At 44.8% G+C, this 288,358-nt stretch overlaps 2 protein-coding genes across 6 annotated transcripts; one reads left to right on the top strand and one right to left on the bottom strand.

Moving 5' to 3' along the window:
- The first annotated feature begins 76,632 nt into the window (after positions 1 to 76,632).
- Positions 76,633 to 213,586, top strand: CRHR2 (corticotropin releasing hormone receptor 2). Of its 5 annotated transcripts, XM_054171242.1 has the most exons (13): positions 76,633 to 76,803; positions 87,180 to 87,273; positions 117,701 to 117,820; positions 154,178 to 154,263; positions 160,559 to 160,665; positions 175,651 to 175,768; positions 180,469 to 180,622; positions 181,835 to 181,895; positions 189,300 to 189,372; positions 199,436 to 199,521; positions 201,001 to 201,136; positions 202,805 to 202,846; positions 213,124 to 213,586. In XM_054171242.1, exons 1-13 carry the CDS (start codon positions 76,738 to 76,740, stop codon positions 213,262 to 213,264), a joined length of 1,284 nt encoding a protein of 427 aa, XP_054027217.1. In that variant the 5' UTR covers positions 76,633 to 76,737; the 3' UTR covers positions 213,265 to 213,586. The 5 variants fall into 5 exon arrangements, with proteins under 5 accessions (XP_054027217.1, XP_009897411.1, XP_054027220.1 ...); XM_009899109.2 differs by lacking the exons at positions 76,633 to 76,803; positions 87,180 to 87,273 and adding an exon at positions 117,110 to 117,558; XM_054171245.1 differs by lacking the exons at positions 76,633 to 76,803; positions 87,180 to 87,273; positions 117,701 to 117,820 and adding an exon at positions 159,664 to 159,777 and having other exon boundaries at positions 154,226 to 154,263.
- A 43,380-nt stretch (positions 213,587 to 256,966) lies between these two features.
- Positions 256,967 to 285,259, bottom strand: GARS1 (glycyl-tRNA synthetase 1). The gene is made up of 17 exons (XM_054171261.1): positions 285,029 to 285,259; positions 281,135 to 281,236; positions 278,201 to 278,303; positions 277,008 to 277,149; positions 275,900 to 275,988; positions 274,272 to 274,348; positions 272,376 to 272,521; positions 271,218 to 271,367; positions 269,480 to 269,642; positions 268,266 to 268,430; positions 265,597 to 265,704; positions 264,551 to 264,696; positions 262,702 to 262,787; positions 260,960 to 261,069; positions 259,496 to 259,589; positions 258,466 to 258,656; positions 256,967 to 257,176 (listed from the first exon to the last, which is right to left on the bottom strand). Exons 1-17 carry the CDS (start codon positions 285,203 to 285,205, stop codon positions 257,051 to 257,053), a joined length of 2,175 nt encoding a protein of 724 aa, XP_054027236.1. The 5' UTR covers positions 285,206 to 285,259; the 3' UTR covers positions 256,967 to 257,050.
- Positions 285,260 to 288,358: the final 3,099 nt, after the last annotated feature.

Below are 288,358 nucleotides of genomic sequence, written 5' to 3'. Positions count from 1 at the left end.
CCATTCTTACTGCTTCCTGATGTCTGGGTGAAATGGGTTCACCTGCCTTAGGGCAGACAGCTTCCTAAACCACTCATGCCTTTGCAAATGCTTCAGGTGGAGGGGCAGCAATAAAATGCAGCCAAAAGCATTCAGTGGGAAGGAAATGAGTTGCACCACCCCTGCATGCTCTGCATAAAGTGGGACACCTGGACAATTCTGTGTCCTCAGTGAGGTGATGTTACAGCCCAGCCAAAGTAATACTGTCCAGCCTGGGGAAATAATTTTTTTTATGTTGGAATATGCTGAATCAGAAGTAGCAGAAGACCTCTTTCTGTCTACAGCTCTTGCCCTTGTGGTATCTTCCATTCACTTTATATTTTGATGATCCTGAGTCAACCTATGCAGAAAGGTCAAGAAGCTCTCCACTGCTGTTTTCTGTAGCTCAAACCAGTCTGTGAATCTGTGTGATTGTGTGGCACATTCCAAGTGGGCCAGGGCAGAACGGCTGGGGAGCTCAATTGTCAATGGCTGTATTTTCATTTTCCTAGTGTTGAGCATTCGGGCTTTTACTCTATCACAGGAACGTGTTTTGGATGGCCTTTTGCTCAAGAATTTGCTTGTTTGTTGCATAGGGCAGTTGTTTCTGGGCTTTTGCAGGTGTTGTGATCAAATATTGCAAGTAATGAGTCCTGGTGGCACTCTGGCTTGGCAATGGGTTTATTTTTGTTAAAATTACTTCAAATCCTTTTGCAGCTTTCCAGAGATGTCTTTGGCCACAGAAACCACTTCTTGTTTGCATACTTTCCCTCTGGAAGAAGACCAGGATGACCATAAAGATGCCAGCTCCAATCATTCAGCCCTATGCCTCTGCCACTGAAGTGCTTAGTTCCTTTTTGAGTGCAAGGTGTTTTTATTATGCTGTGGTTTGCATCCCTGAAGCTCACATTTCTGAGCTGCCACACTGCTGCCATGAGAAGGGAACAAAATTTAATGAAATGACCTGTTATCACCTGCTGCATGGAGGTTTTTTTCCTGGCCTCTCCTAGACACCTATCCAAAAGCTCATCTCTCTGTGTGTGCTTTTGGGTCTGAAGAATCATTATTCACTGTCCTCAAAAGGAAAAAAGAGCTGTGAAATAGATTAGCCTTTATGTCCTCAGAAGCACTCTTTGGCCACCAGATGCAGCAGGTACACGAGATGCTTCTGCTGACTTTTTCCACTGCAAGGGAATCCAAACACCAGGCTCCACCAGCCCTGAACTGCTGGTCTGCACAGAGGAAAATTCAAGGCATTAGACCTGTTAACATAAGGGACCTTTAAAATTTGTGGCTACTCTTATTTTCCAAGACTCCTGGTAATCCTGAGTTCACAGAGGCCACAGCAGTTTTTCTGGCTGCATCTTCTCATGGTCTTTGTGGTGCATCTTTCTTTTGAAGCTTGGAGGGAATAACAGCAGTAGGTCTTGTAAGGAAGCTATGAAAACTTTCCTGAGCTCCATAGCTTCCCCAAAATTCTGCTTTGTTGCAGTTGTCTGAAGGGAAACAAGATCACATTTGGTGACTCAGTGTGAAGAGGCTCTCAAGAAGTCCCAGGAAAGCTGGGTGCATCAAACAGCTGTAACAGAAAATGAGCACATTTAGCTTTGATGTTTTTTGATGGAGGACCAGTAATTTCATTGTTGGCTTTATTATGGCAGCAAAGCAATATTAACAGGGCATAATTTACTTTTAAAAGGAGAGCAAAAATGTTTACTGTCTTCCTGGTAATGCAATTGGTCTGTTACACAATCATCTATCAGGCATGACAGCAGCTCCTATTTCTATGCAGATTTGTTATTTAAGCAAATTTTATGTAGGTGCAGGAGGGGAGGGGGTGTTCTTTCTTTTAATGTACACCCATAATTTATTTAGATCAGAGCTTTCCTGCAGGGAAGTAAAAACAAAATCTTCATATCTGCTGTGTTACAAGAATATTTGCAAGGAAAGCCTTGTTTCTTGTCTCCTTAGAGACAGCACTGACAGTGGGGGCCTTTCTGTGCCCCTCTGTGCATTACTGACTTTACACACATTAAGGCTGCTTGATCAGAGGAGCCGTAACGTTGGCTTAAAAGCATTTCCCCTGGACCTAAAATATTAACAAAGGCTATTCCAGTTTATGACATTTGTTTCTCTTGGGAGGAATGGTGAGAAGCAGGCAGAAGGCTGAGGGACCCTTTAACCTTTCACTTCTCCAGTTAGACTAATTTCTGCCAGGGGAGTGCTATGTAGTCTCTTGATTTCTTAATATATGTAGGACCAGAATGACCCCTAGAAGAAAAACAACTCCCAAGGGTGAGCTATGGCTCAGACATATCTGTTCTCCTCCTGGAGGTGTATATTCCTCCAAATCTGTGGAGTGTTTTCTCTTGGGATAGAGACTCTTTTTAACTGGGATGAGCTGTACCCGTAGCACAGAGCTTTACTTGCAGACAGCCCTAGGCTAGGCACAGAAAGATTGTGCTGTTCCTTGAGATGCTGGCACTAATTCTGTGCAGAGCTGCTTAGTTCAGTGCTGAGTGAGGTCTCTTTGCAAAGTGATGCACCATACCTCCATAGTCTGTGGAACAGCTTCCTGCAAGACATGGTAGATGTTAAAAACCTACAGAGGCTGGTAACAGGGCTGAAAAGTTTGTGATGGGGGAAAACCTAAGTCCATCCATCAAGGTCTATTCAATTTTAAAACAACATTCCTAATGTAGAAAATCCTTAAGCTGCAAAACGATGGAGAGAGTATTTGGCTATGTGATTGCCTGTCTTGAGCATCTGCTGATGGAGACAAGTGGGGAGGTAAATGGGACTGTGGCCATGCAGCTTTCAAGGCAGAAGCTATTATTGTCTTGACAGGGGCTGGATATGAGCCTTGTACAGGTCCAAAATTCTGTCTGACTTCCTTGTGGATATCCATGTTCTGGCAAGAGGAGCAGAATCACCTACAGTAGCTGTGTTTATGTGTTGGGCAGAGACCCAACAGCCACCTCAACTTCCTGCTTGGAAATTGCTGTTCCTGATGGCTGTTTGATGCTGCCAAGGAGGACATCTCTTGAGACACTGCTGGAGAGGGAAGGGGATCCATGCTGCTCAGCAGAACAGCTGCCAGAGCTGAGGGAGGTTTGTTGGGAGGCTTTCTTGAAGGAAGGAACCCACTAAGCTCAGGGAGACTAGTAGTGATGTCCCAACAGGAAGAAAGTGGCTCTCACAATGCTGTGCAAGGCTGAACACAGAGGGTCCTTGAGGGAGTTCATCTTACTTGATTTAGGATATTTCCAAAATGCACAACTAAACTATGTGCCTTTGTATCTTACAGAGAAAGAAGCATTTGATCTGTTTTAAGCATCTGTTTTAGGATTACCTGAATGAGACTCTTAGAAAGGAAGGGTCTCCTTCCAGGATGGACACTTATGTTTAGCTGTATCCCTTTCCTGCTTTTGTGCTAAGGTTTTCCTTGCAAAAAAAGGACTAACATTTTTCAGTGTTGTGGCTACTGTTGGCCAAGACACTTCTGGAGCCTTGACTGGTTTTCTGAAGCACCCCTGTGGAACAACTGATGAATTCAGACCTATCTTCTGTCTGTCCCTTGTGCTGTCTCCTTGTTTAGAAGGGGATACAGAATTATGTTTAGTTGTGATAGAGCATCCTTCAGCAGGTAAGTCAGGGCAAAGAGCCCACTGCCTGGGCTGTGGGAGCTCATCTTCACAGTTTGAGAGCTGTCCCCAGATCCTTCTCACTCAAGCTCAGTCAGCAAGCTAAGTTCACATAAAGCCCACAAAGACTTCACTAAGTTTCTCTGCTGCCTTTCCCAGCATCCTTGTACAAAGGCATGGAGCAAAATCTCTATGCAATTAGTGGCAAAATTCCCACTGACTACAGTGGGACCAGGATTTCATGTTAGACCTCATATTGCCTGTAATTCCCCTTCTGATTAAGTTAGTGGGCTGAACCATTCTCAGTGGTGTGTTGAGAAAGAACAGTTTTTCCACTGCAGGAAATGGCAAGTTCAGTCCTACGTCCTCTACTATTTATAGGAGACCAACATCCTCTGTCCTGCCAGTGCAGATCCTTTAATGACGGTGAACTTCCATGACTTCTTACCAATGGGAATCTCTTTCCACTTGGTCCCCAAGCTTCTGGAAAGAATTAGCCCACGATTAAGTTTCTCTTTTCAGTAAAAGTCTTCTAAATTTCTTCAGCATCTGAAAAACTTCACTTATTTGAGAGCTAATCCCTTCGCTGCTCCGTCACTGGGAACCTACAGATATTAAATCAGAAAAATCATGCAGCAATTTGCATACCCTTTTTTTTTTCCTTCCCCCCCCCAGCATCTGCTTCAGAGCACAAAGTAAATTAACAGGTTTAGGGTTTTTCTTCATGGCACCATGACATTATCTGGGAACCTTGCCCAGAGGTGGTGTGTAAGACGTTTTGCGTCTGCCGAAAGAGAAATACCTACAAACAAATTCAGCCTCCTCTGTTTGCTGTATCTGAGCTCGTGAAGACAGTCTGCTCAAAGTAGGTATCCAGAAATCCTCCAAAGAACATGAGAAGCCTGAGTGCTAACTGGTGGAAACAGGGGAATTCCACAGTTTTCTTCCTACCTTTTTTTTTTTCCCTCCTCCAGCAGATAAAATATTTATTGCTCAGCAGTTGCAGGGAGGGTAAAGCGTATTGCATCCCTGACTTCAGTTTCCCTTGGCAGAGATCAAGAGCACAGCACAATTACCAGGCACACTTCGTGAGACAAGAAGTCATAGTTTATATCTACCTTGAGAGATGCAGACCTGCCATTTGTGGGACACTATACTGGGTATGAAACTTAATTCAGGAAACCTGATTTCACCTTGCTTAAAGGCAAACAAATTTCCCTCTGCTACCTTGTGACAACAAGGCAGCACAATTCTTCATCTGTTGCTCTTAAGTGCTGCCCTTGGAGCATGCCTCCAGACCGCAGGCGCAGCAACAGCTGGAGCACAATTAGTCTCTGGAACCTTGCATTAACTTGCTGTGTGTGGTTAACAGAATCCTAACCTTCATGTGATGAGAGAGGCAGAGACTAAGGGATATCTCCCTGAGCTCTCCTGAGTGGCAGCTGGCCATGAGAATCCTAGAATCACAGAATTATGTTGGTTGCAGGAGACCTTTGAGATCATAAAGTACAACCACTAACCCAACATTGCTGGGTCACTACTAAATCATGTCCCTCAGCACCACCTCTACATGTTTTAAATACTATGTAGTTGGCCTTGATGGCTTCTCAGAGCTGCTGCTGGGGACAGTAAGCAAATGCTGCATTTCAGTAGGTTTAATTTTATGTTAGATGTTAGCAGACCAAAGACAGGGCAATTCTACAGTGTATGGGAATCCAGAATATGCTCATAGCATCCATTTAAACTTTGTTCACCAGAGATGTCATCTGAATAGCCAACGACTGGCTAGAGAGGTCAGGAATCTCTCAGCAGAGGTTCTGCAGACTGTTGGCATTGCAGAGTCATAGAATCACAGAATGATAGGGGTTGGAAGAGACCTCTGGAGATCACAGTCCAACCCTTCTACCAGAGCAGGTTCACTTATAGCAGGTTGTACAGGACAGCATTCAGGTGGACTTTGAAAGACTCCAGAGATGGGGACTCAGTTCAGTTTATTTGTATGATCATGTGTTTCTGAGGTCCTTGCTATATGCTAACGCTTGGCTGTGCTGTATGTGCCCTCAAAATCTCAGGAGATGCTTGTAGACACATGTAATATCCAAGGGAGATAACTGTTCTAATTTCCTCCTAAAGGAGTATTGATTCCACAGTCAGCTTCTTTAAAACTATGCTTTTTCCTTATGTCCAGGTGCTTGAAGGGGCACTGGGATCCACTGCAGAATGGAGCATGGGCCCAACAGAGCTGGCAGCAGAAACACAGCTACGCCAAGAAATGAGACTCTAAGACTTCTGCTCTGTAGGGACTCAGGGACATTTGTGCGCTGGGAAATGATGGTATCTGACACTGTTGGGAAAAAAAGCATGGAAAGAACAACAACCTCCATCCCAGGAGCTGTGTTTACCATTGAAAAAGTCATTGCTCTTGAGTAATGCCTTTATTTTCCAGTAGGTGAATTGGTGGCTGTGAAAAGCCCAGACTGCTCCTGCACCTCTGAAGGTCAGTAACATGACATCAGGCTCAGTTGTTTCCAAGTGGGTTTTGGGCAGATTTCCATCCCATAAGAAGGCAGTGTGTCTTTCCAATTCCTTCTCACCACCTGTGTACAAGGAGAGGGCATGCTGAAATCAGGTGCAGAGATAACTTGTTCATCGCTTCTCATGCAGCACTCACAGACCAGAAGCCTGTTGTGTGACATGCTATTTTATCCCAATTATAAAGTGGGGTTTGTGCCAAAGGAACTACAAACCCTAAGCTGTGCAATCTCTTTAGCACTGAGGAGACATGATATTCTTTCCCCAAACTACCCCTTTTGAAAAGAGTTTTCTGTGAGTTTTGTGGAGTCTTTTGCATGCTTTCCATCTTCTGAATTCATTTATGATTTCTGCCTGCAGCTTCAATCAGAGAGAGCTGCTATTTCTTTGCCTCAGTGTAAGGTGAGCTGCCTCCCCAGCGTGCTTCCAAATCTCCCCAGCTATTCCCACAGTGAGAATTGTAAAATAGTTGCCCACCACCCCCAGAGCAATTTGAACAGAGGAAATATAAAATGATAGATTATTCAAGCCCTAGGTAGGCTAATTAAAGAGGGGAAACAACAACAAAAAAGCCCTGAACAATTCAGCAGCAAAGGCTGTGCATGTGCTGTTATGAATAGCTGGGGAAGGGTTGCTTGAAAAAGGACTTCAACCTCATCTAGTTTTTAGGAATTAATATGTGCAGTGGGATTGGGTTAGAACAATGCCCTTTTCTTGAGAGGAAGCTTTGGTCTCACCAGAGTCCCAGCTTACGTACAGCAGCAGGAGGAAGCAGTGGGGGAGTCATTTTGCTTTGCTCCCAGCCAAATTTCTTCTGTCAGATCCTGGTGCCAGTCATCTTCAGCCCCAGGTACAGCCATGGAGGAGCCATCCCTTGATCCTGTGGGTAAAGTTACTGCAGGATCAGGCTGAATGAATTGGATTTTGGAAGCCCTGCCAAAGCATTGCTCGGAGGAGCTCATGACACAGATGATTCAAGATGTGCCTTGCGCAACGTGGAGCTGGAAGTGCCAGATGAATCTTCTGATTTACCAGCGGAGAGCTTCAGACTGGATGGGGAGTGCTTCAGCTCTCGCCCTGTTAGCTGGCTTCCAAGAGCTGAGCAATGAAATGGGCAGTTATTCCAGATCTGAGGGGGATAAAATAGTGCAGAGGTCAGCTCTCAGACAGAAATTGCTGGTGTTCTGCATGCTCTAGGAAAGAAAATTACCCCTGCAAAGGCTGGTTTGGATCCAGGGACACAGCTGGACCCCATTCAGCTCGCTCACTCACAGTCCTTCATCGCTGGACAAACACCACGTCACCAGTTGCAGGGGAGGTGGCGTGTGCTCACAATAAATCACCCAATGCTGCATTCCAGGCAGAGCAGCTAATAAATGGGAAAACATTCTGCAGTCGTAAAACCCGATGATAACCAAAACACAAAGCAACTGAAGCTGGAGCGACTTCATTTCGGCTCCATAAAACTGGAGTCACACAGAGATTTGGAAAAAGCTTCTTTTCCCAACCTGGCAAGGGTCACCTCAAGCAGTAAATCACAAAGCCAGTACTGCCCTGGGAGCATTAAGCCTCAACTGTGATGATCTAGAAAAGAGCAAGTCTTTGAGTCTTCTAGTCGATGCAGAAAGTCACTCTGCCTGCCCATCTCTTAGAAAGTCAAGGGTTAGAGCAATCAGGTTTTCATTTCCTTGCCAGTCACCAGAGGTGTGAGTGTGCTACCAGCTGCTGATCTAATCTTTCTAGCTTCCACTGCATCACTGCACTCCAGCTGTCATCTGCTCCTCATGCAAGTTTTTGCTGGACCTCAGAGGCTCTCTTTGCCTTTTCCTTTTTAGGTAAAAGCAAACAAACAAACAAAACGTTCAGCTTTGGCTGCATGAGTTCTTTGTGGGTTTGAAGAGGACTGGGAGTGGTGGGGTTTTTCCACTCCCTGCCTTGATAAACATGCTTCATTTGCTTTTCCCAAAGCACTCGAGATTTGAGGCAAGAACAAAGGAAAAAAAAACATATTGAAAAGTGCTGATCTTTCAGCCAGTAGATCTGGTAGATGTGTGAAAGAAGGTGTGCAGAGGGGCATGCCTGTATTTTTCATCCCACAGAATCAAAATTGCAATTCCTAGTGTCGAATTGATCTCTGTTTTGCAAGTACTGGCTCGACAAAAGAGAAACTTTATAAAGCCTGTGTCTTAGTTTCTAAGAATAAATGCAAAACATTCAACAAAGGTATAAAAGAGACTCTGGATTTTTCCTGTGCTCCAGAGCTTTCTGCACAAGCTGTTCTCATGGTCTGTCTCTGTTATTGCCTCCAAGCCTTACATCACTAATGTCTGAGACTGTCCTATATATGTAACATTTTCCAAAAGCCACCCACTGTTGTTCTTCGTGGACACAAAACCAGGGTTCTAGATGAAGATCAGAAAAGGCACCTGGTATTTGAGACATCTGGAACATATGCAGTGAGCAGCTCTGAACTAGGACCTCTAGGAATCTGTACGTAGAAGCTGCTCTCAGGGTAGACCAGATCTGGGATCCCTGATGCCACTAAGTGGCTGCTCAAACAACTGAATTATGCTACTATGTTGGACACTGCAAATTAATACCTAAACTGTTTGAGTGCTGATGTGCCCTTGTGCTCAGGTCTGCAAGGGGCTTTGCAGCCCTAGCAGGAAGCTGAAGGGCTGCTGTTGAGCCTTCTGGTACTGTGTTATAGAAGCTTATTCCCTGCTGCCGTGTGTTTCTTCCAACACCTCCACTAGTTACGAGTTGCCTCATATTTCTGGAATTGAAACAAAAATGTGAAGCACTAAACTAAGGCAGTCTCTCATATCCAGGGTAATTGCTTACCCAATTAGCCCAGAATCCCTGCAAAGGTTTGTGAAGAGGTATCTTGACATAAAACATCCTCCTTACGATTTGGTGTTGCTGTATTGCTGAGGCAGCATCCTTATATTCTCAACAGTCTGATAGACTGCATAGAGCAGCAATAATATTAAGGCCTCATCATGGAACACCTGGGCCACAAAGCTGAGTTACCTGCTTCTTCCTGATTCACTGAACATCTTTAGCAGTGATAGATCCAAATTCTTGCTGACTGATGACTCCAACTTGTGCTTCAGCATCTATGCACACAGCTCGTGACGTTACGATTCGGATGAGCACAGAGATTTGGTAGGAATTTAGTCCCCATGAATCTGAAGAACTACCCAAGCCCACTGGCTTCATGTGGTCAAAAGACACCATTCCTGAAGGGTGAGAAAAGAAAAGGAGGCCCCAGTGTTAGCACAGTGTGTGGCTGCCTTTCCTGTTCACTGCAAAAGCGGAGTAGGCATTTCTAGCTGAAGCCAGCTCAAGGCGGAGCAGGGGACTTTGCACCCAGGACTAATCAAAATGGCAAAGTACTCAATAAACTCTTTGAAACTGATAGATTTCTTTCCCAGTCTTCTGATGCATATCCTACACCTAACTCCATTTTTTGGGTGATGTCCTTTTGCACTGTAGTCATGCCATCCAGGTACCTCTCACCTGCCAAGGATTTACAATTGCCTGTTCAGTTCTACTCTGTCCTTCTGTGGTATCTGGTTCTACACATCTGGATTCTCAAACCAACTACAAATATTGAAACAAACTGATTTTTCTCCTCAAATGAATCACTGTACACATTTCTCAGCTAAAATATTTGAAGATGTGACTGAATTCCCTCCAAGAGCCAACAGAGAAACAGTACTGAAACAAAAGGTGCTGCAGCAGTGTTTCCTCAAAGTAAATCAACGTGGCACAGAAATCAATCAGGTCCACAGCTAACATCTAGTATTTGTGAAGCATTTAGAGACCATTCACACTAAATCAGTGTAACAAATGCATTTAAGCATCAAACGTCTTGGTTTTAATTATGACACTGTCAGGCAGGAGCCTGAAGGCTCCTGTGCAAATGCAGTCCTTCAGCAACTGCTCAATAACTGTGTTTGCTTTTACCTTTCAGAAGACAGCAGTAGTAAACAGGAGGTAATTTGAATCTCTGTCTTCATAAGGTATAAACCTCCTTCCTTTTCCCAGCCAGTGCTGTGCCCAACAATGTAAACTACTGCAGAGCAGCTGAGTGCAACATCTTGCTGGTGGATCAAAGCCCCAGAAATATCAATACTTGCAGGGCACAGATCTTCACAGGGACTTGACTCCAGCTGATAGCATTAGGCTTTTGGGACCTGGGACATTCATATGATTGATGTTCCAGACCCACATTCATCAGTTTGATTTCAGGTCTTATAAAACATAACTTCATTTGCAAACGTTGCCACTTGGAAGCATGACTTATCTCAGCTAAACAGCCTTCCAAAATGATCATAGACTGGCTCCATGCCTGGAACCAAAATGAAAAGCTATCTATTGGACTGGGAAGAACCAGACAAGCTTTGGGAGATTAATTTTCAGCCATTTTCATCTGCTGTGTAAAGAGAAGATAGGAGAAAGACAGGAATCAGGACTCGTAACAACTTATTGAAGCTTGTAATCCTCCTGATAAGTAAATTAATTTTTATGGGGAGGAATATATAAGAAATAATTAATTATTCTTTAAAATGCCACATAATGCTTTTCTGCTAAAGGCAATAGGCAGTACTGAGAGGCTGTTTTGGTACCTGACTATGGTTTTAATCGTAGGCATGCCTCAGATGGGTATCTGCAAAAAGCCTTCCTGTTAGAGAAGGAGAAGAAATGGGCTCTTTAGGGTAGATCTGCAGTGTCTGAGAGTGTTCATTGTTTTCCCCAGCACAAGCAGTGCATGGTTTTGTCTACAGGCTGTTGAGGTTCTTTCTAACCTCCCTCATCTTTCATCCCCAACACCTTTAATTCGGTGACTGCTCCACCGTAGAGAATTCCTCTTCAGGCTTGTGCCAATCTCATGTAGCCCAGAGGCATCTGCTGCTCTTCTACCTACACCTCTCTGTAATGGCTCTTTTGGCATTTGGGTGTAGGCAGAATATTTTCCTCCTTCCTGTAGATTGATGGCCAACTCTGAAGTCAGAGTCCTCACTACCTTCCACTTGTACTCATCTCCAAGGTGTTTAATTTCACAGTGATGTTATGTTCAATTTGGGTTCTCTATCATAGTCTAAGAAGCACTTTTTTCCCCCCCTGGCAGCTGCTCTGTTGCCTTTATCCAAAGTATTTTCAAACTCAAGCTCATGAGTCATTAGGCAGTTCCCCTTCCCCATGAGAATAATACTCGTAACCTTTTGGGGAGCTGGCTATATTTCTTTGTTGAATGCCTTGCCCATAGGTATGTCCATACAAACAGTGATGCAGGCAAACAGTCATCCTCCTAACCACAGCCTTTCCTGTCAGGAAACTGGTCATTTCCTTTAACAAACCACACTTAGAGTGACAAATGAAGATGGGCTCCTGTTGCAGGGGACCTGCTTTACCTCTGCCTGCATTCACACAGCAACACAAGCGTCTCCTCCCACCCGAACCATGACAGTGCTCTGTCCAAACCACCTAGGGATGACTGCAAGGTGGTCTTTATGAAGTTCTCCTTGTGGACTCCTGATACTCCTCTTTTCCAAAGACCTTTCTTTTAACTCCCAGATGATCTCTTAACACCTTCACCCAGTTCTCACAGGAACCTTTTCATACTCCAGTTTTCCCATTTCTCTCCCATGCCCTTACTTTGACATTGCAGTGTGGGAAGTCAGTGCCTGTGGTTAGGACTCCAGATTGCTGTCTCTTGCTATCCCTCAATTGTCTCCATTTTTAACTGCTTTTTGCAAAAATGAGCTTTTCACACAACACATGCAGAAAACCAGTCTCAGAGCTCCCAGTTAAGCCCTTCCACTTACTTCAGCTTTCCTCTGCCAGATGGCAAAAAGGCTTTCTGTTCTGGCTTTGGGGATGGACCTTGGGGTCCTTGCACTCATGCTAGTCTCACCCACCAGGCTGACACAGGTCTGCTGCAACAAAGTCCCATAGTGTGTTTCTTGATATTCAGCACTGAATCACTTTTCTGAATTTTATTCTATGACCTGAGACCATCAGACTAATTCCTTCCTCTGCCTTTGGGTTAAACACTCCTGTTGTGGCCAGGCTGATGTCATGCTTTGATGGCACCAGTGGCACAGCCAAGCTGTACAAATTTAGATCTTTTTGCCTCTGCTTGTGGGTTTCTGATGCTCTCTGATGCTGTCATTTTGGGCATGCCCTCATGTACAGAGCCAGTTGCACAGGACAGAGGATGATATGGACAGTGAGATATGAACAGGCACTGTTTTCATTCTTTGAGATATCTTCATGTTTGTGGTGGTTTTGGTAACCATCTGTTCTGCTACCACTTACATCCCTGGTTCTCTTCTAGTATTACTTGTCCTGAGATCTCTTTTCATTTTCACTCTCCATCTCTCTTCAGATCTGCTATTTTTAGGTTGCAGATGTCAGTTTGGGTTTCCCTAAGGAAAATCCCATTTTCCTCACTTCAGTGACACATCTACCCAAAATTACACTAAGCGTTCTGACAGTGGCCATCTCCATCAGATGGTAGCTGTTACTACCCTCACACTGCCTTTATTATGTCCCATTTACAGTATCTTCCCCAATTTCCTTCCATCTTTCAGAGGATATTATACCAGGGGATAGGATGACTCCCAGCCTAGTTCAACAGTCAGAATCTGGGACAGGGAGTAGGTGACTGTCACAGGGAGCAAACACTCTCACAGACTAGTCTGATGATTTCTTGTACATCTTCCAGGGAGAAAATCTGAAGCCCAGAGACTGCCAGATCTGCACTCAGAGATCATCTCTATCCATCTCACAGTATTTCCCTTACATAAGCTCATCAGACAGACCTCTGTGGGATCCCATTTGACAACTTGCTGATGTGATTCAAAAGCAGCTTTTCCAGAAACCCAGAAGCCACTGTTAGTACAGTCTTCCTCTACCTTCTTGAAGGAGCATTTCAGATGTCCTTGGCCTTCCCCTTTCTGAGATTCAGTTTGACGCAGCCTAATGGCCTAATGTTCAAAAAACTTCCACCCTCCCAGGCTGTGGCCTCAGAGGAGCAGCAATCAACCACACCAACACAAGTGTCCATCAGAGGTAACAGAAGGCTGGGCACTTTTTATACCGCCCTGGATTTGTGCCACACTGCAGCCTTTTTGGTAAACAATCCTTTAGGAGCACCTTGCTCACTTGGGATGTAATCTACCCATGTGGTGGCACCTGAGATGAGGACTACAGTGAATAAAGAGAAATTCTGAGGGAAAACTAGGGTAAAAAGGAATGGATGGGTGAGGTGATCTGGGAAAAAGCAGAGTATCTACTGTATGAGTTGGTTGGATAATGAGCAGACTATCTGCAGCAAGGCTGAGCAGGGCTTCCTAGGGCTTTGGGATTACTCCTTTAACCTGAAGTTTCCAGCTACACCCTGCCTGTTCTGGGTTTGTGCAATCAAAGCATGAGCTCTGCTATAGAGAAAGATTTGCCTGCAGGCATACAAGGGATACCAGAGAGCACAGCCACGTCACTGTGACATCTGGACTGGGAGAGGAGTCCAGGGAAGTCCCTGACCACCCCACTTGGGGCCAGGCCAGAAGCTCTCTCACCAAGGGGATGCTGGAGGGAGACCTGGGCAAATGCCAAACAAGAGGCAGCCAGAGCCCCTGGACGTGCAGATTTGTGACCAGCTCCTAGGCTCTGCTGTTTGAGAAGCCCAGGAAGACTAGCTCTGAGGCACTGTTCCCTTAGAGATGCCTATATTTAGTCAGATGAGTTTCTGTTTAAGAGCAGAGAGTTATCACTAGTGGAGCTGAAAGCAAAACAGATGCTCAGCCCAGCCAGGAGGCCATTATGCCATGATTATTATTACTGTATGCTTAATTTGCAGCTCTCTACTGCTTGTCAGTGATGGATGCTGTGAAAAAGAGTCCTCAGTCCTGCAGATAACTGAAAACACACAGAAATTTGATTCTCCTCTTTCATTGTAGTCAATCTCTGTTGTTCAGGTAAACCATCTGGTCATTATCACGTAGCCACACTTAGGCCCTGGAGGCTTAAACCCAAGTTGGGATAATCCACTGCTGAGCTGACAATGAGGGATGACATCTGGTAAAATTAATTTTTTTTGTAGTTAGAGGTATTAAAAAGCCATTCAGTGAAATGAAGTTGTTGTTATCACAAATAAATTACAGCTCAGCAGGAAAGAATTGCATTGGAAACTGATTGGCTGTAAAATTAATACCACTTTGGGCAACGTGCCTGCTCTTGGCACTTCAGTGAAGTGTCAGGCTTTGGCGGTGATCGCACCAGTCCCAGATGGTTGTCCACATCCCACCTTCTTGGAGTGCTGTGTTATGTCTTGCTCCTGAGTATCTGGCGTGGATTCCCATAGAGTGTGGAAGAAAAGCGCACAGTGCTGTGTGCCGTCTGGGCAGAGCTCTGCAGGGGGACATCTGCCCATGCTGATGGCTGGCAGAGTGCCCCTGTGCTCCTTCCATTCTCAAAACAGTAGACTCTGTGAGAGGTATTTCCACATCAACTGTTTCCATTTTAACATGTGGGTGTATGACAGGAGGAGAGGAGTATTTTGATTACTAAGGTGAATTTTAGCTGGAGAGTCTGGTGTGTCAGTTGTGGTGATGTCTCTTGAAACAGTTGCCAAGAACCTGAACAGTAGTGGCCATGTCTCCCTTAATCCAACAAATGCCCTCATGCAAACTATTACAGCAGCAAATGAAACCAGTACAACTGGGAGAACTGGGGAAAGCTAGCTCAGATCCTTTTGTAGAATCATAGAATTGTTTCAGTTGGAGAAGACCTCTGAGATCATTGAGTCCAGCTCTCAACCTAAGACCACCGTGACCATTAAACCATGTCCCAGTGTCTGTTAGTATACAAAGTGTCTTCAGCCAAGGAAGGTCTAGTTTTCTTACACAGGCCCTAGTATCCCTGGAGAAATCCATGCATGAGTGGGAGAGCTGTCCACATCTGATTTCCTAAGGAGCCAGTGATGCTCAGAGCTGTGGTTCTGTCATATCTATGTGGAGACAAAAGCTGGGTAGGGGTAGACACTGGACCTGGTTGCTTGAGGACAGCTTGACATGTTTTCCCTGTACTCTGGACAGAGAGCCCAGCAGAGTCCTGTAGTATTTTGTGTACTTGAATGAGATGATTGAAGCCAAGTGTTTTGTGTGTACCTCCCACTTCCCAGCAGTAGGGTCAGCCACAGACAGTAGTCTTATTAGAAGGGGGTGGAGACAACTGATATCCTGCCCTGGATTTCATGTTGATAACTTCTCTCAACAGTCTGGTTGCTTCCAGTCTCTCTCCTTGTTAGCTTTTTCACAGAATCACTAAGGTTGGAAGAGACCTCAAAGATCATCAAGTCCAACCTGTCACCACAGACCTCATGACTAAACCGTGACACCAAGTGCCACATCCAACCCCCTCTTGAACACCTCCAGGGATGGTGACTCCACCACCTCCCTGGGCAGCCCATTCCAATGGTGAACGACTCTCCCAGTGAAGAACTTTCTCCTCACCTCCAGCCTAAACTTCCCTTGGTGCAGCTTCTTGCTTCCCATCCCATTAAGCAGGAGGGATTTCAACAAAAAGTCCCCACTGGACTTCCTGATGTCAGAAAATCCTGTTAACTAATCCAGATTGCATGGATATAAGCAGAGAGATACTGTGGTTATAGCCTCACTGAAACTGTGTAGAGAATGAATGGACTCTAACAAGACCCACTGGAATACATGGAACCGTGTCAGTTTATTGTCTTCCAGCAAATATCAAGTCATAAAAGTGTCGCTGAAGGTTTGATATACTCAAGGAAAAAACAGTTAAGTATTTTCTGAGTTCCCAAACCCTGTCTTATCTCTAGTGATGGCTCCCTTTTAAAGCCATCCAAATCTAAAGTTGACTGGAAGTTATTGCTCTTTTCTTTCAGTCTCAAAACCAACTGCAAGAGTTTTAGCTACTTTTAAAATCTTTTGGGGGTTTTCTTTTCCAAGTAGCGGTCCCCAAAGGCGATTAAACTGAAGCTTGCTGAGATACCATGGAAGAAAAAATACTTAGAACATGCAAGTTCCAAAAGACAAAAAAAAAAAAAAAAGAGTTTTCTGGCAAAAAAATGCATCTGTCTTTAAATTCAGCTGTGCTGCAGCAATAGAGCTGAGCTGTTTAACTCCACTGGTGATGTTCTGATGCCAATATCACAGTGTGAGATAGCACCATGTGATGGGTAGGTGGTAGCTTATTGTGTAGTCCAGAAAATCCATCTCCTTAACCTACCTCTGTAGTCAGTGGAGCAGGAGGCAGCTCCTGTGGGGTACCAGCATGGAACTGCCTCATGAGGGAACTCCCCTTCCTCCAGTGGCACTTGAAAGAGTCTAGGGAGAGGAGTCACAGGTCTTAAACACCAAACACCGAACACGGACTGGAGCAGGGATTTAGCATGACGGAAGAGACACAAAAGAAATGCATTTCAAAGGCAGTTGCTTCAGTGGTATCAAGGCATGTCTTTTTACAATCATTCCTTCATTTCAGAGGGAAATTTGCAGTTTTGCTTCCCAAATCTGAATAAAGAAGAAATAAACCACGGAGTAAGTGCAGTGTGGGTCCCAAGCCACGTCAAGAAAATCCCACTCACAGGACATTTCTCATTGGTAGTCCTCAGTGTGCTTTACTGGGCTTGCACTACAATCCCAGTAAGAGGCATCTGGGGCAGAGGACCCAGGTGAGCAAAATGTAGACTCTGAGCCTGGGAGTCCTTGCCTAGCTTATTATCCACTGGCATGGACCTCCCTTGTAAAACCCATGGCAATAAATGGTACTGAATCCAGCTTGCAACTCTGCTCCCTCCTACTTATTGCAGGGTATCCTGCTAGTCCAGGTTGTGTGCCTGATTTGCAGCAACATCTGGAGCTGACACACATCTTTTTTCAGCCTTTAGGACACAGCTTCCTGTGGCCTCAATTGTGTGTAAAACTGTAAGAAAACTGAAACTGAACAGGCTTTCTGAATGCTTTCTAAAGATATGTGTATCCTCAAGCTGCCATGTTGTGTGTGGTGAACGTGCATATGCCGTGTGTGACTAGCCATACACATTTTTAAGCTGCTGATGCCATTGTGTAAAATCCAGTCTGGACTATTTTAGGTGCTGGCAGCATGGGCAAAATATTTTTCCCATAGTCTGCTGATTTTAGGTCCAGCCTTCTCAGCAGGCACCTCTTTTCTTGAGAAGGTAATAAATGTGAAATGATGAGAGTGCATGAGCATCCAAGAGGTAAGAAAGGAAGACAGCTTGCTGCTTTGCCTTGAATGGGTGAGACTGGATTGTATTCTTGAGGACAATGGTGGTGTTTTCTTGATGTCATTTCAGGCTCACTGTAATTGCAGATTCATGCAGCTCTGTAAGATACTCGAGCAAGGATTTGCATTTGGATGGTGCATGCATCTGCATGGCAGTGGAAAATTACCTCAGCTAGATGTGTTGTCACTGAGCAGCAGGGTGTTGATGTCAAAATAGAGCTAATAGCTGTCCCAGCTCACATCAAGTAGTGTGCTTGCCTCCCTCCCAGAGTTTTCCTTCTCTCTGGACCAGCGCCAAGGCACAGGAATGAATCTTTCTATGGCTGTGGTGGGGCTTGGAATGGCACACACCAGTGATGTGGGAGGAGAAGTGACTGGCAAAGCTGACATCACATAACTGACACACTATGACATATTGTTCCCAACAAATGTGGCTTAATCCCTGCTTCATGTGTGCTGAGGTCTGTGAAATCCCCAGCATTGTTCCTCCCAAGAGGCAGCTGTTTCAGTGGGGTGGGAAGGATTCATGCAAGGAGTATGAAGTCCTTTGGTACCACTTAACACCAAAGAGTGGTGCAAATAGCAATGACTGATATCTCTGTTTCTCTACTGGAACCATTTCTTTTGCATGTGTTACCTGCTCTCTGGAGTCTTACACATTTATAGCCAGGGGTAAGACTGGCAGAGGCAAGGAATAGAACATGATAGACTGCTTTGCTTTCAGCAGTGTGCTTAGATTGCTCATTTGTCCAGACCTGGTACTAATGCCAAAGTCATATATATATATATAGATCTATTTGTGTCCTTCTCTGAAGTGAGCAGTTACTGTGTTGTGCCTTACTCAGCCCCTGATTTTGCACCAAACCCAGACAGACCCTGTGTCCTCCCAATCCTGTCTGCTTTGCTGGAGCTCTTTGCTCTTTTTTCACTTGGGTTTACACAGATCTCAAGCCCTGGAGTTTAGGGCTTTGACCCTTGCCTTCTCTCTTCCAGATGTGGCTACTCATACTTTGCATTTCAGTTTATGATTCTGTAGCCCACATGTCTTCTGCACACTCCCATCCATACTCAGTGGCTGTTGTTTTTTCCCCCCTGCCTTATCCATGGTTAGAAAGCGTCTAGAGATCAAGGGACTCCAACTTCATCCTGTAAAGTGATCAGACTGCTTGCCCTGAAGTTACCTTGGTTCAGTTCCCCTGACAGGAGAAATCTCAGCAGCTTTGTGAGAGGGCTTTGGTACTTGTGTCTGCACACATCTACACTGTATGTAATGTGTGTGTGGCTCATCACACACGAGTTAACATGATGGGAGAATAGCAAGGCTCTACAGCTGACATTATCAGGGGGAAGAGGCATAGTGAGGTAGTTGTTGGGATCCACACTCAGGTCCTCTAAAGTAAAAATATTTACCAAAAAGATGTGCAATTACCCCAATAATTCCCATACTCAGGACTGTATTTGTAGAGGGGAAAGGACTGAGCTGTGACAGCAGTGTATGCAGTCATATGTGCTGTCCTGGGTTCCTGAGCTGTGCACAGCATATCTTGGGTTTGGCTATCTTTGGTTTGCTCTCTCTACAAGAAGAAGTCTTAAAGTGGGAAGCAGTGAAGGACACTTGCTATGACCAGCAGCAAACAATGCTGCAAGAGGAAGCACTGAAAAAAATTCTGCCTGATGTTGTGGCCTGGCTGGACACAGCCATGATGGATGGCTTCAGTCATTCACTTTTCTTTACTGACTGGAAAATCTGTTAGCTCCTCCCAGGGAATTTGTACTGGATTGTTTGTGTTTAGGATGCTGTCCTTAGACTGGAAACACCCTTTAGAGCAGGAATGCTGCACAGCCTTCTCCATCTGTCCTGTGTTCAGTGAGGAGGCTGAGCTCATATGTTACACTGAATGGAAAGCAAGAGCCTTCTTATAGCTTTGTCTTTGCTGTCTCAGTGCCATGTAGCAGGTGAGAGGGAAACACACCACGGGCAGCCTGTGGTCTGACAGAGACCATCTGTGTGACTGCTGACACAGAACTTAAGCATTCTTTCACTGCTTCCAAGTTGCAAGAGGAGACATGTAGAAGATGTGGAGGAACTCTAATACAGTACAGTGACAGGGGCTCTACAAGCATGTGCTGTCTGGGCAAGCAATTTGCATCTCCCATGCTGTGGGTTCATTATAAGAGGTACTTCTGTGGCTTCTTGAAAAGCCCTGTCCTCTCCATGGGCCTGTTCTTTTTAATGAACTGTCAGCAACTGGCACAGCAAGCAAACTGAGGATTAATAAAATCCTGGTGCACAGGCTGTTTTGAAGAACTCTGCTAAACATCAGACACTGGGAACAGGCAATATGAGAGGGCTGCTTTCAAGCAGAAAGCCAGGCATGGAATATCTGAGCTGGATGTACTTTTTGTGTCTGTCTTCAGTATAAGGAGCAAGACAGATGCTCTTCAGTGTCTGTTTAAAATACAGCTTTTAAAACCTACCCCAGAGGCCATTCTCCTCTCCAATATCCTTCTCAGGATAAGGGATACAGTCACATTCTTAAAGTACCATTAAGTGACAGATGGAGCAGCAGAGGTGTTTCTGGCAACCTTGCAACTGACAAATGCTTGGAGAACATCTACAGTACATTGCTGCTGGCCCTTATGGTAATGCTGCTTTCATGGAAGCAAGTGGTGGGCAAATGACAGTCAGTCTGTCTTTTTGCATAACAGCTGGACTGCAGGGCCTTTCCACAGGTAGATATGAGGAATTCAAGGTCTTCATCCTGCAAGCAGCTCAGAGTCCTGCCAGCATGAGGCATGGAAGGAGCTTGGTCTTGTTGTAGGTCTAGGACAGAAAGCAGATCAGCGACATAGCTTCTGTCTAACTGTCAAGGAAGCTCTCCCAGTGGCCCTGGGCAGTTTGTTGTGTCAGTGACGTTGTGTCAGGCAGATAAATGCCAAACATCCACTTTCACCTTTTCAGAGCAGTAACAGCCTTACCCCAGGACATCTCTAACTTGCATAGAGCAGGAAAAGTCCTAAGTTACTGAAGGTTGCATAAAAAGGCTTGGCCCTTCAGTGGGGCAGCTCTGTCCCACACTGTCTCCCAAGACCTCACTGGCTGTGCAGCCAGCTGCTGGGAGGTGGGAGCAGCTCTTCCTTGCCAAGCCTGCCACCTTGAGCAGAAGGAGCACAGTTATTTGGTGTCTTAGGTCCCAGCTGCCTACCACCTAACAGAGCTTAGCACTCCAACAGACTAGCCAAAGAAACCAGGTCTGAGAGATCATTTGGAAATTTAACAGAGGATTTCTTTCAAGCATCAGAGTGAGAAACCCAAATTAAGAAAGAAACCCAGGAAGTGCTCAGCCTTATTCTTTGTTTTCAGTGACCATGGCTTCCCAGTTGGCATGGCTCTAGCAGGGAGGAGTTGGACTAGATGATCTTCAGAGGTCCCTTCCAACCCCTACCACTTTGTGATTCTGTGATGTGTGTAGCTGGATTGACTAGAGGACTTGCAGTCTTGGGGCTGATAGGGAAGACTGGGGCATCTGGCTTCCTTGTGCTGGGTTGTGGTGCTGCAAGTGAAACACGCTGCAAATCTGAAGGAACTTGGACTTCTTGATTTGCATTATCAGAACTGCCTGTCAGAGAGGCACATGGTTGCTGGAGGAGCAAATCTGCTTTGAAAAGCAGAGGAGCAACATTGGCAACATTTGGAAACAGTTCCTCTGATTTCAGGAGGCAGAAGTAGCTCCTTTGCACCCTGGGACTGCTCAAGTTTCTGAGAAGACAGCAGGCAGAGGTTTGGCAGACTCCCCTGACAGTGATGTGAGGACACTTAGAACACTTTGAAATGCACATCCTTGGGCAAGTGATAGAGAGAAACTGATGCTGGAGGGGAAAGGCTTATGCAGTTTGCCAAGCCGAAGGTCAAGCTCTGTATTTGGTTTAAAATAATCCCTTTCTGGATTGTTTCCATCAGAAAGTTTATCAGCATAGGTTTATTTCTGTTCCATTCTTTCAGCCTGCAGAAACAATACTTTCAGCCTCCACTTACCACTTTTAAGTATGAATTAAAATCCTGACAGCTTGTCAGGCTGTCGTGTAGCAGCACTTCCTCTGCATTTCCAGAGTGAGGTAAAAGAAGGCAGAAAGTATAGTTGAGAGTGAAAGGCTCTTCTGCAGTGAGAGGAAATAATTTGCTGCTAATGCACATGACAAACTGGAACATTAAAGGTCATTTGGGGGATTGTCTTGGGGGGGGGGGGGGGGGGGAAAGGCTGCATTTCTAAATCATTGGCTGCTATGCCTTGATAAAACTGAACACCCCAAGAGCCAAAAGGCATCTGCAATGTTTGTTACAAGTCTGTGAGAGAGACTCATGAGTAGAGCAGGGTAATTAAGCCCTTTCTGGACAAGGGTTTGGGTTTGGAGTCTCTTCATTGAGAAGCAAGGAGTCCCCGTGGTCTGACTGGAAGACTGCTTCGTATTAAGCACCATGAAAGCAGCTCTTGGTGGACAGAAAGGAATGGAAATGTCAAGGAATTTTTCAAAGGAAGAGCTGACAATGGTCATCAAATCATGAAGAGTATTTAAATCCAAATCCAAAGTCATTCTGCAATGTCAATGGACTATGCATGAGAAAACAGAGCTGGAAGAGAGGGGAAGGGGAGCTCTTAGAGCACATCCTGTACAGCGTCTCTGAACACGAGCACAGAGGTCCAGTGTTGTCCTGAGTGATGAGACCAGACCTTGAAAGGGAGCTTCAGATGGATGGGAATCCTGAGCAGAAGAATTTTGACTTGTCATAGAGGAGGACCTGAGGGAAGGACCCCAGGACATACTGAGTGTGGGGGTTCTCTCTCATTATATTTGGGGAGCATTTCTTCTTTAAAAAAGGAGACATGCTGAATCACAAAAGACAGATGCAGTAAAGCAACGTGGAAAAGTTTGGAGAACTGACTAGGCAGAAATGAGACCAGGCCATGGGCAACCCAGCTAAGGCTGCAGAGTAAACATGGTACTCACTGGGTAGCATGGGCTGTATTTTCTCATGGTGTGGCCTCTTTAGCACAGAAGCCTGGAAACTGTGGAAAGAGGTAATGGAGGGTCTTGATGGTATTGACAATGGGCACCTCATGCTGTTATATCAGCTGTATCTTCACTGAAGATCTGTCTAGAGGGGTTAATTGGATCAGAGATGGGGACTTGCCAAATGGGAGCACTGTGTTTCTACAAGAGGAAGGCAGAGGCCAGTGAGCTGGCAGTTGCCTCACCTGAAAATGAGAAGAAGGCTTTAAAGCAGTACCACTGCACTGCAGGAAATGCTTGGTGGTTGCCATGTATTTACCTGCTTAGCACAACCTTGACCTTTTCTTCTCTCAGTAAAGCATTGTTTGGTTTAGGCACTTGATTTGCTGTTTGTGAGTGGGAACATCACTTAAACATGTATCCAGATGGCTCATGGTGGGAATCCAAGATGGTTTTTGTTAGTGACACCTGAGAATTGAACCCAGGCCCTTTTAGCTGTTCACCTACATCTGCCTGCAGAGTATTTTACATTAATTAAGATCATAAGGGGACTACTAAGAGGAAAAAAAATGTCAGGTGAGAAATACAGATCTGCACTTGGATATTTTCTTTGTTTTGCAGGAGCAGTAGTGAAATGTCTTTGCATTTGTAAAGTGCAATTTATCTGCAATCTGCTCCTTCTATCTCAGTCTCTTTTGTCAAGGCTTCTCAGTTTTATTCTCTGGAGGGTAGTGTGCTTGGTGCTGGCTCGGAGCAGCATGCCCACACCCTTCATTTTGACCTTGTGTTCTTACCAATCGAGTCCACTGGCAGCAGAAGAAATTGAGCATTAGTGTAAAATGACAGTGTGGAATTCTTCATTTCCATCCCAGGTAAACCTGAACTGGGTTTGCAGGCAGGGCTGCTGCTAAATTAATTGAACATGTAGATTTGTTCACACAAAGCAGCGTGAAACTGCTGCCTTTGTGAGCAAGCTCCAGCTAGCCACTGTTGTTCTGCCTTTTGCACCAGTGTCCCCCCTGCCACCACCACTCCTATGCCTAAAGATCACCTCTGCTAAATTCACAGGGTTCTAAATCATCCTCTGTAGCATGCATAAGGCTGGTTAGAAGGTTTACAGTCAAAACAATGTGACTTTGGGGCAATACTAAAAAAAACATGGTCTTTTTATTCCTCCTGATTATACTGGGCCCAAGGAAGCTGCTGGGCTGAGCTCAGCCCTGCAGTGTGTTGTCCTCCTTTTGCTGAGTGTTACACAACTGAGACCCCACACAGTCCCCAAATGCTCTCATCTCAATTTCTAGCAAACTCTGCTTCTTTCAACCCAAGCTTAATGCTTGGGAGCCCTTCCCTGTTTGCTGAGGAGATTTTGGTGCAGCACCTCATCTGCAGTCCACGCATTCCCTAAGCACAAACAAGGAATTCATTTATTACCTTATTGATTCTATGATTTTCTTTCAGCTGAGGAAGCCATCTCCAAATACCAGAGCTCAAAGCTGTGGAGGACATGCTCCAATCACCTATATAAATTTCCTAGAGTTCCTTATACTGCCCTTGAGGGTCTGGTAGTTAAATAATCTTTTATTTTTAGTCTGGAGTGTTTCTGGCTGTTTTGGTTCCTTTGAAGAAGTTAAAATAGTGTTTCCAATTAGTGAATGCAAAGGATGTCCCACACATCAAGCAGTTCACAGTGTATCTGCCACTAGAGGTTCCAGTCCATTACAAGAAGTACAATTTAAACACATATTAGGAGTTCACAGAGGAACCTGCAGAGTAAGGCTTCCTTCCCTTAATATACTTTTGAAAGCACTGGACAAAAAAATGACATACTTCTCAAAGGTTTTGTTTAGCACAGTGAAAAGTGTGGCTGGGCAAACAGAAGATAAGAATAGCTACAAAGAGAGAGCTTTTCTTCACAAAAAGAAAGGACCATGGGAATCTACTTGCTGATGAACGAGGATCCTGCCCCTCTCTCCTAAAATGCTGGACCAGCTAAAGAAAAAAACAACAAATCCAGCAAATTGAAAGAAACATTGAAATCCTCTTTAGACTTGTTCCACTTAACTGGGTCAAGCTATTCTGAGGCTTAAAGGGTGATAGGTTTTACTAGGAATATGAAATATTGATATGGGCAGATTAGCAAGTGTCATCGATTCAGAGAGCTGACAGGCCAGGAGCTGGAGCTGCAGTGTGAAATCCTCTTTATGGCCACCTGGCCAATCACTTGCTTTCCTTGGAGGATGCAGCTATTGCAGACTGGGAAGAAGGTATCTGGTATGAGATATTGACATTTAACACTTTCCTATTGTAGAAGAAGTCTTTCTGATTATTATGGAGGGTTGATTAAAGATGTTGGCTGGATGGGAAATCCATGATAGTGCAGGATTAGGGATTTAAGGAGAAGATGAGGAGTAGCCAGTGCTGAAGGATCTGGATTGTGCTCAGGAAGGAGTGCTGAGAGGTAGGAAGGAGGACCACCACTTAAGGCATTTGTCTCCATTTTGGTGTATAACTTCCTCCTACTTGCAAAAGCTGCCACATCCCAGCTTCTGCCTCAAGTTCCAATGAGCTTGAGTGGCCACTCAGACATTTAGTTTGTACATCACCCATTTAATTTTAGGAACCCAAAGACTGAAGATTTCTCCCAAAGTTCAGGCCAACATCTAGTGCTATGCATGGCATATGTATGATATAGATCTTTGAAGGGAACAGATTCTATATAGCAGCAAGCATGTGTATTTGAAATTCAACTGTGATTGATTGGAATCGTGTTGGTGCTAGGCTTTATTGATAAATATTATAATAACACTATCCTGCCTTAACTGATGTCCTCACCAGAAATTGCTGAAAAAATATATCATGTTTACAGCTCTTGGTTGTTTCTCCAAGGAGATTTGAATGCTCCTGAAAAAAAAGAAGTTTGTTGGTTTAAAGAGACACAAATGGTTGTATTATATGTCTCCAGTCAGACTCTGAGGTTTGACCCAGGTTTGAATAGCTGAGACTTGTAACCTTGACTTATCCCAGCATGGCTTCTCCTTGGACATCACCCTCGGTATTTCCTATCTGATTTTCCCATAGCATCCTGCCTCTGCAGACTGAGTCATGGTCTCTTTATGCAATAGTGTTATGTACTGGTGCAGCCAAGAAATCTAGAAAAGAAGCAATCCCATTCCTGTGGGATTTGTTCACATTGTGGTAGTGTCCTTGGCCAAGAGCTAGATCCTAAGTGCAGACTGATGAAATAAGAGCCACATTATGCCTTAGATGACTGGAGCCTCAAACCTCAGCCTTGCAGATAGTTAGAGACTTACTCAGTCCTAACAAGTAACTAAGACTGAATGCTTTTGCTGGGTTTTCTTTGTGTCCAAGACAAACTGGGTGGAAAATAGGAATGGTCCTTACTCTCTCTTACAGTTTGAAAACTACTCTGTTCATAGATGTCTGGACAGAGAGCAGTTGGGTTAAAAATTTATCTATTTGTAACATACATAGAAATCCAATTATTTGTCTGAGGTTACAGATTGTGTCTGTGGAAGTGCCATGCTTTGAACTGCCTCTGATACCAACAGATTAACTCGATGCCTCTGCCCTGTACGCCCCTCTCCCAAGTAAGCTTTTTGAGCTGCTTTAAAATGAGTTCTCAGTTCATCTTAGCTCCCACTAAAGCTCTTTCATTCTGCTATGTGTGTTCCTTCCAGTTATAAAATGAGTATATTAAGAACAAGAATTGTGGCCAAGAAGCCTTTTGCAACACGTGTGGTTAGGCGTGTGGGATCGCTTCAGCTCCCGGAAAGGACTGTGCAGTGATGGTAGTTACTGGGCAGCACAGATGTTGGGAACATCATATACTGTGGTGTGTGTGTGGGGATTTGGTGTTTGTTATTTGTTGGGGGTGGTGGTGGTTGTTTTGGTTTGGGTTTTTTTGTGATTGGTTGGGTTTTGTTATTGTTGTTGCTGCTGTTTTAAGTCCTCCTTTAAAGAAATCTTGTGATTGCAGGTTGGAAGAGACCTTCAAGATCATCGAGTCCAACCCATCATCCAACACCACCTAATCAACTAAACCATGCAACCAGCACCCCATCAAGTCTCCTCCTAAAAATCTCCAATGATGGTGATTCCACCACCTCCCCGGGCAGCCCATTCTCTGTGAAGAATTTCTTCCTAGCACCCAGTCTAAACCTCCCCTGGTGCAGCTTGAGATTGTGTCCTCTTGTTCTGGTGCTGGTTGCCTGGGAGAAGAGACCAGCCCCCACCTGGCTACAACTTCCCTTCAGGCAGTTGTAGAGAGCAATAAGGTCTCCCCTGAGCCTCCTCTTCTCCAGGCCAATCAACCCCAGCTTATGAGGGAAAGAGAGACAACTTATGAGTGAAGACATGATTGAACTCAAAGATCATGAAGGTCTTTTCCAGTGTTAATGATTCTGTGTTTCTTAGTGATTCTAAGATGCTAGTCTCCTAAAATGGACTAATAGGTGCTTGACTTAGGATTCCTCAACGTGTTCCCCAATAAGGATCTTTCTCTGACATTCACATACGTTTTTCACTCTTGAATCTCAGTGCCAGCATTTATGGCTTGCATTTTACATTTCATCAATCTCAAAATGTCCAAGAAATGACAACAGCACACATGGGGATATGTGAGAGTACATGCACACTTTTTTCATGGCGCTAAGCTGGATAGAAAGCTTTACTCTTCACTCCCAGTAATTCGTAGCTAAGGCAATCTCACAGCCATAAATTCACCACAGAAAACATGCTAAAACAGGTGAGAAATGAGAAGTGTTTAATTCAGAAAGTGTAAATGTATTCAGCTTTAACTGGGTGAGCAAAATGTGTCTCTTAAATTCCTTACCCTGGCTTATTTTAGTGCAGCCACAGTTAAAAGTGGTGCGTGCTTCTCAGCACAGTGTTTGCAACTGGTACCAAAAGGCAATACTGAGGGTTTCAGCTCTTACTAAATCATTCTGGTGGAGGCTTGGCTGACCCACAGGACCCCACTCAGTCAATCTTGTGCCAGTCAAATGTTTTGTCCCCACCACCCTATGTTTCCATGCTGGTGCTACTTTCAAAGCAGCGCTATTGACTCCATGGCAGTGATGAAGTTTGAAATGCCAAAGTGCCAGTGACTTGGGTGGAACAGCACCTTGGAAGAGCTCTTATTTGGATCCTCATCCTGTCCTCTTTAGCTTCATTTTATTATCCTGATGTATTACCTTACCTTACCTTATTACAGGGCCCTTAACTGCTGGGTGCACCACTCTACATGCACACTCAAAATGTGAAAGTCCTTATCCTTATTTCCATAGAAATGTTGCATTGTTCAGAAAGCAAATGCCCATTTCCACCATCATGTCATTTGCTGGATGCTTTTGATGACTTTTTTACCACTTTACCCTTTCTGCAAAGCCTGTTGCTTCTTTCCCAAGATGGTGGTCTCCCTGCAGGTAGATGTGGTTTCAAGCCAAAAAAAGGTGAATTTCAATACAGCTTCACCATTTCTAAAGCCAGAACACTTGCATTTTTCTGTGCTGCTCTCTGATGACACACACAAGCTTTCTTCCTCCACTCCCTTCAGAAGTTTAATTTAGAATCACTTCCATCTGACATGAAGAACAGGGATATGTGGTGCTGTTAAGGCAAAGACAAAACCTTTCCCCACATGGTTTGGAGGAAGCCCTGTATGCTTTTGGTTGGTCAAACCTGACACAAGGCTGTGTGAGACAGGTGTCTGAAGGCCTTTCTTGGAGCAAAGAAGGTAACAAGCAGTGCTGAACAAAGTAGAAAATAAAGTGAGATGTGCGTTTCTCCTGTAAAATAATCAGTGCAAACGTCACTGAGAACAATCATAGAATCATAGAATCAGTCAGGGTTGGAAGGGACCACAAGGATCATCTAGTTCCAACCCCCCTGCCATGGGCAGAGACACCTCACACTAGATCAGGCTGGCCAGAGCCTCATCCAGCCTAGGCTTAAACACCTCCAGGGATGGGGCCTCAACCACCTCCCTGGACAACCCATTCCAGGGCTTCACCACTCTGACAGTGAAGAACTTCTTCCTCATGTCCAATCTGAATCTCCCCACTTCCAGCTTCATTCCATCCCCCCTATCCTATCACTACCTATCCTTCAGATACTGGAAGGCCACAATAAGGTCACCTCGGAGCCTTCTTTTCTCCAGACTGAACAGCCCCAACTCCTTCAATCTGTCCTCATAGGAGAGGAGCTCCAGCCCTCTGCCCATCCTCGTGGCCCTTCTCTGGACAGCACGTCCATATCCCTCTTGTAATAGGGGCTCCAGAACTGGACACAGTACTCTAGGTGGGGTCTCAGCAGAGCAGAGTAGAGGGGGAGAATCACCTCCCTTGACCTGCTGGCCACATTTCTCTTGCTGCAGCCCAGGATCTGAGTGGCTTTCTGGGCTGCAAGTGCCCATTCAGAGCTCATGTTGAGCTTCTCGTCCACCAGCACCCCAATGTGATGTTGCTAAGCACAGTTCCTAGTTAGGAAAAAAACCATTGCAAAGTGACTTCAGGCAGCATTATTAACTGCTCTATTGTTGTGAACTGATTTTATATGTCATGATTGAACTTGTCTGTTTTCACCTGGCATCAGGAGAGCTGTGATGGCACAAAATGCCATTCACCATCAGATATCTTCTTCAGATCCAGTCCACACGCAGTCCTCTCTGATGAAACAAAGGGCTGGACGTCATTAAACCCAGTGTCTTCTCCAGGCTCTGAACTTCAGAATGATGCCCTTCTTTGTGTGGAAAGTTCTGATTTCAGTGAGAGGAGGAATGACTCAAACCTCACTGAGGTTTTTCAATCACCTATGTGTTTTTTCAGGCACCAGTAATCCCTTTGGCTTCACAGACGTGCTGGCAATTACTGCATTAGCTGATTCAGAACAAATCACTGATTTTAATTAGGAAAGCCTCCATGGGCAAATTGTCTAATTTAGGCACCATTTCTATTTCCTTTTATGCCTTGATGGAAAACACTGGGGCAGCCTCCTCCCATTGCCTGCACTGGTGTTCATTAAAGTATTACAGAGAGGAAATGGTATGCATTTTGTCTCTTTGTGATTGTTCTCATCAATGACAAGAAAGACAGTGCTTGGATTCCAGCACTTCACCATGAGCCACAGACACACTCCTCTGCAAGGCATAAGGAGAAGGAGCAGATGGAATTATGATATTTAAAACCAGTTCTACAGGGAGTTCTCAAATGATAGCAACCTTTGCTACTGCCATTCATTAGAGATGCTCGTTGTTGAATCTGTAAAGAGAGCCATAATTATTGATTGCTCAGCTGGCTGAAGGTGACAGCTGGTAAGAAGTATTAATACTTTGTATAAAGAGGTGAATAAGCAATATTTTTTTTTTTCCAGAGGTTAGGTTTGTTCTGGAGATAAATGGCAGATTTTTAGCCCTTGAGAAAATGAAGTCTAGGGGCAAGAAAAGATCTACTCACACCTGAAGAAACACCGAGATCCATCATACTGCTTCTAGGTTAATGTTCATCAACGAACGCTGAGCAGTAACACAGAATCATTTTGGTGGTGTGTTTTTTCCCCACTTATCTCAGGCCATTAGCTTCAGTGAATTTACAGCTGATTTATGTCTTCATAAGCAGGTTTTTTTAGTGCTTTTGTAACCCTCTTTACAATTATAATTATTGCAGGCATCAGTATAGAGACTGGTGGCTTTAGGTCTTGCAAATATTTCAGTAAACTATGCAATGAGTTTATTGGAAAATAATGTTTAGAGACACTAAATCTATGTCTGGCTCCTGGCCAAATTTGGCAAATATCTCTGGCTTGAAAAATGTTGCAAATTACATGAACAGCAAAGTGCTGCACTCAGACTTGCTGAAACAAACATTTTGCTCTTTCGAGAGCTGAAAATTAACCTTAAAAATCATTGGCTTAATCCCTTTACATTCATGGAAGGTTGAATTTCAGTTTAAAAAGAATATTATTCAAAATGAGCTTAAAAAAACAAACAAGCAAACAAAACCAACAAAACCCCCCACATCCTGTTTCTCCATGCTCAGCCTCTGAGTTGAAACATGCCTTCTCCTGCAGCTCTGTAGAAACCCCTGTGGCTTAGAGTATTGCACATGGTTCTACAAACTGGGCTAATACCCTGTAATATCAGGACTATGGTCTTATTTGCCTCTAGGCTCTCTGTGGCCAACTAGAGACAGATAGATACCTCCTCAAGGTGTCTTCCATGGGTTGAGATGGCTGCAAAGGGAATGAGTAGGCACATGAGTAAAAGGGTAACAGAATAGAATGGAATAGAATGGAATGGAATGGAATGGAATGGAATGGAATGGAATGGAAGAGAAGAGAAGAGAAGAGAAGAGAAGAGAAGAGAAGAGAAGAGAAGAGAAGAGAAGAGAAGAGAAGAGAAGAGAAGAGAAGAGAATGGAATAGAATAGGATAGAATAGAATAAAATGGAATAGACCAGGTTGGAAGAGACCTTCAAGATCATCGTGTCCAACCTATCATCCAGCACCACCTAATCAACTAAACCATGCAACAAATTTAGATGGCTAACAGTAGCTGTGGAGGGAGCCCACTCTTTCTGGTGGCTTTATGCTTGTTCACTGCCTCAGTCAACACCCTGGATGTTAAAAAATGTGGGCCATATTGTTAGCTCTGCTCAGGTCTCACCTGTCAGCTTGTCATTACTGGATAGCTGGTTTATTTGTATGGACCAGATGCAGACTAAAATGCAGATAACTTCAGCATTAAGTGTTGCTAAGGCGCTCAGCACCTTGGGGATGCATCATAACAGCAAAGCTTCTTCATCACCAAATTAGAGCTAATGCAAATGGTTTTCTTACAGATTAAGTTCCATCTCCTTTGAAAAATAAAATAATGGTTTATTCTATTAAAACATCTCTCTGTAAATACACTTTACCAAGTCATTGGCTGGCATTTTGATTCCCCTCACCAAGGGGGAGTGAAATTTAACTTAGACTCTTCCTGCAGCATATGAGGAAGGTCAAGATGCTTTTGCTCTGGTTTGTTTCTTTTTTCACTCTGGTATTACATTGTTTAAATAATATCCTAATATGATTTGTACACAGCTTGCTGGTTAGGGATCTTTGCACTCAAGCTGTGATTTTTGGGTTTCCTGCTATGCCTGATTGTTGCTGTAATGCTTTGGTGTCAGTAATCAACTCATATTTTTAGAAAATCACATGAATCAGAGCACATGCAGTCCAGTTCTGGAGCATTTATCCATACAGAATAATTCCTCTCTGCCTCTGTAACAACTGGGTCTTGCTGTGAACACTCCCAGAGTAAAATATAACTCCGGGGATCTAAGTGGTAGAATTAAAGCCATAAACTATGGCTTTAAGCTTAGGCATTAAAATATGCTGAAGTGCTTTGGAAGTCTCATACCCTTTTGATATTCACTGGAATTCAGATTCTCAAATGCCTGTCTGACTTATAACAAAATGAGACTTACTCATAAGGATTCCAGGAAAAATAGTAATGTATTAGGCAGGTATTCTGAAGCAGTTTGCCATTCCAAAGGGGAAAAAATAATTGGTGAGTATGACGGTTGTGAGTTGCTCTTCTGCCACAAACATCTAGTCCACCCCCCTGCATGTCCCAGCCCTATATTTTTACAAATATTGAATAAGTTCAAAACTTTCTCCTTTAGGTGCTTGAAAGGTGTCACAAGGCTTGAAACAAAGACCCTCACAATGAGAAGCGTGGATTCCCTTGCAGCCGTTAGAGAAAATCTTCCCCAGGGGCTGCTATGAGCTTTTCCCAGGCAAGCAGCACCAGAACAAGAGGACACAGTCTCAAACTGTGCCAGGCGAGGTTTAGGCTGGATGTTAGGAAGAAATTCTTCATAAGAGAGAGTGATTGCCCATTGGAATGTGCTGCCCAGGGAGGTGGTGGAGTCACCATCACTGGAGGAGTTTAGGAGAAGACTTGATAGGGTGCTTGGTGCCATGGTTTAGTTGATTAGGTGGTGTTGGATGATAGGTTGGACATGATGATCTTGAAGGTCTCTTCCAACCTGGTTTATTCTATCCTGTCCTATCCTATCCTATCCTGTCCTATCCTATCCTATCCTATCCTATCCTATCCTATTCTATTCTATTCTATTCTCATGGGAGGCTCTAAGGACCATTTTCCATCGGACTGAAACGGGGCTGCCCAGTCAAAATACATCTTGTCTCTCCCAAGACTTTGCCTTGTTAGTAAATTTAGCAAAGCCAAGAATTCTTCTTTCTCCTTGAAGACAAATGGCATGGTTTTTTTCTTCTGAATTCTGCCCTGCCCCTTCTTTCCAAAATGTAGTGGCCTCATCCATGTTGATTCTTAACCTGCTCTCTTTAAAGGCTGGGAAAAGGAAGAGCCATCTGTCCTTATCATCCTGCTGTTGGGAGAGGAGGACTTTACCACTTGAAGTGTCCTTACCTTAGGTTTTTTGACTCTGTCCATTGTGGTGCTGGACTTTATAAATGCCTGTCTGCCTAATCTTGAACACACGCACCTGATGCATCCTCGTCTGGCTCAGGGCCTTCCTCAATAGCTGATGCTCCTGGTTTTGTTTGCATTTCTTTTGTTTTTAATCTACATTTTTGCATGTGTTGCTGTACATTGACCTATTTAGTGGAAGGCAAAATCCCTCTTCACACTGCAGCCTGTTTGATTTTAGGGGTTATGGATCTTCCAGAGTTTTTTGCTGGGGGGCATTTTTAGTCATCCATGCAATGCCTGATTGAGTTTAGCAGCATTGGACCACCTCTGTTCCTTAGTTCCTGACAGAACAGTGTCTCTGATTGGCTGAAAATAAATCCCAAGGACACTACCTGAAAAAGACTTCAGCTGCAAAAAGAAAGGAAACAACAAAAGATTAACTTAGCATTGCTGACGTTTGTGAGGTATTTGACTATTTTGTGCTCAAAAAATGAAAAGCTTTGTTGTACTGAGGAGAATCAAAGCCCCTTGTCAATCAGCACATGCCTCATGCCTGGATGCCCCATTTTAGTGACTTAATGCACTTGTTTTTCATGCTTTCTAAAGGAAGTCTCTTTTAGCCTCCCGCAGGGAGTGATGGTTAATTCTAGTTGTATTTTCTGTCTTCTTTAATTTGATAAGAATAGCTTGGATCAATCATCAGAAAGCATGTCATACATAAAAGCTCAAAATGAGATGGTGGGGGAAAACAGAGAAGGTGGAATATTAGATGTGCAAGTTGCCTGGAAAAGCAGGAGGGTACTGAGTCACACTGCTGCACCCTGCTGCATCCCCGCTGGATGTTCTGTTTGCTGTCTGATAGCCCATGGTTTGACATAACTTCTGCCCTGAGTTTCATGCTCTACCAATAGGTGTGATGGACAGAGGGAGCACAAAGCTTTATTGATGAATTCAAGGCTGGTGTAGGAATTTCTGGTCTAGTACTGCCGGCCTCAGCATCTCCTGCTGTGACAGACTGCCTTGCCCCAACTGCTCTCTCAGTACCTCCTCCTCTAGCAAGCTGCTTTGCAAGGCACCAGGCACTATGAAAGGTACAGTTTACAGATCAGTATTTTCCTCCCTTTGAATTGTCTTCTGCTGCTGAGTTTAATTTTCAACCTAAAGGAGAAATTTAAGGCTGGGGCTGAGATAGGATCCTCTAAGCTAAATCACTCTGATTAACCTCAAAGTGAACTCTTAGGGTTCTGTTAGGCACTGCTGCAGCCCTAGCAGACAAAAGCCAGAAATGCCACAGGATTCAACGAGCCCTCTCAGTTACCGGGGGTGTGTGAAGACTTTCTGCCTCTACCTTAGCTACATGAAGGCCCTTGGCATCAAGGTGAGCACGGAGGGGAGGCAAGCTCTGCCTTGGCTGCTCCAAGCTTATGAATAAGAGAAAAAGAGAGAACCAAGTAGACTGACCTGTGAGCTGTTATCCCCAGCCCCAGAAGCCTTTCTCAGTCTCTGTCACCAGTTGTTTTATGAGTAGAGCCCAAAAGCTGTCCTGGGTAAGCAAGTATCAGATAATCTGCCCACACCCTCATTACCCCAGGCTTCAAATGTGCTGTGTTGGCTTAGAGGGCCAACTTTTAAAAGTTGCTATAATTTCTTCCCTGATATTTTATTTCCCCTCCCATAATTACTGAGAAACTATTTGTACTCTGCCCTTGGAGACAGGGAGCACTGGGAAAGCTTGATAATTTATTATTCAGTGAAAGAGACTTTCAAAGGAAGCTTGAATGTATAATGAACTGTGAACATGTACAGGGATTTCTCCCCTTCTCTCACTCTTTCTGTGAATTCTCAGGGCTGTGTGAATTAAATGCAAAATGTAGGGTCAGGACAAATGTGGCTGTTAAACTGTGCAAGTAATAACTGTGATCCTGTGTAATAAGGCCATATTTCTAAACTGCATCTGCTTAGCACAACATTATTTCTGCAGGAGGGTGTCCTCTCCTGCAAGGTCTGGAATGTGGCATTCTCTTAAACAACTCTTGCTTGCATTATCTTCTTATGTTGCCATGTGTCCTGAAACTGAAAGACAGGAGGCATGTTAAAAAACTTATACAGGGACAAGAGCAAGACTGATTGTGAGGGGACTTCAGAGTAGCGGTCTGAGTGTTAACTTCTGCACTAAGAGTGCAAGCCACAGGCCTTCTTCACACCAGATAAGAGGGGGGTTGGTTTTTAAAACTACACTTTATATTTTCTAGCCCTGTGGTGTCAACTTCCATCCATAGTGAAAGAGGATTATTAGCTATTGGAGCAGGAGGCAGGGGAGGTTTACGATAAAGCTATTAATCCCCAGCAGCTCTCTACAAAGGGGAACGTAAAGATCCCTGAGAAAAGATTTGCTCAGCCTGCCAGAGTCACAGAAAACATTTTACCTTTCCACACAGGCTTCAGCTGCACCCACGTGTAGGGGAAAGAGATTCTCTTTGATCATCTTAGTGTCACCCTGAAAAGCAGTCCCTGGGGTACACATGGTCAGGTCTGCCTCACCTGGACTCCCTTGAGCATAGCCTTGCAGAGCATCCTGTATGGAGCTTGTCTGGGTGGTCCTCTCCCCCTGTGTCCAGGCACACAGGCTATCCTGAGTTTGGAAGTCTTCCTTTGGCTGGGATGGGTACAAACTGAACTGCCCACCATTCTGTTCCTCTGAAAAAAACACAGCAGCTTAGCTAATTAGTTAAACCAGTACTGAGGCTAAAGCCTGCTTTAAAAGCCTCATCTCCAGTTATAGGTTGAGGTGATTTACAAAGCACAAGCAGTGTGGTGAGTAGCCAATTTACAATGGTTTGGAAATAGATTTCACTGAAAACACATAAGGCAGGCAGCAATCATGCAAATTAAGGAATAAGAAAGGTACCTTTTAAGGTTGGCAAACTGATAGGGCTGAACATTATGGATCTACCCAAACCTTACATATCTGTATGCACAGACACATCCACAATGCACAGTGATCCCATCTATCTTGGGTGTGCAGTGGTGAATGTAAGACAGAATGGTAAAGGAAATGCTAATCTGGCTTTGTAACAAAGAGGGAAAGGCAACGTGGGAATTTAAGGTGCAGACTTGGTGTTCTAATGGAAAAGAGCAGCTAGTGTCCATCTGCAGTTCAATGGAGCTGTAAGAATCTACATCCTTGCTAAGCTGCAGCTTTGTATTGCCTCATTATTTGGATGTTGTGATCTATCTTTGGCTTTGTTGCACTTATGGCAAAAGAAGCACTGCTGTGACCTGGCTTGCACTCTTCTCTGCTTCATGACTTTGCCCAGTCTTCATCCTCAGGTTTCCTGTGTCACTAATTGAAAGAGACAAACCTCATAAATTATGGAACCTAAAACCAAGTTTTAATTAAACACAGAGGTCTAGCCAAGAAAAGTGAAGAGTTCAGTCTTGTGGGGAGGAAGCTGATGTCCTCCCTTGTGAATAGTGTCAGCTCTCACTTTCAGACCAAGGTCTTTCCAACCCAGTTGAGTCATTTCCCTAGCATCCATTCAGTCCCATAGACCCTCTTGACAATTCTAATCTCCAGGCACTGGAAGACACCCATATTTCCTTCTGAGAATGTGTGAGGAAAAAGGTCCAAGGTCCCTTCCAAATACTCCTCTCTGTCAGAGGAAATCTAAAGTGATTTTTCCCTTCCTGAGCTGTGCAGTTTTATCTCCAAAAGAGATAAATGACTCAAATTTACTTGAGTTATTCAACCTGAGGAGATCTGCACCCTCAGGCTTCCAGCCACCAGCACTCATTGTTGTAGAACAAATTTTTTTGTGCACTACAGGAGTTGGTCAAGTTTCTTATCATGGGTCATGATCCTGTGTGATGCTGAAATGCAGTGAGAGATGGCTCCTGTCTTACAGGCCTTATAAACATGGCCAACACATCTGATAAAGGGAAAGACTCACAGAAAAGCTTAGAGATCTGTCAAGCTTGCACAGCAAGTCAAGAGTAGAGCCATGAGCTGAGCCCAAATTGATTTCAGTGATGGCTCAGGCTGGCCTGGTACATTTAGAAGTAATAAAATCAAATCATGTTTGCTTTAGCCTAGCACAGTGTCAACAGCAAAGTGCACAAGGCAAGAAGTCCAGAAAGGAGAGCAAGACAAAGGCAATGAGGATGTGCTGGCTACATAGTGAAAGCACAATAAACCCTGGCTATTTGCATCCTCTGGAATCAAAGGCATTTGGATTTTGGTTACATTTGGCAGGCAGTAAGTAGCTATTTCCACTTCAGTCTTGAGAATAGAATAGAATAGAATAGAATAGAATAGAATAGAATAGAATAGAATAGAATAGAATAGAATAGAATAGAATAGAGCAGAACAGAACAGGACCAGGTTGGAAGAGACCTTCGAGATCATCAAGTCTAACCTATCATCCAACACCACCTAATCAACTAAACCATGGCAAAAGAGTAAAACCAGAACACTGTGTCAGGATTTTTTCCCTGCTGCAAATTCTGGGTAGGTGGATGACTGTGCAGGGAGAGGCAGCTCCATCCCTCATTAGCCATTGGACCTCCACTGGGACATACCAGTTTAAAACAGTCACACTTGTTGGCCACCAGCAAGTTGCCTAACAGTAAGGGGATGCCTACCCTCTTCCCTCCACCTGCCTCCTTCTACTTTAGTTTCCCTGCAGCGACACTAAGGACTTGTCTTTGGTGCCAGATGTTCAGCCCAAATTGTTAACAATTTGGCAGGACCTAGGTAAGAAAAGGTTTAAAGCTTAACCACAATCACGTTAAGTCCTAGCAGTCAGGTTACTTCTATTATAACTCCCCTTCTCAGTCCAGCTGGTTGATACAAAACCAGCCCAGAGATTACAGTGTGTGACCACAAGTTCATCTCCGTGGTTGCTCGTGAGACTATGGAGCTGTGGGTAAGCAGCATGAGGAACCTTATCAAACAACTTCAAACCACCTGAGGTCTCTTATTTCAATTATCAAGTTAAAAATAGGATTGGTTTTCATTTCCTGATCCACTGATTCCTGGGTAGGTTATTTTAGAATTGCTTTGGGGCTCAGGGGCAAAAAGCATCTCATGAGAATTTAGCTAAACTGATGCTTATCTGGCTGTGTCTCTTCTGTTCTTGAAATGCCCCTAAGTTATCCTACACTGGCTGAACCTTTAAAATTATGTCACCAAGTGGCTAACCATTAGATAAAGGGTTTTAAATGAAAGGCAGGGCACAAAACAGTGCTCAAGGCTTGGCCAGAAGTTATTTTACCCAAAGCTGATACTCAGCCTCAAGTCCTGCAAGCTGTAAATGTGCTATCTTTTTTCCAAGACCATTCCAAGAGCTAGCTTCTTTCAGGAAGAAAGGGTCAAGGATTTCCTTGGAAATTTGACCTTGATTGTGTCTGAGCCTCACAGCTTGGGTACTATGTCATGGTCACTCCCAGCCGCTTCTGCAGGTGGCCTTGGCCATCCACTTTATTTACTTGTTCCCAGAGTCCCAGACTCTACTAGAAAGGACTGTAGGAAGCAACAACACCATCCTGGCTTTCTGTGTGGGAAGTGAGATAGCTGCATTAATTATACATGTCCCAGCCTCTTCCCACTGGCAGCAGCATGTGCAAGAACAAGTGGTTATTTAGGGCCAAGAGGGAAGCAGGTTTGGGGCTGTCACAAGCTAAAAAGGAATCGCTACAATGACAACCAGGAGATGTCTCTTCAGGGAGTGACTGGGGGCATTTCTGATGCATAGAAAAGCCAAGTCGACAAAAATGCATGTGCTGAAGACAAAAAATAATGTAGAGCCTCATCAGAAGTTAATCTTTCTGTAGACATGGAGGACAACAGGAAGGAATTCAGTAGCTGTGAGGTGTTTGTCTGCAGACCGTGTAGAAAATAATGCTTCTAAGAGCAGGAGATCTGCAGTTTGGTAGCTGGGGGCTTGCAGGGGGGCTGGGTTTGGGGTTATTTTGAAGCAGCTTTCAGGCAGTCTGCAATACAGATATCTGAAGGATGTAAGTCTTCATGTGAAAATGAACTGGGCTTAATGGGTTTCTCTATCAGTCAATAAAATGGGAGGGAGAAACACAGAGAAAGTGTGAGGTTGAAAATCCTCACCAAGCTAAAGAGCCAGGACTATTATTTTAAGTAACTGAGGGCAGATAAGAAAACCATCAATTTTAAGGAGCCTTGTTAGGTTCTATGGATAATGGCTTTTACCCTGCACACAAAAAAAAATATTTGAAGGTGTCAGACCTGAGTAACCTACAAAGAGAAACAATCCCCGGAGCCCACTGGTCCCAAGGCTGCCTGAGGAGAGCCTCAACCCCATAGCCCAGGGGTGATACCCACCCTATGAGCATATTTGTCCACAGGAGTCACACCACAGGCTGGAAAACCTGTGTCTGTGGTGCCAGTAACCAGAAAGATCAGAATGTGTGCATGTTGTCCTCTCCATGAGGATCCAAGGGCCAGCTAAAAGGTGGGCAGTGTCTAAGGCCAGTTAACTGGAGGGATCCATGCTGGATGTATAGACGGATACAGGAATCATCTTGCCCATGGAAATGTTTCATGTGCTGGAGTGACTGCTGTTTTCTTGATTTTCTTCTCCAACTGCCATCACCTCATGGTCTCTTCTCAGACTGAAATCCATCATCTTTCAGTTTCCTAGAATTATCTTAACAACTAATGCCTTGTCTTCTGTTGGCTCCCATTCTGCAGTGAGAGTCCACTCACAAACAGCACACCAGTGACACCGGCATCACTAGATCATTTCCTATTTGTTGGCTGTTTTCCACAGCTTGTTTGATCCACAGACAGCTACAAGCAACCAATCTAAACATCAAATTGCTGTTTCTGAACTCTGCATATCCATCTGCAATTTTTAAGGACTGTTTTGAGACTTGGAGGCAGGCACAGTTTAAGGAACTAGACAGGCAGATATTTATCTGGCTGTCTCTGTCTAATTTCATTCCTGAAAGCTAATGCTCTTTGTTGTCTGGGTATGGGTCTTTTAAATGAAGAATTTAATATCACTATGGTTTGCTCTCTTTTTTTTTTCATCTTTTTTCTTTATGAAGTCAAAACCAGTTATTATTTCACAGAGCATTACAGAGCTTTTCTGTCATGATTTTCAGTTTCTGTTCATAAATTAAGCCTAACTGACTGGTGGGTAAGTCCAAATTCCACACAGTGAGGCAGGATCCATCTCTTTATTACACCAGTGTAGGCAGAATATTGTATGTATGGTTTCTGATTGAATATTTCTGATTCAACAAAGGGTTTGAGCACTTCTTTCATTTTTTTACTGTATTGGATTCATGATGGTTATGTATCTTTTATATGGAAAATGTCTGCAGATGGGGACAGGAACCCCAGAGTCAAAATGCTGACAGTCAATTTACAGCTTCTAGTAAATTGCTGCAGATGATTTCTATCTTCCTTTCTTCTGATTCTTGGTATGGGAGTAGGGAAGAGAGTGTAAACCTTTTCCAAGGAAAGCCATGGCTGATTCCCCAGCTACAAATAAAATATGTTCTGTTAAAATTCTTCCACATTGGGCTGCAAAAGTCTCTAAGAAAGCACAGACCTCTCCAGGAATGATTTCTTTTCTCTTCCCTTTGTAAAGATCTGGCTCTGCCTGAAGATAAACATGAAAACACTAGCAGTGAGGAGAGGGCCATAGGTCCATATGCAGTAGAGGTGCAGGAAACTGCTTTAGAAACTTAAGAGACTCAGGCACTCCAGTCCTTAGTATGGGCACTGAAGAAAATTTCTTATTCACTAGGAATATTTCTGTACCCCTTGCCTGCCTACTTTGCTCTTTGCTTCTTCTGTTTTGTCTCAGAAGCATGCTGCATCTTCCTAAGAATTCATGCAGTGCTCTAGAGAAAAGCTCCAGCGCCTCTTCGCAGCCCTTCATCCCTCCTGAAGAACAAATAGCAATGAGGTAAGGAATGTGAGATTTCAGGAAGCAAATCTTCACTATAATGCTCTCTCTATCCTTGGGTATTGTTTTTAACACTGTGGAAAAATCTGCTGTGGGTTTAAAGGTTTGAGAGGATTTGTTTTAAAGACTACAGATACATACTGAAGGGCTTGGGGCAGGTAATATTCCAGCAAACTGTTGCAGTTGTTGTGTTGTGGGCTGGGCCCTCACCTTATGACAGATGAATGTTGTGAATGTTGGTGAAGTCTTTTTGAATAGTAAGGAGAAATATAAATGGAGCATGTTTCCTGGCCTCAAATTACTTGCTGTAAGAAAACATCCATGAAGCCTGTGGCATCCAGTCAAGATGCAGGTGCAAAAAAGCAACAATGACCCTTCCCTTTACTTCTTTCCTACTACTCCTTTAATTGGAATTGGGGTGTTTCTCATTCACAAGCAAAGATCTGAGATTTTAACAGACTATTCTTTCCCTGGAGTTCAGTGTGAAGTGTTTTTTTTTGCAGAAGGTCTCATTAGGCATTAAAACCAAGACCAAAAAGATTCTGGCTTCCTAGTTTGTCCAGGTGACAATGTCTGTGCTTGAAAGGAGGAACAAAACTCTGGAGTCAGAAGCCAGCAGATAAATACACCTTCAAAATAAGCTTTAATGAGAAAAGTGCTTTATGTCCCCAGTAATTACCATACAGCAAGCAATGATCTCACCTTGGATGTTCAATGGAAAGACCTGGGTTTTCAAGTGAGCATCACTCTGCTTATCAGCACTAAACTGCAGATGAATTTGCAAATGCTTAGCATTCAGTAGTCTTCTGTTCTCAGCAGTATTTATGTTACAGACACCATAATCTTCCAGCTGACTCTCTTGTCTTCACCAGCCTCTGTTTATCCCTTAACTCCAGAGAATGGTTTGTGCCTCTTGGTCATTCCTGTAGTATCTGTTTAGGACAGATGATTCCTCTCTAGCCCTGCATCAAAACAGTGTGTTATGCAGTCAGGTTGCCTCAACTTTGGGGATTAAGTAGATATGTTCTCTCAAGTACAATCTTGTGCTTCAAAGGTGACTGACTAGCTGGTTTTCACAAGGTATGGAAACGTGGAGAAAAGCTGTGCAAGGTCAGGGTCAGTCAAGGAAACTGAGTGTCACTGGTTGTTGTTTAACTTGGCAAACAAGCCTTCAGTCTTCATGCTGGAGTCAGGTGTCAGCTATGCCTAGCAAAGTAGAACCAACTACTGCAATGGCATTTGCAAAGTCTGGTCCTGCTTAGTGACTCCTGGGAAGGAAGGAGTGGGAACACCTGGATCATAAAGTCATTCTATAAATGTACTGACCTGAAGAGTCACATTAAGCGGTGCTATGGGTTTCATGTCAAACCTGCCTACCAGTCACACTCAGTTAGTGACTGTGGGTTCTGGGAAGTATGCACTGGAAATCTGTGGTCACTCCAGGTGAGATGGTCTGGCAGTAAAAATGGGTCCTTTTCTCAGAACACCAAAGCTAGAGCTAGCCAAAGCAGGAAAGGCTTGGTTGACCAGAAAGAAAAGATCATGTTAATGTGCATTAAATCTTACACAGAAGTTCTTTCTCTTTAATGTATTTCCTATGCCAAGCCTCTCATTTCACAGAAAAGTCAGAAGTGAAACCTATCACTGCAGCGAGGATGTCAGGATTCAGAGGGTCGTTAAGGAATAGCTCATGCAGCAGTTCATTAAACACCAGTTCTAGAGATGGAGTGTGGGGAATGATGAGATCCATTAGCTTCAACCCCATATGTAGGTTTGCTGTCAGCATAGGATCACTGTCTTCAGTAGCATCACAGTCTGCCAGAACATCCTTGATGGAGGAGTATGGAAGGAACTTGAGATACCATGGCTGGCAGCAAAAACGAGGAGTAGAAATCTGACACTGAAAGTGACATGTGGAGATGTGAAAGTCAAGCTTTTCTCAGCACTAGCAGTGAAGATAATGAAGGGTGACAACCACTGATTGCAGCTTGGGCTGCTGAGGCTGGACACCGATTATGACATTTCCATTATCAGATAAGGGTAGCAGGGGAAGAGGTTGCTCAGAGAAGGTGTCAGATTTCCATCCTTGGCTCAGCACCCAAGAGTTGCCTATACAAAACCACATCTGATTTGCACTACTGTTTGTGACTGTCTTGCTTCAAGCAGGGGGTCAAACTAGAGGCATATGGAGACTCCTTCCAACCAGGGAAGAGAGACATAGGCAGCAGGTGTTGATGAAATTGTATACATTTCCCTGGCCATAGTTTCAACTTGACACTCTCATTACAGAGTTCTCCAAATCTCTTCTCCTCTTGTTTATTGCAGGCATAGTTTCCTGACAACCTGAAGAACAGAACAGAGACATTAACAGGTTCCTCACTGCCTGCCACATGCCTCCTTCGGAACCAGCAACTTCAGTGATGGAACTCAGCCCTCAGCTCGTGAAGTCACACATGGCCCCACAGCAACAGCCCACAGAGCTGTTGCTATGATTATCTTTTATCTCCAGCACACACTAACATGTCTCTTTAGTCAGAATTATTGAGGTGGGATGTTGTTTTTTTCTTGGGAGAAAGGCCAAGTGTGTTCTTCAGATGATGTGCTTGTGGACGAGAAAAATCAGCTGCAAACTTCTTCTGTTATCTTGCTGGCTGACTCTGTGCTGCTGTTGTCTTTCCTTCAGCACAGCTCATGCAGAGGTGTGAGTCTTGCTGAAGAGAATGCAGAATACACCATCTTTGCTCATGTTCCTCTCTTCTGACTAACCTGAGGACATGCCATCAAGTTACCAAGGCCTAATAGGTTATCAAACTCAGCTCAGCTGTCTATGCACTTGTTCACAGCCCAGGGCAAATGGCAGGCAATAGAAACTATTTCAGACTCTGCACTGACAACATTGCACCAAAAGAAATTACTTCCTGCAGGCTGTAAGTGTATGACCATTACCACACAGATGAAGCTGTAGAAACCTCCAGACAAGCACGTTACCTGGTGTGTCATTTGTCAGCACAGGGAAACAGGAGACGTTAGGGCACATGTCACCTGCCATGTTTGAAAAGTCTGTAAGATGAATATTACCCAGGAAGAGCCTGTTCCTTCCCATTATCTACACAGAGAAGCTAGGCAAAAGCTCAGACGTGGCACTGTGGTCATCCCTATCTGCTTTGTGAATCCCACTCGCTGTCATTTTTTAACTCATCTTAATTGTGTGCCTGACACCTAAGCTTGGGATGAAAGAGGAGGAAAAAGAGGTGACACAAGTACTGCTAAGAGTTAATACATCAGCAAGGACTGGGCAGACGATCTCAATGGTTTCATTATCGAGTTACTATTCCAAGTCTGGTTTCTTAAATGCAGCTAAATGATATAGCTGACACGTATTTCAGGGTGCTGAGATGACACTGCATGACACTCTGACTGAGCAAAATGGCACAGGACAAATCTCACCAATGAAGAACGTGTGAAATGTCAGAACTTGGAAGTGTCTGTCAGGAAGGAATCACTATTATTTATAGGATCTTTGTAGAGCTTCTCAGGAATTTGTAGCCAGGAGGGAGTTGGTCTCTTCTCTCAAGCAACCAGCACCAGAACAAGAGGACACAGTCTCAAGCTGTGCCAGGGGAAGTTTAGGCTGGAGGTGAGGAGAAAGTTCCTCATTGAGAGAGTTGTTAGCCATTGGAATGGGCTGCCCAGGGAGGTCATGGAGTCACCATCCCTGGAGGTGTTCAAGAGGGGATTGGATGTGGCACATGCCATGGTTTAGTCATGAGGTCTGTGGTGATGGGTTGGACTTGATGATCTTTGAGGTCTCTTCCAACCTTGGTGATTCTGTGATTCTGTGTTGGTCCTAATGCTGTTCAAATACCCTTAGACAACTGAAATCTTCAAAAGAGTCCTGCTAACCATTTTGCCAGCGAGTAGAGAAGTCTCCTAATGCTAGCAGGCTACTTCTTTTCCTTATTTTTTAGTCCAGATCTAGGAGTTCTATTGTAAGCAAAGCTGATTTATTGTCCAAATTGGCAGTGGTGTACAGAGGCAAAATCAGCTGTGATGAGGCTTTGTTTGAAGCATGAAGTGCGTGGGGAGCAGGAGACCTAGCTTGCACTGCAGTTTTTACACCAAGTTTTCTGCATGGAGTAAACTGGGATTTGATTTGATTGACCTTAAGATGAACAGTCTGAATTACTGACCTGAAATATGTTCTGTAGTTTGTCTCTTAGAGAAGATGCTGGGTAATAAACTGTTCATCTCTTCTATCTCCTACAAGAGGCTGGTGAAGTAATGCAGTGTAGTTGTGAAAATGAGGGGCTAAATGAGCAGTCCAATGTCAAAGAAGAAGATAAAATCATCTGCTGTGCTTGTGGGAACAGAACAATTTAGGTTAGTACTGAAGTATATTTGCAGACAGCATATCTGACATTTGTAAACAGAATTATTCCCTGAAGAAATGTGATTCTAGTAGTGCTGTTTGCTATGCAAGAAACCAAAATGCACAGCAGATTCCCAACACCTCCTGAACTTCGAGTTCTTGTGTTCGGACCCAGGTAATGAATGCTTGTAAAGAAAGTCCAGACCAAGAACTGCTCTGACAAATGCATTATTTTTCTGGACTGTGCCATAAAGCAAACATGGTGGGAATATCAGGATAAGCCAAATTCTGTTTTAAACCAGGAGCAAATATTTGCTGAAGATCTCTTGAATATTCATGGTTAAAAGTGACTGAAAATAAGCGCACACCCTCAGTCTGCTCTGCTCTTCATGGATTCTTCATATTAACAAATCTACTGCACATTGCTTTAAACACCTGATTTACATTACAGTCACATCAACAGCTAGATGCACCCTGAAATAAAATCATTCTAACCTTTGACTTATGCATCATTCCTGCAGGGGAAGAAAGGTTTTCTCGGCATAACAGTTTCCACTTTTTAACTATTCCTGAAGCACTTCACAATTGAGGCTTGTCAGCTGTTGACACTGAGGCAGCAAAATGCTAGCTTTGTGGGTGGGTGTGGAATTGGAGCCAGCTGTCTCCCACATCCCCTTTTTGAAATGATGAACAGTCAGGAAAACAACTCTGACAGGGTTGGAGAACCTACGAATCCATATGATGGCTCCTGCTCAACATGAGTTGGAGCATGTGATGTGGAACTCTTCTGCAGCTTTGTACCTGGGGAACGAGTACCCAAGGCATTGGTCAGTCTTGATTTGGGGGCTTGCTGAAAGCCTCTTTTTCAGATGTCAGCACTGGATTATGGAAGAGGATTATGAGTATCCTTACCTTTGAACACTGCCAGAAACACTGTAATTCAATAAAGAGAAGAGCCTCCAGTACAAGAGTATATCCTTCATGCTGCAGACCATTGGCTGCACACACACTACTTAGATCATAGAATCATAGAATTGTTGGGGTTGGAAGGGACCTTAAGAATCATCTAGTTCCAACCCCCCTGCCATGGGCAGGGACACCTCACACTACAGCAGGTTGCTCACAGCCACATCCAGCCTGGCCCTCAAAACCTCCAGGGATGAGGCTTCCACCACCTCCCTGGGCAACCTGTGCCAGTGTCTCACCACCCTCATGGGGAAGAACTTCTTCCTAACATCCAATCTGAATCTATCCATTTCTAATTTTTTTTTCCATTCCCCCAAGAACTTCCTATGACCAAGAACTTCACATGCTCTTTGATTAGATTTTTTTTCCCCCTATGGCTTCTTGTGTATTTTTCTGGGGGTGACTAAATGCCTTTGGGTTCTTTGGTAATGCCCAGTACCCTGGTACTGAGATTCCAAAGGAGAGCTGCAAGGATGATGAAGGGGCTGGAGCACTGCCCTGTGAGGAGAGGCTGAGAGCCCTGGGGCTGTTTAGTCTAGAGAGGAGAAGGCTGAGAGGGGATTTAATAAATGTTTATTAATATCTGAGGTCTGGGTGTCAAGAGGGAGGGGATAGGCTCTGCTCACTTGCACCCTGTGATAGGACAAGGGGTAATGGATACAAACTACAGCACAGGAGGTTCCACCTCAACATGAGGAGGAACTTCTTCACTGTGAGGCTCACAGAGCACTGGAGCAGGCTGCCCAGAGAGGTTGTGGAGTCTCCTTCTCTGGAGACTTCCAACACCCATCTGGATGTGTTCCTGTATGACCTGTGCTAGATTCTATGGTCCTGCCTTGGCAGGGGGGTTGGACTCAATGGTCTTTGGAGGTCCCTTCCAAACCCTAACATCCTGTGATTCTGTGATCCTGGTATCACACCACATACCTCTCTACACTTATGGACACCACCAGTCTCATGAGTACAGATTAGTATCTTCATTGTGGAGTTCATGGTGTCACAGACGTTTCATTAGTTTGTCAGTAGAAAGCTGAGTGAGGAAAGAGTGATGGACTGTGCAAGAAAATTACCTCCTGGCTGTAGGAAGCAAGATTTTTCTGGTACATTTACATATTCATTTGCAGAATTCTGGTTTGGGCTGCAGCTTTGCTAATGCTTACATATGGGATCAAATCATATCAGAACCTTTCCAATTGTTAACTAACACCAGCAAATAAATTAGATTGAGGGAAGGGCCTACAGAAGAGATGACTCTGATAGAGGCTAATGAGATATTAAGAGGGTTTGATCAAGAAATTCCTGGCAGTTGCGTTGTGCTTTTTTTCCCCCTCTTAAAGTATCAGCTTTTTTATGTGTCATAGTTTAACCTCAGCTGGCAGCTAAGCACCACACAGCCACTTGCTTACTCCTTCCCTGCCTCAGTGAGTTGGGGAAGAGAATTGAGAACAAGTCTGGGATGACAGGGAGAAAAACACTTCATAAACACTTACTCACAATACAGGAATGCTCTCTGGGAAGAAGCAGAACCAGAGTGCCTGAGGCAGTCATATATAAACGAGCTGCTGCTCTCGGTGTTATCACTGTTGGACCCTGTTGGTACCCTGGAGGGAGATTTGTCAGGAGACAAGCTGCAATAATACTGCTTGAATGATGGTCAGTTTTGATTTCCAGTCACCCCAGCCTGTCCCACAAGACTAAAAATTGCCAGCTCTGTGAACTACACAGCATTCCTGCCTTCCTGAATGTAAGGAAAACCTCTGCAGAAGGGGAGCTGCACCTGCTCAGGACAGTGCTGTGAGCAAGCTTTTGCTCTCCACAAAAGCAAGAGAAGGATTTGCTTCAGCAGAGCACAATCCCATGTCTGTTGTTGACAGCTTGTGATCGCTGCTGATTCAAATCCTCCACCCAGCACAGCTCAGCACTTGTGAAGGTCCCATTAGTAGTTCCTGGTTCTCCTCTGGGTGCTGCAGCACGTGTGGAGGCCACCACAGACACATTCTGCTGATATTGCTGGGGTCCTTCTAACCCTGCTGCAGTAGATAGAAGAGTTATCTAAAGGTGTCTGAACAAGTCTGTTTTCCCCCTCACTGATGTCCATAGCAGTATTACTAACTGTAGGAAGGGTTGGAACAGCTCATTTTTAATGAATATTGTGAAACAATCCCACCAACAAAACCCCCTCATGATTAGCATTAGCCAAGTCAACTGGGCTGACAGGAGACCTTACACAAGCACTGACATAAAACATCACATAAACCTCCTCCCTCTTCAGCAGGCTCCAAGGCTCCAGTGGCTTGGAGGACAAAGCAACTGCTTGTTCTTCAATTAAACCTAGTTCTTAGGAGCATAAAAGCTCATTACCGACTGAGACTATTTACTGCTAATTGCTCCTCTCAGATTTGTAAACGTGGCTCTTTGCAAGCAAGGGTAAGTCATCTGGAGAGGTGTCCCCTTCCAAGGAGGACACAGAAACCTACCACAACCTGTTCAAACAAGCTGATTCTTCAGTGTCACAAATTGTGTTCTGGCAATAAGCTGCTTGTGAGCAGGCTAGAGAGCATGGGTTACTTCCTGACATCTCTTGACAGGAATTTCAGGAAAGGGAAAGGACTAATGACTGTTGGACTGGGGCAGAAACAGGAGAAGAAATGATTCATTTAAGGTTATGTGTTCATTCTTCATGAACTGCTACAATTCTCTTCGTGCTCTCTTTCCCTGAATTGCCCTGATCAAGTTATGGCTGACCTTCTTTGTCTTTTTAAATACAGCATTGACTTTGTTTCTATTTTTATTGAACCCTATAATCCTTTATGGCCTTGGTGACATTAATATCCTGAGGGGACTGTCTCAATTCCAAGTCAGTGAGCTGTTTTGCTTTCCTTTTCCCATCTACATACAGCAATGGCATTGCTATTGACAATTAATTCAATAATCCACTGGATTGAGGAGCACCCTTCCAAGAATGCTGTGTGAAGTGTCTTGTGAAAATGTCAGCCTTGATTAGAGTTTTAAACTGAGCATTCGGAGCTGACTGTAAGATTTGGGGTTTAGCAAGTATAAACTAACATGGAAATTTAATCTGCCTCAATTTAGAGCTGAAGGATTGTTAGGAAGCTATGAAAGGAACTAGAAGGATACCACCTGTTCTTTTAATCCAGAGGACTGGGAAGATTATTTCATTTAAAAGATGAGCCCACTAGTACACAGCATAGTTTAGTGGCAGAGGGGACAGATCCAAGTGTGAGACAGGTGTTGGGACATTGAGATTGTTCAAACTTCCCATCCTGACTTGGGCACCAGTCCCTGGCCAGTGGGAAATGCTGAAGAGAACACATCAGAAACACTTCTCTTGATTCAGGCACTTCTGGCTGTAGGTAAGTACTGCCACAAAAATAGGATTCAAAGCCCAGAGGACCACTAGGGACAGATGTCTGAATCTCACATGGCAAAGGGAGGCAAAAGGCTATTTCCTTGGATTGTTTCTAGGATTTGCATTAAATATTGAGGGAAAAAAGAAATCCACTGCCTTCAAGGTGTGTTAAGGTTTCCAGCCCAAGCAGTGCACAGTGGTTGGCTTATTAGACAATTCAAGAAACACCTGGGGCAGAGCTGCATGCCTGAGCCACTCTGTTCCCTGCTTTGCTTCAGTTTCTCAGAGGACTCATCCCTTGTCTTTAGGCTCTTTCCTGATGTTCAGATAAAAGCATCCTGACTTTACTCCTGCTGAAGCCAATGCAATGAACTGACCTTCAGTGCTGCATCTTTACTCCCTTTGATTTCTCCTGCACTGAGAAATTAAAGCATGCCAAGGACAATTTCTGAAATACAATGTTAGCCCTTCTGACAATGGAGAGTTTGCTTCTGGGCACAGCTGAGGCCCCAGCCAGCAAGGATGTCCTGGACAGATCAGTTATTAACAGGCCAGCATCTCTGCCCAACAGGCTCTTTGATTGTGGGTCACTTGTTAAATACAATAGATGTGGGATGTTCTACACCAGTTGGCCCCCAGGGCCAGGGAATCTGTTTCACGTCTGAATAGACATGCCTGCTAGGACTTTGTTTCTCTGATGCAATGCAGTTTTGAAATCACAACCACAGGTATCCCAAAACCCAAGGCACTAGCGAGTGGCAGAGAGCTCCCTGCTTACCTGCATATCATGCTCAGCTTTGTGTAACACTGCCAGGAGGTTATTACCCAGAAGCACTGCTTTACACTCTGCTAATGTGTTAGACAAATTACTTTAGAGCACCTGCATGAGTAGAGGAATCACATGTATCCAACTCCTCCCTTTACCCAAATTTTTCTGTCCAAGTGACCTCCATTTTCAATGAGATGTAATTTGTCTGCTGAGTTTTATTGTGTGCTACTGTCTGTCACCAGAGCTGTGAAATATTATCTGTAATAAATCAGCAGCAATGGTAAAACCCTTGAGCTGGAAAGGAATTGTGATGCTTGGATCTGCTGCTGCACCAACTACTTCAGTATTTGCAACTCCTGTTACTCAGGATTTACCTCGAGTTACTGCTGGGCAAAGGAGGACAGACTTAGAGCCATGAAAGCAATCTTTCTGAAAATAGACCAAAGCACTCCCCAGGAGGGTCCTGCAGCTGCTGGATTTCAGTTAAGAGTTTGAGCGTCTGGCTCCGCCTTCAAGGTCCAGAGCCTGGTGATGACACAAGAGGGAGATGCAATGATGAGCGTCCCATGGCAGGGACAGGCTGGCAGTGCTCCCAAACACAGGCTGCTATTTTTAAAGGAGCTGTGTTCTGAAGCACAGGACTTAGTGCTGCAGTTTTACACAGGAAGCGTGCATGTGTGTCCTGCTAGCTGGGCAAGCAGAAGGAATCCATTAATGACTGCACTTGTGAATGTCTGAAATGGAAAGGCGGTGGAATGGACACAGTGCACCAGGCTAGAAAGCACTGGTGAGGGTCAAGACAACGCACAACTAACCTGGATGAAAGAAATACCCCTAATTCTCCCCAAATTTTAATGGCTAGTATACTTCCATTGCAAACTCTGAAAACCTGCTCAACAAAAGCTTTCTGCCCCTCCTTGGCTGGCACACGCTAGGAAGCCAGCAGTGACTCAAGCTTTGTCACAGAAATTCCTTGGTAACTCTGTGCTCCCCACCAACATGGACGAGCACATTCATTTCACAGCACTCCACAATGCTGTGCTGCCAGCTCACACCCTTCGCTGTGAGCATCCTACTAGCTCACACTTCACTTATTTCTCCAGCTTCTGCATCAAAGCATTTGGAAAGGAAATTTGTGAAGGGCTGCAGAGCCTTTAGAATTTTTTCTGCCCTGGCTGCTTATGAAGAGAATTTGAATGCTCCAGATGCAAAGAGTGCCCTAGAAGCACAGGGAAATTCCTGCAAAGAAGCACAATGGGAGCATGAGGTGGGGGGAGGGGAGGTGGGTGTGGAATACTTGTCTTTTTTGGAGGTGCTTTGTTACCTGCTGGCTATCCAGCAACCTCCTCTATGGCCAGTATTTCAGGAGTGTGAAAGTTACCTCTAAGCAGACGTTGTGGTTCCATATGGCATTTTCTGCAGAAGCAAAGGCAGTTCACGGTCCCTGACTTTGCACTTCCATCTTTATGCCACTTCACTTGCACCCTCACTGAGCTGTCACAGCTCTTTGTGAGCCAAGCTGCAAGTCAGATCACTAAATCAGCTGGGGTGAGAAAAAAAAAAAAGGCACCAAACAGAGGTAAATGCTTTTACTGACTATTTCTACTACTTTGCATCTCAAAATACTACCTAAAAGCTCTTCAGGCGCACTGTCTTTCAGGAGGATGATACAAATGTCTTTTTTGACCTTAAATTCTGAATGCTTTGTGGTTTAACCGTGGAAAACACGAATGCCGTGGTTTAGGATGATTTTGCAAACATTCCTCAGCTCCATCACCAGCTCAGGCTTTGAAGGAAAAAAAACCCATGAAGTTAGAGACCATAAGTTCTTCTGCCATTATGGACACAGTCTCAGGCTGCGCCAGGGGAGGTTTAGGTTGGATGTGAGGAAGAAGTTCTATACAGAGAGAGTGATTGCCCATTGGAATGGGCTGCCTGGGGAGGTGGTGGAGTCACCGTCATTGGTGGTTCTCAGGGAGAGACTTGATGGGGTGCTTGGTGCCATGGGTTAGTTGTTTAGGTGGGTTGGATTGCTTGAGGGGTTGGACACGATGATCTTGAAGGTCTCTTCCAACCCTGTTTATTCTATATCATTCTGTATCATTCTATATCATTCTGTATCATTCTATGTCATTCTAAGATGGTGTTGGATGATAGGTTGGACTCAATGGTCTCAAAGGTCTTTTCCAACCTGGTTAAGTCTATTCTATTCTATTCTATTCTATTCTATTCTATTCTATTCTATTCTATTCTATTCTATTCTATTCTATTCTATTCTATTCTATTCTACTCCACTTCATTCCATTCCATTCTATTCTAAGTTCTAATCAATCCAAGCTTCATTCATCTTCTTACAGGACTAACCAGCTGTTTCTTGGACTAAGGGAATTACAGTCTCCTCTCAATCTCACTTCTTGCTGAATACAGAAATATTTCCAGAGCTGCTCAGCCTGGGTTCATTCTGTTAATGTCTCCTGGTTAAACCAAGAGAGGGGGAAAATAGCTGTTAATGGATATCTAGACATTAAACTCCCCTTTTAGCCTACTGGTAGAGTCAAACTTGCCTTAAACATCCAAAGCTTGTGAGTATCTCTTAGTATAGGCATAAGGGCTTCATAGGAGAGAATATATGAATACATCCTCCTCTTCCACGATTGTCTTCTCACTGCTATCCAGCAGCACAAGAGAATTTTTGTTTCTTTCAGTTATAAAGGTCTCTCACTCTCTCCCCACAGAGGAGGTTTTGCCTGTGGTGGATATTGTTGTCTTAGGGCTTTGGTGCTATGGGCTGTTCAACGTGGCTGCTAATTAAGCCACATCTCAAAGAAAGAAAAATTGTTCACCACCTCAGGGGGTTTTGGCAGTCTTTGTGAAGAGTTGGTGCTGCTCCAGGTTGTAGTAGACAGCTGTTACACAGCAGCACAAGCTCTAAAATGCCTTTGTGCAGGGAGCCAGCAGCTAAGTGTGATACACCAGCCAGCAGAGCCAGGCCACCACTGACTACAGTCCTGCCTCAGAGTGTCCCAAAGTGCAGTATATCCAAAGGGGCACCAGGGTTCAACCAGATGCCCAAATCATCAGGCAAGTTCGTGGTGATGAGGTAAGCCCAAGATTAAGCCCGAAAGTCACAGTTAGGATAAGGCTTAGGCAGTCAGACATACTCCCGTGATTGCCATGCAGGACCATGGTGACAAAGTAGGTCCAAGGCCAGCCTGGACCAAGGTCAGCTGGGAAGTCAGCCTGCATGTCAGAGTCTGGATCAATGGTGTTCATTTCCAAACAGAAGTTTGGCTGTGCACAAGACACACATCCCAACGACATAACTTCAGGCCAAGGCTGTGACTGAACTCAAATGGAGCCCAGGAGCTGAGGGTATGTTTCTGTATGTGATTCTACATGCACAGAGGCCTCAGGACAGATTTGTCAAGGCTGATAAAACCCATAGTGTTCTCAGGACCCTGGCAGCTTGCTTCTGTCCACTGATTATTAAAGAAAGAGAGACAAGAAGCTGAGACACATGCAGCTGATCAGATGAATCTCACATCAGATCCAACATCCATGTTTTCCTGAGTCGGTCTTGATTCCTGATGGAGCATAACCTACCATGAAGCCCTGCTTCACAGGAAACTTTTCATCCCAGTTAGAAGTGGGGCACTTTTGAAAACTGCAGTTTAATTTCATGAGCATTAGGTAGTTCCCACGTGAGGTTTCTGTATGTAGAAGAGAGTAATCACACCAGGCAATGCCTCCTTCCAGTCCCTTAAGGTCAGTTTGCTCTTGCCTGAAGGGCAGGAAGCAAGTTGAGACTCAAGAAACACAACTTGATGCTGAAATGCTAGAAGCAAAGAGTCAAACAAGAAGCTGTCTCCCTGGAATGTATAACAGGTCTTATTTGTGAAGTTGGTATGAAGCCTTCCAGCACAGTTTGACTTCTCAGTCTCCAGTGATCCAGATTTCCTTATTGTGGTACTTCTTACTGATAATTGCCATCTTTTTTTCCCCTTTTTTCTCTTGGTAAGCTTCTGTAATCCCATACTTAACACCTCCAGGCTATGCTGTGTTGATTCACTCATCATCTGGACACAACTGTTTCTACGCCCACGGCTCTGTCAGTTCAGTGGTTCTCAGACTAAGGTATGCAAAAGCCTAGAACAGACTGCTGTGTTCCACTGATATCTGCCCATGGGACAACCTCCCCAGGAATTTTAAAGCAGCTCCATTTCATGGTTTTTCTTCAGCAAAGATTTCAACACATCAGGCTTGGAGAAGATCTCTCCCATTCTGAAATTCTCCCACACTTTCTGTCACCACCAGAAGCCAAAACAACTGAGTCAAAAAACATTGTAGCTTTAAATACATTCTGACTCTAAGAAGGAGGCATGACAGAAAACCTGTACAATGCTGCCATTGCTCTTGATTGTAGATAGAAAGCAAGAACGTGTTCTTGTGATAGCTGACAGCATCTGTCTCCAAAGCAGATAGATTATGGATATGTCTCTTGGGAAGTATCTACATGCTGCAAAGTGCTGCCAAGGCTGAGACATTCAGTCTAGTCTCAACTGAGCTAATTCTGGACATGGAAACAATATTGCTGGGTTAGTAGGATGTTCCACTCAGATAAATTAGCCTTTCTAGTTGACCCATCACAGCTCCGTCTTGAATGGGCTATGGCATGCAACAAAATGAGTTCCCATGACTGTCATCCAGAGCTTCCCAGAGAAAGGAGAGCAGGTATTAGGAGTTAGCAATGGCAGACCTGTGGGTGAAACAGTCTCAGAAGAAATAAAATATGACAAGGTACACAGAGATTCTTGCTTCATTGCTAGACTCAGCAAACATTTATGCTGATTATCACACTGGGGTGAGCACTGAGAGCAGTCCCTACCTGCTAAGATTAAGGTGTTCATGCCCAAGAAGATTTTTTGTGCAGTCAGCCAGTTTTCCATGGTCAGATGGTGTCTTTGTATTTAAAACCCCCTTGGTAGTGTTTTATTCTATGAACCATCCCCATCTATTTCAATAGATATTCCAATATTCCTTACTAATTCTCTGTGTTTCTGTGGTTTTGACATTTCCCTTCCTGGGAGTGTGTGATTATGAGGGAAATACACTTCTCTCTGTCCTTCCCAGTTTAATGGGGAAGGAGAACATGATTTGCCTGCCTCTTTCCTCAGATAAGAATCTCTTGCACAGCCACACACAGTCCACAACACCTCTGTGAGTGGGAGCAGTAAAATGCCTGGAGGTTTTAGGCCAAGGCAATGTTTTGTGGTTCCTGAGCACAAACACACAACTTTTAAATCAGTCTTTATTGTGACCTTAACTGTAGCTGCTGAGGTGCAGATAAGGAGTTGTCTCCTCCAGGGACCTCAAAGTAGTGTAACCAGTTCCCACCTTCAGGAGACTACAGAGCAAGACACAGAGATGCACAGTAATCTAAATCACAGCAATCACACCACAGTGCTCTTATGGATAAAATCCACATAGGAAGATGATTTGGAGGCATGTGGACCCAAAGGCACAATTTATGGGGGCAATGCTGTCATCCTCATTTAGACTGTTTGTCCTCTGGACTTTCTTTTTCCTTCCTTTTTGGCCCTATATCCCTACCACAGCTTCACAGTACGTGTTTCTCCCAATTTAGTAATGCCTGCAGGATTTTAACCATTCCACTTCTGATTAAATCTTTGGGAAACACATGCCTTAATTAAAACTAGAGAAGGAAACAGACTCTCTCTTCCACTTCAAATTCCAACAAGTGAAAAAAAAAGAAAATCAAAATAAAAAATCAAAATTCAATTTAAAACAGCTAAGAGAGAAACAAGTTACCCCAGGAGGTGAAATCAACCATAACATCCAATGCTGTTTGTTTGGAGGCATTAAAAAAGGTTTCATTATGATTTCTGCTCTCTTTGTTTTATGAGAAATAAAGCAAAACAAAAAGCTGTTGTATCAGAAATAGTGTGGCCAGCAGGAGCTGGGAGGTCATTCTTCCCCTGGACTCAGCACTGGTTAGGCCACACCTTGAGTACTATGTCCAGTTCTGGGTTCCTCAGTTTAAGAAGGACATTGAGACACTTGAACGTGTCCAGAGAAGGACAATGAGGCTGGGGAGGAGAGGCTGAGGGAGCTGGGATTGTTTAGCCTGGGTAAGAGGAGGCTCAGGGGAGACCTTCTTGCTGTCTACAACTACCTGAAAGGAGGTTGTAGGCAGATGGGGGCTGGTCTCTTCTCCCAGGCAACCAGCAGCAATGGAACAAGAGGACACAATCTCAAGCTGTGCCAGGGGAAGTTTAGGCTGGAGGTGAGGAGAAAGTCCTTCACAGAAAGAGTAACTGGCCATTGGAATGTGCTGCCCAGGGATGTGGTGGAGTCACCATCCTTGGAGGTGATCTAAAAAGGATTGGATGTAGCACTTGGAGCCATGGTTTGCTAGTCACGTAGTTGGGTGACAGGTTGGACTTGATGATCTCTGAGGTCTTTTCCAACCTTATTGATTCTGTGAATCTGTGAATCTCTGAGGTCTTTTCCAACCTGGTTGATTCTATGGTTCTAAAATGGAGACCAAACCCTGCTGCTCCTGAAAGAGTGACAAGGGAATCTTTCTATGGCTGTGCTCCACTCTGCTTTGCAGCACAATGTTTTATCAGCCTTGACGTATTTCCATGATACACTTTTTTTGCGTTTGACAGTTTGACATTTCCCAGAGGGAAAACATTCCCTAGGAATGTTTCTGATGGGTTCTTTCAGCTGATCTGCAGTTCTTAAAAGTGAAGGCACAACTTGGGGGATGCTGAAAAGAGTTATAATAATTCCTTGTGGGTGTTTGGAAGCAGACAGATCTCTGCGTTGTGTGTTCTGCATAAACAAAGGCTAGAGCTTAATGAAGCAGGTGACCTGATGCCTCTTTGTGATGTGAATACCATCACTGTGGAAAATCCTTACAGTGAGACTCGATGTCTTGACTTTTGATAACCATTCCCCTGCTAATCTCTTGAGTTTCCATATTTAAAGAGTTGCTCAGAAGCTCAGCAGACTGAATGTACTGTTAGGGAGCAGTACACTTGCTGAAAGACATGTATTTCCTGACAACAAACGAGGAGGATTGGGACTCAGCTTTTAAGCGGAGATCCCCACTGAGACTGATGAAGATTGCTGCATGTAATGATGGCAAGATCTGGCACAGCAGTGAGACTCTTTGAAAACTATGAAGCTGTTCTGTCTCTGGCCCTAGCATGAAAGCTGAACAATTTCAGCCAAAGTGACTTGCTGTAGCAGCAGCAGATTTTCTCTCTCCTGCCTCAGATGATGTTCTCACAAAGGCTTGTGGGTTTTCGTTATTTACCTGAACCAAAAGATCCCAAACTCCTCACCTTTTTGTCCTCTACAAAATGACTGCTTGTTTGTGCCATTGCTTGCACTGAGAACCCAAATTTAGACACTGAACATTTTACTCAGATGTACAGACCTGGGAATCATTGTCCCCTCAGTTCTGAGACTAGTAGAATTATTGATCTTAGATCTGGAGCTGTCAAAGATCAGGAGAGACTGTTAGCCTGTGGACTACACATGAGCACAACAAATGGTTATTTACTGTATTTACTGTATTCTTTTCCTTTCACAGCTGTAGTCCATGAATTGCCAATGGACTACCCCTGCAAACCCCATGGTGTCTGAAAGCTTTGGAGCCAGCAGAAAGTGGCTAGAGAACTCTTTTTTAACTGCTTTTCAATTCAGGAATGATGAGTTTTGAAACTACAAAAGGACAGTTTCAAAACCAGTGAGGGGAAATGATTCTTCACACTGCATGGGCTTGGAGAAAATAATGGCTGAGGGGTCTGAGACCTTCTCACTCTACAACTACCTGGAAGGAGGTTGAAGAGAGGTATGGGTTGGTCTCTTCTCCCAAGTTACAAGTGACAGGGGACAAGAGGAAATGGCCTCAGGCTGGGCCAGGGAGGTTTAGGTTGGACATTAGGAAAACTATTTTCACTGAAAGGGTTTCCAAGCCTGGAACAGGCTGCCCAGGGCAGTGGTGGAGTCACCATCCCTGATTTAAAAGATATGTAGATGTGGTGCTGAGGGACCTGGTTTAACAGAGGACCCAGCAGTGTTGGGTTAATGGTTGGACTCAATGATCTTAAAGGTCTTTGCCAGCCTAAACAATTCTGTGATGCTTTGATTCTATGAACTGTGAAATTCCTTGGCACAGCATGTTGTGAAAGGTAAGATTTTACATGAATGCAAAATAATGGGCATCTACATAAATAAATACACAATCTGGCAGGTATGTGGACTTGACAAATTCATAGGAAAGTTGGTTTTAAAAAGCTATTAATAGTTTTTAAATACAAAGACATAGCTCCTGACCTAGGGAATTGCTGGGTCAGAGGCTGGGTAAATGTTCCAGGTAAGTACTATCTGCCTGTCCCATTTTCACGGTAGTCATAAAGTCCTAGCCCATGAAATGGAGACAGGGAGTCCTTTATTTGATTAGGAGCAGCTATGGTTATGCAGTTTGTGTAGGCTGTGGTGGGTGTACAATATTGCAATTTCAGAGAGGCTATTCCTCCTTTAACCTGGGGGTCACTGCTGTGCCCACGCAGATGAAGAATCAGTGCCATTTGCATTTTCTATTCCTTGCAGGCAGGTGTTTTTTTTTCCATAATGACTTGTTTCTTCTCACAGTTGAGAAGCCAGGTACACAATTTCAGACTTCAGTTCTGGAGAGTGTGTGTTTACCTCTGGAGTTCTGTGACATTGAGGTGAGCGGAGCAAATGTGGCTGAAGGATGAAGCTGAGATACAAATGTTTGCACAACACAGTTATCCATTTTCCATTCCTGTCTTTCCTCAAGCTCTTGGAAAGCTTATCAACTTGTTTGCCACTGAAGTTTCCACTTACAACACCACTGCCTGTTGCTACATGAAATTAATCCAAAGACTGCAGACCTATTCACCTGACTGCAGACTATTAATAACATTCTTTGCATGTTTCAGTAATCACAGACAAGCCATACATCTAATAAGTGCTTTTGAACTACTGTCAAGCTCCTTTTAAAACCTCATTAAGATTGGATTACTTGGTTATATTAATTCTGGTGGCCTTATGCCAGTGATCCAGACTCATACTGGATATTGTAACATATCAGCTATAAAAACACAGGAAATCATAGAATTGTTAGGGGTGGAAGGGACCTCAAGGATCATCTAGTTCCAACCCCCCTGACATGGGGATTGCTCAGATCAGGTTGCTCAGAGCCACATCCAGCCTGGCCTTAAAAACCTCCAGGGATGGGGCATCTACCACCTCCCTGGGCAACCTGTTCCAGTGTCTCACCATCCTCATGGGGAAGAACTTCTTCCTAACATCCAATCTGAATCTGCCTATTTTTTTTTTCCTGATCCCTCTAGTCCTATCCCTCCCTGACACCCTAAAGAGTCCCTCCCCAGCTTTCTTGTATACCCCCTTCAGATACTGGAAGGCCACAATGAGGTCTCCTCGGAGCCTTCTCTTCTCCAGACTGAAGAAATAGCAAATTCAGAATTGAGGCAAAGAAGAAGAGCAAAGCAAGAAACTGTCCCCATGGCTGGTTTTGTTTTGTAATACTGTCCACAGGTCAGATGAAGTTAGGAGCCAAAATCCTGTGCCTTCAGCATTAAACTATGATGTAGCTGAGATACATAAAGACTTGTCCTTAATTCAGTAATCAGTGCACCCACCAAGCTGTGGAGGGGAGCTTTATCCCTGCCACCCAACACAAAAATAGTTTTTGCTGATATAAACACCACATGCTCCATGCTCTGCCTACTGATGCTGCATTTTATAGTAAACACAAAACCACTTGATTCCCAGCTTTACAGCCAGGCAAAGGAAAGAAGAGATTTGACTTCAAACACAACATCTCAGCAGTGGAACACGTGAGATTTTGTGGCCTTTCCCCCATTTTATGTTTTGGGTGGTCTATTTCTGATTCCAAGAATCAAGGCATCTAATATGTGGTTTGTTTCTGATTACTATGAGAGCTACCTTGCATGGAAAACCTCACAGCATAAGTATTGATGTATGGAAAGAGAGGAGGTAGAGGAGGCTGAAAACCAACGGGACTCTGACACAGAAAGGCTGGTAGAGTGTGAGAATGAGCAGTACTAGACCCTGATGCTTGGCAAATTTGAGGTAATCTACCATTTGGATTCTAAGAGTCACCCATCATAGGCTGAAGATGGTGAGTCTCCTTTGCTGAACAGAGGAGGAAGAAATGGCCATTCCCAAATATTGCTCTGAATCCCCATGGATATCACTGAGATGTGCTGTCCAAAGCAAGCCTTTCTTGATGGTAGCACCAGTAGAGTGAGTGGTGATGCTGAGAAGGCTCATCTCCTGCACTCACCACCTCAGTGGCAGATTAACCAGAGGCAGATGTCAAGTGTATTTAAGGTTGTCTTTTCTGGTTTTAAGCTTTGTTTCTCTAACCTAGAGTCTTATTCTGTATAGGACTTCCCCACTGGGCTCACTAAACTAAAGCCTGCTGTCTTTGTTTTCAATCCTGATTGCTGCTTAGACAAATCTGATTCCTCTGGCTAGAACAGTCAAGGGATCAGTAGGGTTTTGTTTCCCTCTGTTGCAGAAGTTATTTAGATGGCAGGTATCCTCCCATGCCAGAAAAGAAGATAAACCTCTAAAGTAGGCAGTGCCCTGTGTAGACTCACTCAGCTGTGGGAAACTCCCTGTGCCATAAATGCCTTTTCCTTTCTTTCAGTAAAGGTATTTGTGTCTGTGTTTCATTCTGTGGCCCCATGAGCCACATCAGACTGCCATCGCACTCAGCTTTCTCCTGATTCCACTTGGTTGACATCACCCTTGGCAGGCAGGCATGTGAAAAGCAAGTCCAGGTATTTGAGGCAACAGGATGTGAAGCACATCTGTGCAGCATCTGGCTCCCAGTGTAAATCACACAGGTAGAGCTTAACCCGACAATGACCATAACCTAATGCCGATAACTAAACTTTAACTGTTTGCCCTCTCAGCAGTTCTACAAAGGTTTCTCCCCATGGAAAAATTATGCCCTCTGTACAGCAAATAAATAGCAATGAGACAGAGACTCGTAGAAAAACTTGGGTTAGAAGGAAACTCTGGAGATGTCTGCTGTAACTGCTGCTCAAAGAAGGACTGACTTCAAAGTCAGGCTTAGAGACTTGTCCAGTGAGGTGTGGAAAATCCCCAAGCTTCTTTTTTAAACAGATTAGTTCCCCTGTGGCACTGGTTGGAACTCACTGAATCTTGTTTCCTTAAATAATGCAGCATGTATTGGAGCTCTTTCTAATTTCATAGAATCATAGAACTGTTTTGGCTGGAAAAGACTTCTGAGATCATCGAGTCCAACCATCGACCTAACAGCTCCATGGCCATTAGACCATGCCCCAAAGACAGAGGTGCTAGCGTGTTATGAGGCAACGTCAGTCTCTTTCATTGCTGCTGCTTGCTTGCTGCCTCCATCTAGGGACATGTTAGATTTTTAGGTTTTATGAGGTGCTTTGACACTCAGTAGGGTCGCTGTGAAACTTGGGATTCTCGTGGAGCACCTGCACTCCTGTTTAAAGTTGAATCCAGGCCTTCCATGGATGATGTGGGTTTGCAGTCCAGCTGCAAAATGGCATTTTATCCTCTTTTATCATCGTACCTGTCACTGATTGACAGGCCAAGATGCAGGAGCTCCTCTTTTCAGGACACCTTTCTATCTGTATGTTTCCCCAGCATCCTGAATCCTTCCCTGTGGCGTGAAAGAACGGTCTGTGGGGTTTGTCTGTCATTCAGTCAGTATTATTGACAGCTCCAGGTACTTGGGGAATATTAGTCTATCCATCCTTATGTGCTTCACCCAGCTGTTCCTAGGATGTCAAATTAGAATGATAAAGCCTTTCTTAAGTCTGTCAAACACATTCTGTGCCTGTTCTTGGAGCTGAGGAGAAGTTGAGCCATTTTATAGGCAAAATTTCAGGGTTTCACAGAGTAGAACTTTGAGGGTTTTTTCCTGGGGAGAAGCTCAAAATTCAGTCAGTGGCTCTCGTCAGTTTATTTGGAAAAAGAGCATGCTGAGTGCTTTCCACCCTAAAAAGAAGACAAACAAGACGGAAATGAACACACCCTTAAGCATTTCTGCTGCAGGTGCCTTTAGCAAAATCTCTCAACTTCTGTTTTCATTAGAGTGTAAACTGCATTAGCCTCAGCTATAATTTCTATAATTTTTTTTTCCTTTCTTTTTCATACCTTAGCAGGCAAAGCAGCATTTGTTGCCAAAAAAAAACCCCAGCTACCCAAGGAACTCAATTTATGAGCAAATATAAATTGTTTATTACTGACTCTCTGATAAATAAGCATGAAATGATGCATCCTTTTCTGCTATCATAACTAATTCTTTCATACCTTAGCAGTAGAATTAGCTGCTTTCATGGATACCTCAGCATGACTTTAAGTGAAAATCTTCCTTTCATGAAGGTTTTGCCTGTGGAGCTGGTTCTTCACCCTCACACTGGGTGGGAAGATGAAAACCTGAGTACATTTAATTCTCCACTTAGAATAAAGAATAATAGAATCATAGAATTGTTAGGGTTGGAGGGACCTCAAGGACCATCTAGTTCCAACCCCCCTGCCATGGGCAGGGGCACCTCACACTACATCAGGTTGCCCAGAGCCACATCCAGCCTGGCCTTAAAAACCTCCAGGGATGAGGCTTCCACCACTTCCCTAGGCAACCTGTGCCAGTGTCTCACCACTCTCATGGGGAAGAACTTCTTCCTAACATCCAATCTGAATCTACTCACTTCTAGTTTTGCTCTATTCCCCCTAGTCCTATCACTCCCTGACACCCTCAAAAGTCCCTCCCCAGCTTTCTTGTAGCCCCCTTCAGACACTGGAAGGCTACAATGAGGTCTCCTCGGAGCCTTCTCTTCTCCAGACTGAACAGCCCCAACTCCCTCAGTCAGCCTCCATAGCAGAGCAGCTCCAGCCCTATGCTCATCCTTGTGGCCCTTCTCTGGACACCTTCCAGCACCTCCAGATCCTTCCTGCAAGAGGGGCTCCAGAACTGGATACAGTACTCCAGGTGGGGTCCCACCAGAGCAGAGCAGAGGAGGAGAACACCTCCCTTGACCTGCTGGCTCTGCAGAAGGATAGGGCTCCCCTTCCATTGCAGATAAGATGGGACATGATGCTCCTCTCTTGTGGGGATTTTTTTTCAAGAAAGGATAAAGAAAGTCATTGATAGGAACATGTGATAACTCAATGCTCCACTTTGACAATATCACTCACTGTCTTTCTTACATTGTGGTCTGTGTGGTAGAGAATGACAATTCTGGAGATGGTGAGAGTGGGTGGGTGTCTGAGCATGCAACAAGAGCTGATGAATGAGTTCCAGTACCAACCAGTGTGGTGGTGTGCTCTGATGTATCATTTGCTTGTAATCATTGAATGCTCTGCCATCTTCCCCATAGACAACTCATCTTCCAACTGTTTGCAACCCTACTTTCAAGCATCTGATGAGATAACTTCTGTTTGTTATTACTTACCAACAGGGCTGCTCCTTTGTCTGAGATATGATGCTGAAAGTCCAAGGATCCACATCTGAGTCCATGGGTAACTACACAGAAGATAGGTAAAAGGATCAGGGAAGGCGAGAAGCAGTTGCAGAGGGAGTGATATTCCTTATGTTCCAGAGCTTTTCAGTCTGAGATCTGCAGAATCTGGGCTTGGATAGGTCAGATTTCCCCTACAAATTGTCTAGAATAAAAACACTGCTGTGCAAAGGATAGTTTTGAGATGAGGCAGCAGCTCAGTACTGGCTGGCTTAGAGAATCAGGAACATTATGTGGAAGGAAAGATGGTTAAGAAATGCAGAGTGGTGAGCAATCAGCCTTAAAATCTTTCCCTTAAAGAACTGGGAGGAAACTTCTGTAAATGCTTGGATATCTTCATCTCTGCTAAGCTGAATAAAGTGTTAGAATTTTACATAAATACCTTTACATTTTTATGAGCTGTTTCCCTTGGTAATCCACAGGCTGAGTCCACCCACTTTGCCACCTTTTCTAGAGTGTCCATGGAAACACCAGAGCAGAGCTAAAACCAAAGCATGTGGACCCCAAAAGTCACATCTATTTTATTTCTAATGTGCCCAGCCTTATCCTTTGGAGGATCCACTACTAACTTTATCTAATCCTTCAGGTGGGAGCTTTCAATGCTGACATGGAATGGAATGGAATGGAATGGAATGGAATGGAATGGAATGGAATGGAATGGAATGGAATGGAATGGAATGGAATGGAATGGAATAGAATAGAATAGAATAGAATAGAATAAATAGAATAGAATAGAATAGAATAGAATAGAATAGAATAGAATAGAAAAGAAAAGGAATAGGAATAGGAATGGAATAGGATAGAAAGGATAGGATAGGATGGAATGGAATGGAATGGAATGGAATGGAATGGAATGGAATGGAATGGAATGGAATGGAATGGAATGGAATGGAATGGACCAGGTTGGAAGAGACCTTTGAGATCATTGTGTCCAACCTATCATCCAACACCACCTAATCAAACTAAACCATGGCACCAAGCACCCTATCAAGTCTCCTCCTAAACATCTCCAGTGATGGCAACTCCACCACCTCCCCAGGCAGCCCATTCCAAAGGGCAATCACTCTCTCTATGAAGAATTTCTTCCTAACATCCAGTCTAAACGTCCCCTGGTAAACCCACCCAGCCTGGAAAAGGTTGAACCATTCTAATCTAAGCTATCATAGGTAAAGGCACTATTTCTTTGTAAAATCAGCTGTAAGCCCCTCACAAAAATGACTCTTGGTGAAAATGGAGTTGTTGGAGCTACAGACATCTGATGCATAGAGCTCCTGTGGAAAGGGATTACGACTGATCGTCAGAAGGGCTGAAAGGAAATGAGCAGGAGCACTCTTGGCTGAGCCACAGTGAGCCCGCCAGCATGGATTTTAATTAGATACTGACTGAGTGCATGAAGCATTGCTCTGTACAATTTCATACCCAAAGCTATCAAGTTTGAAACCGCTGTAGCGGATTGCTGCAATCCTGAGGAGCGAATTAACATGCATGACTAAAAGGTCCTACAGCTCTCCTGCCTGCACGAGCTCTCATCTACAAATAAGGCAACACATGAAGCTTTCAGATTCTGGGAGACAGCTGTTCATCACGGAGGAAGCTTGCCAAAGGTGGCACTAATTAATTGCTGTGAACAGGATGGGCGTCAGAAATCAAATACTCTCATGCCTAAAGATGGTGCCTCTCAGTAAGGACTGAAGCACGTTAGACTAGATCTTCAGTTGCTGGAAACTGTCACAATACTGTGGCAATGAAGAACAGCTAAGTATATGGCAAGCAATAAAAGTTGCAGTGCAATTTTTTTCTCGCATGAGAGATTGGATGGGATTCATCTCCTCTATCTTAGGTTATCTACAATGCAGCTGTTCCCATCTGAACTCTCTGCTCTCAGCTCCTTTCATAGTCAAAGGAAGAAACAGGCAGAAGTGGGATGTGAGTCCACAGGCTGCCTGTAGACGTCAAGTGTAGGGTGTTGTCAAGTGAAGCTGACTATTGATTAGGTGTCCATTGATAGGTGTCCATTGATAGGTGGCGGATGTTGGTCTCTTCTCCCAGGCAGCCAGCACCAGAACAAGAGGCCACAGTCTCAGGCTGCACCAGGGGAGGTTTAGGCTGGATGTTAGGAAGAAGTTCTATACAGAGAGAGTGATTGCCCATTGGAATGGGCTGCCTGGGGAGGTGGTGGAGTCACCATCATTGGAGGTGTTCAGGAGGAGACTTGATGGGGTGCTTGGTGCCATGGTTTAGTTGATTAGGTGGGTTGGATTGGTTGATAGGTTGGATGCAATGATCTTGAAGGTCTCTTCCAACCTGGTCTATTCTATTCTATTCTATTCTATTCTATTCTATTCTATTCAGGGAGAAACCAGACCATCTGTAGGTACATTATAAACACTGACTTTTATTCAGCCCAGTCCTACCTTATGAGGGCAGTTTGTCATGCCAGAAAATGTCCTAGGAACTGAAATCTCATTTCCTATGCCCTTTCTTAAAAGTTCAGTGTCCTGTACTGGACATGTTATGAATGTCTTATGCAGAGACTGAAATACTAACAAGGACCTCTGCTTAGTATGCAACCTGTCTGCTTGCATTTCTTTCCATTTATCACCATAATTTCTAGACCTATTTTTCACCAAATGCAGTATTGTGCTGCTGCTGACTAGCAGCTAGTGAAACTGAGATGACCGAAGGGCACAAAGTAAAAGGAAACAAAATGTCATCTGCAAGTCCCTTGTTTCTCTTGCCTAACAAGTAAGTCATTTGTTTGACTGTCAGTTCCTTGGCAGGAAGATTTTTTTCCAAGCAATTATAAACATATAAATGATCAGTGCTTATCAATATCTAAAGGGGATCAAGAGGATGGGGCCAGACTCTTTTCAGTGTCACCCAGCAACAGAACAAGGGGCAATGGACACAAACTGCAAACCAGAAAGTTCCACCTAAACATAAGGAAAAACTTAATTACTGTGGAGGGGACAGAGCACTGGACCAGGCTGCCAAGACAGGTGGTGGAATCTCCTTTCCTGAAGAGATTCAGAACCTGTCTGGGTGCGTTTGATTCTCGGTCACCTGCTCTAGATGAACCTACCTTAGCAGGGAGTTTGCACTACATGACCTCCAATGCTCCATTCCAACCCTCACCATTCAGTTACCCTGTGAAATGCTGCTAAACTAAATACAGTCACATTCATTAACTTCAGGAAAAGTTCTATAACTGTGGGCCCAGCCTCAGAGTCCTGACTCAGAGGGATACCCAATTGTAATTTATTTTGTGTGGACTCTTAGGTCACTGAGGTAAGGTTGGTACTTACACACAAATGCACGTGCTTATAGACCCAATATGGCTCCAAGTGGCTAATTTTAGGTGCCCAGAATGGAAAGCATGCAGCAAGCACAATCCAAAATAGAAGGCAGTTATTCCTGGGAAAAGAGTGATGCTTTCCTTCAGGGATGACACAGTGTCATTAGGCTAGAGATGAAAACAGATAAATTATGTTGACAGCCAAACTCTAGGCTAGTGGATGGGCAATATCCCCATTTTATGCCTTCTTCTACTCTGTAAGCCTGGGTTTCCCATGTGTACCTGTGGATTCCTTCACTGAAATCCACATGGCTATAAAGTGTAAAACCATGTGAGTGACAAATGAATGTTTGTAAAACTGCTGCCGATTCATTCACCTGCCGGCTGCTGAGTCCAGTTTCAAAGGCTCCTTCACTAAAGCTGACAGTGAAGGACTATGAAACTGTGTGAAGAAATATCATAAATGATTTTTGCTTCTGTCTTTGTTTGCTGTGCTGAAAGCTCCCAGAGAGCTTGCAAGCAGTTCTTAGGGAAAAGGAAAACCAAACCAAACAACAGCAACAAAACACCAAACCAAACGCCACAAAAAGGAAACAAACAAAACCCAACCCAAACCAAAAACCACACAAGAAATAAAACAAGCCAACCCAAAACCCACCAAAAGAAAACCCCAAACCAAACCAAAACCCACAAAAATCCCAAATAAAAACCAAACCAAAATCCACCCAAAAACCCCTCAAACAAAACCAAATAAAAACCAAAACCCACAAAAAACCCCAAACAAAAAACAAAACCCAACAAAAACCCCCCAAACCAAACCAAAACCCACAAAAAACCCCAAACAAAACCCAAACCAAAAACCACACAAGAAATAAAACAAGCCAAACCAAAACCCACCAAAAAACCCCCAAACAAAAAACCACAACCCCCCCAAACAAAACCCAAACCAAACCACAAAAAAAACCCCAAAACCCAAACCAAAACCCACAAAAAACCCCAAATAAAACCCAAACCAAAACCCACCAAAAAAATCCACAAACAAAACCCAAACCAACCCCAAACCCACAAAAAACCCAAACAAAAACCAAATGAAAAACCACAAAAACCCCCAAACAAAACCCAAACCAAACCAAAACCCACAAAAAACCCAAACAAAAACCAAACCAAAACCCAAACAAAAAACCACCAAAAATCCCCCCAAACCAAAAACTACATAAAACCCAAACAAAAACCAAACCAAAACCCACCCCAAAAAAACCCAAACAAAACCCAAACCAAAACCCACCAAAAATCCCAAACAAAAACCAAACCAAAAACCACCCCAAAAAACCCTAAACAAAACCCAAACCAAACCCACAAAAACCCCAAACAAAAATCAAACCAAACCCCACAAGAAGACCCAAACAAAACCCCAACCAAACAAAAAACCCCAAACCAAACCCAACCCAAAGCCCACAAAAAACCCCAAACAAAACCCAACCCAAACCCCACAAAACAAACCCCAAACAAAACACCAAACCAAAAGCCACAAAAAAACCCAAAACCAAGCCAAAACCCCACAAAAACCCCAAACCAAACCCCACCAAAAATCCCAAACAAAAACCAAACCAAAAACCACCCCCAAAAAACCTAAACAAGCCCCAAACCAAGCACAAAATCCCCCCAAAACCCCAAACAAAACCCAAACCTAGCCTACAAAAAAAACCCAAACAAAAACCAACCCAAACCCCACAACACAAACCCCAAACAAAAAACCAAACCAAACCAAACCAAAAGCCACAAAAAACCCCAAAACCAAGCCAAAAAACCCACAAAAAATCCCAAACCCAAACCAAACCAAAGCCCACAAAAAACCCCAAACAAAACCCAAACCAAACCAAAAATCCCCCAAAACCCCAAACAAAAACCAACCCAAACCCAAACAATAACCAAACCAAACCCACAAAAAACCCCAAACAGAAACCAAACCAAAAATCCCCCCAAACCCCAAACAAAACCCAACCCAAACCCAAACAAAAACCAAACCAAACCCACAAAAAACCCCAAACAGAAACCAAACCAAAAATCCCCCCAAACCCCAAGCAAAACCCAAACCAAACCCAAACAAAAACCAAACCAAACCCACAAAAAACCCCAAACAGAAACCAAACCAAACCAAACCAAACCAAAAATCCCCCAAAACCCCAAACAAAACCCAACCCAAAACCTACAAAAAACCCAAACAAAAACCAAACCAAACTCCACCAAAAACCCCAAGCAAAAATCAAACCAAAAACCACAAAAAAAAAATCCTCAAACCCCAAAAAATCCAAACCAAACACCATGAAAAAAAATAACTCAAACAAAAGCCAACCCAGGAGGTGATTTCCAAGCATTTCACTACAAAAGGCAAACAAGCATCATTGTCAGGTGATGGGGGGAGGAAAAAAGAGCACAAGCAGTGCGGTGGCAAAAAGTTGTTCCACGACAATTCCTGCCCACGCAGAATGTGGTGCAGTGATAACCCCCTACAAGGAAATCCTAGAGTGATTCGGCAGTTCCAGGGCCAGAAATTGCTGACAGCTCAGCTACTAAAATAAGTGAGGCTTCAAAGAATTCAGAGCAGCCTGCTCAAGGGACAGAGCCTCTCCAAAATTTCCTCTGGTGCAACCGCGCTTCAGGAAGGAAGCTTTCAAAGGCAATGATGAAGCTTGTTAGACATGACAGCCTGAAATGTAAGGAAATCAAGTGAAGAAGTATCAACAGGCACGTGCCACAGATCTCTGGGATTGCCCTGTCCTTCTACTCATTCTATTCTATTCTATTCTATTCTATTCTATTCTATTCTATTCTATTCTATTCTATTCTATTCTAAGTCAGATAATCCACTTCAGTCCCACACTGCATCTTTCCTTTATGAACAAAATCCCTAAACGAAGGTCTCTTCCAACCTGGTTAATTCTATTCTATTCTATTCTATCTCTCTGCAGCAGATACTGGTCTCACTATAGCCTCTTCCTGACAAGTCCAGCTACCCTCCCATCACATATGATAAGGACCAGCATGGAGTGCATTGACCTAGGCAATTTTTCACCTAGAGAAAGATGAAGGAAGAAAAAAGTGTTGTCCTGCAGTCAATAACCTCAGGTTTTTGCATGTCTGTCAGACACTGATGTCTACAGTCTCTTCCACAGGGTAAGGACTGAACAGCACTAATAGCAATGATGATTTAAGGACAGCTGTGCTCTGTGATAGGATCTTCTTCCTCCTCTTGCCCTTGCATCAAGGGGGGATACCTGATCTTAAAATTTTGCTGGGATGTACTGCCTTTATTTTACCTCCAGGAGGGGCCTGTGCTAACAGAAGGATCCATATCTGCTTCTCTGAGGAAGTTTAGGCTCGAAGTGAGGAGAAAGTTCTTCACTGAGAGAGTCGTTAGCCATTGGAATGTGCTGCCCACCATCCCTGGAGATGTTCAAGAGGAGACTGGACGTGGTACTTGGTGCCATGGTTTAGTCATCTGTGGTGACAGGTTGGACTTGATGATCTTTGAGGTCTCTTCCAACCTTGGTGATTCTGTGATTCTGTGTGGAATTTGTATCTGAAATTGCTTTGCCAGGGAACTTCAGGTTCCCCTCAGAGCAATGGTGTGTCTAGGGTATTAGTTATCCTTCATAGCCTGCCTGTCAGCTAGAACAAGGACTTTGGTCTGACTGCAAGGCACCCACATCTGCATCCCCTGATGTGGCAGTTTTGCAGTCCCCCAGCTAGCTAGAGAAAGAGGAACATCTGGCAGGGCCTGCAGCCACCAGAACAATTCACCCAGCCCATATGGGCTTGGTGCTATCTTAGGTTTGTGGGGCTCCAGGGAAGCAATGAGCTGATTGCATTGCCTTGGCAGGACGGCGTGCAAAGCACTAAGCTGGGGGCACTGTCACAGGAAAAGCTCCATGTTCTTCCCTGAGAATACTGTGTCCACATGAGTTCCATGGCAAAGAAAGCCAGAAAATCTATTTTATGCCTAAAGGGTGATGCTTTCACCTCATTTTCCTCCATTCCCCCAAGTCCCAAGGTTTATACTACACCCCAGAGAGTCTCTTTTAGGAACCACTTCAAACAATGGAAATTTCTTTAAATATCTCCATTTTCTCCTCCATCCTACTTACATTCCTCATTCAAGTGGTAATTGCAAATCCTGCCTTACTGAAGAGGGAGAAACTATGAGCCTTTTCTTTGCCAGAGTGAATTCAGTTATCCTGAGCTGCATTTGTTATCAATTCTGCCCACCATTATTTCAGGAAACCATTACATTCATTATTAATAAGAGCCCTCCAGCTAACTTTTCAACCTTGCAGACATTATTCTAGTTTTAAATGTCACCATGTGGATTTTTTATCCCCCTATGGCATTCATTCACTCTGTGAGAAGCAGAGGGGGGGTGTGGGGGGGTGGTCCTCCCATTCCCTTTCCCAGCCTGACCTTTTTCAGATCTGACTTACCTAGATCAATCCATCTGGCTTACCTAGATCAATCCATCTGCCTCTTTGAAACAGCTGAAACTGATGTAGTCAGAAGAGGACAGGGCAGCACAACTGTCAGAGATTTGTAGCTCTTCTGAGCTGTCACATCTCTAAAGGAGCTTAACTTTATTAGCTTAGAGGATGAATAAAGCATCCCATACATACTTAAAATTACCTGAGGTCTCACATGGGGACCTTGTCTGTTCACCTTCCCCAGAAGCCTGCATCATTTGGTTGCTGACAGTAGGAGTAAACCCTGCATTTTCCACTGAGTATAGAGAGGGCTAAGGTAGAATAGAATAGAATAGAATAGAATAGAATAGAATAGAATAGAATAGAATAGAATAGAATAGAATAGAATAGAATAGAATAGAATAGAATAGAATAGAATAGAATAGAAATAGAAATAGAATAGAATAGAATAGAATGGCATGGCATGGCATGGCATGGAATGGAATGGACCAGACCAGGTTGGAAGAGACCTTTGAGATCATCAAGTCTAACCTATCATCCAACACTGTCTAATCAACTAAACCATGGCACCAAGCACCCCATCCAGTCTCTTCTTAAACACCTCCAGTGATGGTGGCTCCACCACCTCCCTGGGCAGCACACTCCAATGGCCAATCTCTCTTCCCGGGAAGAACTTCTTCCTAACATCCAGCCTAAACCTCCCCTGGCACAGCTTGAGACTGTGTCCTCTTGTTCTGTTGGTGGAATGTCTTGTGTGATGTTTGTGGGTTTTAATAAGTTACAAGTTACTTGTATTGTAGAAACTCCACAGGGTTCCAGACACAACAAGGACTTGGACTTTACAGTGTCAGATGTTATACTGAGAGCTGGCAATGCCCTTCCTCCAGTGAGGATGCTTTCTGTGCAGTTTCACTCCTGAGAGCAGTGGGAATAGTTTCAGTTTTAGAGCTGGAGATATGCCTAAGTCCTTTCAGGAGATTTAAAAAAAAACAAAACAAAAAACCCACCCCCAAACAAGCAAGAGGGAGTACCCTTGTATGGGCATGGTTACAAGCAGTATCTCCCAGTCATTTGGGCAAGAACTGAACAAATGGATCCATGCCATGATCCCATATGGAGACTTGCTCCATCCAACTGACCAGAATTGTCACATTCTTCTCCTGCATTCCTGAATCTCTGCTTATTGATCTCATGGGTCTTTAGTCTCTTTCCTAAAAGAACAAGGCCCAGAGAGGTGGTAAAAGCCTCATCCCTGGAGGTTTTTATGGCCAGGCTGGATGTGGCTGTGAGCCACCTGCTGTAGTGTGAGGTGTCCCTGCCCATGGCAGGGGGGTTGGAACTAGATGATCCTTGAGGTCCCTTCTAACCTTAACAATTCTATGATTCTATGCATGAGTGTGTGTGTATATCTTTGTCTCTATTTCCCTTTCTGTCTTCATTTTAACTCTTTGACCAGCTTCACCCATAAAGCCAGATAGTATGATGAATGAGCCTAAAAGTTTTGTGAAAGGTGGTGACTGGGAGAAAAGTCTCCAGAATAGAACAGGATAGAATAGAATAGAATAGAATAGAATAGAATAGAATAGAATAGAATAGAATAGAATGAACCAGGTTGGAAGAGACCTTAGAGCACCAGGACTGAAGGAAAATCTGCAACATGAGCTCAGCCCTTAAAGAGCACAAGGGGATCTGAAGGGGAGTGACCTTTCAAGAAAACCCAGTGAACACAAAGCTGTGGTTGGATTTCACGATCAGCTATAAGGGGAGACTGAGGGAACAATTTGTTTAATCCTCAGATAGTCACAGTTTGGGGTGTGTTCTGTTCCAGCAGAGCTTTCAACATTAAGAGACACAGGCCCTGGACAGCACAATAAACACAGACAAATGATAACAGAAAGCCACAGAGCAGCACACTGGGAAACTCTTCTGGTTTCAGGGCACTTGACCAATATGGTTCACATGCAGCTCCAGGCTTCCTTTACCAGTTCTCATGAGTTCACAAAATCCTGTTGTGTGTGAGTTTCCAGTCCTGAGGTGGATGTTTAAATGCAATAAAAATTTGTGCTGGATTTATTCCTCCTTTTGCATTCCCATGAAAGGTTTCATATTAATTGGAAGCAACTTTGGCTTGTGGTTTTGTTTTCTTTTAATAATGAAAGGAAGCAAATATTCGACCTGTTGAATAACCAGTGGAAAAGAGAAAATAGTGCTGCTTTGTGAAAAGCTTTGCCAGCATTTTAGGAGGACTCCAGGGCCTCTAGTGCCCATCTCCTTGCTGTGATAGTCAATTTGCATGATAGGGGATTTCTGCATGGGGTTAGGGAGGTAAGCCTCCATCTAGGTATTGTAGAAAGGGTGAGGAGCTGTTGTTGTTTTATGCATTTCTCAGCAAACAATCAAAAGACCCCAACACTTCAGTAAGGCTCCAAAGTAAGATGTCCGGGTACTTCTGCTTCTATGTAAGGCTTGCTGAGTTTTTGCAAACCCTGAGATCTGTTGGAACATTTTCCTCTGTGCTACCGTGACCTTTATGTCAATTGATTTTGATTAAAAATAAGAAACAAGGAAGGTAGTGGAAAGGCAATGTCTCAGGGAGAACAAGCCTCTACCTCCCTGAAAGGAGACTGTTAGTAACTGCTGCTTAAGGCACGCTTTGCCCATCAGAGATGGAGAACAATGTATGGCACTTGTCCCTGTGGAAATCCAGCAGCAGGGCTAGAAAGGACCAGGTCATGTCCACTCCTGCTTCAGAATTGTGACTGAGGCTTTTGTGCCTCAGGACATGGCTGGGCTTTTGGGGACAGCCCCAGCTGCAGCTGAAGGCAGGTACCAACTGTGATTCACAACACAGCTGGCTGTCCACTGGGCAGATGGGACGGAGCAGATGAGAAGAAAATCTTATTAGCCTCATTGCTGGCACTGGGAAGACCAGGGCTTGGCCTGAAGCCAACAGTCTAACAATACCACAAACACATCCATTGTATGGAGAGGACTAGCAGAGACAGGGGGTCTCTGATAGGACCTGGAACTTATGGGCCTCCCAAAACTTGAACATCCAACTCTGTTAGACTCCAATTCACTTCCCACCACCAGCCTCCACAGGGCAATAGAGCAGAGGACCAGAAGCTCCTTTGGCAAGTGTGTGTGTGGCATGAAGAGGAGGGTTGACCTTGTTTTCCCTTTGCTTGCTTAGGGGTCTAGTCTGGCAAGTATGCACAGATGAGAAGAGCAGGACAAATGTCTCTTGTTTCAGAGCCCAAGTGAACAAGCAACAGACACACAGGCTGCTTTTGGGTTTCCTGGATAGGAGGGTGCACATTCCCAGTTGAGACATGCTGCTGGGGAGTTTTATAAGACTTGGTGCTAGAGAAGGAATGGCTTCCCATTGCAGCTGCAGAACAGCAAAGGGAGTGCCCCACAGGCTTGGAGATTTTGGGGATGGTGTGCTGACAAATTTGGTGGCTGGAGCCCTTTTGCCTCAGGATATCCAGGAAGCCTGAAGACTTTCTCCGCATGATCTTGGAGGTGGAGGTCCTCATTGTACCTAGTGACATTGCATCTAGGGATTGGGATGTTTTGCCTTACTCCCAGAGGACTGGAAAGTGGTATAGTTACACATAATGTAAGGGAGGATTCTCCCTTATTTCTCAAGGTTTGTAGGGGATTCACCACACACTTTGTGCCTGAGCACTGGAAAAACCTGTTGCTCCTGAAAGTTTAAGGACAATGCAGCTAACATTGCACCTAATGGCTGGTAGGAGGGATTGGTGGTGAAGGGATTCCTATGGTTCCCAGAGCACTGTGGGGGTGTCTGCATTGCACCTAATTTTGGAAAGGAGTACCGATTGCATCTGGACCCTGGGCATGGGGAAGCCTCTTGTCCCTGGAAACTTTGAGCCAGTGAAGAGCTCAATACATGGTGGGTGGAGGAGGATCCCTAGTATTTCTGGAAGCTTGTGTGGAAGGTGTTCCCTTTGCACTCAGCATTTAGTGAAAGAGATCTTAATCTGGCCCCTCAATTGCAAGAAGGATGTCGAGGTGCTGGATCATGCACAAAGACAGGCAATGAAGCTGGTGAAGGGTCTAGAGCACAAGTCGTATGAGGAACAGCCAAGAGAACTGGGGTTGTTTAGCCTGGAGAAAAGGAGGCTGAGGGGAGACCCTATTGCTCTCTACAGCTCCCTGAAAGGAGGTTGGAATGAGGTAGGGGTCAGTTGGTCTCTTCTCTCAGTTGGTCTCTTCTCTCTGGTGACAAGTGAACAAGAGGAAACGCCCTCAGATTTGTGGCAGGGGATGTTTAGGTCGGACATTAGGAAAAATTTCTTCACTGGAAGTATTGTCAAGACCTGGAACAGGCTGCCCAGGGCAGCAGTGGAGTCATAGTCCCAGGAGGGATTTAAAAGCTGTGTACACGTAATGTTCAGCGACTTGGTTTAGTGGTGACCTGGCAGTGCTGGGTTAAAGGTCAGACTTGACCATTTTAAAGGTCTCTTCTAAGCCAAACGATTCCATTATTTCATTGCATTTAGTGCTTGGGGAGGGGGTTACACCATTGCTTGGAACATTGTGGGCAGTGAAGTCCCTATTGCGCTCAGGGCTTGGTGGAGGGAGAAAAATCCTTTTTGCATTTAGTGTAGGGGGCAAGTTCCCGTTGCTGCCGGAGGCTTTGAGGGTCGCGCTGCCCCGAAGCTCCCCCAGCCGCCTCCATCCTCGAGGCATCCTGGGCGGAGGGCGGGATTGGCTCCCCCGCCCGGCTCCCTCCTTCCCTCCCTCCCGGGGGTTTGCCCTGGGACGCGCCGGCGGCGCTGGGGCTGGCTCCTGGGCGGCGGGCAGGGGTCAAGGGCAGCAGCAGGAGCGGGGGGATGCCAGCACCGGGGCAGCGCAGCGGTTCCGGCTGAGCGGAAAACGCCAGCTCCAGGGAGCCCCCCTGCAGCCCCAGCCCCAGCCCCGCCGGCCCCATGGCGGGGCGGGCGCCGCAGCGCAGCCTCCCGGCGTCGGCGGCCGCCGTGCTCCTGCTCTTGCCCGTAAGTGCCGAGGTCGGGGAAGGGGTGGAGAGGGCGCAAGGAGGGAGGGAGGGCGGGGGATGCCGCACGACCGCGGGGAGCCCGCTCGGTCTGTAAGGGACCTCTGCCCTCACTGGTCCCGCCCGCCTGCGGGTGTGGAGAGCTTCGTGCCGGCGGCCGTTACTCGCTGCCTCGCAGATGCCGTGCCCCAGGCTCTGAGACGCTCTGTCCGGAGACCATTACCCTCCAGCTGCTGTCCGGCCCGCAGCACTGGGTCTCCGTCCAGGGACCGTTACTCGCTTCCTCACAGATTCCTCCCGCTCCCGGGCTCTTAGAGACCCTGTCCCGAGGACCCGTTCCCTCACGGGTCCTTCCCGTCTCCAGGCACTGAAACACCCTCTCCCCGTGGCCGCTCACCTCGGTCTCCTTAGAACCCCTGGGCTGAATCACGGCCCTTCATTATGACCCCTTCTCCGTGGAATTGACGCATCCCTGTCCCTTTTCCTGGCTAGAAAAGGTCTTGCACAGGGATCCATCTGGAGTCACCGCTCCCTGCCCCAGAGGAAAGTTTTCCTGCCACTGCCCAGTTCAGCAGGGCAGCGGGTGGCCCTGCGTGGTGCCCGTTGTCCCCAGCCTCTCACCCCGCTGCTGCTCCTCGCGGCATGTGCTCAGTGTTGGTCAGTTTCAGCACGGGAATCGGCAGACAGTGATTGCAAAGGGTAGGGCTCAGCCCGTGCATCCGTCCGAAGGTTTGGTCCGAGTTTCTCTCGAGTGAAAGTGTGAGACGTTTCCTGGGGTCCTTCTTCACCCCGAGTTTACCCCAGGTGATGCTGGGATGAGGTGGAGATAAGATCAGCCTGTGTCAGAGTGCACTTATAACAGATTTGCCAGCCCACACTCCTAAACCAGACTGACTTCTTCGGCGACTTGTTTGTTTTTAAGGATAGTTTTAAGTGTGGTAAATCATACTTGCAAAACAAATGTGGGAGATTAAGCAGAAGGTGTATTGATCTTGCACAGAATTCATAAAGGCTGTTCCTGCAGCATTAAAAAGTGGCAGTGATCCGTCTGGTCTGTTGTGGAATTGATCCTTCTTCAACATTTCCTTAGATAAAGAAAGAAAATCTGTTCTATTTCCTTATGTTATGTATTTATTTTATTTTCCCCCTTCTCTGTCTAATTTACAAGGAGGGACAGAAGGAAGCCAGATCAGGAAAAGCAACAGGCTCCAAAGACAAGAAACTTATTTAATCTTAAAAGGTTTACAGTCATTTTCTTAGAGAACATTTGCTCAGCTCCACCAATGTCTCTTTTTCCTTTTGCTCCCCCCCAGTCAGAGACCAGTGCACATGGGATCAGACCAGCATGGTTCTTCGTGCTTGGTGTTTTCAACCACAAACCAGTTCTGCCTGATCCTTCTTCCAGGCTGTGTTTTCCCATATTGATTTCTTTAGGTCCATAAAAATATTTCAGTTGGTTGTTTAGTGAGGGAGACTTCTTAGCAGTGAAGTTATCAGAAGTACCCAGGTAGCCAGAGCTGCCAGACTTAATTCTTTTTCAATGGATCAAAAAATGTCGTGTGCTTCCCCTGCAGATGGTAATCTGTGGAGGGTTTTCCTGTTCCCCTGTGGCTTTGCATTTGGATTGTTTCTGAGAGTTTTGGTAGTTATGTTGCTGCTTTAAAAACAAACCAGCAGCCTTGGAAGAAAGAGAAGAAAAAGTAGTGCACATTAAGAATCAAAATGTCAAGTTTCCATAAAATGTGTTTAATCTGAGAGAAATGTGCACTTGGAAGGTATTCCAAGCTTGCTTATCCAGAGCAGCTTGTTTGGATGTAACATGCTTGTGTGGTAGTCTCGTGTGTACGCCTGGGCAGTATGTGGTAATAATGTATTGGAAGATAATCTTCAGCCCCATGGATAGATCATCTCGTGTTGCTCCAGCTGCAGCAAAAGCAGAGCTTTTACTGTTCTTTTGGGATGTATTTTCATCCCTGAATGTTGCTGGTAAGTCTCTATCTCCTCTGCTTTACAGCTGGATGAAACTTTGGACCGAAGAAGCTTAAGAGCAAGGTTTTAAAACTTTGGCTTCAATCCAAAGCTCTTAAGTTCCTGTTTAACTTGAAAACACTTGAAAGCTGACTCGAAGTCAAAGGCTCTATTCACATTTCTGCATTTGAGAAAGGGCAGAGCTGCTTGTGGGAGCAGACCCTTAAGCAATTAGGGAAGCTTAAGTTTTCACAGCAGCTGAGCAGTTGTGGCTTATGGGAACTGCAGGTTTGCAACGCTTCTGAAATGAGGCAACTTTCTAGTGTGGAATTAGATCCACCATATGAAAATGCTGGTGCAAATGACCTGTCAGATTTCACAGGGCTGGTCAGGGAAAGGCTGAAGACTTGCGCAGCAGGCTGTGAGATTTATGTTCTCTTAGAGGGTTTCTGTACGCACGATACGCTGGAAAAATGCGTTTACTTGAATATAAAATACAAATAAACCATAAAACAAAGACAAATGAATCTCTTGACATCTTGATAGAGAGTCTTTGCTGAGTTCACCTAATTTGGAGGAGGAAGGGGCAGTTATTCATCAAAAACAAAACCGAAGCTTGCTATAGTTCATATGCTCTCCTGAAGCTATATTAAATCAACCAGAGCAGCCTGAGTGTATCAGGCAGTGGTGACAAGTTAAATAATATTTCTGGTCAGAGACTGCCAAAATTCAGTCCTACTGTGAATTAATTCAGCATAAACATCTCATCATGAGAAGCCTTTTCTGGTGCAGATCTCTGGCAGGGTTTAAATTTGTAGCCATCTTGTGGTAATTATTGGATGTTTGAAGGAGGCAGTTGTATGCAGAGAGGAAGGACTGATGTTGGCTGGCTGGTAGTTTTGCCATGAAACGTTTCAGTGATATTCATAGCTGCCCTTAGCTAGAAAGAAAGCAGCCTGTAGCTTTTGTTCATATAAGGCATCTGCTTACATATTATTATTCTGCCAAGAGTGAAGGAGAAATAATGAAGTCCTCTAAACTCTGTGACCTTCATATTTCAACCCAGAGAGCAGTTGTGCCTGCCCTGCTTCTCGTGGGCCTCTGCTGAAGCTGGGGGAAGAAGACTCTGCTCATTGAGCTATCAGGTGCAAACTTGTTTAGTTTCAGCCTCACAGGTTATGTCTACTAGTAAATTATGATTGCCAGGATGGCTCTTCGGGCCCACTGCCAGAGGGTGACTTGTGGCCGTGCTATTAAGCTCCTTCAGCTTCTAAAATGGGGAGATGGTGTACAAACTGCCCACACTGAGAATGGGCCATGGTGCAGCCTAACTCCAGATCATTCCCGGGAACTGTTTCAGATACTGTTAGATTGCCTGGGGCAAAAATGTGGCCAGGAATCATTCTAAAAATTTAACAGTATGAATGATGAAGTACTTAAAACAGACCTTTGCACTCTTTGATTTATTAGCTTAGATGGAGCATGTGATACTCCCCTTGCTCAGTGCTCTCAACAAGTGCCAGTGGGAGGCATTTTCCTCTAAGGCAAACTAAGTCTTGGCTTGCTTTGAGTCCAGCGATCAGCTTCCTTTGTGTTAGAGATTACTGTGGGATAACTGCTGGTGATGTGATGGTCTGAGGGAACCACAATGAGAAAAACAGAGCAGTGGATGCATAATACTGACTTTTAAAGGAAGTGTGTTTCTGTTCTCTTTTTATATTCGTTTTGCTCAATGTATTAGTACATGAAATATTTTAGAAGCATTTGAACAAACATTTGGTCTTCTCTAGATTTATTTCTTTTTCTTAGCAGCTCTGCAGATTTTATTTTGGGGGGGAGGAGGAGGAGCAGATGAGGAAATGTGGGTGATAAAACCAGGTTACACACACTGTTGAATCTGATCTTTTTTAGTTTATGGCACTTCCAGGTTTACAGCACTGCAAAACCCAGAGGAGGGCTTTGGGAGAAAGCTCATTTACTTTAGATTCAAATGTTATCTAGTAAAGGACATTTCTGCAGGAATTTGCTTTTCCACTCTGTGTCTATAAACTGAAACAGGTAAACCAATTCTTGATCATGCACATGCGCTTCTTTCTTTTCAACCACACCGGTTTCAATCCCCAAAGTAGTCTGTTCTGCCTCAAAGTGCAAACATTCATTCTTGGATGTCAACCTGGAGCTGTCCAGCGAGCCTCATGGCACCTCCTTGCCTCCTGTAGAGACTCTGACTTGTATCATAGCACTGCATAAACATTGTCTTTGCCCCCTTATCTTTCTAATTGTACCAACCAGCCTCAACAACTGAAGACTTCCTGTTGGTTTCCTTTATCAAACTATGTCTTTGTAGAGAATTACTTTCTTTTACTGATAATCCTTTGGGTTTTTTTAAATCTCAGTAGCTTTGAAAGTAGCTGTTACTTGATTTGAGCTAGTGAGTGCTGGATAAAGAGTTTTATGTGTTTTATTATTTTTCTCTGAAAAGGTAGGGAAGTTTTGCTCTGGCCCTCATTAGAAGAGAAGACAAATAGAAACTAGCCATTTGCTGCTGTGATCAGTCAGCTAACAAGCACTGTCCTTCAGATGAAAGGCTGCTTGAATCTCATCAATTATGTCCAAATGTATGAAAATTTCATTTCCAGTTTCTGGTGCCAGTGTGTGAGATAATTATTAGATCCCTCCTGCAGAGGTATCCTGCAGATACCTCTTTGACATACAGCATGTTATGCTTTCATAAGTACTGAGCCACTCTCTGGATCTAGGATCATCTGAGTTTGGTCTCCCAAGCAGAAGTTCTGCCAGCTCTCTGCATGGTCTTGACAAAGGTTGTGCTGTGTAGCAAGTGCTGTGACAGGGACAGTGGTGTTCTGAGAAAGCCAGTTCACAGAGATGAATTTTGACATCCTGCCCTGACCTCTGGCTCATGACTACCTTATTGCTGTGCAAGTGAGCCCACATTGGGAGTCAGGTGCTGGGAGCATGCTGCTTGTTCCCCAGATTAACAGCTCTATTGTGGAGCTAACTGGGTGGAGAACTTGGAAGCTGTCCTCTGGGAATGATCAATGAAATGGCATGTGTTTGTACAGAAACATGCCTTGTTTTCACTGAATAAGAAAGGAAATCCAGTTAGTATTTCAAAAGCTGAAAAGTACTTCTTCAGCAGAGCTCCAAGTGAAATTAATTAAAGCTCTGCAAACTTCTGTATAATCCTGGCTGAATAACTCTCCACTCTGGGCTGTGTGTGCCTGGAAAGTACGTAGTGAGCAATGCAGATGGAGTTTAAAATACATTAGCTGTCCTGACTGCAATGCTAACTTGCCCTGGTAATAGTAGCTAAAGTGTCAGAGAGCTGGAAAGGAGCCACTTGCCTCTGAGGGCTATAGGGGGATCTCTTGCTGTTACCCCAGTTCCTGAGACATGGGAGGCTTTCTGAGTGCTGTTAGCTTGGTTCTGCCTCAGTTTTGGGAGTGCTGTCCTCTCGCAGGGGTGGCTTCTCCAGAGGAAAGGAAGGAGGAAAGAAGGTGAGAGTGAATACAAGGAAGTGTGCTGATGAGTCTGAACAGGTTGTCTGCAGGGCTGCCAGCCAGGCTCTGCTAGCTGGCATCTCGGTGCCTGGACTGAGGTATCGATTCCCTTTGAGTGGCAGTAGCAGACTCCCACAGCCCAGACATAGCTTGGGTTTCAGGAGGCTCATGCCAGCAGAAGCAGAGAGATGGTCCAGGAGCCAGCACCAATGGCTGTACTTCATATTGTGCCCAAGGAGTAACCTTTCTGCTTTCTCAGTTCCACTCTGTGGGGATACTTAAAGGAGTGCTGTGCTCCTGGTGTTTCCTCATTTCGGAGGCAAGGACATCCAGGGACTAATCTGCTCCTTCACTGACTTTCTCAAAGCAGAGAGTAAGGCCAGGGTTATCCCTGTGGATGACAAGAGTGATGTCTCAGAGCACCTAACAAGATTTGCTCAAATCAGGGGTAGCTGCAAAACCAGGTCGTGTTGCTCAAGGCCCTCATCCAGTTCAGCTGTAAAAATCTGCAAAGGTGGAGATTTCACAGCATCTCTGAACTTCTTTTCACACCTCTGAACCTCTTTTCTAATGCCTAGTCATTGCTGTGATGTCCCGTGAAATTTTCCCTTGCTGCAGCGTGTGAATGTTGGTTTGCTGTCAGCTTCTTGGAGGAGTCTGACTCCTCTCTAATTCCCCTTCAGTTTCAAAGACAATGGTGAAGTTCAGTGATGGGCTCAAAGGAGCAGATGCTTGAGGCTTTTATTTTTAATTTTATTTCTGAATTTCATGCTTAATCAGAGCATGTGTTTAGTTGCTTTATTGAACTGAGGCCCTACTTCCCATTCCATGTAGACTTAGATTCTCTGTCTCAGATCCTGGGCTGCATCAAGAGAAGTGTGGCCAGCAGGTCAAGGGAGGTGATTCTCCCCCTCTACTCAGCTCTGCTGAGACCCCACCTGTGTCCAGTTCTGGAGCCCCTATTACAAGAGGGATATGGACATACTGGAAGGTGTCCAGAGAAGGGCCACGAGGATGAGCAGAGGGCTGGAGCACCTCTCCTAGGACAGACTGAAAAAGTTGGGGCTGTTCAGTCTGGAGAAAAGAAGGCTCTGAGGTGACCTTATTGTGGCCTTCCAGTATCTGAAGGGGGCCTACAAGAAGGCTGGGGAGGGACCTCTTAGGATATCAGGTAGTGATAGGACTAGGGGGAATGGAATGAAGCTGGAGAGATTGAGACTGGATGTGAGGAAGAAGTTCTTCACCGTGAGAGTGGTGAAGCCCTGGAATGAGCTGTCCAGGGAGGTGGTTGAGGCCCCATCCCTGGAGGTGTTTAAGGCCAGGCTGGATGAGGCTCTGGCCAGCCTGATCTAGTGTGAGGTGTCCCTGCCCATGGCAGGGGGGTTGGAACTAGATGATCCTTGTGGTCCCTTCCAACCCTGACTGATTCTATGATTCTACTTCCTGCAAAGGCTGCAGGGCACATGCTGGCCTCTGAGATCATAGAACAGTGTCTCCTGGATCATTTGGGCTTCACTAGTAGCACTATTTTATCTAGCCTCTTGGATTAACTTGGAGACAAGTAATGGCAGGAAGTTGTGAGAGCTTAAACTCGATTAAAAATGTTGGGTTTTTTCTTGAACTGTCCTAAGAGCCTTTCCTTTTACTGCAACTTTAGCTGGCTCAGGTTGCAGGTTGCAGATTCTGTGAAAATTTGTATTTAGACCTTCTGTCACTTATGGAAATGATTTTTCTGGCGAAGCAGAGCCAAATGATTGTGTACTGCCAAATGCTGCTGCACTAGCAAAGTTGTTACCGAGCTGGGAAAGGCCAAAGGTATCTCAAAGCAGAGGACTGACCTTTTTGCTTCTTCAGCAAGCAAAGTATTCCCACATGCTGGCCCTCTTAGCACTGTCCTTTAACAAGCATCTCTGCTGCATACATCTTGGGTACAAAGTAACCACACTACAGTGAATGCAAATCCACCCTGGCCACAGAAGAGATTGCTCTTCCCCCTTCTCCTGGGCTTTTCTCTGGTTTGGACCTTAATTAACATTCTTCACTCTCCTGTTTGTGCATATTCCTTCAGGTGATTAGTAGTCAGCAAGTATTCTGGCTCTCCTCCTTCTCTCCCATGTATTGCCATCTCTTGTCAGAGAGAAAGAGCTGCTCAGATGAATGTTGCATTTGTTGTAAGTGTCTTCCTCTGAACACCTGATGTTTTTCCCAAAGCATCTGTTTCCTGCTGTTTTCTGCTGGTGATGGCAGGAACCCCTGTAAACCTTGCCAGGTGCCCACCTGCCCTGGCAGCTCCCTAGCTGTATTAGAAGAGAGTAAGGGCTTTGTCAGGGAAGTGTGGGATTTGTTTTGGTTTTGCTGCATTGAGCTCTTTCATTAATTACATTTTCACAGTGAAGTCAGATGCATGTATTGACCTAAACTGAGCTTCTCAGGGCATAAACTATCGGGTTCTTCATTTAATTGGGCTGCTGCTCCATGACAGTCCTTCCCAAACATTGGAGTGAACACTGGGTATCGTGGCAGAAGCCATGTATTTGGAGAGCTTGACTTAGAATCATAGAATCATAAAATCAATAAGGTTGGAAAAGACCTCAGAGATCATCAAGTCCAACCTGTCACCCAACACCTCCTGACTACCTAAACCATGGCTTCAAGTGCCACATCCAATCCCCTCTTGAACACCTCCAGTGACAGTGACTCCACCACCTCCCTAGGTAGCACATTCCAATGGCTAGCAGCTCTCTCTGTGAAGAACTTTCTCCTCACCTCCAGCCTAAACTTCCCCTGGTGCAGCTTGAGACTGTGTCCTCTTGTTCTGGTGCTGGTTGCCTGGGAGAAGAGAATAGCTCCCTCCTGGCTACCACCTCCCTTCAGGTAGTTGTAGAGAGCAAGAAGGTCTCCCCTGAGCCTCCTCTTCTCCAGGCTAAACAACCCCACAACAACTTAGTAAGGCTATCTTTAAGCCAGGAGTATTTCTGCAATTAATGTGTTTGTGTTGTAATGCAAATGCAAGAAAGCTGTTCACTGTGGACAGTGGAGAGAAAATGAAAGCAAAAGTAACATAATATGTAGAAGACACTTTTCCCAGGAGCCAAATGAACCTAAGCTGACCCTATAGCAAATGTGACATTTAACCTTTCTTGTTTGAAACATGCTGTGCTAAACCTGACCTCTGTCTGTCTGTTCTTTCCCATCATCTCATGAAGTGGACAGCTGAACACGCAGTGTATTTACAGTACATGGAGATGGCTTGAGTTTCTTCTTTGAAGTGAGACAGTGCTTTGGCCTGTGAGGTAGCAGTGGGGAAGGACAGAAGGGAAGAAATGCTATGTCCAAACTCACATGACTGGTTCTGACATGAGACATGAGCACTGCAGTCTTCTTTCTGGCAGGCTTGGCTGGAGTTTTGTGCCTTGTAAGACCACGTCTGCCCTGGCTGCAGAACAGAGCCCTTGTCTTCCTGAGCTGACCGTGCATGGTCAGTATCCTGGAAGGCTCTGCTCTGGAAAGCAGGAATTTGAGTCTGCCAGGAGGAGAAGCAGCAGCTTCACAGTGGTTTATTTGAAAAGAACAACGTTTGAGAAAGCTTTTTGTTTGTATTTCAAGACTTCCTATTTTGTAAAATAACTGCAAAGTGAGGAATGGATTGAATGGGTAGTGTACAAAGGAGAGCTGCTCTTCAGAGACCAGCGTTACTGATGAATTCTGTTGCCACGATCATTTACTACGCTTCTTATTGTGTGAAAAGGAATCCAGTGACACAGAAATGGTTCTTCAATCACTTAACACATCTTACAGCACTGAAATGTAATGGCAACATTCAAGAAGTGTGGTTGTCTCCCTGAGTAAGAGCTGCCCGTGTTTTGGTAGAGTCATTCTGGGTAAATGCAAAAGCAAAAATGTTTTTGTTGTTACCGCGGCCTTATAGCCCCTCAGAAACAGGCAGGAAGTTTTTGTTCATAGTTTGAAAATTGGAGTTTCCATCATTGATTTTCCCCTGGATTTTCTCACCGGCTTTAGCTCTGCCTTTTTTAAAGGGCTTTTCAACAGCTTCTCTTGCTCCAAGCAGTATCCCAACCCAGCTGTCTGTTGGTATGCGCAGTTCTGAGGGCTTCTCTTCTCTGTCTGCAATTGATACTTCAGTAATTTCATTTCAGAGTGTGCAAATGACAACATATTCCTTGGATTCAACTCTAAATACATGTTTCCTAACATTTACTTGGGGATGTGCTATTACCCTGTGCTAAACTTCCAGCCCATGTTGATGTTACTGCTCTTTCCCACTAGCACGTGCCCTCAGTGGGGGGCTCAGTGCCTGAATTCTGAGGGTCAGAAACTCTTGCCTTTTTCTTAGCAAAGAAGAGCCATGGATCATTTCACAGGGATGTCCACTTTTCCTATGCAGGCAATGGAAGGACTTTCCTCAAGCCTTCTGAATTGCCATTTGCCCCTTGCTTTCCGTCTTCAATGTATGAGGACCTTTAGCACCCAAGTAACCATTTAAAGTTAGCTGAAGAAAATTCCACACAGGATCTTCAATGGGATGTGATTCACCTCCTGGATATCAGGCATTTACTTTTAGGTGAGAGAAATTTTGTCCTGAGTTTTGTCAGTGCTATTGACTAGCTTCAACCAGAGGAGGTCCAGAAGAGGGGACTCATTTGTAGATCCCTACATTTAGTCAGAGGAATGTCAGCTGATGTCAAGGAGCTAGGCAAGTACAACTGTAAGTCTTCACTGTCATGAGGGGATGTCTGTACCTGAGCCAATTATGAATGGGAACTGCTGTGAAAGTGCTGTGGACTATTGTACCCATGAATGAGAAAATCTCTTCAGTGCTGCTGCTGCTTTATTGTTTGTTTCACTTTGCTTCTGTCTGTTTTTCCAGATAGTTCTCCACTGTGAATCTTCTGTGAACCTGCCCTTGTCTGTTCTGCTGGAAAAGTACTGTGAAGCTTTGTCAGCCCGCACCAATGTCACAGGTATTTATTTCTCCCTGTCTTGCTGGCTTCTTGTTACTGTAGGATCTGTTTTCAAAGTGTCCTTGCTCTAGGAAGATCTTTTCCTGCTGAGATAAACATAGTGCCTCCTGCCTGGGGTTTTCATTGGCAGCAGCGTACGGCGGCGTCGCATGAAAAGAGAACTTTGAATTTTGCACCCTTGGAAAGAGCTTCAGGTGAACTGATGATAACAGCCCTTTGTCATAGCTGAATCTGTTATGCTGACTGTACCCACTGACTGGTAGAAGAGCTGAAGGTTAGGACAGTTAAAGTGTTTGTATCCAGGGTGATACAGATGTGTTCCCAAAGGCTGTCTGCAATTCTCCGAGTGCAGCGTGGGGTATCTGGGCTGGGGAAGAGAAGGCAGGTGGATGTGCTAGTGAAATCCAACCCTTGTGTGGCATTCTCTGTAGAAACTGGGGTGCTGTGACCAGATGGACAGCTCATGTAAGCTAAGGATGAACCATTTCAATGCAGTATTTACTATGAGAAACATTGGCTCTTCAAATCAGAACCCAGTACATACATTTCACTGCAAAACATGATCACTTCTGTATCCTGGTCCCACCATCGAGGCTCCAGAACTTTTTAGATAAGGACAGGAGGCTTTTCTGACAGAGAGGCATGGCAGGGACACTTAGGAGCACTGGCAGGGGACTAAAGGGAATGTCACTCTCCAGAAGGCTGAGGGTGGACAGCAGGAAGGAGTGGTGGCAATATGGTGCCTTTGCTTTCCACAGTCTGGTCTTTGAAAGCAATGATCCTGGTTCTTGATCCTTGGCTAAAATGCACCAGCACAAAAATGATACTGTAAGATATGCAAAACTGGATCCATCTTTGCTTCAGTAATGGGAGAAGCACACAAATCCACTCCTCTGTGCTATGGCTAGGGTGTCTGTGCTTCAATGAGCAGTGTTACTGCAGGAAAAAGTAAATGTGTTCCTTTCCTCCTGATAAATCTTCCTGGAGGGAGGAGTTTAAAGTATTTTGTAATAATGTAGATATTGTCATTTGGGGCCTGACAAGTGATAACAAAAGAAATGAGGCTCAAGGAAAAAACCAATGTAAATCTTTCTGTATAATCCATCAGATCTGAATGTATCAATTCCTTAAGGACAGTAAATTGATCTAGATAAGCTGATCAGAGTGAAGTCTGAAAGTTGTGTTGCCTGAAGTGCCCCCTAATTTGCATTTAAATGGGTGTGTTGACCTGTATTATGAATCCAGCCTGAGCTCTACAACTGGTGCCCTTAGGGTTCCAGGGAGCAACTCTGCCTCCTGTGCCATGCTTGCTTGTATAAATTTTAATGACCATCTATTCCACTCTGTAGCTGGAAACAAGGGAAAAAAATGGATGAGGTTCTGTGAAACCTTCCATAATTTTGAACCTTTCTTTCAGGTGTTCTTTGCCCTTTTCAGTAGTATTGTAAAACTTGCCATCAACTCACAAAGTAATTTTCCCTTGCCCAGAACTTCTATAGCCAAACCCCCAAATTCCACACCAGGCTATTTCAGAAGTTGGCCAAATTCACTTCTCAGTTGTTGACCAGAAAAATAATATTAACTTTCTGGGCTATACACATGTTGCACAAGCACAGGGAATCTTTTCAGGCAGCTGCTATAGTAGTGGTTTAATATGAGAGGGGAAGAGAGGAGTCAGAGAAGTCTTTAATTGCACTGTCATTGTAAGCTATCACTGAACAAGAAGGTGAAGCACTGCTCTGACATGAATGAAACCTGATTGTTGCATAGAGACAATCCAACATGCAACTTTCCTAGAACATACCTTCCCATTAAGGTCAGACTTGATGGGGCTCTGAATAACCTGATCTAGTTGGGAATGTCCCTGCTTACTGCAGGGGGGTTGGACTGGATGACCTTTAAAGGTTCCTTCCAACCCCAAACATTCTGTGACCCTATGATTCTGTAACGTTTGTGACCCTTCTGCAGCATGCTTCAGATTGCTGTGCTCTTGCTTGTGAGCATGGGCTTATGCAGATAGGAAAACCCTAAGCTGCTTTGTGTTCACACCAGTTGGACATAAGGGCAGACTCTGGCATAAGCATGAGTGAATGGAGATCTGTAATAGAATGATCTCATCTTCATAGTCAGGAAGATTCTAGTTTAGAGAGTTAATGTCCAAAGCATGATTTCATCCTAAACTAGGACCTAAGATGGAGCAGAAATGAAATTATTTTTATTTAAAAGGATCTAAGGATTGCAGCCTCCTGTGACTAAGTCTACTCTCATGGGTGGATGTCCAAAATTAGGTGAGCCAAGTGCATCCTTCATTTTGAACCCTCGGAATACTAAGGATCTGGCACACTGTAACACTGGTGTGCTTTAGTCAGCATCATGGATGTATAGAACTGGACCACGGAGTCTGAGGTTTCTGAGTCTCTTCTCTGACTCAGGTTCTTTGACACAGCACAGAGAACAACTTTTAGAAGGGCATAAAATCAACAACCCCCCGAAAAAGATCCATACTGAACAATCTTTATTTATAGCTGGGAGAACAGTAAACACTAAAGTTTTGTAATTGGTTCTCTTCCTGGTCTCTTTTCCAGAAGATGCTGTTAATTAGTCCAATATGTTAATTTCCTCCCCCTATAATTACTAAATTCACCTCCTAAATATGTTCACACTTAGTATCCCAAACAGATGGCATAAAATGCTTTGGAGAATTTCATGTGTGTGTAATTGCACTTAACTGCAGAGTAAATGAGATTGTAATTTCAGTCTGAAGTGATTTACACCAAGCCATACTATTTCAGAGGTGGAAGAATGGAACTCCCTCCCTCTTTTGGGCCTTGTTTCCTGAAAAATACCTGGCTAAGACCTTTGTAATTGCTGAGGTGCAGCTTTTGAGCTCGATGGGAGTGCATGTGTTTATTTATGGACCTGAAGAAGAATTTTAATTGCTTACTGCTTTGCTTTCATATGTAAGAGTAATTGGTTGAAATGGCAGGTTGTCTCTCTGAACCAGGCATGTGGGACTGAACCTGGAGCTAATTAGTGTAAATTAGAAGTGCTTAGCAGCCATTGCACTGTTACTGGGGGTCACATGGATTCACAGATTGCACACCTGAATATTTGTGGTTATATGTAAACGTGAGTTCCAGTTATTGCCACTGGAATGGGATTTAGTCGCCCTCACATCAGTGCCGGTTAAAACACTTCAGAGTAACTTCAGGGAGGTGGTGGAAGCCCTGGAGGTTTTTAAGGCCAGGCTGGATGTGGCTGTGAGCAACCTGATCTACTGTGAGGTGGGCAGGGGGGGGTGGAACTAGATGACCCCTGGGGTCCCTTCCAGCCCTGACAATTCTGTGATTCTAACTTAAAAGAAGCACACTCCACACCCTGGGTTTCCCAGAGCAGAATCTCAGACATGTAATCTCATAAGAATAAATAATGTAATAGAATGGTGCAGGAGCAGGGGCAGTTTGAGCTGGGTGTGTCTGGAGAGGGACCCCTCAGTTATTTCCTGGTGCTTTCTAAAGCCCCACACTGGATTACATCAGCTGTTCAGGTGACAAGTGTGTCTTTATCCAAGCAAATGGTTCGGTGACTGGAGTTTTAGTGTAGATGAGTTTACCTGCTTAACACAGTTTCACAGTCTCTTGTTCCACCTGCACCTGGATCTCCTCCTTCTGTGGCTGAGTCCAGGCAGAATGGAGTTTTTCTTCTCTTCCATGAATCATAGATCCTTCTCCTCTAATCACAGCAGTCACTCTGATTCGTACGGCTAAGCACACGATCGTTATTAATATTACTTATGCAATCTCATTACCTTTGCTTGGTTACAATATATCAGAGTCAGACAAAACTACTCATGGTCATTCTAGTGACTAAGAGAGAGATCAGTCAGAGTTCATTAATGTCAAGGTTACAGCTTGGGGCCTAAGGCTTCAACAGTCTAGCTACTTACGCCGATCAAGTTAACTACTAATGTTAACCAAAGCACGTAATTCAAATAATCAGTTCCCAACAGTAATGAAGACCTACAGGGCTGACAGATATGACACAATCTGCAAGAGACTTGTGCCCCCTAGAGTAGCTGATGCTGTCTGGAGGGATATCTCAAGGCACGGGTGGCACTAGGTGTCTACATGCAGCCATCCAAATCCTTCCTTAGATCTCCAGGGACTGCACTAGATGAACTAGGTAAGTTCAATTAGACATTCAGCTCAGTCCATGCATCCCTCTATAGGCCTTCTCACACAGAGTTTGATAGAAATCTTCAAAGTGAACACCACATAAGATGCAGCCTGCAAGATGGGAGTTAAATGCCCATTTATAGCTCAAATACATGTATGAAATCTTCTCTGACAAGGTGATTTAATCACAGATGCTTCAGCCACCAAAAGAAAAATGAGTCATGAGTGTTTTGCCTTGCTGCCCAGGCTGTAGCTTGTGTTTGGCTGACTGTTCTGAATTTTTAGTAGTCGATTTCAATCAATCATTCTTTTAGTAGATGAAAGTCTCCTGACAGACAGGCATATCTGATGACTTGCTTTCTATCTAGGACTGCAAAGGTGAGGCACTCAGTGCTCCAGGGGTTAGTTATTTCTGTACATTGCACTATTCTGTTTCTTGGAAACAGAAGATTTGGCCTTGTTACATCTCTAAATATCCCTCCACAGTAATGGCATGGCAGCAATTCTCACCGTTTCCCTTCTGATTTTCCCAGCAGGTCACAGCAATGAGCACTTCCATTTGTAATGATACTTGGAAAAGCTATTCCTTTTAACGGGTGCTTTTCACTCTCTTGGCGTCAGCCTGCTCCTGCAGCTGCCTCTGGGGCACTTGGCTATGTGCTTTCATCACATCCACACAACCCAGTTACTGCTCGAAGGCACAAAGTTAACCTGGAGGAGCATCAGTATTTGCATGATCAAAGCTGGAGCTAGACACAAGCTATCTTCCCAGGGCTTCCTATTTTCAGATGTTGCAATAACACTATTTAAATAGAGGTGATGATGTTGGTTTACTTTGCCATTGCCTCAAATGACATACCAGGCAGTCCAGCACTGCTTGCTTTTACTTCCCAAAATAAAGCTGCCTGTGTTGTGTGCTGGTGCACAATTCGTATTGCTGCCGCTGGTCCTTGGAATTAAAAAAGCTGCGTTTCTGAACTCTGTTCCAGTCCTGATGTGATGATATGGAAAAGCTCTTACCTGTCAAGAAACTATACAGACAGTCTAACAAGTTCTGTGGTCCAGAAGGGAGGCTTATTTAGAAAAGCAGATTCATTTGGGTTGAAAAAAAAAAATAGTATCTTTGGGGTTGGAAAAGACCTTTAAGACCAAGTCAAACCATTAAGCTAGCCCTACAAAATCCACCCCTGAACTGTGTCTCTCAGCATCACATCTACTGTGTACATTTGTACACATAAATATTTATGGTGGTTTGAGCTTTGGAGGTTTTTTGACTGGTTTACTTTGGTTGGGTTTGGTTTGGTTTTGTTGGTGGTTGTCTTTTTTGGTAATTGATTTATGGATGAAGTTTAAAACATATGCACCGTTCCCACATTTACCTTTGATGTCCAGAGGCTGACAAGTTCTGCCAAAGTTCACAGCACAAAAGTCTGTAAGCTGTGTAAATGAGGCTCTAAAGTGCTCAGTTGTGGTAGTGATGAGAGCCACACAGAGAGCTTTGGAGCTTGGGGAGTGTTTGTGGTTTGGGTTTTTTTTCACCAGGAGCTATTGTTCCTGGTCTGGCCATGTGTTGTGATTTTGCATGTGAAACACGTTTTAGTTGCTCCAGTGCCTTGATCCTATGAATGGCTGCTTTTGCAGAACCTCAGGAAACTACCAAAGGAAGTAATGGTGGCTTGGAAGAGGGGCTAATGACACCAGGAGTGGTGCAAGTGATTTAGGATGAAATACCAACTCCTCTCACATCAGTAATCACTTTCCTCAGGCTTGACATGCTAGAGAAAGTTCACAACCCTCTGAACATCTTCATCTAAACAGTCTCTCCATGGCATCAGTTCTGAACTGACTGAAAATCCATAGCACATCCATCTGGAGTCAGTAAGCTGTTGGGTCTGTGGGTCTGAGGGAGGACTGAAGACCAGGGTCGGTGATGGTATGGAGTAAGGGCAGAACCCATGATCCTGTTAGATACTAGCAGCCCGTGCAGCGATCAGCTTGATGGCATTGCCATGGTGGTTCCATTCTGCCAGGCTGGGATGCTGCGAGGAATAAGGGAAGGGAAAAGTGAACGGAGAACGATTTTCAGGAGGCATGCCTGTAAAACAAGCATAGCTCATAAACAAAAGCATTGTGTAATGGGCACATGGCACCAAGCTTTGTTTCATACTTCAGAAGAATGGCACACCTCAGTGCTGGATCTGTCACTTCTGCATGATATGTTCTCAGCAGACTCTCAGTAATGGCTGTTACAATGCCACGCTTCGTCAAATATACTTAAAGCTTTGCATTTATGCAGTTGCCACAATAAATACCATTTGCTGAATGTGGTTTCTAAATTAGATAGATGTCTTTGTTGTTTTTTTACATTTGGCAGACAAAAATACACCCTGTAGAACCTCTAATTTTGTCAAGTTCTACTAAACAGATGGAGTGCCTTTTCTGTTCATATGGAATCACGTCAGTGAATCTGGGCTGAAGTGAAAACACCTCCTGTCCTTTAAATCAACATTTCTCACTGGGTTTGTGGGTTGATGAGCCCTTTGAACAGTGAAATGAGTCCATGGCCAATCTAGGGAGTAAACCCACGTAGCAGCAGGGATACTACCAACTGCACTGTTTGGAAGGTTGGGTGGTTCAAGAGGATATCTAAAATATATAGTGCTGGAGGATAACTCTTACTAGGAAATGGGAGACATGGGCTGGAGTGAGAAATGTTGTCGTTGTTTCTGATTTCAATAAAATACTCAAGACCTTACGAGCCCATGAGTTAGGTGGTGCTCCAGATAAAGAAGGAGCCTCTAGATGTGCTCCTGTTGCTATGAGGTAGGTGTTGCCTTTTTCTGCTGGCTTTTGAGCAAGTGGATGTTTCCATACTTCCTTTGGAGGCATGTCTCTGAGCTACTCTCAGAGCCAGAGTCACTGTGTAGACAGACCAAGGTGAGACTGGGCTCTGTCTATTTTTTTTGTGGAGGTGTAGTCATCAACTCTGAGTGTTGTAGGCTTCTGTGTATAAAATCCTACCTGCCAGCACTGCCTTGTGTCACTGGCATCTGCTGAAAGCAAAAAAAAAGAGGGTGGCCAACTACCATCTGTTGCTAGTATGTTGTAGAATGTGCTCATGGCTGTGTGGGAATCCAGTTCATGGTCTGAGGAAGAGAAAGTGATACCAGAAGGTCTTGTGTTCTCAGGTAATTGTGTAAGTGATTGTCTAGCAGAACCAGTTGCACAAGGTCAAAGGGGAGATTACATAAAGAAGAATCTTAAGGACAATGAGGACTTTGTAGGTGAGATCTCACAAGATGTAAAGCTTGAGTGACAAAGGGGCTTCTCTCCTGGGGTGCTCAAAGCTTGGTAAATGAGAACAGAAATCACCAAATAAGGAAGAAGCATCCAGAGGACAACTGTGGGCATTCTGGCAGGGGTCTCCACGACCCCCAGGGACCACCAGAGAGATGCACTGGGGGTGGGTGGGGGTGGGCAATAGATATGCAAATATGGTAATTAGTTCTGGGAAGCCTAATGTATGTGCATGTGTTTAAGAAATAAAATTCTGCTTCCTTGCCTTGTGGATGTGCAAGATCTGAGACCTGAGTCTCTTTTCATCCAGGCTCATGAAACTTCATAAAAATGTCTGCCTTCTAAAACTTAAATCTGGACTCTTGGAGGATTTCTTTGAATAGCTGAACTTTACAGTACCTAAAAGCTTCATTCTTAGAGCTGCTGTCGTGGCCTACCATGGGCTGGAACATGAAGATAAACAATGGCTCAGAGGTTGAGCTTGCAGAAGTCACCTATTGTAAAGATGCAGCTGACAGCTCCTCCTCCTCTGTTTAGCTCTCAACTGCATCACTTGCTCGACCTTTTCTGAATAAGCTGTTATTCCTGAAACTGATTTGCCTTGGCTTCCATCCCTGAGGTGGGGACATGAGTGAAAAAATAGTTAAGTACTAAAGCTAGACACAATGTAAAGCCCCAGCTTTAGCTAACTTTTTATACTATAAAAGAAGAGCTGTGTAATTTGTTTTTCTCCAGGCATCCATTGTACTCATTTAACTGTCAAAGTGTGGGTGCTGGCTGGGTAAGAAAAAGATAATGGAAAATGTTAAGCAGTTTATGTAAGCCTTTAGGTCTTGAACTGTTCAACCACTTCACCTTGTGTGTATTTTTGCTTGAGAAGACTCATTCACTAGAGTGATAAACTCTACTGAGAAATGTTAATTCATGTGTATAAACATGTTAGACAAAAGGATTGTTTATGACTGCAAGTATTTTAAGTGCACATACCCGTAGCTAAGAGAAAGAGACAAATGAGAAACAGATTCCAAAGGTGGAAATGCAGTGTGGCATCTTCACTCCATTGAAGTGCTACAGGAGCTGGATTTTGTGACTTTTAATTAGCACTGCTGCAAAAAAACCTGCTAGCCTGCCTGTGGGTTTGTTTGTCCTCCCTAAAGAACACCATAGGCAACTGTACCGTTGCAAGGCTCTATTCTTCATCCCCTTAAAATTCCTTTTTGTGTAGATGTCCCTGCTACATAAGGCCAAGCATTCAGAAGCTGATCTCTTGATGACTAATACTCTTAAATCATAGATGCACAGAGATTTACTATACCCGAGAAACCTTGTTCAGGGCATCCTCTGAGATTACTGTGGTGACTTTGAGACTGTTTATGTGTCTCCTCTTCCTTTATTATTCCCTAAGCATCCTCACATGGCTACTGTTGGAGACAGGGTGATGTGGTGGACCTTTAATCAGAGCCAGTAGGACTGCTCTGGTATGTTCAAACAAGCCTATGTTTTATTTGTTATAGAGGCACCCTAAGGCCCACTCAGCTGCAGATGTCTACTTTACAATATCTGGAGTTACAGGCAATTAATTGTACTCTTAAGAACCTTCTCTTTCTTTGCAAGTATCCCTGAGTTAATTGAGCTGCATGTGGAAGGCTATTAACTTTCTGCCTTCTGTGCAAGTGAAGGAGAAAGAGTTAATATCAGAAGGGAGATAGAGTTGCAATTTCATTACTAATCTCCTCAGAAAGAGTGCTGGTGAGTTCATCACTGTGAATGTGGGTATAGTATTGTAGATGAATCCTCAAACGTGTAGCCAAACTTCCATGGGCATCAGGTCTTTGAAATTTGTATTTCCAGTTAAACCCAAGATTTGTGGCTAAGATGGGCAGCCTCTTACCTGAACAGTTTGTTGTGGCATTTTTAATGTGCATTTCTATGTAAAAATGCATACATATATCTGTGAGCACATAGAAATAGCTGATTGTTTTAAGAATGAAAAGCAGAGCTGCACTGAAATTGTCCTTCTTCCAGCAGCCACTGAGTGAACTTTGAGTCGTAGAATGCCAGGTTGGAGGAGACCCCAAGAATCACCCAACCTTTCTAGGTGATAGTGTAGTTTAAAGGCAATGGCCCAGCACCCTGTCAAGCTGAGTCTTAAAACTGGCCAGTGTAGGGAAAACCTTTGAGTTCTAGGATTTTGGAGTGTGATGAGTACTTTTTGCAGTCGTCTTTCCAGAAAAGTCTATCCTGGTCTCTCGTTTGCCTTCATTTAAAACTTCACCCAAGTCGCCGTTTTCATCATGGATAAATGAATGATGATTTATGCAGGATGCATAAATTCTTTCCCTCCTGTTTCTCCTAGATGTTTTAAAAGTCTTGGATTTAAGAGAGGGGAAGTGCTGCTTTAAATGACACAGTTGGCACCAAAAGTGCTTGTCATTCCTGTTTGGGAGGGAATGCCCAATGGCTCAGACCAGGCTGCTGCTCTCTCATGATTTGATTGATTACTGCTCCTCTTTTACTTAATTTCTTACAAAGCCTTCTTAGATCCAAACATAAACCTCTTATTAGCAGAAATAGTCTTCTGGGTTGCTATAAAACAGCTTGTTTTGCTGGTTAGGATACAAACCTCTGAGAGAAGCGATACAGAAATTTACCCAGGATATGTACTTTTTTCTTTTTAGAAGGTGACAATCAAAATGAATATAGCTAAACATAAGGTTAAAGGTTTGGCTGCTAACCTAGAGGATAAGATTGTACAGCCATTTTCAACAGGGAGACAGAGAGCTCAGGGGCAGTCTTCCATTTTTTGCATTATAATAGGGGACCCCTCAATTGAAGAAGGACATTGAGACTCTTGAACGTGTCTAGAGAAGGGCAACGAGGCTGGGGAGAGGCCTTGAGCACAGCCCTGTGAGGAGAGGCTGAGGGAGCTGGGGTTGCTTAGCCTGGAGAAGAGGAGGCTCAGGGGAGACCTTAGTGCTCTCTACAACTGCCTGAAGGGAGGTTGTAGCCAGGAGGGAGCTGGTCTCTTCTCCCAGGCAACCAGCACCAGAACAAGAGGACACAGTCTCAAGCTGTACCAGGGGAAGTTTAGGCTGGAGGTGAGGAAAAAGTTCTTCCCAGAGAGAGTTGTTAGCCATTGGAATGTGCTGCCCAGGGAGGTGGTGGAGTCACCATCCCTGGAGGTGTTCAAGAGGGGATTGAACATGGCACTTGGTGCCATGGTCTAGTAGTCATGAGGTGTTGGGTGACAGGTTGGACTTGATGATCTCTGAGGTCTTTTCCAACCTTGTTGATTCTATGATTCTGTAATCATTAGAATTTCATCAACATCCACAAGAAAATGAAAAACACTTATTTCAGAAAACAGCTGAGGAAAAATGCACACAGCATCCCACAATAGCTGTTCCTTTGCCTTTCTGCAGTCCCAATGCCCACAGATGAAACAAGCAATGAATCCTTGATTTTTGATCTGCATTGCAGATTTCAGAGGCCTTTTTATCTCTTCATCTCCTTTCAGGAGGCCTGACCATTGTGGGTATTTTTACTTTTCACTTACTTCCCGTTTCTAGTGTTACAACAAATAAGAGTATTTTGTTCTGCTTAGCTTCCCACAGTTAAAACAAAATGAATAGCAGAATCACTCATACAGAATCCATGGAGATTGAGCAGTGGATATTTTTATCCCTGATATATATATATATGATGAAAAATTCAATGATTTGCCAAGAACTCAAAACCAGTAACTGGAGGAATATTAGAACTTGATACAGTCTCTCTCTTCTCTGCAGCCTGCCTGTGGTACTTGGTTGGTACTAAAGCCATAGTAATTAAAAGCAAGCAGCTGACATTTTTGCTTTGCAACAATTTTAACTGTTCCATGGTGGCTGTGCAAGCCCAGATGCAACATGAGAACTTTATAATTCGTTATTATAACTCCTCTTGCTTTTGGCTGCAGCTCTCAGGTGTTCATCCTTTCATCTGATCTTCTTCAGAGGTCTTGGAGGCCCAGAGATGAAACTCACAGCTATAACTCAGTGAAAAAACAAGGGATTAAATTTGAATTTTGATAGCTGGTGTGAAGTTCCAGGGAACAGAAGTAATGATTTTGGGGAAAAGAGTGCTGTGGTGTTCACAGTGAATAATTATTCAGTGCCTATGGGACACACAAGTAAGGGCAAGGGAGATAACTTGCCCCAGATTACAGTGTTAGCTAGAAGTAGATCTGAATTTCTTGTCTCTCTGCCCCATGCTCTAATAACTTTCTCTTCCCTTGTGAAATGTGGCACCTGCTTATTTTGGTGCAAAGAAAACATGGTATGTACATGTTGGCATGACACTGACAGCAGCTGGTGTCTTATGAGCCTTCACACCATACTAGCCTGCGATAGACCTGATGGCATTGGCTTGTGTCTGTATGTAGCAAGGGTGAGGTGAGTAGCATAACAAAAAGCCTCTTTATCTGTTCCATGACACACAAATGCTGCTGATGGGTGCTCTGTATTGTCAGGGTTGTTGGTGTTTGCTGGATAAATATATTAGCTGCGTTAAGTAATGGTCAGTATAGACAAGACTGTCATGGAAGAGAATAATGATGTGGGCAAGCCAACAGCTACAGAAGTCACACCAGATAATGTCTGCCTTTCATCTGATCTACACTGTTGGCTTTGAACAGCATCTGGAAATCCTCAAACAGGTGAAACACCCCTGACAGAAGAAAGCTGAAACACAGGCCAAGTGACCTGAGTTAAAGGAAGCTGTTGAGTCACTCTGATCCTGAGGGACCCCAGTGAACCGTGGCAGGATATTCTGGCACAAAGCCCAGGAGCTGGTCAACTATAGGATTTGCCCCAGAGAGACATGTTGCCAAACACCTCAGTATGTGCAATTATAGAATTTAACATGAGATGAAAATGCTGTTAGCCTTGTTACCATGGCAGCGTTTGGTATATACAGCACAATTCTTCCTAGAATTGCTTTGAGAGTCTGTTAATAAGCATCAGAAGTGGGGCATTCTTAAGGTCTTTTATTTCTCTTCATTTCAAGGCAGTCTGAATCAGTGGTTTCCTTCACCTTCTATACTCTCTTCTTGGTAGCTCATTTGTTGATGGCCAAAATCACTTAGAACAAGGTGAATGTTTTCCTTCAATATTCCTTTTACCTTCAAATCATGCCGGTTTTGACTTTAGGACTGTGCTTAATTTTCAACTACTGCCAGGGGGGAAAAAATAATTTGGATTGACTTAAATATCAATATTTTATTTTGACAGGGTTAAAACTTTGACATGTTTGGAAAAGCCATTTATTTTAAAAAAATCATGTTGAATTCATAAATGAAGCAAACCTCCTTCCAGTCAATTTCTTTAAGCTATAGCTAATCAGATAGTGAAGGGAGAGGCTTGTCTGAGTAAATTGAGAGGTTTCCATGCTTTAAAACAAGTTGGATAAAACTCCCCCTCCACTGTGAATGCCTGAAACTAAGTGAGATTAATTCTAGCCTGCTGGTTTGTACTGTCAGGGCTTTTCTCTGCCCACACTGAGTTCAGTGCTCTTAAGGTATCATAAATGTTTTCTTCTTGTAGCTGTTGGCCTGCCTTTTTTGTGTTCCTCTCATAAACTCCTGCATTTTTTGTGTGCCTCTCATGAACAGTAATCATCCAAGGAAAATGCTGTTCTGAATTACCACAGGGTTCAATCAGGAAAGAAGCAAATGCATTTCCAAAGTTGATCATAGAATCATTTCAGTTGGAAAAGACCTTTAAGACCATCATGAGGCTGTGCATCCAGCATTGCCAAGTCCACCACTAAACCACAGCCCTCAGCTCAACATCTACACATCTTTTAAATACCTCCAGGGATGGTGACTCCACCACTTCCCTGGGTAGTCTGTTCCAGGGCTTGACAACCCTTTTGTTCAGGAAATTTTTTCCCAATACCCAACCTAAACCTCCCCCAGCACAACTTGAGGACCTTTCTTCTTGTCCTGTCACTTTCTATGTGGTATGTAAGATTTCTTTTCCATTGCTGTGGGCTTCTGCCCTGCTTCCACAATTTATCTACTAGCAGAGATAATGTTCAGTGTTTCATGATGTAGGAGTCTAATACTGGAAAGATGCCATTGCTTTTATCATCAGCACACTGCAGAGTCAATTATTGTAGCTCAGAAATGTACTTCTTGGAGACACAAAGGTAAAGGCTACTCATACTTCTGGCTTCTGAGGACTGAAACTGTTAAAGTGCAGAGAGACTCCTTTGAAAACATTGCAAAATCCCTCTTGGGATGTCCTTGAGAAAAGGACAATATCAGTCACATTATAAACACAAGGGGGTCTGGTTATGCAGCTGAAGCTGAGAGGAGGATGCTTGGTATCTGAAGGCAAAGGAATGGCCTTCAGGTAATTGAACAAGGACAGGAGAGATGCAGGGTCTGTTTCTGGCCTGTTGGGGTCTTGCTCAAAACGCTTTGCTTTCCTGGAGAGATGCAGGTCACCCAAGTGCCTGTCTGCCTATGAACTAGTCACCAGTCTTCCCAGGCCAGTGGTGCTGTCAGTATACAGAATCTGGCACTTTCAGAGGGATAGTTGCTCTTAGGATCGAATAATAGCATAAAATTAGCTGATCTGTGGAGCAATTTGTATTCCTCTGCTGGACATAAATGGAAGGTTGCCAGTTCTGTCTTGGAAACCTGAATTTTCTGTACCTTGCTCTCTGCAAATCCATGCACACTGTGTATGTGGACTCCCAGCTGCTTTCTAGAGTCACTGCTTTTCCTTTGTTTTCACTTTTTCAGCCCATTATAGCTTTAAGGATACCAATGAGCTCTCACTTTCTGGGGCACTTCTAATCTCAGCAATGAAAACTGTGTCTGCCTTGTGGTTATAAATCATATTGTTATTGTTATTATTCATTTTCTCATTATGATAGTATCTGGAAGCTAAATCAGTTCAGCATGTCTCTTGGGATAAACAGTGCAGATCTCAACATGCACAGAAAGGAAGAGGGTTTTTTTATCCTTTAAACAGTAAGAGTTTATAGTTTCTTGTGTGCTTTCTTCCTTGCCTTTGTGTTTATTCTGGAAAGCATGAGCTTCAATGAGATTTTCTGCTCTTAACTACTGCTCCTAAAATTCCATCAGTCCCAAACTGATGGGCTGTATTAACAGTGGAAGCATACACCCTGAAAAACAGAAATCTATTTTCTGTGCAAATGGAATCTATTCAGAAGAAAATCCCCAAGCTCAGCACTTTCCAGGAGCTGGATATTTTTTGAGTGTTCTGTATGAATCCAGGATTTTCTCCAGTGATGCCAAGTTATAGGTCCTGAGCAGTTTGGCTCCCACTGGGTTCAGAAAACAGGGCAAAATGGCTTGTTTCACACAGAATCACCATGCTTGGAAAAGATGTCTAAGATCATTAAGTCCAACCATTATCTAATTCAACCAGGGCCACTACTACACTATATACTTGAGTACCATAGCTAGATGGCTTTTGAATACATCCAGGGGTGGCAATTCAACCACTTCCCTGGGCAGCCTGTTCCAGTTTTGAGAACCCTTTTGGTATAGAAGTTGTGGTGCCATTTTCAGCTGGTTAGTTTGTCAGAGCTGGTTAGTTTGTTACAGCCTCCATGATACAGAGAGAGTTGTTAGCCATTGGAATGTGCTGCCCAGGGAGGTGGTGGAGTCACCATCTCTGGAGGTGTTCAGAGGGGATTGGATGTGGCACTTGGTGCCATGGTTTAGTAGTCATGAGGTGTTGGGTGACAGGTTGGACTTGATGATCTTTGAGGTCTTTTCCAACTGAGTCTATGACTCTATGCTTGGTCACTGACCATAGATTTGTGAAGCCAGTGAGTGCAGCTATGACCATTTAGCTCACAGGGTAGAAAGATGCAGTGTAGGTCCAGGTGCCTCGTTTTTAGCCCTGTGTATAAAGATGACCACTATTGCTTCAGCTTTCCCACACTGTTTTACTCAGCTGGATTGTACCATGAGGCAACTTTGCTTCCAAATTCATAGATTCATCGAATGTTTGGGGTTGGAAGGGACCTTAAAGGTCACAAAATTCCAAACCCTCTGCCCTTTCAAGGTATCTTAGAATTAAAGCACATCACTGGAAGGTCAGTCACACATGAATGGTGCTGTGCAGCCTGCTCTAACTCAGTGCTTCAGGCTCTGAACATGCTAAAAGTGCATTCAAGACACATTTTCATTCTGCCTGTGCCCAGAGCTGGGCAAGCTGTCACTAGGGTTACATCATTTCAGTTGGGTCTCTGCGATTTTCTACAAGGAACACTAATTCTTCTGCAACATAAATAATTATCTGCATCAGCACTTCCTACTTTGAAGACCCTGGGAGTCATTCTGGGGAGCAGCTACACACACCAGTGAAACCAAAAGCTGCACTTGACCTCTTGGAACAATGCTGGCTCTGTTGCCTGGCTTGTCAACACCTGGCCATCAGGACCCCCCACATTTAACAATGGCTGGTTGTAGAGAAGGAAAGACACACAGTCATGTTGTTTGAGTTATGTAGAAGTTATTTCCAATTCATTGTTCCCTTTTCATTTAGCACTGCTATTGATTGGTGAAAACCTGTCAGTCATTAAATGAAGACACTGTGATTAACAATAGGACTCCTATGAAACCATAATAAAGATCATAATGGAATAATTGTGCAGAAATGAAAGCAAAAGCAAAGCCCCAGTGGAAGTGTTCAGCTCCCCACAATTTGCAGGTTTTTTTCCCCAGGAAAGTTATTTTAGCCTTGATTTCTTTTATTTATTCATTTATTTTTTAAGTTTTCCCTACAGATGGGAATCATGTCCCTAAATTTAGACATTTGTAGTACAGACATGTCCCAGCGAGAAGGTCAGCTCAGGTTGCCTTTAGAGTTAATGGTAAGAGAGAGAGACTTTCAGCAGACAATTTATCTGACCCAATTTGAGTATCTTCTTTATGGTGACAGAAAGCATTGCATAGAGTCCACTGACTGCACTGACTAGATCCCTCTTGACTTTTAAGGGAGGCTGGAGATTTCTCTGCCACTGACAGCTCCTCTATAGACTATTAAGCTGAGACAAATGATCTCATCGCATCTGCATCATCTGCAGCTCAGAGGAGAACTGGCCTGAGCAGTGGCCATCTATCAATTCTTTTATGGATTATTTGGTTCATATTTTCTACAGATTTTCCTTCCAGCAAAGACTTTTAGGGAACATAATCCATAAAACCTAGTAAAAGTCTTCTGAAGAGGAGTGATGTTTTATTCTACTAAATTCAAATTGCTTCTTGTTCTCTGAAGATTCTGATGAGGAGCTGTCCTAGTTTTTCCTGAGACAGAATCCTAGGCTAGCCATGGGCTTTGGTTACAAATGCAGGAAGCTTTCACATCTGCTCCTTTCTTGTCCAGGGTACTGTACAATGAATTGGGGTGGTTGGGCAATCACTAACCGTGCCTGAAACTCCTGTTGCCTTGATTTCAGCCTGCTCTGGAAGGAGCCAGGAATACCTGACAAAATCATGTGCAAACACACAAAAGAAGACTTAAGTCAATCATCTTGCAGCCCTATAAACAGTAATTGTAAGAGAGACCATAACTACGTGTGATGGGAGTGCTTGACCAGATTGATAGTGGTTACTGCAGGCTCTGGAGGAGGCAGAGGACTAAGCCATAGCTGGACCAAAAGCTCTTCTAACTTCTTTCTGTTCTGAAACATCAGTTTCTGTGGGGAAACATCAGCACAGCTGAGTTTGGAACACTGATCATGCAATGAATGTATAAATAACAGGTGGCTTTTCCAAAACTCATTTACTGAGGAACAAAACTGTGGGTACAAGGAGTCTCATGCCCACCTTTCCATCACACATGATTTGACAAGGAATCAACCACTTCATCCCATGAACATGACAGCAGAAGCAAGCCCCCTTTGAGCTCCCCAGGGTCACAGCAGGCTGAGGCCAATGAGCTCTCCCAGAGCAGAGGCACCTCTCTGGGCAGGTTTTTGGAGGTACTAACAGTTGTCTGTTGGCAAGTGTCAGAGAAAAGTGACTAATGCACTATGATTCTCTATAAGTGTAGGAGGAGAAACATCTTGGCCACAAGTTAATCTGTGTGTATGTCCGCATTTGTGTGTATGATTTAATCTCTGCATCATTTGATTTGGGGAACTACCCTGTACCTTGTGTGAATTTCTTTCATTCTCAAATCTAACCAAGCAGCTACACTGATTGCAGCAAATCATATTAAATCACTCTGATAACTGGCTGCTGATTAAGTATTGTTACCAAAAAAAAAATCATATAACCTAATCTTGTAATTTACTGTAATAAGGCTAATAGATCTCAAATTGCTGCTGTCTGAGTTGTGTAGGATCCATAGCCACTCGTTCCTTGACAAATTGGCATAATCCTTTGTATGGGTCTTCCCTGTAGTCACTAGTAGTGAAGCTTGCTATCAAATTCAAGTCACATCTCTACAAATTCATATTAAAGTGGCTGTTGCTAATGGCTTTCACAGCAATCCTTTAAATGATTTAGAAATTATTACTCTGGGATGGTCAAAGCTACTTGTCTCATTTTGGCAGTGGAAACACTGCCTAAGAAAAGAATCTGCAAGCTGGTCTGTTTCCACCAGACAATTTAGTTTTAACTAATTTAGTTCCTTTTGATTAGAAAAACACACACCTGCAAAACCAGCAACAAGCAAACAACAAACAAACAACAACGGAGGCCCAAACAACAACAATCTCCCCCCAAATACCCAACAACCACAAAACAAATAAACCCCCCCCACCCCCCAACAAACAAAGAAACAAACCAACCCACCAAACAAACAAAGAAACAAAACCAACAACAAAGGCAAAACAGGAAAAAAAGAGACACTTTGTCAGGAATTCTCAAGTGGCAAGGGTCTGTGCAGTATGGAGGTATTAGCCATTGGAATGGGCTGCCCAGGGAGGTGATGGAGTAACCATCCCTGGGGGTGTTCAGGAGGGGATTGGACGTGGCACTTGGTGCCATGGTTTAGTCATGGGGTCTGTGGTGACAGGTTGGACTCGATGATCTTTGAGGTCTCTTCCAACCTTGGTGGTTCTGTGATTCTGTGGTAGGGTGCCTGTCCCCACAGGGGAATGGAAAGCCTTACATGATTCCCCTCTTTCCACAGGAGCAGTATTAATGGGAAAAGAATCAGATGATTGCTCTATCAGTGTTTTTGTCAAGAGTTAGTTGAACCAGCCAGGGGAACTTGTCTTCAGGCTGGGAAATAAGTCAGAGATGGGATGACACAGGTCACATTAAAATGAATTCAGTTTAGAATAGAAATTAGAATAGAATAGAATAGAATAGAATAGAATAGAATAGAATAGAGTAGAATAGAATAGAGTAGAATAGAATAGAATAGGAATTAACCAGGTTGGAAAAGACCTTCAAGATCATCAAGTCCAACCTATCACCCAACACCATCTAATCAACTAAACCATGGCACTAAGTCTCTTCCTAAACACCTCCAGTGATAGTGACTCCACCACCTCCCTGGGCAGCACATTCCAATGGCCAATCTCTCTTTCTGTGAAGAATTTCTTCCTAACATCCAGCCTAAACCTCCCCTGGCACAGCTTGAGCCTGTGTCCTCTTGTTCTGGTGCTGTTTGCCTGGGAGAAGAGACCAACTTCAGCCTGTAGAGAGCAATAAGGTCTCCTCTGAGTCTCCTCTTCTCCAGGCTAAGCAACCCCAGCTCCCTCAGCCTCTCCTCCCAGGGCTGTGCTCCAAACCCCTCCCCAGCTTTGTTGCCCTTCTCTGGACACCTTCCAGCATCTCAACATCTTTCCTCAACTGAGGGCCCCAAAACTGGACACAGGACTTGTGCAGTGATTCCGGAGTGAAACAATGCGGGGAGCAATGGGCGATGGGGACAGGCTTTCCTGTCCGTCACAAACCTGTAATCTCTTGTGCAGTTAATAATCTTGTTTGTAAAAGGAAATGTTTCTGTTCATGATAGCCATCTCTTAGTGTGGTGACATCACTGCTAAAGGAGGGGCAGTAAAAGGCACTTTGTCCACACGCAGACCTTTGTATGAACCCAGGAGCTCTCCTGTGTTGTTTGGGGTTTTTTAGCTGTTTTATTAAGGTACCTATAAGCATGTTTTCTTTTATGATGTTTTAAAACTGAACCAAATGTTTTCCTCTGCAATAACAGAGAATTAGGAGAGCCCTCCAGTGGCCAAGCAAAAGAAATCAGCATTGCTCTGGCAGCCAGCCAAACAAGTCTAGAAACGAGGAGGAGAAATATTTGCTGCACGCTTCAAAGATAGTAACTTCCAGCCCTGTAAGGGATGACTTATATCCTGCTTACATTGGTCCTTCGATCCAGAGGAATTCCACAGCACTTGACCAATCTGTCTATCCCCAAATGAAATAGCATGTGTGTGTTTTATTCATTTGTTCTATTCATTTCTGTCTGGGAAAGGCTATTTGCATGAAGGGGAAAATACTTTAGGGATAAACGAAGAGGTTCTGCATTTAGTAACTTTCTGGAAAGAACGAAATGAGAAGTATAGTAACAAGGACATAACAGGAAATTGAAATGAAGGTCTTCACTGAAGTGATTCTTAGCTTTTGGACTCTTAAGGACTGCAGAAAAATTTCTTCACAGAAAAAAAAAGAATAAAAGATAAAAAAGACAATCAACCTCCAAAGGCAAAGCTGTGCTGACCAGGTGTTTGTTTCAGGCAATGTTACTGTAAGTGATGATTCTGATGATTTTTATTAGCTGGGGAAGTGAAGAATATAATTTCCAGGAATCAGTCTGTGGAGTTTGACATCTGCTGATGGTAACTGCCAGTTAGCTACAGCTTGAATGGCTGCTCCTGAGTGGAAGGTGGAGATTCGAGGAGTCCCTAAGAGAAGCAGCACTTGCTTACCACTAAGTTAACTTCTCTTTGCATTTGAGAGCAGATGAATGACAAAGTGTTTAATCAGAATGTTACATGTTTTCCCCAAACTTCCCTTAATATTCAGTGGGGTGAGGTGTGCAGTGTAGTAAATATGAAACAGATGAACACATCACAGGAAAAGAAACCCAGCTGTGCTGTCAAGTGGATTGGAAGTGTCACACTTCCCAGGATTCACTTTTTTGCTGCACCTGTTATTAAAATATCTATTAAACTATCAACTGTTCTGTTTTGCTTGACAGTTACATGTATTTCCCATCTATGCTGAAATAAATATTTTATGGTTCCTGCTTATTTGAGTCCTCAACTGTTTTGCATTGAATTCTTGGACTGATCCATGGCTTCTTTACAAAATCCACTGTAACCAGTGACGATGCAACCAATGATGGATTGAACTTGCCCTATCTAAACACGTGATAAGAACAGAAGAACTTTGGGTTTGAGGCTCTAAACTGTTTTCCAAAGTTTATTCTTATTAAATTCTTCCCCATGAGGGTGGTGAGACACTGGAACAGGTTGCCCAGGTTGCTGGTAGAACGCCCATCCCTGGAGGTTTTTAGGGCACAAGGCTGGATGTGGCTGTGAGCAACCTGATGTAGTGTGAGGTGTCCCTGCCTATGGCAGGGGGCTTGGAAGTAGATGATCCCTGAGGTCCCTTCCAACCCTAACAATTCTATGATTCTATTCTTGCTATGAAAATTCTTGACCCTAAAATGGTTACCATCAGCTTACAGGTGGCTCACTATGTATGATCCAGAATAACAAGACCCTATAAGCTTTAGGCAAGAGCAGGAAAATTCAAGGGAAATGAAAACCAGGAGAAAATGTTTCAACCAAAGCAGCACTGAAGTCATAGTTCAGCAAATCACCAAGTCACTCAAACCCATCCTTAATTCCTGAAGTCAAAGTTAAGTGTGGGCTTAAAGCCAAGCAATGTTTAAGTAGTAAAGAAGCCATCAACAAAACCGACTTTGCCAAAAGAAAACAGCTTTAACCAAAGCATTGCCCCCAACAATGGGCAGGCCTAGGAACAAAGCAGCAGAAGGAATGATAAGCCTAGTGCATATTTTTTTTCAGTATTTTATAGGGTCACTGTAATGTGAGCAAGGCATTTTTATGTTGCCAGATTTCAAGCTGTGTGACCTGAATGGTCTTAAAGCAATTTTCTGTAACAGTATGCAACAAGTGAGGATGATGACACCGACTGCTTCTTCCAGAAACTGCTGTATGTCAGCATCAGCATGTGTCTGTGTACAGCAGAGCTCCCAACACCACTCAGAGCACACAAGGCTCAGTGAGTTGGAGGTGTTTCTCTGCCTTCAGTGGAATTCTTCCCCACAAACTACCTCTATAGACAGTAGTTAAGATCATTTATCTTGTTAAGAAAAGCTAAAGTAGGCACCTGTGTTTCTGCTTCGAAACTGCGCTGCACTGTGAGATTTGTCCTCTTCAGTTTATGCCTTGACATACACCTGAAGCTCCAATCTCTGTCTCAGATGTGATGTGTTGGCAGAAGAGAGGCCTCTCTGAACTGCAAATGTGTCTAACTATCTCATGGGCTGAATTACATCCTACTAAGTAGAATATCTAGGAGTTATGAATTTGAAGAAGTTATTTGTCTTCAAATTAAATGAATCATCATTCTCAGATAGTAGCCATTTCCCTGGAGACTGTTACAGAGCCTAGATACCTGGCATAGTCTAGACACCCAAATTTTAGATGTCTGAAATTAGATTAGATGAATCCCTCTGCTATTATGGACCTCTCAAATAGCCAGCCTGAACCTGTGCAAGACCTGAGGTACTCTGTAGTACTCTGGTAATAAAAAGGTTAAAGAGTGGTGAGTCAAGCTAGAGAAGAGATCTGAAGGGAGGTAGATGGACTTATCATCTCAGGAGGTGGCCAAAATTGTGTAGCTAGCAAGGGTGGTTACTGACTGGAGACAAACTGGTGCTACAGGGATAATGTCCTCAGATCCATTCTGTCCTTTCTGGGGCTGCAGTCTCATGTGGTGGCAGTTTGAAAGCGCTTTGTAAATCACAAACCAGGGATTATTAGGTTCATCTATCTTGGTTATCATGGCCCTAATAATGATAATGCATTTCCATGCCTAATCATTCCAGCTTCTGTTTAGCATGACTGGACCCTACCTCAGTATGCTACAGAATAATGCTCTTGAGAACTACTGTTTCACTTCTTTGTTGGCATGATAGAATGGAATGGAATGGAATGGAATGGAATGGAATGGAATGGAATGGAATGGAATGGAATGGAATGGAATAGAGCAGAGCAGACTAGACCAGACCAGGTTGGAAGAGACCTTCAAGATCATTGTGTCCAAACTATCAACTGATCCAACCCACCTAATCAACTAAACCATGCAACCAAGCACCCTATCAAGTCTCCTCCTGAACATCTCCAATGACTCATGATTTCTTCCACTTAATTTCCAGGCTTTCTTGATGGTGATTGCTGACTCTCTTGGAGTCCTTATCATAATTAGCTGGCTAGCCCAGAGGAAAAAAAAAATCTGTTAGGTAGTGTTTGAATTGTATTGGTTTCCTCTTGTAAATAATTCCATTAAAATCCAGACATGGACTCTTTAAACATATCATTGATTTGCTAGCATCACGATAGTCTTGTCAGACAGGACATTGTCATTGTCATCTTTATTCTTAATGTGTTTAGTTTAAAATATTTCTTTGATCACCCATGAAATTATGGGCTGAAATGTGTGGGATTACAGTTGCCATATAGTCTAGGGAGACAAGATACTGAAGGCCAGTGAGAGAGAGCTCAGCAAACATCTTTGTTCTAGGCATCTGGAATAGGATTCATTTGACTTAAGTGCTGACTTTTATATCAGTTCAAGTTGTTGCATGTTCCTTTGACAGACAGCAGAGATCTGCTCAGGGTATTGGATGGAGATGAGGGCAAAATCTATCTCAGCCTAACACAGGTGGTTACAATAGCTGACAATTGTATTAACACTGCAAAAGTTTGACTGGTGTGTTCTGTGACACAAGAAGACACAGTCTCAAGCTACACCAGGGGAGGTTTAGGCTGGATGTTAGGAAGAAGTTCTTCACAGAAAGAGAGATTGGCCATTGGAATGTGCTGCCCAGGGAGGTGGTGGAGTCACCATCAGTGGAGGTGTTTAAAAGGAGACCAGATGAGGCACTTGGTGCCATGGTTTAGTTGATTAGATGGTGTTGGGTGATAGGTTGGACTTGATGATCTCAAAGGTCTTTTCCAACCTGGTTAATTCTGTATTCTGCATATGTGGTTTTCAGAGAATGAAGCTGCAAGAAATCTTGCTGTGTCTAATGTGTCACAAGGAAGAGAGGAGGGCAAGACCCCTGATTCTGTACATACTATTGGCAATGATTCCATTGAATGTAACAGAAAAAGAGTGGGACTAATAAGGCACATTGTCATGGTTGTCATTTGTTCAGATATTGCTTAACTCCCTTTAAAAAAAAAAAGAAAGATTTATTTATGCTGTAAATAGAGGACCAGGCCATTGCCAGACATAAGTAAATACATAAATTAAGTCCTTTGTGTTCTTGTGTCTGTGAAGCACTGACCATGAATGTGACCATGCATAAAATTGAATGTATTCTGGAATGAATGTTTCTGGCCTCTCATATGGTAGATGTTCTGCACATTCATCCCAAACACCTCACTTGGAAAAAAATAACACTGACAGTTGGAGTGTGTCAAGGTTGGTTCTTTTGTGTGCTCCTATCTCCCTGCAATGTCTCATCATTTGTCTCATGTAAAATGATTCACTTGTACAAGTTTTAAAGCTGTAGAGAGTGACAAGTGTATTAATGTGCTGAAAGAAATATATTCATGTTTGGCTACAAGCCATTTATTATTTATGCTGTTGAATCTTCTTACACCCACAGTAAATATTTTCTAACATCAATGAAGCTGCAAAGATTCATCACCACAGACCTGTGGTTTTTAATATTGTCTTTGCTCCCTACAGTCATGCTTCATTGCTAGCAGTAATGTCTCCAGTTTCTAACAAATGAGTCAATCAGCTGCAGCAAAGATCTGCATTTTTCTATGATACTCATCCTCCACATACAACAGTTTGCAACTCTGCACATTCTGTGTAATTCTCAAGTGCATGCAGTAAGGACCAGATTTTGATTAGAAATGTGGCACTCCATTTGAGAAGTGGCTTTCTTTAAATCTGCTCTTGTGGCAGAGTATCATAGAATCAAAGAATTGTTAGGGTTGGAAGGGACCTCAAGGATCATCTAGTTCCACCCCCCCTGCCATGGGCAGGGACTCCTCACAGGAGATCAGGTTGCCCCGATCCACATCCAGCCTGGCCTTCAAAACCTCCAGGCTGCCACCACCTCCCTGGGCAACCTGTTCCTGTGTTTCACCACCCTCATGGTGGAAAAACTTCTTCCTAATGTCCACTCTGAATCTACCCATTTCTAGTTTTCTTCCATTCCCCCTAGTCCTATCACTCCCTGACACCCTAAAAAGTCCCTCTCCAGCTTTCTTGTAGCCTCCTTAATATACTGGAAGGCCACAATTAGGTCTCCTTGGAGCCTTCTCTTCTTCAGACTGAATAGCCCCGACTCCCTCAGTCTGTCCTCGTAGGAGAGGTATAATTCATTGTGAGAAGCTGTAGCATGGTGTGGCATAGAAGATGGCCATACATGACATTCTGATGCTGGTTCTAGAGGACTGTTGTCTGTGAGGGTCTTCAAGCTGTCATCAGTCTCTTGCTGCCTGAATGTTCTTGGTCCATAGAGTATGAGGATGTCTTGTCCCACTCTGAAAACTGCACTGACATTCATTGGTGACATACCTGCAATGAGAATGAAAGATAAGTATTTCACCAGGTCATGGTTATATTGTCTCTGCATTCCAATGTGCAGTCAGATCAGTCTGCAGTGAGTGTTGAGAAGGAGGGCCTTCAGGTTCAGAAGCCATGCTGGTAAATGAGTCCCTTCCTTGAAGTATCTAGTCCTGCATTCTGTACCTAGCTGAGGAGTCCCACTAACTTTAAAGTCAGATGCTGCAAGTTCATTGCAATAATTAAAGGTCACTGAGTTGAGTTTTAGTGTTGCTGGCTGAACAGGACAGTATCGTCCTTGTCACTCCCTGTTAGCGGGGTAAACTAAAAGTTATCCTCTAGCTACTTTTACTAACTGTGGGTTGGAGCAGAGATTGAGAAACCATTGTGTAACAGTGGTGCAAGGGCTGGCATAGAAATATTTCCATTATCAGGGAATTCTGCATCCCATTTATGAGCAGAGCTCGTTCCTTTACTGGAAGAGCTGTAGGTCACTTTCCAGCATCTCTTCCAAGCAAGAGGCTTATTGAGCTGTGTACCTGTTTACATGCTCATGTGTCTGTCTTGTCCACTTCCATTACTGTGCATATTCAGATGTCCTTACACAGATTGGTTGTGCACGTCTTGCATGTGCACCAAGCAAAGCAATGAATATTACCACACAGGAACAAGCTTGCTTTTAAGTTCACAGAATCACAGCATGGCAGGGACAGGAGGGGACCTCTGGGGATCGTCCAGTCCACCCTCCCTGATAAAGCACTTTCACCTAGATCAGGTTGCACAGGATCATGTTGAGGCAGGTTTTGAAAGTCTCCAGAGAAGGAGGCTCCACAACCTCTCTGGACAGCTTGACCAGTGCTCCATCACCCTCAGAGGAAGGATGTTTTTTCTCTTGTTCAGGCAGAACTTGCTGTGCTCCAGTTCATGCTTAGTGCTCCTTGTCCTGTCACTGGGCATCACTGAAAAGAATCTGGCCCTATCCTTTTGACTTTTTTTTTCCTTTAGATATTGATAAGCATTGACATGCAAGTTGACCAAGTTTTTCTGCCTGCCAAGTGCAATCACCAGCTTTCTTGGGTTACTCAGTAATTGTTAAGGCAGATTTCTGCCTGGCAAAATCTAACAGCTATTTGTCTCAAATGGATCTTAAAGGGCTACTGCATCAGCAGTGTCAGCAGCTACACTATTTCTGCCAATCCTCCATTTAATTGCATTGGCTTATTTTATAAAGAGCAGCATTTTCACATCAAATGAGTCCTACTAACACTGTCAGGATTGGACTAGATCCACCCAGAGGGAACCTCTCACTAAGTAGTTAATTTTACCCAGGTAAATTAGCAAAAGTCTCTTTTCATCGAGAGGTTAAAGTAGAACTGGAAATGGGATTATTAAAGAATGGTGCTGATTTGTGGACTGAGGGACAATCAATTCTTTTCTTCAGCCAGACTTCCTCCTACACAATTTGATTGTCAGCTCTATTTTGATGTTTGGGATGGGCTGTTTTGGCTCTTAAATCATGGAATGCAATAGGAATTCAATAGTATTATCTGTGCGCTGCGCTGCTGCTGCTTCCCTAAAGTTAGCTGAACTGAAAGGGTAGAGGGAAGAATCAGTTCAGGCTGAAGATGTTCCATCTCTTCTCACTTAAATGAAGAGATCATTCTCTTAAGCCTGAAACAAAAAAAAAATAAGCTATGTAGCTATTGTTTTGGGTGTGAACCAGTGTAAAGAACAGTTTTGAAATCCAATCCAGCTCGGTGTTTAATATTGGAAGCATTCAAAAAATCTACAAGTGTTTATGCTGGAAAATATGGGGCAGCATTTAGGAATGTGAAACATTTGCTAAATTTAAAACCAGTTCATTTTTGGGTTGGTTTTTTTTTTTTTTTTTTTTGAAACTGTCTTTCTTTTGTAATTTATTAAGTGATACATTCCCCTCAAAATTCAGGAAACTCCAGCGCTCAAAGCCTCTCGCCAAGGGTTTGATTCCGTTGCAGTAAGTGCTGCACACGCAGAGTGAGAAAAATAGACAAGGCAGAAAGTAGGTGAGAAAGAGACCTCTGGTCAGGCTGTGTGTCATTATTATTATTGGAGCACAAGCCCTGTGAGGAGAGGCTGAGGGAGCTGGGGTTGCTTAGCCTGGAGAAGAGGAGGCTCAGGGGAGACCTTAGTGCTCTCTACAACTACCTGAAAGGAGGTTGTAGCCAGGTGGGGGTTGGTCTCTTCTCCCAGGCAAGCAGCACAGGAACAAGAGGACACAGTCTCAAGCTGCACCAGGGGAGGTTTAGGCTGGATGTTAGGAAGAAGTTCTTCATAGAAAGAGTGATTGGCCATTGGAATGTGCTGCCCAGGGAGGTGGTGGAGTCACCATCACTGGAGGTGTTTAGAAGGAGACTGGATGGGGTGCTTGGTGCCATGGTTTAGTTGATTAGGTGGTGTTGGATGAGAGGTTGGACTTGATGATCTCAAAGGTATTTTCCAACCTGGTTAATTCTATTATTATTATTATTATTATTATTATTATTATTATTATTATTATTATTATTATTATTATTATATTTATTATTATCATCATCATCATCATTGTTATCATTATTATTATTATCCTGGAGACAGCCAGCAGAAGCAAAAAAAAATAATCTCTTATTGGCATTCTGTGCCCTACTCACTGATCAGGTCTGCCTCAGCTGAAGTGGTCACTGAGCTCAGTGATGCCATGGGACACACACAGATGTTGAGATCTCATAGCCACCACTGGGATCCTCTGCCAGAGGAGCAAAAAAAGTAATTTTCTGAGCTCTACTGCACTGTCAGGAGGCAGAAAATAAATGTAACAATACTCTGAGAGGTAGATGTCTGTCAATTGTGTAGAAGTTTAGAGCACACTTTACCCATCTTCTGCTTTTTGGAATTAGAGTTGCATGGGGCAAAGAGATCTGGTGGTGTAGCTGAGTCGGTTTGTGGAGATGCAGAATTCTCAGGATGGTTTGCAATTTTGGGAACATTCACTTGAGAAGGAGATCATGGCTCCAGAGAGTGGGAACCAGAGATGCATTCTCTTGCTTCAGAATATCATGCTGCCTAGAGAGTTAGGACACTTATTATTTTTGTGGGGTTTTGCATATTTCAACCAAAAATGCCTGTCCCAAAACCACAATGGCACAATCTCCCCTCTCCTGTCATTGCAGTTTGAAAATGTTTTAAAATCTCCAGATTCCCAGATGTCAAACTAGTGTCCTGGCTAGTTCTCTCACCAGTGCATGTTGTTAATTTATTTGCTGCCCTATCCCAGTGGGCTTTAGTATTTTTTTTCCTTCCTCTTGTTGTATAACACCATTCTTTTGGTCCTTCAAGAGTGAAGAATAAAGTCCTTCAATCTTAAATATGAGTAAAGGGAAGTTCAGGCTGTGCAGGGTGGTTGACAGATGTTGTAGGAGGTTCTATACCACTGCTTTGAACTCGGTCTAAGGTCTGAACACAGACTGTAATTCTTGATCCCTTCCTTTCTGTCAAAGCTTCTTTACTGTTTTTGCCTTCTCTTTCTGCATTCACCTCTGCTATCTTGCTTTTCTCCCTTACAAGTCAGTTTTCTATTTGCTTCTGAAAATCTTTCTGAGTCTGTGATCCTAAATGATCCTCCTTAGTTCCTGGCACATTTTTGATTGTAAAAACATTTCCTTATGTCCTAACATAGCAGGTCAGAATGGCTGGTTAGGTCTAGGCTGTTCTGCAGCATGTCCCAGAGTGCCAAACTTCATTTGGTTCCCATAGTACTGAGCTTTGATTTCCCCAAAGATGAGGAACTGTCTGGGCAGCTCCTCCAAACTTTTCTCATCTTTTGCCTTCCCCAGCCCCTTTTCATCCTGTTCCTTAATAACCACAGTTTGTCAAGCCCTTTGTTTCTCTCTCTGTCCCCACATCATGGTTTCCTTGCTTCCTGGGTCAGTCTGGAAGCTCATCCTTTCTGAAATGCTTGCTTCTTCCTACCACTGGAAAATTAGAGAATTACTTTTCTTGTCCTCCTTGTCCCCTGAGTGATCCATTCTTTACTCCAAAACTCTCCTCTGCAGTTTGTGCTGTGTCCTGCTCTACTGTCCACCCCATCCATCCCTGGGATCCCCTGCATGAGGGGCTGAGAGTTGTCTTGCCATTGTGCCTTGCTTCTCTTGGGCTGGGGTCCCAACTCCTCTCTCTCTCCCCGCTCTGCTTCTCCTGTGTGTCCTTACTCTAGATTCCTTTGTTCTGGTGCCTCCCTTCTATCAGAGCATCTCCCTCCTACCAGCTTTCATTTCTTCTTTCTCAAGGCCTGCTCAGGATCCGATACTGCAGTTACTGGTCTCGATCTTTTTGTCCCCTGCCCTGTCCAAACATCTCTGCTCATCCTCAGTTCTGCACAGTAAAGGCAGGAATTGCTTTGCTTCACAGAAAGGCAGAGGAGCTCTATTTGTCTGATGGCTTTTCCTTTTCTCCCTGGCTCCAATTTGCAGCGAGTATTTTTGCAAAAGTGCTCATCCCCTGCGTGTGTGAGAGAGAGAGAGAGAGAGTGAGGAGAGGGAGGGAGATGAAGCAGTACAACAGTCTGGCAATGTGAGGCGGCACTGGAGAGCTGCTAGACCAGGGAAGCTGGCGAAGAGACGCAAGCCCCTTACTCTGGGCTCAGCGAGATCCCATTGGTTCCTCAGCTGCTGGTTTAAAGCAAAGAAGAGCTTGGAGGATTGAACTGCACAGCCAGACGCAGACTCTCAGCCAAGTTGTCAGCACGCTGGGAGGAGGAGAGACACACACACGAGACTGCAGGGTGGCCGCAGCTTGATGTTCATTTCTGTCCAGAGAGGAAGAAAGGAGAGGGGACAAAAAAAAGCCCCAAACCCACAGAAAAGGGGGAAGGAGCCTGATCCAGTCCATCGGTCCTGGGGGGAATAATGGATGTGACCATATCACAGTTCATCTTAGAAGAATTTGATGTCAACTGCAGCCTCCTGGATCGTTTACAAGAGACTTTTTTAGAGAGTTCCTCTATCCCATTCCTGGGCTTTGATGGTAGGAAACATTACCTAGAGCAGGGCTCGGAAAAGCTTTAGAAGTGCTAAGATTCCGTTTGCTTTGTGATGCAAAGCGTGTCGCTTTTGTGCTTTCTCAACTGCTTCTTTCTCCCTTTCTGTCTCCCATTTGAACGCCAAAGGTCCGTACTGCAATGCCACCACTGATCAGATCGGGACCTGCTGGCCCAGAACCTCTGCGGGGGAATTAGTAGAGAGACCCTGCCCGGAATTCTTCAATGGGATCAAATACAACACCACGAGTAAGTACAAACTCCTTCCCTTCTCCCATAGATCTGATGTTGAGAAAGTGCCTGGGGAGACCCACAAATATATTTTCCACATTAAAACAAAAATGATGAAAGGGGGGGTGTGGGGGTGGAAAGTGTTTCCCTGGGAATCAACATTTCCTCGACATTCCAGCCTGTATATTCAAAATTCCTGCCAGGAACGATGCAGACTTCTTAAAAGCAGAGACTTTGGGACATTGATTGCTCTGTAATGAAGTGTATTTAGGTGGACTGGGGAAAAAATACTCCCTGCAATCTGAGGAGGGTGTATTGTGCTCTGTGTGTTTGCCTCTCTGTAGATATGTATGACTGAATGTATTTGCAGCAGTGCTTCGGCTCTTCGCACAGCTAAAGATCCTTTGGCTTGTGAAGTACTTAGCGCCTCAGAACTGTATTTGGAAGGGACTGTCCCTTTGGGAGGCTGTATGTGTAAACAAGGACAAACCGGGCTGGAAGTTGTACCTAACAAACAGAAGGCTGAGGTCTGGAATCTGTTTAGGAACTTCATCAGTGGTTGGTTTATGAGGCTGGAGTGGCTGCATCCTTACTGCAAGGGAAAGAGTATGAGGACGTTATGAGGCAAATAATATTCAAAGCAAGGGAGCACGGGGGAGCTCCTTAAAAATCTCTTGGAACTGATGCTTTAGTCTTAGAGGTAAACAATCCTGATGACTCACTACAAATGTATTATTCAGGCTGTCGGACCCAGGCACTCATTTCCTTTCCCATATCTGTCAATACTGTTTGAACCTTTCATTAAGAGTTTTTAACATATTAGTTCCAAACATGTGTGGTCACTCACTTGTCACTCATCTTTGCAGAGCACTTTTGACTGGGGACCTTTCATTCCATATTTCACTCTGAATTGTTTCTTGGGTGTTAGTCTCATTTTCAGGTAGTATTAACTATGTAAGGCTGGCATTCTCGTAGAGTCCCATAAAAGAATGCCTCATCACAGACCTGAATTTCAACTTGCTGAAAGTGACCCTATTCTTTCCCCAGCTCTAGGAATTAAGGGTAAGGTGTAACTGGATAGAAGTTCTGTGTATTTGCTGTGCAAAACAACGCCCTCTTCCAGATTTGATCTTACGGACCAGCTTCTGTCATCCTTGACTTGGAACAGAATGAGGAGGTTGCCTCAGAACTGCAAGATCATCCTTGAACCCTGTATTCTCTATGCTCTATTACATTCCTTATGCACTTTGCAATAAAATAAGTGGGACATGCAATAAGTTTGGGTCATGCTGTCTTTGACTGTAGCTGGTAGTCAGCTACCTTTACAGTCTCTGTTGAGACCAGAACAAATTTTCTGTGAGTTAAGGACAACTCAGACAAGAGCAAGGGTATCAGAATGAACCTTAAAGAAAAAATTCCTTAAAGAATTATGGCTTCATTGTTTTTCCATTTGACTTTTTTCTTTCTTTCTTTTTTGGGTAGGGGATGTCAATATTTCCACTGCCTTGTTTTTGTTCTTCCACAAGGAAAGAGAGAATAAAAATAATAATGAGGAAAAAAAACCCCCAACAACAAAACACCAAAATGAGTTATGGATGATTCTTTGTTTATATCATAAGCACACTGGGAAGCATTTAAATGCTTTTCCTCTGCATGGAAGAAAATTACCTTGAATACCTCATTTTATTTTGATAAACTCTCTTAATGCTTTCAGTAGTTCATCAATGACTTTATTTGAAGTTCTTCCCTGCCCCCCTTCTTCTTGGTGCTTTTATTAGAGTGCTCATAGGGTTTTGTAAATCTGTTGCTCTCAATACAATGCTGTGCTAGTTAAATTAGAGACTGATGGAAATAAGTTATTGAGACACTGAAGTATTATTTTGTCATGATCCAGGGAAGTGAACATTGTTCTCCTTTCAACATATAATGGGAGCAGTCACATTAAGATGTTTGTCTGCAGGACTGACTGGTAGTGCATGCTGGTGCCCAGTTGTAGTAATGTATGTAGCTTGCTGTAGAGGACTTAGGTACACTGAAGACACTTGAATGGCTTTCAGTTGATGTTATGCTCTTCCATGTGTGTAGCTCCTCCAAGCTGTGGCACAGAAAAGGAAGGGAAGGACTCTACGGAGATTTGAGTCAATTTGTAAAAGCAGTAGCTTCTTGAGTGACAGTAGTTGGTGATTAAAGGTTGGGAAAGCAGCAGGACAGCAGGTTAAGATCCAAATACAGAGGTGAAAATCTGTTGTGATCTGAAAGATGTGGCAATTAGCGCCTGCAGAACATGTCCAGAGTTTCGGAAGGCCAACTACCAACACGGTCTGGCTAGGACTGCTTCTACTTGTACAATTTGACCAAGTTAGCTTGTGGGCTGACTAGAGGACCAATTGAGTCATGAGACTCAATGTGCTTCAAACCTTGACTGTGCACCTCAGGCAAATAATAAAGGACAGCAAACTGATAAAACCCTGGAAATGGACCTTGCAAATTTCAGAGGCGAATAATCCAGCTGCACAGTGAGGATTTGATCAGGAAGTAGCTTGGATCAACACAACATTTCTGCCTAGAATGTGGAGTGTAATTTTGTCCTGGTATGCGTTTTGGTGAGGCAAAGGGAGAGATGCTGGTATGTAATATTGTCCTGGATTGGGTCTGAGAGAGAGATCAGAGAAGTTTAGCAAAAGCATTGTGCAATGGCTTTCTTCTACTAAGGGTTGATGCACTTGAAGTCATAATTCAGCTGCTGTCACACAGTTCACCACCTCGTAGGCACTATGGCATATAGTTAGTTGGATTTTGTACAGATGTGAGTATATTTTTGACTCAGATCTGTGTAAAGATTTTGGATCCATTTCAGTGATTTTTTTGTTTTGTTTTGTTTTGAGAAAAATGAAGCTCTCAAAGGTGCTAAGCTGCTACCAGTTTGCTTAAGTTGCTCCAGCTCAGTAGCTGGAGAGAATGAACCCTGTAGCGTGCCCCATAAATGAAAGCTTCTGACTTGAAAACCCAGACTTGGAACCGCCCAACCTGTACAAAAATCTTAGACTAGGCTCAGTCAAGCACAAAGTGCTGATCCCTGGCAAACCAGGCTGCCCAAGTTCTGGCTCTGGATGGGCTGTTTCTGTGCCTTGCTGTAGCATCTGCATGTAGTGTACAGGATTCAAGATAAACTGCAATGAGTAGCTTGCATCACCACAGATCAGCTCATCAGAGGCTTTGGATGGACCTGCCTGGGGTTGGTATCCATCTTGTCAACTGTCATGCTTTGATAGTGGCTCTAAACTTGGAATCCCTGGGCACTTGAGTGAGGGATGCTGTCGAACCCTGCAACACGCCAGCAAAATTCAGTGATAGAGTAACTGAGTCCAAAAAATGAAGAAGAAGAACTGATATATTACAGAAAAAAAATTTCCCCTCTTGTTTGCCACCACAGAATAAACTCTTTGCATAAAATATTTCCATTCCAACAGCAGAAAATTCCCGTGGTGATTTTGTGCCAGTGTCTGTGTTTCTGTCTCTCTTGGGAACTGCTGAGTGACTCAGATAAGTTTCAGCTGGATTCGTGAAACAAAGTCTGTCAGCCTGTGAGTATTTCTCACCTCTGACACTGCCTTATTTTGCTGTCTATAGTCTAACATTTTTTTTTTAATGTCTTTTTCCTCCCTCTTCATTTGGGAAGTAAAATCATGCTGACAAGTCAGGATCTGGTTAGGCTGTAGTGTGATTTGCAAATAGAATAGAATAGAATAAACCAGGCTGGAAGAGACCTTCAAGATCACCGCGTCCAACCTATCATCCAACACCACCTAATCAACTAAACCATGGCACCAAGCACCTTATCAAGTCTCCTCCTAAACACCTCCAGTGATGGTGACTCCACCACCTCCCCAGGCAGCCCATTCCAATGGCAAATCACTGTCTCTGTGTAGAATTTCTTCCTAATATCCAGTCTGAACCTCCCCTGGCACAGCTTGAGACTGTGTTCTCTTGTTCTGGTGCTGGTTGACTGGGAGAAGAGACCAGCCCGCACCTGTCTACAACCTCCCTTCAGGTAGTTGTAGAGAGCAAGGTCTCCCCTGAGCCTCCTTTTCTCCAGGCTAAGCAACCCCAGCTCCCTCAGCCTCTCCTCATAGGGCTTGTGTTCCAAGCCCCTCACCAACTTTGTTGCCCCTCTCTGGACACGCTCCAGCAAGTCAACATCCTTCCGAAACTGAGGGGCCCAGAACTGGACACAGGACTCAAGGTGTGGCCTTAGCAGTGCAGTGTGGAGGCAAAACATCCTTTGAGCAAGGATCTGAACACGTTGGCATCCACTTCCAACTCTGCAGTTTCATAGTAAAGCTTATGCATGATTCTCAAAGGAAAATTAAAAAGGGAAAAGTAGATATTGGTGCTGTGGGTGGCTGTGCACTTGTCTCTGCTCAGGATCTATATTTAGCTAAAGATGACAATATCATTGCTGCCCTCTAGATGTGTTTGTGCTTTGACAGTGTGAAGCTTTTATTCTTGTTTTAGGAAACAGATTAATTCACTTATTAGGATATCCTGGAGCATGATTAATTCAGAAAATTGGCAGTAATGAGACTCGCTTTGCTGCTTGCAAAAATGGTCTTACATGTAAGTAGTTACAGCATGTTAGAGGCTAAAGTATGGCTAATTTAGCTCTTTCCTTTCCCTACAAATTGTCCTGTGCAATGAGGAAATCCAGGATTATATGTTCATTTGGTGCATAAGAAATGTTGACTCTTGTGTCCTAGCTGCCTGGTTTGACTTTGTCTACAAGAGGCAGTGCAGCAGAGGGGTTTCCTGTGGCAAGACCTTTCCATCGGGGCTGCTCAGCTTCATTTGTGCTGGTTGCAGGCAGGAGGTGAAAGCATTTCAAGATCTCCATCTTACAGATTAAGGTATTTCCATGTAGATGTCAACAACTAATTTACCTATCTAAGCTTCACTACAAGTTAATGAAGCTCGATTTCCAATAGAGGAGGAAGCCTAGAACGTTACTCAGCTCAACTTAAATGCTCAGATCGGTTCATTAGTCCACAAAACAGTTGCTACTACCACTTGATTTGTCCAGGAGTGTCTTGCTTGGTGTCTAATTCCTCTTTCAGAGGATCTAGGCTGTGTGCAGACTCTTGTTTTATCTTCCAGGCCACAAAGAAGTTGCAGATACTCTAAGATGATATGACGCCTGTGTTCAGGCAGCTAAATTCATCCCTGGGAGTCTGTTGAGTTGAATGGAACCCACACCTGGGGATTGACAGTAGGAGGTCAGACTGCTTTTTTGATCAACAAGAACAAAAGGTCTCTGTAGCTCTGACTCCCTCTCTGCAAATCATCTCCCCTCCCTCTCAATGCAGAAAAGCTCTTTGACAAATGCAGCCACTTCAGATGAGTGTTTTGGGTATTGCAAAAAGCATCATTATCTTCTTCAGGGACTCTGCTACTGAAAACAGGCACATAAGCACTGCTAACCTTGCACTGCTGGAGATACTGTTCTTTCTTGCCTACTCCTTGTTCTGAAGGTGTGTACACCACCTTCTTAGTGGCCCCCTAACCAGCTGCCTTGTTGACAACAGCTTGGTGAACAACTTAGCAACTGGGCTGTCCTACACGTGGATGGACATGGGAGAAGGAGCCATTGCCATGAGTCGTACCTGTTGCTCCACGCTGGAGGTAAAAATGCAGCAGTTCTTTGTTGTCTCATCGTGCACAGAGGCAAATAGTCTTTATGTGTGTTGAGGAAAGGGTGAAGGAGTGAATTCATAGCTCTTCTGCTTTGCATTCCTCCTCTTGAAGGAGGCTTCTTGAAGGGGGGAGGGGTTAAAGAGGTGATTTAGATTTTAAAAGAGCAAGAGAGTTCATTTTCACAGGTTAAACAGCCACTCTTGTATCAAGATCTAACCTCTGCTGCTCTTCTGATTAATTCTTGTTCAAAGCTGTTCTGGAGTGGTGTGGCTTCAGCTTGCATATAAAATCTGAGCCTTTCTTGGAAATCATTGTTCACGGAATCTAGTTCATACTCTGTGGGTAAGACCTGTCCTGATAATTACAGAAATGTGCACTTTTCCAAGTGGCTAGCCTGGAGGCTCAATTAACACTTGTGTTTTCTCTTGTGTGTTGTAGTGTCCTGAGCACTTCCATAGATCACATTCACATGACATTGCCCCCAGAGGCTATTCTGGCTTGATTTGGGGATGTTTTTCAAGCTAAGCCCCTTTGTAAAAGACAGAGCCCCTTTAGGCTGTGGTGGCTGTTCATCTTTCTTGGAGACAGAGAAATAAAATGCCCATCAATACATCCTTGTCACCACGAGCGGAGGCACAGCTGGATGCAGTGAGGAGATGCAGCTGAGATGTGGGCTGGACAAAAGGACAAGGTGAAAGGAAGCCTCCCAAGCTGAGGGCCAGCAGATACTAAGCAGTTCTGATGCACTGCCATTTGGGTTGAAGGGCTCTGTATGTATTTAAAACACAGTTCTGAAAGAAGAGTTTCAAAGACCGAATGTACAACTTTCTGCTTTTGGTAGGCAATGCTCTGTGTGTTTTCAGGCTCAGAAAAATACTACAAAGCCCTAAAACTGTTCCCACCTTGTCCCACTTCTGTAACCTTGTCAGGTGTCCAGAAATACAGAAGGAGACTAGGGGTAAAAAGAAACGTTTTTTGGCCAATATTAATTGTGCACTTACTAAAAAAAAGGCTGTAAAAAGAAAAGTCTGCAGTCTTCCTGCCCTGTTTCAGCCATCCTGAGGTGATCAAGGCAGTCTTTGTCAGCTAGGGAGTCAAGAATACATGAAAGTTCAAGCAAGCAGACAGATGAGAAACCAAGCAAATGTGACAGAGGAAAAAGAAGATTGGAATTGGAGTTCTGAGGGAGGGAATAAAGCATATTTTTAAAGCTTGCAAAGCTTCTCTCTGAGGAGAGCAAATCTACAGTTGCTTAGGTCAGCTTGGCTCTGATAATGCTGTACCCAGATTAAGATTTCAGCCTCCTTTGTTTGTTTTCTCCTGCTGAATTCCTCCACAGGTACAGCAGTGGGAGGTTCTTGATTGCAGCTCATGCACAGATGGGAGAGTCTTTACTTTTTCCCCCTCAGTTATTTATTTTCTTTCTTTTAATTGTGAGCATAATTTATGGTAAGAGATCACTCTGATTTTGCAATTTAGAGGAAGAATGTTGAAAACAGTATTTGAAAGGAGGAATGACAACAACCCATCTTCCTTTCTCCCACTGCTATCATCCTGTGAAATGTGACTTCACTGAGTGCAGAATAGAAGTTAATTGCATGTAGTAAAATACAAAGATTGTTGATGTTACTTCAGTCGTGTTCAGAGACGTTTTCTCCAGCTAATTAAGCACTGATTACTAATTGTGTTCTTCACTGGTAAGTTATGGGGTTGCTTTGCTGCAATCCTATTGTCTGATTTGGATTCTCTTAAGTTTAGGCTTGGCTTTTGAGGCAGAGTTCACACATTTCCCAGAGTCAGGAACTGCTGCTGCTGTTCTGCAGCATCTCATCATCTGCTGAAGTCATTCAGATCTGGCAGCGCTAGTAGGAGGCCCAGTCCCTGGCTTTGCCCTTCAAGGTGGCAACCCTGAACTTGTGGCACAGGGATTGCTAGGGAAAGTGGCTTGTCACAGCAATGGGGCAAGGACAAATCTCTGAGAAGGTTCTGAATCTTGTGGCTTTCAGGAAGGTCAGCAAACACAGGGCTGCCCACATTTTGGGAGGCTTCCATGACCCTCTCTTTAAGGAAGCTGCCCCATCCGCTCCTCTGTCACTTGCATGAGATAATGAGCTGTTGTCTAAGCTGACAGCAACTACCAGCTGGCAAACAGATGGACTGAGGTTCAGTTTCTTCCCACCAGTTAGGAATTAGACAATACTTGCAAAATCGTGTGCTTCTGGGGCCAAGGGAGGAGTAGAAGGAGGAATGGTGCAGGAACATATGGGGAAGGGAAAAAATTCAACACGTCATGAAGGGAGACAAAGCAGGAAATCCTCACTGTAAAAGAATGAGAGGGGGAAAATTCCAGCTACATCCAGTGTGGGGACTCTCTTGTAGATGTGGGCTTTCTCATTTTATTCTACTTTATAACCCATTTTCCATCCAGCCAAGCTGTGGGAGGATGAGTTCTGGAACCGTGCTGAGGGAGGTGGAATCAGGGCGTTGTCTGCAGTCCCTGTAGACACCTGAGACTGCGACTCTCTGCGTTTCGGCTGCTCTGTTTATTGTCACAGAACCCCGGGGAGAGTGTCCCTGAATGGTCACCCGTAATTCCTCTGCTCAGCCACAGGGTGTCACTTAAAGTGTAGGTAAACTAAATGTCCAGCGGCAGCCGCTCTGAATCACTTGGGGGTGGAGATGATCATAGAATCAATAAGGTTGGAAAAGACCTCAAAGATCATCAAATCCAACCTGTCACCCAACACCTCATGGCTACTAAATCGTGGCTTCAAGTGCCACATCCAATCCCTTTTTGAACACCTCCAGGGATGGTGACTCCACCACCTCCCTGGGATGCATGGTTCTCACCAGAAAACTGGAGTGAACAGTGGTCTTGGACTTTGTTCTGCTCTCATTACCGACAATGCTGCCTCTGCAGCTTCCCTGTCTTGCTGGATGGTAAAAGAGATTCACTGAAGTGAAGTGGGGACAATGGCTTGGAGGAGAAGGAGGGGGAAGATGTTCTGGAAGGAACCCTACTGTCTGACACTGCCTTTGTGGAGCACTTGCTTGAAAGATGGTCAATGGCTGAAGTTAGGTGGTTAGTGGTGGTTTCACCAGGGCTGCTCTGAAAGGCTAGATAATGGGAAGTGCTATCCTTTGACCCAAGCAGGTGTGTGTTGTGTTAGAAGAAGAAATGGAAGCTATGCTAAGCATAATATAGGCAGTCGGGGCTGAAGCAACTCTTAAGCAGTCAAGAAGAACCTGCATTTGGATGGTTCAGGGGTTCCTCCTTGCTGTCCATACCATGTTCATTGCTGTCCTGCTTCCTTTTGCATTAACCTGAACACTCCTGAGTGCTGTCTCCTGGTAGGGTACTTGACAGAGGCTCTATGTACCCTCATGTAACAAGAACAACAAAGAGGTATATTAACAGTGGGACGATGTGTTCCCCGGCTGTGACTGTTGAGCTTCCAGGTTGCTCATGGGAAGAGTCTTTTGCAGATCACTAAGTCCATTGATTTGATGTAGATTCTTTGGATTTTCCTCTATGTTCTTCAATGGCATGGAAGTATCTTTGCTGACCGTGCAATGATGAATCTTTGTGACTTCTGTGGCTTGGAAGAACAGTGCTTTAATCTGTGTTCTGCTCTGAGTAAAGTTCTCAGACTCTGAAAGTCTGCTGCCCTGTGAAAGGGAAACTCTTACTCAGCTTTGGACCCTAACATTTCTTATGACTTGACATCCAGATTAGAATAGCCATTCTTAGCTTGAGAAGGCAGTGAGAAATCTGATTTCCCATGGAAATTGGAAGGGAATGCATTTTTTAATAGATATTTTCCTTTCTCAGTGCAGTTTCGTTCCCCTCAGATGTTATTCATGGAGTTTGTAACTAGTAGCTCTTGGGACAAATTGATAAAATCAATAAAACTTGGATTGCTTTATATACTGTGCTGGGAGTAACAGAGGGCTGGATGCTGCTCCATGTGAGACTTGTGCAGTGAGAAGAAATACAGTGAAGCAAATTTGAGGAACAGAAACTTGGAAGGAAAGGAAAGGAAAGGAAAGGAAAGGAAAGGAAAGTGAAAAGGAAAAGGAAAAGGAAAAGGAAAAGGAAAAGGAAAAGGAAAAGGAAAAGGAAAAGGAAAAGGGAAGAAAAAGAGAAAGAGAGAAAAAGAAAGTCCTCTGTAGTGTGAGCTCTTTTCAATCTTCCTTACCAACACACTGTACTGAAGAAAGCCAGGATTCTAGAGATCTAGTTTTGGTTCATTTTGGCCATCTAATCTGATCTTCTGAATTTCCCACTTCATGTAAACCTCATGTATAAACTCACTTACTTGCCCTGTTACTGTGTCGGTGTTTTAACAAACATCTCCCTCTCATTAGTCCTCTCTGAAAATGAACATTTCCACCTGTCAGCTGCCAGCACTGTGCCAAAGATGACTGTCACTAAGGAAGCCTTCTTTACAGCACTAAAATAAGAAGACTTTCAGTTTGTTTTGTTTGAGAAGTGAGGGAACAAAGGTCTGTTTGGATTTGGTTCCCACTTCAGAGCCTAAGTCTCAAAAATGACAGGGCTGAATCCAAGTCCACCTATGATGGTGCATTGCATTGCCCAGTCCCAGGGAGAGAGGCTATAGTAGTATGAACACTGAGTTATGCTGGTGCTCTTAGTCTTTCTGGAGAGAGGGCTAAAAGATCACCACAAAGGTCGTCTTGTGTCGTAAGTGTCGCCAAGAAGGCCAGTGGCATCCTGGCCTGGATCAGGAACAGTGTGGCCAGCAGGAGCAGGGAGGTCATTCTGTCCTGTACTCAACACTGGTTAGGCCACACCTTGAGTCCTGTGTCCAGTTCTGGGCCCCTCAGTTTAGGAAAGATGTTGAGATGCTGGAAGGTGTCCAGAGAAGGGCAACAAAGCTGGGGAGGGGTTTGGAACACAAGCCCTATGAGGAGAGGCTAAGGGAGCTGGGGTTGCTTAGCCTGGAGAAGAGGAGGCTCAGGGGAGACCTTATTGCTCTCTAGAACTACCTGAAGGAAGTGGCAACAGGACATACTGCAAGTTGGACTAGATGAACTCTACTGCCTCTTCTAACCATCATTTCTGTGGTTTGGAGATATCCTCACAGATTTCAAATGGACCTTTCAGTGTTCTTAATCATCAGTCTTTCCTTCTTCATGGACACCTGTGACATGACACTTCATGGTGGTGGGTTTCAGTTTCTAGGACACTGGAGCTATAGGCAAAATATGAAGAATTAGTATTACATGATGTGCAACAGAGTGAAAGTCATCTCTGTGTTTTGTTTTGATTCCAGATACCTGTTGATGTGTAATGTGTGCTTTTTCTGCACCGTGTTACTTGGTTTAGTTCATTCATTGCTTGCTTTTAGGGAAATCAAGTGAAGCTCACAGGACACTGACCTTTGTCTAGTTGCCATGTTACCTTAATGAATATCAGCTGGAAAAGGCAGGGCTAATTGCTTTGATTTAATCCTGAAATGTTGATGACTCACTGATGGCTCGTTCAGAAAAGCTGTCTGCTCAAGGTAGGATGGAATCAAAATAGCTTCCTCGAGATGAAATTAAGCAGTTTAAGTGCTGGAAGTTTCCAATATCTGGGTCCTGACTGTTGCATGCTGCATGTTGGAAACTTGAACTCCAACTTTGATATCCACATCCTGTTCTGCCTGAGGGTAAGTGGAATGAAGTTTCTTCTCAGCTCTTGGAAGAGAGCATCAGTGACTTGGTTCAGATGTTCCTCTGACGTGCCTGGAGCTTGCATCCAAGTGGTGAGCTAAACATCTAATGCAGAAGCTCTGACACACCTGAAAGCTTATACTTTCTGAGACCGTCTGGGAAATATGCAGAACTTCTAAAAATTAAAAGCTTTTTCATCTCACTCACTGACTGGCTTCCACTGCTAATTTATCTCTCTTCTGCAATTACAAAAGGTTGCAGGAATAGTAGAAGTCTGAGGAAAAAAGGAGAGAGGAAGAGCAGAGCATCAATCAGTCAAGCAGACTAGGAATGGAAAGGAAGGTTACTGGTCAAGGTGAAAGTGGGTAGAGAGACAGAGACTTTGCTCCTGAAGAAGAATGAGTTATGAGTCACTGTGGGAATGGGCGAAGGTGGAGTTCCTGCAGAAGACTTTAGTGAATGGGTGAAGTGATTTAAACTGTAGAAATGCCACTGTGCAAGAGTAAGAGCTGGCAGCGTAGCATGGCAGGTTGTGCAGAGGTGAGAAGCAGCAACCAGCCCCTAGAGAATTAAGGACAAATTATTGCGAGGTTACGTGAAGAGATGGCATAACAGAAGAGAGGTGAGGAGTGGCTCAGATTTTAGTGCTATCAAAGAATGCAGTCCCTGAACCCTCAAAGGGGGATGGAGGGTAAAAATGAAACCTGCAGAAAGCATTTGAGAGTAAGAACTGGAGTGCTACCCAGGCTGGCTGCCAACTGTGAGACAACAAGCAAAAATGTGAGTTTCTACCCCAAAAGAGCAGGAGGTGAGAGAAGGGAATTGTTGCTTAAATACCAGATAGAAAGGATGAGTGTGATACCTGTTGTACTGCATCCAAGGCAGGCAGCACAGAACAGACACAATTACGGACAGCAGTGCCACCAGAGTCTCTGAGGAAATTAAAATTCAACAGAAGAATGTCAGAGCTAAGGTATCTGTCTTGTAAATGAAAAGATGATGTGCAGCTTGGTTTTAGCATTTTTGGCCCAAGTACTGTGCTCTTTTGGGAAGAGATGTTCACAGACTAGTTTCATGATGTTTTATTATCTGTTCTCCTGCTTTCTTGTTCCCTGAGTTGGTGGGGAGAGCATGTGACAGGATCACAACCTTCCCTCAGAACAGCTTTGGTTCTGACTGTTGCCTTGAAAGATCAACTCTCATCGCGTTTGACTTGTCTGACCACAGCTTGCACCGACTCAAGCCATCACTGGACATCACTAACATGTGAGGTTGTTCTGGTACCCTGGCCCAGTAAAGAGGCCTCATTTGGACCTGTGCAAGTTGGAAAGGGATAGGACTTGGGTAGTTTTATGCTGAATAGAGCTTGTAACTGTTAGACCACACAGTAAATGCGATCTGTTTCACACCCTGAGACTGACCTCAGGCAGGCTGCTTCAGTCTCCTGCCCTGTGTAAAGTAACTCCAGTCTCAAGTTGCACCAGGAGAGGCTTAGGCTGGATGTTAGGAAGAAGTTCTTCACAGAAAGAGAGATTGGCCATTGGAATGTACTGCCCAGGGAGGTGGTGGAGTCACCATCACTGGAAGTGTTTAGGAAGAGACTGGATGGGGTGCTTGGTGCCATGGTTTAGTTGATTAGATGGTGTTGGATGATAGGTTGGACATGATGATCTCAAGGGTCTTTTCTAACCTGATCTATTCTATTCTATTCTATTCTATTCTATTCTATTCTATTCTACTAATTTCTATTCTATTCTATTCCAATGAATCAGGAACTTTGAAGCCTTGAGACTTCTCTCCTGGTTTGGTGGCTTTTCTTTGGTTTGGTTGGGTTGGGTTTTCTTTCGGTTTAGAGCACAAGAATTTACCTTGTATTATGTTACCTCTATTCCTCAGAGTCATTAATATCTTAGGGGCTGAGCAGGACAGTTTTGAGGACAGAATCTGTGTTTTGCTGTCCTCCATAAGAGATTTTATATGAAGACTTTCAGATCTACAAAGTGCTAAGCAGGCAATTGGATTTCAGTATCCTAACATCATTGTCCCCAGGAGTCTCTTCCAGCAATAAATTTCTCCTATTTTCAACATGAAAATGTGAACTGAATGGAAAGCTTCCCTTTGTGTGGGCTGAGAAAACTGAATTTCTTTTAATTAGCATCTTAAAAGTTGCAAAAATGTCCCATGAGCTTGGCTCTTTCACCTGTGTAAGTGATCACTACACTTACCAATGTATTTTGTGTTGAGCCATGTTTTCACAGCTCACCTGTATCTCTCTGTTTTCCTACCTTGTTGTCTCGGTGCAGATCTGCTGGTCTGTAGCACCTGCATTTTTTTTTTCCCCTGTGTGCCAAAGGAAATGCTTAGTTATCAAAATCACATGTATTCAGCTCTTTGGTGCTCTTCTCTGCAATGCAGAGTTGTTTCCTAGGCTACATTTGCCAGTGCAATGCATATTCTGTTGTCAGATACCATATCCAGTGGATTTTGCCTCGCTCTTTGATCCAGTGAAGATAAATTATTGACCTGTCCTGCTTTATCAGTGGAGCCTGTCTTCATGTGCCATAAGCTGAGTCTGGTTTTCCCAATATTTTTGCTGAACATACACTTCCACTGTACAAGACTGTAACAGAAATGAAGAAGAGGAGTTCAAACTCTGGGGGGATGATGCGCGAGAGACGAGACAGTATGTTAGAAGCAAACAGCCTTTGATCTGGCTCTGCATTGTCTTTTCGTGCTAAAACCAAAGCAACAGTGTATTGATTCTCTGAAGGCTCATTGCCTGCTCAGTGTCAGCCCCATGAATGCAGCTGCAACTTGCTGTGAGCAATGCAGGTGTGTGACCAAGCGTCACCTGGGTCTGCGCAGCTCCCTAGCGCCAGAAACTGAGTGGTAGTGAAACCAATAGCTTAACTCTGGGTTAAAGAAAATCACAGAATCAACCAGGTTGGAAGAGACCTCCAAGACCATCAAGTCCAACTGGTCATGCAGAAAATGCAGAATTGCAACTTTTACTTAAGTGAGTAAGTTGAAGGAGAAACAAAGGAGGGGGTGGGGTGGGGGGAGGAGAAGAGTAAAGAAATCTATGCAGGGGGGAGGATAATTGGTTTTTTTACTGTGCATTGTAGGGCTTTGATGCATGAGTGGGTCTGCCATAGCTCAGCAGAGGTGCTGAGGATACTGCTGTCTGTACCTTTCATCCCACATCCCACTTCACAGACACTAATTTATTTATGAGCCAGCTTCTGGTTTGCTGTAGCTTACTGCAGGTATCAGGTCTTTTGAGTGCTTGTAGTTTGATGGTCAGCTCAGCTTTGTGCTCTGGGACATGACAGCTAGAGCCAGTCAGTCTTGCAGTTGCAATCCTTATTGGAGAGTGGATGTCATTAACTTTCCCCTCTGTTCAACCTTCACAGCTATTTCCATTGCAGTGATGACTTAGATGAGCTAATTGCACAGATTATGCAATTTGCTGTACATAATACATATAATTTAGTAATGAAGGAGTAGTGCTATGTACTAACATTTCACATGAACCTGCCTTGGAGTACAAGGGCCTGGCAGGAAGCTTTGCAAAATAAACTTGAGCATAGAAGTCTTAAGTAAGAGTCAGATCATTGATGGGAAGGAAGATCTTGAGAACACCTCTGTGTTCCTCAGGGAGTGCAAATGTGTCCTCAAAAAAAAGGTTTCTTGATAAGTAGATTTGAGCTCCACTATTAGCAATGTTCTGAATGCTCATCAATCATGCTTTGCATCTTTAGAACAATTTACTTCATTTTTCTGCAAGATCAGGCAAGAGATTTTTTTTTGTTGTCTTGTTGTAGTGATGATTTGTTGTCATGGCATGGTGTTGGCTGCAGCATTTTCCCGTTTCCTTCTTCCTGTCTGAACCAGATTATTGATGGTTATTGACAGTGAGTTGACCTTCATCTTGCTTACATTGTGATGCCTGGGCAGCATGGTATGTCACTGCAGTCTTGCTGCCCAGTCCAGCTTGGTTATGTTCCTGTCATCCCTAAGAGACAGCACAAGAGAAAACAGGCTCAGGTTGCACCAAGCGAGGTTTAGGTCAGATATTAGGAATAGTTTCTTGAACAAAGGGGTGGTCAAGCATTGGAACAGGCTGCCCAAGGAAGTGGTGGAGTCACCATCCCTGGAGGTATTTAGAAGGCTTGGACATGTGGTGCTGAAGAACGTGGTTTAGTGGTGATGATCTTGAAAGTCTCTTTCAGCAAAAAGAGTCCTGTGATTGCATCACTTCTGAACGTGCTCTCTACAGTCATGATTCTCATGTAGCTTTTTCAGTGGTGATCTCTGGTTTTATTTTAAGCCAAGTGTAAATGTTTTAAATTCAACACATGATCTATAGCTAAATACAATATCTGGGCTTCAGTCTCAGAAAACAATTGGGATTCAGCGTGCTGACTCCAAGACATTTTTGTCTCATAACAGCTTAACGCAATCATATGAAGAAATTCTCTCTGCTTCCTTTCCCAAAATAGAGACACCAGACTCAATTGACTTGTTATTTTTATCTGGCATTCTAGGTTGATTGGTTTACTTCAAAGGATTTTTTAAAAAAAAAAGATAGAATAGAATAGAATAGAATAGAATAGACCAGACCAGGTTGGAAGACACCTTCAAGATCATCAAGTCCAACCTATCATCCAACACCATTTAATCAACTAAACCATGCAACCAAGCACCCCATCAAGTCTCCTCCTGAACGCCTCCAGTGATGGTGACTCCACCACCTCCCCAGGCAGCCCATTACAATGGCCAGACACTCTCTCTTTGAAGAATTTCTTCCTAACATCCAGTCTGAACCTCCCCTGGAGCTGCCTGAGACTGTGTCCTCTTGTTCTGATGCTGGTTGCCTGGGAGAACAGACCAGCCCTCGCCAGTCTACAGCCTCCCATCAGGTAGTTGTAGAGAGCAATAAGGTCTCCCCTGAGCCTCCTTTTCTCCAGGCTAAGCAACCCCAGCTCCCTCAGCCTCTCCTCACAGGGCTGTGCTCCAGACCCCTCCCCAGCTTTGTTGCCCTTCTCTGGATGCATCCCAGCAAGTCAACATCCTTCCTAAACTGAGGGGCCCAGAACTGGACACAGGACTCAAGGTGTGGCTAACCAGTGCAGTGTACAGGGGCAGAATGACCTCCCTGCTCCTGCTGGCCACACTGTTCCTGATCCAGGCCAGGATGCCATTGCCCCTCTTGGCCACCTGGGCGCTTTTGTTGAAGTAAACTCACCGATTTCCTTAATTCCCTGCAAACATGTTAAACTTTCCTGCAGTTTCTGTTGCCATGTCCAGTTTAACATGGTCCTTAAAATTCCACATGGCTGTGAAAGCTGAAGTATGTTTCTACTTTCTCTAACTTATCTCCAGAGGTGAGGCTCTCAGTTTTGAGTCAGCCTGGTGCCATCAGCTGATTGTCAAGAGACTGCACCACGACTCCTCTGGGCTTTCCTTCACTAGCCGCTCTCCACCCAGCAGATCTTGAGGAGCTGTGGTTTCCACGGTTTTGGCAGCATGTGAGAATCCATTTCCCTCACAGTTATCACAGGGGAAGGTGTCTTTTTACACTTCTGTTTCACAGGATATTGGAAAGGGCAGGTAGGGAAGCTCTTGCTGTTCAAGATTTCTTTTGCCTTTAATGAAGTTGGACTCTGCTAAAGGCACTCTGAATATCACTAAAGGAACTAGCGCTGACAGAACTGCGTGAGCTGCTTACTTCTGTTGATCAGATGGTTTATCTGATCACAAAATGAAGAAGTTTTGAAAGCTTCAGCAGCTGAGGGTGTGTTAGTGCTGCTGTAAGGCAGCTGAGGAGGTGTTAGTGCTGCTGTGAGGCTCCCAACATTCTTCTAGCTTAGTGTTTTAAGTTCTGAGGTCATTTCCTTTGAGCAAGAGGACAGCACCTCTGAATGGGGGGAAAAGGAAGTAGAAAGTGATAAAAGAGAAGGTAGAAGGGTTTAAAGGAGGAATTGTAAATTGACTGTGATCACCTGCAATTAAATAGCATTCTCTGCAGTCTAGAGCATCCTATGAATAGTTTGCATAACTGATTTTCAATACTAAGGTAGCAGAGTCACTTGAAGTAATAGGTGTATGTGCACTGCATTGTAAATCTATTTAAACAGAGATAATGAGCTGCAGTCTTCTCTTAGACTGAACTAAATCCTAGGTAATTCTCTGAAGCTAAATGTTTCTTCCTATCCCATCCTGGATGTACAATCATGTATCAACTAATTATAGCAATTAACCGAATTTCACAGATGATGACCATAAAAAAACTTAGATGATGTACGTTGCATCTCCTTCAGGTTTCAAAAATAATGAGAACAGATTTTAGCTAACCTTGTACTCTCATTAGAAAGTCTCCTAACCACCTCCTATTGATTGATCCAAAGATAAATTCTTGTGCACAGGAAAGGAGAAGACATTTTATTCTAAGCACTTCATGTGTAATTATCAAAGGAATCGTCTATATATAAGGGTTTAGAGTCTATTTTAAGAGGCGAAGAGTTACAGGAGGTAGTGGATGAAATGATCTTGTTTTTACATGATATAATTAAGATCAGATAGCTGAGAAGAAGGAAAAGAAAAAAAACTTGGTAATGATTTCCTTTAAAAAAAACCCTCTAATGGGAACTCCTCCAGAACATTGTAACTCTGCAGTAGTTTTCCTTTACTCACCAAGGTTTCATTTAGAAAGTGTTGCACAGCAAATCTCTGTAAATTAGAGCAGGTGAATGGAAGGTTCAGCTGTGAACTTCCTCATCTATGGTTTTGTGTTATGGGTGAATAGGAATAGAATGGAATGGAATGGAATGGAATGGAATGGAATGGAATAGGACCAGGTTGGAAGAGACCTTCAAGATCATTGGGTCCAACCCATCATCCAACACTATCTAATCAACTAAACCATGGCACCAAGCACCCCATCAAGTCTCCTCCTAAACACCTCCAATGATGGCAATTCCACCACTTCCCCAGGCAGCCCATTCCAATGGGCAATCACTCTCTCTGTGAAGAATTTCTTCCTAAACCTCCCCTGGATGTTAGGAAGAAATTCTTCATAGAGAGAGTGATACACCACCAGGGAGGTGGTGTAGTGGAGGTGGTAAGTGGAGCCTGGCTTTGATATGAGTGCCAGGAGTACTTCCCTTGGTGTGTTTGCTGTGATGGGTGCTTCCTTGGGAATGAAGATTTGTTCCATGTTGTGTGGGTTTGCAATTTGTCCTCAAATAACTGTGTTCCTTTTTAGCTGTGATCTGTGACTGGGGTTTTCCTTATGCTTTTTGTAGTCTTCTCAGTGTCTGGCTTGGATCCTTCACCCCACTTCCAGTGTCGTCTTCTTACACTGTTTCCTTGTAACCTTAGCTAACAGAAATTTAGGAAAAGTGCAGTTTTCAGTTTTGTGTGAGGACATCTCAAGAGCACCATGAGGGCCTGGTTCCCTGAGCTTTGCCTCCTGTACAAAACCTCCAGATGCCACCTGAAAAGAAAGTATCTAATTCAAAGGATCCAAAATGTTCTTTCATGTGTATGAATCCATCACTAGTCCTGCTAAAACCATGTAAGGATGAAAATCCAAATTCAGGCAGTTTTTTTTATCACTCCTCTGTAGCTCTGTCTTCCTGCATGGTCTGTATGCACCCCAGAGAATTCTGTTTAGGTTTTGTGACTCTTAAAATTCTTCTCAGCCCACTGCTAGAAAACTGTAGCGTTGTATTTGTTCAGTCTCAAGATCCCAAATGTTGTTAGAACCATAAGCACAAGGTGGGATCTACCTTGCTGAGTTTTAGCCATCTCTGAATGGTGACTGATCTAAGCCTGTCTTCTCAATTCCATTTCTGGCCAATAAAGAAAGGTGCATAAACCAAATCACCCTCTGAACATGCATGTCTTTAACAGTAACCCAAGGAGCTTCCACATCTCTACTGCTTCTATGCTTAAAAGCAAGTACATGAGGAAAGCCTGTTGTAGCTTGGCTCAAAGACGCACTGCTTGAATGGGCTTTCAGGGCCATCTTTGCAATGCAAGCCAAATAGAGACCTCATAGAAGTCTTTAAGCATAATTTGGGACAGATAGTTAGTCTAGCCAGGCAGGCTGAGATACTGCAGCAGCTAATTAGAACTTAACACTGTGGGTCTTTGTACCACATTTAATTACTTCTTTAAAAAGCAGTTACTTTAGTTCTTTAGTTACTACTTCTACTTCTTTAGTTACTTCTTTGCTTTATTCCTATCCTGTCTTGTCTAGAGGTAAGATCTGATCCACATACGTATAATTATGTGCCTTAAGAGGTGGCAAATGCATCACTGAGGCAAAAACTGCAGGTCTTCCAGAAGGTCTGCATTGCTCTGTAAAAGGCAGATGACAGAGCCTGTAGAGACAGGCTGGGTCTGCCTACTGCAATATTTTAATATAAAATGCATAGAGTGAAAATTGAAGCAGTATTAGAGCTTGATAGAACAGCACTTACTTAGTCTCTTAAGGTGCTGGGCCAAAAAGGACATTTCCAGTGGAAATTGCTTATTTTTCTTATAGGAGAGGCTTCAAGATTTGGATGGAGAGGTTTATTCTTGCACTGCAGACTTTTTTTTCACGTTCACATTAAATTAAAAGTCAGTCCAAACTGTCAAGCTAACATAATTTTCAACAATATTATGCAGCTTTTCAGTCACAGCATGCACATGAAGGTTGTATTGCCATAAAAATGTAATGCACTGCTTTGGAAAAGCAATCAATGTTTCACTCCAACTTCAATTTATATAAAACAAAACCCAAAGTAAAAAGCAAAACAAGTTGTCTTTTAATGAGGTGCATCGAGAAAAGTGTGTCCAGCAGGTCTAGGGAGGTTCTTCTCCCCCTCTACTCTGCCCTGGTGAAACCACACCTGGAGCACTGTGTCCAGTTTTGGGCTCCCCAGTTCAAGAGAGACAAGGATCTGCTAGAGAGAGTCCAATGGAGAGCCATGAGGATGATTAGGGGACTTGAGCATCTTCCCTATGAAGAGGGGCTGAGAGCCCTGGGGCTATTTAGTCCTGAGAAGGAAAAGCTGAGAGGGAATCTGATCAATGTCTATAAATATCTGAGGGGTGGGGGGCGAGTGGAGGGGGCCAAGCTCTTTTTGGTGGTGCACAATAATAAGACAAGAACAACAGGTACAAACTTGACCATAGAAGATTTCACCTCAACATGAGGAGACACTTCTTTACAGTGAGGGTGATGGAGCCCTGGAGCAGGCTGCCCAGAGAAGTTGTGGATTCTCCTTCTCTGGAGACTTTCCAAACCCACCTGGATGCATTCCTGTGCAGACTACCCTGGGTGATCCTGCTTTTGGCAGGGGGGTTGGACTGGATGACCTCTGGAGGTCCCTTCCAACCTCTAACATTCAGTGATTCTGTGATCTGTCATAGAAAAGCCTTCTTCACATTTGTTATTTAGCAAATCAAGTCAAAGCTGTGGTGGTTAGAAAAGCATTAGAAATTGAAGATACCTTTGCATGCACTTGGAATTCTTTGAAGACCAGTGCCTTTTTCCTGCCTATTCACATATCTCTGTTTTGTGGTTTGGGTTTTTTTGGTTGGTTGGGTTGGGGTTTGGTCTTTTTTGGTTGGTTGGGTTGGCTTTTAGGTTTTGTTGGTTGGTTGGGTTGGGTTTTGGGTTTGGTTGGTTGGGTTGGGTTTTGGGTTTGGTTGGTTGGTTGGGTTTTGGGGGTTTTTGTTGGTTGGGTTGGATTTGGGGTTTTGTTGGTTGGATGGGTTTTAAGGTTGTTTTGGTTGATTGGTTTGGGGCTTTTGTTGTTTGGTTGGGTTTTGGTTGTTTGTTGTTTTCATTTCTTGGTTTGCTTTAGTTTGGGGGTTTGGGGAGGGTTGTTCTTTTTGTTTGGTTGGTTTTGTTTGGGTTTTTACTTGTTTTGGGGAGGGGGGCAGGGGGTTGGTTGGATTAGTGTTCTATCTTTTGCAACACAATTGTTCATGACAAGCTTAGGATTTGAGATTTTATGGTTTGGTGCCAAGCAGAACATGAACTAAGCAGTCCTCACTCGAATACCTGATGGTTAAATAGTGCACACTCGAGGCATTCATTCTGTGGTTGAAATGGAAATGGTGCTAGGGAGAAGTCAGCCTCAGTGTAAGAAATGCAATGTATGAGTTCTCACTAATGTTCTTTTCATGAAAGAAAATTTATTACCAAAGAAGGTAGTAAGTATCTAAATGGGAGAGCCTCATCTAAATGGAAGCAAATGATGAGCACAAAACACTTCTAGGTGAATGAACACTTTGAAACATATTTTACCTGGTCTTACTGCTCTTTATTGAGAGCAAATGCTAAATCTTTTTAAATCCAGGGGTTTTTTTCCTTCTATTTTCTAAAAATCCTCTTCCTCCTTTCTCACTGTAAGCAACCACTTTTAATGCCCATTATTCCATGTCAGCATGACAGGAAATCTGCAGCTATTTAAAGAGCAAGGAAATTCAGCTAGAGGAGCTTTCTGCAGCATCCTGCCTGCCGGTCCTTTGTGCAGTTATCTGTATTAAACTGGAAATCTGACACGTGCTGAAGCATCACCAAATGGATCATGTCCAGAGGGCTGGAGCATCTCACCTGTGAGGACAGGATGAGAGAATTGGGGATGTTCAACCTGGAGAAAGTTCCAAGAACTTATTGAGCAACCTTCCGGTATTTAAAGGAGGCCTACAGGAGGAAGGACTCTTTCATCAGGAAGTGTAGTGATGTTGGGTGTGATGTCACATAGTGATAGGACAAGAGGTAACAGTTTGAAACTGAAAATAGGAAGATTTACATTAGAAATTTTTTACTGTGAAGCTGATGAGACACTGGAACAGGTTGCCCAGAGAGCTTGTGGATGCCCCATCCCTGGAAGTGATCAAGGCTAGATTGGATGGGACTTTGAACAGCCTGATCTAGCTGAAGATATTTCTTACTCACTGCATGAGGGTTGGACTAGAAGATGTATGAAGGTCCTTTCCAACTCAAACCATTCTGTGATCTACTTTATGGTGTAGCCATGGTCTCTCCCTGAGGCTTCCACCAGAAGGTAGTTCAGGGGATTGAACACACTGTACTATTAGAAGGATGGCTCTTGGCCTGGTTTGAAATACTGATACTATTCATGGGCGTCTTACAGGCAGCAGTGAGATAGAATGTATATAAGTCTTAAAAACATGTGTGAGAAGATGTTGAAGCTGTCACTCCATGTTTGCCAGACTACATGTGCATGAAACCATGTAGAATGGTTCAGAGATGGCCTGCTAATCATTCTGAGTGGAAATGAGCTCACGCTCTTCAGATTCTTTAGAGAACATAGCCAAGAAATAAAGCTGGTGAAATGCTTTTCTTAGACTGTCACAGCATGTGCTGACAGCACCCATTATATGCTGTAAAATTAGAAGAGATTTTAAAATCCCCTTTATCCCTCCCATGCCATTTCAAGCCCCCAAAGAGATAATAATTGCCAGGTGATAAGAAAGCACCTTCCCACATGACAGCAGGTTTTCCAAGGGAGCGATGCCTTGTGTGAATTAGGTTATGTCAAGGGAAAAGCCTCTTCTCATTTCCATTGGCCTGAGCTTTTGCAGAGTTTTCATGGTCTTCCTGGTCAACTCCTTGTGCACACAGAGGGTTTCTTGTGAGGGCTAAAGGATGTCTTGGGAAGCTGGTCCGAAACAAAGGAGCACTGCAGACAGTGCTGTCTTGCACTCAGTGTGGCAAATGCATCTCTCTGATCTGTCTTTTCTGATTCATAAGGTAATGTGTGCATCAAAACAACCCTTACAGAACAATATGGTCCTTCGCAGTTCCCTCTCAAAATTAATCTCATGTTTTTTTTTCCACTTCCTTTTTTATATCACTAGCAAATCAAATTTCCTGGTATCTGTCCAGCACTAGCATATATTAAACACAATGTTATTTCTCTCAGGTTCCTTATCTCACTTAAAGTTTTGACACGTGCTGTCCTAGAGGAAAGGATTGGAACATGATTCATGCTTCACACTACATTTTGGGAAAGCATGCAAGTGCAGCAGTGTTTACAGCAATGGAAGCAGTATTACAAAGCACAGGAAGGGGAACCCTTCATGCTTTAAGCATTTGGGCTTTCACAAGTGCATGTGCTGTGTGCTACACTGATAATCTACAAAGTCAGCTAATGCCTGCCACCCTTCTTCCCAGATGAAACTTTGGACACAGTGTTCTCTATAGAAGTGTTGGGTTTGCTTTATGTTACTTATTCAGTAAATCTTTTGACACTAATTTCAGGGATGGGAAGTGAAAAACAGGGAGGCAAAACACGCTCAACCCTCGTGCTCTCTAAGGTAATTTCTTTAATGAAAGTTTCCTATTCCTCATTGTGACTGTGTGAGAAGGAAGCTCTGAGCTGGGTGTTGCTTTTGGGCTGTTTTCATGCAGCTGTTTTTCAATGTTATCCCGCTGCTCAGCGGGAGAGTGAGGGTATTTGTGGGGAGAGGGAGCACAAAGTGTAGCACTATCATTAACTGTAATAGGACTTCAAGGCTGAGAATTGCTGTTGTATTTCCCTGTATCCCCAGGGACTTTTACTTTCTCATCTCAAACAAACCTAATCTGATGACCTAAAGAAGCTGCTGATAACCTGTCACATCAACAGTCATCTCCACAATCGCAATTCAGGCCTTTGCTGTGGCCAAAGGTTTTGTTCCTCCTTTAAAACAGTAATTCTGTACAATAGTACGGCTGGGGGGTGGGTTGGGGATTTTGTCTGAAGAAGAATCAGACAGACTTCACAGAAATTGGGAGCACTTGCCCATTTTTATCCCCTTTTTTGAAGTTTCTATTTTTAGAAAGAGAATTGTGGCTCCTATCTGCCAAGATGCATCTGGAATTTTTATGCTCTTCTGCGAGGTTTAGTTATGAAAGCTGGCAGGCATGACTTTGGCAAATGGTCATCTGTCTAGTGCTTGCAGTCTTGTCTTTTTCTTTTTATCCTTTTTTTTTTTATTCTGTGTCTTGTTGACAGTCTGTTTCTTCCATGATGGATACTGAGGCTTAGGGAAGAAATGGAGCTCTGGCAACTGAGCACAGCATAAGCTGACAGGAGCGTATGTTGCATTTTTGCCCAGACATCCTCAGACGTGCAAGTGTGACAGGATCTGGCTGAATCATCCTCTAAGACTGTAATTTTACTCTAGAAGGCAATGATTTGTCTAAAATGCTGGATCTTTGATCTGGACAAGGGGGAAGTAAGTAAAATTAATAAGTATCTCTGTAAGTCTGAACAAATGTTCTGGTTCCTGGTGGTCATTACTGTGGTATAGATAAAATCCTAATACTGACTCCATGATCATGAGGTTTTGTAGACCCTCTTGACCTTTTAGCAAGACTCATTCCCCATGTCATGTGTGATCTCCTTGAGTTATTTTCTGAGAGCCCTTGTCTCCTCTGTGCTGCTTTCCTCTCACAGTTTCTGCTGTTGGACTGGAGTTTTCATCTCAATTCCTGTACCTTGCCAGGTAAATATCACAGGAATGAGCACATTTTGGAATCCAGTCCCATCTCCAACTACCTCCCACTTTTCTCATTAGTTTTGTGGAGCTCTGGGACCAGGTTGGAATTCCTGGTGAATATTGACTCCGTGCTCCATCATGAAACATTCATAGAGCTGCTTGTGCTTTGCTATGTGATTGCAATTCAGATTTCATCAGGTCACCAAATTCCTGAATAACTTCCAGGCAGTGAAGGTGCTGTGAGAAGAACATGGATTCCCACATTCCCACTTACCTTAGCAGCAATTCATGTAGAGGGAGGTTGCACACTGGGACTCATTTTCCTCACCAGGCTGTACAACTTTTGTTCTTGAGTCATGAGTCCTAAGAGAACTCCAGGCTTGGGCTCCTTTCCCCTCTCTCCTCTCATTGTGTTAATAAGATCATAATGCTGCTCAATTCCACAGCGCTTTACTGCAGGTAATAAAGCACAGTTACACCTCTCATTGTCGTTGCCAGCTCTCTGTGTGTTCAGCAATTATGGCAAGTGACTAATTGAATTCTGAATTTCAGCTAAGACACAATTACTGTAAAGATCAAACATCATTATCAGCCTGTGCTCTGACAGCCTCTGAGAAGGGGATTAGGCAGGGAGTTTCTCAGCTCTGTGCTCTCCCAGTCTGTAGGATTGTGAAACAAATTGTGCTCCAGCCTTGGGTAATGACTTTCCTCCTCCTCCAGTCTTAGTGTTTCTCAGAAGCTCACTACTGCTGCAGAAAAATGGGAGAATTAATGACCTGTTGGACTGACCACCAGGTCATTAATTAACCACCAGTTCCCATGCATTCTGGGCCACATAATTCTTCCTAGTAATTTGTGCATGATCCATACAAACATGAGTTGGATGATAGCCTCTGTTTCTTAAAACAGTTACAGCAGTCAGGCTCAGGTGAGGGAAGTCTTTAAAAAGACACTGGAGAGGTTGTACAGGCCCATCCAGGCCAATATTTTGTTCAGCCCAGACACCTAGATTTAGTTTTCTGTATGAAGTGGCTTATCTGTGCATTAGATGATTATTGCCAATAGGGGAAGAATTTAGAGATGTAGTCAATGGAAGAACAATTCAGTCCCATAAAGTTAGTGGCCACTGATCAGCTGAATCTGTCTGGACCACGCTGGCTGCAGTAACTAGGAGTCACTTCACTTAAACTTGAGAATGCAGAACTGTTTGGATGGCCTGGATTGAGGAGATGCCATGGACACCATCGCAAATAGTTCCGTGTGTCTGGCTAGCAGCACATACATTATAACCTTCACTTACATGTGAGCCTCTACATCATGATACCAGAATTTGTATGTCTTAATTTTGAGCTCAGTTTTGCCTGTAGTATGAAATACAAGAGTAGGACAAGCATGAAGAAAGGCTGCTCTTAGATGCTGTTTTAGTTTCAAACAGTCCATGTTCCTTTGACTTGCTGGGCTGGAAGTGATCTGTACATGCTGAGTGAGTGACAAATGTTTGCTATGTCTTGTTCATGATGCCTGGGCTATCAGCAAAGAATCATTTGAATAGATGTGTGGGGAAGTGTTGAGCCCAGAGTGAATTTCATGACTTTTATTTTGCAACAGGTTTTTTTGTTGGAAGTCAAATACATTCTGCTTTCTGGTCAGACATAAGTAATTAATTATTTCATAGCCATGAAATAATTGCCTAAGGAATAGGAAATAGTATGTAGGGCTGATAATTGTTCATAATTGTGGTTTAGTAAATGATTCAAAGATATGACAAAGAAAGCTTCCAGATCAATTCCCCTACCATCCTTTTAAGGAGTGATTGTTTGGGGAAGGGTCAGCCCTGTGGGGATTGCCTGCCGCTGTCCACACTTCAATTCTGAAACAGTTCAGTATGAAGCTGTAACAAAAGAGAATGTCCACATCAAATACATATATTTTATGGAGCAATTTTTGTTAACCCTGGAGGAATGAAAGGAGTGAAGCTGTGTTTGTATTTCCTGAGGTGAGCTGTGTGGAGTTGACTTGCAAGGGACTGGAAAGTCAGAAGGTGTGTGCTTTCCTTTGTGTATAGTTTAACAAGCATTTCATTGAACAAAGTTAAATAGAACCACTGTTCTGACAGCTTTGGACAGGTCAGTCTATGGGCGCTTTCTCAAGGTGCTAAACTGGCAGTGCTGGCTGCCAGGCCAAGAGTTACCTGCTGAGTACAGAGGACATACATCAGAATCAGAAACTCTGCATTGGTACCTAGTTAAGTCTGCCATGGGAGTGTGGAGAAATAGGGGCACAGAGACCAGGCTGTAGGTCCTGGAATGAGCTGTAAAAAAAGTGAAAGCATAGCTTAAGGTCCTAGCCATAGCTCAGTGGTGAGGCATATCTCAGAAATGAAAAGCAAGGAAGCTAACTAGTCCAGGAAGATGTATGTGAGATCCAATTCTCAGTAGGGTTTGTGGTAAACAGGGCAACACACCAGCTAGGTTTCTAGCCAGTCTGTCTAGTAGGCAGCCAGGGGTTGCCTGGAGAGGATTTAATAATGGCTATTGTTTTGGACCTCAACACTTAGATGAAAACCAGGAGGAGAAAGAAGTAGAACTATGTGCCTAAAATGTCTGTTTATAGTCCTGCAGTCTAGCAAGCAGTAAATCTGCTCAGCGTGTCTGAGGGAAGCTGTGCTCAGAAGTGCTGCATACAAAAGTGGGTCTGGGTAGGAGTGGGCACAAAGGTGTGGTCAAGCCTGTAACCTGTATCACAATGGCTAATGGAGTGTGCCTTGGGCTAGAAATCCAGCACGATGTTTCTCTAACCTGAAGGAGTATGAGGACTTCCACATTTCTAAAAGGTTCTGTACCTGCCTTTGCTTTTGACATCTTTTATGACCTGGGTGAATCACTTGAGCTTTTTAGCAGATAGGAAATCGATACAGAAAGTGAGCATAATTAGACTGCTCAAGCTTCCCATAAAGCATTTTAGGGCTTTTTGGCAAAGGAAAACAATAGAAAGCTGAGAAAAGTTTCTTGCATTGTGGGAAGCCTGAAGAACAGATTGTTGAGCTAGACAGAGCTAAGGTCAGAAATATTTTGCTAGGGAAACATGTCTTGCCTAAGGTGTTATTTATCCGCCTCCCAAGTCTTTCCTGTAAGTGCATTGTAATTCCACCTGTATGTCAAAAAAACCTCAACCATGACATTGAAGAAAGCCTCTCTTTTTGCACAAAACATGGCTTTCAGGATTATGTTGGCTGATGTACAAAGTAATAAGCACTGCTTGGGTAACTATCACAGTATCACCAAGGTTGGAAGAGACCTCGAGGATCATCGAGTCCAATCTGTCACCACAGACCTCATGGCCACCAAGTGCCACGTCCAATCTCCTCTTGAACACCTCCAGGGACAGTGACTCCACCACCTCCCTGGGCAGCCCATTCCAATGATGAATAACTCTCTCAGTGAAGAACTTTCTCCTCACCTCCAGCCTAAACCTCCCCTGGCACAGCTTGAGACTGTGTCCCCTTGTTCCGGTGCTGGTTGCCTGGGAGAAGAGACTAACCCCTTCTTGGCGACAACCACCCTTCAGGTAGTTGTAGAGAGCAATGAGGTCACCCCTGAGCCTCCTCTTCTCCAGGCTAAACAATCCCAGCTCCCTCAGCCTCTGTTCTTTCCTTATTTTGGTCTGAATATCCCTCATTCACAAATGAAGTACACAAAAAGAGATTTTTGTCTTTTGTCCTCTCAACCTCCTGGATGCCTGATTGCTGTCAGAATTGTACTGCTGTCTCTTCTGATTTCTAGAAATAGTGAGCAGTGTCCTGGTGCATCATGAATCCTACCTGTCTCTAGCTTGTCACTGCAACAATCAGAAGAAACCCACCAAAGAGGAAGGATGCCACTTGAATAAATAATTTGTAGGCCTATGATTCAGCCCCTATTTTTAGAGGCTTGCTGCTTTTCTGAGACTGGAAAAAAAAAGATTAAGAATAGTATACATGTGAAGTGATGTGTCCTTTATGCAACACAGGTATTTTTCTGTCTCATTTGAGCTGAATCCTACAAAATCTGAGCAGCCAATCTAAGGAATTTATGGCAAGCAGTTCCTGTTGTATTTACTGGGGGTCATGGTGGATAAGTACCCAACAGGGAAAAAAAAGTTTTGCTTAATACCTAGCAAAGTGTCTTTTTGAGCATAAAATGGACAAAAATTATTTGGAGAACAGGCTGGAAGAATTTTACAATATCCCAGCAATTAACACACCCTGACAGGGAGGAATCCATGGGGCTGTGTTCAAGTTCCACTTGAAATCCAACAGAGTCAAAGTGCTCCATGTTGTGAGTGGCTGCTGGGCTATGATGTCCAGCACTGGGATGTTTTGTTTCACTCAGAATTTTTCTAACATTTTTAATTTTGGGTGTCTAGGTCCAGTTTACCAGCCTTAAGTGATTCCTGTTGCCCCAAAATGATGTATTTCAAAAATCACCTACTTGGCTCAGAAAATATCATCTGGCTGTAAGCCTGGCTCTGAGACGAGAGGCCTTCACCACTATCTCTTCTGATTTTATGGGCCAGCATTTCAGAGAAGCTATTTTAATCTTGCAAACCTCATTTATGTGTGCTTACTTTCATTGGCAAACTTTGCATAAATAACTCCCTGCATTATGCACAGTTAGAATCATAGAATCAGTCAGGGTTGGAAGGGACCACAAGGATCATCTAGTTCCAACCCCCCTGCCATGGGCAGGGACACCTCACACTAGATCAGGCTGGCCAGAGCCTCATCCAGCCTGGGCTTAAACACCTCCAGGGATGGGGCCTCAACCACCTCCCTGGACAACCCATTCCAGGGCTTCACCACTCTGACAGTGAAGAACTTCTTCCTCACATCCAGTCTGATAACATCAGTTATCACTATGCCCTGAAGACAGTGGAGAAAGGGATGAGTAAGATGTGCTGAACAAGGGTAGTTGCAAGTGTTCTGGAATGACAAGGTTGAACTCTGCCTGTCATTAATGTGCAGGTTTAACCTACCCCAAAAAGGAAGGCAAAAGCATTCAGTGTGATCAGAGAGGTGCAGGTGAAAAAAACCCAGTTTGATAGTCATCTTAAAAAGGAAGGGAAAACAAGTTACTTGGGGTATCAGCAAAAAAAAACCACCCCAACCCTTTCCAGTGGAGAGGTTTAACAGACTGTCTGAAATAATTTTCCAAAGCAATTACTAGAAATTCTTGAAGCTTAATATTTTTAATCTGTGCTGAACAAATCCTGTTGGTAGAGACGTGGATGACATGACCCACAGTGCTCTTTCTGTTTGCTGCATCTGTGATGCTCTGACTGCCATAGTCACTGCTAACTCTGCTGTCCAAAATGTTGTACTTTTTGGGGAGTTTGGTCACTGGGGGGTTCTGGTTTTCAGATGGATGGACCCTTTATTTCAGCTTGTCTGACGGCGATCAGCAAGCTGTCAAAGCAATCAGAGATCCTTAGCTGATCAGAACTTAACAAACTGGTTTATTCATTTGCCTCAGATAAACTTGTCTCAAGATTATGAGGCCACTCTAGGGGGGGGATCTGGTATGAAAGGCAAAAATCGTTAAAGAAGGCAGATTTCCATTTTAATGATGACTGGAAATGTAAACCTTGTTAGGAAGTTATCTTCATGAGACACAGCATAACTAAAACCTTTTTCAGAGCCAGCTTAGTTCCAGTTGTCAAAGACAAAATCCATTACAGCAGTGCTTGCTGCAGTGTCTGGAATTGTCTTTCACCTGCTAATGACTGGAAGGATGTAGTTAACTTCCTGCCAAGAATTACCTGCAGTCTACCTTTCCTGTCCCTTGTTTGTTTCGTGCTTTCAATGGATTTTTAGTGACTAAATGCAAGCCTGGGACCAGGCTAGTCTGGAAGACTTTATGTTCCTCAACAGGGTCAATAAAAATAACATTAAAGGAAAAAAATCAAACCACAACAACCAAACAAAAATACTCAACAAATACTTCTCTTTGCATATTCCAGTCAGAAATGCAACATCATTTGCTGTTAGAAATTAAGGTCAAGGATTTCCCTCATGTAAAACACTGAACCTAAACTGTGTTTTAAAGTGTTTGGGGTTTTTTTCCCAGAGGGTAATAGCATCCTGTTAACCACATGATTGGTTGAGATTGGAAGGTGCTAACTGGAAGTCGTCTATTCTAACCCTCCTGCTCAAGCAGGGCCATCTAGAGCAGCTTTTGGGTATTTCCAGGGATGGTGACCCCACAGCCTCCCTGGGCAACTTGGTGCTCATTCACCCTCACTGACTGCAAATGTTGGTACCTCTACTCTGTGCGTGCAGCTATATTGTGTGTGGAGCTAAAATGCTGGCTGCTGTGTGGAATCGGGGTCTGGCACTGGGCTGTCTGAACAGCCACCACTACGGAGCAGGAGCAGCAGTGGAAGGTTTTGCAGCACTCTGTCTGGGGGGCAATAATTTCTGTGTTTGGGAATACTGCCATTGCTGTCACTGGCTTTACTGACAGAATATGACTACAAGCAGCATGACTCCAGCAGTCCTTAGAGGAAATATGAAAATGTGTGTGTTGTGCTGGCTGGCCTGGAGGGGATGAATTACACTTTCTGGAAGCCAATAACCTGAATGACATATTGAGCCCTGCTTTATGTTTCTTTGTATTCAGAGAGTTCCCTTTCACCTCCTGCCTGTCACCTGGGCTGGTGGTTAAGCTGAGGCAATCAAGTGCCACAAATGTTGCTAATAATCTGCAACAAAAGGAAGTCAACATACTCAAAGAAGAGGCCACTGACTGAAGCCTAGAAATGAATATTGTGTAATGTGTCAAAACCTCTGTGTATAATGGCTGGGTGTTGTCTGTGTCACTGTGAGTCATCCACACCCCATTATTCAGCTGCATGAAGATTAAATCTGCTTGTCCAGTTGTATGAGTGCAAGTGCACACAGAGCACAGACAGCTACAAGTTCTAATCACAAAAAATCTCTTCATTTTGTGGCCCTTAGAATAAATCACTAAGGAAGGAGAAATTACAAGAAGAGAAAGTATAGTCAGTTCTTCAATATGTTGTTTCTCTAAGAAAATGAATGCTGGCACAATTTTGAGTTTAAGTGAGAACAAAAGAATTAGTGTTAATAGCTCTTGCTAGCTATTGTTGCCTTAGATCTTGTAACTGTTCTTTTCTTCCTGGGTGTTCATTGTTTGTGCCTACAGTGGAGTTCTCCATTGTGACTCTTCCACTTTGTCTTTCTTTTTCGTGACAATTGCTAAGAACAACTGAATTTGATCCAGTCTCTTTCTGTACACAATGCTTTAAAGCACAGGGCAGGAATGCTTCTATTACAAGGCACATTAATCCCAGTTCTCCTTGAAAAACTGGGTGAGAAGGAATATTCTTCAGCATGTTCAATCACCAAAGAGATCATAGGAGTCTCTTGGTAAGATCCTTGACTATTGGCCTCCCTCTTCTCTTCTTTTACATATTCTGAAGCTGAGGAACATGTACCTTCCATTGCTGTCTTTCATAGCACCGATGTATCTGTCATCTTTTTGGCACCTCTGCTGCTTCAGTCACTGCTACAGCTCAGCATGTCTCAGTGACTCAGCCTGGCATCAAGTCCAGTGTCTGTTATTTCTTCTCCATGCTGCTTTGGGTAGTAAGCAGGCATACTATGAAGCTGCTGTTTGCCACTGTGGAGAAGACTCAGATGTTTGTTTGAAGTTGCTGTTATTTTCCCCAAGGTCTCCTGTGCAGGGATGTACAAGTGCCCACAGGAAGTTCAGCACGTGCCAGCTGTGACTGACTGTCTGTGAACGCAGTGAGCTTCTGTCCATTGCACATACCCTTGGCCCATCGGCCCCAAGGAATCCTAGACTCACTACATGGCATGGGACTCATCTGTGCAGGAATAAGAGCTGCCTCTTCCAGATACCTGCAGTGAGGCTCTTACTCTCTGCTATTACCTCACTCAGATACTTCTCTGGAAAGCACTGTGTGAAAGGTCTGTGTTACATCATTGAAATGGATATATCAAAATACGTTCAGGGTGGTGGGAAACTTGTTTCCATGTGGCTATTGGAACTAATGCCATCAGGCATTTGGAAGAAACAAAGAAGACCTTTGCTCTGGGGTATAAATTATGACTACTGGAGTTTGGAATGACACATTCCCAGAATTCAGACCCACTTGCTACTTTTCAAAGTTTCCAAGAAGTGGCTGATACTGGTGGAGATTCTGGGCTGCAGACAGAGTTTGATTTTTCTTTTTCCCCTCTACTTGTGTTCAGATACTCACCATGTAGGAGTCCTGTGTGACAGCTCACAAACCCAGAGCAGTGTGTCTCAAAAAGCTGCTTTCACGTGGGTGTTGTATAGGGTTCCTGAGTTGGCACCGAAAGATTGCTCAGAGGCACACTGTATAGCTCCTAATATCCTAAGTGCTGCCCAAGGAGGTGGTGGAATCACCATGCCTGGAGGTGTTCAAAATCATGTGGACATGACATTTCAGGACATTGCTTAGTGGGCATAGTGGTGTTAGGTTGATGGCTGGACTCTTAAAGGTCTTCTCCAATTGAAATGATTCTGGGATTGTAAGTGGGATGGAGAAATCCAAATGGAGGAGGAAATGAATAGCTTCATTACACTCAGTCTTGCTTTGCTCTCCATGATCTGGTCTCTAATAATTCTTTTGGACAAGAAACATTTATTCTTTTCTTCTGAAGAGTAAGTTTTAATGAGCAGGGAAGATGTAGTGCATGAAACAGAGGTGTGGTGGCCTGATAAGGTAGAATATATGGTTTGTGATGATCCACATATCTGCCACAGCCTGGCCAGGTCATCTTCAGCAAGTCATGTACGCATATTTTGCTTCTATTTCTCTGCCTGTAACGTGGAAATAACAATGAGAAGAGCAAAGGAGGAAGTTAGTGTGGATTGGATGAGCTCTCCTACTACTTGTTTTCTTTTTCCAACTGAAAGAAATCTTTGAAAGGTCCCTTGAGGTTAAAGGGGTTTTCTTTCACTGCTTTTGACTTCCTCTTTTTCACTCAACTGCTTGGTTTCTGTTAATTTCTCATCCAGAAAGCAGTCAGAGAAAGAAGAGTAGTTTTCCTTTTTCATGGATAAATAACTCCTTGATTCAAAGGCACTTTTCCCTCTCAGGTCCTTATGTAGACCCAGTTGGATGTTCTAAGTGTCTCATAAGATCGATTGTGTTTGTGGTCTCCACACCTGAGCTGGAGAGACACGACACGAGAAAGGAAGAGCCAGAATGAATAAAACAACCATTTTCTATGAGGAATATCCTGGAAGCAGGATTCACCATTCAACTAAGCATCAGAGCTTCCTGCTCAATGTCTGGAGAGTCAGACATTTTCTGCAGAGACTCAAAATCCTGCTGCACAGCCATTCTGCACAAAGAGCTTTGGCACTGGCCCCAAGGAGGGGGCAAACACAAGGGCTTTCAGGGATGTAACTTGGATCCAACAGCCTGACTTGCATTCTGACCTGGGCTGAGAGGAAGGGGATAAAAGATGCCAGGGGGCTAGTATAGCTTGGGGTGATGAATAATAATTGTCAGAGCAGTGAGGAAAGAAGGCTAAGCACTTGTTCAGCCTTCAGGGGAAAATTGCACCCGAAAAATTGCAGAGAAAATGGCAAGTCAATACCTCATTCTGTGGTAAAAAAAGAGAGGCAAGTGTGTGAATTTGTCTGTACACTTGCAACAGAAGTGGAAACTGAGGTCCTTCACCTTTAGCACAAGGGTTTTTTAGCTGTCCTAGCTGCTACCAGTTACTTTATTTTGGTTTATTTTGTCCTTGTCCCTCCAAGAAGAAGCGGTGAAAAATCACAGGCAGACAATAACAACGTGAAAGTCGGTGGTCTGTGTCGATACTGTGCACTCTGGAGCAGCGAGGTGAACTGTTGCTTTTTGCTTTTCATATGGACTTCCCTTCTTTGTTGGTAAAAGCACCTTTTCAAATGTCATTGTGCTTTTCTCTTTTTTTTTCAATAGCTGTGGTCAACAGCACTTTTAGAAAGGTTTGAGCTGATGCTTTCATTTGGCAACTTATTTTCTTGATGGCAGGGTGCTGGAATAGCACTGAATGACCGTGGCAAATGCCCAAGAAGCAATTGGTTAAAGGGCAGCGAGAACATCATGAAGAGATCATAGGAAGTTGTCTGTATGTGTCCTTTGGGGATCTTGCTGAATTCCCTGTTTTATTTTAATTCTCCCGTTTCTAAGACGCAGTTCAAAAGAAGCATGGAAAGAATCTATTGCTTGGGATTGGTTGTGCTTATGGTGGGTGAAGGAAAGCGATTTGTACAGCGAAACTGCACAATTTTCTCTCTGGGAAAGCTTGGAAAAGGTCAGAAGCGGTTTCATTTTGACAGAGGATGGATGAACTCATGCTAACCCAGGTGTTCACATTTCCAGAGACACTGTTGTGTCCAGCCTGCCTGCCCCAGGGCTGGAAGGTGTGGTTATCTTGCTCCTTTTCTGAGTGCTTTGCAGAAGTTTTACCAAAAATCTTGTAGCATAGGAAGACTGGAGAGAATCAGTAACTCCAGGTTCACAGTGGGATAAATGGGAGGGGAGTAAAGCAGTAAGTTTGCCATATTCATACCCTTCTCCTAAATGGAGCACTAAGGACCTAAACATTTCTGCCCATTTACTACATCACTTAGAAGCTTTTTTAAAAGACTATACTCACTTTAAGCTTTTTCTTGCAACATTCTTCTGGTACCTTTGCTGTCTTCTGAACCTGTATGCTGTAAGAAAACACTCTTGATTAGTGTCTATAGTCTTGATTAGTGTCCAGAGAAGGGCAACAAAACTGGAGGGAGGTCTGGAGCACAAGCCGTATGAGGAGAGGCTGAGGGAGCTGGGGATGCTTAGCCTGGAGAAGAGGAGGCTCAAGGGAGACCTTAGTGCTCTCCACAACTACCTGAAGGGAGGTTGTAGCCAAGTGGGGGTTGGTCTCTTCTCCCAATCAACCAGCACCAGAACAAATGGACACAGTCTCAAGCTGCACCAGGGGAAGTTTAGGCTGGATGTTAGGAAGAAGTTCTTCACAGAAAGAGTGATTGGCCATTGGAATGGGCTGCCCAGGGAGGTGGTGGAGTCACCATCACTGGGGGTGTTTAAAAAGAGACTGGATGAGGCACTCGGTGCCATGGTTTAGTTGATGAGCTGGTGTTGGGTGATAGGTTGGACTCGATGATCTTGAAAGTCATTTCCAACCTGGTTTATTCTATTCTACTCTATTTCTATTCTATTCTAGTCTAGTCTAGTCTAGTCTATATATAGTTGTTGTCTCTACATGTGTTGATGTCCTGGATTTCTACTCTTCTGTCCTCAGCAGAGGAGGAATATTCTTTTCAGAGATGGGATGATTTGGTCTGCCTTGTGAATAATGTGTTCTGTTAACATTTCCATAACTCTGTGAAATGGCTATGCTGTCTAGCACAGTGTTCATCTCTCTTTTCTTTTGGTCCCTACCAGGAAATGCCTACAGAGAATGCCTGGGCAATGGGACATGGGCTTCCAAGATAAACTACTCTCAGTGCGAGCCTATTCTGGACGACAAGGTCTGTATTCTTGCCTTCATTCTTCTCAATGATATTTCTCAGTGAACATGAATGCAAAGCTAAGCTTAAGGTTAAAACTATAATTTGGAGCTTCTGAGACAGATTCCATTTCTGTCTCTGCAGCAAATTCTCCCTGTGAATTCAGGCAATCTTCTCTCAATATCCCCTACTCACATGGTTTTTAAAAAGGGATGCTTTATTACCCTCTGCTCCTGATAATGTGTGTTTATGCAGATCCTGCATAGCTTTGTTCAGAGCCTACAGCTGCTACCCTAAATGTTAGTAATAATAACAATAAGACCAAAAGCTTCTTTGGCACTGAAAAGCAAGCTTTCACCAGCTGATTCCAGCCTATACCTGTCAGTTCTGAGGCATCACTGGCAACTGGCCTTTCCAGATCTCCATGTCATTTTTCCTTCAGCAAATATGTAAAGGGGCAGCCACAAAAAAGTACCTTAAAAGCAGTCTCAGATCCCAGCTGTCTTTAAAAGGTTGAGCTGGTCTTGCATTATATAAGAGTTTACAGAATGAAATGAGTACGTGGAGTTAAATACCTTTAGAGGCTGCAAGCAGTCCTGCAAAGACCTTTACTTGGAGGCACCACAGACATCCATCCTCAAAGGCTTTCAGCCTTCATGCCATTCACACCATGTTTGTTCTCTTCCTTCTGCTTTGAATGCTTTGGTGGGACACAAGCACACAGAAGCTTTATGCTGTCTCTCTGCCTGGGGTTGGCTTTGCACCCTAAGAACAAGGGCAGAGCCCAGCAGCTCAGGCCTGTTTCTGTTTTGGGGTTCATTCCACTCATTCTGTCATTGGAATTGTGCTGTGCCAGGTAAAAATGGAGAAAAGAAAGAAGAGGTCTCACCTGCTGAGGGCTGCTTGCAGAGCTGATACAGGTTTAGTATTTGGGAACTATCTGGACTCATCCTGCACCCACAGCAATGAAGATGTGCTTTGGCTGTGGTCCAGCATCCATTCTGTAAGAGCCATGTTGTTACTGAATGTGAGCTCTGGCAAGTGAATCAGAAAACAGATAAGTACACACCAGCTGGTGAGAAGTGCCTACTCTTACCCCCTGGCTGGGTAATTCGGTGATAGCCCAGTCCCACACACTCCCCTTTGCTAGGGGCTTCTAGAAAGTAAGACTAATGTACCAGTATGTGACTGCCATGCCATACAGAGGGCACATTCAAGGTGGTCTAGCACAGTGGAGAGGCTCCCATGGCAATTTAAGATGATCCATGTTGGGACCACCCCGGAGCAGCCCTGCCTCACATTTCTTTCCCACTTAAAATGAAAAACTGTCTTTCTCTTGGGTCATTTTTCAGATGAATCAGTTCCCTGAAATGTCTTGTGTTATTTTGGGAGTGTTGGGGCCAGGACAAGCAAGGGGGACTGAAGTACAGCTGGGCTGGAGGGGGACAACAGACCACAGTACCAGACCATCTCTCACTGAGATGGATTTGCACTGCTGTGAAGCCACCTTCTTAAAAATGATCGAGAGGAGATGCCTGTGGCAGCCAGTGCTGGTTTAGAGAACAGGGGGAAAGAGAGGAGTGAAGACTGAAAAATCTCTGTTGTGGTTTAGCTGGTCTGGGCAATGTGAGTTGATGGAGCAGTCATCTGCTGTACCAGCTCAGGAAAACACTGCTGCATTTTAATGACGCTCTGTATGTGTTTGTCTTCACGACTTGAACAGTTGCTATTTCTGCACAGGCAAATGCAGAAGAGTTTTGTTTGAAGAGAGTGGAGAGCATTGTGACTAGAGGACAGGATTATTTCCTTTGCTCTGTTTTTTGCTTTTTAAAGACTTTGCAGCTATGGTGACAGCTTAAAACATCTTAAATAGCATGTTCCTTAAACAGATGAAAGTGCAGATGTTCCCCCAACCTTGTTTGCAAAAGATTAAAAACTCATTTAGGAGATCTTCAAAGATTTGCAACAAGCTCTGCAAATATTAATATTTGTGAATATTTCTGAAATCTCTCCATAATGCTCAGTGCTGCAGATGAATGCTTGGGTTGGTCTGTGAGCTGGAAAAGAGGAGGGGGGAGTGAGAGGGGAGGGAAATCCCCATAATCCTTCATTTTGATTAAAGGTGAGCTCCAAGCACATGTGTGGGTCTGTGGCTGTTTATGGACTGATCCTAGCAGATGCTGAGCAGCAGCAGCAGCCAGGGAGGTACACCCTGTGTCTTGTGTTTGTTTTTAATAGAGAACACAACTACTTTAGAGCTTGGCTGCTCACAGCCAGAGTGCTAAAGAATTGAGTGGTTTGACTGCAGTGATTGATGCAGGCCCTTCCAAGACCAACCCCACATGTTTTATGATGGAACACTGGCAGTGTAGCAAGGGGCATCTTAGGGTTTTTCAGCTGTGGATCAGTCGTAGGGGGCATAAGCTCCTGTAACACACACTGACTAGATTGTCTCAGTACATCATTGCTTTGCCTTGGGGTCAAGACCTGTGGTGGTAGCTGATAAAACTTCTCTGGGACTCCTCTGCTCCTAGATTCCCACTTTGGCTGGATTCTAGTTCCCTCCATGTAGTTAGTGGTGTAGGTTAAAATGCTTCAGTGTCTGGCAGGTGTGACATAGGCCTTCTGGAATACCTGTGTCCTTCAGCAGCAGCACTTGGAGATCACTCACCAGGACCAACTAGTTCACACAGTCTCCTGAGTGTGCCTCAGTGGGCTCTGGATGCCAGCATGTGCATAACTGTTTCTAGCCCTTGCTTCAGATATTGCCTCAGATGTTAAGTAGATACCAAAATGTAGTTTCCTAACATCAGACTGAATCCCAACCTCTGACCAGGCACAGGAATAAGGTACAGAAATAATTTTGATCCAGCTGCCTCTTTGATGGCATAATGTGTGACAAAAAGGAGCCTGCAAGCTCCTGTGCCAAAGAGACCTTTGCTGCATCTGACACAAATCCTTGCTCTTAGAAGGCAAAGGAGAGTCTCAAGCAGCAAAAGAAAAAAGGATGTCTTAGCCTCAAAAAAGAGCTATCAATTAGAAAATTTGGTCTTGTCTATGTGGCCTATGGCAGCTGGATGTGAATCTGGTTCTGCTAATGTTTTGAGGTGGCTTCAAGCTGTGTAGCTGAGTTAGCATCATGCTGTGCTTAAGTTAATATATCCTGCTTGGGAGCACAGTCACGTTAGCCGCAGCTACGCAGCTTCCAGCTGGCTCAGAACAGGAAAGCAGTCAACTCAGAGGTGCTTTGGATGACAAAGACACTTCCCAGTTGCTTCTGAAAGTCTTTGGAGAGGAGGTATGGTGTCTTTTAAGTGTGCTGGTGTTGAGATCTTCCTGGCAACAGGAAGAAATCTAACGTGACTGAATTGGGAATGGAGTGCAGAGCCTTGCAGGAGGACATGTGTCATAACCATTGGCATGACTTGTCAGGAAGCCCTGTGAGAGGGAGAAAGATGTTTGTCATCTGGAGATCTAAGAATGCTCATTAGGTGGTCATTAGTTCAAGTCATTAGCTGATTTGGCTTGGACAGATTAGCAGTCACGTTCAAGCTAACTGAAAGAAGAAGTCCTCTAGGCAGACTGTCATTAGCCTGAAGTGTGGCTGCAGGGAGCCCAGTGTGCCCTGGATTTGCAAAGCCGCTGCAGCTAAAGACATGAAGCTGTGCTTCCTCCAGTTACCTGGGAGGACCTGGCTGCAAGATAGCTCTGCAGTGTCTGATATGACATGGTTGTCATGCATGAGGTACGGCTTGGAAGCAGAGTCCAGAGATGTGACTTGCTGTGGTCACAGCAGGCTAACAGTGCCCACAGTGTCTCCTTTCCTGTTTCATTTCCCAACTCTCCTCCTAAGCCTGAATCCAGTTTGAAGCTGCATTTCAGTGAAGTGAAACATCTTCCTGGAAGCAGAGGAATACTGGGTATCAGTAGAAGGTTGTTACCATTTTAAATGTATTGATCTTCAAGAGAGTGAGACAAAAAAAGAGTTATGCAAGCATTTTACATGAGCTGAGCTTTGGCCAACACATGACTGATTCTGGGCACGTGTTTTTCAGCCCTGAAGGTGTTGTCTCCAATTCTACCAGAGATGCAGATTGCATGTAGGCTGGTGGAAAGTGATCTTGCCACCCTGTCAGCTCAGTTTTTGTAGTCACTGAGGCAGTTCATGTTTCTCTGATGTTTGAATTTGCCTGCAGGAAACCTTAGTTAGTGTCAGCAACAGAAAAAGTTGTGCCTGGCTTTCCTTCAGCATCAGTGCATCCAAGAAGAGCTTCATTATAGGTTTTCCTAATTGATTTTCTCCTGTTTTCAGCCATACCTTCTTAAAACTTGAATGGAGTTAAAATAGTGCTTAGGGCCCAAAGGAAGGAGCTGAAGCATCAGATTCCAAGAACAGGATCCTTGGTCTGGGAGAAACATTGCCATCTTCCAGAAGATGAGCAGTTTTGGATGACACTCACAGTCATATGGTTTAATTTTAGGTAGTCCTGAGAGGAGCAGGGAGTTGGACTCGATGATCTTTATGGGTCCCTTCCAACTTGAGATATTCTATGATTCTGTGAATTAAGCAGGAAAGTAAACAGTGAGGGCAGCTTGCCAGGGCACTAGCTGAACAGTGCCACCATCTCATTTCAGGTAGGCACATCAGGTCAAGTGTGTTGTCTTCCTGTGACTTAAAGACAAATAAAACCCAGTGTGGAATTCAGATCTTGAAGCGTTGCATTGTTGTGTTGGAGGGGTTTTTTGTTGGTTTTGTTGGTTTGTTTTTTCTCCTCAAGACTAGATAGAGAATAGGCCTGCAGAGGGGGAAGTTTATTTTATGGGATTTTATAATAGACTTAAAAATACCTTACGTGGTTGAGTTCTGTCCAGAAACAGCACATTACTTTGTGTGCTGAAGATACAGGCAGGTTTCATGGCTTCATCACAAAACTGATTCCAAGAGCTCTCTCTTGCTCTCTGGCAAAGAGCTGGAAGATGCTATCTTCACAAAACAATGGAACAGATTAACTACAGCTGCTGGCTGTAGCGTCATCCAAACATTCATTCACTGACAAATTCCTTTGACTGAGATAAAATATTAAGGGAAATTGTTAGGGGGGGGGAAACATGGAATGGAGGAAGTTCAACCAAAATTAGACAAGTGATGCCATTTGTAGGATTTTACTTCTATATTTTTATCACAAGGGAGGGAATTTAGGTGGTTAGGTTACAAGAATCCCTTTCTTCTGAAGGAGGACAACAGCCTGAAGTGGAGAAAGATCTGTTTAATCTGAGAAGAAGCAAATGCCAACATAAATCCCCCTGAATTTATTTGTTCTTTAAGCAGCAAATCTCTAGTTTTTAACCAGCAAATCTCAGTTGTTAACCATCTTCAGTATTTATCTGAACGGTGTTTTTCTACTTCTTCCTATCCATCAGGCAAGGGAGGAGATGCTTCTCTTTTCTCTGAAGTCAGCAGCAGCCCACCAATACAGAATGTTCCAGTTACTTCAAGGTCAAATTTTGGTCACATCACTAAATTCACTGATTTAGGTGGGAGCACTTTTGTACTTCATTTTTTTGTTTACATGATTGAGAACCTACCCATACTCTCCCCGGCGCCCTAGGAAATGGACACTAATGCCTTCGGTTTCGCCACACACTTGGGACCTTGCTACAACCAGCAAGTTCTCTGGTTCCTCAGGCTCTCTCAAAACTGAAGGGACACCACCAGATTCCAGCTCTTTCAGACTCCATTGGGTTGGTCCTGCCCTCAATTTGAATGGTGATAGTAGCTTGCAAGAAATATGCCTCGGAGAAACATCTGCCTGTATGCAAAGGTCTTACCATTTATTTTTGCTGACAGCTGATTCCTTTTTGAATGAAAAACAAACCATTTGAGTAGGAAAGTTGCACAACCTGGCTCATTAGGGCCACAGCATTTCCTAACAAAGTGATGTTTTAGAACTGTGGAACTGTGAGAATATGTCTCTCTGGTAGCTTTGTCACCCTAAACCAACAAAAAGTTTGAAAATAGCACGATGCATAAGAAATCCTGGGGAAATTGCAGGAAAAAAAGGAGGGGGAAAAAAAAGCCCCAACCACCAAACTCATTGTAAGTACTGTGGACAAATCCTAAACTGAAACAAAACCAAGCCTGTACTTCTGTGCCTGGGCAGCATGTTTGGCTTGTACATGGACATCAGCCCTGGGCCTATTATATCATTTTAAAGTTGAGAAAAGTAATTACTGTTTCCTAAACTGATTAACTATTCCTTAATGTCAGTGCTTAGAGAGTCATGCTGATTTAATCATGTTATCTCTTTACCTCCAGAGGAAGTATGCGCTCCATTACAAGATTGCTCTCATCATAAACTACCTGGGGCACTGTATATCAGTAGGGGCCCTTATAGTTGCCTTTATGCTTTTCTTGTGCTTGAGGTGAGTAATTTGTTTGCATGCTTCTAACTTGGTTGGTTGTGTGACACTTACTGGGTTACTCAAGCCCCCTCTCATAACACTGTCCAAGTTGTGTATGGTCTTGAAACGTGGTTGTGGCTTTTACAGCCCCAAGTGTGTACATGGTTTCCTTGACTGATGCATTGGATGAGCTCTGATGGTGGCTTCTGTGCGTAGGACCTGAAGCTTATTTGTATTCAGGAGGAGAACTGTTCATGACTTATTGATGCAGCAAAAAAAATTCAGTGAGCACAGAGTGCTTCATTAAAGGAAACTGGGATTTGAGTGTGTCAAGCTGCAAGTTTTGGGGGCAAATTTTGCATTCATTGACAGATAATGCCCAGATCTAGACCAAAAGAGAGAGAGAAATCTTCACAGATTGCTTTGGGTTAATTTTGAGTTTTCTTCCATTAAAGAACTTCAAAGTTTACTTGAATAACAAGTGAAGCATCTTTGGAAGAGCTTTATCCCCATCAGTCCACATGAAATGATGAATCACTGGAACTGCACAGAAATGCTTCCCTGCCCTGGGGCAGTGGTACAGAAGGGAGTTTGTCAGGTCAAATGGATAGGTCAGTGAAAGAAAGTCTGTGAAGAAGGGGGCTGCAAGGAGAGAAAGGACAGGAGGGAAGGAAGCCCAGTGGAAAACAGTAGGTAGATGTTGTCAGTCATGATGTGTATTGTATGTACCCAGTCTGAGTCCCAGGAATGTATTTTAACAAGAGTAACCTAGTTGGCTGTTTCTGGTTTTGTTGGATTACCTGACTGGTATTTCTGCACTGCTTGTGCTCACTTGTCTAACAGGGTTCCACCTGAGTTTACAGCCAGCTTCACTAAGTGCTGTGCAATGGTAATTCTTGAGAAAACCCTCATACTAGTATCAGAGGAGAAACAGGTGGAGGGACCTCCCCAGGACTGCAACATGATGCTAGACAGTGAGCTAAGTGAAACAATTACTGCTTCCTTTATGTGGAGCAATCCTACAAAGTCTTATGCTGTCTTCCTCCTGAGCATTCCTAACAAGGAGGTCTTGCTTATTAGCAACAGGAACCTTCTTTCACCTCAGCATCTGTAAACAGAATAATTCATGCTAATGATAAGGGGGAAAAAAACCAGCTTAAAACACTCAGAGGGAACATTTATGGTGCATCAGTTTAAACTTCCATTGCAGCCTCTTTACTGCACGTACAAAGCTAATTCCCATAGTGCTTGGAGACCTGAATTAATTTACACTGAATAAAGAATGCAAATTATTCATCATAGCTATGTTCCCTGCTTTGATGCTGAATCTTTTATAAATGCTTGGGTAAATAATGCAAAAACAATTTGATAATAGGCTATAAATGTATCCAGCTTCTAACACAGAAGTCGCCTAGCTGATCTCTTTTTAAATTGTCCTCTAAAGTTTGGCTGTGAGATTTCAGTTTTGCAGGCAGCTTCAGCATTAAAAATTACTGCAGCAACGAAATGCTTCCCTGTACACACTGGGAATTAAGTCCATCTCTTCAAATTCCTGCTGTGAAATGCAAAAAACCTGAGTCTGGGAGGAGGGAATCTTATCAATGCACAGAAATGTCTACAGGGTGGAGGTCATGAGGGTGGGGCTGGACTCTTTTCAGTGGTGTCCAGTGATAGGACAAAATGTCCAGTGATTGGCAAGGGGAAAAAGCTAGAACACAGGACTTGAATTTAAGGAAAAACTTCCTTACTTTGTGGGTGACAGAGCACCAGGACAGGCTGCCCAGAGAGGCTGTGGAGTCTTCTTCTCTGGAGGCTTTCAAAACCTGCTTAGACACATTCCTGTGCAATCTGATCTAGGAGTACCTGCCTTAGAAGGAGGGTTGGACTAGATGATCTCCAGAGGACCCTTCCAACCCCTATCATTCTATGATACCTAGTGTCCAGCCTGCATTAACCTCTGGGAAGGCTCAAGTGCTAAACCTGCTCCCTATGTTTAAGCTTGTCATTTATCACTTGCTAGATTTCCCTCTGCTCTGTCAGTGCAGATAGAGTCCCATACCAGTAGAAATGTTCTACTGCCCTAAACTCTAAGGAACCATATACCAGAAGGTATTTTGAGGCTCAGAAATCTCAGACATATCAGAAAATAAGGAAATCATCTGGCATCTGTGTTTGTGTTGCCAGGAGACCCCCAACACACCTGGGAGGGGGAGAAAAACCCAGCCAGGGACTCATTTTTACTGTGAAGACCTGTTCTAGCCTTGCTTTCTGCAGTTCTCTTACATGTGAATTAATCTTTCTTTCCTGGCTGTGAGATGAGCAATAAACCAGTAAAGATTTCTTTTAGCACCTAAGTGATTAAAAGAGAAGCTCAGCTTGTGGGGAGGGGGCTCGATTTTTGTTGGCATGCTGACTGAGTGGCAACAAGTCATTGAGACAGCTCCTAAAGATCTAAATCGAGGCTAGCTCCTGAAGGTCCAACTGTAGGTGGTCTTAAAAGTGCAAGAGCTGTGCTGTCTTTGCAAAGCAAAACAAAACAAGCACACAAGCAAAAAGGAATATGCTGAGAAGGAGAAATGAGGAACCCAAATGTGCTGCAGAGATGCATTGATCTCCAACGCAGGATCTGGAGAGATTTGCTCAGGGCGCTTCACAGGGCCTTGTTAAATGTATCTGCACTACTGTGAATCAATCATCTCCTAGTCTGTGTGTTCCCATTAGCTGTAAAGGACTGATCCATCCCTCAGGTGCACACAGGCAGCTCCTGCTGACATAGCTCTTGTCATCCCAGTTAATCACATTCTCACACTAGTAAAGCAGAACTTTTCCATAGGAATTATCCTGCTGTCAGTAATACCAATCAAGCTGAAGGGGGAAAAACCCCCCCATCAAACAAAAAACACCCTAAAGCCCCAAGCCAACAGCAACAAAAAAAAACCCAAAACAAAAAAACCAAACAAACAAAACCCAAACACAAAGCAAAAGGATTCAACTACTTACTCTTCTTTTGAATCATATTTTTCCTTTACTATTACTGATAATGCAGAATCCCAAATTGCAGTGGCCTGGGTTTTTCTTTGTTAGTGGTAGACCAGCCTCTGAGTGGAAGAGTAGTCCTTTGTCCCCCTCCTGTCTCGTTATTAAACACTGTGTTGCAATGGCCAGCAGTGACCTGACTGGAGTCAGTCAGAACCTGGTTTATTTATGCAGAAGCAGAAGTATGGGCAGAGAGGTATTTGTCCTGGGAAACACCTCAGTCTGTCCTGAGTGTTGAACCCAATCAAGAGGGATGATGCTGAAAGGAAGAAAGGCTGAAGATTTAAAATGACATTTCCTTCTGCTCAGGTTGCTGTATAAAGGCAGCTCTGAAAAAAACCCACCAACACAGCCCAAACCCACAAACACTGGCACAGTATCTTTTGTTCTTAGCATGATGATAATGAAAGCAAATTGAGGTTTGGAGGGAAACTTTGCTTTCCTGATGTCTCTAAATTTACTTCTTACTATTTCCCCCTTGAAACATCTGATTATTTTTTTTCCCCTCATAACCCTGAGGCAGTGTCCCAGTTCTTCCTTGTGCTTATAGTCAGGTTTCCTGCATCTCACTTTCCCCCTCTCCTCCCCCTTCCTGCCTCTCCCAGGGTTTAGGAGAGGAAGATCTACTTTCCTTTACCCTCCCCTGTTCTAAGCTCCTTGGAAATGCCTCTTGATCTTCAGTCTGGTGTGCAGTTGGTGAAATTGCTACTGCAGGCTCTGTTAGCAAGGATGGAAGAGTTTGCTGAAATGATTTGTGGAAACCTTTCAGAGCAAGCATACAGCATCCATGCAGGGCAGATTTCATAGAGACAAGTGATCTGACCTCTGCTAGAGCCTAATCACTGTGGATATATCAAGTGTGTAGTTCTGGTTTGCACTTCTAAGTCATGCGGTATCCAATGTGGTTAGAGCAGAGCAGACTCCAGATGTAAGGCACAGTCCTCCCATATCTACCTTTCCATCACTGAGCAAGGGGAAGACGAGTAAGTCCCAGGACAGGGCATCAGCTGACTGAATTCATGAGTTCATGCCAGTGCTCCATTTTCCCCCTCAACTCCTGGCTTTCCACCTAGCCTAGTTAAATCTGTTCCATCTGCCACTTAGAATAGCAAAGCCTTAAATAAGAATTCAGGCATATGGCATTTTTTCAGCCTCATCATCAATCCCAGTAATTGCAGAGCATGCATTCAGTGGATGCAATGGCTGTAGGTTTGGAGATAGCTCTCTGTGTCTCACCCTCTAATAGACCATAGTGAAGTTCTCAAAGCACGGCAGGAATGAAACCGACAGAGCTCTGTCAATAAGCACATATGGAATGAAATGGTCTTTGAATACAAAACATCTGCAGTGCCTGTGCTGCCTGAAACCATCTGAAGTGTCTCATCTCACAAACTCAAACAAAGGACAGAAGCACATTTCCTACTGATTAGCCTTGGGCCAGTGTCTTTGCTTCACACCCTTTCATATATCTGTATGATTTGTTCATTAGGCTCTCTGTATAGAGCTAAGCTAGTGTGAAAACCACAGAGGAGAGCAGAGGCCTCATCAAGTCCTGGAATAATACCAGTAATTAAAAGCAAGCTATGATCTTTAGATGTGGAAGGTTTTGTAAGCTGCATCTGAAATAGTGGTAGCCCAGCGATATGATGGCTGGCAAGGAGTATTATTGCTGCCTATAAATACATCCCTGTTGGATAAACATCAGAAACCAAAGAGCTATTTACAATCAAGGACAATGTCACTGCAAGAAGAAAGGGATATAGATGCTCCACAGATAGAATGTGAGTGGATATTAGAGGTTGGTTTCCAGCCCACAGAGCAGAGGGGTCCAGGAGCAATGCAATGGAGGAAAAATTTAACTTGCAGATAAACTTCAGTTTAGGAAGGACTTCTGCTTAAATCAAGAGGCCACTTCCTTCCTTGTGGAGTCACCATCCCTAGAGGTGTTTAAAAGACATTTGGCTGAGGTGCATGGAGATGTGGTTTAGCAGCTGTGTACAGGAAGGTTGTGGTGGGACTTGGTAATCTTAAGGCAGATCTATGATTCTATTCTGTGCTTGAGTATGTTCTTAGTGGTGTATTCTGACAATAACAAGGCTTTAGCTCTCAGGAAGTAGGTTTGGATATGGACACTGACTTGTTTAATTTCTGGTAATGCTGTTCTGTGCACAATTACATCTATGGTGCCTTGTCTGTGCTCTCTTCTCCTATGGATGATGATGGAATGGTTTTGGGAACTGTGGAGCAAGCATTGACATTTTTACACAGTTTCAGATGAAGGAAGAGAGCAAAGTTTGGCCTTTAGAGTTCAGATATGAATCGTGCTCAGGAGTGCAATTTACTTCAAAAAGGAACATATCTGAGTCATCACTGTGAAGGAGATCAGGAGAAGATGTTTTCAAGGCTTAATGTTGAGAGTTGCCCACTACAAATGCACCTGCAGGTGTAGAAGGACTAAATGGTTCCATTTCAGTTTTCCCTTTCTTTCTCCACACTGCAGTTGTTCAGCACTCTGGACACATTCAAGTGTCTCGATGTCCTTCCTAAACTGAGGGGCCCAGAACTGGACACAGTACTCAAGGTGCAGCCTAACCAATGCAGAGTACAGGGGCACAATGACTTCCCTGCTCCTGCTGGCCACACTATTCAGTGTCCGAGATAAATCCCAGAGGGCTGTAGTGTGTGCTGTGCACTGTCACTCTGAAGCCAGTTTATTATGAGATACTAAAATCTAAGCTGCATGGTAGCTTCTGCTAAAAAAAAACCCAACTTTGCAGACCCATTTCCTGTCTGGTTTAAGAATGGCTGACATCTGACCTCCATTTAGCAAAGCAAATTAGAGCAGATTGCTACGTCGTTTTTCAACCAGCTAAACCCCATGTGCACTCTGTGCTGAACCAAGTCATCTGTGTCTGACTTTGTCATCCCTGTGGAAATAACTGAGGAGTTGAAGAGTTGATTGCACAGCCAGGATTGGAACTGTATTCTTAGGCTAGGGTGTCCAACGACTGGGTTTCAGCCTGCATTTAACCATATAGTTCTCAGGGGTGATATTTCTCTCTGTACACTGACCAGGAATGAAGCACAGGCTGGTGTATTGTCCTGTGGTTATCCACACTTCCTTGTCAGCATTCTCAGGGGTAGGTTGCAAAGGGCCATTCTGCACCCCAGCTCACCATGTTACACAGTCAGACAGGGTTGGGCACTAAGGCTGATCGTGAGCACCACCAATCTGATCCTGCCCTGTGGCTTTACTGCCTGTGGTCCTATTCTGTGTTGTCTTGGCTGCATCTTTCCAACCCTAGGAACATCAATGCTTTAAGCTTTTATGACTGAAGCAGGCAGAATGCCCTGTGTCCTGTGACTAAAAATTCACTTGAAGGCAGGAGAAAGCAGCTTTGGAAAAAGCACAGGTGGTTCCACAATGGGTTTATTTTTAGGGTCCATGCACACCCTAAACACTAATGGAAGATGTTGTTTTCCCACTTCACCTGAGCATTTCACCCCTGTCCTCATGATAAACCTCTTATTTTCTTCCAGGCTTTCATTCTTCACTTGCCACTGTCCCTTACATTTCCTGTGAGAATATTTATATTCCCCCAGGCAATTGCCACCAAGAAGCTCTTTTTCCTTGCCAACCTCTCCAGCTGCTTTTTCCCATCTGTAACTTTAGGAGTACCAGAATATATGCACTGAATGAACACGAGCACACAGGGAAAACCATGAGGACCTCAAGGGAGTCTTCCATGTGGATGAAAGCAAATAGGCCATGACAGGCACCGAGCCTGGGAAATAAGTTGCTGTTAGATATTCTTCCCACTCCATGCCATTTATGGCTTGTCCATGAGCTTTGCCTCCCCTAGAAAAAAGCTAAAGGAGAAAAAAAAGTCTTATTTATTTTTTCCCCCCCAGTATTGTCCATGATTCTCCTTCCAGCTTGTTCAGCAGTCATGGAATTGGAAGGACTCCAGCAAAGCGCTCTCAGATTTCTCTTGCCAACCATTTTCAGACAGACATTGGGACAGCTGTCTTAATTGAACATCTTTATTAATGGAATACTACATGAATTAATAGGAGGTTTTCAGGCTTCTTTAATAAAGTTCTCATTTGCAATTATTTCCATGCAGATGATTCAACTAATTCAGCCAGCGTTTTGACCACGCTGGCACGATATTAGGATTGCTAATGTTAATTGTTTGTGTCATGCTTTGACTCAGAAAATAGTAGCTCTGCACATCCCAGAGGAAAAATATCACTGTGTGGAGAGAGTGATTAAAAAGAAAACCCAAACCCAAACCCAGAAAGGCCAAAACTCTGAGTTTTGCCAGCCCTGTTTTAGAACTCCTTGCCCTTCTTTCCGGACCAAGTGAGGCCACCTCTGCAAAGGTTGATCAGATTTTCTGCCTTTTCCAATCTTAGCATTTCCTAAGTCAAAAGAATGGTGTTTTTTTTTTTCAATTCTCTGCTTTCAATATCCAACCACACAATTAAGGTCTTTTGACAGAAATAATTAGCACCATGTGCTTTTTTAGATCAATGATCAGAAACTCTTCCTGCTCAGGGCTGCCACAGGCTGCAGTCAGCTGCTGCAGAATTTGGCCTTTTTGTTAATTTAGAACAGAATAAAATTAACCAGGTTGGAAAAGACCTTTGAGATCAAGTCCAACCTATCACCCAACACCATCTAATCAACTAAACCATGGCACCAAGCACCCCATCCAGTCTCTTCTTAAACACCACCACCTCCCTGGGCAGCACGTTCCAATGGCCAATCTCTCTTTCTATGAAGAACTTCCTCCTAACATCCAGCCTAAACCTCCCCTGGCGCAGCTTGAGACTGGGTCTTCTTGTTCTGGTGCTGCTTGCCTGGGAGAAGAGACCAACCCCCACCTGGCTACAACCTCCCTTCAGGGAGTTGTAGACAGCAATAAGGTCTCCTCTAAGACTTTTGAATCCTCTGAGAATTTGCTATTGCTCCTAAGGTGGAAGCCCAGTTATGCACACCAAGCAGCACAGAATGCCCATGATTTGATATCAGGTCAGGGAATGACATTTGGGCTTGAAACATGGCCTGTTCTCAAATCAGATAAGAAGGTCATTATGTGCAATTTCCCACCATACACCTGGGGTTCTGGTTTCTAATTAGGAAGGCCAAAGAGAACTATGGTTGTTTTCACCTTAATTGCCTCTTTGTGTCTGACCTGCTGCAGAGCTGGAGCTAGTGCTTTTATGGGGCTGTGTGTATGTGTGCAGTGATTTGGAGGCTTCTGCTCCCAAATTATTTTATCTGGTTTTGGCCAGCACAGCCAGACCCATACTCTGGGATTGTCAACTCACTGGAACAAAAACACATTTTTCTGTACCATTCTCACCACATTCCTATAAACATTAAGCACAGTACTTCATAGCTCAGTCTCCTGTGAAAACATGCTGCCACTTGCTGTAGTCTCTCCAAAGCCTCACAGGACAGAGTCTCAAGCTGTGCCAGGGGAGGTTTAGGCTGGATGTTAGGAAGAAGTTCTTCCCAGCAAGAGAGATTGGCCATTGAAATGTGCTGCCCAGGGAGGTGGTGGAGTCACCATCACTGGAGGTGATTAGGAAGAGACTGGACAGGGTGCTTGGTGCCGTGGTTTAATTGATTAGATGGTGTTGGATGATAGGTTGGACTTGATGATCTCAAAGGTCTCTTCCAACTTGGTTAATTCTATGCTATTCTATCATCAGCCTTGAGGCAAGTAGCTGTATTCTCAACAATGAGTCCTGCCAAAAAGTCCTGCCTGATGTGAGGACACCTCTTCTCAAATCAGCAGGATACGTAGCACAGCATCAGGACTCTGTGTGTGGCTGGCCCTCAGCAGAGACTTGCCTGGTCAGAAGCTGTCATCTGGAGATGACTCAATAGACAGCAGCGTGTGAGGAGCCAATAAATCCTTTCACTTACAGAACCAAGGTGCTTCCAGCATTTTTTTCTCCTTCCAAATCAGAAGCTGCAAGCCCTTTCTCTCTCCTTTTTTGAGGAAATCCCTTTTTTTCTGCCCGCTCCTTTACTCCATGTAACGCACACTGCTTGCATGTGCCTGCCTGACAGTTTGCTGTATTTCAGGCCCAGAATCTACTGCCAGGCACATGAAGTGTTCTACTTCAGGAGCACATATTGGAGATACACCACCAACTGCTTCTCCCTGCTTGCTTCCACAGCCCAAGGGACCAGCACTTTCATGCTGTCTATTGCAATCTCCTATCCCTTCTTCCTGCAGCACCCGGAGGGCACAAGGGAATGCAATTGTGAGGAATTTCCTCCTCATCCAGCCCTTGGCAGGGGTCAGGTTAGCAGAGAAGAGGAACCAACATAGACAAACATGTTTGACCATGAATCATAGAATTGTCAGGGTTGGAAGAGACCTCAAGGATCAGCCAGTTCCAACCCTGCTGCCATGGCCAGGGACCCCTCACACTACAGCAGGTTGCTCAGAGCCACATCCAGCCTGGCCTTAAAAACCTCCAGGGATGAGGCATCCACCACCTCCCTGGGCAGCCTGTGCCAGTGTCTCACCACCCTCCTGGTGAAGAACTTCTTCCACACATCCAATTTGAATCTACCCATTTCTAGTTTTGTTCCATTCCCCCTAGTCCTATCACTCCCTGACACCCTAAAATGTCCCTCCCCAGCTTCAGATACTGGAAGGCCACAATTAGCTCTCCTTGGAGCCTTCTCTTCTCCAGAGAGCTTATGAATGTCATCATGTTAGTAGAATAAGCCATGGCCTGACCCCAGTGAACATAAATGACACAAGGGTTTCAGTGTCTGCTCTGAGAACCTGGAGTCAGCAACAGGATGATTTTAGTGTGGTTAAATGTGGTCTCTAAATCAGGACTATCTTAAAACCTCTGATTGTCAGAACTAAGGTGGTAAGAGCAAGAGAAAACTAAGACTCTTCCTCAGGTCTTTCACAGGTCACTGCTCTAGAGACTTGGTCACATTGGCTCATTGGTCTAACTGAATATGGAAGTTCTTATCCCTTTATATTGTGGCTTCAATCTTTAAGTCTGCTCTAGCTGAATTGATACAACTTCATATTCCTTCCATCCTGGGACCCATGCACCAGGGAAAAGTCAGTAGAAGAGTTCATCCAAGGCCTTTACCAACACTTTTTGTCTTAAAACAGAGAAGCAAATACAGGAAAAGGCTTTTTAATGGAACTTTGTAGTCTTGGCCCATGGTGTCTTGTGCTGTTCCAGCCTTCAGGCTCTCTTGGATGGTGACATGTGTTGCTGTTCTTAGAAGCTGGGCTGCACTTGTACCGTTCAGTCCATGTCAAGGGTGTAAGATGAGTGGAAATGGCATCAACAATGTGTTTTGACATTAAGATGAATATGAAACCTTCTGTCATCTAATCTCTTGGGTTAGGGGACTTTAAATGGCTCTGTGCCTCACAATTTCTTCCTAGCTATGCTGTGGTTGTGTCTGAAGCAGCCAATTAGCACCCAGTCTCCCGAACTCCCATTTCTCCCCTGTCTCACAAGAGTCTTTGCTGTCTTGATAAGGTGGCTCTCTGTGCTCTCATTTTCCTGATGTCATCACTGTCGTGCTCTCCAAATTCCGATACCTCGCTACTGAGGTAAAAATAACCCCAAATCTCTTAGTTTGTGAGGGCGTGCATGCATGCCAATCCTTGTAACTCTGGGAAATCTCAATCCACTAATTTATAATTCAGCTCAATAAGTTTCCACTTCCACCTCCTGCCAGTTACAATGTGATGTGAGTACCTTTTCAGTGCTGCCTGTAAGGGCAGTTATTGCTGCTCCTGGAGCACAGGCTTGCTTTTCACTCCACAAAGTGGAGTAATTAATCAAGGAGAAAGGAGCTGTGGAGCTCAGTGTCACGGAAGACTGGTTTGACTGTTTAGCAAGTCATTCAGAAAGGGACAGGTCATTTTCATGAATAACAGGACTATTCAAATTGAAATTAAGGCTTATAAATTTAAGCTAGTTCCAGCTACCAAGAGCCAGGAAAAGACCTATGGAGGACAAATTATCCCTATGGGTACTATGAGTTTCTTCCTCAGGCTTTGAGATGAGCGAGTATGACAAGGTTGGGCTTGTCCTTTCAGCAAACATTAGCAGTGCTGCAGGTCTCCTATTACTCAGTCTCTTTGTTGCCCATTTTGGGACCAGTCCTTTATTCACTGTCCACCTCGGACTCCAGTCTGGCTACACAGATAAACTTTATGCACAGGGTAAGGTCCTGAGTCCAGTCTCATGTGAATAATGCCTGCAATGAGAGGACCCTCCTTTTGGTCAGTGCCTCTCTAGATGCTTTACCCATACTACATTACAATAAGAACATTAACCAGCTGTGCCTGTCAATGAGGACAGCTTGTTCAGGTGGCTGGCATAAGATCTTACCTTGTTAGCAGATTTAGCTGCAGTCCTCCACTGCTGTGCCCTGCAGCCTCCACACACTGTCTTAACCCTGCTCTTTCTCCCTCCCCACTATGAGTTAGTTCTCAAGCTTTGCCTGCCCCTGGCTATGAATTGCATTACTGTCACTGTGATTTCTGTGCTAGTAATAGTCAGGAGACAGAAATAAACAGAAACCATGTGCTCTGGGATCTCTATAAACATTGTCTACCTTTCAGTCCCTAGTTGGAACTCTTACTAAAAGAAAAGGAAAAGGAAAAAAAAAAGTCATGAAAAAGGGAAAAGGTTAAAACCATTCTGTGCTGGGGATCTCCTCATTGCCTGAGCCACTGACAAATTCTGTGGTGCTTTCAGGTGTGTGTTTCTCAACCTGAAGGTTCTGGTGTTTCCATTAAAGCCCTAACTGCAGAGTAGTGGGCCAGACATCACAGAAGCAAATCATGTCCTTCACTTGTTTTTTGCTGCTTTGCCAAGGCAGCAATGTGATGGAGAATGTGACTGGGGAGAGGCTGTAGCTAGAAAAGCAAAATCCTTGCTCTACAGACTCTTCTTCATTGCTTTCTTAGCTCCAAAGACATTAAGCTTCTTAGGAGGAAAGCATCAACCTACCATCTGTGCAATGCACAGAGTGTTTCAGAAAGGGAATGAGGCTGTGGGAGAAGGTTGTTGACACCCATAGTATGGCTTTTGCTACAGTAGTAGGACACAGGAGCCAACTCTCCCTGTTTCATGGCCAAACCATTATTTGACAAAGCTGCAGCCTTCATTTTGCTGAATTCCTGTGGCTGGCCACTTTCATTTACTTAATTTTACACCAGGAACACATCTTCCTTCAGCACATATGGCCTTCTCAAAACAAGTTTTGATCATCATTACCTGGCAGTTCCCAACTCAGACCAGACACTCTTCTTGTGGGTCCTGAACAGATACCCTTAGAAATTTGCTTCTGTCCTAAGCATCTTGCAATCCAAACAGAAGCCAATGGCTAGGTGCAGGCTGATGGGCAAAGAGTACAAAATAGTATGAAGGAAGAGGTAGTAAAGAGGGCAAACACTGAGCAGCCAGTAAATGCCAAGTTTGTATTCCAAGACACAGAATAGAATGTGCTTTTGAGGAGCAGGGGAAGAGCTCTTTACATGAACTGAACCAAAAAGCCTACAACTATTTGTTTGAGCCTGCCTGCTGGTCTCTGTGGCCAGTCTAATGTCCTGCTCTAAATCTTGTGGGTATAAGGTTTCTTCCAGCCAGATTTAGTGTATGGAATGATTAAGCAAGATCTAAATGGGGGCATACAGCAAGGACTCTTTTCCTATTCCTTTATCTTCTCCTTCACAAGAAATACATTCAGGTAGCAAATGTGCTGGACTTGTTTGGTTGGTAGAGCTCTCAAAAGCAATTTATTTGATGTCAGTAACTCTCCAGTATGACCTGAATTTCCTCACTATCTAGTGCCCTGCCTCCTTTTTCCCTAGAAGCAGTGTTTCAAACTCCTTCCTTAATTTGCTAATCCTTAACCTAAAGGCAGTGCATGAAACATCTAGATGAACAGCAGCTGCAGAGCGATCGACAGAGAACAGACCTTAATAGCAAGCTTCAAATTCTGCCCAGACCCAGGTGGGTTCCTGGGGTTCAGCATGAAAAGCAGTAGGTGTTGGTTGCCTAGTTTAATTGAAAACCTAACCATGAGCCATTGCCTTTTGTTAGAATTGCAATTTTCAGTGAGACAAGTCTCTGATATGTTCCCTGCTATCACTGGTTACGCTGAGAGCAGAGCTTTTGGGATTTGTAGGCTAAATAAAAGTGAATGCATCTGAGCAGCTGGAGATTTGTTTTCCAAATTGACTCCAGCCATGAGTCACTAAGGCTCTCAAAATCAAATACCAATTTCATACCTGAAGCTATTTTAACACTGACTTGGTAGGGTTATACCACTGAGCAGCTTTCTGTAAGCTGCAGTGGCTCATACATGGGAGGCCTTCTATTTGTTCTTCTGCTGGATTGATGTGGAATTCTTGAGAGACTTGCTTTTAGCCCTAAGACTGACTAATTGGGTCCTAGGAAAAGTGCAATAAGTGTTCTATGATAACAAAATAGTGTTTGTTGTAAGAAGGCTGGCTTGTTTGTCATGGAAAAGGCCTGAGGCAACAGTGAAGTTTGTTACTGGGTTGTGCCCTCTCTTTCTGCTGGCACTGCGATGAGCTACAGGAAGTTACAGTTGAGCAGCTTTGAGAACACCACTTTCTGTGCTTGACAGCTTCCTTTGCAAGCAGGGAGATTGCTATGTCAGATGCAAAATCCTGACCCAGTGATCCCAGGAAATGCAGCAGCTATTTGAACCCCCGTGGAAGTGTTAACAACTGAAGTGTTTACAACTGAAGTGCTCTGCATTTAGCTAAGAAGAAAACATTTAATTGAATACTCTGTAAGTGCAAACCTACAACTTGGCATCTGCCTGACTTTACTGTTTTCACAAAGAATGAGAGGACAAATGGTCTTGTGCTAGAAAACTGAATCTGTAATGAGTAACTTACTGTATAGCTTCAATGATACTTCAGTTGCAGGCGTCAGCATCATGCACTGGCTGCCTCCTGGAGCCATTTTCAGCAGCAAGCCCTGTTTAAGATGTCCCCTCTTTTGTTTTATGGTACTGTGTCTCAACTTATTGTAGCTCATATTTTACACTGTGCTCCAATCTTAGATCTGAGTAAGGGCTGGAGAAGAACTGAAATCAGAAACAAATTTTTTCTGCTGAAGGAGAGTAAGCAGCTCTATGTTGTTCAAGTGAGCTTGGCTCAGCCAGAAAACCAGGCAGTCCATGCTCTCCTGTTGTATTCATGAGTCTGAAACCTTTGAACTTCACCCAGGCAAGCCTGTTCAAGAGACTAACCACATGTAAACTATTCCAGTTTTGTCACTCCAGCACAGATATTTGTCACCAAATCTCCTTCTGTGAACATGCAGCAGACCCCAGTGCAGCCTGGTTGTTAGGCACTTGTCACTTCTGGTTGTTCTAAAGATGGAGCAGAGAGGAGCAAAAGTACTGCCCAAGGATGAAATGGCCATTTGAGTCTTTCCAGTAGAAACTGTTTCACTTGCTGAACTGATTCTGGTCAAAAAGAGGCAAATTGTTGTACCTGGCTTTGCAGAAGTTCTGCTCTGGTTTCTGGAGGAAAGGTGCATAGGAAGGAAAAGAAGCACAGGCTTTGCCATCCTCCTAGTGCTATTTTGTATTTTTGTCTTTCATGTTTATTGTGACTACACTGCAAAAGCCAAGTTTGGGCTTTGAAGTCTGCTCTGAGATCCAGAGAAGGGACCAGACCCAGATGGTAATGATAAAAGCTACAGACAGCCCTCATAGACTGTTACTGCTGACCCACTGGACAGACAAACCTTCAGTTTCATAGTGTAGGGAAGGTAATAGAGGGGGGGGAAACTGTGAGGAAATTTGCAAGTGAGCAGAATTACCTTGTTTATCTTATAGAGTCAGGAATATGTCTGTGTATATATTCACTACAGATGATGTTTTAAATGTCTCATTCCCCTGTTCAGGAGTATCAGATGCCTGCGGAATATCATCCACTGGAACCTGATCACCACGTTCATCCTGAGGAATGTGATGTGGTTTCTGCTTCAGATGATAGATCACAACATACATGAAAGCAATGAAGTAAGTGCTTGGAGGTAGCATGTCTGCCATGCAGCCTGGGAGCAGGTAGGGATGCTGAATCAGACAGAAATATTTCACCTATCCACATGCTCAGAGTGGCTTTCATCTAATCTCAAGAGGAGAAAGAAAATGAGCCTAGATTTGCTGCACTTTCATTTATTTTCTCATTAGTGAATGCCAAAGTAAAGTAAAAATCCTGCCCAAAAGTTTCTCTCTTCTTTTCATTGACCCCCAGGTGATTTCCAAATTTGGAGGCTGTGAGAGAGTATTGTGCAAGACACTGCAGTTGGTAGGTCTGGAACATTTCTGTCAGAGCATCTTGATGTGCACCTGGGTAGGGAAAGCACTGCAGAGGGCAATGTCTTCATGAAGAGAGTAAAGAAGTGTTTTATCTGTCCAGGCTCTGAGTCAGCTGCTTTGTCTGATGACAATAGGCTGCCTGTAGCCAGTGAGATCTTCAAAAGAATAAGAAATAGGACCTGAAACTACAATTGTTGCTTGTTGATATCTTTGTGGCTGTTTTCCACAAAATTCCATTGCGCCACTAACCCCTTCTTCACCGTGCCAGGCTTATGGATGAAGTTCTGTGGTATGGGCAGCATCCAGCAGCAGCTCCCTGGCTTTGAAAGGAATGTTTTGTTCCTTCACAGACCCAAACACTCCACCTCAGCTTGTGCTGCTGCTTTTTACACTAGCTTTTCTCCTTTTCTAGACCCCCTGGGGAGGACTCAACCCTTGGGACTGAACTCACTAAACTGTGGGAAAACTAACCTAGCCACAAAAAAATGCAAGGAGGAGTTTTCTGCTGCCATAGCTAGCTAAGTCAGCTTTCTGATGGGTAACCAAGAGTCAGAGACAGTTATGGGGACCTGAGAGAGCCACACAATAAAAAATGAGAAGGTTGAAGGGGTCAAGAAGTAGGCCATCTTTGCATGGCATTGAACACTCCTGAGAAGTGCAGCTTGCCACCATGCTCTCACTTCTCTTGCTCTCCCTGTTGTTGTTTACCAAAGTAACTCCCAACTGCAGATGCTTGTCTGAGTGAGGACATCGAATCAGTCCCTATGTAAGCACTCTAATGCCTCCCCCCTGTTTAGTCACCCAGCAGCCCCAGTAGTATGAGGTTTTCAGAGTGGATTAAAAGCATCCACTCCAAAAGAAAAAGCATTCTTCTTTATTTTCTTGGGGTATAAATCTACATTTCTTTGGCAAGTAGTCCATTCTCACAGTCCCTTGGCAGGAGTTTTTTTACTATTCTCTTTCCCTTAAAATATCTTTCTAGTGGAGTATTCTCCTTTTAGGGCTGTCCCCTGATATTAACCTCCATAATCAATCAAAAACTGTGTGCTGCAAGCAAGCATACACACATATAAACACACATCCCTTTCTTACTTTCTCTGGAAGAATTTGGCCTAAAGTGCCTATAGATTTTGAGCTGGTTCTATAGCTAGTATTAGTCTGTGTGGCTCCACTGGTGTTCATAGAATCATAGAATCAATAAGGTTGGAAAAGACCTCAGAGAGCATCAAGTCCAACCTATTACCTAACACCTCATGGCTAACTAAACCATGGCTTCAAGTGCCACGTCCAATCCTCCAGGGATGGTGACTCCACCAACCTGCTCTCCAGCCACTCTGCCCCAGCTTATCGTGCTGCTTGGGGTTGTTGTGGCCAAAGTGTAGAACCCTGCACTTAGCCTTATTAAATCTCATCCCATTGGCCTCTGCCTGCCCATCCAGCCTGCCAAGGTCACTCTGCTCTGTGTTGGTTTAGCATCAAACTTGGTAGAAATTAGTTGATAGTTGGACTCAATGACATTAAGGCTTTTCTAACTGAAACAATTCTATGAAAGCTTCTATGAAAGGAAATTGTTCCTGTAGAAATTAAATGCCACCCCAGGAACCTGGATATCCTATCAGCTTAATGTCAGCTGTGCACTCATCATCCTTGGTTAACCTTTCAAATGCAAGATTTGACACCTGACCTTTAATCCCATACTCTGGGACAACAAATAGAAAAGTCATTAGACCCTAGATAAAGAAGTAGTCCATGGATAACTCTGTATTATTTCTCAGTCAGGTGCTCCTTTCAGAAGATGTAGCTTCTGTTAATTCCCTGTTTGATTTATCTGCATTTCTGATGTTTTCAGACTACAGAAGCTGGTGGTGCATCAGCATTATTGAGGAGAGCTTCACCCTGCATGTTTTAGCCTCATGACAATACTGAAATTCTTAATAGAGATGTTTGCTTTCCTTTAGGAGCAATCAACTGGAGTCAGGTTTTCAGGTGCCTTTTAAGAGGTGACTGCAAAGTGCCAGGAACAAAAAATAAGCCTGCAAATGCAGGGACAGATCCTCACATGCCTCAGTTTCCATTAACTCATCTTCTTTGCAGAACACAGAGGTCTTTGGGGGAAAGTGCTTTATACAAGATTAGTGATAACTTTATGGTCTTACTGTGGTATAATTCAGTCAAAATATCACCACCAAAATCAATGGGACTGATGTCATTTGTGCTAGTTCATTATCTGATCTCTCCTGTGCTGATCAGTGGAGATGAAATAATGCAGTCACAGAAGCATCAAGGACTCAGCATGGAAATATTTTGCATGAAGTTATAACGCTGATGTCGATAAATCAAGAAGGGGATTTGCTGAAGATATCTGGAGCCTGGTGGAGAATACATGTGGGGATCAAAAACCCTTGGTCAAATAAATGAAAAGGTATACATGAATGAGTTAAGCTAATTGGCTTGTTATTTCATAGTAATAAATCCATAATTACAAAAGGAATTGTTCCAAATTCATTTTATTCTGGTTGCCTATGGAAACGATGCAGAGGGAGATCTCACTGCTATTCGTCTCTATCTGGCCCAGTATATTCCCAGCCTGCTGGCCAGTTCCACTCAGTTGTGACACAGGTTCTACAGGCTCAGGTAACATTGTTTTGTACAGTTTTTGTGGAAAAGAGCAGCTGTGGAGAGGAGCAAAACCTGTGTAAGTGTTGCAGCTGAGGGAGAGAGGGGAACAAGGGTCTAGACTTGATCTGAGGGAATTTACATGAGATTGAGGCCACAGGGAAAGCTTTAATTCAATGCTCATCCCTTCAAAAATGGAATGTGAGAATCAGAGTCTCTGGGAACTTAGTCTTGCTGGTGGGGGATCAGTCAGGAATGGAGCCAAAATATTTGCTTGATGTTAGCCAAAATTAGGGTTTGGGTTTGTTTGTGGCTTTATGTTCCTTTGCTCAAGCCAAAAGAAGAGGGGGGGGGGGAAGCAAATTTAATTTTGCTTAAACAGAGCTTGGACATACAGAATCCTCCATCCTCTTGAATTGTTTTCATTTTAATCCTCTGCTGCAGACAAAGCCAAACCAGATTTCCAATCTTAATGAAATAATAGAGAAATGAAAGTTTTAACACACCCCAAAAAGATTTCTTCTGTTTATTTCAGCTCAATAAAGAGAAGTGATGGCAACTTGAGAACAGGCTATCATTCTGTAACTCCATTTCTTATCCAATAAATTCTTAATGCACAGCATTTTGCTGCATTTAATGGTGCATCTGCTGTGCTGTTGGCTGCCTAGAGATCATCTGTGTGTACAGCATATGAAATCTGAAATAAAATTAACCAGAGGTCAAAAGTTTCAAATATTTCAGGGAGAGTTAATTAAAAGGTTGGGAAATGGTGAGACCAAAAATGACATCAGTGATACCAGCCAACACAGGTAATTAATGTCATGCTTCAGGGAATAGGCTGAATGCCTGCTTGCACAGAAAGGAATTTTCCCAGACCTCTGTGTGTAGCTCTATGGAAATTACCATCAGCAGTTACTTGTGATTTATTGATATGATCTTACCATCTGCCTCCCTATAGCTGTGTATTCCACAGCTGTGCTCTGACTGCACAGATACTCTGATTGATACAGTCAGCCTGACCAAAAAAATCCTGTTGAACTTACAGAATCACAGAATCAGCCAGGTTGGAAGAGACCTCCAAGATCATCAAGTCCAACCAATCACCCAACCCTGTCTAATCAACGAGACCATGGCACTAAGTGCCTCAGATGTGTGCAGTGATGTGACTTACAGATTGAAGGCAGGGGTAGAGGATGAAGAGGCTGATAAAAGCCCATCTTTAAAGTGAAACAAAAGCTTATCTTTAGAGTAATACAACTTTTTCCCCCTAAATCACAGCAGTGTTTCTTCTCTTTGTTGGAAATGAAGCAAAACTGTGATGCTAACTTTTACCTTATATTTTCTTGGAGATGTTCAGCAGGTGGACTATGATGCTTACACTCTTATATCATGTTTGGCTACAGCCATCTAGGCTATGGTTGTACCTCCCTGAAAGATCATGTGTAGTCAAATGACCTGCCTCCTCATGTCTTCATTCCACATGGCTGCTTCTTAAATTGCTTGCAGACTGCTGATGTGGACGTACTTCATGGCATGCTAACTTTCCAGACTTGCTCAGGTACAGGAGGTCCTGCATGCTGTGGCCAAAGCCAAGCCTCAGCAGAAAGTCACAAACATAGCTATGAGTTCCAAACTGCTCCTCAGACCTTGTGATTCCAAGTGCCAGGTATAAGTCTGCATCTCAAGAATGATTTTTGTCATTGATTTGTAAGGGAATAACAACGTCGAAGCTATTCAATGTTCTCACCATCAATTAAAACCACTCTCTTCTGTTTCCTTTCCAGCCTTGGTGTCGATGTATTACCACTGTCTACAACTATTTTGTGGTGACCAATTTCTTCTGGATGTTTGTGGAAGGCTGCTACTTACACACTGCTATAGTGATGACTTACTCCACAGACAAGCTGCGGAAATGGGTCTTCCTCTTCATAGGATGGTGTAAGTCACTTGTGTGTTCAAAATGGTGTTACATGGTACCTGGCATTAAAAGGATATAGACAAGAGCAGCAAGAACACTTGAACACTTCTAGGGATGAGGCATCCACAACTTCCCTGGGCAACCCCTTCCAGAGGGTGGTGAGGCACTGGAACAGGCTGCCCAAAGAAGCTGTGGATGCCTCATCCCTCAAATTGTTCAAGACCAGACTGGATGAGGTTTGAGCAGCCTGGTGTGTTAGGAGATGTCCCTGCCCCTGGCAGGGGAATTGGAAATAGATTATCTTTAAAGTCCCTTTCAACTCAAGCTGTTCTATGATATGGTTTGATGAATAAAGTGTAAAAATCCCACTGTGGTGAAATCTGACATTCAATCCTAACTTCATCAGAACAGCGTGAGATCAGCTCAGTTCTTCAGTGTGGTGATGAGATAAAGCTAATGGATTATTGCTGGAGCTATCTTCTTCATTTATCTCCTCAGTTAAAGGGAAAGATAACTCCCAGGCTCTGCATTTTGGTCATCCAGCAGTTCATACGACATCCTTTTCACTGTGATCAACAAAGCAGTGATCACAATCCTTCATACACTGCTGCTCAGCATGGCATGGAATGGAAAAGGTACTGTCTATACTGTGTGGACCACTCAGCCTCAAGAGACACTTCTGAGCAAGGAGCTGACTAGAAGAGAAGCCTGATTATCTGCTAGGCTAGCCTTACAGCTGTCCTTTGGACTGCTGAGGCATTTCTTCCAAGAAAACAGGCTTTAACAGAGAGTAATGTCATCTTTGTACTATGCTTGTGGCTACTCAGATGGAAAAACAGTTCATTGCATGCCCTGTTATCTCACTTCTGCTGTGTCAGCTTGGGCAAGAGCAAAGGCTGCTTCTTTTCCCAAGCTGCAACAGCAGAAGCTGGTCCCTCAGCACAGGCTTGGAACCATCTGTCAGAGCAGCAGTCCTGGTGAAAAAGAGGTAGGGCTTACAGCGGACGCAGGCTCAGTGCAAGCCATCAGTGCCTTCTCATCATGAGTAAGGTAAAAGGCATACATGAAGAAGTCTTCACAGTTGCCATGTCTGAAGTATAGGAAGATAAGACCACTTGATTCAGAGTCTTCCAGTTCATTACCCAAGACTCTTCTCACACAAATCTGAATCTACATCTGTATCATCCATCTGGATGGGTTGTGATTAACTCCTGGGTTTTTTGCTGTTGCAGGTATTCCTTGCCCAATCATCATTGCCTGGGCCATTGGCAAACTGTATTATGAGAATGAACAGTAAGTAATGTTAAGATTTGTGTTTCTGTGGCTCTCTAAATTAATTAAGGAACGCCTGCAGGCTGAGCTGGTAATTTAGAAATAAGACTGATTGATAGGAAAGAGGAAAGGTCACACCACCTCCATCCAAATCCAGACCATCTCAAATTTCAGAGCACCACTTGAGTCATCTCCTGGAAATACCTTTCCCAAATACCATTGGCCAAGCCCTGAAGCTCTCATCTGATAGCTTTATACGTGATTTACAGTCAGGGCAATCTCCTTCAATGGGAATTTTGCTTGAGCAAGACCTTGGTAAAAGCTACAGCCGAGTGCTAAAGGATTTAACCTTCTGGATGTGCAGAATTCGGTTGACAGGCTGCCAAGAGTAGTCTTATGACTGGAATTTTTGCATTTCTCTTTCTGGCTTTTCCAGTTGGAAGCAGCTACTGCATGAAATTGAAAAATGTGGGAGATAAAGAGGCATCTGTGTTTGGGGAAATCTTCCCCCCAAACATTGATATAGATCAGCTTATACTTACCAACTGGTGTTTGGATCAATGTCTATTATCTGTTACATCTCTCTTCCCTATCCTTAAAAGAATTCTTTTCTCCATGAATCTGCTTTTCATATGACCACATTGTCTGTCTCTCTGTAGTACATCTGATTAAGTATGTCTACCTTGTAGGTGTCTGCATCTGCACTAATCTGTGCTCTCATGATCAGCAGTGATCAGTCAAAACAGTAAATGCAGTCTGGGGTGAATTTCATCTCATCTGGAGAAGCCTAAAGCAGGTTGGATAAATTAGACTTACATGCACTGGTTTTCCTGACTGGAAGGGAGTTGGATTGGATGGGGAGGAATTATGTGATGGGCTAAGTTCCTTTCCTCCCCACAAACTTTTGAAACCCTGACCAGTCTCTCTTCTGTAGCCCTAATGGTGACCGTGGAGGTGATGAACTGGTCACCTTTAAACATCACAAAGCAAAATAACCCAAACTTGTGTCTTGAAACCTGGAGAGGCAAAACACCAGATCCTTTATTCATGCTGATGCACATTAAACATTCTTGTTCTGCATAAGTTCAGCACTGAGGTTTGAGCACCGCATTTGGGAAGGCTGCTCAATACTGCCAAAAGAAATACTGAAGAGTAGGGCCCCTGATAGAAACACGCTGGCGTGGCGCTGCACACAAGGTGGATAGATGGAGAAACCACTGCATCATCTGTATCACTGCTTCCTTTCCTCATCACTCCAAATGTGTTGTGCATTGAGAAAGTGCAGAATTTGGTTTCTGCCCACCACAGTGTGAGGTGTGGTGGCCTGGAGCCTCAGTGTTGCATTCACTTATTGCTAGTGCTGGGGCCAAGATTCACGTGATTTACTCTGCTTGAGAAATGGAGGCTGGATGCTTCAGGAGTGCCAGTCCTTTGATCCAGCACATACACCCAGGCAGCCAGAGCTCTTGTAAATGAAGAGCTGATAAGGACATTAAAGCTCTAAGGCAAAGGGCTGTTAAATGAAATCTGCCTTTTGCATTTGCACATGGAGAGGAGACTCAGTAAAATAAATGAACCCAAATAAAAGGAGATAAATAACTTGCTGAGGGCCTGTCAATTGCCATAAATATTCAGTCATCTCAAGCATTAATGTATGTGGTTCTTCAGATTAGTTCCTGCTCACTGCCTCCCAGGCTCAGGAAGGGAACAGGTTGTGCTAATCAGCCCAGCTGAAGCACAGGATGAATACATGTGTGTGAGATGTGCACATGTGTGTGTTTAACTTAGTTATGGTCTGTTCTTGTCTCCAGTCTGCCAGCCCCTGGGACAGTTTGGACTAAACTTCCTGGCATTTACAAAATCCTTTCACTGTGCTGGGATGATAGAGAAATCATGCTTTGCATCTGAATTCTGTAACTGTGTGCAAATGTAGACAGATGAGATAAAACTAATCCCTGGCTTGGAGAAATAATTGCTGCCGGGATAATGGAGTATCTCTCATATGAGGAGAGGCTGCAAGCGTTGAGAGTGTTTAGCCTGGAGTCAAGAGAAGGCTCAAGGGGATCTTATCAGTGCTTATAAATACCTTATAGGAGGATATGAAGAAGGTGGATCCAGACACTTGGGTTGGTGCCCAGTGACAGGGAAAGAGGCAACAGCTCAAAGTGAAACACGTAAAATTACATATGAACACCAGGAAATACCTTTTTACTGTGAGGTCGAAGGATGGTCCCCAGGGAAACTGTGCAGTCTTTGTCCTTGGAACTTTCAAAAGCCAGCTAGGCACAGCTTTCAGCAATCAGCTTCAGCTGATTTTGCTTGGGGCAGAGGGATGGACTTAGTTTCCAGAGGTCCCTGCCAACCTTGGCTGCTCCGTGAAAACAGGCTGCTCTCCACAGCTGGCCTAGCTGATGTGCTCTGCTGTTCTTGACCCCTGGGGAAATGATGCTATTGCCAGACCTAGCAACCTGCACCCGTGGAAAACAACAGCTCCTAAGACTGTTTGGGTATCCCCATGGACAGCCCAAAATTCAGGAGGAAGTGGGGAACTCCTCCATCTGAGTAAGCATTTCAGCTGTAGCCTGAGGTTGAACTGGGATTCACGTTGTGTAGCTCATAGTAGTTTAAAAGCTGAAAATAGCACATAGGAAGACTGTTAAGAAAATGCCTCAACCAACTCCTTAATTTTTTTTTCCTCAATTTCGTACCTCCTAGAGACTATGTTCTGCACAGTGAGTCAAATATAATTGGTACTGTGGCAAATACCCTGCCTGGGGCATAGCAGTTCTTCAGCAAAAACCTGACAGCTCTGCAAAAAAACACTGCTGCTAAGTCTCAATAAAAAAACCAAACCCAAAACACACAACTGATTAAGAATTATTGTAGCCATTTCCTTGATGGAGAGTTGGTTAAAGGGAAGAACATTAGTAAGATCTAATTAACAATAATGATAAAACCATGGTGGGTTTTGTTGTGTAAGGAACTATGAAGAACATTAATTAGTGCTGTTCAGTAGAGGAATGTTTACATCTCTGAGTCTAATCAGGTCTGTCTTCCTAAATTGTGCTCTTCAATTGTCCTTTTTTAGCCTGGAGAAGAGGAGGCTCAGGGGAGACCTCACTGCTGTCTACAACTACCTGAAGGGAGGCTGTAGCCAGGTGGGGGTCAGTCTGTTCTCCCAGACAACCAGCAACGGAATGAGGGGACCCAGTCTCAAGTTGTGCCAGGGGAGGTTCAGGCTGGATATTAGGAGGAAGTTCTTCACAGAGAGAGTGATTTGCCATTGGAATGTGCTGCCCAGGGAGGTGGTGGAGTCACCATCCTTGGAGATCTTCAAGAAAAGCCTGGATGAGGCACTTAGTGCCATGATCTAGTTGATTGGATAGGGCTGGGAGATAGGTTGGACTGGATGATCTTGGAAGTCTCTTCCAACCTGGTTGATTCTATGATTCTAATATTCAGGGAGTGCTTGTTTATTCTTTCAGAGGTAAAAGCAAGCAAACAAACAAACCAGCTTTTATTTAACACTGATAGCATTAAAATTCTGATGCACCAAGTCATTGTCAGTGGCTTGATTTCCCTTTCTGGTATTAAAGAAATAAGGCAGTGCTGATTTTCTTGCCCAAATAGCAGCTTATGTTGGATTTAAAGTAAGAGTTAAGATGACTGAGAGAAATGTTTGCAATTCCTCAGTTAAGGTCCCAGTTTGAACACTTAGACTGTACATGTGAAGTACAGCTAATCAAATGCAGACTTTTTCAGTATCACCTGCAATTATCTGTCCTCTCCCACTTACTATCCTGTTATATTAGAAATGTGTGTATATATACATAAAATATATATATTAATATAGATTTTATGTATATATATTAGACATTTTATCCTGAGATATTAGCAATTTTTAATAACAATGTGGCAGTTCTATTCTGTAGCCTAATGAGATGAACAGCATCCTAGAGATGCTGCTTTGTGGTTTGTTACAGCTACAAAGGGAACCTGGAGCATCAGGCTCCCCTGCAGATGCCTGTGTTGTGGAAGTCTCCCTTTGGCCACAGCCTTGTTTCTTTGGATTGTCTGGAAGTGTCTGTAACACACACAATGCTTCACTCAGTGCAACCTTGGTCTAATGCTGAGCTCCAGATAATTAATGCCAGCACTTTGCTCTGCAGTATGGTCTTAATAGTTAAGCAATATTTAAATTCCAAAGAGCAGTGAGCAGCCTTTGCACTGGAAGCTCATTTGTGCTTCACCAGCTCTGTTCCAAATTCTCTGCTGACTTTTCCTAGCCCACTAATTTCTGCAACATGCCTCAGTCTGTTTCTTATTAGTCCCTCTGTTAGGTTCCTCTGCTCAAACAGCCAGCTTCCCAGAAACTCCTCTTCTACCAGCACCTGGTTCTCTGTGTTTCAGGCAATGTATAATAATTCTCCCAAAATGCCCTTCAAAAAACCTCTCTCAAATGCAGGTCTTGCAAGTTCTGGAGAGTTGTGTTTCCTGCCTTGGCATATTTTCTATGTATTTTTTTTCCATATCTTTCCATCACCATAACTAAAAAAAACACAAACAGAAAAATCAATTTCATTCGTGTAAGACTGCCCTGGGGAGTTTTTCTTGGATGATAACTTAGCTGGAGGAAGTATCTTATTCCAAGTCTTGCTCTCATCACCAGATTCTGGAAGATTACTTGCAAAATTAGCAGTGCACAGCAATTTGCTGTCTGTGCACCAGGGAATGGTTTGTATTTCTGAGGTATTTAAAGCTCTTTCCTTCACTTGGAACATAAAAGATGTAGAAATTCAATCAAGTAATAGAATGGAATGGAATGGAATGGAATGGAATGGAATGGAATGGAATGGACCAGACCAGGTTGGAAGAGACCTTCAAGATCATTGTGTCCAACCTATCATCCAACACCATCTAATCAACTAAACCAAGCACCCCATCAAGTCTCCTCCTAAACACCTCCAATGATGGTGACTCCACTACCTCCCTGAGCAGCACATTCCAATGGGCAATCACTCTGTGTAGAATTTCTTCCTAACATCCAGTCTGAACCTCCCCTGGCACAGCTTGAGAACGTGTCCTCTTGTTCTGGTGCTGGTTGCCTGGGAGAAGTGACCAGCCCCTGCCTGTCTACAACCTCCCATCAGGTAGTTGTAGAGAGCAATAAGTTCTCCCCTGAGTCTCCTCCAGGTAAGCAACCCCAGCTCCCTCAGCCTCTCTTCATAGGGCTTGTGTTCCAAACCCCTCCCCAGCTTTGTTGCCCTTCTCTGGACACCTTCCAGCATCTCAACATCTTTCCTAAACTGAGGGACCCAGAACTGAACACAGGACTCAAAGTGTGGCTTAACCAGTGCAGTGTACAGGGGCAGAATGACCTCCCTGCTCCTGCTGGCCACACTGTTCCTGATTCAGGCCAGGATGCCATTGGCCCTCTTGGCCACCTGGGCACACTGCAGGCTCATGTTCAGCCTACCATCGACCAGTACCCCCAGGTCCCTCTCTGCCTGGCCGCTCTCCAGCCACTCTGACCCCAGCCTGTAGCACACAAAGCACACAAAATCACATTGTGTGATACTGATTGTGTTCCTAGATACCTGCTGCTCAGCATTTCTTTGCAGTGAGTTCAGAGAGTGCATTTTGCAGTGGTCAAACAGCTCCTTCTGGTTTAGCAATCAACACTCTTTGGAGAAAGGCTTGGGCAGCATTATGTGATTCCAAATAATTTCATCTGAACCATAGCTTTCCTCAGTCTTGGTTTATGTGCCTTCAGCTCATGTGGTCATGCCCTACAGACTGCAACCACTTTGAGGCCACAAGTATTATTTCCTGCATGCTTGTAAAAGTGCAAATCTGCACCTGTCTCCATGCTCTCCCTGGCTCAGGAATTATCCTTGTTTTCATGTCTCCAGTGGCACTAAGCTTATGTTTTGTCACATTGCCATAATTTTTGCTGTGTAGACTTGTTATGTGATACCCACAAAAAGGGGGGAGGGGGTGGGGGGTGGAACCTCACAGACACTTGAACTCCAGAATCTTCTCCCTAAGAGGTCTGGAACTCCACTGACCAAAACTTTAAGTCATTGTGATAATAAGGTTGTATCTGCTTAGTGGATCCAGGTTCCAGACCATGTGGCTCTATCTGCAATATTAATTTATCTGGGCTTGGAATCATTCCTAGGGCTGGAGTCAAAATAGCATGAAGTAGTTCACATCCATATTTTTAAACCCTCTTGGTATCCAAATTGGGGTAGCTGCAGTTTGTAGAATATTGGGAACATCCTCTGGCTGATGCTAGCTCTAGATTTGTTCCCCAGGAATAGTTTCAAGCTGGCTGTTGTTTAGCCTGTGCCAAAACTGCATCAAGGAAAATGTAACGGTGTGATTGAGTCCAGACCTGAGCCTGGTTGCAGATTAATTGACTGACATAAATAAAACTGATTTATTAACTCTCAGCTAAGAGAATGGAGTGAATGTCAGTGTGGAGTGCTGTGGGATCACAGGCTTAGTCCATCATATAACACAGCAGGGAGAAGAACACTTGTAATTGGTAGAAATCCAGACAGCAATTCATCACACATGACACATCCAGCCTCTGCTAGTTCCAGGCCCTTCAGTTTACCTTTGGTTTCTCTTAACCTGAGTTGATTTCCTTTGGGTGATGTTGGACCAGTTATTTGCTAGCTTCATATTAATTCTGTGCTGTATGCTGGACTTGGTGGTCACCAGCTTGGTTCAGAGACTATGGGATCAACTCCTTATTCATTCAGTACAGTATTTAGACAGCATTTCCTTACAGCTTGAGACATACTTGTTCAAAGTCACAGCCCTTACTTCATGGAGTTTAAATGTCTCTGAGCACTGCCATAAAAACCAGACTTTTTTTCCGCCTTTCAGCCCTTTTCAGACTCAGCAGGACACATCTTCTGCATGCCCCTTTACAGCAGGTTCTCACATTCCTTAGAAATACTTACATGGGCAATAGCCAGAAACATAGTGGGAACACAAATGGTCTAATTGGAGGGGAAAATGGGGCTTAGATCCATGGGCAAAGAAAAGGTGACTTTGTAGCAGAAAACTTCACCACTTGTTGATCATGTGTATAATTAAACAACTGTGTATACACCATGTGCATAATTAAACAGTGGTGAGACACTGGAACTGATTGCCCAGGGAGGTGGTGGAAGCCTCACCTCTGGAGGTTTTCAAGGCCAGGCTGGATGTGGCTCTGAGCAACCTGATCTAGTGTGCGGTGTCCCTGCCCATGGCAGTGGGGTTGGAACTGGATGATCCTTGAGGTCCCTTCCAACCCTAACAATTCTGTGATTCTAACATCTCACTCTGGTGTCCTATGGTAGCACAATCTCAAAGAAGTGCATTCTCCTTTATAAATTATTTTCTTTCTATTTGTTTTCTTTCTTACAGGTGCTGGTTTGGAAAGGAGCCAGGGAAATACATTGACTACATATATCAAGGACCAGTGATTCTTGTTCTTCTGGTGAGTGTGTGTGGGTAGAAGGACACTGCCACCTCCCATTGAGGGATAATTTGATAGACTTTTGTGATGTTCCACATTTGCTTTTATGTTAAATAAGACACAAACAAGGTCAAACATCTTCAGTTGTTCTCTGAAGCTGACCTTGTTTGTGCCATGGTAGCTAACACTGCAAGTCAGAATTGCAGTGATCTGGTTTTGGCTGTTTCCTTGAACTTAGGCCATTCTTTCCTCCTGCCTCTGTAATGCTGTTTGTGTTCCTTTGTGCAATGTTTTCAGCTGTGGGAAGGAAAGATGTTCTAAACCAGGTGGTTACAACATCTGCTCATCCACTTGAGGCTTTTGAGAGCTAGGGCCATTCCATCATGCACATTGATTAGAAAAATACAGTCATCAAGTTAAGGAACTGATATATTCATCTACTTCTACAAGTTAAGGAACTGGTACATTGACCTGCATCTTCCACATCCTCATCACTGCTGTGTGTTTGTTGGCTTTCTTGTTGTAGTTTCCTTTCCAGTGCTGCCTACAGTTAAGAGGCTGTTTATGTGTTTACCCAACACTCTGTCTCCTGTGCCAACCAACAGAAGGCAGAAGAAGAAGGAAGCTCGTTCATAAACCATTTTGAGCCTTCAGCTGAAGTGGAGGAATGCTTTCCCAGAAAATAACTGGGTGTGGATGGAAAAGATGAGGCTTTTAGAAAGGACAGTGCTGACAAACCTGATTCTGCCCTTTCATTCCTTTGTGATAAAGGCCACCTAGGACGAAAGCAGGTGTCCTAACAGAGAATTCACAGTGGGGTCTCCTCTCTTAGGAAACCAAGACTCAGTGCAGATGTCCCTTACACCACTCCAACACCCATGGAAAAGGTGCAAATGCTCTAGAGCAGGCATTTGCTGCCAGCTTTCTCAAAGATAAGAAGTGTTTTGCTCTCACCTTGTCATTGCTGTGCCTTTCATGTGATTCATCACCCAAAAAAAAGCTTCTCTGTTGCCTAGGAAGCTAGCTACTAATCTGAATGTTCCATAACCTGAAATCAGGAGAGTTAATTTCTGTGTTAATTGTTAAGATGCAGCATACCTGAAAAGAGGGGGAAAAAAATACACAGTATCAGTCTGGTTTTATGTAAGAATTCTTTCCTTTATGTTTTAAGGAGAGAAATACAATTGATGTGATACACACAATATAATTGTGAGTCACCAAGGGAGCCATCCCCAAACCCACAAGCAGCCTCACAGTAAATTAACTCACTGATACAGAGACTAACTCACAAACAAATGCTGTTTAGACAACACAAGGTAGCAGCTTTGCAATACTTGCAGCATTTTGTTTTCCTGTCACTACCTGGAAGTCTGTAAATTATCATAACCCCTTTAGTCATCAAGATCTGTAAAGTCCTTGGGTGGCATCGCCGACAGATAGCAGAGGTAGCTTAGAGTCATGATAATGGCTTTGTTCTCCCCAGAACAGCACTTCCTATTTAACATTTCCCCTTTAAAGATCCAAAAAAAGGCACCAAAAATGGGGGTACAGTGCCTCATTATATACAGGTCATTATATCTGCATCTAATTTAGAGCAACCTGGAGAGCCCCCCTAAAATGAGCCAACAGCTATACTGAACTCATGTTGTTTATTGAACCTTTCTACATTGGTTTGCACTTGAGCTCTAATTAAAACACTAATGAGTTAACAGTAATTGCACTGTGGGGTGGAAATCATCTGATACTATTAAGAGAAGAAACATGAGGGCAAGCCCACCCTTCCCTCTACCAAAAACACAACTGGACCTCATAGAATCTTCTTGGCTTGTGAAGTCCTGCTCTGCTTGCCTGAAGAGCTGATCTTTCACTGCTGCTTTAAGGAGTCTCTTTCACAGTCTTCCTGATCATGACCATCCACCACATTATGCCTCACTCTGCATAATGACATCTCATTATTCCTGATCAGGTAGCATATTCCAGCACTTTGCTTTGTGCCAAAGGGAACTATTGTGGTGTCTGTGACCTTTGCAAGGCAAACCTCTGTGACAAAAGGCCCTGTCTGAGTATCAGGTCAGGACAGTATGAGAGTCATTTGAGGGCAGAATGACAGCCTATAATGCTCTAGCTAAAATGACTGATCTGGTGCCAATTTGGATTACTTAATCTTGGAGTGGGTTTTACCACATTGCATAACAATGCCAAGTCTAAACAGCATAACATTTGTATTTCCTGGGAATGAAGAGGAGCAAACATTCTAGGAAGCACGGAAGTATGAGCTTTCTGTGAACCATAAAATGGGAAAGCCTGGCAGAAATTAACAAAATCAATCCTAGTTGCCCATTAAACTCTAGAGGAGCTTATTGGCTTCCCATTCAAACTCCTGAGCTTAAGGAAATCTGCAAAGCAGCCTCCACAGTCAACATTCCCTCTGTTGTGGAATGTTTTGGCTCTTTCACCTTGCTAAGAGACATAAATTTTGTCTCAACTGGAATTTGGGGTTTGTGACAGAACATTTTTATGCCTGAAATCTTTCACTGAAAAGTTTCTTTTGGTTCAAGAGAGCTTCTGGGTTTGCGCCTTCAGATTATAACTGATAAGTGCCAAAACAGATGGTCCAAATGCTTTTTGGATCACTGGCTTATAACTCCATTTTGGGGCTCTGAATTTTCATCTCAATTTAGAAATGGCAACACCAAAGCTCCAGAGCCCTGGCAAGCTAAGACAACTACTTCTTTCCCATCTGTAGCTGGAGAGGGTCTTCTTCCAGCAGTAAGGCTATTGTATAAGCTGTTTTATTCTGTCTTCAAGACCTTACCTTTGGATTCATTTTTTAGACCAATAAATATCAAAGGGAAAATCCTTAGTTCTATTTTATGTTATGAAGCAGAAAACAGCTATGAAGAGAAAGGAATAAAAATATCATGTGTGATTAAAGGTAAATAAAAAGGATGCACTCCCTGCCATCAGGACTTCCCTTTAATGTCCATTCATCAGTCTCCATTGATGGAACTGATGTGTGGGTTTTGGTAGAGCTGTCCAGTTCTGAGACAAATTAATTTGTTGACACACAGCTCCAATAATAACAAGAAAGCCCTTGGACAAATAACTGTGTACTTTGCTAGCCAGGGTGCAGAGGCTCTTTTCTTGGAAAACTCACTTTGCAGTAGCTGGATCTACCTTTGAAAAGCTACTAGAGATATATATGGAATAAACACCAGAGGCTTCATCTTCTTTGCCTGTGGATCAGAATCAGTGTGGTTGTCACTGGAACTCTCCAGTTGGAGAAATCCAGCTGGGAAAAAAAAACACTAAAGCAAAAAGCAGCTCCATTTTCATTTCAAGAGCTTCAGCTTTTGCAGGCCATGTGCAGCAGCCCATTTTCTCTTTGTTTCCCAGGCTGTGTCTTCTCTCCTGAATGAACCCTAAACTATCATCTCTCTGAGCTGTGGTACCAGGCCCAGCGTGTACAAATGGACAGTAACAATTCATCTGATTATGCTATGAAAATTGATCTTCAGATTAGGCCTCTCTGAGTGCTACTAAAAGGTCTTACTGAGGCAAATGTTCTTCTGAAATGAGTGCTCTTTTAAAAGAAGCCATTAAAACTGAGCACGCTGCAATGTGTTTCTGCTAGGCAAAACCAGAAGGTATCTCCATGTTACCACTTTTGCCTGGCCAAGTTCTGCCTTTGAGAGGTTGTCTTAGTCAAATCTTAAAGATCTCCCAGAGAAACTGTCATAGAGGCAAAAGGGGACCCTTGAGGTCAGTGCCTCAAAGTATTTTTTAAGCTTTCATGTAGTGTCACAGATCCTCAGTAGACGCAGGCACATTCATTCAGCTGAAGCTTGGATGGGATACCCCTGCACAATCCGAAGATGATTTGTGTGTGCAGCTGGTTCAAGTCCAAAAACAATTTATCCAAAACCACTTATTTAAAATACAGAGTCATAGAATCAACCAGGTTGGAAAAGACCTCAGAGCTCACTAAGTCCAATCTATTACCTAATACCTCCTGACAACTAAACCATGGCTCCAAGTGCCACATTCAAGCCTTTTTTGAACACCTCCAGGGACGGTGACTCCACCACCTCCCTGGGCAGCACATCCCAATGGCCAATTACTCTGTCTGTGAAGAATTTTCTCCTCACCTCCAGCCTAAACTTCCCCTGGTGCAGCTTGAGACTGTGTCCTCTTGTTCTGGTGCTGGTTGCCTGGGAGAAGAGACCAACCCCCACCTGGCCACAACCTCCTTTCTGGTAGTTGTAGACAGCAATAAGGTCTGCCCCGAGCCTCCTCATATGTCAAATGAATGACTGTTGAAAGGTGCCTATTCCTCTCTGCTAAGTATAAATAGAGGGGGGATAAGAAGCTTTTATCTTCACTGGGTGATGGAATCGCTTTACAGGCAAGGCCAAGGTGCTTGACTTTTCTCTCTTAGGTAGCTAATCCAGCATGGGGAAGAAATAGTTATTCTTTCCCCTAAAGAAGCCTGCGGGGTGAAGTCAGTAAGAGGAGCTTTGTGTGTAACAAGCCAAAGGCAGCCCTTGTGTCCTTTCCAGGTGTGGTGACAGCTGTGGAAAGTAGCCACAGTGTGAGAAAGTGGAAAACCAAGCCTTGAAAGGGCTGCATGCAACATCCACAGATTCTAAAGCCAGAAGATGTGAGGTTTCTAACCTGGAGAAGAGAAGGATCAGAGGTGACCTCATTGCCCTCTACAACTACCTGAAAGGTGGTTGTAGACAGGAGGGGGTTGGTCTCTTCTCCCAGGCAACCAGCACCAGAACAAGGGGACACAGTCTCAAGTTGTGCCAGGGGAGGTTTAGACTCGAGGTGAGGAAAAAGTTCTTCACTGAGCGAGTCATTCGTCATTGGAATGGGCTGCCCAGGGAGGTGGTGGAGTCGCCGTCCCTGGAGGTGTTCAAGGGGAGATTGGACGTGGCACTTGGTGCCATGATCTAGTTGTGAGGTCTGTTGGAACAGGTTGGACTTGATGATCCTTGGGGTCTCTTCCAACCTTAGTTACTGTGATACTGTGATACTGTGTGATACTATAGGATTCTCCTGACTCGATTATCCCTTTTGCATCCCAGCCATCCTCTCTTGGCCTAACACATCTGACACATTTCTCCTGTACTGTCCAGCCATCCCAGAATGTTCTACTTAACCCCGTCCCATTCACCATCCCTTTTCAAACAGACAAGGCTCTGGTTTGCAGAGAAAGACAGACCAGCTTCCCATGTGACTTCTTTCCACCCTCATTCCCTTGGAGCAAGTTTCTTTTTGCTTTTCAAGCAAGTTTATTTGCTTTTTAAATTTGCTCCCTTCCTCCTCATGAGCTGCTGAAGAGTAGGACTCCCTGTGACACTGAGGGTTGTAAAGATGAAACCGAGATGAAATTGAGTTAATGGATTAGATCCATTCAGGAAAGAGATTGAGGCAGAGATGAGTCTCTAATGCCTGTCTCAGAAAGTCCTCAGAGCTATCCATTGCTGAAAGCTAGGACTCTGGACTTGGGCAGTGTCATTAAGTATTTGTCCTCCCACACTTTCTTTACCCATCAAGTAATGCCTGGTGATCAGACAGCTGGGTGACAGGTCTGACATTTGTCCTCTGGTGTCTAGCAGGGCTTTGATGGGCAATTTAACTTTATTTATTAATGAATGAATTGACATGGCACTTCAGAACATGGTTTAATGGCCGTGGTGGTGGTGGTAAGTTAATGGTCGGCTCAATGATCTTAAAGGTCCTTTCCAACAGAAACAATTCTATGATTCTGTGATTAGATGGTATCAAAGTCTAACTGTGTGAATAAATGTCAGGTGTGGAGTTAGGTCCAGTTTAAACTTGGGAGCCTCCTTAAAAAAATCCAGGGGATTTTGGATCCATGTTGCCATTTACAGAGCAGTCATTTGTGAGGATCAGAAGAGGAAACACAATTCCAAAGCCTGAGTTTATTTCTGCAGTTAGGTAAGGTGGAATTTAGGAGCAGTGTTTCTGGAGTCTTGGTTGAGCCCTGGGAAAGGTTTTCTGTAAAAGAGTTATTACTGTCATATTGAAGTGCCAAATGGATTAAGGCAGCCAACCATTAACCAAAGAAGTTTTCTGTTCTGTTAAGCTATTCCAGAAGTCAGTGTGACTTTGTATTCACAGCTGTTCCGTTGGGAAATGTTAAGTATATCAAGGTAGGATTTATTTAATCCAACTCAAAGGACAGATCTTTTTGCCTAAACAGAGGTGCATAGCAGCAGCTAGAAATTCCCCTTCTGGACTGGTGAATCACACTTCTGCAATTCAGCTGCAGAGAAGATCAAAAATCCTTAATTTTTCTGCTGCAGCCTGTGGCAGTTGTAACTTCCAGTGCCCTGCTGCCACATCAAAGCAGGACTCATGAAACTTGAAATGCTTTCTCCAGTCCAGTTCATCATGTTAATCCCATGTGATTAGTCTTACTTATACTTGGAACTTGCACTTGCCCCACAGGCTATAATTCCAGCTGGCACCTGCCATTACAGTTGCAAAAAGTGGCAGGTTTTGGATTTCTGCCTTTTATTGTATCCTCGATAGAAATATTCCAAAGCTTGCTCTGAGCTGATGAGGAGCCCCCAGTTTTGGTAGCAGAATTTTAGAGGCAGAAGTTTTCTTTCTGTGGGTGGGTGAAGGACACCTCCATCCCCCTCCTTTCTGTCATTGGGGAATAGAATAGAATAGAATAGAATAGAATAGAATAGAATAGAATAGAATAGAATAGAATAGAATAGAATAGAATAGAATAGAATAGAATAGAATAGAATGGAATGGAATGGAATGGAATGGAATGGAATGGAATGGAATGGAATGGAATAGAATAGAATAGAATAGACCAGGTTGGAAGAGACCTTCAAGATCATCGCATCCAACCCATCAACCAATTCAACCCACCTGATCAACTAACCCAAGGCACCAAGCACCCCATCAAGTCTCCTTCTGAACACCTCCAATGGTGGTGACTCCACCACCTCCCCAGGCAGCCCATTCCAATGGGCAATCACTCTCTCTGTATAGAACTTCTTCCTAACATCCAACCTAAACCTCCCCTGGCGCAGCCTGAGACTGTGTCCTCTTGTTCTGGTGCTGGCTGCCTGGGAGAAGAGACCAACCTCCACCTGTCTACAACCTCCCTTCAGGTAGCTGTAGAGAGCAAGAAGGTCTCCCCTGAGTCTCCTCCAGGCTAAGCAACCCCAGCTCCCTCAACCTCTCCTCATAGGGCTTGTGTTCCAAACCCCTCACCAACTTCGTTGCCCTTCTCTGGACACACTCCAGCAAGTCAACATCCTTCCTAATCTGAGGGGCCCAGAACTGGACTCAGGACTCAAGGTGTGGCCTAACCAGTGCAGCATACAGGGGGAGAATGACCTCCCTGCTCCTGCTGGCCACACTGTTCCTGATCCAGGCCAGGATGCCACTGGCCCTCTTGGCTGCCAGTCACCAATGTGAGGAGCTTGAGATTCATGTCCAACCAGCGACATCGAGCCGGTTTTGTCTCTGATAAACAAAGGGAGAACCGGTTTACTTCAGTTCTTAGATGTGACAAAGACAATTCCAGCAGGAGCAAAACCCACAAACTGCACTGCTTCACTTATTTCTTACACTCCCTCAGGCCCTGCTCTGCTAGTGAAGTAATTTCAAAACCTGTCACTTGTTAGCTCCTGGAGCAGCACTTTTGTAACTCACATAATAAGTGTTTAATGTACACGGTTCCCAGTGCTGCCAGTCTCCCAGTGTTTATTCAGGTGCTTATTGAACCATTTGCTACAAACAGAGTTACAGTAACCACAGGGAAAGGCAGGATGGATGCCAAGATCCTGTAATCATTGCAATAAACCACACTGCACAGGAAAATCAAATAAATAAATAAAAACCCCCCAAACAAACCAGGGGCGTATTTTGAGAGCACCTTTAAACTGCCAGCTGTGCTGCAGCCTTCATAAATAGTGGGAAATCAATCACAGAATTGTTTCATTCACAGACTGCAAAATGCCAGGAACCCTGGGACTCTGGAAATGCAAGCGAGATAAATATCTCCTCCAAGCGTAGGTTGTGACCTCAAGCACTCCTGAGATAACAGTTGTGTAGTTCTGACCAAGTACATAGAATCATGGGATTGTTAGGGTTGGAAGGGACCTCAAGGATTATCCAGTTCCAACCCCCCTGCCATGGGCAGGGACACCTCAGACTACAGCAGGTTGCTCACAGCCACATCCAGCCTGGCCTTAAAAACCTCCAGGGATGAGGCTTCCACCACCTCCCTGGGCAACCTGTGCCAGTCTCTCACCACCCTCCTGGTGAAAAACTTCTTCCTCCTAACATCCAATCTGAATCTACCCAGTTCTATTTTTTTTTCCATTCCCCCATCAACAATATTGAAGCAGATCAGTATGTTGTAAGCTACACAGAAAGCATTGCAATGGGCTGCCCAGGGAGGTGCTGGAGTCACCATCACTGGAGGTGTTTAGGAAGAGACTGGATGGGGTGCTTGGTGCCATGGTTTAGCTGATTAGATGGTGTTGGGTGATAGGTTGGACTCGATGATCTCAAAGGTCTCTTCCAACCTGGTTAATTCCTATTCTATTCTATTCTATTCTATTTTATTCTATTCTATTCTACTCTACTCTACTCTACTCTACTCTACTCTACTCTACTCTATTCTAGCCTATCCTTTATGTGTTGAAAGCCACCCAAAACTTGCTTGTAGGTGCCAAGTCTTTCTGCTGACCACAGTTTACAAATCAGAGTCTTCTTTTCAGGTTTCCTTGTGTGTTGTTTTTTGTTTTTTCTTTCCTGTTTACATGGAGAGGAAGCTTACATAAGAAACTCAGCAGCAGATGCTCCAACAACAGTAATTAAAGCAAATCTCAGTTCTCAGTGATGAGATGGTAACAAAAATAATAATTACCTAGCTCAGCAGAGTGAAAAGGGAAGCAGTAAATCTATCATCTCACCTTTGAAGGAAATGGGGAAAAAAATGCATTTTTCAGGTATGATTCATCCACTCTTGAAGTGCAATATATAGCCTCCACCAAATACAAAGGGAGTCCAGCATGACTCACTTGTTCAGATCTCTGCAATGCAGCCTTGCACTCAGTCTCAGGACTCTACCCAACCCTTAGAGTCTGCTGCAGAATTGGCAAAGGGTTCCAAACACCTGTCATAGCCACATGGCCCAGGGCTGCCAAATACTCTGTGCAGGGAGAATAGAATAGAATAGAATAGAATAGAATAGAATAGAATAGAATAGAATAGAATAGAATAGAATAGAATAGAATAGAATAGAATAGAATAGAATAGAATAGAACCGAACCAGGTTGGAAAAGACCTTTGAGATCATCAAGTCCAACCTATCACCCAACACCATCTAATCAACTAAACCATGGCACCAAGTGCCTCATCTAGTCCCCTCTTAAACACCTCCAGTGACGGTGACTCCACACCTCCCTGGGCAGCACATTCCAATGGCCAATCTCTCTTTCTGTGAAGAATTTCTTCCTAACATCCAGCCTAAACCTCCCCTGGTGCAGATTGATACTGTGTTCTCTTGTTCTGTTGCTGGTTCCCTGGGAGAAGAGACCAACCCCCACCTGGCTACAACCTCCCATCAGATAGCTGTAGACAGCAATAAGGTCTCCCCTGAGCCTCCTCTTCTCCAGGCTAAGCAACCCCAGCTCCCTCAGCCTCTCTTCATAGGGCTTGTGCTCCAAACCCTTCCCCAGCTTTGTTGCCTTCAATGGGCACAGCCAGGGACAGCTTTGTTGCCTTCAGTGGGCACAGCCAGGGACAGGTGCAAAGAGCCAAACATATCCCACCCTTTGCTCCTTGTGGCACCTGGGACCATGAATTTTGTGCTCCATTTTCATTGCTGTTTGGAAAGCATTAGTAGCTGTTGGGTATTTGCTGCATAATCTGATATTTCCATTAAACTTCTGAGTCTGTGGCAATCAATGGTAAAACTGAGAGGTGGTTTTCAATCAGATAGGAACATCAGCATGTGCCTTCTAAAGCCATCAATGGACTCACTGGTCTTATTTTTTTCCTCTCCTTTCTTTTTCAGATAAATTTTGTATTTCTATTTAACATAGTTAGGATTTTAATGACAAAGCTGAGAGCTTCAACTACTTCAGAAACAATACAGTACAGGTAAGTCAGCTGTCTCTCTTCTTGGCAAAGAACTGCCTTGCCTGCCCTGGCCCTGCCCCATCTCTGTCTTTCCAGATGTCACTGTTGATCTCAGAAGAGTGCTGGTTTTGCCCCTCGAGCTCACACAGTATTTATTTTTACAGGTTATCCATAAAATTGTGCCTGCATTTTTCCTGTCCACTCTATTTCAATGTCACAGAATTACAGAATTGTCAAGGCTGGAAGAGACCTTTGAGATCATCTCATTCAACTACTTGCCTAGAGCTCACAATCCTGCAGCTACTGCTAAAGCAATGCCCAAACAGCCTGAGCTCACAGACCCAGAGACACATGTACTGCTGCAGCCACCAGCCTCCTTACCTCCTTCAGGCTTCCACATGCCCCAACACAATGGGACATGTGATGGCCTGACTTTCTTGTTCAGACTCTACTCTGCAGGTTTCCTCAGAAATGAAGGGGAAATCCACCCCTTCTTCATGCTCAAATCTCATGCCATACAGCTAAAACTAGGATTAAAAAGGCCCCGATTCAAATTTGTCCCTGCCACAGTTTGCAGGGACTATTGGAGGTATTAGATTCTGAGGCAATCTAAAGTAACTGCCTTCATCACTGAACAGACGATGGTGATCTTACCCTCACTACAAACTGAGAGAGGGAACCTTCTTTTTCCACAGCCTAAACAGAAAACCTGATCAATTCCAGGAAAGGCAGAGGCAAGCCTTGCTTGGCTAAAGCTGAGTAATCCAAACATTTGTGAAGCAAGTACTAGGCAATGTGGCAGCTGCTTTGAGACTGTCACTCTGTCCTGACACTGGCAATGTTTTTGTGCTCCCCTGCCTGCCTGCCTGTCTTTACCTACCTGTACAGCTTTATACAGAGATTTAGACACTTAGCCGAATTGCAGCCTTCTGTGTTCGCAGTGGATCTAGCACAATGAGTGCTGTTTTGCAGCTGACATCCCAGAATGCTATTACAGCACCAATAATAAAGACTAGCCCCTAATAACTGTGTTAATAATCACTTGTCCTTCATTGGGCACCCTCTGCCTATTTATTATTTATAAGGCAGCCCTAAGCAGTTGTGTTGGGTGTGCAGGTGTTGCAGAGACTGAGCAAGCCTTTGTACTCTGGGCAGAAGCAAAAGATGGAGTGCATTTAGAGGAGTGTGGCCAGCAGGTCCAGGGAGGTTCTTCTCACCCTCTACTCTGCCCTGGTGAGGCTGCACCTATTGTGTACACTTCTGGGCTCCCCAGTTCAAGAAGGGTGGGGAAGTAACGGAGAGAGTCCGATGGAGCTGAGGCAGAATGCTGGGAGGACTGTCTTGTGAGGAGAGGCTGAGAGACCTGGGGCTGTTCAGCCTGGGAAAGAGTAGACTTCTCAGTGCATGGGATGGGCTCTTCCCAGTGGTGGCCAGTGATAGGACAAGGGGCAATGAGCTTGTTTCTTGTGTTCACTTGCATTTTCTGTCTCTTACCCACAGGAAGGCAGTCAAGGCAACGTTAGTTCTTCTGCCCCTGCTGGGCATCACCTATATGCTTTTCTTTGTCAACCCTGGTGAAGATGACATTTCCCAGATTGTCTTCATCTATTTCAATTCCTTCCTGCAGTCTTTTCAGGTAAGAGAGCAAGGTTGCAGTTGCTATCAGCTGCTCCTGAAAGGATCCTCAGTGCTTTTCAGCCATAAACTTAAGGCAATGAAGCTGATGATAGAAATGTAAGCTGAAAATGGTTCTCACACTTACAAAATAGATACTTAAGCATTTCATATGGAGTGGAGATCTCCTCGCAGGTGTGTACTGGAGTGATTAACAGCAGCACAGTCTATAGCTACAGCTTCTTACCTGTGCTCCCATTTAAAGCCAATGGAGAGAGAGATGATTTTTCATTCTGTTTTAGTCTGCCTGAGAGAGAATGATGAATCACCCTCTCAAGGTACTTCTCTCTCCACAGAGCACAGGGTGAGCTGAGACTCAGACTTGATGTTGTACAACAGAAGGGAAACAATTCCTACCTGTTGGGCTTATTTAATTAAGACATTAGCTATATTGCCTAGCCTCCCCCTCCACCTCTCATACACCTGAGAATCCACACCCTATCTGCTTCCTTCCCTGAGTTTAAGAGGAGTTCTGCCAGGATGTAGAAGGCAGTGGAACATGAGTAATTGCTTCAGCTTCTTGTGTTTGGTACAAACCCAGAAGTTACTGAAGACCTTGAATGGTATTTAGCTATCCATTTGTGCATAGGTGTGTCCTCCAGCTTCACCTCTGCTTAAAGACCTTCTTGAGCCTGGGTGGAACTACATCTCACATTAATGTTTAGCCTCTGATATATGCAGGGGCAAGCATTCTGATACCCACAACACCCATACAAATACACAGCTCACATGCTGTCAAGCCAGATTCAGGGTTGTGGATGACAAAAGTTTTGACCTTTGAATTACTGTTTTTACTGTTTAGTTTTAAAACACACAACTGAAGATCCAAAGTGGAAAATATCCCTTTTAAGCTATGAACAAAGAAAGAATCTTTAGTCTTCACCAATGAACTGAGCCATGTTTTTCATTCCCTAAGATTACTTGTGTTTTTCATCTTCTGATGCTCAGTGTCTCAACAGACTCTGCACTGCTTATTTTCATGTCAGTGTTATGAGGACATATGTAAGAAAGCAAGCACAGGGAACCTCTCCTTTATGGTGACAATAATTACAGTCCAGTGATGAAAGCAAAATGGGTAGGATTCCACAGATTGAGAGATGAAAGTGTCTTCATGTTTTCATCTCAGCTTCCATTAGAGTCATTACATTCTGCAGCTGTTACAGGGGTCTAAGTCACTGCTGTCAGTAGATTCCACAAGCAGTTCAGCTCAGATGAATGTAAGCAAGCTGATGACACCCTTGCCCACACAAAACCATCTGAGGCCACTTGACACCCCCTTGTAAGCGTCTGAGACATGCACATAGAGCTGCAGGTATGACACAGCACCTGTGAAGGGTCTGTGCCATTTTAGGGAGCAAACTGGTAGCTCTGGGTATGCTTTAGCCCACCTAAAGTGGCAATGCCCTCTCTAGGTGGAAGTTCTGTCAAGATTCTAGCTCTCGTGTCTCACCTGTGAGCTGCAAGACATTTAGTGTTTTCTCAAGAAGTTGTAAAGATTTCCTCTGTCTAGAAGTGGGTGATCTCAGCAAGATTATGCCTCTGCTCAGCATGATCCCAGGCTAAAGCTCAGTCCCTGATTTTGTGTGTTAAAATACTTATCTAATAATTGACTGCTTTCTATTCTTTCCAGGGTTTCTTCGTGTCAGTATTTTACTGCTTCTTGAATGGTGAGGTAAGCAGTGTCCCCTGCTGTCAGTGTAATTAATTCTCAAGAGGTGGAACTTGCTTGAATGATTGTAGAAACATGAGATGCTTTTACATGGGGTCATAGTCCCATTTGTCTGTTGCTCTTGCAGAACACCCTGCTAATGTGCATCTGAATTTCCCAGCCTTCTTTGTAGACAGTCTTTGTTCACAGAGCTTCAGCAAATTCAGGGCATTACCTGGGAGGGCAGAGGAAAAGAAATCTTCTCAGATTATAACAGTTTTATTCTTTGCTTTAAGACTCCTTTGAAGTTTCTCATTAATTGCAAATAAGATTTCTGGGCATACAAAAGTGATACTTCTGAGCTCTGCTCTCGTTAAGGATATGCTGCCGGTGACCCAGTTCTCTAATGGGATTGCCACGCTGAGTTGAGTGAGTTAGTTTGCCTCTATGGGCATCTCTAAGTGGTCATTGCCTGTTGCTTTCACAAAAGAGGGCTGGGGACAGGGTCTTCCTCAGAATTAATTTTAGATACTGCTACTCAAGCAAGAAATGTTTCACTAATATCTCTCAGGGTATGACTTACAACCCAAAGTGTGAAGAGATTTGTATCTTTTCCCCAACTTATAATGCCAGTGTCTCATTTAGATGTGTCATCTATGTCCAGTTAGACTTTGTGTCTCTGCAGAATTAATTCCATGTCTTAATAATTCCTGCTGTATTTGGATACATTTTGCCTGTGCTCCTTCTGAACTTCCTTGTGGGCTATGAAGAGGAATGGACATGCCTGCTGACCCAGCTGCTCTCAAACATTTTGTATACTTCAGCCAGTGAAGCACCAGTGTTGGCTTTTCTACATTTCCTCTCTTCCTCACTGACCAGCAGGTCAGCTCTAACCTCTACTGGTGTACAGGGTAATTCCTCCCCAGGTGCAGGATCCTATGCTTGCTCTTATTGAACTTCATTAGTTTCCTCTCCACCCAATGCTCTAGTCTCACAATTATCTGCTGTGAAGAAGCCTTTACTTCTTAGTGTGTGTGAACAGCATCACATGAGAAGTACCAACATCTCTTCTGCATTCTCTCAGAGAGGTGTCTCTGCTGGAAGTGGTGAGGAAGGTAATGCCCTCGTGAGGCACCAGGGCTTTTAGTGAGATCCACAGCGGGTTTTGTTCTAAAAGAGGAAAAGAGCCTCTAAGTGGTAGCCTTTCAGTAGCCTGAAATCTTTGCAAGTATCCCTGAAGCCTTGCTGAATTATTGTCTCTGCAGTGAGACCAATATTTCTGTCTCTGTGATAGATGGGCTGATGACTGGCTATCTCAGAAGGTTTTAAGTACTTAAGGTTTTCCACTTACGAGAGAGCCACATTCTTTAAATGCATGTAATAGTCTTTAACAAGTTATTAATCCCACACAGTGCCAGGCCTGCTGTGAATGATGACACAAGCAAAAAGGCCACAAACCCCATTAATTTAAAGCTGTAATGATGCTGTAATCTCAGCTGCATCTCTACCATTCCATACTTGACACAGCTTGTAACTAGATACTTCAAAACTTCCAATCACTGGCTGTAGCAGAGCTTGAACAACATTGATCAAGATGGAAAGTGAAGAAAGTTTCTGTCTTTTTGTCACTGTTCTATCTGTGAGGTTTGGCAAACAAAACAACAACAAAAAAAGAGGATTTTCTGTCTCTGTAACACCTTGTGGCCTCCCTTAATTTAAACAAACACATCCTTAGGACCCAGCGTGTTTTATGACCGTGAGTTCTTGTACTCCAGATCAGAGGAGCTACACAACTGTGCTGCTCGAGCAGATCTGATGTGCTGGTGGAGAGGGCAGCACCTCCAGCACTTTATCTGAGGACAGCAGTTTGGTAATACAAGATAGCACCATAAAAGGGCTTGGTCTGGGTTTTGCAGAGATTTGGTCTGACATTTCAGCAGTGAGATCACTGAAGGGAAAAAGTGAAGCCGTTCAATTGCAGTCCACGCAAAGAATTTCACATGGGATGAGCTTATTTCCTTATGGCTTGGTAGCAGGCATTTGACCTGGGAATACAAGCATCTCCTCTTGCTTCATTTCCACAACACACAACATTGCAACACAGATCTTGGACCAGCTCTTTTGGCTGCACTGAGGATTAAGACAATGGGCCATGTCTTGAGAGATTGCGTGCCATTTGGACCCCTCTGCTGGAGATAGGATCTTTCAGGGTTTGAATAGGAATGGATTTCCAAGGCAACACATTATACACAAGATCCCCTTGTGAACATAGGAAGAAGAAGCAGTTTAGCTACAAACTTGGCACATTTTTATGTTTTCTTGCTTCTGGAAAGTTCTAAAGGTGTTTTGAACAAAGTATGTGCACCATGGATCACAGGATGTTAGGGGTTGGAAGGGACCTCCAGAGATCATCAAGTTCAACCCCCCTGCCAGAGCAGGACCATAGAATCTAGTACAGGAACACATCCAGGTGGGTCTTGAAAGTCTCCAGAGAAGGAGACTCCACAACTCCTCTGGAGAGCCTGATCCAGTGCTCTGTGACCCTCACAGCGAAGGAGTTCCTCCTCCTGTTGAGGTGGAAACTCCTGTGCTGTAGTTTATATCCATTGCCCCCTGGCTTATCACAGGGTTCAACTGAGCAGAGCCTGTCCCCTCCCTCTTGACCCCCAGCCCTCAGATATTTATAAACATTTATTAAATCCCCTCTCAGTCTTCTGCAGACTGAAAAAGCCCCAGGGCTCTCAGCCTCTCCTTACAGAGCAGTGCTCCAGTCGCTTCATCATCCTGGTAGCTCTCTGTTGGACTCTCTCGAGTAGATCCCTGTCCCTCTTGAACTGGGGAGCCCAGAACTGGATGCAATATTCCAGGTGTGGCAGAGTAGAGGGGGAGGAGAACCTCCCTTGATCTGCTGGACACTCTCCTCTGAGTGGAAGGGCATGAGTTGCCGTCGGCACTTGACTCTCATTAATTTATCCAGAGACTTTATGGAAGCAAAGTTGCAATTTTTTGGACACAGAAAATCTGCCAGCACTAGAGGGCAAAAATATGGAAATGACATTTCATTTGAATGGTAAAGACCATCTCTGGACTTGCAAGAAAATTAAGGATGAGAGGTTTCTGAGAATTTAAGATGTACTGAAAAACACATTTGCATTTCTGGTCAATGCCACTTTAAAAGAGTGGAAGGGGGCTGGGAACTTCTCTCTTTTTCATGACTGCAGTAATCCAGATGCTCCTCAACACTTTTTCTATCAACTCACAGATCACAAGACTGAATTTAATTTCACATAACATTGGCTTAAAAGAAAAAAGACCTTTAATATGGAGTATTCTGGAGCAAGGGTAGATTCAATGGCTCGAAAGTGTGCTGAAGAGGATGCATTCCCACACACAAAAAAGAGACCCACAACCTGTTGGGATGTTTTTATTGCAGCTCACTGAAAAATCTCCAGGTTTCTTCAGCTGATGAAGCTTTTTCTACCTAGGTCAGTTTGCTTATAACAAGCTAATAAGTTATAATCAGGGATATGCTTTCATCATATCTCCTCCTGATGTACGTCTGGATGAGAATGTAGAGCCATACAAACTACTAAATCATCTCTTCAGCCTCTCTAGTACAAGCTGATGAATGCAATCTAGTAACTGAGCTTGAGAGCATGTGTTTAATGAAAGCCTGCCTTTCAAAAGGGTGCTTGGTGTGGTATTCATCTCACATGGTACCTCTGATTCTTCTGACAATGATCTTGAGAATGGAAGGTTGGACAAAAACATCACTCTCCTATCCAGGTCACAGCCAGACCTCAAACTGAAAAAAAGGCTCAGTGAAGGCATGGATTTGAAATTGAGAAACAGCTGAGGGAAGGCATGGACTTGAAACTGACAAAAGGCTGGGTGAAAGCATGGATTCTTAGCTCAAGCAGGCCTCAGAGTCTAGTATCATCTGCTCAATATCAATGATCAGCTATGAATTCACCTACAAAATGGAAAGCAATTAACTGTCAGAGAGAAATCATAACAGGAGAGGAATAGAGCAGGTTGCTTGGTTAGGTTGCACTGTAAATTATTCTCACAACAAGGTTCAAGGCAAGAATAAATATGTTTAATTTTTTTGTGTTGACTCTTTACCCAGGCACCATCTGTCTCTCAAAATCTATTAAGCTCAAAGTGGCTTACTTTGATCTGATCATCTTGGGAGGCTATTCATTAAAATTGCCAGCTATGAATCACCACCTAAATGGTTAGTCATCCACCTGCCCATCAATCTAAGCAGACTTCACATGCATCATTCTGAACTCAAAGGACATGCATTAAGCATTCCTTCAAATCACTGAATAAATATAAATATGGGGGTGGACTGGAGGCCTAAAGTTTAACTCCATCTCCCACCATGATTGCTTTCTGAGCAAAGGTGCCCAACAGTGCATGCATGAGTACTGCTCCTAAATGCCTCTGAGGATGACTAGTCAGTATAGAGTCAACTGAAGGGATCAGACCTTCTCTTTGGCACCAGCAAGAAGCAGTTCATTACAGGACTGTGATCTTCTCTTCCATCCCCAAGCATGTTCTGGTTATAGGTTGCCTCCATTGTTGTGACTCCAGTAGGTCTCTGCAGACTGAGGTCCTGCCAGAGAAAGAAAACTGTGAAGTCCAGGCATGGTGAAAAGTAGCAACTGGTCTGGGGGTCCTTCCTTACCCCATCTTCCTTTTCATTACACTACTTCTGTTGCATGTGTGGCTCCAGAGCACTCCAGAACAAAACCACAGAGGCTCAAGGTGGATTGACTGCATTCATAGCCTCCCTCTCTAGTGGCTACTTCTGGTCCCTTGTGGGCCAGAAGAAAAGAGCCACATTTGCTTCCATCCCAAAACATGGAGCAAATCTTTATAACTAGCCAGAACTCTTCTAGCTCCTCAAACAGTTATAGATGATAACGAAATTGCACTGCTGTGATCTCAGGAATAAACCATCAATGTCCCAGTCTAGGAGGTGCTGCAAAACTGCTCTGCTGTCACCAGGTTGCCAGGAATTGCTGCCCAAGACTAGCAAAAAAGAAGGAATTGCAGACCCATTAACCAGGCTAATTTTTTTTGGGGGGGAGAAAAAGAAACCAAACAATGTTGCATAAAATAATGGTGTGATGTGAGCTGTTTGGGAGAAAAAAAAGAGAAAGTACCACCTGAGCTTCATTTTTGTTTCCTTTGAGCCTTGCAGATTGTTTTGACTACATCCCTTCCCTGCCTTATGAGGATTAAACACTGATAATGCCATCTTTATAGAGGATTGTTTTGTCTAATGGTGACATGACCACCTTTGGCCTGAGAGGCTGGCTCTCCTGGGAGCCTTGTAAAGCCATGCCAGTAGGATGAGAGGTGGCTGTAGGACACACCCCTGTAGTTTCTCTCTGATGTGCTTTCTCTGAGTGTTAGCATTCCTCATCTGCAGATCCCCAGACCTGTCAGTCCAGTGCTCTCTGTGCTTAGTCTCTTCTGCTTCTTTGCTTCCATTCAGGACTGCACTTTATCCTTCCAAGGATCTAGAGAGACTTGACCCATAGGTTTCTTCACAGCATTTGCTGTCTTTCTTCCCTGAGGGACACTCTAACCCTATGAAAAACATTCAAGGTACCATGTAAGGCATCACCTTATGTGAGTTTAAGTTCTATTATGTAATAGGTGGGATTTATCCCCCTAACCTTAGCCATCTAACAGATACACATATGTGATTATGACCACCCTCAGCTTCATTTGTAGGCAATGATTCAGCCAAATGAGAGTAGATTTCAGCTGACCTATTTTATTTACCTAGTCCTGATGAGCTGCTACCAAGGTCCTTTATGTCTCTGCTGGGTACAGTGATAGACAAGGGCTTCAGAAACTTCATGGAAATGGGATTACACTGCAGAGCCAGACACAGCGAGACCAATGCCTTGAAATTTAAATTCTGTATTGCCAGGTCTCTTTTGCTCATCTGGACACTGCTTGGAAGTCCCTCTTGCTCACCTGTGGGTTGCAGTAAGATTTATTCAATCTCCATCAATTTTCCCACAATTCGCACCACCATTTGTAACGGAAGATGTTTATAAAGTCCAAAGTTATCATCCAGTTACCTCCAGCTGCAGCAAAAGGAGCTTAAACATGTCACAAAGGTGCCTGGGTGTAGGTGGAACCTCATTAAGTCCTTACTGAGACCTGCTTTCATGGAGCAAAAACTGGTTTGTTTCAAAGCCTGTTGAGATATATATAAACCTTCATTTATTTCATTTACCTTGGGGTCATGTTTTCTGGGAATAAAAAGTTGCATATGAGCAAAGGAAGGATTTAATTAGTGTTGTCTATAGTCACAGGCTACTGAACACCATGATTATTCTATAGTCAGAGACCACCTGTTGTCTCTCTGCCCCTCACTTGTTACCATTTTCATGTGAGAGACAGGGGATGATGGCATCCCAGCAGTCTTACTCCCAGCTTGCATTACCATGGCAGCTCATTTAATCCCACTCTCCTTATCAAAGCCTTCCTTTTAACCCACATTACTGCTATTCTGTTTTACTATCACATCAAATCCCAAGTGAGTGGTGCCCTTTGTTCTTAAGCACTGTGTAAATGGATAAAGCTTTCTTCCTCTCTGCTAATAAAACATGACATTTCCTCCAAAAAACCTGATGCTTGATGTTGCTAGAGCCTCTTTCTTCATTTCTAATTGATGGTTGCAGCAGCAGGAGCAAGTTAAGTAATGGCAACACAAAACTGGCATCTGTTTTATTCAAAGCAGCCTTTCCCTGCCTGTTTTCATCCTTCTCTCCACGTTTTACAATCTTTTCTTTATTGTTATTGTTGTTGTTCTTCTGAAGAGAGGTTTTACAGATTTTTTTATAATAGGATGTGGGGTTTAGTCATTTGCAGATGTGGCCTGAAAGTTTGAGAAGTCCTCACTTTGGTGATCCAATCAAAACTATCACCCAGTGACTTCTCTTCCTCCCATCACCTGAGTTAGTTCTCTTGACTCTTCTAAAGCGCTCCTGGTGAGAGCAGTGTCCACAGGCTGTAGGCACAAATCTGTTGGTAAATCTGATTTCACCATGTGCTCCGAAAGCAACTGTGATTATTCACAGCAGGCAAAGTGCTGAGCTGAAAAGAGACATTCCGAGAGAGTAACTCTTCGGAAGAAAAAGACAGACCAAGGGTCAAGAGAGAGAACTGAACTCTCTGCTCAGCAGCACGGATAAACTTTGGCTTCTCAAGCAACTCAAGTTACGTAGAGGTGAGACTGATCGTTTGTATTCCTAAGAGTCTTTGTTAAGCTCTAACCACTGATGACAGGCTGCAGGCATCTTTGGGCTATTGCAGACAAGTGCTGTTGATTTCAGGTCATAGATGCACTAATGCTGACTCTGAGACATGGTATTGACTCTTCAAATGGCTTAACTAGGTGTGGATGCTCTCATGGGCATTAACAGCCACCTTTGAAGTTGCTATTTTGCTTTGTCTTTTTCTATTACTCTTTCCCCATCTAATAGCTTTTTTAGTGCCTTTTGAAACATGTTATTATAGCAGTCACAGCTAGTTTGCTTTCCTCTCTCCTGACCTAAAGTTAAGCTAGCATTTGTTGCTGAGTTCAGCTGTAAGAGACAAATTTGAGCGTAACCTTTTCTGCTCCTGCTCTTGTCACATCCTAATTGCAGTGAATTATTCTGTCATTAAGACATGATTTGCACTCACCCCTATAAGTGCAGAATCTATTTCCACGTGCCCAGTCCATTAGGACTGGGTCCAGCTGTCCAAGAAGGAAGCATTTTTGTTAGGACGTTTTATCCTTCCTTAAAGCTTGGTTAGACTCCGGAGTCTTTACCTCCAGGCTCATTCTTTATGATCTGATTGCTTTGAAGCACAAATGATAAGTCTAACCTGGCTTCACTGGCTGAGGCAGTATCTGTTCCCACAAATTGCTCAGAAACACAAAAAGTCCATCAGGCCTCTTCCCCTTTTCCTTTCCCTATGCAATGGTGCTGCGGGAGTGCCTGGGTGCAAGAACTCACAGGTTTCCCGGTCTCCTATTAACATCCTTAGCAAGCCTGTGCTCTGCATGGAGATTTACTCTCTGCTTGTGCACCAGGGGTGAAGAAATTCACCTCTTTGAAGGACGTAAGTAGACCACAGGATCCCTGTACAAGGGCAAATCCCACTCCAGCAGAAAGGAGAAAATCTTTTTTCTAACAATATCTTGGCATGGAATATTTGAGAGGTAACATCCCTCTGCAGGTCAAGTCCCATGTTCATATGGGACATTTCCCAGGACACTCATCATCCCTCTGACACTTGACATGTTACTTATACCATTTGCCTTAGGTACCAAATATTCATTTTTATACTCAGAGGAGCAAGATGGAGCAAAGACTTGTTCCTCATATTTAAGCTGCCCTCTTAAGGGGTGCGCAGTTTGAGTGAGAAATACCTCTGCTACTAGAGTCCATCAGTTCATTTGAGCACCTGTTAAACAGCAGCTTGGAGCTGGTCTGAGGTGGGACTAGGGTGTGTGTATTTTTCATGTTTTGAGTAGCCATCACACTGCACCTGAAGCCAGGCCCTGAGTCAGTGCACTTTTGGACTATGTGCTTCGACACCACCTTCCCTGCAATCTCAGTGGTTTTCATAGATAGCTTTGATCTACCTCAGGTGCTGCTAGGTGAGAAGCTGTGTCAGCATGGGTTTCACACAGGCTGTGCAAGCTCATCCTGGGCCTTGTGCTGTTGCCATGGTAGCTGATCCATGCTGAGGTCTACTCTACAACAACATCACTGCCATTAATACCCAAGCTTTAGCCTGCTGGTGATAAAAATGGAGATAGGAGCACTCCTTTGCTATTGTGGGATGCAGTCAAGATAAGTACATTGAAGACTGAAAACCATTCAGGGTGAGCTGTCAATATTGCCTAGATTTAGCGGTATTTATAATCCAGGCATCTAAGGCAGAGCTTGCTTTCTAGACTCCCTTCATAACTCTTGAAAGGAATTAAGTATGTTTCATCTGACCACAGTATCTGGCCTACTTTGCACATTGGCTTTAGGAGAAGATGAATCATACCCTTTGAGCATACTGACTGATTCTTGCTTGCTCAGGAAGGGAGCTCTGAGTCGGCAGCTGAGGTGTAATGTCTACATTACATTATTTATAACCCCACCTCTAAAGAAATGTGGCTTTGGCAAAGGAGGCCCTGGCCTGATGTAGGTGTTGTGTGTAAAAATGCTCTTCCTTCAAAGAAGCAGCAAAATGTCAACAACCTTTCCTAGTATCATGAGTACAATTTCTCATTGACTCTCTAAGTTTGGCGCAGCCCTAAGTGATGCTGCTTTGGCAGGGGGGTTAGACTCAATGATCTAAGGTCTTTTCCAACCTGGTTAATTCTAGTCTAGTCTAGTCTAGTCTATATTCTTACTCTGCTGTACTTCTATTCCATTCCATTCCATTCCATTCCATTCCATTCCATTCCATTCCATTCCATTCCATTCCATTCCATTCATCTCTTGAGGTCCCTTCCAACCTTGTCTCTAGAGTAAGCAGAGATCAAGAACATCTACAAACTGGTCTAAATGTTTCCTTTCAGGTTCTGACTTTGAGTCTTCTATGCCAGTGATTTGGCAGGAATTGATTAAAGTCTGTGTTATGTCAAGTTTTCCTTCATGTTGTGTTTAAGGCTTAGGTTCCTATCACCTGTGTTTCTCTTATACATTATATAAGTTTGAGGCAGAGCTCCTGGGCTCTCTCTTAGGTCCCTGACACACAAAAAAATGAGCTCAGACTTCAAGATTCATCTGTTCTAGGTAAGTATCTGCTTGAAGGATGGCCTTCTGTTGACTGTAGATTAGCTCTGCATTGCCTATACAAGAATCTAGGAGGGACTGGGTCAGGTCTGTCTATGTTGTAGACACCAATATTTAGTTAGATGATTTTCATACACAAGAGAAGCAGAGGCAACTCTAAAACCTCCACCAGGTGCCTCCATCTTGAGGGCTTGATTCAGTCACAGAAGCTTAGACATTCATTGCCATTTGAAATGCTCTGGGGCATTTAAGACATGCACTATGAGACATGAGGTATGTGAAACCCCTGCCTTTCCCAGCGTGCAGTACTCAGGGGACCGTCAAGCAAAGCAGATGCCGCTGTTCAGGCAGCTGAATCAAGCCCTGCATGTTTCAGTGCTTTGACACATCTCATCACTTGTCACGGCACTGCCCAGTGTCCTCTGCAAGGAGGAGACCTGAGTGGTCCAAGTATTCATGGCCTCTCCTTTTCTTCCCCACCAGGTGCGTTCTGCTGCCAGGAAACGATGGCACCGCTGGCAGGACCACCACTCCCTGCGGGTGCGCGTGGCTCGGGCCATGTCCATCCCCACCTCGCCCACGCGGATCAGCTTCCACAGCATCAAGCAGACCGCGGCCGTGTGACGTGCCCCACGCACGCGCACGCACCACGTGGTGGCCTTCAGGGTTCTTCTTTCTTCACTCTTCCCAAGCCCCTCTCTTCAGCCTTTCTCCCTTTACTCTGCACTGCTCTCTTCTGCGAGGAGGCGCCCGCCGTGGTTTTGTGGACTCTCATCTCCTTATTCGTGATGCTGCTTGAAGGCAACCAGGGAAAAGCCTCTCGGAGCAGGTGGTGGCGAAAGAGATTGGAAGAAGAAAGAGATTCAACAACTGATTGCACCTTGTGGAAGTTCACAATACAATGTCTAAACCAGCAGACTGGCAGGAACAATCAAAGTTTTTTCCTCCTTTTCCCACCCCACCCCCCTCTTTTTTTTCTGTATTGTGGTGAACAAAGACTCTTTTGACCATCCTGCCCATCTCACCCTGTACATTGATTCCTGATGAGTTCAACACTTTGGTGTATAGATAGCCCGTCTCTTTCTTGTTTCTTTGTACAATGTTCTCTGCAGGACTGTCATTTGAGAACATGTGGCAGCAAGGAGAAGAACATCTGAAAGATGAAAGAAGAAAATCTGGATTTAACCTACCTTCCCCATTTCTCCTTTTGATACATGGGGAGCGAGCCAGATCATCGTTGGACTGTTTAAGACAGGGCACTTTGCCTTGGAAGAGCAATGCCCTGCTGACACACAGAACTTTGAGAAGGACAGCAATATCTCTAGATAGCTCTTTAGGGTATCCTTATTCCTCTTAGCCCCACGCTTTCGGCACAATGTAAGTAGCCTTTGGAAAGTCTTTGAGTTTTTTCAGCCAAGAGGAGTGGGGTGGGGAAGGACAACAGGACATGTCTTCTGGGTTTAAAAGGGAAGCACTGTAACAACACTGCTGAGAAGAGGATGTGTGCATTATGAGGGTAGTGCTACATGCTGCACAAAGATTATCTATTGAGCATTTTGAACTAGAGCAGATGTATCTACCAGGCTTTTTATGTGATGTTCAAAAATACTGTATATTTTCAATAATAAACACTACTCTGGGTTGGTTTCAATAAAATCAGACAGCATTTTCTTTACTCTGGAAAGGAAGAGGATAGCTGTCTTGAGAGGGGTTTTGTGTCTAAGATCAGGGAAAGAAATCTGCTTCAACAGTGAGCCAAGAAGAAGAACAAGCTCAGGGTGAAATCTGAGCAAGGTGGCATCTAAGTGCAAGATTATCATCTTCCTTCTCAGGTCATGCTTGTTACACTGGATCCTTTCTCTCCACTGAGCTTTGCAACTGTAGAGAGGAAAAAGCAAGTTGAGTAATACATTCTCCAGTGTCTGCACTTCACCAGTGCTGGAGTAATTTTCTCTTCCCATTTTAGCCTATTTATTCTGAATTTTCATTATGTTTTAGAAGACTTTCCAGCATAAGCTGGACTTAAATCTCCAGATTTAAATTGATCTCTCTACACTGGGATGGAAAATATCTTGGCAGATAGTGATGTTAATTGCCTGCTTCTGGAGGCATCTTACCCTAGCAGCTCAATCACATTTGACTTTGACCCCTTGGCAATACACATCAAATTTAAGTTAACTGATTTAAATGTAACTTCTCTCCCTCCTAACTCTCATTTGGGTCCATGTGCTGCCTCAGTGAGATAACTGATGGGGGAGGGAGAAGAGAGCGTTGAGATTGTGCCTAGTTTGTCCTTGCCAAAGCAAGGGAGCAGGGAAGAGTCCTCACATAGCCTTCCATGTGGCACGCCAACTAGCATGATAGATCCCCGTGCAGCAGAGATACAAATGAGACTGGAAACGTGCCTGCCTATGCCACTCACTGCTGTCAGTGCCCTGAGTTCTACAAAGTGATGCAAACCCTCTTCATGGTAGCTGGGAAACAAAAGCGATGAGAGAGGACTTTTGCTCGTCGCCTGCATCACAATAGCGATGAACAGCCCTTAGCGTTTTCTGTTTGAAGGGACAGATACCTACAGGGTAGAAATATGTGCCCTAAGTACCTCTGTGTTTGTTCTGTCTCTGAGCCAGTCTGGGGTGGAAAAAAGCAAAGGATTTGCAACGCAGCAGATCCTGTCAGAAACGGCAGGTTGCTGCTGCCGCCAGGAGTCTATTTCCAACACACAAATTCTGACCCCTTTTTCCAATCAGTATTTCTCCAAAGCAGAGATTTTTCAGTCCTTCCAGCACTGCACCCTGTTCCAAGCCAGCCTGGTGGACCTAGAGCATGAACAGGATGTTGTTGATGTTAATTTTGAAGTGATTGCCATGCTAACACCTACACTGCTGCTTTTCCCATGGAAGCTTTCTGAAGTCTGTCATGCCCAAGGTACTGGCAGCCACAGTCCATTTTCCCTAGAGCACTGTGATGAACATCAAACTTGAATTTCTTCCATCAGCCTTCTGAAAGCAAGAATTCAAACTATCCCTGGAAGAGCAATACAAATTCTTTTGAGAGTGGATTTTTTTTTCTCAGAGAGTACAGAGTGGGGAGAATAACAGAGATAGATAGGGTGTAACTGAACACAGCCTATCTGGGGGAGGTCATGAAAGCCAGGATTTGAGAAACAGTCTAGCTTATATCAGGAAACCCTGAACAAGATGCTGCTACTCATGCTTCTTGCCAGTCCTTTGATGTTGCTACAGAGACAAATTAGTCTGATCTAGACAATATGAATTGGACAACCAAGCTTTTGAAGGACTGTGGTGTAATCCATACACTTGTTCTCAAACCTCTATTGTCCAAAACTTCTTGTATTCAGTATCACAGTATCACAGTATCACCAAGGCTGGAAGAGACCTCAAAGATCATCAAGTCCAACCTCTCACCACAGACCTCATGACTAGACCATGGAAATGAACATCCATGGACAGCTAAGTACTTCAAACAGAATTCATAAAAGCTCTTCCAGGAAAACATTCCCAGTGCTGAGTGTTGCAAATAATGCATGTGCCAACTGGCATCCGAGAGCAAGTGTAACCTTGCTTTGGATCTGGACTAATTGCTTCCTTCTGACACTATTTAAATCCTTTCACCCATTTCCTTTGTAATAAATCCCCAGCCCCCACTTGCAGTGGAGATAAAACATCGCTTCATCCTGACTGTGCCCTGTGGGAGTCAGCAGTGCTACACTGCAGTTCCATAAGCTTAGGGACTAGGTTTGAGTGCCACCACACAGCACACACAGGACAACCCAGGTGATCAGTCCCAGTCAGCATGGGTTTATGAAAGGCAGGTCCTGCTTGACTAAGCTGATCTTCTGCTGCCCAGGGAGGTGGTGGAGTCACCATCACTGGAGGTGTTTAAAAAGAGACTGGATGGGGTGCTTGGTGCCATGGTTTAGTTGATTAGATGGTATTGGGTGATAGGTTGGACTCAATGATCACAAAGGTTTCTTCCAACCTGGGTAAGTCAATTCTATTCTATTCTATTCTATTCTATTCTATTCTATTCTATTCTATATTCTTACTCTACTGTACTTCTATTCTATTCTATTCTATTCTATTCTATTCTATTCTATTCTATTCTATATTCTTACTCTACTGTACTTCTATTCTATTCTATTCATTCTATTCTATTCTACTCTATTCTTACTCTATTCTATTCTACTCTATGACAAGTGCATCTTAAAGGTTTTTTCCAACCTGAACAGTTGTATGTGGAAAGGCTCTTGTAGCTTCCTGAGCATGAAAGTTTCACATAAATCCTTCAAATTTCCATGGACAAGTTCACTTTGTTCCCTTTCTCATTTAATGCTGCAGAGCTGGGAGGTAACAAGCATCTCAGGAGAAACTTGAGGAAAACACATAGAGCATATCTGTAACTTTTATTCTATGTATTTTTTCTAGTTGTAGTCACTTCAAAATAGGAGACTGACAATGAGAACTCGTGGACTAATGGCAAAATGCATAGTTAAAACCATGCATCATCTCCTGGATTCTAGATTGTTGTTGGGTTGTTTTTAGTTTCTTTACTTGCTAATTAGTGGAATAGAAAGAAAATATTTCTGAGCAGTGTAATTACCCTAGAACAGTCCTATAGTGACCTTGAGCTATAAGAAGTCAAAGCTTTAAAATAGGTCTCATAAAACCTTATTGAGTTTCTCAGATGCTAAGAAGCAGGCCAGCTTCCATGAAGCCTATCCATGCTCAGCAGTCTCCAAAGGCTGTGAAATGAACTCTCCAACCCTTTTGACATCTCTTTCCTCTGCAGTCCCAGGCTGCAAGGGGTCGTGTCAAAGGCTGAACCAATTAACTACACTCTGGGTATTGGCCTATGTCAAATGAGTGATTCAATCTTCTGAGGTGGAAAAATGACAAATTATAAGGCTGCTGCTAAGGTCATAAGAAACAGCACCAGCACCCTGCAGGGATGCTTTCCTCAGGGTCCTGCAATGTTGTGTTGATTGTTGGTACCGTGGCTAATGAGCTGACCTACTGAGGCTGAGTAGGGAATAGTGGTTAGCCTGGGTCATCCCAACCCTGGCCAGCCACATCTACCCTGAAAGCACATTTAGACAGCAGAAATTCTGAATGTCCTTCAGCTGGCTTGCCTGTGATTTAGTAGTTGACTCATTTTGACCTTGGGGATGCTCGCTGATTGCTGATTTATAGCTCAGCAGTTCAGCCAGAAGCTAAATTATCGTCTGCTGTGTCCACTAGTGGGTCCTGGCACATTAGCTGATCCCCTCCAATGTCTGAAACAGAGATTGCTTCTTCCTAGTACAAGAGCTAAGCCAACCCAGGAGCAGCATGCAACCAAAGTAATTCAGGCCACGAGGTCAGCCCAATTGCTTGTTTGTGAGATCTGGTGATTGTCATGATTTTATATCTCCCAAGTAACCCTGCAAGCCTCCTTGCCCAGCAACCAGACAAGGACTGGCCCCAGATCTGTAAATCATAGAATAGTTTGGGTTGGAAGAGACATTTGAAGTTCATCTACTTGAACCCCTCTGCAGGGAACAGCTTCAACTGCATCAAGTTACTCAGAGCCCTGAGCAGGCATCTGTGTGCAGGTACTTCAGATAAGTCACCAAGTCTAGAGCAGCCTTTCCTTAACAGAAGGACTGCCTCCACATGGGGAAAAAAAAACCAAACCAACAAACACAAATCCAGCCATCCTGTGCTGGTTTGCCATAATAACACTCAAGTGCAAGACTGGGTTCACTTTGTATATCTACTGATGGCTTTTACCAGCTTCCAACTCATTTGCATGTATGGATGTGAGCACACTTGGCAGTTTGATCCTTCTGTTTACTGGAGAAATGTCTTATGGCTAAAGAGTGACTTGCAGACCAAGAAACTAGAGAAGGATAGATTTAGATTGGACAGTAGCAAAAAGGTTTTTACTATGAGGGTGGAAAAACTTCAACAGGTTGCCCAGGGAGGAGGTGGAGGCCCCATGCCTGGAGACGTTCAGGGTTAGGTTATGATGAGTCTCTGAGCAAACTGAGCTAGTTGGGGATGTCCCTGCTTGCTACAGGGAGGGGTGGGCTAGATGATGACCTGTAAATGTCCCTTCCAACTCAGTATCCCTTGAACTGGCTGAGAAGACTCTTCTGGACTTCAGCAGGCTTTGGTTGGACACATCTGTGTCCCAGTGAACAAAACCAGCCACAACAGCCAGCCGAGCCCAGCTGCTGAGTGCAACCCCAGTGCCAAGTCCCACGCACTGTTCTCTAGCTTCATTGATGCACAAGAATTAATCACAGCCACCAATTGCTTTCTTTTCTACTTTGATAATTTAAATGTGGCCCACTGGGAGCTTTGGAGATCAAGCTTCTGAACCCAACATCTTATACCTTGGGAAAAGAGCAGGTGGGAGGAACAGCATCGCTCTTGTTTCCTGGAGCCATTTTTGTCTTCCTTTGATGGTGAGGTACAAGAAAACACCAAGAGGAAAAAATCTCTTGTTATTTTTCACTTGCTCTTTTGAATGCAGGTGAGTGGGCTTGGTTTGGTTTGTTGGTTTGCTTTTGTGTGGAGTTGTGGTTTTTTTCCTGCAGATTTCTCTGCAGGCAGCATTTCCATTTTGCAGGGATACATATGTGTGAGAAGTCCCATTTATAGATCCAGCTCCCCCACCAAATGAGTTGGGGTCACTGAACCAGAACAGCATGACATAGTTGTTTTCTTCACTAGACAGCAGATTAATGCCTCTCTCCCCAAAAAAGGGAATTTCACAGGAACTGAAGCTATTTGTGAAACTAGGTTAAATGAGACAATGGTTTTGACTTGAGGAAAACAAGTTGTTCAAAATGCTGTTCCTGATGACTAAGAGCTGCTTTTCATGTCTTACTATTATTATTGTTATTATTATTATTGTTGTTAGTTATTATTATTATTATTAATAATAATATATTTTTTAATTGACCAGAATTTAAACTATTTTAAAAAGCAAATAGATGTATATATTTAAGTAACTTCTGTCAAATGGTAGAATAGAATAGAATAGAATAGAATAGAATAGAATAGAATAGAATAGAATAGACCAGGTTGGAAGAGACCTTCAAGATCATCGTGTCCAACCTATTGTCCAACCTACCTAATCAACTAAACCATGCAACCAAGCACCCTATCAAGTCTCCTCCTGAACACCTCCAATGATGGTGACTCCACCACCTCCCTGGGCAGCTCATTCCAATGGCCAGTCACTCCCTCTGTGTAGAATTTCTTCCTAACCTCCAGCCTAAACCTCCCCTGGTGCAGCTTGAGATTGTGTCCTCTTGTTCTGGTGCTGGTTGCTTGGGAGAAGAGACCAGCCTCCACCTGTCCACAACATCCCTTCAGGTAGTTGTAGAGAGCTCCCCTGAGCCTCCTCCTCTCCAGGCTAAGCAACCCCAGCTCCCTCAGCCTCTCCTCATAGGGCTTGTGTTCCAAACCCTTCACCAGCTTTGTGGCCCTTCTCTGGGCAGTTTCAAGCAATTCAACATAGGGTTTGCGTGGTACTTAAAACCCCTGTAGACGTGGTGCTGAGGGACATGGTTTAGTGATGGTCTTGGCAGTGCTGAGTTAACACTTGGACTTGATGATCTTAAAGGTCCCTTCCAACAAAAACAATTCTATCATTCTATGATTTGAGTACCACATGGTGACACTTCCCAATGGGACACTTCCTGGTGGCTTTCCTTAAGTGAGACTGGCAGCCCATGAAGCAAATGTCCATCTGTGAGTTCAGTGACCATGGTTCTTGTGTTTCCCCTCCAGCTTGGCCAGCCAGAATGTAGCAAAACACAGACTTATTTAAAGCACTAAAACCTGCATCAGATTTGGACATGAAGATGCTTGCCTGGCTTGTACAGCTTTCTACTAAGGACACTGCCTGTTGTTATTGGGAATGAAAAGAGCACAAACCCAACTGGCTGTGATCCTGACAGCAGGTTGGTCTTCAGGGATGTGAAGAAACTGAGTGCCAGAGAGAGGAATATGCAGGAAAGTAGTGGTTGAACTTGTAGAGGTTTCCAAGGGGCAGCCAGCTCAGAGCTGGAGCAGCAGAAACCATCCAGCTGGGGCACATGAGTTAGTAAACAGCCTGCCCAGAGGAGGGGAGAGATGGTGGATCTGAAGAAAGGCTTGCTGAGAGCAAAACAAAGGCTGAACAAGGGTAGAAACAATGTAGATGGCCTTCTACCACTGGCATGTGCTGTAAAGACTAAAATGGTTTGAAGGCATTGGAGACTGCAGGGAAAAATAGTCCTGGGATTGGAGTAAGAAAGTGGTGTTCTTGCACAGGTCCTGAACTCCATCCTTTGCATGCAGAGTTCATTACCTAGGAGAGTCAGCACATAACACCGCCACAAGCATCCAACGCTGTAATCAATAAGGTTGCTTGAAGGTTTTGTTCCAGCTTTGCATTTTCTCTTTGTGTTAATTATTCACTTTGCATGTTTTACACACTCATGGCTAGAAACCTGTGGCTAGCAACGTCTCCACTTCTGTGGTGTTCACCTCGTTAACAACAGCTGACTTGCTCATCCTCGTTGGTTCCCCCTGTTTGGTGCACACAGGCTTTCAAAGCAGTTTTTGCTCTGGTCAGCATTCACAAGTATTGGGAAGTTGCTTGCAAAGCAATAGAGAGGGGAGAAAAATTGCATACAAATGTTTCATCAGAGTTGCCAACATCATAAATCTTCTAGGAGTGTGCATGAGTTCCTGCTGAACTCATAAGGGCAGAGATGTGGAATAAAATAGAGCCAATCTACCACCCCCTCCAGCTCGCTGCGCTCCCAAAGATTGAGAGGAAACCCTGAAGCTGCTGGAGACCTAAAACTCATCATGTGACTCCTTCAATAAATCAGCCCTGCCCACATGTTCTGAAATGATATTAGCCTCTAGCCACAAGTAATTTATGATTCATATGGGGCAGGCCCCTTGTGAAACGATTCCAAGCAGTCCCCTCTGCAGCAGAGAACCGAGAAGGCTCAGCAGTCAAAGTCAATTAAAGCCCAAATACATCAACCTTCCTGCCCCCTGTTTCAGCAAGGAGGGATCACATGCTTTTCTATGCTTTTCCCTATCATCAGTTACTCAGCAGCATCATTTCTGAGTGGTGGTGTTTATTAGTTGTTCCTATTTGAATCAACAGCCCAAACTGCCTGACTGTTTACAGTTGATTTTATTGGCATCACAGTGTCTGCATACCCCTTGTGTAAGCTAAATATATCCCATCTGTGCCCACACTGAAAGGAGAATCTCGAGTTTGCCAGGGCAATCTTAGCAGAATACAGAACTAATCAGGTTGGAAAAGGCCTTTGAGATCATCCACTCCAACCTATCACCCAACACCATCTAATCAACTAAACCATGGCACCAAGCACCTGCTCTTCTTAAACACTTCCAGTGAGGGTGACTCCACCACCTCCCTGGGCAGCACATTCCAATGGCAAATTACTCTTTCTGCAAAGAATTTCTTCCTAAAATCTGCCTAAACCTCCCCTGGCACAGCTTGAGACTGTGTCCTCTTGTTCTGGTGCTGGTTGACAGAAGAGACCAGCCCCCACTTGGCTACAACCTCCCTTCAGGTAGTTGTAGATATCAACAAGGTTTCCCCTGAGCCTCCTCCTCCTCTCCAGACTAAGCAACCCCAGCTTCCTCAGCCTCTCCTCACAGGGCTGTGCTCCAAACCCCTCCCCAGCTTTGGGCAGTTTCAAGCAGCTCAACATCTCAGCACCTGCAGCAAGCTTTGTGAAAGACTCAACTTGTGCTCTGCAGGGATCATGCCAAAGGTGTGCAGTCATTACCACATAGGGGCTTTCACTGCATGGGATTCCAAATGGGCTTTTGAAAAGCTAGCAGTGGCCCAGGTGTCATGCTGCCGCAGGACAACATAGCAGCTTCCTGGCTTCCCTGTGTCCCAGCCTGAGGAGAGAAGGCTTCCTGGCTTCCCTGTGTCCCAGCCTATGGAGAGACAGCTTCCTGGTTCCCCTGTATCCCAGCCTAAGCAGACATCTCAAAACCAGTGCAGGAGCAGTGTACTGAGCATCCCAGCTCCTGCCTGTCTCCAAGGGCAGGTCAAACTCAGACTTCTACATCAGGATTCTCCTTGCTGAGGACACCTAAGTCGAGGTGTCCTAAGTATGCAGCTGTATCTTCATCCTCTTGATAGACAGTGGTCTCATCCATGCAGTGAGCACAAACCAGAGAGCTGTTGACCCTTTCCACATGCAGGTGTTTGCTTGTGGGTGACCCCCATAAGCTTCCTGTGTGAACAGTGTTCCCACAGGTTATGAGAGGAGCTTGGAGTCTGGCTCAGACACCTGTGGGTTAGAAAGAGACATCTCCACAACTAAATCTCAGAAGCTGGTTGACTAACTTGTCTGGCATACCTGCTAAATGCCATCTAAACCAGCCCAGAGTGTCTGAGACACGTGTGGGATGGCAGGGTGAGAAACCAAGGGCCAGGCAGGGCTCCAAAGATGCTACACCTCAGTGGATGAATCACCTGGGGGAAGGGGAGGGGGGCATCTTCTGCTCACAAGTACCACATCACATTATCATTTTATATCAAGCCAAAGAAAACTGTTTTGTATTTAGTTAACCTCTCCTGTGCCTCCTGCTCTTCATTTGCAGCCAAAATGCTCTCATTATCCTGCATTAGTCACCCACTTTTCTACTCTTCTGTCATCTCCTGAATGAAGACTTTTATTTTGTGCCTTTATCTCAGCACTGGACAGCACTAGGAAAAAGAGAGAGAAAGCCTTGAAGGTTATTTCTCTTTCTGCTGTGATGCAGGGACCAGGACCCTCACAACCCAAGGAAGATGCAGGCCTGGTGCTGCAATGAGACAAACTGGCTTGAACCACAGGGTGGCTGTGCAAGGAGAGGAGACAGCAGCAAAGAACAGTGATTGTGAGGCAAGGAAGGGATGGAGGAAGAGGAGCTTGCTGTCATGGGTTTTGCAGCACAAGCAGGTGTCCCACGCCAGCATCTCAGCCTTGAAAGCTATTGAAAGGATAACAGAAAATGGCACTGTCTGGGCTTCATCATCATCAAATTACTTGTCAGGACCGGAAGATAATATTTGTGTTTCTTTAAAGAGACCCAGAGGGTGCTGAGGACTGGAGTGTGGGTTGGGTTTTGTTGTTTTGTTGTGTGGTGGGGTTTTTTCTGCTTGCTTTCTATGCACTCTCCTCTGATTAAGCTCAAAGGGAAGGAAAAAATGGGGGGGGGGGAGCATTAGAAGTATGAAATGATGGTTATAACTCATACACAATGGCAAGGAAAACATTCCACAGTCACAGTGCAGTTTTCCATTGTCAAACCACTGGCTTTGGCTGGAGACCTGAAAGAAGAAAACCTTGTCAAAGGCAACTGAGCCTTTTCTGACTCAGCTTGCAGGCTGGGACCTCTGGGGCAGGCATGTACCCAGCAGGCAACTTAGAAAGTAGTGTCTCCTGTGGTGATGGAGCCAAGAGAAGCCAATGATGCAAACCTCTGCAGTTTTAGGGCATCTCGCCCCTATCAGTTCAAGCCATGTGTAGGTGGGGGCATGGCTCCCATTTTCCCAGCCTGGGAAACAAGTGGAACTTGCATAAATCATAGAATGGGTTGGGTTGGAATGAACATTCAAGGGTCATCTGGTTCAAGCCCTCTGCAGTGAGCAACCAGAAGAGGTTACCTAAAGCCTCCTTTGGGGAAATCAGCACAGACATCACAGACATCTCTTCTTGGGTGACCCTAGATCCCACCAGTCTCATGTGGGGAAGGAATTCATTGTGTCTTGCTGTGCAGTTTAGCCTTTTCTTCATGTAAGGTTTTGCCTGAAGAATGTGGTTAACAAAGACCTAAATAAATGTGTATCACTCAGCCAGCCCAGAACACATGGGTGTTTGTTGTGAACCTGAAGTAGCTGCTAGCAAAGGTGGCTATTTCAGGGGGAATTATGCAGCACAAGCCCATCTTTGGTGCTCTGAAAGGTTTCTGTGAGGGAGTCTTCAGGGAACATGAGTCTGGAAAGCTGGAGGCAGGGATGTGACCATAGGAGATTTCTACATGCAGACCCTAAAATAATTCTCCAGTGTTGCAGGACCCCAGGGCTGAAAGTAAAGAGAGGACACAGAACTGTGAGTGCCAGACTGGGTTGAACAAAGGTCCATCTGGCCCTGGATGTTTAGGAGTAAGTTCTTCAGAGAGAGAGCTGTTAGCCATTGGAATGTGCTGACCAGGGAGGTGGTGGAGTCACCATCCCTGGAGGTGCTCAAGAGGGGATTGGACATGGCACTTGGTGCCATGGTTTAGTTAGTCAGGAGGTGTTGGGTGACAGGTTGGACTTGATGATCTCTGAGGTCTTTTCCAACCTTTATGATTCAATGATTCCCAGCTTTAGACATCAGTGCACACTTGAGACAACTTCACTGTCTCTGCACAGAGACATGGCGCTGTTTCTGATGTCTCAGCACAGCAGGGCCCCATGTGCTGAACCTGCTGAAGTCCACCAGGATTATTTCTTTGGTGCATCCCATTACTTTTGTATTAGTATAATGCAATGATGAATCATCTCTGCTGTTTTCTGTGGAGCTCCTTTTGATCCAGAGGAGAAAACTACTGATGATATCATTATCCTGCCAGAGGAAAACATCTCCTGAATCATACTGCCACTGCAGGTTTATTTTGCAAAGTTGAACATTGAAATATGGGGTGGGGGGAGGGGGTTTGCTACCAGTTGTATTACTGGAGTTTTGCACGTCCAATGCCCTCTTGAACACCTCCAGGGATGCTGACTCCACCACCTCCCTGGGCAGCACATTCCAATGGCTAACAGCTCTCTCTGGGAAGAATTTTCTCCTCACCTCCAGCTTAAACTTCCCCTGGTGCAGCTTGAGACTGTGTCCTCTTGTTCTGGTGCTGGTTGCCTGGGAGAAGAGACCAACCCCTTCCTGTCTACAACCTCCCTTCAGGTAGTTGTAGAGAGCAAGAAGGTCTCCCCTGAGCCTCCTCTCCTCCAGGCTAAGCAGCCCCAGCTCCCTCAGCCTCTCCTGCCTTTCCCTGGCATACATGCTGGTAAGCAAATGAAGCCCTTCCATGTGAACATTTGGTACTATTCATAGTGTGAAATAGGTCTGCACAGACCACAAAGGGAGCTGGAAGTCCCTACTAGAAGCAAATGTCACTCCATAATGGAGTTTTACTGCATTATAATCCAAATGAATCATCCTGCTCTGGTTTATATCAAAACATTACCTGAACAGCCACAGGATTATTTCCAACTCAAACCAGTGTGAATCACAGGGGAATTTGGTTGTAGAACTTAAGGAGCATGGAAGAATCTAAAGAGGGTGGAAGTTTCACTCTTGTAAGCTCAGGTAGTTCCCCAGCAGTGCTAAAGGACCGTGCCACTTCAGATGACTTCCCTGCTCCAAAGCAAGGGAAACCCATCCTCCCATGTGGCTGTGAGACTGCCCTCATCATCATGACATCATAGCAGAGAGGATGGTCACTGTGCTTGTGCTGTACAGGTGCCCTGTATGAGAGGCCAGTCCTAGAAGACACCATGAGCTGGCCCTGCAGAAAGGTGTGTAAAGGAGAACCCTGCTCAAGATGCTGTGCACAGCTGCTGCAAAACACTTTTTGCCCTGAGAGACGCCAGAGCTCCATGTCAGGATGCTGACTACTTCAGTTATCATAGAATTGCAGCATGGTTTGGATTGGAAGGGACCTTAAAGATCATCTAGTTCCAGCCCCCTTGCCACAGGCTGGGATCCCTTCCACTGGAGCAGGTTGCTCAAAGTCCTGTCTAACCTGGCCTTGAGCACTCCCAGGGATGGGGCATCCACAACTGCTCTGGATAACCTCACCACCCTCACAGTGAAGAATTTCTCCCTTATAGCTAATCTAAAAGTAGATTATAACTGGATTGGTGCTATATTATAACTTTATATCTGGATCCACCTCATCCCAGCTGAAAGGATCCTTCTCCAGCACCACAGATGCTGTATACATCACAAAGACCATGACCTCTTCACTTAGAGAGGAACTGTGTTCCATGAGGATGGAGGGCATTTGGTTTGGCAGCACTGAAATACAAATTTGAGCCCTGCTCATCTTGTGCTGAGTCTTTTTTTTCCTCCAAATTTTCCACTAGGCAATTTAAAACTGTGATTTAGCAGCTTAGGATTGCCTCCCCCACTGCAACTACTCCACTCACCAATCCCTGCTCTCCCAGAGAGAAATTATTTTCCTTGTGTGAAGAATATAGGAGAGAGAAGGTGACACTGAAATCCTCATTGTCTGGAGAAAAGATGGCAGTGCTGACTGGGAGCAAACCTGAAACAGAAACAGAAAGGAAAGGAAAACAAGGGAGGAAAGGACAACAAAACCCAAAGAAAGAAACAGCCCCTTCAAAAATCCCAAACAACCAACCCACCCCTTCAAAAAACCCAAACAACCCCTTCAAAAAACCCAAACAACCAACCCAGCCCTTCAAAAAACCCAAACAACCCCTTCAAAAAACCCAAACAACCAACCCACCCCTTCAAAAAACCCAAACAACACCTTCAAAAAACCCAAACAACCAACCCACCCCTTCAAAAAACCCAAACAACACCTTCAAAAAACCCAAACAACCAACCCAGCCCTTCAAAAAACCTAAACAACCTCTTCAAAAAAGCCAAACCACCCCTTGAAAAAACCCAAACAACCAACAAACCCCTTCAAAAAAGCCAAACAAACATCCAACCCCTTCAAAAACCCAAACAACCAACAAACCCCTTCAATAAACCTAAACAACCCCTTCAAAAAACCCAAACAACCAACCCACCCCTTCAAAAAAGCCAAACAAACATCCAACCCCTTGAAAAAACCCAACCAACCAACCCACCCCTTCAAAAGAGCCAAACAACCCCTTCAAAAAACCCAACCATCCAACCCCTTCAAAAACCCAAACAACCAACAAACCCCTTCCAAAAAGCCAAACAACCCCTTCAAAAAACCCAACCATCCAACCCACCCCTTCAAAAAAGCCAACCAACCAACTAACCCCTTCAAAAAACCTGGACAACCAATCCCTTCAGAAAAACCAACCAACCACCACCCACCCCCCCCCAACCTTCAAAAATGCCAAACAAAGCAAAACACAAACAAACAAACAAAGCCCCCACCAAACAAAACTGCAAACCAAGCAACCAAAACACACCCATACAAAATAACCACCCCTGAGCCTAAGCCAGTCCTAAAGAGGCAGCTCAAACCATGGTGAGCAGATGGGATCATGGTTTCACAGGTTACATTCTGGTCACTCACAGCTCAGCAGAGCTGTCACTCCTGGCCTCAACTCTCTTTCCCACAAAGTGTCAGCCTGGCCAAACTCAGGTTTTCACTTCAGGTCAGGTGGGTTAAGAGGAAGAACCCCCAGGTTACCATCCATCAGTTGAACCTTGCTGCTGGATTGCCACTTTTAACCCTGCAATCACAGCCACCAGACAGCTGTGCCCTGCCTGCCCTGCACGGGCTTGTGTAACAGCTAGAGCTGACCGAATTGCTGGCAGCAGGGCTTTTTGGATGGTTAAGCATTGCTTGAGTGGTTTAACTGGAAAACCTGCTTCTGTCAGAGGTTAGTCAGTTCTACCACAGTGGACACAAGTTACCTTTGGCAATGAAATACTGCACGAGCCTGCACAGCATCCAGCTCAAGGCACTTCCCTTGGGTACAAGTGTCTCTTGGTTATTCGACCTATGACCCATCTCTGGTCAACAGAGAGCTGGTTAACATCACCAAGAGTTCAGAGCACAACCTTTCTCATCTTAAAAGAGGCATCTGAAAGAGATTTTTTAGGTCTGTGTGTGTTTCTCCCCGTTGGCAATAAAGGGAGCTGAGAGGGACTGGCCCAGCTGCCAGATGAATCATGCCTGATCTGTCTTTCTGATGTGGTTGTGCACAGCCCGCATGAGACCTGTTCCACACACAGCTGAGGATCCAAGACACTCACTGAGCAAATCTGTGATACCAGCAGCAACCACAACACAGCCTGATCCCAAACCACAGAGCTGTGACACACACAGTCTGCATGCCAGCGAGCTGTGAGCAGCAGCAAGTGACTTGTATTGGGGGGCTTTGCTGAATTCACATCAAAGGGGGGGGAAATAGGCTTGAAAGTTTCTTTCTATCAGTTCAAGGCCTTGTTAAATATTTTCAGTTCAACAGGACTGCAGATGGGAAAATGGTCCTGAAAATCCCTTTCCCCTGGAACACCAACACCCTGTGGTCTAAAGAAAGAGAGAAAGAGTTCTCAGCTAAAATCCCAACCTATTTGGATGTGACAGTAAGTGCAATTTAAAAGCCATTATCCACCGAGCTGTGCTTCTCCCACCACTATTTCCAACAAACATTTTATATCAAAGGCTGGTAGCTGATCATAATGCTTTGATCCGTGTTCAGATTGCCATCCTGAATTTGATATCACGTTGTCAGCTCAGGCAAAGCAAGAGGAGTTTCTCTAGTTCAGATCTTTCACAGCCTCCCTGTCCGATGGCCATCTGCAGACAGAGGAACAGGGGAGCACTCATGCAGGAGTCTGTTCTTGCATCTATGCTCTGTGACAGACATTGGTCTCACAGACTGCCTTAGGTTTGGAGGGACCTTAGGCATCATCTACTCCAACATTTTGGTTTTGCTAAGTGACTAACCAAAGCCTGACAAAATCAACACTCGCTGCCCACTCAGTGTGGTCCATCACTGCCCGAGCTGTGAGTGCATCTTTGGAGTGAAGCTTGAGCTGGCTGCAACTAGCTCCAACACAACACAGGAAAAAGTGCACTTTGGCCACAACAAGCCCAGGCAGTGCTACAGGCTGGGGTCAGAGTGGATGGAGAGCAGCCAGGCAGAAAGGGACCTGGGGGTACTGCTTGACAGCTGGCTGAACATGAGCCTGCAGTGTGCCCAGGTGGCCAAGAAGGCCAATGGCATCCTGGCCTGCATCAAGAATATTGTGGCCAGCAGGAGCAGGGAAGTCATTGTGTCCCTATACACAGCATTGGTTAGGCCACACCTTGAGTCCTGTGTCCAGGTCTGGGCCCCTCAATTTAAGAAGGACATTGAGACTCTTGAAGGTGTCCAGAGAAGGGCAACAAGGCTGGGGAGAGGCCTTGAGCACAGCCCTGTGAGGAGAGGCTGAGGGAGCTGGGGTTGCTTAGCCTGGAGAAGAGGAGGCTCAGGGGAGACCTTATTTCTGTCTACAGCTACCTGAAGGGAGGTTGTAGACAGGACGGTGTTGGTCTCTTCTCCTAGGCAACCAGCACCAGAACAAGAGGACACAGTCTCAAGCTGCACCAGGGGAAGTTTAAGCTGGAGGTGAGGAGAAAGTTCTTCCCAAAGAGAGTTGTTAGCCATTGGAATGTTCTGCCCAGGGAGGTGGTGGAGTCAGCATCCCTGGAGGTGTTGAAGAGGGGATTGGACGTGGCACTTGGTGCCATGGTTTAGTAGTCATGAGGTGTTGGGTGACAGGTTGGACTTGATGATCTCTGAGGTCTTTTCCAACCTTATTGGTTCTATGATTCTATGACAGTCCTTACTCTTAGCACCTTGTTCTGCTGTATAAAAATCCATTGTGTAGCTATTTGTTATCTCTCCTTGTGAATGGGAACAGTGTAGGAAAACACAGACCATGCACGGAGATTTGTGCTGTTGTTTAGTCCTCTGAACAGCTGTGGCTGGGACACCAGCTAGCCTGGCTCTGAAGCCATGGCAAGAGCATGGATGTTCCCTGCAGACTGCAAGGGAAGGATGGATCAAGATTCCTCTTGCAGGAATATTCACACAGGTTTACACTCACCTTCCTCACAGAGGTCCAAGAGTCAATCCCATGCAAAGCACACAGAAATCAGGGAAATGAGGAAGTCCCCATTAAGGCTAAGGGCTGAGATTTTCTTGATACTTAGTTATTAAGAGGCAAGTGAAGTTTAAGAAGTGAAAGGCTTCCTGGCTCCTCTCTGGCTCATACAGGCGACAAATTGACACATCACCCATTTAGCCGTCTGGAGCAAGCACTAAAACATCAGAGTGGAACATAAATTATTCTGGTGAGCCTCTAAAAGGAATCAAGGTTAAAGGACAGAAAATAAGGCATTTAACTGCTAAAGCACCAAGTGAAAACTGCAAAATGCTGAAAGCAAATTGCAGAGAGGTAAAGGAACCAGACATGCTTCTGCACTCCTCTGTCCCATCACAAATGTCTCTGTGACAGCAGGATACTCTCTATAAACATTCCTTTCCAAGCTTGCCTTGTCACACTCTTGACTCCTTCACATCCAGGAGCTGTTTATTGGCCCCACGAAATCCCAGAGCAAAGCAGGAGGGATTCCAGGGTCAGCCTGGTTTCATCCCAAAATGCTACTACAGCTTTGCTTCCTCCTGATCCTCTGCCTATATCTTCTGGGAGAGAGTATCCTGATGTAAGAAGCTAGGAATGCAAAGCTGAGAGAAGGTCTATCCTGAATAGAGTAGATCCACAGCATGAAAGCTTTGAGAAGCCACTTGTGTGCTACTACTGAGTGTGAAATCCTTGCAGGATTTGCAGGGTTGAACATACTGCTCAAGGGGCCACCAGCTGCATTGGACTGGTGGGGTCTGGAGTCTTCTGTTCTTTTCCCATTTACTTGTGGGCATGGAAGCCAAGGTTTGGCAATCTAGTTCAAGCAGGCTGTAGTCCTCCTTTTCCTGACCCATTCCACATCTTCCCTTTTAGCCTGTTCAAAAACACAGCTGCAAGGCTTCCTTAAGGATAATCCTATTTGATATCTCCTCAAAACACCTTTAAAAAGCTTTTGAAAGGACCTATGGGTCCAGATCACTAAGGAAGAGGAAAAATCCACAGCTCCCAGGGGCAGTTATCCTTTATGCAGACCAGATAGCTTCATGAGCAGCTCATGGGAAATTTGCTGTGCAGTATAGAAACTGCAGCTGGTTCTGGGGAGGGACAGTCTGTCTCTCCTCTAGCTCAGTGTGTGATCCCTGATCTACTTCCAGCATGTTTGCAACGACTCTGCTGACCCTCCCTGCTCCAGGGCCCCTGAACCCTGGCATCTCCCACTGCATTTGCAAGCCCTCCTCTCAACCTTAGACCCTCTGCAGGTCAAGCTGGCTCCAGCTTTTCTCCTTTCTAGTGAACTATTTCCTTCTTCACGTCCTCTAAGGCCTCCTGAGGAGCTCTCCAAGGAGTTTGCAATGTCAAAACACCCTCGTAAATCAGTTATCTGCAGCTTTCCCAAGAATGAGCACACAGGCGCCACCATGTCCCTCTGAGCAATTTCCCACCACTCTCTTTCAGAAACACCAAGCTGCTCAGCAGACTCTCAGCCTCCCCAAAACTCCCTCAGCTCTTTCTTGTTGCAGTGCAGGGCACACGAGTAGGTGTTTGCAAACAAGCCTAGCCAAACACTGGGCCCCTTGCTCCCCCCCACACCATCCTGATTCAAAACAGGCATTAACAGGGAATCTGACGAGCTCTGCAACGTATTCTCTCATCCTTGCAGTAGCTTTCACCCACATCTTGTCTGATCAGCAGCCAGCTTCCCCACTAAAAATGTCAAACCATCTCAGAAAAGGATGCTCAGAAATACCTCATTGCCTTACACAATCTTAAGTTGTTCACAGCTCTTTCCAGCAAGTTGTTGGGTTGGGTTTTTTTTTTTCAGAGGGTTTCAGCATCAGCTCAGTTTGCCCTGTAAAGATAAACAACCAGTTCAGTAGTCAGCAGCAATGAAGCACCATTTTTAAACTCATCTTCCCTGTCTCCAGGGCCTGATGGCTGTTGGTAGCAAAGTGATACCTCACACCTACACAGCTGAAAGCAGCAGCAGTTTCCATCTCCTGCCAGGCTATTGCTTTCTCACCCACTGTACTGCTCCGGCAGCAGCGCTGCTGAGAAGCTCCACGCCAAAACAAATGCCACAGAGAACTGTAGCTCTCCTTCCGTGGACTTTTCAGCACAGAATGCCTTGAATGAAAAGATGGTGTCAGGAGAGGCAGGGAGGCTGAAAAGAAGTCCATCTCCAACCCTGTAATTGCAACGAGTCTTTCATAACACTCAGGGAAGCCGCTTGGCTCTGGAGATGGGAAGAAGGAAAGGGGGACCATATGTCTCACCTCCAAGGCTGCCAGCATATTTCTGACTCTTTAGCAAACCCAGTTCTTATCCAAGAAGCATTCTGTTGTCACACATCTGAGCAAGACCTAGAGGGCACATCCTTGCACTGACAGTCCTTAGCTGGGTGTGAGATCCATGCTGATTTCACAGACAGCAATACAATGCCCTTGAGATGCGCAGTCAAAAGGGATCTGTGGCTTGGAGGTGCCCTGATACCAGAGTAAGCCACTGAAAACCCCAAATTCTGCAGCCTGGAGGCAGTGCTCTCAAATGTAGCTCTCAGAAACCTCAGCAGTGCTGTGCTCATCCTTCCATTCTCTAGATACATTTCAAATGTTACCACAATGCCAGTACAAGAGGATGCCTGATGAAGAGCATGTGTCCATATCAGAATCACAGAATCACCAAGGTTGGAAGAGACCTCAAAGATCATCAAGTCCAACCTGTCACCACAGACCCCATGACTAAACCATGGCACCAAGTGCCACATCCAGTCCCCTCTTGAACACCTCCAGGGATGAACACCTCCCTGGGCAGCACATTCCAATGGCTAACAACTCTCTTTGGGAAGAACTTTCTCCTCACCTCCAGCCTAAACTTCCCCTGGTGCATCTTGAGACTGTGTCCTCTTGTTCTGGTGCTGGTTGCTTGAGAGAAGAGACCAACTCCCTCCTGGCTACAACCTCCCTTCAGGTAGTTGTAGACAGCAGTAAGGTCTCCCCTGAGCCTCCTCTCCTCCAGGCTGAACAACCCCAGCTCCCTCAGCCTCTCCTCACAGGGCTGTGCTCAAGGCCTCTCCCCAGCCTTGTTGCCCTTCTCTGGACACGTTCAAGTGTCTCAATGTCCTTCTTAAACTGAGGGGTCCAGAACTGGACACTGTATTTGCATCCTGGAAGAATGGGATGTCAGAAAATGGCTGGTCTACCACCCAGGTCTCCAATGTCTTCCAAATGCCAAGTGTCCTGGAGAAAAGCAGAAATTCACTCACCTGTAATGATAAAAGTTCTCCTCAGAATTCCATACCTGGTATGTGGGGGGAACTCATGTCATTCAGCTGCATAGGGGAGACTCTTAAAGCCTTCAATGGGATAATTCCACCCCAGAATCCCTGTGGTGAAGCAGGAATTGGTACATCTGCCATGGCTTCACAGAAGAATGCCTGCATGGCTATCTGTGCAACCCATTCCCAAATCACTCAGGGCAGCAGCTTTGCTTGTCCTTGGGTGAGCTCCACAGCTTGGTGCCAACATCTGCCCTGTTGCCCCTCTGCCTCCATTGTTCATGCACAATGTCCAGGACTCTGAGCAGCCTCTTGGCATCCTGTCTGTATTGCTGAAACTATTGGAGCCTACAAGAAACCCCAAGGATTTTCCCTTTACCAGACCACAAAAATGTGCCTTCCTGAAGCCATTTCCATCTTGATGATCATATCAGGTAGTAAAATTCCTCCTTCTTCCACCCCCACCTGCCTCTGCTTTCCCTTCTGCTCTATCCATTGCAGTGCACAAACCTGCTTCAGCAACAGCTCCAGAGCTACTTCTTGTGGTCAGTGCACAAAGCCTAAGCAGAATCCTTGAGGGGAAACTGAGCATCTCTGCATCCTATCCTTCTTTTGTTATCCCCAGTGCAAAGCCAGGAGCCACAGGTGAGAAAGTAAAGAAACAAATCTCCTTGGCCAAACCACCTTTCACACACCTGCTGAGCCAAGAAGTGTAAGTTCCATTGCCTGGACTGTAAGCTGAGGCTTTGCATGTCCTGGTAGTACAGGTTTTAAGCTTCCCACAAACCCCAGATTGGCCTTGAGATACTGTAAAGGGGTCCTTGAACTAAGGGTGACCCTCTCTTAGGAGAGCTTGTACTTCACAGACAAATATCATCTAATATTAGCACTGGGAACCACAGAACTGTCATGAATGAAGTTCAGAGGCAGAGAAAAGTTCTAAGCAGAAGCAGTATCTTTTATTAAACTAACTAATGCATCTAGAGAAAGTTAGGCAAGCTGTTGGGTACACAGGCTGCTTATTCCTCAAGCAGATGCCTTCAACCTGCTATTCAGCCTCCCAAACTCAACATGATTTTGAGCAATGGCACAGATTGTACCCAGTGGCTAAATCTGGCAGGGAAAAAAAGAAAAAGCAAGGCTTCCTTGTTTTCCCAAGTTCATATGAAATTCAGGATGCTTGCCAGGGAAGGGAGTATGCATGTCTGTGAGTGTGATGTGTTGGAGTGACAAGGAGAAAGCAAAATGTTTCGTGTTTATTTTTATCTGGGGTCAGTGTTGACTCAGAAGGAAGTAAATAGAAACTCAGGCAAACAAACAAAAAACTTATCAGGGTTTCTGGTGGCCTGGAATTGCCTCTATCTGTAGGTGCTGAGGGAAGCTGGCACGCTCGTTGGCCTCATCGGTCATCCAGAGGCTGTGAGGGCCCAGTGGCCTTGGCCCCTTATCTGCAAACAAGCATGAGGCTGGGAAACTCACAGCTTGCAGTACCCAAGGTTTGAAGTTGAAACCCCAGGGAAGGTTTATTGAAACCTACATGAACTATTCCAGCCTTAGACAGAAGCCATTCCTAGACTGAACTCTGGTGCACTGTAAAGTCTCCAACAGGTCCCCTAGGTCCCTTTCCACATAGCTATTTGTCAGCCAGGTAGTTTCCAGCCTGTGCTGCACTCTTGAATTATGTTTTCCCGGGTGAAGGACCTTACAATTGTGTTTGGTGAACTTCTCAAGGCTTTTGTTAGCCCATTCCTTCAATTAATCACTTCATCTGCAATTAGGCTAAATCATGCTTATCACTGCCTGGCTCAGACCTCCCAGTTCCACTTCCATTCACAAGGTTTCATCTCAATTAGATAGAGAGTGACAGGGGTTAGTCTCCAGTGAAGGGAACACGTTTCTAGATGGCAGTAAGTGATATCTGCATTTAAAAACCTGCAATTGTACTTCTTCTCACACCAGCTTATTGCTCCACGTGACTTGGCTCCAGTGCAGCCAACCTCGAGAACTGTGATCATAAAATAACATCTGCACTGGCATAGAACAGGAGGTGTTTTCTGCTAGTCAGAGTTTTATACAAGAAGACTTTTTGTTTGGGAAGGAAAATAATGATTCTCTGTTGTGCCACCTATGAAGAAAAGGAAAACAAAAGGCAGGAAAAGACCAAAATAAATATTCCATTTAGGCCTCAATTTAAGAAGGATGTTGAGACACTTGAATGTGTCCAGAGAAGGGCAACGAGGCTGGGGAAAGGCCTCGAGCACAGCCCTGTGAGGAGAGGCTGAGGGAGCTGGGGTTGCTTAGCCTGGAGAAGAGGAGGCTCAGGGGAGAGCTTAGTGCTGTCTGCAACTCCCTGAAGGGAGGTTGTAGCCAGGAGGGGTTGGTCTCTTCTCCCAGGCAACCAGCACCAGAGCAAGAGGGCACAGTCTCAAGCTGTGCCAGGGGAGGTTTAGGATGGAGGTGAGGAGAAAGTTCTTCCCAGAGAGAGCTGTTAGCCATTGGAATGTGCTGCTCAGGGGGGTGGTGGAGTCACCCTCCCTGAAGGTGTTCAAGAGGGGATTGGACGTGGCACTTGGTGTCATGGTCTAGTGGACATGAGGTCTTGGGTGACAGGTTGGACTTGATGATCTTTGAGGTCTTTTCCAGCCTTGTTGATTCCATGATTCTATGAGAGTATTAAAAAGAAATCTCTTCTTAAGTATAATCATATTGCTCATTTCATTTTAGCTACTATGAATTGTCATTACCAACTGAACAACAACAGGCTTCCTTTATCCTCCTCTTTCCTCCTGTGCATTCATACTTTTGTCAATGTCAAAGTAATTAAGCTTTACTCTTCTGCTATAACCAGCTGCTCATAAGTCCAGGAGGGGAACAGGCTGACAAGACAGAGTGTGATTTCAAAGGTGGGTTGCTGAGGAAGGAACAAAGAAGAAACACTCAGGAGCCATTTATTCAGATGAAGTGGTATGCTGGGAGACATTCAGCCCTTGCTCACTGCAGATCTGTGTATGAAACCTGGTGAATTTTACCTTTATTGCTTAATTTTAGTGACTGTTACTTCAATTAGCACAACAATGACTGAACTGAAGACCCACAGCACTCTGGATCATTTCTGGTACATACCCTGAAGGGTGAGAGAATCACAGAATGGTGGGAGCTGGAAGGGACCTCTGGAAATCATCTATTGCTGTCTGCAACTACCTGAAGGGAGGGGTTTGGTCTCTTCTGCCAATCAACCAGCACCAGAACAAGAGGACACAGTCTCAAGCTGCACCAGGGGAGGTTTAGGCTGGAGGTTAGGAAGAAATTCTTCCCAGAAAGAGAGATTGGCCATTGGAATGTGCTGCCCAGGGAGGTGGTGGAGTCACCATCACTGGAGGTGTTTAGGAAGAAACTGGATGGGGTGCTTGGTGCCATGGTTTAGTTGATTAGATGGTGTTAGGTGATAGGTTGGACTGTATGATCTTGAAGGTCTTTTCCAACCTGGGTAATTCTATTCTATCCTATTCCATTCTCCTCTCCTCTCCTCTCCTCTCCTCTCCTCTCCTCGAGTCTCCTCTCCTCGAGTCTCCTCTCCTCTCCTCGAGTCTCCTCTCCTCTCCTCGAGTCTCCTCTCCTCGAGTCTCCTCTCCTCTCCTTGAGTCTCCTCTCCTCTCCTCGAGTCTCCTCGATTCTCCTCTCCTCTCCTCTCCTCCTGCTAACACAGGTACACTTAGATCAGATTGCACAGGCACAGGCAAAGCATGCCTGAAACACTTCTCCTCCCATCTAAATGAAGCACCTAAGCCCTCCTGGGGTTTGTTTTCTTTTTTTTTTTTCAGTGATCCACCCCTTGAAATGAGGATGATCTTATTAGGCAAAGCAGAAGAAGTTTCTCTGAAAGCAGCTGATTAATGTTTTGTCATCCTCCTACATGTTATCTTGACTTTCCCTTTAAGCAGTTAATTGTGAAATTATGCTATGTGTTATTTTTTTCTTCATCCCAGCAAACTGTTTCCCAAATGAACTACTTCCCTAACAAATCCCCATGTGTTAGGTAATGTCTGCTAATATTAATTACAAATTGGACTGTGTGCTGAGGAGAACAGCACGTGCACTTTCAACTGGAGACTCTTACCACCTGCCTACAACACTGTCTCCATAATCCACACGCATTCAGTCTTTCAGCTCTTCATCTCTGTGAGCTGGAATGATGGAACTTCTCTGCAGATATCCCTTCCAGGGTAGACACAATCCAGCAACCTACTGAAGCTGTCAGTTGGCTCCTGTTGTGTTGGGTCTCTGGGGATGTTGCAGATAAAAGCTGTCAAAGTGAGCAGTTTTCTGTCTTTCCACAATGCCAGGAACCACAAGGCGTTTGTGAGAGCACACGTTTGCCTTCCATGCTTTCCCCCAGCTGCACTCTGTGGGATAACTGCTTCATATTTTGGATACTTGAACATGTCCAGAGAATGGCAATGACTCGGGGCAGAGGTCTCAAGCACAAGCCCGATGAGGAGAGGCTGAGGGAGCTGGGGTTGTTGAGTCTGGAGAAGAGGAGGCTCAGGGGAGACCTTCTTGCTCTCTACAACTACCTGAAGGGAGGTGGTAGCCAGCTGGAGGTTGTTCTCTTCTCCCAGGCAACCAGCACCAGAACAAGAGGACACAGTCTCAAGCTGTGCCAGGGGAGGTTTAGGTTGGATGTTAGGAAGAAGTTCTTCATAGAAAGAGTAATTGGCCACTGGAATGTGCTGCCCAGGGAGGTAGTGGAGTCACCATCCCTGGAGGTGTTCAAAAAAGGATTGGATGTGGTACCTAAAACCTTGGTTTAGTTGTCATGAGGTGTTAGGTATTAGGAAATAGGTTGGACTTGATGATCTCTGAGGTCTTTTCCAACCTTATTGATTCCATGATTCTACAATTCTATGATATTTGGGGCACTCAGCTCCCCCTCTGGAGGTTTTTGAACTTTGGTAGTGGTTAAAAATGTAGCAAATGTTGCAGCCCCTACCCCATGCCACACAGCTCGGCTGGTGTCAGGGCCATGACGTTTCAGTGGCTTTTGCCACAGGACAGCTGGGATGTAGGATTTTTTTCAGGTATTTACATGGAACTCACGCTGCAATTTCCTAATGCTAATTATGAATCCCTCTCTTGCATTTTCAGATAGATAATGGGTGAATTGGAGCATCACTCTTAGGTACTCCGAGGGGACAATTCCAAAGGAGGCTTTTGTCACATCCTTACATGAACTCCTGAGACCGAGCCTGTGCAGTCCCAGTGGAGGGTTAGGGAACAAAGGATGGCTGAAAGCTGGATTTGATTGTGTGGGGAGAGGGACTGAAGGTCATGTCTTTCTGTGGTGTATGCAACGCCCCTGGGCGATGGCAAGGCAGACAGAGTGACTGTAATTTCTAGAATGGATGGCTAATGGTTTGATAAAAAGCTGACTGATTAGAGGCACTTCTCAGCTAATGACCATCAATTAATGCTAATCTCCAATCAGTGGCAAAGAAAATAATGGATTCCTGCTGGCTACGCTGTGCTGTCAACACGGATCAAATGACTTTGTTCTCTGCATTGCTGAATAAAGCTGAGAGTGAAGAGTACCAGAGCATAATTCAGAGAGAAGGCTGCTGGACCTGGAGCATCCTGTTTGTGTTTACTATGAGACACTGTGTTCCTGGCCCCACTGCTTGCTCACTCTCTGGCAATTAGGACCCAACACTTCAGTCTTCCCACACCACTGCACAGCTGGGCCTGGCTGCTGGGCAGGGCACTCCGCAGCTCTGGGGATGCCCCTCACCATCTCCAACCGAGCCACCTGATCTGGTTAGAGACGTCCCTGCTGATTGCAGAGTGGTTGGACAAGATGACCTTGGAGGGTCCTTTCAACTTGCTGCATTCTGTGATGGAGTCAAACAACTCAGAAGAGCTGAGATGTCACATACTGAGGTGCTTCTGAATTTAATAACTCTAGTAGTGTGGAAATGTGTTTTGCAAGGCCATTTGCTCTTAAGGTCTCCTTGTGGATTACACATCCTCCTGACAGACAGAGAAAAGGACGTGGTAAAGCTTTACATTTCCTGGTCATCACCAAACAAATGCAGGTAATCAGAGTAGCTCCTCTGAAGAGATTAGCACCGTACCTCCCTCTATTGCCAGCCTGCTAATTATTAGCGCTTTTCTCCCTGTCAGCTTGCAAAACTATTCATTACACGGGACATGGCTTTTGTTACAGAGTGTTGGTACATGAATGCAGTCCAAAGCAGTGTAGGAAAAGAGCTGGCAAGATCATGCTCTCCTCCTACACTCCCACAGTTACTGTGGGTCAGATAGGAAATAAGAGGCAGTTGTTGCAAACATGGTTAAATGTGAGTTGAAAAAGTAGAAAGAGAGAACTGTGGGGCTTCTGTCCAAACTGTCCAGTGCACAAAGGCTGGGATAGCTGGAGAGGGGGAAACATACTGTCAGAAGTAAATACCTGGCAAGTAGCTGTCTCCATCTAAGTTAAGTATCTCCAGACCTTCTGAAGTCAGCAGAAATCTAGCCAGTTTTGTCAGTGGGTCCTGAAGCACAGTTCAGATGTGAACCAAAACAGGCCAGATGAACGGTGAAAGTGATTATTCTCTCTTTGGATGACAAAGGAGTCTGCAGTGATTCACTCAGCTTTGTTAGGATGGACACTTGCCCCCTAGATATTTGCTTTATTTTACTGCTGTGTGTGTGATTCCTCTAGGCAGCAAGACTGCCTCAAAAGTCTGAGGTTGGCTCAGATGATCTGTACTGCAATGTGCTGCTCAGCAGGAGCAAAGTTATCAAGATCTGCTCTCGAAGCAAGATGCAGCAGACCTGGAAGGAGGAGCTAAGGCAGCAAGGAGAAACACCGAGGCAGAACTTGGAAATAGTTTACAAGCTGGGATTGTGCCACCTCTGTGGATTGTTGTTGGATAAACAGCCCCGTTTGTTTCATAAACACCATGTTTCCACCCTTCAAAAGCACACTGAAACATGCTCCACTAAGCACACACAGCCCAGCATCCCTCACAAAGAGAGACGTCAGGAGCTGATTACCAGGCAAAGTCTCTGGCACCTCATTGCAGCCTGCTTGCTTTGTAATTAACTTTCATTGCCCAGCCCCTGATCCACCGGTGACCGACAGCTTTGTGCGAAGAGCACTACTTGCTGCGATGCTACCAACCACTCCAAAATCAAATCACACACCATGAGAAGCTGCAGACACCGGTGAGGTTGCATTCATCAGCAACAACAACCCAAAAAAGGGGCTGCACTGCGTGGCTAACCACACCACGGGACCAGAAGGACAGAACTCATTTTCAAAGGAGCCTCTTCCAGTGGACAGGCTGAGATGGCATAGATTCTGCTTCCTCCTGAAAGAAGCACTGAGATTTACTGACTGAGGAAGCTGGAGCTTCTCCATCACTGGAGGTTTTTAAGCAGGTGTTAGACAACCAGAATAATGACAGCAATTCATTTCATGCAAGAAAGATTTAAAGCTTGGCACATTTCTGTAAAGCTATCTTCATGCAAAAACCTGGAGGCAAAAGAAATGTAGTGGCAATGCCTCCTGTGCAGGATTATGCCAAGGTACCACAGAGGGATGCTCCTGGCCAGGATGAGTCACTGATTTCTGTTTAGACTTTCAGAAAGAGCTGGTCACCAGCAACAACATAAACTAACTCTTTCAAAATCATTCTTGCAGGGAATTACAGCACTATAGGCTGAGGTGTCCTGTCCTCCCCCCTATATACTCCTGTAAATGTGGATGGAAAGTTGGGTTTCATTTCCAGCAGTGTGTTAGTGCTTTAGAACATGGAGAAAAATGTTCTGGGCTTTGGTTTCCTCACTGGTGAAACTGGAGATAAGGGCACTGGTGTTCACTACCTAATCCTCTGCTAGGGAGCAGTAAGAATAGGTCATCCTAGCAAGGGCTTCAAGGAGGATTCAAAGCTAGTTGAAGACTGCAGTAGTTGGTAGCACCTCCACTTCAGTACTGCCTATAAGGCTTCCTAAGGAAGAGTGAGAAGGTGACAAGCCCATAGGGATGTTTTCTCAGGCTCCAGTAATATGTACACTACTGGGATGCCTGAGGGCTCCTCCATGTGCAGCAGCTGTATCACAGCAGGATCTTGCCCTTCAGGGCTGCTGTCCTGCACAAGCTGATCAGACAAGTTGGTACTGAACCAGCTCCCATTGCAAGGATGGCACAATCACAAACAGGTTCAGCTCAGGCTATGCTGAATCCAGGAGTTTGTCCCTGGTTCAGGTAGGAAGAAAAATGTCTGTATTGCTGGATCTGGAGACTGAACAGACTCTTACCCAAGAAGGATGCCCCATAACATCCTGGTACCATGCTGGGCACAGAACTCGGCATGGGATTGGCACTTGGCAGGGCAGACACTTGTGGAAATGGAGACTACACTTGAAGCACAGCAGACACCCACACAAATTACCATGGCAGAAGAGCTCTGATCTAAGCAGAATTAGGAAAACAGATCAGAGTGTATCTCCTGTTTCAATATATGCTCCAAGATCAATGGGGAGAGCCCAGCTACACTCCAGCAGAAGCCAGATCTCATTCAATTCAACAACAGAACAACAAAGCTCTGTCTCTTCAAAGGTTTCTTTTATGGTGCTTATCCTGTTAGTAAGCACCATCCATTGCCTTCAACGAGGGAGCCATCCACACATTTGCTAACAGCACTTTGCTCTCCAGGGACATAGTCCCTGTTTAGAATCATAGAATGCACTGGGTTGGAAGGGACCTCTAGATGCCAACTAGTCCAACCACCCTGCAGTAAGCAGTAAGCAGGGACATCCCAAACTGGATCAGGTTGCTTAAACCAGTTTTTCACTTCAGGCCTTTATCAGATGAGCACGGTGGATGTGGAGGTGACCACAGACACTGCTTTCACAGCAGCAGGATGGAAAACCGTGGGCTTGAACTGCACAATGAAGCTGCAGGAGGTGTGGGCCAAAACAGGGAAAAGCTTTCCTTCCTAATCAGATGCTTAAAAGCAATTAAAGAAAAAGCAGGAGGGGTGGAATAGCATGGGAAATTACTTGTCACTGAGACACTTCATTCTCCTTTATCACATTTGCCTCACTGTGAGAGTTGTTTCCTAAATTAATAGAAACATCTCTAGTGTAGCAAGGCAGCCAGGGGCTCTCTCAGCCTCAGCCAGCCCCTATCCTGTTTGCAGATCTCAGGAACAATCACAGACTCACCTGAACAAATAACTGGGCTTCCTGCTCCCTTATTTATCCATGTCACATTGCCCAGCTCCCCTGCGTTCTGTGTACCCAGCACAATAAACCACCTCTTGCCCTCAAGCCTCCCGAAGTGATTAAGTCTGGCATCTGTAATAAAACCTGCAGCAATATTTCCTTCTAAAGCAGAGTGAAGAGTTTATTTACCCCTTCCTCCTTTATTTTGCCACATTCCATTTTTGTTTTGCTGTGTAATTAATCAGGCACTGGACCATATGACAGCTTGGCTTAAATTTAGTTCTTGCTTCTCCTCCGCAGCCTCCTCAGATCCAGTTGGCTGGTGATACACAGAGTTGGATTTGTCTGGAAAAGCAACACAGAAATGACCACTTTGGGATCAGACCTTTACTCCATCAAGACTAACATCTTGTCTCCAATGGCAAGCAGCATTGGACACTTCAGAGAGCAAGAGGTGCACTAGGTGCTGGAGGATAATGCCCCACAAAACCACAAATTGCCCAAAGGGGAAGATGTTCCTTACATTGGTGGTCCTCTGACATGAGAGCACATGAAGGACAGGCACACACACATTCTTCCTGCAGCTTGGGTAGCTGCTGAGCTTCCTATTCATTCTGAGAGCCCATGGGGCAGTCCAATCTATTTGGACCTTGACCAGCCAGGTGGAAAAGAAATGATGTGTGCAAAGCCTGGAGGCTGCTTAAAGGCTTAGACCTTCCAAAAATGTCAGTGGGTAACATGGGACAGATTATGTTCTGCAAAGTGCAGAACTTCAGGAACTGAAAGTTAAATCCTGAGATCATTTCAGTCCTTTGCTGATCTCTACACCAGGGAAGGGCAGCATAGAGCTTGCTGCTGCTCAATAAGCTTTATTTATTCTTCACCTTTTCCCCATACAGGGTTTTGCACTGCAGTGTCTACAAATTTCATTAATTTCTTCTTCCCATGAAACACCAAACAAGCATACACAAGCTGGTCACTGACACTAGTGCACTGACTTGCTCCTGCTCTGTGATCCTCTCCCTAGCCCCATGCAGGTCTCTTCCTCCAGGCTATTATTCCCATAGCTGGATAAGATGGACCCATGTCCTGCCTCGTGGCCACCTGATATGAGGAATCATCTCCCAGAGTAGGACAGGGATTGGACATTCCTTGCCAGCAACTGTATGCTTCTTGGACTGGCTGTCCATGTCAGGACATCAGGTCATGATGCAGTGGTCAAAGGATTTTGACAGCTAAAGGATTTGGGGAGCTGGGGTGCTTGATATGTAAGGATGAGAAAATGAGCTTGAGGGTGAGATTCTGATCTGGGGAGACACTGGGAAGATGTTCTTATCTAAATAATAGCAGACAAAGGGGGGGGGGGAAAGGGAAAAAAAAGAGAAGGGAAGAGAAAAGAGAGGAGAAGAGAGGAGAAGAGAGGAGAAGAGAGGAGAAGAGAAGAGAGGAGAAGAGAAGAGAAGAGAAGAGAAGAGAAGAGAAGAGAAGAGAAGAGAAGAGAAGAGAAGAGAAGAGAAGAGAAGAGAAGAGAAGAGAAGAGAAGAGAAGAGAAGAGAAGAGAAGAGAAGAGAAGAGAAGAGAAGAGAAGAAGAGAAGAGAAGAGAAGAGAAGAGAAGAGAAGAGAAGAGAAGAGAAGAGAAGAGAAGAGAAGAGAAGAGAAGAAAAGAAAAGAAAGGAAAAGAAAGGAAAAGAAAGGAAAAGAAAAGAAAAGAAAAGAGAAGAGTTGTATGTGTGTGTGTATGTATTTGAGAAATAGAGGAGATAAAAAAAAAAACACCTAAACGCCAGATTCCCACACATTTATAGATGCTACTCAAATGCAGGGGGCCCTTTTTAGATGAAAAGTGAAGGAGTACCTTGCAAAAAATACAATAGACCAAACCAAATTTCCCGAAGTGGGAGATTTTCTAAGCTTGAACAGGTCAGCAAGAGCTTTCACTGGCATCTAGCGGTGTGTTGCAGAGGTAGAGGCGCTGCAGCTGGTGGCTGCAAGTTACTGAGGACACAGAGATACTCCTTGAAATGCACCTTTGCTCTCCTGATGCTTCCTGGAGCAAGTCCCAGTCAGCCTGGGAGGGAAGGAGGATGCTTGCAGCACTGCGGGATCTTTTCCTTCCCCCCCAAAACCAACAAAACCAACCAACCAACCAACACCACAGAAATACAAACAAAACAAACCAAACAAAACACTCTCCACTAGAGCAAGAGAGAAATGTCCTGATCCTGACCCACTGGCTGCCAAGGCACAGAGGGCGGGCGGGCGGAAAACACCAGAGCTGCAGGGGAGAACTACAAACCCCAGAAGGCAGTGCAAGCCGCAGACCCTCGCAGCTTCCCACCGATGTATCGGTGCAGAAGAAAGGCGCATCAGGGAGAAATTCCCCTCTTCTCCTTCCCCGCGCTCCCTCTAACCCCGTGGCGCTGGCTCGAAAGTCCTTCCCGGCGGAGCGAGTCGAGAGCATCTTCCCTGTCCTCCATCTGCTCCTTCAACTTTGCTCTTTGGCTGTTTCGCTTCACGCTTCCTCCGGTAGCTGTCACTGCACTGGCTACAGACTCTAGATCAGCCCCGCTGCAGCTGCCCTACAACTTAGCAGCCAAGTCGCAGCCACTGTTGTGGCACCGAGACAGCCCCGGCGGAGAGCCATGCCAGCCAGACTGGTGGCCAGCGCAGGTAAGATGCTCTCGGCCAGCCGCCCTTCCTTTGTCCGGGTAGCACAACGCATGACACAGCTCCCTGGGATCTGGCTCTGCCCTGGATTCAAACCCTGAGCCTGGGGGATTGCGGGGCTGGAAGCAAGGGCAGGATTTGAATCGGTGGAATCTGGATACCGGAGGGGAAGGAAAAAAAAGAACAGAAAGATGGGGGGGGGGGGGGGGGGGGGGGGGAAATAAAATAAAAAGGGAAGAAAGTAGACAAGAATTTATTTATTTACCCTGATGTGAACCCAGGGATTTGTTGCTTTGTGCCAAAACCCAGAGGCAATTGCAGCATTGCTGCAGGAGAGATGTTTTCTGCAAGGCACTGGTGCGAGCATCCATGGCAAGGAGAGAAGCCACAGACACCACAGCCAGGCCATGCCTGCTCCACCTGCCCCTGTGTCTGCCATTCAGCAGCAGACAGACCTGACAGGAGGTTCCTTGGTGGCAGGAGGCTAAATCTGCTACCTGCTCAGGTAATGACCTTCCTCTTTGCAGGCTGGGTGATGCTGAGGTGTTGCCTGCTGAATCAAAACCAATTGTGGGTGTCGCAGAGCTGCTTCCCCACCTAAGAAGGGGGTCTGGAGCCCTCAAGGCTCCCTTCTACTAGCAAACACTAGACCCAGATCCTGCTCCAATTGAGTATTTTGTCTCAGGTAGTTGGGAGGTTTATTTTTGGTTCTGTTTTCTTGTGATTACCCTGTGCCAGCACAGAGAATTCAGCTTGGATGGGATCACCACTGTGTCCCAGTTTCAGTGGGAATCCAGATGGGTTAGCTGGAAAGCACTAGCAGTGGGACAAAATCTGAAGTAACTTTCTCCACTGTAACTGCCCTCTGAAATCTGAAATGGTTGTCCACTTCATTTAGCACTCTGACCTCTGAGGGGCAAACTGCATTGTAGCCGTGTTTGGATGTTTCTACTCCAAACCTCCTATCACTTGTCCTCTGATTCGTGGCATCCCCCCTCCCCAGTCCCCTGTACCTCCATGGCAGGCACTCCAGAGATTCATCCTTTTAGTCACAGCCTTCCCAGCAATACAGACATCCAGGGACAGATTTCACTGACAACCCATGTCCTTGCTGGCAGCCTGCCCCACAACTGGTGGGTTTTGGCAGGCATCAGTACTATGGAAGATCCTTCAATCCACAGGGGAGACCAACAAAAGGAAGAAGATGCTGGTGTGCAGCATGACCAGGAGGTCCCTGTCGCCAGGTGATCCATGTGAAGGAAGAACCACAGGAAAGCATTGAGTTTGGGATGCATTATGGGCAATCATCAGTGCTATCCAGAGGATTCAGATTAAAGAGGGACGTGGTGTAGAGACCAACTGCCAGGAGGGCCAGAGCCCAAAGAGGAAGCAGAAGTCCAGCAGAGCCCTTCTTTTCTACTAGCCTGATGTGGGGCTGTGGAGGTTCTTACCATCAAGGGGAACTATTATGAGAGGTTTTCCAGCTGTGTTAACTGTGTCCCTGCACATATACAGGACAGTGAGTCAATGTCAGCAGCTTTTCTAGATAGCACTGGATCTTCCACTACTGACCATGGGCAGTGTGGGTGTCCCAGCTTTGGGGTAAAATCAGGGCTCATAGTTTGTAATAGCTCTTCAATAAAGGATGGATTTAAAGGAGGGGAGAAAAAGAGATAAAAAAGGAGGTTGTTCTGTTTGTTGTTTCCCCCCCACCCCCATAAACTGTCTCTAATAGAACCACTGACATTCAACCCACAGTGTAACAGGTGAGCAAGTGACAGAGCAAGATGCATACCAAATGAATGCAGTTGTTGAAGAACCCTCAGTCACCTTGTGAGAACAATGCCCACAAGGTCAGGCTTTGCCTTCAGGTCTGCAGACTAAATTTAGCATGGTCAAGCTGAAACCAGTGGAGTGCAATCAAAGTTCTGGTAACAAAGATAAATCCAAGCTCTGATGGCTTCTCTTAAGAAATAAGTTCTGCCTCCAGCATTCAGCATGGCCTGTCTGGAGGAGACATGGAGAACTTGTGTGAGAGTGCATGTGTCAGGGTTTGATGGGACATGGTGAGCTGACTGACGCCTAGCATGTCCTAGTATGGTGGGAATGGAGGGGTCTTTGGGGACAGAGCAAACATCTGCTCCAACATCAAGTGCCCTGAGATGTTTACTTGCCTTTTGAGAACATGACAGTTCCCATGAGAACTTCTTCAAGAATCCCAGCCTGCAAGGAGCCTGGTGTCCCCACAGATGGGGAGTGAAGGAAGGAGGAAGACCAGGGTGAAAACTGCATGAGCAGCAGAACACCCAGTAGCACACACTTCTACACAGGCTTTATCTGTTCACTTTCAGCTAGCAGGCTCCATGGGGAATGAGTATTTACTTACCACCACCACCTTAGCAACCTCTCATCCCACCCAGGGCCAAAGTGATGTAGCCAGGTAGCACCACATGGGGCTGGGCTGAACTGCTTGTAGCCAAGGCACACTTGGAGCTGCTGCTTCCATCTCCTGACCCAAAGCTTCCACTAGACCAGGTTGCTCAAGACTCCATCCAACCTGGCCTTGGACACCTCCAGGGATGTGGCATCTACAACCTCCCTGGGCAACCTGCTCCAGTGTCTCACTACCCTCACTGTAAAGAATTTTTCTTTATCTCCAGTTTCAATCTCCTCTCTTCCATCTTAAAGCCATTGCCCTTCATCTTATCACAACAAACCTTTGTCAAAAGTCCCTCCCCAGCTTTCTTCCAGGTCCAGTTCAGGTACTGGAAGCCTGCTGTAAGGTCTCCTTCTCTTCTCCAGACTGAACAGCCCTGACTCACAGCCTGTCCCCAGAGGGGAAGTGTTCCAGCCCTCTGATCATCTTCATGACCTCCTCTGGACTGGCTCCAGCAGTTCAATGTCCTTCTTATGCTTGGGGCTCCAGAGCTTGACCCAGGTGGGGTCTCACAAGGGCTTCTTTTGATGCAGCCCAGGGCATGGCTGGCCTTCTGGGCTGTCCATACAGTGCTAACTTTCAGTGCCCATCTGTGCTCCTGGAGCTCGAGCAGCCCCCCCTAATTACAATTACCTGCTGTGAAATGCTCCCCTTCCTCCTGTGCTTTCAGCCATGGCTGGCTTTGGTGTGTGTCCTGCAGCCCATCCCCAGTGCACCCCTGCTGCTCTCCATCCTGTCCATTAAATGAACATCCTGCCATGAACTACAGCAGAGAGCTCTGATGCCACGAAGTGATGGCAGGAGCCACAGGAAGGATCAATACACCAGGATTAGCTCATAAATACTGGGCCAGCTTGTCTTGAGACCCCACATGGGCACCAGGTGAGCCAAATGGACAGTGACACAAAATTGAGGACTGTTTTCATGTTGTACTTTTCCCCACATGGTAGATCTGTCTGATTTGGAAGATTTCCTTCAGCATTCCTGTTGGTTTAATTGCCCTTTGTGGTTTTTTTTCCCTGCCTGGCTTTGCTTTGCAGGTGGTAAATTCATCAGCTTTAAGTAGGTAGACTGATACCAGACTGTGATAATAACTATTACATGACAAGCAGGGAATTAAATCACTCACTGGAAAATAGGCCACAGTGGAAGACTGCTGCTTCCTGAAAGCTTTGTATCCTCTTAAGCTCACTGTTGTGGCTTTTTCCTTTCTGTGCAAGATGTTCTTGCTCCAGTAATCTTTGCACAGCTCTGCCCTGTTTCTGCAAGCTAAAGTGACAGTGAGCTGGCACCCAGGCTTAGCCCTCACTGACCAGTTGCCCCCCCCCCCCCCCCCCTTGTCCCTAGTCTGGGGCTTTTCTCTCAGGAATTAAATGATAGTGAGCAATAAATTATCCAGTGCCCCTTTTCTAACTGCTTTCCAAGCCTCTGGTGCATTCTGGTTGACCCCTGCTCAGATGGTTACTGTGTGCTGGGGATGATGGTTTTGCTCATGAATGGGAAATGAGCAGCAGGGCAGGGAAAGAGAATGAGACCTCTCTTGTCTGTGTTCACACCTCACGTTGTGAGCTTCCTAAAAGCACTCTTCCCCATGCCAGCCCAGTGCCATGGCTGTGAGCACAGCCTTGTGAGGAGAGGCTGAGGGAGCTGGGGTTGCTTAGCCTGGAGAAGAGGAGGCTCAGGGGAGACCTTAGTGCTCTCTACCACTACCTGAAGGGAGGTTGTAGACAGGAAGGGGTTGGTATCTTGTCCCAGGCAAGCAGCACCAGAACAAGAGGACACAGTCTCAAGCTGCACCAGGGGAAGTTTAGGCTGGAGGTGAGGAGAAAGTTCTTCCCAGAGAGAGCTGTTAGCCTTTGGAATGTTCTGCCCAGGGAGGTGGTGGAGTCACCATCCCTGGAGGTGTTGAAGAGGGGACTGGACGTGGCACTTGGTGCCATGGTTTAGTAGTCAGGAGGTCTTGGGTGACAGGTTGGACTTGATGATCTCTGAGGTCTTTTCCAACCTTATTGATTCTATGATTCTATGATTCCTGGGACACGAGAAGACCCTTTCTGAAGAATCAGGAGGCAGATATGGTGAAAAGACACAAACCATTTTTGTTAAACAAATCCCCTCCTGGTGCACTCAGGTGGTCCCCAGGCACTCTTGTTCCCTTCCCATGCAACTCTCTCCAACAGGTGAAGTGCTGGGTCATAGAATCATAGAATGAACCAGGTTGGAAAAGACCTCAGAGATCATCAAGTCCAACCTATTACCTAATATCTAACACCTCCTGACAACTAAACCATGGCTCCAAGTGCCACATCCAGTCCTTTTTTGAACACCTCCAGGGACAGAGACTCCACCACCTCCCTGGGCAGCACATTCCAATAGCCAATTACTCTTTTCGGGAAGAACTTTCTCCTCACCTCCAGCTTAAACTTCCCCTGGTGCAGCTTGAGACTGTGTCCTCTTGTTCTGGTGCTTGTTGCCTGGGAGAAGAGACCAACCCCTACCTGTCCAGTAGTTGTAGAGAGCAATAAGGTCTCCCCTGAGCCTCCTCCAGGCTGAACAACCCCAGCTCCCTCAGCTTCTCCTCACAGGGCTGTGCTCCAGACCTCTCCCCAGCCTCGCTGCCCTTCTCTGGACACATTCAGGTATCTCAATGTCCTTCTTAAATTGAGGAACCCAGAACTGGGCACAGCACTCAAGGTGTGGATCCTCCAACCTTCCTCAATCCCTATTTCTGTTCACATCAAACAGCACGGGGGAGAGAGCAGACTTGCTCCTTCCCTCCCACAGAGGGATGTTTGTTATTCAGAACAAAATATTATGTTGCCACATTATTTAATCAAGTCAAAATTCATAGGCAGCATCTGTGCAGAAGATAAAATGTTTTGGGACAGTTTAGTCCTTTTCTTATCTGAGTGATTATGGTTATATAAAGACTTCTCTTCCAAACACAGAGATGGAGTTTCATAAGCAAAGGACCAAAATAGTGCCAAGTAGCCAACCATCTCCCCTTGATCACATTGGATTAGTACAATTAATCTGTAGGTATTAGTGACCAGCAGGGTTTTGCCTAGAGGATATAATATATATTTATTGTTTCATATCTGATTTCCCCCAAGAGGCAGCAAATCATTGTGGTTTTGCAAATGGGGTTGTGGGAGCTGGAAAATTACCAAGGGGCTGCTGCTCAGAGAGGGGAGAGGCAGCAAAGGGGGTGGGGAGGGGATGAGAGCTCTGCTCCTTCTTTATGTCCTCTGAGAACAATGCAGTTGGGAATTGGCTGCTGGATGAGCACAGAGTGGTGAAGGGTGCCAGCCAGGACCTGCTGGGGTGAGTGGGAAGATAGCAAATGCATCAAGATGCTCTTGTGGCCAAGAAGGCAAATAGCATCCTAGGGTGCGTTAAGAGCAGTGTGGCCAGCAGGTCAAGGGAGGTTCTCCTCCTCCTCTACTCTGCCATAGCTGGAGATATGGCAGATAGCTGGAGATACTCCAGAACTGGAGTATTGTGTCCAGTTCTGGTTCCCCACTTGACAGGAAACTACCAGAGAGAATCCAACAGAGACTACAAAGATGCTGAGGAGACTGGAGCATCTCTCTGACAAGGAAAGACTGAGAGCCCTAGGGCTGTTTAGCTGGAATAAGACCGAGAAGGGATCTTATCAGCCCTTATCAAAGGGTGGGCATCAAAAAGGTGAGGACACACTCTTTTCAGTGGTTCCCAGTGACAGGACAAAGGATGATGGGCACAAACTAGAACACAGGAAGTTCCACCTAAGAACTTGAGGGTGCTGGAGCACTGGATCAAGCTGCCCAGAGAGGCTGTGGAGTCTCCTTCTCTGGAGATACTCAAAACCCACCTGGATGAGATCCTGTGCAACCTGCTGTGGGTGACCCTTCTTTAGGGATCCTTGGAGGCCCCTTCCAATCCCTACCATTCTGTGAAATATCTACCAGTCTAAGCAGCCCTGAAGAGACTTTCCAGACACTCCTAACACTGGAGGATACCAAAGCTCAGAAATACAGAATTATTTACCTAGGGGAGAATCAGGAATTCCTACCCTTGTGCTCCTGCTCAGTTCCTGTAACAGCACCAGGTGAGTAGCCCTTTCACTAACACAAAGCCTTTGAGAAAAGGAAAGTTCCTGACAGATGTTCTTTGTTTGGGGTTTTGGAGAACAGGTGCTGAATGTTTCTTGCTTTTCTTGCTGCATTATCAGTTTATGAAGGAAGACACAGAAGCCTGGTCTAAAGCAGCACCTGTTTAACCCCATTACAGGTCAGTTGGCTCAAACACTGCTCTTAGCACTCTGTCAGTTAAAGGCTGGCATGGGTGGATTTAGCTCTTGTGGGCTGATCTGTGTGCTGACTGCTGGGGAAACAAGCAATTACAGCTGTGGTTCTTCCCACACCTCCCTTCCCAGGCCTGCCAGCAACTGCCAGAAGGTCCAAAAGAAAGAGAGGAAGAACCACACAGGTAGGCAGTGAACTTTCCTCCAAGTACCTCTTCCAAAGCTGTCACCTGTCGGTTTTATTGATTAGCCACCACTTCTGGCAATTGAAAGAGAGGTCACACCTTTCCTTTTACTGCCCTTCTGCACATACTAACCACTGCCTAAATCCAGGGTGGGAGTCCTGGCAGTGCAAGCTGAGATATTAGAAAGGAGCCATGGACTCTGCTGCTTTATGAAATGAACAAGCCATGCTCTCTCATCCCTGTGCAGGGCAGAGAGCTGCAGATTACGGCAGAAAGTGGAGTGTTACCTGATCAGCTTGGATAGGAACATGGAAATGAGCATGGCAGAGTGATGAGGAGTGAGAGTGAAGTTCAACAGCCCTCGCTTATAAATACTTAACTTTGCCTATCTGGTGCAGAAGGTGAATTACAGGTCATGGCAAAGATAGGAATCAAAAAGGTTTAAGCTGAGTTTCCAAAGTCCATCTGCTGGGGCTGTCTGTGTTAGGACAAGCTTGTCACCTTCAGCTTTTATTCTTTTTAACCAGGGGGATTTTTGCAACTCAGAGACGAGGCAAGGTTCACGCCACTGCCTTCAGCCATTGTCTGCTCTCGCCTCCTTTTCACCCTTCTCCATCATCAGAGCAGAACCAACAGTTTGCTGCTTGCAGCATCTTGCCCCCTTAGGACTGAGACAAATCGTTCCCCAGACTCCACTGATCACCGAGGCTGCCCTAGAGCCATCCATACTGTAAATAATTGCATTCAATCAGGTCAGTCCTCCCAACTCTTTAAGCTCATGGCAAGGTGATGCAAACTGCCCTCTCACAGCCCAGCCGTTCACTCCTCTGCACCCCTTCACCACTGTGAGAAGCATTCTCAGACTTTCTTAGGATTGTTGTCTCGCTTGCACCAAAATCCAGCCTGCAACAGCATTTTTCGGCCCTTGATTTAACAAGGAGCGTTAGAGCGATGCAGTGCTGGAGCTCCAGGGCTGCAGCTCAGCTGAAGCACGCAGAGGAGTTACAAACCAAGCAGGGTTTCAGCGCCTGAGCCCCTACCTTGTGCTTACCATTTTCTGCCTGACAGCGCCCTCTTCTGGGGGCAGCCTGCTAAGCGCACATCAGCTCCTCGGCGACGGCAACCAGCGAGCCAAGGGCAGAGCCCTCTGGGGTGGATTTAAGCAGAACGGCATTAAGACAGTCTGTCCTTGTTTTGTTTCGTTTGTTTTTCAGTTCGCTGTGAAGGAGTTTGAACATCGCTGCATGGTCAAGTGCTGGTCAAAGCACGGCACCCAGTTATTTGGTGCCCACCAGCTGATGGGTGCAGCTCCCAGCAGCCAGGAGCTGGCACAGACCCCAGTAAAGCCTGGCAAAGTGCTGCTGGAGCAGCAGGTAAAGCCTGAACTGTCCTGGTGAGGGATGACTTAACATTTTTGTGTCCTCAGACCTGTCCCAGCTTTTTTATTTGAAGGGCTGTGGTCTCTCCTTTTCTGGAGATACTCAAAACCTACCTGGCTGTGACCCTGGTCACTCTGGCTGCTGTTGGTCACTCTGGCTGCTGTTGGTCACTCTGCTTTAGCAGGAGGGTTTGGAGTAGATGATCCCCAGAGGCTGATTCCAGCCCCCACCATTCTGTGATGAAAGCCTTCTAGCAGAGATCCACAGGCACAATATCTCCACAGCTGACATTTGGCAGGTACTTGGGGCAGGTACTTGGAGTAGCCCCAGGATGGAGAAACACCTCAGCATGTTCACCTTGCCCCGGGCCAGGTGCCTCTTTCAAGCTCAAGACAGACCCATACAACTGCAGTTTGACTCATGGATGCAGTTGGAGGAGGAGAATGATTCAAGGTGGTGACCTCCTGTCACACCAGGATGAATTCATGCACCCAAGCTCAGCAGAACCAAAACAAAATCAGCAGCAAAGTGATTTATGAGCATGGTGAAACCCTCCCACATTGTGCCTTTGCCTACCCCTCCCTCTGCAATGCCCCCAGTCCATCTGCTTCTGCAGAACTTCAGCTAAAACTAATTACTGACAAACCTCCACTGTTTGCCTGCCTGGAGAAGGTACCAGCTACTAGGTCAGAGAAAGCAGCTGCCAGGCACATGAATCAATTGGTGTTTTCAAGCATCCTCTTCTGCATCCCTGTTTTTTAAAGCCTCTCCTTGCTAAGGATCAGAGCAGCTAGTGCAAGACTAACAGAGCTAAAGCTTCCAGAGGTTATGCACCTAACAGAGCCAGCCTCAGCAGATGCCTTCCTTACACCAGGGCTGAAGAAAGGTGAGGATCAGGCCTCTGATTCAGTTATCAGGGACAGACAGGCAAGGGCAGGAAGGTAACTGGCAACCTGCAACTACACTGCTCAGGTTCTTCCCCTTGAGCCATGAGCTTTGCTTCTCTGCACTGGAAAGTTGGGGAACTTTTTTAGAGAGTCAGGTAAGAGGAAAACATCCTATTTATTTCATACCTAAGGCCCTATGATTCAGAGGTTATTTATTATTAGTTATTCTTTTGGCTCAAGCTCTTAGCTCACCCTTTGGTTTCACTGCTCAGCATTGTCTGCAGCCAGGTTTTAAAGAGAGCTCTTGCAAATGTGCAGGAGACTGGGCTAGGGCAATGATTTCCACCTCAGCTCCCCCTGCAGCCATGTGGCAGGAACTGAGCCCTGGACGTGTCACTCCTGGGAGCCAGCTGCAGGCACATGGCAGGGAGAGGTCATGGCTCTAAGCCATGCCTGCTGCCAGGGCTCCTCAAAGCTACTCTTCCAGCCCAGGCCCATCTGTCACTGCAGATCTCCAGCACAGTGGTAAATTCACGTTTGCTAACCTGTCTTTAAATGAGTGGTTTAAACCCAGGAAAAAGCTTGGAGAATTCTGCCCTAGCCCCTGGAGGTTTCTTGTGCAGGCATAGAAAGCTGTGATGGCAGTACCCTCTCCCAAGGGCTGCAGGACACCTGAGAAAGCTGAGATGGAATGACATGGAAGGAGACAAGACCTCACCTCTCCACTTCTCAGTGGGATGAAACACAGGTGGCTGTGAGGCCTCTTCCAACTGGTCCAAGTCAGGCAGGGTTTAGTGCTTCTCAAACACCACGGTGCCATTCCCACCTCTGGCTGCAGCAAGGTACCTGGACAGCACACAGCTTTGAATTTCTCCAGTGCCCAGAGAAGTCAAAGGCCACCTGGCTACTCTCCCACCCACTCAGGGCAGTCTCTGGCTTCAGTCCTTACTGCCAAAACAGCATTTAATGAAAAGGTGACCCTGCCAGTGCCCTCACACTCCACGCTCCCTCAGCCAAGCAGACCAACTAGGCCAAGCAAGAGCAAGAACTGCAACAGGATTTTCCATTTCCTCTCTGTTGACCTGGCTGCAAACACTCCCAGTTCTGCAGAAACAGGTAATAAACACCTGCAGAAAGCAAACACCAGAAGAAACCACTGAACCCATCTCTTAATGTAACCCAGGCCTGCAGCACTGTGCAGTGGTGAAAGGAGGCCTGGCATCGTGGAATCATGGAATCAATAAGGCTGGAAAAGACCTCAAAGATCATCAAGTCCAACCTGCCACCCAACACCTCAACTAAACCATGGCTCCAAGTGCCACTTCCAATCCTTTTTTGAACACCTCCAGGGATGGTGACTCCACCACCTCCCTGGGCAGCACATCCCAATGGCTAACAACTCTCTCTGGGAAGAACTTTCTCCTCACCTCCAGCCTAAACTTCCCCTGGCACAGCTTGAAATTGTGTCCTCTTGTTCTGGTGCTGGTTGCCTGGGAGAAGAGACCAATCCCCACCTGGCTACAACCTCCTTTCAGGTAGTTGTAGAGAGCAATAAGGTCTCCCCTGAGCCTCCTCTTCTCCAGGCTAAACAACCCCAGCTCCTTCAGCATTATCTCATAGGGCTGTGCGCCATACCTCTCCCCAGCCTCATTGCCCTTCTCTGGACACCTCTCTTGAGCACCTCTTCACCATCACAAAGCCAAGCAATTCATCTTGCATGAGAGTCCAAGGTGATCTGAATGCAAGAGGCAGGGTGTATGGTCCCTGCCTTCTTCAGGGGTTCTAATGAACGTGTAGCAACCACAGCCATGAGCAGGATGGGGGGAAAAAGGTTGGTTTTTTCCAAACAAAAAGGGGGAAAAAGGCTAAAAGGGTAAAGACATTCCAGAAGAAAGCACAGGGCTGCATGAACACAGAGAAGCAGGCAAATATAATGGCATTTTTATTCATAACACCTTTAACTTGGACTGCAGTTATTTCAGTTTTCAAAGTTAAAGTCAGGCAATTGAGAAGGAAAAAACCCAAACCCAACCCAACCCAACCCAATGAGTCCCTGTGTGCACAAACAATGCAGCTTTGAATAGTACATGATCAGTTTATTTCATATGAACATGAACAGTAAAAAGTGGACAGCTGATGGGATTTTTCCTTCAGGTCCTTTTCTTTTATTCCTCTATTGTGTCCTTTTTGCCAGTCTCTTGTCCCTCAAACTGGGGATACTTGGCCTCCACGTCGGCCCAAGTGAGATAACCGTTCGCCAGGTCACGAATGATGGCAGGGAGCTCGGAGATCTGCAGGCAAAGCCACAAAGACAGGTGAAAGGAAGTCATCAGAACATGGGGAGCCTGGATAACCTTTACACCCACAACAGAACAGGTGCAAGGTTATCTTCCTGCAAGATCATTGTTTAGGGTGGAAAAAACATTAACTTAAATTATAGTTTATCTCAGCAAAGACTTCTTGGGTGACCCACGAAGGAAATGCAGCTGTCACTGGGGTGGATCACAGCAAGCTTCATCCCTGGTGGTATGTTACACTTTCAGAAGGGAAGGAAAACCATCCACACATCCAGAAGATGCTGTGAGCCAAGATTTACCCAGGTCCTATTTAAGGTAAGACCAGTAGAGAAGAAGCTGCCAGGTGCCTTTTCTTTGCCCCTCATAGCACACTGTCATGGCATGAAGGATCAACGAGAGGAACAGAAAATGTGCAGTAAGTGAAGGATCAAAGTCTTTGCTGCTCGGCAGTGAGAGGTCATCCAGGTGATAGAGACAGATGGGTGCCCTCAGGAGCTGGCACTACCTGCTACACTGAACCAAACCCACAGCCAGCTCAGTCGCCCCAAGCAGTGCAGGTGCCTCATAGTGGAGCTGGAACCACTCAGCCTTGCAGATGAGCACTAACTCCCCCTGCTCCACCAGCCAATCTGTGCTCTGGGGTAAGTCAGGGAGGAAAGAGCATGACAGAGGTATTGAGGCTGCAGACTCACAGCTCTGAGCAGGTTTTGCTCACAGGCAATGGGACCACCATAGGGAGGGTTTGCTACTCCAGTTTCTGTATTATGGCCATACTAGCCACACCTCAGGCAGGCTTTCTGGTTCAGCAGCTTCTCTGGTGCTGCACAGGCAAGAAGCAAGATTTGAGGAGTTCTGTCCGAGCTGTGGTTTGACAGTCAGCCTGCAGCAGGCAAAAAGCTTCTGCCTTTTGGTGCCTGTGGATTCAGAGGAGCCCTGCCTTTGAAAGCCAGGCACAACCTAGCAAATTATTTACTCAGCAGCCTTCACTTGGAAAGAGGCACTCTGAAGAGCAGTGCAATCAGCACAAGGCATGGCTTTCAAGCAAGATCAACACCTCTGCATCCAAGACAAACAAAAGCCTCTCCTCACTTTAGCAGCAGGGCTGGTATCTTCTGTTTGCCCATTATCACCTCCCTGGGGATTTCTCAGAACAGCTGCAAGAGCCAGGGGCAGCTCCCACACAAACCAGCATCGTCCCTGGACCAGGACCAGCAGCTAACGCCCTCCCCCGGCCCGTAACAGGCCTGGTGCCGGCAGCACCCAAAGCCCTCCTCGGGCATTACCTCTGCTCGGATCTGGCGCATGGAGTCGCGGTCCCGCAGGGTGGCGCTGTGAGGGGTCCGGTTGACGGTGTCGAAGTCGATCGTGATCCCGAAGGCCACACCGATCTCGTCAGTCCTGGCATAGCGCCGCCCGATGGACCCGGAGGAATCGTCCACCTTGTGAGAGATGCCGTTCCTGGTGAGTGCTTCGGCTGCAGAGAGCAGAGCAGAGGGGATCAGCAGGGCTCCCTGCACGCTCAGCAGGCAGAGGCCTCCCCCATCCTCAGGCACCACCTGAAGCGAGGCACCACGCAGCACTGCAGACCCTCAGTGTCGTTTTGACAGAGGATGTGATGTTCCAGTCCCTGCCAAGACTACAAGCTCAAGCCCACCCCACAGGTACAACACTGCTCTCACAGCTCTCCACACTGCATCATTTGACTCTTACCCACAGCGCAGTCATCAACTTCAACCTCTCCTTACAGTCCCACAGCTTCACTTTCACTCAACACCACACCAGCCTTACATGGGAGATGAGGTCCCCAGCACAGGGAGATGAGGTCCCCAGCAGAACTGATGCCAGCAGCAAAAGGCACTGTCTGACATACAGCCTTTGTTCCCATCCTTCACACATTGGCATTTTGACAGAGCACTTGGAGGCTCAGGAGCTCTGGGACCAGTTCAGTGAATGAGCTGGCTAATGAGACTGAAGAATTTTATTCAAGACCCAAACCAAACCAAATAACAATAATAAAACCAACCCAGTGCTCCTGACAGCTTCTCCTAAGCAGTGGGAAAGACTTCTTTTTGATATAAAAGGGAAAAAAGACCTGTCTTTTACACTGCAAGCCAACACAAGGAAGGGCAAGAGTTGGGGTTTTCAGGGCTGGACTGAAGAGTTTGACAGCAACTCAGCTGTTTCAGCTTGGTGGCTCTCCCTTTTCATGTGAGACAGACATGATCCCAGTGCCATTCTCCCCCTACAGCACTGAGCAATAAACCTCTCTCCAGTGCACATCCCCATCAGATCCATGGTTCTTAGTACACTTACATAGTTCCTTGACAAAAGGCATGAATTCCTGATTCTGGCTCAGAGGAAGAACAGAGCACTTGAATGGTGCTACAACAGCTGGGAAGCTGAAGAACTGAGGAATAAAGAAAAATAAACACAAGTTTAATGGTTAGGCCAGATGCTTAGGGGGTGAGAATAAGCTCTGACAGAGGTTAGAGGCAGGGGGAGTGTCCCAGGGGAGCAGCTGGCCTTCTGTAACACACGAGCATTCAGGGCTCCAGTAATAACACCTCACAGCACTGAAGGAAGTGATTTTCTCCAGATGGCCTCCACTCCCCCTTCCTTCCTGATGGCCAAATGTTATCTCCCACCAAAACAGGTCTACCAGAGCCCTCCCTAAAGAAAGTGAACCTCAGCTGAGTAAAGAAGGGTCCTATGCACAGAATAAAGGGAAAGGTTCTCACAATCACCTCATTCCCTGTTTGATTCCAAGAGAGACTCCACACACACATGGAATACAAGCAGCTCAAAGGTTTTCCAGAAGCCTCCCTAGACACCCTCAGGTAAGTGTGCCAGAAAGCAGGGAGAAAGAACTTTTTTCTGGCAGTCAGCAAGCTCTGTAAGGCTACAGAAACCATGCAGTTGAGCTGTACCACAACACAGAGCAGCCCAGGCTACACAGAATGTAAATGGGTACAAGAAAGAAGCTAAGTGCCATGTTTTAAACTTCAGGAGCAGTTTAGAACCATAGAATTGTTAGGGTTTGAAGGTACCTCAAGGATCATCCAGTTCCAACCCCCCTGCCATGGGCAGGGACACCTCACACTACAGCAGGTTGCTCACAGCCACATCCAGTTTGTGATTTTCTGAAAGCCAACTGGGATCCTGAATCCTGTTCCCCCCACTCATAACTGTATCATTCTGTGGCAAGCAGAGACACTACAAACACCATTTAGGGCCAGAAACAACAAACAGGAACCAGCATCAAGTTTACAGCCAGCTTCCCATGGGCCACCAGCAATTGTGTAGAGCATCCCAGTTTGGTCACTGGCTGGAGCAGGCTGGTGCTCTGTATGGAACACACACTTGGCTCTGCCAAAGTTTCAGGCTAAGGTTTTAGGGACACTCAGAACCAGAGAAAGCTGAACTCCATGGAGGACTGGGGAAACAAGCTATTGTTCTGTGCAGTGAGATGGACTAAAGCACTGCAGAGAGATTTTTCTCTGAGTGATGGGTCATTGCCAAGTGTGAATGCAGAAGGAGGAATTTTTCTCCCCTTTCCAGTAACAAAGCAAGAGCCTCACGCACACAGCCCCAGAACGCTCTTAGTGCACGTGTGTAAGTGACACTACACTGCCAAAACCAGCAGCTCAACAGCTCACCTGAGTTTTCCCACCTCCACTATGTATTGTGCAGTGTTACATGTGTGTCTCCCCTGGATATTAGGCAAAGGCAAATGCTTGCAGCTGGTTGAAGGCCAGCCCCAGCCCCAGGACTGCTCACCGTTCTCTGCTCATCTCCTTCCCGGATGTGGAACGTGTGCTCAAACACTGTGTACATGATCCTCCCAATACCAAATGAGGGCTCAATTACATTTGGGATGATTTCTTCCACTGGAACACAAAAGAACCCAAGTCATCATTAAACAAAAGGATTTGTACACTCAAAAAAAAAAAAGATGTGCTTACTGAAGCTGCCTTTGTGCTGGGCAGTTCTGATTACACAGAATCACCAAGGTTGGAAGAGACCTCAAAGATCATCAGCACAGAGGAATAAAAAAGTTAAACCCTTTTAAGTACAAATATCTGAAGCAGAGATTTGGGCTTAGTCCATGGATAGAATGCATGGAGGCTGTAAATCATGCAGGGCCCCTTTTCTGGCCCAGGGAGCAAATAGCACAGCACAACATGCAGATTAACCCTCTCCCATTTCACAACAGCAAAGCCTCATCCAGACTGCTCACTGGGAACAGTCCCTGCTCCACACTAAGCCACAAACTCCACCCAGGCATTCTCTGGGAGAGTGTTGTTTGGCATAGACCAAAACTGTGCCAGGGAATATGCCAGCAGTTACCCACCCTGGATGAGGGCAGGGTAAGGCTCAAGCCCTGGCCCACACTTGTTTAATGTACAGACACAGCCTGTGTTCAGCAGTCTGAGCAGATGCATGGAGCTGCAGACCAAGCAAAGACTCCCTTCACATCCTTAAGCCATTTAGCTGCCTGTGTCAGTGCTACACCCTCCCTATTCTCCATCCCCCTGCAATGTGTCGTGAGAGGGGGAAAGAACAAGAATTAACTAGTTAGTGCCCACACAAGTTCTCAGAAGATGGAACCTGCTACATTATTATACACCCATTGTTCCCTCCAATCCTCGCCACACATCTGTGGGAGGCTTTCTCCTCCTCCTCCTCCCCTCTGTGAGGAAGGAGCTCAGTGGACAGCTGAGCTCAGACAGTGGAGCTAGCAACTGGAGAAGAAACAACCACTGCAGGCATCAGCTGCCTCATTTCTCACATCAGGACAAAAGCTTTGTTGAGGTGCAGCTGCTGACCAAAGCTGATGTGATGACTGACTACCAGAAGAACTGAGTGGACTTGTAGGCTTAAAGAGTCTGGTTAGGACAGCAGCCTGGTGAGCTGCCAGATGCCAGATGACTCAACTTCAGGCAGCAGAGTGACAACAGGAGCTCTGAGCAAAAAGATCTGCCCACAGCCCTACTGAGAGACTGCCACAAGCCCCTCTGCTGCACTGCAATGGAGCTGAAGATGAAAGCTCCCAAAACTGCACCCTTCCCAGCTCCTTCATCACTACAGCAGCTGGTATACCACCACATGGGACCCTACAAATCCCAACATACAAATATAATACACCACCCACAGTCACAGACTGGTGGGGGATGGAAGGGACCTCTGGAGATATCTAGTCCAACCCCACTGCTAATGCAGGAACACCTAGATTGAGTTGCACAGGAATGCATGCAGATGGGTTTGGAAAGTCTCCAGAGAGGGAGACTTGAATGGGTTACTGAGCAGACCAGGTGAGATGCAGGCAGGTCTGCATCAATAGTCACTGAAATCCCACTGCTGTGTGAAAGCTTTCCCACCCTCCTGAACTGTCAGATTTGAAGGAAATGGCATCTGCATTGTAAAATATGAACAGAACAATACAACTAACACAGTTCACATTCCAAGTGCATCCTGCTCTGTCTCTTGTGTTTGGTGGCCAAAGAAAGATGCACATTTACCATGTAATGTTTTCTGAAATCTCTTCACAGTAACCATGTCCTTTGTTAGTTTAAAAGTTTTCCCTTCAGTTTCAACAGTGAATTCCCTGCAAAAGAAAAAGAAGTCTCTTGAAATCTCCAGCAATAAATAGACAAGTTACACCTCCTTAATTGTGTTGGTTGACTTTAAGAGAGGGACACCAGAAGCCAGGTCAAAGCCCAGAGGTCAAAGAAATGTGTGGCATAGCCATTTAAAGAAATTGATGTAGGTGATAAAATTGCTACCTCTACACTGAAGAAACAGCCAAGCATGTTCATTATCACACTGAGCTCAGCCTGAAGCAAACCCAGTTGGGAAATGGAAGAATCTCAGGATGAAGCACAGACACCAAACCATTACAAATGGGAGGCATGTGGAAGAGGCACCTGCTGCAGACTGTCCCTCTGTCTGAATGCATGGACCACTCATGAAAGCTGACTCGTGTCAGAAGGTACCCTGCATGTCCACAGGTACCCAAGGGGAGGGTGCAGCACAGTTATGTTATTGATTATTTCTAACACTTTTGGTACTATGGTCCCTTAGCTACTTTCTCTTGCTGCTTGCTACCTTGCAGCTGGCACACACTCCTTGCTGAGGAGAACTCAGGCTGTGTTGACCGACCCCACTTACAGGAAGGAAATGCCTCAGTTATTGTGTGTCCTAACAGCAAACTGCTGCCATAAACCTGAGGGCTTCACCTCAGGGGTTTGTACAAACATGCTAATGTGAGAGGCAGGTCAAACACACTGACATTGTCAACAGGTACAATGAGACCCTACAAGCTGAAACTTTCAGATCAGTGTAATACAAACCCCACCAAGTTTAGGCAGTCTGCTAATCACCTGCACTGGGTCCAGGCATCAAATGGGCTAAAGTTCACAAAGGCTTTGCTCTGAATACAGCTGCAGCTGGAATTTAAACAACTGTCATGATTTACAGTCCACTACCAATTCAAACCTGGGATACTGCTTGTAACTCCATCTACTGAATCATTTCAGTGTGGTTCTGGATGAACCAAGTTCAAGTTCTTCTGGTCTTAACATGTGTACACACACCCTGCAGCAGTTTCTCTCCCTGTCTTGAGTGCTACTGGTTTTTCTACACTTTCACAGTCACAGAAACATAGGAGATACAAATCTGAGCTCAGATAAAACAAAACCAAGGTGAATGTTACCCTGCAATGTATTCACTGATCCCACCACCTGAATCATTTCAAGTACCACTAGCTTCCTCATAACATCTGCAGCTGTTGGCCTGCTTCAGCCAAAGGTGACAACTGTAGAGACCTCTTAAGATGTTCAGCTCCTGCACATGCTAGGAATACAGGCAGGCAGGTGGAGGAACAATATACAAATTGCTGCCCCTGTAAACCAAAGGCTGTAAAAGGTCCTAAAGCAAATCACTGAACACTGGAGATACTCAGACAACTTTTGGTTCTCACTGAACTCACAACATAATTATTTGGGTAATTTTAAAATCAAAGTTCAAAAGCAGCTGCCAGCCCTGGTCAATTCTCACACCAGAGTGGGGAAGCTGGCAGACACTTCCCATTTCACTGAGGTGTCTTTCTTCTGAGATGATCCTACTAAAGCCAGAAGCTCATTCCCATACAAATAACCAGTTGAGTACTGTGGTCACACATTTCTGTGCAAACATCAAGACAGATGTTGATGAATGACCAGCAATGACTTTGCAGAAGGGACAGCATTAAAACATTTCAGATGATCCACTCTCATGCAGAAGCTGGTTTCAGATGGCACAAGTTAGTCCAAGCAACACTTTAGGAACCCTCATCAGAGCTGTCCAACCACACACAGAGAGCCAGCTCACCCTTTCTCATTGAGCAGCTGCTCCATCTCAGTGATGTAGCACTCATCACACATGGACAGGTATTCCATCACCACCTTTGCATCCTTCTTATAGGCTTTGCCAATGGCTCCCTTATTTGCCTCAAACTGAACAACGTTGACTGTTCTGTACAAGGCAGTTAAGGAGTTTGATCTGACAGAGTGCATAGCCTGGTTTGTTTGCTAGGTCAAAGCTAAATGCCACACAACACAAAGACATCTCCTCTGCTACTGGATTAAAGAAATTCCCTCTGAGAGGGAAGCTACCCCTTCTGGGAAGACCTTACAGTAGCCTCCCACTACTTGAGGGAGGTCTGTGGGAAAGAGGAGGAGGGACTCTATCAGGGAATGTAATGATAAGCCAAGGGGTAATGGTTTTAAACTGAAAGAGAGTAGATTTAAATTAGATATAAGGAAGAAATCCTTCCCTGCAAGAGTGGTGAGACACTTGGAACAGGCTGCCCAGAGAAGCTGTAGATCTCTCATCCCTGGAGGTGTTCAAGTCCAGGTTAGATGGAGCTTTGAGCAACCTTATCTAATGGAAGATGCCCCTGCCTATGGCAGGAGATGATCTTTTAAGGTCCCTTCCAACCCAAACCATTCCATGGTTCTATGAAAGGACCAATCAAAAATACTGAAGGGTAGAAGGTCACAAAATGTTAAAGACTATAATTATTATTATGATTTTTTACAAGCACAATTCTCAGCAGAACCATGGAATGACATAGAGTAACCTGGGATAGTGACCCCCCATTCACATTTAAACCATGCTTCAGTGTCAAAACAGAGCCTAGCAGTAAGTTAGGAAAAACCCAAGCACAGTAAGAAGTTCCCTTTGCCCATCTGAGTCAAGTCACCCACGTGCTCAATTCTTTGGCAGTTACTTCCCAAAGTCATGCTGGTCTGTAGCTCCACTTCCCCTGCCACATTTACAGATGCAACTTCAAAGGGAGCTGCACAGCCCTCCCAAGACATCCCATTGTCAAGTCACCTTTCACTTCAAGAGAATGGTTTGCTCTGAAAGGATATAGGTTCTTTGAGAGGCTTCTCAGCTATAAGAGGAACTTTGGTGGCACGGGCATGACAGGAGAGGTCATAGCAGGAACGATCAGCACAGCCAACGATCTCAATCCAACCCTGAGAAAACAAAAGGGAAAGCTTTCACCAGCTCACATTTTTGTCCACTTAACCATCAAATATGTTTATTCACCTTTAAGCCTTCCCTGCTCCCATGACTGTTTTTTCTACATCATTAGCTCTGTTACAATAAGCAGCCCTCCCTCACTAGTTGCTCCCTCATTTGGATGATTCTGTTTGTTTCCAGAGGAAATGATCAGTTATCTAACCACTGCCTGTGTTCAGGGCTGGGTTTTCCACATGGCTTGGCAGGACACAGCGCTGTGCCAACAGCTCGGGGCTGGGCCCAGAGCACACAGGCCTACAACCCACACGCTACAGGCACACATGCTTTCAGGGCTTTACTGCTCTGCAAGCATGGAATAGACAGCAGAGTGGCCAAAAGCCTGCCTTATGAGGTAGTAAGACACAGATGACACACATTTACATGATGTGGCCCACACATGTCCAGGCTGGAAAGAGAAGCTATGAACATAAGGGAGTCAGCTATCTACATTCAGAGACAGCCAACCCCTCCATCTACAGGGCTCTTCTGCATGGAGACAAATCACTCATCTAAGCTGCAGGGATTTTTTTTTAATCCTAAATTTGATAGAATTTTAATGGCTCTTATTCCTCTAACTAGTTATAACAAAACATCATTAGCTGTAAGTTGGTTGAGCTCCTTAGAGAGCTGAAAATCCACATACAGACAAAACCCATCAACCACATGACTTCCTCACTCATAGCTTATAGGAGGTTCTCCCTACCCTTAAACCAGGCTGTTGGGCTATCTATGGCCACCTTTGGGCTGACTGTGCTATCAGTTTGGTTATCAGACTGGCCAAGACTGTGGATGGGGTCTACTCATACAAGGGTCACTGCAGCAGAACAGATGAACCCCACAGACCTCAGCAAAATCCATTTTGATCCTTTACTGGAACTTGACATACAGAGTTCTCTAGCTGTGTTCAGATACCTGGAGACACCCTAGACTCCTTAGCCCAACCAGGCAGAACAGTTGCTTTACTACACACAAAGGAAGAAGAACCTTTTAAGTCAGATTCAACCTAAAATGTAGATTCTGCACCCTTGAAGAGGGGAAGGACTTCATAATCAACACCATCTAGCTACTATGCCTTCAAAGACATTGTTTTGAAACTACCACTCCCACTGACATACTTGGCTGAGACTGACTGAAGTGGCTGAAGGCTTTCCAAGAACATCTAAAATGAGCTTTGCCCCTTAACTACCTACTGCTGGTTTTCCTGAAAGAAAAAAACAAGGACACATTTTTCACAATCCAACCAACAATACAAGAGGAAAACAAAGCACTCAAGGCCTGAACTGAAAAGTTCTCAATGACCCAGCAGGAAGACAAAAAATCCTTGGGAAATTTTTCTCCCAGCACCAGCTGTCTGAACTGGCAGGAGTGAACTCATTTCTCCCAGCTTGGAAGTAGGAAAGGGAAAGCAAGCATTCAATCAGGAAGGAATCTACCCTGGAATAACACCTCCAGCAATACAACTCCTTCCCCACTGCTTTACAAGGGTTACAATCTTTGGAAAGCACCAGGACTTGACTTCCTTTAATTCCAGATGAAATTCAACCAGTGGGAAGTCCTCAGGCAACTTCAGGCTCCAGCAAAGGAGTCTGAAGCACAGACCTATAAAGAAGCATGACCAGTTCATAACCTTTGTGCAAGCCTACTGCAGGGAACTGACCTGCCCCCTCAGTTCTGGATCCAGAGTATTTCCACTTGTGGTGGTTTTAGGCTATGCCTTTAAAATTTAGTTGCAGATTTCAAGCAGACAAGTAGGAAAATATAACTAAATCACTATTGGGTGTAAAAAGGAGAACAAAAGATTATTCTGAACAAATTCATTGGATAAATATCTAGAATGACAGGCTGTACCATAACAGCTCTCTCTCTTCTCTTCTGATCCCTGCTGGTTTTGCTTTGCTTGGGAGAGATTAATGTGCTTGCTTGTTGGCTGGCCTTGGCTGAGCTGTTTAGTTAAGTCTAACCCCTGCTTTCTCTTTGCTCCTTTACTCTCTTGGGACAGGGGAGTTGGGGGGGGGCAGTGGAACAGCTTCCCTGGCCTCTGACCAGGGGAGTTTTTGTGTTGTTTGAATAACTGTAAAGATCTGTATAATATTGTCAATCCTGTACATTTTGTACATATTCACTGCATTCACAGAATCACAGAATCATCAAGTTGGAAGAGACCTCAAAGATCATCAAGTCCAACCTGTCAGAGCCTAGCACCCCATGACTAAGCACCAAGTGCCACGTCCAATCCCCTCTTGAACACCCAAATGAACATTGTAGAGTGTAGTTCTTGCTTGTAAATACAGCTTCATTTGCTTCTAACTGAGTTGGTCTGGCAAAGTTAATGCTGGGGGGAAAACTTCAACCCACCACACCACTGCAGTGTGTTCATACCAGTGTGGGACTGGGCAGAAGCAGCAGACTCACCGCCCTGGTTTCAAAAACAGCCAAGCAATCAAGCAGAGCCCCTTTCTGCACTAGGAGCAGATCTGCTGGTGAGTGCCACTTGCTGTTTCCCTCTGCCACTTACATAGGATGTTTTGGACTCTGCATCCCAGCAGTCACAGGCATAGTGAGCCATCTCATTCTCCATGTGCTGTCGGAAGCGCAGCTTCTCGGGGGACACGCCGACCTTTGTAAGGAAGAGGTAGATTCTGCCAATGAAGTAACCGAGAACGGAGTTATTGATCACACCCTGGAAGGGGAAAAAGTAGGAAGATAAACAAAGAATACACAGACATTAATTCCTAAGGAAGCAAAGCCAGCGTTTGTTGTACTTCTGCAGACAACCTGACAAAGATGTCAGGCAGAACTTCTTGCAGCTGCCTGGGATAAAGTACAATCACAGAATCAGTCAGGGTTGGAAGGGACCACAAGGATCATCTAGTTCCAACCCCCCTGCCATGGGCAGGGACACCTCACACTAGAGCAGGCTGGCCAGAGCCTCATCCAGCCTGCTCTTAAACACCTCCAGGGATGGGGTCTCAATCACCTCCCTGGACAACCATTCCAGGGCTTCACCACTCTCACGGTGAAGAACTTCTTCCTCACATCCAGTCTGAATCTCCCCACCTCCAGCTTCATTCCATTCCCCCTATCACTACCTGAGATCCTGAGAAGTCCCTTCCCAGCCTTCTTGTAGGCCCCCTTCAGATACTGGAAGGCCACAATAAGATCACCTCAGAGCCTTCTTTTCTCCAGACTGAACAGCCCCAACTCTTTCGGTCTGTCCTCATAGAGAGGTGTTCCAGCCCTCTGCTCATCCTCATGGCCTTCTCTGGACACCTTCCAGCACCTCCAGATCCCCCTTGTAATAGGGGCTTCAGAACTGGATGCAGTACTCCAGGTGGGGTCTCACCAGAGCTGAGTAGAGGGGGAGAAATCACCTCCCTTGACCTGCTGGCCACACTTCTCTTGATGCAGCCCAGGATCTGATTGGCCTTCTGGGCTGCAAGTGCACTTGCAAGAGAGCTCATGTTGAGCTTCTTGTCCACCAGCACCCCCAAGTCTCTCTCCTCAGGGCTGCTTCCCAGCCAGTCCCTGCCCAGCCTGGATTTGTGCCGGGGATTGGCTTGACCCAGATGCAGGACCCTGCACTTGGTCTTGTTGAACCTCATGAGGTTGGCTTGTGCCGACCTGTCCAGTCTGTCAAGGTCCCTCTGGATGGCATCCCTTCCCTCCAGCATAATGTTCAGAGCACTATTCAGATGAGCAAGCTCCATGTGCTTGCAAGAGGAACCTTACCTGCTGGACAGCATCTCCCAGCCGCATCACATGGGCAGACTGCCCGCTGACCTGGGCCTTGGAGGAGTACAGGAGGATGTTGAGATCTGCCACATTCTGAAACTTGGGGTGATTTTTCTCACTGGGATCCACAAAGTGCTCAATTTCTGCCATGGTGAATTCCCTAACAGAAACACAACCAATTGTGTAGTCAATATTCTATGTGTTAGCCACAGCCCCTCTAATAAAATGATTCTGCTTTAATCTCACACAAGCAAGCCAGCAGTTTAAAACCTCAGAGCTAAACCCAGAGCTAAAACTGCAACATGAATCAGTCTCAAGAGTGGACTTAATTTCAAATTCCCAATAAAACTTCTACAAATTCACACAGAGATGTCTCCATAGTTAGGCCATGGCTATCCCTGCTGTGATTCAGAGCAGAGAACATCACCTCTGGAAATACTTCCAGAAGTTCCCTGTACTTTTTCCAGATGGCTGTGATGCCCATACTAGAAGCATGCATTTGCTATAGGGTCAATGAAGAGTGATCCACTGAATCATACAGTGGCCTTCACTTGTGTTGGAGGTGCCCACAATAGCAGGTGAGGTGATTTCTTGAGGATAATGATACTGCTCCATTCAGCACTGGTGGACATTCTGCTGTAAGGACTTGTCTTTAACACATCTATACTCATGTGCTGATTCCCAGCCCTCTTGTTTGAAATCACTTTACACTGAATGAGCTTGTTATCCAGAACCTTTACAAAAAGCTCTAGGTAATCAGTAACTGTAAATCACAGGCAGCAGCTTATAATTTGCTATCATGGCATAACAGCCTCCAGTGAACGTGTCACAAGGGTATAATTTACACTTGACTGAAGCTGCATTTCAATGAGAGAAGTTCTCATCTCCAGGTGTGCAAGGAAGGAGTACTGAGACAATTCCAAAGGGTTCTCTTAGTGCTAATGGTGTTGCTGCCTCTCCCTGACATTTATGGTACCGTATTAATTAATAACCAAGTTTACTTTGAGGTCTCTTCCAGCCTTGGTGATACTGTCATACAGCACATTCTGCCCATGTGTATGGCAGAACTGCACTGACTGCATGGGACCTCTTGCTCCAAATTAGACTGAAGAGATTTCATAACCTCAGTTAAAACACTGAGGTTATCCTTAATGAAATGCAGTAATTGCTTTTATCCTGAGACAGAAAGCTTTGAAAGTAATTCTCAGTAACGCTGAGCTTTCCTGCTTGACTGATCTTGGGACTCAAAGACATGCCCTAAGTCAGGTTATTTCACAACTTCCTCTCTAATTAAAGTTGCAGAGCCAAGATAAGGAGACAGTGCTGCAGAGTCCATCACGTTTTGATTCCAGGTATCTGGTTTGAATAAATCACGTGAACACAAACAAGCAAAGCTGAATGTCCTGTGGAGGACACAGCTACCTTCAGTATGATTTGTTTAGATGATGATGGAAGCCAAATTTTGTTAGTAAAACTGAGTTTAATCCAGGTGTTTCTAAGGCAGCAGCTATTGCAGAGATCCCATTTCTCACCAGCCAGGCTTCGGCAGCATCCTGCAGCTGAAATCTTAACTGAAATCAGTTCACCCTTGAACCCCAAGCCCCACTGGAGACATTATCAGGAGCCCTCTGAGAGAAAGCACTGAAGTGAAACACTGATGTACAAACACTGGAACAAAGGGGAGGTGCTGCCCACTGCCAGGCACCCTTCTGTTGAAAGGGGCAATGTGCAGTACCTGACTCTGATGAGGCCGGAGCGCGGTGAGATTTCATTTCGGAAGGAATTTCCAATCTGGGCAGCAGCAAAAGGCAGTTTGCCTTGGTTAAACTCCAGAAGACGTTTGAAGTTGAGGAATATTCCCTGTGCAGTTTCTGGCCTCAGATAGCTGAGACAGGAAGAATAAGGAAGCAAAAAAACAGTGGGGAAAACAGCAAGAAAACAAAACCACCGTTACCACAAAACTTTCTTTTCAAGTCTTTTAACTCCAGGCACAGAACAATGAAGCAAACAAACAAACATCAGCTGGAGCCCAAACACAGCATACAGTCATTCCCAGAAGTAAACCTGAGGACTTGGCTGCTTTTGAGATGCAAGCAGGGGATGGAAAAAGATCCTTGAGTGAAATACTTTGGCCAGTGGCATCAAGGAGGTCACAGAGAATGCACCCTCCTTGCCTTTGTGCAGGCAAACCATGACTGTGGCTCCACTGTTACATGAACTGTGAACTGGCTTTAAGCTAAGGCCCCTACAATTCCTATGGTGATTTGAGGCTTCCAAAGGGGACACCACTCACAGACACTATTTCACATATTACACCAGAGAACACACACAAGATACATCTCTATCCCACCCCAGAGCAAATGCAAGAATCTTGAAGGTCTCTTCCAACCTGGTTTATTCTATGTATTCTAATCTTACTCTTGACTCTTACCAGAGGTTTCAGTTTTGGAGACCTCAGCTCAAAAGACAGCAGCCTCTCCATTCTCACACACTAACTACAAACACCTAGCAAACGAGGCTACCACTGGATCACCCTGCTAAATAACTTCATCCTGAAACAGGAACTCTGATGCAGGTTCTCTGTAGCCATGGAGTCGCTGAGGACCCAGTGGTAGTTTGCTTTATGGAAACATTTCCAACCAGCAAGGGTATAGCTGTGATCCACATTGCCTGGCTGCTTGAAGTGTTTCCATGATTCTGCAAAGCTCCTTGTTTCTCCTACCCTTCACCAAGAGTAAAAGAAATGCTAATCTGCCAGAGAAGACTGAGACTGAAAGGCAGGGGATGGCTAGTCAAGAAGAAATCGAATACTTCAAACCCGCTGAGACTTCATTTTCATTCCAAGTAATCTACGAAGGAGAAAGAATGTGAGCAGAATGAGATCAGTACCTACCCAGGCATGTTTCCTCCAGGCCCAATGGAGGTCTTGAACATCAGATTGAAAGAAACAGGAGGGGACAGGTCATTCCCAGTGATAGGTGACTTCACGTTGTAGTTCACAAAAAGATCTGCAAGCTCTTGCTGGCCATAATTGTCCAACTAGTATCAAAACACAGGAGAATTGTTTCAATTACTAGACAAGGCAAAAGGAATGAATTACCTTTTCTTCATCTTTTACTGAGCATGATGCACAGCTCTGAATCACCTGCCCAAAATATTCCCTTTTAACCTAAATTTTCAAGCAAGCTGAAGCCTGAACCAACGGCACAAAACCACACTGCAGATCCACAAACCCGTTTTAGTAATACAGGTCCACAACTCCAGTCAGACCACAGGAAGCCTGAAGTCTAGATGGGAGTGCAAGCACTGAGCCTAAGAGTGGGTGTAAAGCAAAAGAGAAGTCATTGGGACTGCATCACCACCCACCAGTAGCTTCTTGCAAACTGTTTCAGCTAAAACATGGTGGGCAGTGTGCTGGGAAGGGAAAAAAATACAGCAATGAGGGAGAAGAAAGCTAGAATTTCTGCAGGGCTTTGTTTGCACTCAGTTCTCTTTCTTAGGCTTCATGAAACACAATATTCAAGCTATGCATCCTATGCTCTTTTAGAGCTGTTCTGCATTTTAGCTCCACAGCACAGGGCTTCTTGGTGAAAGATTTTCCATTTGCTCTGAAAACAAGTCTGTCAATCTGTGGATGCTTCCAGGAGTGGGATAATGTCAGCCCCTTCCAGGTCTCCAACTTCCTTTTTTGGCAGGTGGGAACCAAGCAATAGTAGAATGACAGCTCTAACTGCAATGAGCCACAAGTTCTGGCATTGCTTTGTGCATTTTTGTACTAGCCTTTTGCATATCTACATTGAAATGTAGCTTCTGGACTTCAGGATCTACACTGAGCAGTACAGCAACAATCTGACAAGGTTAAAATAAAGGAGTTGCTTCTAGCATCAATAGTCATGATCCTTCATGTAGGAGACAAAACTCAAGACAGAAGATAAAAAGGGTTTATTAATAGAGAGAGATTCCCCCAAAGGATAGGGGGAATTAATACTGGGTTTATTAATAGATTCCCATCAAAGGATGGTCAAAGTTCAGTGTTGCAGTGTTGAAAACCCAGTGACAGCTGCTCAGTGATGCAATATACTGGACAAAGTTGGATCTTTCTGGAAAGAAAGATGTATTCTATGCATGGCTCTGAAAGCATCTATCCTAGAAGTCATGAGGACAAACACTAAAAACAGTGTAGGAAAAAGAAATTAAAAAATAAAGGCCAATGTCTGCACAGCTGCTCAGGAATGTCAGTCTGGAGCACCAACTATTCTCAGGGTAAACAAAGGAAAACAATCTCTGTGGAGTGCTAGAGACAGTGGAACAAATCTCAAGTGCTGCAAAGCCCAGGGAACTTTAGAATGTACCAATTCAGTGCCTAGGTGATGCAGAAAAACTCTGACAAAACCTCTCATCCATCTCCACTCCTTTCTATCATAATCTCACAGTGAAGGATTTACCAAGGTAAAGGGGAGACTCAGGAAAAATAGGCTTTTTGCCAGGGAGCGAAGTGGAACAGAGCACACCAGCTCCAAGGACAGAGCTTCAGCCCTACCAGTCCAACAGTCAAGGGACCAATATGATAGCAATAGTTCTCCAGAACAGCAAGAGGGTGATGTGATTAACCAGCAAGTTTGCACTGTGTGTTAACCAGTCAGTTTTCAGTATTTAGGAGCAGGTACAACCCAACATGTATCCCTGAGACAAAGACTTCTGAGCACCATCAGAGACACAGCAGGGATACTGCCTCTGCACTTTGTTACACATGTCCCTGAAGCCTTCACCTCCCCACACTGGCACCCACCTGTGTTAGAACATTTTCCATCTCTGCCTTTTTCTCTGCTGTGCACTTCTTGTCAGACATCAGCTTTTGCAGGTGAGCTGTGAGCAAAAAGTCTGTAGTGAGTTTACACTGCAACCTCATCAATGACCCCAACCTGAAGCTTGACAAAGCAGAAGGATTGCCCAGCGTGAGCGTAAGTGCAGGTCCACCAAGAACCTTGCCAGTGCCTATCAGGGTAATTCCACTCATGACATCAGGCAATGCTGATCTACAGATGAGGAGCTGCACCAGTTTGCTGTACTGGTGCGCCCCAGGGAAAACAGGTCCCTTTCCAACACTCATTCCTCTAAACTCAAGCAATGGCTTTGTAGTCCCTTTCTCCTTTCTCTTCTTTCTATATAGACTGGAAATTAAAAGCAATGTCTGATCTCAAGCCAGCCAGGCTAATTTTATCCATCTGCATGTACTGAGCTGGTACAGTGGGGTTATTTAGACTGCATTCCAATTTAAAGCACAACATCCTCCACAGGATCCAAAGGCAGACAGTGATGCCAAGAACTCCCTCTCTCATTTGAAAAAGCCATCTGACTTTGCAGAGCAGTAACTGTGGGTCACCAGCAATGGGCTGGCAGAAAAGAGAGACACACCTCTGCGTGATGCTGTTCTGTGTGCAAAAGGGGCAGAGGTTAGGTGGGCTTCTTTTTGGTAAAATAAAAATTCACATTATTAAGCCAGCTTTAATGATGAGACAGATCTACACACTTAACTTCCAAGGAGAAGGCTAAAAAAGAGCACAACTCACTTCAACCTAGAGTGGAACAATTCTTCTTCTCACAGTGGAGACATACATTAAAAAGTTTCTTATTTCCAAGGTTCCTCCACGTGATCCTTTTGGTGGTGGTGTTGTTTAAACAAATTTTAATCAGTAACTAGAAAGATCTGGTGAGGAGAAAGTTCTTCACTGAGAGAGTTGTCTACCATTGGAATGTGCTGCCCAGGGAGGTGGTGGAGTCACCATCCCTGGAGGTGTTCAAGAGGGGATTGGATGTGGCACTTGGTGCCATGGTTTAGTCATGAGGTCTGTGGTGACAGTTTGGACTTGATGATCTTTGAGGTCTCTTCCAACCTTGGTGATTCTGTGATTCTGTGATTTTATTAACCTGAAATTAATTCCCAAAAGCCAGCTGAGTTCTAAGCCATACAAAAGTCAGCAGCTGCCACGTAGTTCACCCTGCGTAAGGCTCTCTCCTCTCCTATCATCACTACATTTCCCATTTCTGGGCAAAAAGCAACTGAAACTCAAAAAAAACAACCTAAAACCAGACCATGGTAGAGAACAAAAAGCTTGTAACATAGGCAGTTCTCAGCTTAGACAACAGTAATCTTACAGCCTGATGACACAGGGGTGTTATAAAAAGAGACGGTGGTTTCACTAGAGATCTTGCACCTCCTTTAAATACTAACACAACATTTGGGTGGAAATGCAAACTTCTGAGATCTTTGGCATGATACAGTTGATGAACTAAAAACACCAGCATGAAAGAATGGCCACACCAACTGGCTTCCCCTGAGAAAGACACTTTTTCTCCCGTTGTTTGCAGCACTGCGAGCAATCCCCGAGGCCACCCAGCCTTGGAACAAAAGCAAACCTTTTAAGAGATGATCAGCACGAAAACATTCCCCATTTTTCACATCTTTCACCATGAAGTCAGCAAACTTGTCTACATGACCTGAAGTCCTGGAAAAGATGATATAAAAAAGGAGCATGAAAGCTGCCACTGGGCAGGTACGCTGTGATCCCGGCGGACACACCGCTATCAAAGAGAAGTCCTTCAAACCCCGTGGCCAAACTGCAGGCTCAGTCTTGCTTCAGATGACACATTCTCAGGAAGCAGTACCCACAGAAAAGCTCATCTGCCAGGCAGTTCAGTACATCTAAATCTTAGGATGTGTCACTAAGACGACACTAGGTGCCTTTAAGGACTGCATCTTGATCGAAGCAAGACAGAGATACAGTTGTGAGGAGCAGCCAGTAGTTCAGGTGGACCAACTCCCACTATTTTATACCAGTGATCTGTGAAAGCTTCTGCCTGCCATGCTGGGACCCACACAAGGTAACACAGTTGACCCAGCTCAGGCTCTCAGCCCAAAAGCTCCTGATGTATTTAGCAAACCTCTGGGCAGTCTTAGCAGAGACACGAGGAGGGTCCAGAGTCTGAACTGTGTTCTCACCCTGGAAGATGGTCCCTCTGTCTAGTCTGTGGATAAAAAGAGGGCTTCAATCCCCAGGGCTACAGAAGCACCATTTGCATTCAGATCTCCATTAACACACTGCATATTGCCATCCCTCCACAGAGAGGGCAAGGGTGGTCAAGCAACCTGGCCTCTCTCCTAAATCTGGGGCCCATATGTCCCAGATTTAGGCAAGTCACGCAGTCATCTAAGCAATCCTTTTTCTTGTCTTCTCTGTCTTTTAGGAAAAGGGACAATGGCAATTTCATACCTAATGAGAGTGCTGGGAGACATTAAGACATGAGACTCTCAGACATGAGTCCCACGGCTCTCCCCGATTCACAGAGCAACAGCTTAGCACACTGAGCTGTGCACTGGATACCTAATTATTCTGCAGTGCAACACAGTATTAAATTGGGTGGCCCAATCTCAGGGTCCCTGTGGGTAATTTTACAGAAGACTGCAAAAAAAGCAACTATAACCAGAAATTACATGCTGCAGAAAAAAGCAAAGCTCCACATTTACTTCAGAACTGGCTCTGGCGTGAGCATGGTGCAGTCGATCTCCAGGATCTGCTCTTCCTGAATGAAGTGCTGCCTCCATGCTTGGATGATGTTGTTCTTCAAAGCACACCCAACAGGCCCAAAGTCATATAGACCACTGACACCTGCAAAGAGAAAAAGGTGAAAAAACATGTGTGAGATGGCATGAACCTGCCTTGATTGGAGGAAATGTCCTCCCTTCTCAGTGTTTCCAGCAGCTGGTTTAAGTTAAAGGTCACTTTCTGAGCATCAGCTTCCCTGTGCTGAACAGAATATGGAATGTGGCTCACTGCAAAGAGGTTTTTATGCAAAGACCATGTCATAAAAGCTGAAAGTGAACTCTGTGAAGCACCTAGAGACCCTGCACTGTACACTAACCAATACAGCGGCCAGCGGTAGAAGCTGGAACTGACAAATACCAGCAACCAACAGCTATAAAGCCTACACTCCCTCCACCAATGGATTGTATTTTGTGGTGAGTTTTGCAGGAGCAACCTATTCAAAGGAGGAATCTGAATACAGAACTGATACTGCATGGGCCAAAGTAGTATGGTACTGTCAGTAACAGAACGTATCTGCCCATCACCAGTTTAGGCACATGGATGAAAAAGGAAGAAAAAGCCAAGAGAAGAACCCAGAGTATTCATTTCAGTGCCTTAGGTGAAAGAGCAGTAACCATACAGGCACTGTGCTGCCCCTCGAGGTGCTCAAATCAGCTATCTGAAGAGGTTCAGCAGTCACATTTGTTCACCTGTACCAGAGTTCATTGACAGAGGTCACTAGGTAACAGGTTCTAAAGTTCACAGTATTATTGAGCATTATCTTGCCAAGAAAAGTTCAGGTAGACTGACTGTGGAAATAAGCTGATCACCCCCTTAAAAACCAAAATACCCTGTCACCCTCGGCAAAGAAACCACATTCTACACCAATGCTCAGAACATGCGTCCTAAAATCCACTCACATTCAGAAAGCAGAAGACAAAATCTGAGCCCCCAGCAAGACTTTAGGAAGAGGGAACTTTTGAAAGGCTCAAGCAGGGAAGTTTAAAGGCAACTTCAAAAAATGTCTTTTATGCTGCATTGATATAACACTGCAAGGGTACAGCTCTTCACACAGCTAGAAAGACCAGAACATTAGCCTGAAGGGATTAAAATGCAGATTTCTTCACATCCATACCTCCATAAATAGAAAAGGCTTGATCATAGAAAAACCTCCTTTTTAAGGTGTCTTCCATCTTAACTCTGTCCACAATGTCATCTTTGGGCTGTAAGGCTAACTCCTGCAATTCAAGAAAAACACAACCAGTTAACAGCTCCCATTTCTGGCAGGAGGAGAAATCCTCTCTGTTCACCACTGTGAGTCAAAAGTCTGTAAAGGCCATTTTGAAGTACAGGTATCCTGCCAACACACTCATTTTCCAAAGAGGAACAGTCACACTGAGATTCAAGCAGTCAATTACCAGCATGACTGTTGACAAATGCAGCATTTTACACACTCAAGGTGGACTCATCTGCCCTAACATTCAGACAGCTAAGCCTGAGCTGGTTATCCACAGCTTTCTTCACAAGCACTGGAAAGAAATGCCAGTTTGCAAAGCAATTCTTCTGACCTATTTCCCTGACTGTAAACAGCTTGAAGTGACTAGCTCAGACTACAAACATGTAACTCCTGGCATACATGAAGCTTTCAGTAGTGCTCATCACATGAAAGAATTTTGACTATGAAGATTACAAACATCATCAACCTTGTGCTCTGCCAAAGGTGTGCATTTAGCTACCTACTTGTATGGAGAATATCTGTTAGCAAAATGTAGGTTTTCCCAAGTATGGCCTCCTGCACTCAAAAAATTCACTTAAGAGAGACCTGCTCTGATTCTGTGAAAGCTCTACAGCAGACTTGCTCTTTTCTCTGAAAACACATGATTTTTGCAACCAACTCCATGAATGAAGCCAACAGACTTGATATATTTTCTTACTAAAGATGATTTGACGGTTAAAGCAGAGTCAAGCCAAGAAGCTCAGTAAGTGGCTAATGCTGTCAGTTTGAAAAGCCTTTTGGTAAGAAGTAGTGTATGGCAAAGCATTTCAAACTCTTCTTGTTTGGTTGGGGTTTTCTTGGCATCTGTAAAGACAAATAAATGTGGTCTAACTTAAATGCACTGTACCTCTGCTGTTCCTGTGAATCAGCAAAAGACAAGGAGTAACTCTGCACCAAGAGAGAGAACACATAGGAAAGCAAGCCCCAGAACAGCACTTTTAAAGACTGGAAAGGGAATCCACTTGGCACCCTTGGCCTACAAATACAGAATCATTTTTCAGTCCTTCTTAACAGAAAGGATGAATTTGCCCAGGCATGGACAGTAACACTGCCCAGTTCTGAACTGAAGGGAGAAATAGCCAGCAGAATAGAGTAACTGGAGTAGGTAAAGAATTCTGCAGAGCTCCCTTCTACTATCTAAAGAGCATAGTTAATGATCTAGTGCAGAAGTCAAAGGAACAGTCTCTTCTATCTGACATAGATTCATAAATATATTCATAAATAGAAGGCAGAAAAGTGCCTGTGTTAGCCTTCAAGAGGAAAAAAGACCCTGCAGAGGAGCAGAATCATCTACTGACTTATGATGAAGTCTGAGGACATAAAGCCAAGGAATTTTAAACTCTTAACTGCTCTGCCCTGTTCAAAGTTTCAAATTCAGAGCCACTCTGACACCCTTAAGCAGAAATCACAGGGATTGAAAACTGTACTGGCAGCTGCTAAAGCTGCCCTCGGTACAAGGTGCAACAGCTTGACTATGATGCATTGCTGGGAACACCATCCAGAGAGACTCTGAGTGCTGCACTCACAAGGGCAGATGATGCATTTACAAGGTCACTCTGGCACCGACAGGGATCCAGCCCACACAAATTGTGTAACTGGCAAGCACGTTCCTACGCAGCATCCAACCAGCACTCCTCCAGCAGAAAGGCGAGGTGAGGCTCAAGGCTCCCAACCTGCCCTGCTACATCTCTACATCAAGATTGAGGGCTAGGAAACAGAACTAGGCCACATTATTTACTCCAGGCTTCATGCAATCGTTTCAGAGCACACTTCTGTGCTGAAGACTATGTAAAAATCACATCTTTTTATTTCACTTGTATGTATGCAAACAGGTAGCCATAACTCCAGCCCAGACAGAGCACACCGACTGCTTGCCTCACATGACTCTGTAGGACAAAGAGGGTCAACTGGTTTCAACTCAGCAATACTCCTATTCTCACAGTGAATTAGCTGCAGTTATTAATTTACTGCTTTATTTTTAGGAGTACCACCAAAGCACAACTACCATCACTTTTATATGACATGCAAATCTGAAAGGACCTCACAGCTTCCTGGGTGAATCTGCACACCGGACTGTTTTTGAAGCTTCAAGAGTCTCCTTTTGTTGTCTCAGTCAGAGAAGCTTGCAGGATAAGAAAGTGTATTTTTACTTTATTGATCTAGATACAAAACAAGCCTGAAGTTCTATCATTCACTTTGCAGAAAGCCTTTTCAGAGCACAATCACCTTTAAAAAAAGAGGGCACAGTTTCATACAATACATTCCTCTCTTTAAGGCTGTTTGAGACATCTTCCAAAACTTTGTATAAACTAGCAAAAGAAATGGTTTCTAAAGAAACATGTTCTATGCCAGTCTGGCAATTTAAATGCTGCACACAGGGTCTGAAGATGAAGCTCACTGCAGTGAGCAGAATGTATTCTTGCTGTGCACAAAAAAAGATCTACAGAATAAACAAGGACTAGTGACATACTGAATTTAGAATAGAATAGAATAGGATTGGGATAGAATAGAATAGGATAGGGATAGAATAGAATAGGATAGACCAGGTTGGAAGAGACCTTTGAGATCATCAAGTCAAACCCATCATCCAAAATTGCAGCTGAACAACCTGAACTCACATTTATTTCCTGACACACCATGATTTAACAGTAACAGATATCAACCTAAGAAATAAAGAATGAAATTGCAAACTATTTCAGAAGTGACTCAAGCAGCCTACCCTGCCATGAGTGTTCAAGTTTTCAAGGTTTTTGAGACAGAACTGTGGAGCTCAAATTTAATATCCAGACTCACCTTTGCTTCTAGGACTCTCTTCCGAGCTTTAAGCTCTGCTACAGCTCTGTCGATATCCACCTGGGGAGCTTTCTCTTCCTTCAGCTTCCTTACCAGCTCTCCCTGGAAGGAGACAAAACACAAGACAGATTCTTTCTCTGAATGCCACAGACAAGAACTCTCCTCCTTTCAGCTCCCCTGGCAATCCAAAAGGAGGCTTTTGTCCTGCCTTGTTGCTCTCCACACAGGTCTCAAGAGGCTGCTTCAGTTGGTAGAAGTGAGAAACACTTAAGTGTTTGAGAGTTAGCAGAACTAGACATCATTAGAGAAACTCAGCCCCCACACATGCTACTGCTAAATCTCAGATCTGTTACTCAATCTCAGTGTGCAAATATACTCCTGTGTGTACCATCTCACAGCAGACATCCACAAATAGTTGTTTTCTGTCTTTGAGGGTACACTAAGTGGATTCTCAGGTGGTTAATACAGTCTGTGCTCTCTTTTTTTTTGGTAATAAGGTTTCTCTTCCACATTTTCCCTTTTCTTCAGAATTTAGGATCATTTCAGATTTGTTTTCCTCTGTCATGTCTGTTCAAAACTGGCCAGTAAGTACACAAGTTTTTAGAACAAGGTCTCACAGAAGACAGAGAAGAAAGCACTGTATTATCCATACAACTGACTGGTTTTAGAACTTGTCCAGTAACTTCAGGGGAAAATGGAGTTTAAAAGAAATGAAATATTTAACCCCCACCCACAAAAAAACTCCAAAGATTAAGGATTTCAGAGCAGCAAAACCTTGCTGTGGGCCTACACTAAGGTCTTGACCTGAGTCAAACCACCATCACCTTGTTAGGGTTCCACAAAGTTCTCTTTAGCCTGTGGGAAAGATTCTCCCCTTTCATCCCAGGGATACTGAAACACTCAACAACAGCTTTTCTGACTATGATTCTCAGAAGCCATGCTCATTTTGCTCTAGGAGATGAATTAATTAGAAGTCCTCCTTTTAGTCCACTCTTCTTGGGGCAACAGTCTACCTTGAATTACTGAAAGGAACAAAGGAGCTGACCCAGGAGAAAAAAAGCAGAGAGATGTCAACGCCCCCTCAAGTTCTAAGAATGGGATGCTCCAAGCTCAGCATTTGTCTTGCACCATGCAAGAAACACTGAACACAAATGTAAGAAAAAGAGAGAGAGAGAGAAAAAGAGGGAAAAAGAAAACCAAACACAACAAACAGTCCACAGAGATTCCAACATTTCCATAATATCAGCTTTGTCCTAAATTCTGCTTTTCTGACATTGCTATTACAGGCAAGTAAGAAACAAAGGAGAGGAGGATACATGGACTGCCACTCAGTAATCAGATTAGAAAAGCTGAAAGTGCTTTGGAGACTAAGGGGTTGAAAGGCTAATTTTATTAATAAAAGGAGGAAGACTCAAAAGACTGCACCAAAACAAACACACACAAAGAAAAATAAGAATCCTGTCAGGCTCCCTAATCCCATGGGTTGCAAGAATGAATAAAACAAGTCTGCTGTTTCCTTCCTCTTAGCCAGTTACACCAAAACATGAAAGTTTCACTCTAGGGCTGAGGGCTTCACTGCCATTCCTGGGTAACGTGGCAGAGGGAGGGATCTGATCCTTCTTTTTTTACTTTTAAAGTAGTAAGTCCAAATTGCCTTTGTTGAGCTAGGGGGTCGGCAGTGGGAAAACATCAAGGCAGCGGCAAAGCAGCTACTGCTGACGCAACAAAGCTATCACCCTCCTCATTGCTGTGCATCTAAAAGCAGCATACAGCAACTCTTTGTCCTGATCTGTAAGAAAGAGTACTCAGACATACGCAAGAAGAAGGGGGAAAAAAACCAAAACCAGACCACAACTGAGGCAAACAATTATGTTTGCTGACAGGACTCAATCTAATTAAAGCTACAGTCTTGAGCCCAACCCAAAGGAGGAGTTCACAGCAGCACTCGATGTGGCAAATTTTGCTGCAGCTTTGTCCCACAGACCAGTAAAGCAGAGAGGGATCCACCCCTAGATCACGGCAGCTTATTGCATCAGGCACTGCTGCAGGAAGATACGCCTCTCACTTTCCTCTCCATAGGCTAAGAGTCCTTTAGGTTTAATGAAACTGCTTCTGTACAAGCTGATAGCCAGGGTCCCCTGCATCAGAAGGTATCAACTACCCCGATCTTTTTCACTCCCTCGTTTCCTCTTGTACAAACATCGCAGTGAATTACTGCTGTGAGCTGTACAACACAATATCCATAGTCCCAGCTACACAAATGAACCCACAGACCTCTCCTTGACACCCTACACTCCTGTTTCAATCCCACAGGCAGCCAGAGAGAAAGGGTCCATTGATACTTTAAAAGCAAACAGCAGCACCCAAGATACAGGGTTTTAAAATAAATAAATTGGCTAGGTCTAGAGATCATAATTTTATTTACAAGAAGCTTTCTTGCCAAGGCATTAAGCTGTACAATGATTCATAATAAAAACTCATTGAAGTGCTGCTGCTGGTATAATTAGAGGGCCATAAATCCACTCATTTAATGGGAAAACACATGCAGAAATCTACAAATACATGGGACACACACGTAGCTATGTGTGCAACTAAGCAGCAGATTATGGATTCAGCCACTTTAAGAGGCATGTGGGGAACTGACACACATGGGTCTTGCTGCTGAAGCAAGAAGAGAGCTCCCATGTGCTGTGAGTAGGCTCCAATGCCAGTACGTACATAGCAAGGGGACCAAAGTCAAGATTCACTCAGGAAATAAAAAGACAACCAAATCCTTCTCAGGGAAGAAGTAAGCTAAAGATAATAGTTTCATCTGTGATGGAAAGATAATGTGATGCAGACCAAGCAAATAGATGCAGACCAAGCTAAAAGGAGGCAGCTATATATCTAGCCAAATAAGAATGATGAAATGGAAAAAGTGCAATGGGATTAATACCCCTTACTGCATCAGGCAGCATGCAGCTCCAAAGAATACAGTTCACCTGCAAAATCCAACACAACCCAGCTCTAGAGGCAAGTCACCTTGTGACCCTATGGGACAAGGAAACCTCTGCAGGCTGTTGTACAAAGAAAATGTGAAGAGCCAGCTACAGGGCCTTAAAAGCATGACAAAATCAGCTTGGGCACGTAAGACAGATGAAGCCCAGGAGAGGAAAGCCAGGTGGACTGACGCACAGATCCAGTTCTGCAAGCCAGCTCCGACACACAGCATCACTACGGGGAGGGGAAAGGGCATCTCCGGGAAACCTCCACTCTGCCTCCCCCGCACCCCCTGCCAGCCCACTTCTGGGGCACAGCGCTGTCCCCTCCAGGGGAAACAAGTGCAAACCCCCCACCCCAGGGAGCCGACTGTGGCCGGGAAGCCCGGGGAGAACCATAGAGACTTTTCTTCTGTGGGCACCCGGCTGAAGCACTGCAGTGCCCCAGAGTACGGGACCAAAGGATCGCAAGCAGGGCCCTGTCGGCTGGACGGGAGATACTCCGCGGGGAGGGCAAACACCCACCCAAGCCGGCAACACTCGAGGTGGGGATCGGGGGACACCTCCCCAGACCCAAGCCAAGGAGCTCCGAGCGGGCCTGTCATACACCCGAACCCTCAGCCACATCCCCATCCCCAAGCCGGGACTCTCCCCCCAGCCAAGCGGATCGCCCCCAGCGGGTGTCCCCCCTCCTCAAGGCCTTTCCCGGAGGGTGTGTCCCCCCCCCAAACAGGTCATTCCCGGAGAATGTTCCCCCTCCTAAGGCAAGGCCCCCCCGCCGGGTGTCCCCCCTCAGATGTCTCCGTCTCAAGTGGATCCTCCCCAGACGGTGTCTCCCCACCTCAGAAGCCACCCGCCTGAACCGGACTCCCCTCAGCCGGGGGTCACCCACTCATCCGGGCCGAGCCGGGTTTACCTGCTGCCGCACCGCCTGCCGCAGGGGCGCAAGCAGCGCCTCAGCTTGCGGACCGTCCATGGGGGTCGCGGCCGGGGCGGGCCGGGAGCGAAGCGCGGCAGCGGCGGGCGGGCAAGCGAGGCGGCGGAGGCGGCGCAGCAGGGCGGGCAGGACGCTACGGGGCGGCAGCAGCGGCATGGAGAGGCGCGGCGCGCCGCCCTGCCCCCCCCCGCATGATGAAATCCGCCCGGTGTAAAGCCGGCCCGCGTCCCCACGCCGCACTTTCCGCACAGCAAAGCCAACGCCGCGACGCCAGCAACGCGCTGTCACCCCGCCGCAGATTCGGCACGGCGCGCAACGGCGGCCGCGCCGGTAGAGGGCGCGCAGCGAGGCCCGGCCGCGTCATTCACACACGCACACGCACGGCGGCGCCATCACGCCGCGCTGCGGGGCCGTGCTGCGCCTGCGCGCAACGACAGGCCGGCCTCCTCCCCAGCCCCGAGTGAGCGTGGGCTGGGGCGTCCTGCCGCGGGCTCCGCTGTGCTGCGGGCCTCGTAGGCTCAGAGAATCGTTACGGTTGGACAAGGTCTCTAGATCGTTGAGTCCAACCGTTAACCCAATGCCAGTGGGCGCCCACCTGGGCACAACACTGCTGGCTCATCTTCAGCTGGCTGGCAACCGGCACCGCTAGATTCTTTTCGCCCGGATTCCCAGCCACCCTGCCCCGAGTCTGCAGCATTGCCTGGGGTTGTTGTGACCCAAGTGCAGGACTACTCTTCACCCAGCCATACATGATCCCATGCTCCCTCAAGATGTTCATGGGGAGAGATGTGCTGTACCCCCCACCCCCCTCCCCGTGTGACACTTGTTACCCTCAGAACTGCAGATTCCCCGAGGAGGGGTCACATCCATCACCTCTGAGCACCTGGACACCTGCATTGGCCTTGTAATGAGGTTCAGCACCACCAGCACCCACCTGGGCTACCTCAACAGAGCGTCCATTTCTCCCTGAGTCGTATCCCCCTGCCTCCATGGGGCAGGGAAGCTCTGGGGGGGCTCAGGAGGGATGTTGTTTTTTCAACCAGCTGCAGCATTTGAGCTCCAAAAGCTTTGTAGCTTTTGTGCTTGGCAGTGGTTTGCTTTTCACTGATCCATGTTCTGCCCTCCAGAGCCTGTGCAATGCAGCACCCTGCTGCCAGACCACCCCTGGGGGCTGGTTGTAGGGCAAGAGGCCAAACCCTGCTCTCCTCTGTGGTGGGTCTTCCTTGGGAGAAAGGACAACCCCGTGGCAGAAAAAGGACCCATGAGGAGCACCGGTGCCCCAGGAGAGCTTCCCATCCCTGAGAATTTAAGCCCTCCATGAAGGAGAATCCAGACAGCAGTTGCATAAAGCAAAATTTATGATCAATGAGACAAAAAATATGCTTCCCACACACGCTTTGCCCCTCGCTTCTCCTCCTCATCTCCCCTTCACCCCTTTCTGCCACCTGGGACCAGAAGCATCCGTATTGATGTGATGTTGGCATAATTGGAACGTTCAGGCTGCTATTTTGTACCTGTCTGTTTATTTGAGAGACAGCAGCCACCTTGTAATGAACACTTCTGAATATTTATCTGCCTCTTCTGAATGGTAAATTTGTATTTCAAATGCTTAATTGTTATTTTTATTTGGCTGCAAATTGCTGTTTTTATTTCGCTGGCGTACCTTAGAAAGTGCTCTAGCATGGGGTTGAAGTTTCCTCTATTCCTGATTTATTTATTTATTAATTAATCCAGAGCTGGTAAGAGCAGCAGGACTCTGCAGTCCTTTTCTAGCTTCAGGGATCTAACATGTGGAAGATAGTGGGATCAGTCCCAGAAGAGACTGGAGAAATCAGGAGTAGACAAACCAGCTCGGACTATGGAGGAAATCTGGACAGGACTTGGGAAATGAGAAACCCCAGTGACCAGGTGCAGCTCAGTTCTCCTGTGCTGAACATAAGAGGACCAAGCAGCAGCACTTCTCCAAAATACCCCTTTTTTTCCCCTCCAAGAAGGTTTCTTCCCTTTCTCCACAGCAGCATGAGCTTGGTCCCCCAGTACAGCACTGTGGAGCTGCAGCTGAGGATGGAGGTGGGCCAGGTTGATGCCTTGAAACTTTTTCCCCTCTGCACAATGCTTCCTTGCACAGGCTGGTGACCCCCAACAATGGCTCTCCTTATAGATGAAATACACCTAGGACTGGTTCCCAGCACTGTGACCACCTGGTGTGGGACAACCTCAACATGAGGGCCAAAAGGACCTTCTCCCTGCCTATTTCCATCTGGCTGGTTGTATAGCTCTTCCCAGAAAGGACTTTTGAAAGCATCTGGCTGATAGCATCTATAGAGCAAGACTGAGTGAATAAGATTGCCTGTACTCTGAGCTCACACAAGGACTGAGAGAGGTATTAGCACCCCTTGAAATGTCTGGGTGGGTTGTTAAGGAGGTATGAGGTAGCCGAAGGGAGAACAGAAACATGGAAGTGCTCCCCTGCTCCCCCTCCCTGGATCCCCATCGGAGCCAGCAGCAGGATGAGAACGGGAGGCCACAAAATGGGAGGAGGGAGGCTTCAGGAGATTGGGGAGAGTCTTGCTTCGGGCATGAGGCATTTCTTCTGAGGGAGGGAGAGGAGAAAAAAAATCCTCCACAGAGGTATGAGGAAGGAGAAAGGAGCCGTGCAGGAGGAGAGAGGAAAAACACCCAGACAGGAGGAGTAAATGGCTTCTCGGTTCAGCCTGGCTCCTCACTTCACAAACCCGTTTCTGCTCCACTGCCCTTACGTCTCGCTGCATTTTCCTGGCTGATGCACAAGACCCCGCTGGCAAACCCACTCCTTAAACACCCCCCACTCCAAAACACAAACCGATCCCCCTGCAGAAGGGTGGGGAAGAAAAGCTTGCGGCGGGGAGGGGGCGGTCTGGGCTTTGCTTTGGGCTGTTTTTGTTGCTGCGGGGGTGGCTGCCCGGGTCCGGTGCCGCTAGATGGCAGGCGGCCCCTCGCCGCCCGCTCCGCTCCGCTCCGCTCCGCTCCCCGCAGCCCCGCCGCGGGGCCTCCCGCCCTGCCAGCGCTTCCCGCTGCGTTTTGGGGAGGTGCAGCTTGGGACGGAGTTTTCCGTGCCGGGATGCTTTGCAAAACCGAGGGGCACCCGAGCCCTAGCAAAAAGTGTCTTTCGCAATGCGGGGCGACGAAGGGGACGCTCAGAGACCAAGTCCTCCCTTTTCCTTCCCTCCGCCCCCGCTTTTGGTTTCTTTATGTTTTTCTTTTATTCCTCCCCCCGTTATGTTGTTTTCTCCCTTGGAAAGGCTGCCTCCTTCTCCCTAGCTCACTTCA

The sequence above is a fragment of the Dryobates pubescens genome, chromosome 21 (genome assembly GCF_014839835.1).
Source record: "Dryobates pubescens isolate bDryPub1 chromosome 21, bDryPub1.pri, whole genome shotgun sequence".
Lineage (NCBI taxonomy): Eukaryota > Metazoa > Chordata > Aves > Piciformes > Picidae > Dryobates > Dryobates pubescens.
This window is presented reverse-complemented; position numbering and strand designations above follow the sequence as displayed.

Bases quoted from the DNA above. Each gene is read 5' to 3' on its own strand.
- CRHR2 (XM_054171242.1), top strand. From the start codon at position 76,738: ATGGCGGGGCGGGCGCCGCAGCGCAGCCTCCCGGCGTCGGCGGCCGCC. The intron at 76,804-87,179 runs GTAAGTGCCGAG...CTGTTTTTCCAG, and splicing joins CCGTGCTCCTGCTCTTGCCC to ATAGTTCTCCACTGTGAATC. The intron at 189,373-199,435 runs GTGAGTGTGTGT...TTTCTTTTTCAG, and splicing joins CAGTGATTCTTGTTCTTCTG to ATAAATTTTGTATTTCTATT.
- GARS1 (XM_054171261.1), bottom strand. From the start codon at position 285,205: ATGCCGCTGCTGCCGCCCCGTAGCGTCCTGCCCGCCCTGCTGCGCCGC. The intron at 275,989-277,007 runs GTAAATGTGGAG...CATCTTTTCCAG, and splicing joins ACGCCAGAGCCAGTTCTGAA to GACTTCAGGTCATGTAGACA. The intron at 261,070-262,701 runs GTAAATGTGCAT...TTTGTGTTCCAG, and splicing joins ATTTCAGAAAACATTACATG to TGGAAGAAATCATCCCAAAT.